The following is a 223,046-nucleotide window of genomic DNA, read 5'->3' as shown; positions in this document are numbered from 1 at the left end:
CATGGACTGCAGTGTGCCAGATTTCCCTGTCCTGCACTATTTCTCGGGGTTTGCTCAAACTCACATCCCCTGAGTCAATGACGCCATCCAACCAGCTCATCCTCTGTCATCCTCTTCTCCTGCCTTCAATCTCTCCTAGCATCAGGGTCTTTTCCAGTGAGTCAGCTCTTTGCATCAGGTGGCCAAAGTGCTGGATCTTCAGCTTCAGCATCAGTCCTTTCAATGAATATTCAGAGTTGATTTCCCTTAGGATTGACTGGTTTGATCTCCTTACCGAGGAACTCTCAAGAGTCTTCTCCAACACCACAGTTTGAAAGCATCAATTCTTTGGCACTCAGCCTTCTTTATGGTCCAACTCTCACATCTATACAGGACTACTGGAAAAACCATAGCTTTGACTAGACGGACCTTGGTCAACAAAGTGATGCCTCTGCTTTATAATACCCTGTCTAGGTTGGTCATAACTTTTCTTCCAAGGAGCAAGCATCTTTTAATTTTGTAGCTGCAGTCACCGCCTGCAGTGACTTTGGAGCCCAAGAAAATAGTCTGTCACTGTTTCCATTGTTTCCCCCATCTGTTTGCAGGGAGAAATATCAATAATCTCAGATATGCAGATGACACCACCCTAATGGCAGAAAGTGAAGAGGAACTAAAGAGCCTCCTGATGAGGGTAAAAGATGAGAGTGAAAAAGCTAGCTTAAAACACAACATTCAAAAAACTAGGATCATGGTATCTGGTCCCATCACTTCATGGCAAATAGATGGTGGGGTGGAAATGGAAATAGCGACAATTATCTTCCCTCTTGTTCACAGCGTTTCTCAAGCTTTTATGGTTTGTTTCATGGTGGTAGTGAGGAGGCAGTCTGAATTAAAAAGGGCGCAGACAGCTGAGAGCCAGTAGCCTTGACTTGTTCGATACAACTTTGGGGATGACCTTCCCTCTCCGAAGCCCACTTTTCTCACCTGTAAATGGAAGATAAGAATCCCTGATCTGACAAGAGATCAAGTGAGCAGTGTGTGTGAAAGTACTCTGTAAACAGTCCACTGCCTCGCCTGTGTGATGGTGTCAGGATGTCTGTCTTTGAAGAAACCAAGCCTGATACAAGAATGAAAAAAAATCACAATGAATCATGAACAGGAACAGAGCCATCCTGTGAAGGTTGCCCCCAGGGTATCACATGGCTCATCTGATCTTCACAGAGGGTCTACATTGTCAGGACTGTCAACCCCCCGGCCCCAAGGGAAGCCTGACAGCCACACGAGTAGAGAAGAATCCCGGCCTCTTTTGGTGCAAAATTGTTCAACCAGCCACACAGCCCCTCCTGGGGGAGGGGAGAGGCCGGGAGGATGGGCCCAGGATGTTGATCTCTTCTCCCACCTCCAGAGATGTTTGCTCTCCTGAGATTATTAACCAGAACAAACAGTGAGAGCAAACTCTGACAAAGCCCACCTGGACTTTGAGCTGCTTTTTAAAAATTAATCCTGAACCACAAGGACGCAAGGCCGGCAGTAAACAGGAGTGCTGACCCTCTCCCCCCTCTAGCCCTTGGGGTGGAAGGAGAGAGGCTCTGGGGCCCCTGTCCTCCTAAAGGATCCAGGGTCCAAGGGTTCACTGAAATTGGCCAGGTCCCAGAACACTTTCAAGGGGAGGGCAAGGGCCTGACCACGCAAGAGGGCTTCGAGCCTCAGAGCCAGCGCAGGAGGGAACAGAGGCCTGTTTCAGATGAACACTCTGGGCCCCCGAGAAGGAAAAGAACTTGTTCATGGTCCCCCAGCTTGGGAGTGACCGAGCTAGAGGTCAAATGGGCCTGACTCCAGAGCCTAGGCTTTCCCCCATCCTTTATTCATCCGTCCACTCATTCATTTACCAAACATGCTCTCCAGGCTTGGTGCTGAGGATAGGATGGAAAACAGGACACACTCCCCAGGAGCGGGGGCAGGGGTGAGAGAATCTGGCAAGATGAGTAGGAATCAGCCAGCCAAAAAGGCATGCATGGGGTGGGGGTGGGGTGGGAGGAGGAGAGGGTATTCCAGACAGAGGAAACAGCAACTGTAAAGGCTTAGAGGAGGACGGTGGAGATAGAAATGTATATGGAATGCAGAAACGAACAAGCCAAACCACAGGTCTGGAGCTTGGGAGACAAGAGAGATGTGGAGTGAGCCAGGCCAGGGAGGTGGGGAGGACCAGCAGGGAGGACTCTGATGCCAGCTCAAGGGGATTGCTGGTTGTCTGGAGTATCTGGGGAGCCCTGGTGCGTTTTCAGAAGTGTTCCTGGATTTATAATCAGGAGAGATGGGTGAGGAGGCAGTGCAAGTGGAAAGCTCAGGAAAGCAACTCACTGGGAAGTTTTCCAGGAAGAAGGAAGGGGCCGGAGCACTGGGATCTGGCAAATGGACCAGCAGGGACATCAAAGACATTAGGTGGCAGTGGCCAAGGTCGGGACCTTCCTCTGCTAATGGAGGAAGGGGGTGGCAGGGAGACTTTGCCTCCCCACAGCGAGGTATCCAGCTGTGGGCCTCATTCCAGGGCCTGACCCTGCCCACGTCGCTCAGACTCAGAGCCACAACCCTTCCCTCCAAGGAGAAGCTGGAGGCGGCAGCACCCAGGACTTCATGAAAGTGATGGAGGAGGCGTTATTCTCAGTGCCTAGCTCTGCCTAGGTTTTGTTTCCCATTCCTGCCGCAAAGAGCCAGGCCACCCACAGGCTTGAGTTCCAGGCCTGTGACTTGTTGGGTGACTGTGGGCAGTCTTTTCTCTCCTTGACCTCACCCTCCTCCTCCGGATTCCTGATGCAGGTATAATATCATGTGACAGGGGTGAAATAAGCACGGGGTATGGAGCCTTTGTGAAAGTACTCCCAGGGTACACGTGGGAGGGACCAGTGTCATCACAGGCACTTAGCCCAGCGCTTGGTTTTAGGTAAAGGCCCCATAGGTAGCAGAAACCACAGGCAAGAAGGTGTGAGCACTCCACGTCCACTAGAGGGCAGCAGAGAACGTCAGAAAGAAAAGGAATTTGTCCACAGGTTCGTCCTTACAGACCTGGAGGCGGAGGCCAAGAGTCAAGGCCAGCCGAAGCGGTAGAACCAGGGTTGGAATCCAGCTTTCCTTGCCCCAGGCCTGCTTACACCCCTCTGATGAGTGTAGAACACTCAGCTTCTGCCTTGCCTATCCCCACCCCGGCCACAGACCTGGATGCTTAAATGAGCCCCCTTTAAAACTAGCTCCCTATCTGGAGAAACTATTGTCAGCTCTGTTCGGTTCAGTTCAGTTGCTCGGTCGTGTCTGACTCTTTGTGACCGCGTGGACTGCGGGGCGCCGGGCTTCCCTGTCCATCACCATCTCCCAGGGCTTGCCCAGCCTCATGTCCATCGAGTCAGTGATGTCATCCGGCCATCTTATCCTCTGTCGTCCCCTTCTCCTCTGCCTTCAATCGAGACTATTATAGATAGGTATTTTAGAGTATACTTATTGTTAATAGTTTATTTAAAAGCTCATATCACATTTACATTTTTGAGGAGCTTTCTTTCTTATTGTTTTTAGAGGTACTTTCTTTGTTGACAAGCTTGTGACAGATAAAACAATATAGCGATTTTTAACTTATAATAAGCCTAGGCACAATGACAAAAAAAAAATAAAAAAAAAATAAAACTAGCTCCCTGCCCAGTGAATTCAGTTCTCCTGGTGAACTAGGATTGGGTGTTACTGCTATTGACCACAAGGGCTGCGACCACTTGAATAAGCACTTAGGTTCATAATGTGTGCCAAGTCCAGTGCTGAGGACTCAGCAAGCACGTCATATTGAATCCTCTGGTTAAGGTTCCATCATTTCACTGTGATGGTAGCCCATTTTGCAGATAGGGAAATCGAGGCCAAGAGATCAGATGACTCAGTGTCAAGGGTCACTCAGCCAGTGAGTAGTGATCCAAACCCAGATCTGTCTCCCTGACGGCCGAGTCACGCTGCTGACCTCCCAGATCCTTGTCCCCTGATACACAGTGGGGCCGTGGTGATGTTCTTTCAGACACCTGGAACAGAGGGATGGCTGTCTCCCTTCTGTACTCCTTACAGCATGAGTGAGCCTGGTTCTCCCTTCCCCGGCCAAGAGCATGCTTGCTTTCTGCCACAGCAAGACTTGACCCTTCTCTTCTTCCTCAGAGACCAGCACTGTGCTGGCCACTTAACAGCAGCTCAGAGACCACCTGATAATCAACTGCCTTAGAACTGTGAGCAGAAATGTAGGTCAGACCCCAGAAAAGACCACCCAACTAGAAGACAGCTGAGGGAGACTGGGAGATTGAAATCACCATGGCCAAATCCTTGAATCACGACCCATGAATGAGTGACTGAGGTATTCCCAGACACCATTTTAAATGCAAAGGTCCCTTGAATCGCTGATTTTGAGTTATCCTGTGCATCATGCCTGGCAGGATCCCCAAGCCTTCATCCAGCAGAGTGATGACCAAGCAGCTGAACTTGCACCCAGACTGTCCTGGGTTCCAGTCACAGCTGTGACCCCTTCCTGCCTATTTGGTCTTAACGGACTTCAACTTTCTCAACCTGTCTTTTCTTCTGTTAAATGGGGTTCATAAGAACTAATAAGGGCGTATAAGAATTAAATGATGAGAAACATGTCACTTTCTCGCTCCTTGGAGAGAGCTGAGCAAATAATAAATGTTAACCCTGAGTGGAGGGTCCTCTTGCGTGCGTACTCAGTCGTGTCTGACTCTTTGCAACCGCATGGACAGTAGCCCACCAGGCTCCTCTGTCCGTGGAATTTTCCAGGCAAGAATACTGGAGTCGGTTACCATCTCCTTTTCCAGAGGATCTTCCCAACCCAGGGACTGAACCCGCATCTCCTGCATTTCCTACACTGGCAGGCAGATTCTTTACCACTGGGCCACCTGGGAAGCCAGAGGATTCCCTTGCCTGTGTGCACACTTAGTCACTTCCGTCGTGTCTGACGCTTTGTGACCCCATGGACTGTAACCCACCAGGCTCCTCTGACCATAGTATTCTCCAGGCAAGAATATTGGGCTGCTCTGCCCTCCTCCAGGGGGTCATCTCTACCCAGGGATCGAACCTGGCGGTTCAATGCAGACGGGTTCTTCACCGTTGGGCCACCCAGGAAGCCAGTGGACCCCCTTAGATGCTGTCAGTTCAGCCTTGTGATTGTGGGAGCAGGTGGCTCAGCTTGCAAAAGCAGCCCAGAAAGTGAGCCCCTTTGGAGTTGGGTGTCCTGGAGACCCCGCTGCCCCAAGAACAGAGCTTGTGGCCCAGGGCGTGGCTAGCTTTGTACCCCGGAAGAAAGGGCTCCCAGAGGAATAAACTCCCAAAGGCCTGGTCTGCATTCAGGAAGAGGACACAGGCGTTTTCCTGCTCTTTGCAGGCGGGTCTTATCTGCCCTGCATTAAATAAAGCAGGACCTCAGCAGGCCTGCCCGACTCCTGGCTGACCGAGTTGACATCACCCAGTATCCTTGGAGGGACGAAAATAGCTCTTTTCTGAAATCACGAGACAAGCCAGACTCCTTGGAAAGTCCCACTGGCCTTTCTTGAATGAAGACAAATGCGTCTCTTGTGATCAGCCTCCCTGGAAGAGTGGGAACTCTTCCCTGGTTTCCCATTGGGTGACAGAGTCCTGAATGGCTAATCTCTCCCTGGAAGAACCCGTATTAGAAGGCTCACCTTGTAGGAAGGAACCAGCAGAGCTGGATGTCAACTTCGTGAGTCTGTATAACCAGAGTCCAGATATTGATGCAATTCCTTTCCTGGAAAACAGGACTGGTAGGATATTTGTGCTGAAAGCATCCATTAGTAATAAAAATAGTAATAACAGCCAGCATGTATTTAGCACTGACCACTTGCCAGGTTCTGTCCTAAACAGTTTACATGGATTCACTTTTTTAATCCTCATATCATCTCCTATGAGCGCATTAATTTCTCATAGCATAAACCAATCTTATCCCTATTTTCAGAGGAGGACTTAGATTCAGAGAGGTTAGTTACCTTTTCCAGGCTCCCACAACCATACATTGGGCAGACAAGCTGATAGAGGCAGAGGGTTTGCCAAGGTTCTGTAGCCAGGAGACCACCCACATGAAAGGCTGGATTTTCAGGGTCCATTTCTAATTCTCTTGGTTCTGGCTAGGCTGCACAGAATCCTCCTTCCGTGGGTAGGCCTGTGAATAATTACTGTATCTCTGGAGGTGATGAGGTTTCCTCATTGGGTTAAAAGAACTTGGGAAGTCCATTCCTTTGCCTTATTAAAAACTTCTGTAGAGTCTGGCTTTGTTGGGTTGTGTTGAAATTCAGTGGAAATTAACTTCTCCAAGGAGGCTGTTCTTTCTTCTTAGTGGCTCCTGGTTGGATAAAAACTCCTCCTCTATTATCCCTTCCTTTGTGTTCCTACTGTGTAGCACTTGGCATGGTTGTTGAGCTCACCTATTCAAGGGCCAGACCATCCTAGCCCAAATCGCTTCTGCCATCTACTAGCTGTGTGACCTTGGGAAAATTTCTGAGCTTCTTCTTGTATTGGTTTCCTCACTGCAAGATGAGGATAATAATAGTACCTACTTCACAGAGTTGTTGTGAGAAATGCAACATGGATACATGGCCAATGCCGGGAATGATGCTTGGCACCAGAGAAATACGCTAATCGTTATTATTTATTTCATTGCATAGCAATTGTCACTTTGATTGTCCTTTTCTCCCACTTGACTGGAAGCTCTCTGAGAATAGAGCAGTGGCTTAAGGTCGGGCCAGGGTCCTCATGCCTAGTAGGCCAGGCCTGGTCTTCAAATAAGGACTTTGGCTCAGTGGTGAAGAATCTGCCTGCAATGCAGAAGACGTGGGCTCAATCCCTGGGTTCGGAAGATCCCCTTGAGAAGGAAATGGCAACCTACTCCAGTCTCCCTGCCTGGAAAACCCCATGGACAGAGAAGCCTGGTGGGCTACAGTCCACGGGTGTCACTAAAGAGTGAGATACGACTTAGCAAATAAACAACAACAAAATGTACAAGGAGTTAGAGATAGTGTAATCTGAGCCAGGGGCTGAAAGAACATTCTCGAGGAAGACACTTGTGGCCAGCAATTTTTTTTTTTTTTTTTTGGCTGCCCTGGGTCTCCTTTGTGGCTCTCGGGCTTAATTGCCCTTTGGCATGTGGGATCTTAGTTCCCCGACAGGGGATGGAACCTGTGTCCCCTGCATTAGAAGGCAGATTCTTAACCACTGGACCACCAGGGAAGTCCCTATGGCCTTCTTTGCTGGCCTGTAAGCGTGGATGTCAGTGATGGCCAGGGAGCTTGTAGGTCTGTTGCCAAGTAGGCTTAGGATCCAGGTCTCCTGACTCCAGTCACAGCACCAACTCGTTTACAAGTTCTAGTAACTGTTGCTCCTTGTTTCATAGCAAGACTACTCCCACTTACCCAACTGCACTCCATTGCATTTGCTTAAAAAATTCAGATCATTTTTCAGGAATTCAGAGAATTCCCTGGTGGTCCAGTGGTTAGGACTCTGCACATTCACTGCTGAGGACGTGAGTTCAAACCCTGGTCAGGAATCTAAGATCCCATAAGCTGTGCAGCGTGGCCAAAAATAAAATTTAATAAATAAAATTAAATAAATAAATAAAGGAAGACAAGTCTTTGGAAGCTCCACAAGGAGACAGAAACAGGAAACATAATCTAAGAGGACACAAAATAGCCCTCAAAGGGGCTGGAATCAAGTCAGTTTGGTGTACAAAACTGAATTAATATGAGTTGGGGCAAATGTGTCATTAGACAAAAGGAAGAAAGACCCTGAGAGAGAGAAGGCAGGATGTGAGAGAAAGCTGATGCAGATCGAGGGATGGGGGTAAGACGTTCTCATCAGGCAGATCTTCACAAGCTCTCATGTTCTCTCCACCTCTTCGGGTCTACCTTGGGGTTGGTCACTGAGATGAAACCTCATAACCTTTTAAACCCAAGCATGCACAGGAGTGCTCTTCCTGAAGTTTCTCTTGTCCTACTACAATGTTTTCACCATGCTCCCCATTCTGCATTGGCTAAGAGTTAGTGTCCCCAAGGATCTGGAGAACTGGATCAGAGCTCTAGACATTAGGTTGATCTCTGGATTTGACAGCATTCTAGAAACTCACAGATGGGCTTCCAAGCACTGGTAAACATCCTCATGCTTAGCTAAAGATTCTGGAGAACCCCTCCCAACTGCTACACAGTTTTACAGTTTCCAGGAACTCTTCTAGGGATTTGGAACTCTGGGAAATTCCCACAGCCCTTCAGGATTTCTAATAGCTGTTCCAGTTCTAATGTATCAGAGACTTTCTTCTAAGTTTGACAGTTCTGGAGAACTGCTACCCCATGTCATGGAGGACAGAGAACGTCCCCCAATTCCAGCATTCTGGGGAAAGTCGGAAGTGTCCTGTGGGATCTACAGTTCCAAGTAATGATGACAATCCTGGGATCCTGTGGACTTCTTCCAGGTTTAGGGATTCTGGACAAGCTGCAGTTCTTGAGTAAGGATGGTGAGAGGGAGGTAGACACACGGTATGTGACATGGGGATGGTGAGGACTCATCGCTTTCAGTCCTGTATCTATCTCTGGGAAAGTAAGTAGGGATTTTGCTGAACTGGAACCAGGAAACTTGAAAATCGTGGCTGGCTCCAGCAGGAGAAGGAATTGTCCAAACAAGAATGAACCGGCCATAGCCAGGGTCCCTCTGGGTGGTCCCTGTCCGTGTTTCCCAAGGCGGCCAAGGAAAGCTTTCATGCTCAGTTCCAGGGGCCTCCTCCGCCTGAGGCTAGAGACCTCCCAGCAAGCAGGGGCACAAACAGTAAGTGAGATAAGGAACCTCGGGCGTGGATGAGCCCAGGCTCAAACCTGCCGAGCCACACAAGCTGATGCAGCATCAAAATTATCTAGAGTAGAAAAAGGTGGCTTTATGGCAATTATTAGGTTCACCCTCCTTCCACCCTTCATGTCTCTGCAAAAATGTCACCTGCATGAGACCTTTCTTAATGCCCCTGTTTAGAACTGCACCCGCCCTAACCCGTGGACTGCCCTCCTGTCTTTTGCTCCATAGCCTTTATCACTATCTGATTTCCCATGTCTTTTGCCCATTTTCTTGTTTCTTGTCTGTGTTAACAGTAAGGCTCCTTATTATGCTCCTTACTGTTAACAGTAAAGCTTCTCAATGCTGGCCCAAAGTGGGTTCTCAATTTGTTAAGTAAAATTTTTTGGAACCCAGACTGTCAATTCCATCAGGTCGTCACGTTGACTGAAAGCAGCTTTTGGCTAAACTGTCCACAACAGACAAAGCCTTGTGCTGCAATCTTTCCACGCGTCAGTGGATTTAATCCCCGTGACTGACCTGTGAGGGGCTACTATTCTTGTATCTGTTCTGCAGATGGGGTGACTTGGGCTCAAAGCAGTTAGCTCACCTGCCCAGGATCACTCCCGGTAAGTGACCACATTGAGACTTGAGCTTTGCGTTATTCCATCCATGGACTGAGCTCCAGCCACCCTGCCTGGCCCAGTGCCTAGGGTGAACGGCCATCACCCCACCTCCCTGGGTTCTGCCTCCGTGTACTCTAACCTACAAACACCTCTCTTCTCAGTCACAGGTCTTGCCTTTCAATACCTGGCCACTGGGGGCTCCAGCCTGGGCTGACCCTGCCAGACCCAGCTTCAGGGACAAGGTCTCCCGAGAGAGCCTCAGGAGTCAGGAGCCCTGCAGCGGGGAAGGCTCAGAGAGTACTGGGTCTTCCCTTGTTTGGTGTTGTGCTGGGGAGTGGGGTGGGAGCAATCGGACTTGATTTTCTTGACTTTTCTCGGACCAGGCCTATGGGCATGTCTGAACACTGTCGCGGATGATGGCTGTGACCCCTCCCCAGGACGACCCCAGTCCCCTTGATTCTCTCCAGTGGCTCCCTAGCTTGTCCTCTGGCCTCAGCGTCCCTCTCGCCAAGTGCTCCCCAAGCCCGTGGCTGAGGCTGGCCTGCCTGGGGTCTTGCCTGAGCTAAGTGTCCAGTGCCCAGGCCTCAGGGGCGGCCCAGCCCAAGCGGGGCTTAGGTACCGCTGGCTGAGGTCTCTCACCTCTCCCCACACCGGGCATCTCATCGGTCTCCCTCCTCCAGTTCACCCTGACCAGTCGGTCCACCTGCCACAGGGGCCAATGTGATCTAAATGCCCATCGAAGCTGGTGGCTCCTCAAGACGCTTCTGTGGCTCTCCTTTGCCCTTGGGACAAATCCCAACTCCCAAAGTGGCCGAGGCCACACACTTCTAGAATGGCCCTGGAAACCTTTGGAATTCTGAACCTTTGGCTCTGCAGCCCGCTTCTCACCCCCACCCGCCCTAGGCCAACTGCCATTCACCCTGAATCATGAGTCTCTTTGGCAAAACTTCCCTGATGATTTCTGACTGGGTGACCCTCTGTGCCTCTAGCGCTCTGGGTTTCTCCCATCAAAGCATGCGTGTGAGGTTGGAAATGTTTACCTGTCTGCCCCCCACCAGACTCTGAGCTCCCTGGACAAAGCCAGCTTGACCCGTGTCAGTCTTCTTTGCCACCCTGACTTACAGCTGATGCCAGTGGGGTTTACTGAATGCGTGAGTGAATGTGTGAACAAACAACGGGATGAGCCACGTGGGGTCTCAGTTTCCCTAACTATAAAATGGGAGAGTTAGGTTAGCCTCGTGGCTCCTTCTGTATTGCAGTCCTCCCACTCACACCCCTAATTTCACAAGTCACATCTGGACTTACCTCTAACTGTGGACCCACAGCATCCTACTGGGCATGTGCCGGGAATTGTGATATTCCTAATCTCCTTGGCCCTCACTAGAGATCAACAGGACAGGGAGCCACGTCTAAAGGACTGAAAGGCAGGCAGTGGCCCTGGGAGGGTGCGGGCCTTGCCCAGGGGCTCAGAGCCTTCTGAATCTGCAGCTTCAGAAGTCAGGCCTTATGATGCAGGACCAGGACACGTGAGGCTGGCACAGAGCGTGCAAGCCCCTCAGTCCACCACCTGCCCCAGCTCAAGGCCAAAGCAGTCTCCCCCAGGTCTCCTTCATGGAGATGCTCGCCATTCCCTCTCCCCATGCCTGCCCAGTGGTGCACAGTAGTTGCTCAATTAAAATGTGTATAGTACATAAAATGGTTCTCCAATTTGTGGATCGCCCACCCAGTGGCTCTAAGGGTAGGGCTAATGACAACCTCTTTCAAGAGGACTTAAGCTACACGCTGCGCCTCCTGGGACTTCAACCCTGAATATTCATTGGAAGGACTGATGCTAAAGCTGAAGCTCCAATACTTTGGCCACCTGATGTGAAGAGCTGACTCACTGGAAAAGACCCTGATGTTGGGAAAGATTGAGAGCAGGAGGAGAAGAGAGTGATAGAGGATGAGATGGTTGAATGGCATCACTGATTCAAAGGACATGAGTTTGAGCAAACTCCGGGAGATGGTAAAGGTCAGGGAAGCCTGGCATGCTGCAAACTATGGGGTCCCCAAGAGCCGGACACAACTGAGTGACTGAACAACAACAACACATAAAAGGAAATGAGAACCTGGAATATTCCTGCTCTGAAGGGGAAGGGGACAGTCACCTCTGCCAGGAGTCCTGGTCTCCTCTTCCTCAGGACCCCTGCTCTAAGAGCCCCTCCTCTCTGGGATTCCCCCAAGGGCCAGAGCCTGACTAGTCGGAAGACAAGACCAACCAGACTTGGAGCTGATGTCTCTCTTTATTCATGTATTTCATCACCTATGGCCTGGTTTCTCCTGAATCCAGTCTCATTTCTCCGAGTCTGGGGTGGCACCCACCCTTTGCGTCCCCAGTTTGCCCCATCAGCCCCCACCCCCAGGCCTGAGGACCTGGTCTCTGCCCAGCCCATCTGCAGGCTGGAGCAGCAGCTGCTACCCCATTTAACAGATGGAGAGACTGAGACCCAGGAGTGCAGAGCCCAGTCCAAGGTCCCGTGATGGTCTCCTGGGTGCCCACGCTGCCCGCAGCAGGCCGGGAGGACCTGGCGAGGACTCCGAGTGCCCTCAGGGAGGGGGTGGCTGGCTCCGGCCACGTCGCAGGGAGGTGCCGATCTGGTCTCTGAGGGCCTCCAGTCTCCGGGCCAGGTTTGGAACTGCAGCCCCACCTAAAGGGCACACGGTGAGGCTTGAGGCCAGCACTCCCTTGGGCCCTGCCCCACCCAGGCCCATCAGGGTCCCAACGTCCTCTGGGGAAGTCTCAGACGGCCCCCCCACCCACTCCACCTCCATGTACACCACGGGCTCCAGGATACGTCTGGGAGTGCAGGTGGCTTCAAGAAGAGAATTCCAGGTTTGAGAAATAGAAAGATCATGGAACTCTCACCACTTAATCCGCCCCCTATTTCAGAAATGGGAAGACTAAGGTTTGGAGGTGAGTTCCGGCCCAAGGTCACAGAAAGCGCCAGCAGCCCTTCCCTTGCACCCTTCTTCACCTCTCAGCACTGGCGATGTGTTCAGAGGCCCCATGGGCAGGGGGGGTGCAGAGGGTATCACTTTCTCCTCGGTCAGCATCTCAGCCAGAACCTGGGTCTGAGCCCACTCACTGTGACTCCTGGGCCGGGGGAAGTTGGGTGGTGGGAAGTGAGCCTTCAGGTTCCCAGGCCTTTTCCCTCTCCCCCCCTCCCCCAGTGCCCCAGGGCTGGGCTCACCTCTCCCTCGAGCACTTGGCAGAGCTAGGGCAGCATGGGGGCGCCCAGGGCGGGGGCCGGGCGGACGGGGGCCCATCAGCTGGGGCCTTAGAGCTGAACATCTGCAGGAGAGACCAGAGTCCACAGGCTGGGTGATCTCCGCCCTGTCTGTGCCCCACTGCCCCGGGGCTGATCGTGACACCACGCTCCCTGCCAGGCCTGCCCCAGGGGGCACTAAGAATGTCCGGTGAGCATAAAGGGTGGGGGTCCCTTTTTCTGTGGGCGGTGGGTGGCCCTTGTGAAGTCCTCTCTGGAGACGAGGCACTCCACAGGGGCAGGAACCACGTCCGCTCTGTGAATCCTCAGCGCCCAGAACAGGGGCTGCCACACAGCAAGGAGTTTAGGGGAGAGTTACTGAATAAGGGAATACTCACTCATTAAGTAAATGCATTCATCGACTCATTCATTCAGTGCTTAAATGAGTAATGCGTGAGTGAATAAATGAACAAGCCAACGGCAGAGTAAGTTCCCGAAAGAAGGTAGAACGGGGAGGAGAAAGAGGCGAGGTTAACAGCTATTTCGAACCCTGGGCAGAGAGAACATAAAGCCAGCCACTTCCCGCCATGACCCAGCCCAGGACCCTGGAGTCCCCCGCAGTTCTGGAGCCTTCCAGACTATGGGCCCCTAGATCCAGGTCTCCAGTTCTCCCCGGCCTTCCGGACTTCCACCTCAGCCTTTCCTACCTGGGGCAGGTGGAGTTCCCTCCGTGGGCAGGCCCAGTGGGCCAGCGGCGCACAGCACAGCGGGCAGAGTTGGCAGCGGGGGCAGAGGGGTGGCGGGGCCTGCAAGAGGTCGTGTCAGGGGCTCCGTGATGTCCCTGCCCCTGCCTTCTCCGGGCTGGGCAGAGACTCACGTGGCACAGAAGAGGTGGCACCATCACACAGGGACACGGTGGGGCTGGCCCAGGGCCTGGCTGCTGAAGGTAGCAGGCAGAGAGGAGACGCCTGGAAAGAAGGGTGGGCTCTGTCTGTGTGGAGCCCTCAACGCTACCCCCAGCCTGGCGCCCAAGTCCTGATTTAACAAACACTCGTGGAGCCCTTATTACATGCCAGGCGCTGTTCTCAGATCTTTACATACAAATTCACTCCATCCGGTCTTTAGAACAATCCTGGGAGGCAGGCACTGTATTGTCTCCATTTTACAGAAGAGAAAATCCAGGTGGTGAGAGGTTAACAGACTCACCCACGGTCACGCTGCTGGTGGCAGAGCTGGGGTCTGAGCCCCGGGGGTCCGGATCCAGAGGGCAGATCTGACTGTTTCGCCGAGCCACCCCCTTTCCCACCTGCCCTCCATCCTGAAGGCTGGTCTCCAGCCGGCAGCTGCGCTCACCGCTCCAGCTCGCGGACCTGCTGGGCCAGGATGCGCTGCTCACCGTGGGCCAGGTCCCGGCTGCTCTGAAGCTGCCTCTTCTCTTTCCTGGGAGGCAGGGCCGGCGGGGGCATCAGTCAGCTCCTCCTCACTGCAGCACAGCATGAGCCCCAGGAGGCAGGCAGGGACAGGAGAGGAGCCGGGGGGAGCAGGGAGGGGTGGCATCTTGGCAGAGGGGGCCCCGCAGTGAGGCGCAGGGCACAGCGTCCGGGCTGGGGGGTCTACCTGAGCCTCTCATTCTCCAGCATGAACTCCTGCAGCATCCCGTAGAGGTTCCGCTGAGCCCAGGCCACCCGGGCCCCACTGAGTCCAGAGGCTGCGGGGAAGAGGGAGGCAGCTGGAGCCCCAGGAACCCCAGAGCCTAGCCTCATCCCGCCCCCACCCCCAGGGAGTTCATACCCTTGGGGTCCATTTGGCCCAGCTGGGACCGCAGGTGACGGTTCTCCTCCTGCAGCTGCAATAGCTCAGTCTCCAAGTGCTGGGGCGGCTTTGCCTTGGGGGACTGCAGAGAAAGAGGCCCAGGGCTGCTGTGTATGGTTACACAGGTTTCGCACTGCACAAGGGGGTCTGGGGTAGGGGAGTCAGTGGAGCCTAAAATCCAGCCCAGGCTCCACTTGCCCACTTTGAATCCTGGTCCAAGGTTACATATACTTGGAGGGCACACCTTGTCCTAATGGCAGGAAAGTGCCATGTGGCCTCAGCTGCCTCCCTGGAGGGCTTGCTCTAAACTGCACCCTGCTCCCTGTCCAACCCCAAACTCAGTTCTGTCCAAACCTTGGTCCAGATTCTGACCCCAAATAAGACCCCACATCAGACTCCAACTTAACTCAGACTTAGTCACAATACCAGCTGGGATGTTGGCTAGACTCTGAAGCATGTCCTGAATCAAACTCCAAGCCTAAACCTACCCTAACCCTGACCATGAACCCTGACTGCGACCCCACCCTGCCCAAACATAACCCAGTCATCAAGATTTCAACCCTAATCTCTGCTCTGACTCAGTCACAGACTTCAACCATGGCACTGATTCAGGCTCCAGCTGTCGGATGGCGCCCACCACCTCCCCGCCTGTCCCTCCGCTCTGCCTGTGGCTCTGCCCACTCACCCTGGGGGCCTGCGGCCGAGTGGTGACCCGCTGAGCTCGGCTGGCATATCTCAGGGTGCTGAGGGTCTCAGGAAGGCACTGGGCTGAGGGGGACACGCAGGCCACCTGGGGAGGACTGCCCCTGAGTGCTCCTCTCTGGGAGCCCTCCCTCAGGACCCAGCCCTCCCTGCCAGCCTCCCGTGGATACCATGAGGGTGACCCCATGACCCCCCAGTGAATCTGCCAGCAGCTTGGTGAGTTTGCTGTCCCGGAAGGGGATGTGGCTCTGCTTCCGCTGTGGGTCCAGCAGCAGCGAGATGCAGTGACCTGGGTGGGGAAAGCGTGGTCACCCTCCATGTCCAAGGCCACCCAGCTGGGACGCTGCAGAGCTAGGTCTCCACCAGGCTTGTATGTCTCTAGGGTGTCTCTTTCCACATGATCTCATTACCCATTCAGACTGCTTGGCCACCAGACTGGGGCTCCCACCTTGATTCCTAATGCCCACCAAAGGGCTTGGCAGAGGGGCTTAGGAAACATCTGACAAATGGACTGAATGAAGAGATGTTTCCTACACATCTTCCCACGCGTGTAGAGAGGAAGGCCAAGGTAGGTCCTAGCTATTAAAGACCTCAAGGCCAATGACCTGGGGGGTGGGGAGATGGGAAGACAGGTTAGTGCCCTTCTCCTCCCTGGGCCTCAGTCTTCCCAAATGCAACAAGGGTCAGGTTGAATGTCTGAGGGCCCACACCCTGCATTAAGTGTTTCTACCTCCCCAATTAGAATGCAACTGTATCCTCAGCGTTTGTAGATCCACAAAGTTCTATGAGGGAAAGCATGAGACACCAGTAAGCTGAGGCCCCAGGGAGGCCTGTGGCTTCTGGATCACAGCTCTTTAACTCTCCTCCATTCCCAATTACTCCCCTGGTTTCCCCACTGTGGATGGCTGTGGGTAAGGCAGAGAGGAAGGACTCAGGCAGTCAGTCCACTCAGATCTCACCCAGGGCCAGCAGGCTGCGGTTGATGCTGTTGGCCTCAAGCATCAGCTCCCCACGGGATCCTGTGGCTGCCACCTTCTCACTGCCGGCCAGGTCTACAAAGCACAGCTTCCCCCCGGCAGGGGGTTCCCTGGGGTCCACAGGAGGCATCTGCTGGGGTTGGAGGATCAGGGCTCTGTGGGGACTTGGGAGGGGCTGTCGTCATCAAAGTCACAGGGCCAAGGGTTTCCACCATAACCTCCCATGCACGCCAAGTTGGTTTATCCATCCAGAGGCAGACCCTTGCTGGGTGGCCCTGGGCTGCTCCTTTCCAAGCTGGGGCACTCACAGTTTGGTGGCTGATGTAGAGTGTGAGCAGGGCATGGCTTCGGCTGGAGGCCTGGTTCAGGGTGTTAGCGGAGCTCCTTCGACGGCTAAGACCTAGAGAGGAAAAACATCCTAGAGTTGGATACGGTAGGAAGAGCAAGTGGTCACTGATGAATAAAAAAGGAGCGAAGAAGACATCCTGATAGAGGGGCTGGCTGGTGGAAAGGCATAGCGGCAGGAGTGGAATGATGGGTGTTGAATCGGGTTCTAGCTCGAACAGGTGAAAGCGGATTGGAGAGAACTGAGGGGAAGAATGTCAGTCTGATTCACATTTGACTAATATCAACATCTCTCACATTGCAGTGTGAACAGAGAGAAACTCAGGCAGAGAGATCAACTGGGAGGCGTGGCACAATGCTCGGTCGGAACCCTGAGACTGCCACAGCTGGTGCTCAATAAATAGCTGATGAATGGATGGGGAGACCCAAACAGAAGAGCCTTTAGGCCAGGGCTTCCCAGGTGGCTCCGTGGTAAAGAATCCACCTGCCAGTGCAGGATTCACGGGTTCGATCTCTGGGTCGGGAAGATCCCCTGGAAGAGGAAATATTCTTGTGGGGATAATCCCATGGACAGAGGAGCCTAGAGGGCTACAGTCCATGGGGTTGCAAAGAGTTGGATACAACTTAGCTACTGAGTATGCAAGAAGTATGACTTTTGCTGTCAGGGTTCTGGAAAGGGATAGGGATGTGATTTGCGTTGTTTGATGCAGAAGCATGCACTTACAGGGGGAGATCCCTCCAGGGGTAAAATTGAGGCTTGAAGGAGGCAGAAGCCTAGTGCTGCAGAGAAGGGTGGGAAGAGTCTGGAAGGCAATATCAGTAGGCCTGAGGGGTAGGAGTGGCGGGCACCCTTGGTTTGTGTCTGAATTGCTGGTTTGCTGGCCCTTTTCTCCCACAAGGGTCATGTCTGAACCCACAGCTCCTGGGACCCCGAGAGCACTAAATGAACAGGTGAAATACTTGCATCCCATGTATCCCAAAGCAGCTTGAAGTAGCACGCACCCATTTGCAGAAGTTCCATGAGGGCCCCCAGGCTCCCAAACTCCACCACCCGCAGCTGCTCCACATAGAAGCCCCGGGTCTTGTTCCAGCGAACAGGGAGGGGCCGGGGAGCCCCCAGACTCAGCAAGTCCCGAACCTGAGAGAGGAGGGCAGAGGGTGAGGGAGGGGCCTGAGTCCTTGTTTCATCCACCCCCAGACCTTAGGGTCAACAGCCACCTCCCCCCCCCCGCCCCCACCTATTCTATTTCCAGTTTCCTTGGAAAGAAATGCCTCCCTTTCCTTATGGGCTGTCTTTCTGGCCATCCCGGGCCCCCACCTGCTCATTGTAGATCTCCAGGTAAGAAGCCTGGAGAGTGACAGGAACATCCAGGTGCTGCACGCGGTCTAACAACCAGGTGAAGGTCCTCTGCACGATGCCAGCCAGGCCGGGGGGCACAGGCAGCCCCTCTCCCTGGGAGCGGAAACAGCCAAGCCCGGGGCTGGGCTACCACCACCACCACCACCGTTATAATCACTCTTTGTAGGGCACACTGTGCCCGGAGAAAGCAATGCACCCCACTCCCATACTCTTGGCTGGAAAATCCCATGGAGGGAGGAGCCTGGCAGGCTGCAGTCCATGGGGTCCCTAAGAGTCGGACACGACTGAGCGACTTCACTTTCCCTTTTCACTTTCATGCATTGGAGAAGGAAATGGCAACCCACTCCAGTGTTCTTGCCTGGAGAATCCCAGGGAGGGCGGAGCCTGGTGGGCTGCCGTCTATGGGGTCGCACAGAGTCGGACACGACTGAAGTGACTTAGCAGCAGCAGAGCACTGTGCCAAGTTCCCATACCCACATCTCATTTAATCCTCGGTCAGTCTTATCACTTTCATTTCACAGATGGAAAACCTGAGAGCTAGCGAGTAAAAGGGACACCCGAACACAAGTGCTCTGGATTGGCCGAGACCCTTTACCTTCCCTGATCTTTCCTTGCCAGCAAATAAACGGCGCTGGGCTGCACCGTCCAATTCCTTTCCCTCTGGGAGTCTGCCCTCCCCAAGGCTTCTCGCTCGCCCACCGATCCTTGACCCCCGGGGGCTTTGCTAGAGCTCGGCCCACCTGGGGAGGAGGTCCGGTCAGGGTGTAGGTCTTCCCGGAGCCGGTCTGGCCGAAGGTGAAGACGGTGCAGGAGAAGCTGCGGGCCGCAGGAGTGTGGCTGTACCGAGGCTGGTGCGTGGTGGGCGTGGGGGAGAAGGGACGGAGGGGGGGCGGCGGCGGGGCCGTGCGCGGGCGGGGCGGCCCCCGGTTTCACTCACCCGCGCAGCGCCAGCTCGCCCAGACGCCGCACGCCGCACGCGCGGAACACGTCATCTTGGGTGCTCGCTCCGTCCAGCACCGCGCCGAAGCGGAAAGCCACGTCTGGGCCCCCGCCCGGGGGGCTCACCTGGGGAAGGGGGACTCAGAGAAGAAGGCGGGGCACCCTGGGGAGGGCGGAGCTCGCCTCGGGGAGGGCGGGGCCTGGGGGAAATTGACCTGGAGGGACCTGGCGTGTTCCCCGAAGGTGTTTTTTTGGGGGGTGAGGGGGGCGGGGAGGTCCTTACCTGCAGAGTCCGGGTCCCTGAGCAGTGCAGCACGCTCTGCTCCCCTCGACGAAGCTCGGCAGCGCTCATGGGACGCACCCTGTGGTCGGACGAGGCGGGGAGGGGCCGGATGGTCCATCCGGACATCTCCATCAGTCCCTTCCTCGCCGCAGCCCTCCGAGCCAACCTACGCCTGCCTACCTGAGCACCACCTGGATGGGCGTTTCTGGCCCCTCCGGGCCCTGCTCCAGGTTCCGCGCGGGGTCCCTGTGGCAGCAACTCGAGTTAACCATCCGTGTCCCTGCGGCTCCTTGAACCTCCCTGAATCTGTACTTACCCGTCCGGCGACCCTCGTTCCTCCATGTCCTGCTTTGCACACAGAGTTAGCTCCGCCCGAGTCTGGTTCTTTTCCCTCCCCAGTACCCTCCCCCTTCACACTGGGACTGGCTATACACACTTACATCCCCCACTCTCATCGCCCCCCTTCCCCAGGCAATCATCCATCCGGAAAGGCTCGACCTGCCCAGGGCCAGCTAGTTAAAGATTTACCCAAACTCCCACCTGCGTGGTGGAAAAGTCTGGAGCTAGAGGGAGGGTTCGGGAGTCTGAGGATCTCTTGCCCTTGGCCAGTCCCATCAGCAGGGACCACCAGACCAACCTCCTCTGTGCACAGATGGGGATACTGAGGCCGGGACTGGGACGGGCTCAGCCCAGGCCACACAGACAGTCTCGGCAAGCATGGGACCAGGCTCTTTCTACTCTCTCCTCATACTCCTTCCGTTTTGTAATCTTCCTTCCCACCTCATCCCTCCGCAGCAGTTCCAGCTGCTTCCAGCTGAGCCCAGGGAGGGGAGAGGGGTCTAGAGGGACGGGAGGGGCCCAGGTCCCAGTTCCAGGAAGATGCGGCTGGATTGGATTCCTGAGCTTAGCTGGACCACTAAGGCTCCAAAGCATCTGGTTTAAGCTTTGGGTCACCTGCCTCTCCAAGGCCAGGGCAGTTTAACCCTCTCCTGGCCTGGCTGATGAGAGCAGCAGAGATGTCTGTGAATGTGCTGAGGTGGGTGGGGCAGTCACCCATTCAGGGCCAGTCACCACACAGGGCACCAGGACGGGAGAATCCCATGCAGATCCTGCCCCTTCTGAGCAAACAGTCTTGCTGGGAAGACAGGTAAGTTCAAATTAGTTCCGGGGTTTAGGGGGAGGGTAGATTTGGAGGCCTGTAGGAGCAGGAAGGTGAGAGTGATGGGTGAGGGTGTTCCAGGCAGAAGGAACACCCTGCAGGAAGGCCAGGGTGGGGTGGGGAGATGTGTGTGGCATTGAGAGGTTTGAAGCTGGGCCCCACTCGTGAAAGGCACATCAAAGAATCTGGACTCATTCCCCAGAGAATCAGGAAGCCAATGAAGGGTTACCAACAGGAAAGTGACACCGTCAATGGGTATTGATTGTTATAATTATTGCCATTCTAGCTATCTCTGCCTGTTCTCTGGATATTTGTGTTAATTCCTCTTCTCTCAAGCAAACATTAGAATGAAAGTTCTAATCATCACCCCCTCTCAATGTAACATGATCTGTACATCATAAATGACAGCCGACTATCAGAGCAACCCAAATAGCAAATGGTGTATCTTGGGTAGCAGTGAGTTCCCCCACGCACTGGAGGCATGCACACCAGAGCCAGTTGACTTTCTGGATTTATAGGGCTACTAGCTAGATCTGTAGGGGGAATTAGAGACAGCAACGAGCCACTGCCTCCAGCTCTGCCACTAATGAACCGCAGAGCCCTGGGCAAGTTATTTCCTCCTTCAACCTGTTTCCTACCCATGAAAAGAGATTATCATTTCGTGATTTCAATGAACCAGCGTAACTGAAAGTGATTCTTATATTGTAAAGAATTATTTAAAAGCAAATCCCTGGTGAGCTCTAAGATTCTTTTTTACTCTGAAATTCCTTAATTTATTATAATTTTTTGAATAATTGATGTAGGCAGGACAAGAATTACCATCCTTGGTTTTCAAATTAAAAAAACAACAACAGGAAGCTAGAGGTAGGCAGGGGAAGTTGTCTAAGGAGAAAGCAGCTGTAAATGGCTGGTCTGAGAGAGTTTAACCGAGAACTTGGAACTTTTAAGTCCTGGCCTGAGCTTTCTGCTCCAACAGGTTGCCCTTTTCAATCGTAAACCCAGCAAGTGAACAAGTTGTTCCTTTAAATGCTTTTTTTTTTTTCCCATTTATTTTTATTTTTATCTTTAAGTGCTTTTTTTTTTTTTTAAATTTTTTTATTAGTTGGAGGCTAATTACTTCACAACATTTCAGTGGGTTTTGTCATACATTGATATGAATCAGCCATAGATTTACACTTATTCCCCATCCCGATCCCCCCTCCCATCTCCCTCTCCACCCGATTCCTCTGGGTCTTCCCAGTGCACCAGGCCGGAGCACTTGTCTCATGCATCCCACCTGGGCTGGTGATCTGTTTCACCATAGATAGTATACATGCTGTTCTTTTGAAACATCCCACCCTCACCTTCTCCCACAGAGTTCAAAAGTCTGTTCTGTATTTCTGTGTCTCTTTTTCTGTTTTGCATATAGGGTTATCGTTACCATCTTTCTAAATTCCATATATATGTGTTAGTATGCTGTAATGTTCTTTATCTTTCTGGCTTACTTCACTCTGTATAAGGGGCTCCAGTTTCATCCATCTCATTAGGACTGGTTCAAATGAATTCTTTTTGACGGCTGAGTAAAATTCCATGGTGTATATGTACCACAGCTTCCTTATCCATTCATCTGCTGATGGGCATCTAGGTTGCTTCCATGTCCTGGCTATTATAAACAGTGCTGCGATGAACATTGGGGTGCATGTGTCTCTTTCAGATCTGGTTTCCTCAGTGTGTATGCCCAGAAGTGGGATTGCTGGGTCATATGGCAGTTCTATTTCCAGTTTTTTAAGGAATCTCCACACTGTTTTCCATAGTGGCTGTACTAGTTTGCATTCCCACCAACAGTGTAAGAGGGTTCCCTTTTCTCCACAGCCTCTCCAGCATTTATTGCTTGTAGACTTTTGGATAGCAGCCATCCTGACTGGTGTGTAATGGTACCTCATTGTGGTTTTGATTTGCATTTCTCTAATAATGAGTGATGTTGAGCACCTTTTCATGTGTTTGTTAGCCATCTGTATGTCTTCTTTGGAGAAATGTCTGTTTAGTTCTCTGGCCCATTTTTTGATTGGGTCATTTATTTTTCTGGAATTGAGCTGCAGGAGTTGCTTGTATATTTTTGAGATTAATCCTTTGTCTGTTGCTTCATTTGCTATTATTTTCTCCCAATCTGACGGCTGTCTTTTCACCTTACTTATAGTTTCTTTTGTAGTGCAAAAGCTTTTAAGTTTCATTAGATCCCATTTGTTTAGTTTTGCTTTTATTTCCAATATTCTGGGAGGTGGGTCATAGAGGATCTTGCTGTGATTTATGTCGGAGAGTGTTTTGCCTATGTTCTCCTCTAGGAGTTTTATAGTTTCTGGTCTTACATTTAGATCTTTAATCCATTTTGAGTTAATTTTTGTGTATGGTGTTAGAAAGTGTTCTAGTTTCATTCTTTTGCAAGTGGTTGACCAGTTTTCCCAGCACCACTTGTTAAAGAGGTTGTCTTTTTTCCATTGTATATCCTTGCCTCCTTTGTCAAAGATAAGGTGTCCATAGGTTCGTGGATTTATCTCTGGGCTTTCTATTCTGTTCCATTGGTCTATCTTTAAGTGCTTTTAAAAGTGTTAAGGACTCAGTCACTCACATCTTAGTGTGTGTTGGTTTGATCAGACTGCTGTTCCTCCACAAACTAGGGTGAAGGGAGCCACACTGAAGGGATTTTGAGCAAAGTGCCTAGACTAAGGGCCTGTGCACGCTGGGGTGTGAAGAGCCCAACCTGGATCTGAGTGTGGTCATCACTGGGTGTCCACAAGCAGGAGCACAGTTCTGGTTCTGGTCTCTAATGGTGAAAGTGGACATCTGCTACCCTTATGTGGAGCATTCATTCAGCAAATTTGTATTAAGCCTCGTCTATGCACCAGGCTTCCAGGCATTTGAGATACATTAGTGAACAAAACAGACAATACTAAGTGTCGGGATGTGGAGCACCAAGAATTTATACGTTACAGGTAAAAGTGTGAAAACAACTGTTTTTTGGAAAACTGTTTGGCAACATATACTAAAGTTAAACACGTGCTTGTCCTCTGACCCAGCAGTTCCACTCCTAGATCTGTGCCCAATAGAATGAGTCACGCTCCCACCCAAAGATGTATACAAGAATGTTCTCAGTAGCTTTGTAGCCCTGTTAGCCACCACCTCCATCACCACTGCCAGTTTTTCTACCTCCATCTTTGTCATCATTACCACCGACACCACCACCACCACCACCCCATCACCATCACCACCAGAACGACCATCACCAACAGCTACATAACCGGTAGGGCCCATAATTATTGGTCACTGCAACCACCGGCTCCACCACCATCATCACTGTTCCCGATGTGTGTAGTCTGTATTTATTCCGTGAGAAAACTCAAGATGCACTACCAGGGCCCCAAGCCTCACATTGACCCTGGCGCTGCCTGTTCCCACAGCTGGAACTGAGTCCTTCTGTGTCCTCCTCCCCCTTTTCACCCTGTTTTGAACTTGTCCTCTACTTCCAGACTGCACCTTTTCTTTGGGAGCAGTGGGACTCCTGTGGTTGAGGGAGGGATAGAGAGAAGGCATGTAGAGAAACTTGGAGAATTTTAGAAGCCAGCTGGACCCTGCAGTCCAAGACCATCCCCAAGAAAAAGAAATGCGAAAAGGCAAAATGGTTGTCTGATGAGGCCTTACAAATAGGTGAGAAAAGAAGAGAAGCTAAGGCAAAGGAGAAAAGGAAAGATATACCCATTTGAATGCAGAGTTCCAAAGAATAGCGAGGAGAGATAGGAAAGCCTTCCTCAGTGATCAATGCAAAGAAATAGAGGAAAGCAATAGAATGGGAAAGACCAGAGATCTTTTTAAGAAAATTAGAGATACCAAGGGAACATTTCATGCAAAGATGGGCACAATAAAGGACAGAAATTGTATGGACCTAACAGAAGCAGAAGATATTAAGAAGAGGTGGCAAGAATACACAGAACTATACAAAAAAGATCTTCATGACCCAGATAACCATGGTGGTGTGATCACTCACCTAGAGCCAGACATCCTGGAATTCGAAGTCAAGTGGGCCTTAGGAAGCATCACTATAAACAAAGGCAGTGCAGGTGATGGCATTCCAGTTGAGCTATTTCAAATCCTAAAAGATGATGCTGTGAAAGTGCTGCACTTAATATGCCAGCAAATCTGGAAAACTCAGCAGTGGCCACAGTACTGGAAAAGGTCAGTTTTCATCTCAGTCCCGAAGAAAAGCAATGCCAAAGAATGCTCAGACTACCACACAATTACACGTATCTCACATGCTAGCAAAGTAATGCTCAAAATTCTCCAAGCCAGGCTTCAACAGTACATGAACCATGAAATTCCAGGTGTTCAAGCTGGATTTAGAAAACACAGAGGTACCAGAGATCAAATTGCCAACATCCGCTGGATCATCAGGAAAGCAAGAGAGTTCCAGAAAAATATCTACTGTTGCTTTATTGACTACGCCAAAGCCTTTGACTGTGTGGATCACAACAGACAGTGGAAAATTCTTAAAGAGATGGAAATACCAGACCACCTGACCTGCCTCCTGAGAAATCTATATACAGGTCAAGAAGCAGCTGACCTAGAAATGGACATGGAACAACAGACTGGTTCCAAATCGGGAAAGGAGTATGTCAAGGCTGTATATTGTCACTCTGCTTATTTAACTTATATGCAGAGTACATCATGCGAAATGCCAGGCTGGATGAAGCATAAGCTGGAATCAAGATTTCTGGGAGAAATATCAATAACCTCAGATATGCAGATGACACCACCCTATGGCAGAAAGTGAAGAAGAACTAAAGAGCCTCTTGATGAAAGTGAAAGAGGAGAATGAAAAAGTTGACTTAAAACTCAACATTCAGAAAACTAAGATCATGGCATCTGGTCCCATCACTTCATGGCAAATACATAGGGAAACAATGGAAATAGTGAGAGACTTTATTTTGGGGGGCTCCAAAATCATTGCAGATGGTGACTGCAGCCATGAAATTGAAAGATGTTTGCTCCTTGGAAGAAAAACTATGACCAACCTAGACAGCATATTAAAAAGCAGAGACTTGACTTTGCCAACAAAGGTCCATCTAGTCAAGGCTATGGTTTTTCCAGTAGTCATGTATGGATGTGAGAGTTGGACTATGAAGAAAGCTGAGTGCCAAAGAATTGATGCTTTTGAACTGTGGTGTTGGAGAAGACTCTTGAGAGTCCCTTGGACTGCAGTGAGATCCAACCAGTCCATCCTAAAGGAATCAGTCCTGACTATTCATTGGAAGGACTGATGCTGAAACTGAAACTCCAATACTTTGGCCACCTGATGCGAAGAGCCTTCAGGTGGCCAAGACCCTGGAAAAGACCCTGATGCTGGGAAAGATTGAAGGCGCGAGGAGAAGAGGACGACAGAGGATGAGATGTTTGGATGGCATCACCGATGCGATGAACATGAGTTTGAGTAGGCTCTGGGAGTTGGTAATGGACAGGGAAGCCTGGCGTGCTGCAGCCCATGGGGTTGCAGAGTCGGACACAGTCAGACACGACTGAGCGACTGAACTGAACTGGGCCCTGCAGGGGTGCCTCCCCAGGCTTCGCTAGAGGGCAGCAGAGCATCGCGTCAACATGGCCCCCAGGCTCATCACAAAGGAGGCTTTGTGGAGCGCGGGCACGCTCTTTCTATACATTTTCTCCGGAGCTTGTGTACTGTGGAGGGGCTGGCCAGCCTGGTCCTGTGGACAGGGATGAGCAGCCCCTCAAGAAGGATTCCCTTGCTCCTCAAGGGAGTGAATAAAAGCGGCATTGAGCAATCATGGGGCCCTCCCACGCACACCCTGCTCCTGGCTCCAGCCCCTTCAATCCACTCTCCTTCCTTCAGCTCCAGCCATCCTCCCTGAGAAAACCCAACGCGGACTCCCTGGGGCCGCAGAATAAGGTCAGGTGTCCCCTACCTGGGACTGCAGACTGTTCAGACCCAAGGCCATTCGGGTTCTGTCTCCTGCTGCCCCCTCCAGCTGTCCCGCTCCACTCCCCACCACCCTCAACCCCTGCACCCAGCGCTCCAGCCCAAAGCTTTCCCAGGCTTTCCTTTGGCTCCTTTAAACCTTTGCCGCTGCAGTTCCCTCTGGCGGAGTGCTTCCTTCTTGCTGCCTGGTGGATTTGTCCTGCAAGTCTTCCCGTCCGTAGAATGCCTTTCCTGGCACCCCGGACCCACCAGGTCAGGTTGGAACTACATCAGCATCCCCAGAGCCTCCCTCCTGTTACAACATGGATCACACTGGATTGCTCCTCCTGTCTACTGGGAAGCAGGGACCATGCTGTTCCATCCCTGGGATCTCTGAGCCAGAGCCGGGCCCTGCACACAGTAAGAATTCAACAGATGCTGATGAGAAGGAAGGAAGGAGCCGAGGAGGAGGAAGGGAGCCTTGCGAGAGGGCTGCTGGCTGCCTCCCACCCCGACCTCTGTCTCTCCTCCCTCCCTTCCTCTCAAGGCTAACCACACACTCTCAGCTTCATGAGCTAAGGACTCATTTAGGGACTCATTTATCATAGAGATCATCAACTCCTGCCACAAAGCTGCTCTCAAATGTGCCCAGAAACTGAGTGATACTCTTCCAGCCCCAGGCAAGCTAGCCTCTTGGACCCAACTGTGAGCTACAGATTTAGAGCTCCTGTAGCGAGGAGGACAGGCTCCAGTGGGCCCTGGAAAGCCCAGGTGTCCATGCCCTCTGCTCCTCCCGACACATGACACATGAGGGCTCGTCCTCCCTTGAGAGGTGCAGAGACCAAGGCCCTGTGGGAAGAGGTGGAGCCCAGCCCAGGGCTCGCCCTGCCAGGCAGCCTTGCCTTGGACTGAGATGGAGGAAAGATGAGAAGGAAGATCAGCGAGGAGGACGGGCTCTCTGCATCACGTGACACTCATCTGTCATTGCTCCGCTCCTCTCCCCCGCGGAGGAAAAGCCAGATGGGTCCAAGGCCTGTTGTGAAATTTTCCAAACAGAGCTTGCTGTAATCTTTAATTAAAACATCAATGTGGGCCTCAGGACTCATTTCACAGAGTTCTCCAAAGCAGGGACTGCAGGGATCGCTGAATGAACGTCTCTCTGCCCCCCTAGCCCATTTTGCAGATGGTTAAATGGAAGGGGGCCAGCACAGGCTAGAACGCCAGTTGCATGCGTGATCAAGAGTAGTAATTGTAGCATAAGATGGAGAGAGTAACCCATTGGCAGCCCTGGGCCACCACTCTTTCTCCTTAAGTGCCTGGCTCCTCTCCCCCAAAGCCTTATCCAGTTTCTCTGCTGTATATGGTGGGTACTGGGCTTCCCAGGTGACACTAACGGTAAAGAACCTACCTGCCAATGTAGGAGACATAAAGGATGTGAGTTTGATCCCTGGGTGGGGAAGATCCCTGGAGGACAGCATGGCAACCCACTCCAGTGTTCTTGCCTGGAGAAATCCATGGACAGAGGAGCCTGGCGGGCTACAGTCCATAGGGTTGCAAAGAGTCAGACATGACAGAAGCGACTTAACACACACACGTGCACGTGGTGGGTACTGGCAGCCTTGCCAGGCTTTCCGCTAGACGAGGAGCTTGGTGAGGATTAGGGATTCCATCCGCATGTTCAGCACAGGGCCTGGCACAGAGACACACTCCCTGTCTGTCTGTCTGTCTGATGAAGGCATGAAGGTCCAGCCCGAGGAAACGATACTACCTGAAGCCAAGCTTCATCTTTTGGTGAAGATGAGGCTCTGTAGGGTGGTTGTGAAATCAAAGGACCCAGGGTTGTTGAAACTCCCGTTGTTTCCAGGATCTCAGCTCTTCTCCCTAGAAACAGAAACAACTTTCCCCTGACTCAGTCCACCCACTACTTACCCAGGAATGACTTACCTATGAGCTGGATATCTTCCTCTAAAGGCGATAATGTTAATACATAAGAACGTTAAGGGACATTAAGTACTGTCTGTTGCACAATGCTGCCTCATGGTGTCTGGAACCTTCTGGGTCAGAGGGCTGGGAGTTAATATTTATTGAACACTGGACACTTTTTCTAATTTAATTAATTTTCAAAGCAACCCTCTGGGATTGGCACTACAATTGTCCCCATTTTACAGATGAAGAAAATGAGGCTCACAGATGTTTCGTAACTTGCTCAGAGTCAGGCACTCACTGAATGGTGTAGTGGGGATCTGTCTGTTGCCAGAATTTGTATTCTGTCCTCTACTCTCTGCAGCCTCTTCCTGTGAGCTGTTCTGCAAAGCTAAACTTGGATAACTGAAGTTGACCTTTTACGTCCACAATTTGCCTTAATTTTACCATCTCTCTTACAACAGGCTCCCCTATCAGCTTTCACACTTCCCTGCCTTCTTCCCCGGGGAAAGCTGAGTGATACTTTAAGGCATTGGAGCTCCACCCCTGGCATCAAAATTACCTGGGGACTCCAGGCCCCACCCGTGGAGATTCTGTTTAATTGGTTTGGGGGTGGGGACCAGGCATCAGTGTTTCCAAAGCACTCCAGATGGTTTTAATGCACAGTCAGGATTGACAACTCGGCTTTTGATTTTTCTTGATAACCAAGTCATCCCATGCAGCGTGTATCTTGAAGTGTGTCTAAAAATTATTTAGAACATCTGCCCTTCTCCTGGGACCAGACTTCCGGAAAAGCCATCTCATTGTGGCCTGAGAGTCCCTCTTTTCAAGCTTAGAATCCACTGAGGATTCATAGATTGAAAAGTGCACAACTGCCCCCAGGCTCTGCCTGCAGGGACCATAGGATCCATTAAGAGTTTTCCAGATTTTTCTCCCTTTCTAGATGTTCTCCACTCAGGTGACAAGAAGCTGTCCCATGTGTAAGGTGAAGCTGCACCATCAAGTTGAATGTGAATTAAGCACATTCAAAGCACCCACTCTGTGCCAGGTCACTAACTAGGTGCTAATGATCCACTGTGTCATTTGTGTTGTTTGGTTGGGCATAGAGAAGCTGCACACTCTCCCAGGAAGCCCTCCTGGATTGACATGGGAGCCCTCTTCTGAGGACCCACACCTCCCATACCTACCAGCCCCAGGACCTGAGCCCATCTGATGGAGTTGGGGTGCGGCAGTAAAATCTGCCTGCCTGGGAGAACTCTAAGCTCTCTGAGGGCAGGGACTGGGTGGTGAATCAGGGCATGTCTGTTAAACTGAAAGACTCACAGCAGTTAAAACCAAATGCCATGGGAGCACAGGCAAAAAAAGGTGAATCCTGACCAGAGAGCAAGGGCTGGGGAATCTGGGGAGGCTTCCTGGAGGAGGTGACATTGGGACAGGCTTTATAAACAGGTAGAAATTGGGACAGGCAGAAGGGAAAAGAAGAGCATTTCAGGCAAAGGGAACAGCACAAGCAACGGCCCAGAGGTAGAACAAATTGACGAGCAAACTGTGGTTTAGTGGGATCAAAGGCCAGGGAGTGTGATGGGATCATACTCCAAACTGCCAGAACACAGAAGTTTCCATGGAAGCCCTGGGAATGGTTCTAAGAACTGGTGTTCACTCACTCCTCCAGATGAGCCTGGAGATGCCCTAGCGCCCCTCCTTGTGATTATTCAGGCTCTCTCCAGGAAGCCCCGCCCACCTTATCAGCACGGGGGTGCTGAGTTCCAGCCTGGGTGGGGGCCAGGCCCCACTGCTGACTCGCGCCTCTGGCAGCTGAGGCGCTGGAACATGAAGCTGAGGCTTCCTCACCAAGTCCAGCTGCCAAACCCTCTGAGCTGGTCCCGATGGAGCTGCAGGAACTCTCCCGAGGCCACGAAGTCATCATTTCCCTGCTTTGTGACCCGAGGGACACACACACACACACACACACACACACACAGCCTCAGTGTGCGGGAAGGGCAGTGGACAGAGGCATCTATGACCTGCCTCCTTCAGCGCTCTGGGATTTCTGGGAACAAAGACTGTGCCTGCCTCCCTGCGGGAGGAGGAGAGGGAGACACAGCCCCCCGCCCACAACTCCAAGACTGTCGCTGAAACAGAGTCATCGAGTCTCACCAAGCCTCGGAGGATTTGATTAGCACCAATTTCCAGGGCTCTGCACCCCTTCATTTCTTTCCAACCTCATATCTGTGGGCCCTTCTCCTTTTCTGATTTCCATAACCTAGACCCTGATGTCCTGTCTCCCCAGAATTAAAAGGGGCTGAATTCTCCCAGCCTTCCTTACCTCTCTGCTTTGGCACTGTGCTATTACCATAATAGTACATCCACTCCTACTGCTTCTGCTACTGTTGCTGCCACTATTCACTAGTCCAGCTAGGACTTCTGCCACTACCACGCTCCTTGCAATACCAGTACTTCAACTACTGCTTCTATGGGTACCAGTCCTTTTTCTTTTGGCTGCACTATGAGGAATGCAGGATCTTAATTCCTTGACCAGGGATCAAATCCTCACCTCCTGCGGTGAAAGCACGCAGTCTTAACTGCTGGACTGCCAGGGAAGTCTCACTACTTCTTAAGTACTTACTACTTAAGTACTTACTACTACCAGTACTTCAGCTACTATTACTATTATGATTTATACTACTACTACCATCGCCTTTGGGTTTCCCAGGCGCCTTTGGGTTTCTCAGGTGGCTCAGTGGTAAGGAACCCGCCTGCCAATGCAGAGGATGCAAGGTTGATCCCTGGGTCAGGAAGATCCCCTGGAGAAGGAAATGGCAAGCCACTCCAGCATTCTTGCCTGGGAAATCCCACGGACAGATGAGCCTGGCAGGCTACAGTCCCTGGGGTCACAAAAGAGTTGGTCATGACTTAGCAACATCCATCACCTCTACTGTGGCTGCTAATATTTATCCTGCTACTATTTTACTACTGTTACTGCCACTATTTCACTACAACAATGAACTTCTATTTACTGCTGCTTCTGGTAGCTCAAACATGATGAATTAAACAAGAGCTAAGCTCAGCCCTATCAACTGACGTCATTTATCACAGTAACGGCCTGCTGTGCTGTTACTATCCTCCCTACTCTATGGATGGGGAAACTGAGGCGTGTGGGAGGTAAGTACCTTGGCCCAAGTGCAGGGACAGTAAGAGAATGAGACAGGATCTTGACCAGCAGCCTGACTCTGGGGGCCAAGTCCGAGACTCAGGACCCTTCCCCTCCCCTGTCCTTTGGTTTCCCCAGTACATCCCTGGGTTATCTTGAATCCTCAGGAAAAGATTCCTTGAAGTTGAAGAAGGGAAGGGACCTTACCCTTTGCAAGATGTCTAGGATGCCATGAGCAAGGTACACAGTAGTTGCTCAGTGCACACATTGTTTCCAATCAGTGTGTAATGGAACTCTCATAACAATCTTTTATGAGAGGACAAGGATCTGGGTATTACAGCTGGGGAAACAGACTCTCAGGAGTGCTGTGATCTATCCGGGGCTGGATCTGGGACTGTATGCCAGAACTGAAGCAGAGCAAGACCCTGTGGTCCTTGTCCTCCATGCCTTCTGCCTGCCTTTCGTCTGTGAAAAAAAAAACACTGTAGCCAAAGAATAAGCTTAATCAGAGAACTGAGAACATGCAGAAACAAAGGGACACAGTCAAAGGAGTGCGTGTGTGCTAAGTCGGTTCAGTCGTGTCCAGCTCTTCACGACCCCAGGGACTGTGGCCCGCCAGGGTCCTCTGTCCATGGGATTCCCCAGGTAAAAAGGTTGGAGTGGGTTGCCATGCCCTTCTCCAGGGGATCTTCCCGGCCCAGAGATCGAACCTGTGTCTCTCATGTCTCCTGCATTGGCAGGTGGGTTCTTTGCCACTAGCGCCACCTGGGAAGCCTCCGTCAAAGGAGTGCAAATAATAATAATTCATACATTAAGCATAGTGAAGGACCTTCAGTTCCTTTTCAAAAGCTGTAGATGATATTCTGAGCCGTATCCTGTGAGCTGTCCTATAGATACTGAAACCGCCACCAGACCGGAGAAGTTTACCACACGATGACCGGACTGTAGCCATGACAGAAACTGGTACAATTCCGAGAACTGGCCTCAAGGAAACGGGAACAAACCACCCCTGGAACTGAAGATCAGCTGCACCAAAAACAATCAAGGTGACACTGGTCAGACCCCTGGTGCTCAATTTCTAGATGACTGTCAGAACTGACTGTGCTGTTTCCACCTGTAGCCGCCTGCCTCAGCCTATAAAAGCTGTTGCCCCGCTGATTGTCAGTGAAGGGAGTTGGCCTTTGGACAGACCCTTGCCCTCCCTTCCCCGCCCCTGGTTGCCAGAATCAAACATAAAGAAAACTTTCCTTTCCACCAACCTGGTCTCTTTATTCGCTTTTTGAGCGGCAAGCAGCCAGACCCCACTTTTGTTACAGAACTGTCTTTTCATGACCTCACACATGATGTGACCTGCTCACCCTTGGCATGAGCTCTTCTATGCGCTCTGCACTTTACAGTTTACAAAGCTCACACATATATTCATATTATTTCTCACAATGACCCTCAGAGGGAATGATCAACTCCATTTTATGGACAAGAAAACTGAGGCTCAGATGGCAAAGACAGATTTTGGAGCCCTCCTGAGGAGGATTTGAATCCGTCTCCACCCCGACCCCCGTGGAGCCTGAGAGTAGGGGCCTCCCAGCTGGAAGAATCCAAGAGGCCTCTCTTGGGACAGCCCTCCTGTTTTACTCTGCCCAGCCACCCCAGCCCCTGTGGTGGGCGAGCCCACAGCCCTGAGGGGTGGAGAAGGCTGGCTATTTCCAGCCTGGTACTTAAGGGCTGGCCAGGGAGTGGGGTGTGGGCTGGCCAGAGGGCTCTGTGTTCCCAAGAGGGTCTGGCCTTCGGCTGCTGAGACCGAGGCAGGGGGTCAGGGATTTCTGTCCAAGCCATCTAGGCTAGCCAAAGCTTGGCAGGCCACCCCCTCCCCCAAAAGGTAAGATGTAGGTAGCCAAGATGCACACAGGCAGCTCATTCAACCCCCTCCAGCTCAGCTGACCCTGTCCTGGGCTGGGGCCCAGGCTGGGCAGTGCCCTTGCTGCTCCCGAGAGATGGAAAGAGCAGACTGCAGTCCTGATATGGGCCCAAGGATCACTTACAAGCAAACACATGTGCTCTGAACAACTCCTCTGTGTCCCCCTGTCTCCCAGCTCGCAGCGGGTCTGGGAAATTGCCACCCATCCCAGGCCCCTCTCCCCCTCATATGAGAAATGCTCACGACACCAAGCCCTTGCAAAGCACCAAGCATTTCCTGCCCCAGGACCTTAGAACATGCAGTTCCCTCTGCTGAGGGCACCCTTCCTTCAGCTCCTCATATGCTAGGCTCCTCTGTCTTCACATTTAAATTTTAAAAAGTCACCCTTCAGTGATGTCTTCCCTGACTCCCCAGGCTAATAAGTTCCTTCCAACTCCCCTGCCTCCATCCACAACTTGTCTCTCACCCTCCTCTGCTTCCTCCTCAGCATTTGTATTTAATTTTTAATCTATACGTTGATGGTCTGTCTCCCCCACAAGAGCAAGGACAAAGTCCGATTTGCTATCACTCCCCCAAGGTCCAGCAGATGGCCAGACACTTGGAATAAACATTTATCACCTGAGCAAATGGAAGGGAAGTGAAGGCATTTGCCCACATCCTCACAGGGGCACTGTACTTGAGGGCATGGCTCTGTCTCCAAGGGACCACCTTGCCCCTGTGAGCACGCTGGGATGGGGCCACATTCTCTGTAGCGGTCCTTCCTCAGCCCCAGAGGCACATCCTTTACACATGGGGCTCCGCATCTTCTCTGACTTCCTTCATGGACCCTCCAGCCTCTGCTTGCATACCTCCAAAGGACAGGGAGCTCATCCCATCCAGTGCAATATTAGATGCTCCCTCTCAATGTTGCGTGACCTTCCAAATGACAGAATGAGCTGTTCTTCACAAGTTCTCAAATGGTGGTGAGGAAGACTTCCTGTTGCTAGCACAAGGCTTTGGACTTTGACAATGCACTTTTCTGTTTCTTCATATATTTCCTGTGCTCCAGCTACCGGCCAGGACTGTGGTCACCAAGTAGGGAAAAAGGAGAGAGCTTTGGTGGCTTGATGATGTTTAAGGTCTCTGATGGCCTTTGGGCCGGACAGCAGTGCTGTTGGTGGCACGTGCTGTGAGTCTGATGCCTCCAAAACCTCACTGTGCACACAGGTCACCCGGGGAGCTTAAGATGCCGCTTCTGACACAGCACACCTGGCCAGAGGATCTGCATCTCTCAAGCGACACCGATGCTGCCGGGGTATGGACCACACTTTGAGTGACAGGGTGTAGGCCCAACTGACAAAGAAGGACGGTGAGGCCCGGAGAGAGTAGGGACTTGCCTAGGGTCACCCAGCCCGACAGCAGGGGCTGAAGGAGGACCGTCCGGCTCCCCCGGCCAGGGCTCTGGAATTCACGGGGCAGGTTGGGCTCAGTGCGTCTTTGTGAGACGCAGCATACCTGGACTCACCCGGGCTGCCCGCCCCTGCCCAATGAATAGTGGGCCTCTTTCCTTCCTGCACCAGGCTGGCGGGCGCACGCCCACAGACGCCCCCTCCCCTGCACACACACTCACACACACTCACACACCCTGGCCGGCCCAGCGGCCCTCCCTGTTTGGGGAAAGTCAACAAGAGCATTTGAAAAGTCTTTCTGTGTGGAGAATCTGTTTGTATAGGGGGAGGAAACGGAGAGCTGGCCAATAGGTAGAAATATTAATGAAGCTTGTTATAAAGGGCCCATTCACGGCTCTTCGAGTAAATAGGGCTCTTGTCGGGCTGCCATGTTATCTGCCAAGTTCAAGAATGTGGTTTGAAAAAATAGAATTTAAAGGGGTAAGGTGGAGCCTTAAATGGACAGCCTGCTGGAGCTGGAACCAAGGACGGGAGGAGCCTCAGCTGAGGGGCTGGAGGCACTGGGGCGCTGGGGCGCTGGGTCTTGGGATGAGGGCTAAGGGGCTGCCCAGGAGAAGGGCAGGTGGGAATCACCGGAGTGCAGAGCTCAGAGGGCATCCACTGTCCACCATCCACCCTCCACCGGTGTGGAAGGCCGCCTTGGTGTCTGGCCCAGGGCTTGCAGTTCTTCTGTTTGGACTCTGACGTGGTGATGCCGGTCAGGAATGGAGTGTTTCAGTCCCACACCCAAACTCCTCTGGGCATTTTGCTTTTGGGGTGTTGGTAAGGGGGTCTCTGAGCGGCAGGAGGGGGGCTTTTTAGTAACTCTCAGCCACACTGCATCACAACCCCACAAAGCTCACCCAGCTTCTCCCACCCGCTAAATTCTACTCTGTAGACTGTTACCCAGACAACACATAAGACAGAGCACAAAAGACTCAAATTCTCGGTCCCCTCAGCTCACACAGGGCAAATTCTGTGCTCAGAGAAGGAGAGTGATCAACTCAAGGTCACTCAGCACGTCTTTAGAAGAACTGGGACTTGTTTCTCCCAGTTTCTTGTTGGACCAGGTCCCCAGGACTGCAGACAGTGTCTGGCTCAGAGGAGGTGACTCGCTATTTCAAGTGCACAATGTTTTATTTTTAGCCCTCGACTTAAATCAACGTATAAACAAGGGTTCTGTCCTGTGCCCAATTTGCTCCTGGCCAGCTCTGTGGTCTTGGGCAGGTGACTCTGCCTCTCTGGGCCTTAGCTTCCCTTTCCATTGTAAAATGGGGTTATTTAGACCAACCTCTCCTGTGGAAGAGACTCAAAGAGAGGATGTTGGGGAGGTGCCCAGCACTGTGCCAGGCCCTCGGTGGGTGGCCCAGGACAGTGGCTATGGCGTTTCTTTTTCTGTCCCAGCCTGAGGTACAAGAATAGAATTTCCAGAAGGACTGTTCCCCTGGCCTCTAGGTTTCAGGGGATGGTTTCTGCTTGGGTCCTAGAAGGCTGCCCTGTGCTGAGGGTCACAGAAAGCTTGCAAATTGGGAGTCGGGGGCTTCTGGCAGCACAGCTACATCTGTGTGTGAACTATCGCAAGGGTCCGAGAAAAGGCCCTGCAGGAAACAGTGGCCAGCAGCTGCCCTTCCGTCCCCCGCCTCAAAGGGTGGCTCAGAGTACACCTCTGCCTGACAAGGGTTAATCTATGTGTGCGGAGCACATTTACACTGGCTTTTCTTTACAAATAAAAGGGGTGAAATTCCTATGAAGCAAAAAGGAAATAATCCATGCAAAAACTAAATGGAAACACTTTGGTAAAGACTCTGCCAGGCGCTTGCTGGGTGACCTTGAACGGTGGGGACTTAAGGACATTGGGGATGCAGGAAGACAGCAGTATCCCCTTAAAGGGAGGTGCTGTGGGGTACCATCACAAGCACAAGTCTGGGGGCTCACAGCCCTAGGTTCAAACCTGGACTGTGCTCCTCCCTGGCTGTGTGACCTTGTGCAAATGATGGACGTCTCTGGGCTTCCATTTTTTTTATCTGTACAAGAAAAGAGAAGACAGGGTTAAAGTGTGTGGAGCCCTGGCACATCGTGGATGCTCATTAAATGTCAATTTCCTTTCCTTTCTGGGCCTCTTGGCAGGCCAAGGGGAAGCGTCTGACAGGTCTCACCAGCCAGACCTGAGAGGGACCGGGTCTGCAGGCCCCAGCACTCACAGAGCCTGATGCTGACTATGTCTGCATAGCCCTTGACAGTTTGCAAAGCATTCATCTACTCCCCTTTAGAGCTTCGCAAAAGTCCTCTGAGGTGAGTAGGGCACCGCTGACTCCTTACTGCGCTAAGACTAGGAGAAGGTGAAAGACTCGAACCCGGAGCTCATGGACTGGGCCCAAATCTCTCTTCGTTCCTTCACAAATATTGGTTGAGGATTATGTGCCAGGCATGGGGGATGCAATAGTGAGTAAAACTAGCCTTAGAGGAACGGATGACGATTGGATGAGTGGATGGTGTTTGGCTGATGGATGGATGGTGGTTGGATGATGAATGGAGGGTGGATGGATGATAGATGGATGTGTAAAGGAAAGAATGACAAATTTTTTGAGGGCAGGATTCCTGTCTCTCCTTTTCACCACTGGGCCCTCAATGCTGAGGATGGTGCCTGATACAGAGGAGGAGCAAAAACTTGTCACATGATATCTTCTTTGGTGGTATGGACTCAAGAAACAGGCTACACACCTTTCTAGCTGTGTGACCAAGGGGAAGTTACTTAACCTCGGGGTGCCTCAGTTTCCTTATCTGTAAAATGGGACTAGCTACTTTACAGGTCACTGTGAGGATTAAATGAGTTAACACACGTAATGCTCTTAGGACAGGACTAGCTGGTGCACCCTAAGTGCCACGTAAGCTTTGATCATTATTATTTTTCTGGTTTGACTCCTGAATTCCCTTCTGTCTTCTTGCTTAGTCACCTCAGTCATGTCCAACTCTTTGCGACCCTATGGACTGTAGCCTGCCAGGCTCCTCTGTCCATGGGGATTCTTCAGGCAAGAATACTGGAGTGGGTTGCCATGCCCTCCTCCAGGGGAATCTTCCTGACCTAAGGATTGAACCTGCGTCTCTTAAGTCTCCTGCATTAGCAGGCGGATTCTGGTGCTAGATTCTCAAGACAGGACTCTGGGTGCTCCGCCCGGGATGCCTCCCAGTAGAAGCATCTATTGAGGCTACAGTTGAGAGAGAGGAGATCTTGGGTCCAGATCAGGGTCAGAGAAGTCCAGGGTGCACACTCCCCTGGGGCCAAGGGCAGGGCTGGTCCCTGGCTAAAGGAGGCAGTAGAGCAGGATGGTCAGAGCTTTGGGCTGGGAGCGGAAGAGTCACGTGTTCATTCTGGCCCTGCCATGGCCCTCCCCCTGAGCCTCCCCAGTTAGACATCCAGAGAGAGACTGCTGTGAACCAGTTGAGTCGCTGACTGAGGAAGCACGAATTAAGCTATCTTCAGCTCCTCATCCTCAATTTTCCTCTCTTTGAACGGATTTTTCCGGATCGGAAAAACTGAGCCTTTGCTAGCCTTGGAACACACACGCGCTCTCTCGCACGGCCGAAATGCTGTGTCAGCGTCAGCTAGTGGTTGAGGATGGCTCCAGATGGAGCGCTCATTAATGCCCCTGAGCAGGGCCCAGGGTCCCCCCGGGTCACCTCCCCGGAGCGCACAGGCTGAGCTTTCTCTCTGAGGGCTGCCGACAGTCCCACCTTGTCCCAGCCCTGCGATTTATAGGAGCCGGTGGTTGACACAAGTTCCCGCTCGGCGTGGGCTCGTGGGCCCGTGGGCTCCACTGGACGCCAAGAGCCACAGCTCCCGCCCGCCTGCCCCTCACTCTGCAAGTGAGTCACTGGGGTTTAGAGTGGGCCACCCTGGGGGTGGCTCCTTGTTGGAATAAGACAGTCACCTTCGAACAGAGCAGGCAAAGACAGCATGCCAAACCCTTAGCTTGGCAAAGCTTCTGCCCAGAGGGCACCAAGGCACCTCCTTCCAGCCAAGGAATTGCAGGCACTCAGGCTGGCATAGCCCTGTAGGAGCCACGAGCCCAACAACTCCAGATTGAGACAGAGGCTCGACCAGAGAGGGGAGCCGATACGGCCACGGTGCAGAGCAAGTCAATGGAAGGGCTATTCACAGAACCCTGGAGACCCAGTTCCTGGGCATCGCCTGCTCCCCTAATGGAAAGGAAGCAGCTGAGGGCCTTCCTGGCTGCTAAAGCTGACCCCTGGCTGGTCTTCTAGGAGCTAGGTGGGCTCCTGGACCTCTGGTTTTAGGGACAGATTCCTGGGTCTCCCAAGCTTCCTGGGAAGCCGATTCGATGCCCCTTTGATATGACAGGAGGAGAAAAGGATGGGGTGTGGAAGAAAGCCTTGGGCTTTGCAGTTGGGCACAGTTGGGGCCTAACCTTGGCTCTGTTGGTTCCTAGCAGGAGAAGCACAGGCTTCCTCTGAGCCTCTGCCTCCTCATCTACACAACGTGGTAACTTGTCACCTACGTGGTGGGTCATGATGTCAAGTGTTTGGCACACAGCGGGCACTTAACAAATGGTTGCAATGTGTTCTGCTCCAACTGGCTTGGGCAGCCTGAGTGAAGGGCAGGACGGGGACAGGCCCTGGGCTTTTTAGGTGAGGGGGCACCGGGCGCTGTGTAGGTTTCCTCTCGGCACAGGCAGGAGAGCCCTGGGGTTGAAAGCCTGGTGGCCGGCTTGGGTCACCAACCTGCAGAGGAGGTGGGCAAGTCTCGGCACTCTCTTGGACTCAGGCTCCCTATCTGTGAAATGGGTGTTGGAATAGTGGACTGAGGGTGCTACTGCAAACCCCAGGCTGGCCCAGCTGGCAGAGTAAGAGCCACACCCACCCTGGGCCTGCTTCCTTCCTAAATGAGTGCTGTCTCCAGAGGCAGAGATTCCACCCAGGGCATCCAAGACAGGAGGTGGGTGAGCGGGTGGTAGGAAGAAAGGGACAGGACTAGGCTGAGCCTGGCAGAGCAGGGCTACTGTCTCAGGTACCTGGGCTGGTCAGATCATCCAAAAGGCTGGTCAGATCATCCAAGAGGGCCCTGTCTTCTTGGGTCAAGCCCAGGCACTCAGGACCACGGGTTCTTGTCAGCAGTGGGGAGAGGGCCCCAGCCCTTCCCTCTGACATCGAGCATCCTGGGCTGTAGCCACTCTGGCTCGGGGCTCAGACCCACTCCCCTGTGTTAGGTCCAAGCAGCATGCAGAGCCTCCAGGAAGCAGTGGACACTCTGGGAGGCCGGGGGCCTGGTGAGTCAGGCTGCCAGAGGCCCTTCTGCTGCACAATGAAGGCCTCCCTGCGGCAGAGTCACCGTCACACAGTGCGACTCCACGCCTGCCATCTCCCCCAGCTCAGAAACCCTCATTGGCTCCCCAGCCCGGAACCAACTTTGTGTCCTGGGCTGTCTGTGGCTCGTGGAAGAACTTCAGGGTCCCAGAAGCCTTGACCTGCCGGGTGCCAAACATCGGCCATGTACTCTTGTCAGGGGAGAGTTCTGGAGTTTCATCAGATTCACATAAAGAGCCACCGCCCCATGGGCTGAAGTCCAGGCTCTTGGTCAGCATTCAAGGCTCTCCCCAAGCTGGCCCCAGGTCTCAACATCTGCCCCTTCTTGTCCCCCCTACTCCACTCCCTGCCCTCCCTTCCTCATCTCCCCTCCTGGATGTTTTCCCAGCTGCTGGCCCTCCTCCCAAGCCCCAAAGTATCCTCGAGGCCCCCTTCTTTGCAGTTTGTTCTCAGAACTGTCCTCTCCTCCACACGTAGCTTTCACGGGGCTTAGACCTTGCCCTCCCCTGCCCAGACCTTCCTCTTGTCCACCTGCCCTGCTCTCTCGTCCTCCAGCCGACCAGCCAGTGCCGCTGGGTCACTCTCCCCCCTCCCTAGAACTTTCTCTGTCCCAGGTGAGTTGGATGATATGGCAGAGGTGGGATGGAGAAGGAGGCAGAGGAGCAGGTAGAGGAGGAAAGGCAGAAACAAGAGAGAAACAGGGAGGGAGAGAGAAAGGCCTTGGATTGCAGAGAGAAACGCAGCCAGATCAAAAGCGAGACAGAAACCGGGGGAGACACATGGAGAGATTGACAAGAAAAAGGGATGGGGGAAGACAGGGAAACAGGATGCAGAGAGAGGAGAGCTATAGCGTGAGAAACAGAAAGAGATGGGATGAGGCAAAGCAAGGCCGGCACAGACAGGGACAGACAAATACAGAGACTGCAGCCAGAAAGGATTGGAGCCAGAAGTCAGGCAGAGAGAGAGTAAAGGAGACTGAGGCTGGGGGAGCCCTCGGCTGACACTGGAGAAATGGCTTTCCAGTGCCTTCCCGGGCTGGATTCTGGCCCTCCTCCCCTTCTCTGAGCAACTGATCCTCACTGGGGAGCAAAGGAGCAGAGCCTGGTACCCGATCCTGCCACCTGTTGGCTCCCCACCCTCCCCCCTCTGGAGGCTCTGGCCTGACTCGTGGTTCAAGTCCCATGTGAAAGGCTCCCCCATCATCACCCGCTGGCCCCTAAGAAGTGACCCTGGGCTGGGCTGGTGAGCACTGCAGAGTCAGGAACCTCCAGAACTTATCCAACTTGCTGCCAGGTAAGCTGCGTGATACTGGCCCAGGACCTTAACCTCTCTGGGCCTCTGGGGAAGTCAAAGGGCAGATTCAGTGTTGTCTGCGAGAGAGATTGAGGTTTGTGTTACACCCTCCACCTCCACCTGCTCCCGACACCCTCCCAACCCCGGTCCCACTTGAGGCTGATCTTGTTTCACCGTATCTATGACCACCACTCTGGAAGGTGGGAGAAGAAAGAGTTGGGGGTGAAAACTCTGGCCATTTCTTTGGGGAGTACGTGGCCCAGGGCCAATCTCATGTTCCAGCCACATCGGCCTCTGCCTTAGCATCTGAGATGGGAGTTAATTTGCCTGTTGTCAAAAAGAGTCTGGTTAACTGTTCTTTGCCCAGAAGGATCGCTGGTCCTTGCAAAGCCAGGGTCCTGTTGGGAATCCTGGCTGGAGTAAGGAAGAACAACAAAAATAATAATAGTAACGATGGCCAGCATCCACTGAGCTCTCACCTGCTACCTTGCTCAGCATCGCGAACATCCTGGTCTAAGTCACAAGACCATATGACGTGGGCACTCTGATCACGTCCTCTGATAGTTGGGGAAACTGAGGCTTGGGGCCAGTAAATGGTGGTGACATTCAACTCCAGGCAACCTGACTTCAGAGCACTCTTATCCCTCTAAAGGACATGACAAGAGTGATACCCTTGTTGATGCCACACCCATCAAGGCATCACTTCTATGGGTCCAGCCCCAGGTTGGGGACCAGAAGACAGGATCCAGCAGCCCCACTCTTAAGTGCTCATCATCCAGTGGGAGGTGGCTCAGACAATAAAGAGTCTGCCTGCAATGCAGGAGACCCAGGTTCAATCCTGGGGTCAGAAAGATCCCCTGGAGAATGGTTACCCACTCGGTATTCTTGCTTGGAGAATTCCATGGACCGAGGAGCCTGGTGGGCTGCAGTCCCTGGGATTGCAAAGGGTCAGACATGACTGAGCAACTAACACCTTCTCTTTTTCACCCGTTGGGAGAGAAGACAGTTCCCCAGGGGGCAGAGGACTTGCCCCTTAATGAGTTCCTAATACATGCCAGATTCTGTAGTATGCAGTTGGAGTATGGGCTCGGCCTGGGTTGGAATTTGTGATGTACAGCTTATCAACTGCGTGAGCTTTGGCAAGTTGCTTAGCCTCTCTGTGCCTCAGTTTCCTCATCTGTAAAATATTTCCCCAAGTTGCTGCAAAGATGAAAGATACTGATTCATAGACGGGGTCTTGGAGCTGAGTCTGACATGTGCCAAGGGCTTAGGCCTGTTACACACCATCTTCTCCATCACCATCAGCATCATCTTCTTTTTTTTCTTAAATTTTTTTTTTTTAATTTATTTGGCTGCATTGGGTCTCAATTGTGGTGCATAGGCTCCAGGGTACACAGGCTCAGTAGTTGCAGCGCTTAGGCTAGGTTGCCCTGTTGGATCTCAGTTCCCTGACCAGGGATTGAACCCACAACCCCTGCTTTGGAAGGTGGATTCTGAGCCACTGGACCACCAGGGAAGCCCCCATCATCTTCTTTATCAGCACTTTTTGGAGACCATCCTGTTTAGTCACTCCCTAGCTTAGGGTGATTGGTTGCTATGATTATCCCCATCTTACAGATGAGGAAACTGAGACTCAGAAAGGTTAGATGACTTGCAGTAAGTTAGTAAAAGGCTGAACTAAGATTTGAACCCACGACTATTGAAACATGGCCTGTGTTTTTCTCCATCTTTATTATGTCAGAGAAAAAACTCTGACTTCCTTTTTTTCCTTTTCCTTCCTCCCTCCTTCCCTTCATTTCTTTTCTTTTTCTCTCTGTCTCCCTCTCCCCCTCTCTCTGTCTTTCTTTCCTTTATTCAGGGAATATTTATTGAGCATCTTCTACATGCCAAATCCTATGCCGGGGCTGGAATTCTTGTGCTGACCCTGGAGACCAGAGAAATGTTTTCTGCTCTGTCCTTACTGGCTGGACCTGGGCCTCCCCCCACCTCTGGCTGCAGCTGTGAGGGGAAGAAAGCTTGGATTGGTCCCTAAAAGGTGGGCGGGGGGCAGGCCTGGGAGGCATCGGGTTGGGAGGTAGGCTCCCTGTGTGCACACTGCCTGTCTCTGCATCCCACTGGCTCTATTTACCTTTATGAGAAAGCGCACTTGTCCAGCCCTGGGTTCATGAGGTAAGACCTCATCTGGTGGAGCCTGCGAAAGGATGTCTGGGAGGAAGGGGCAGACCATGGCGGGCACAGAAAGAGCTGACTCAAAGGGCAGGAAGCGGACACCTTTACCACGGTCTGCTTGAGTCTGTAGGGGGTCCCAGGCCTAGTGGGAAAGGAGCTTGGACCAGTCGTCTGAGCCCATGGTAGTCCCAGGGCCCAGAGAGAGAGGAGTTTGGACCCCTCCTTAGCCCTCCATGAGGTGGAGTGCAGAGTATGTAAGAGGGGTTACCAAGTCCTCCAACATGAGCCATCTCAGCTCCAATCATCAGCCCTCTGCTCATACATTCCTTCCTTCTAGAACCTTCTCCACCTGATTCCAGGGCCCCGTGCTGGATTCCACAACCCCTTGAGCCCCCGTTGATCACTTGTCACGTGAACCGGGACTGCCTGGTAATTTGCCTGTCCCGTTCTCACTTCTGGGCTTTAACACTTCTGTTTTCTTCCTTGGAGCCCTCTGCCAGCTTCACTCACTCACCTCATCCAGCCTCTTTTCAAATGTCACCTCCTCAGAGGAGTCTTCCCTGACCACCCTATCTACTCTAGTCTTGTGGTGATTTTAAAATCAAGGCTGCAAATTCTCCAACACTCTTCCTAGCAAGAGGTGGGGTCTCTGTCCCTTCTCTTTGATTCTGGGTGGACTTGTATCTGCTTTGATCCATTGGGTATGATGGAAGCGACACTAGGAAATTCTGAGGCTGGGTTGTAGAAGGCCATGGAGCTTCTGCCTTTTTGCTAAAACACTTGTTTTGAGAGCTCTGGATCACCACGGAAAGTCCAACCACCCTGAGGCCACCATGCTGTGAGAAAGACGAAGCCACACGGAGAGGTCATGGTGGGGGAGGGGGGAGTGGTGATCTGGTTAGCCATCATGGCTGAGCCCATTTTTTAGTTACCTAAAGCCAATGCACCAGACACATTGTTTTAGCTGCTTAGTGCCGCTATGTCTTCAAATTACTGCAAGCTTGGTGGCTTAAAATAATGCAATGTGTTCTCTTAACACTTCTGGAGTCAAGTCGCAAATGGGTCTCATCGGGCTAAAATAAAGATGCTAGCCAGGCTGCATTTCTCTGGAGACTCTGGGGGAAATCCTTTCCTTTTCCAGCTCCTAGAAGCTGCCTACATTCCTCAGCTCATAGTCTCTTTCTCCAACTTCAAGGCTAACAGCATATCATCTAATCTCACTGACTATGTCTCCTGCTTCCACTGTCACATTTCTTTCTCTGACTTTCCATTGGCCCCGTCTGAGTAACCAAGGATACTCTTCCCACTTCAAAATCCTGAAGTTAATCACACCTATAGAGCCTTTTTTTTTTTTTTATACCACCTAAGGTACCCTATTCACTGGTTCCAGGATGAGGACGTGGGCATCTTTGGTCAGGAGCGGGGCACTGTGGTGCCTGCCACACACATGAATGGAGATGCTTGCAGGTGAGTCCAGCCCCCACCTCTTCGAGCTCCCACAGCCATTTCAGTCTTCCCAGTCCAGACCCCAGACCTCAAGGAACTGAGACAAGCCCCCAGCTTGTCTGGTTGTTATGTGAGTCACTCTGCTTGCAATTGTTTTTCACACCCCAACTGATAACTTTAACAAGCCTCAAGGTTCTCATCATATTCAAACCACTTAGGCTGCTTTGGTTTTTTTCACAATGCTTATAAAACTATACATTTATGGGTTTCCTTCTTTCTTTTCTGTCTTCTCCAACAAATATAAGATCAGGGGAATTAATGCTTGTTGCTATGTAACCAACACCCAACCATGCCTTCTAGATATTTGTTCAACAAATTCAAGTCACCTCCCATTAGACTGTAAGTCCTCCGAGGTTTAAAACCAGTCTGTCTTGATAATCACTGGTTTCCCAGGACCCCAGCTGGTTCCCAGCACAGGGAAGGGGTTCAGTACAGTTTCAGCAATGGCCTTTCTTTTCTTAATCTACCCCACTCCTCCCTGGGAATCAGGAAGTCGAAGGGGCCTTGGAAGTCACCTCTGAGTTCAGTTTTCTGGGGTTCACAAACTCAGCTGCCTACAGGGGCCAGCTGGGAATCTATTAAACCAGGCCAGTTGGACTGTCACGTAGTTGGAAGTGCTGAGGTCTGTGACCAACTGGAAATTGCCCTATCACCCAAGGTATTTTTTTTTTTAAAGGTGGACATATGGACAACCAATCAAAACACGTCTTGTTATTCTCCTTCCCTTCCCTGGTCCCCTCATCCGCTCCCTGCACCTCCTTGCCCTGCCCTGTGCCCCAGGAGGCTGACCTCTGGGGGCTGCATGGCCTCACCTCGGCTCCCGTGTCCCCTAACTTCTGAGTGGATTTGGTTTGTTGGGGGGACCCGCTACTGGAGGGCAGAGGCTGGGGTATTTGTTCCCTCTCGGCTCCCACTGCTGGAACTTCGTGATGGTGGCTTTCCTATTGTAGCTCCCACTCGGCTCCACTAACCTGTTCCCTCCCCTCGTCCCTTCAGAATGAGATGGCAAGGGTTTCTCACTGTCCTGAGTGCTTCACCAGCCCTGGCTGAGTCCCACAACCTAGCCCAGTCCTCTGTGGATGACTTGTTTTGAATATTTCCACTGAGACGTTCCATTCTAATTTTTTTTTTTTTATCACGGTCACTAGTAGCAGCATCACTAGTTATCAGCTACTTGGTCTGTTTGCCGGGAGCATTGAATACTCTCTCAGTTGACCCCTGTAGCAGCATGTGCTGCCTCCTGCCAGGATCCCGAGTGTGACAACATCTGTAGACCTCATTTGGCCCTGGGTTCTGATCCAAGCCCCTAACCGGGCCAGAAGTTTCCCCTTCAGCCTCTGCCAAGGAGTCATTGATTTCTGCTGTCCTCCCCCCACCCCCAGCCCCACCCTGGCCAGGCCTGCCTGTTCACCACCCTCCGTTTTCACCCTCTGTACATTGTTTGAAAACTCAAGTTCCTTTTCAGCACGGGGTAAAATGTCCCTCCGGAGCCTTCCCCAAAACCACCCAGACCACAAGGGCTCATACGGGATGGCCCTTCAAGTGGCTGTCCCCACCCCCATTCAGGTGACTCTGCTTCAGGTCAAAATCCCCTGGTACTTGTCCTGGGCCTCAGAGGACCCCTCCCTCCCCTGCCCCAACGTCACATCGTGCCCCACACAAACACACAACGTCATAATCTGTTGATTTTGTTCCTGGGTTTTGGAGGCCAAGAAGAGGGTGAAACATGTCCCTCCTTGGGCTGGATTGGGTTTTTTGGTAACAGTCACTGAGTCACATTTCCATTAACAGACAGATTTAATGAGCTTTGGAGACAATTTCCTTATACACTTGGCTTTTATCAATGGTGGCCAACCAGTTCCCCATAGCCTTAAAGCAGGAGGGAAGTGAGCAGGGCACAACCTTTGAAGGAATGACATAGTTCAGGGTTCTATCCTTGGGAAGATCTCCTGGAGAAGGAAATGGCAACCCACTCCAGTATTCTTGCCTGGGAAATCCCATGGACAGAGGAGCCTGGTGGGCTACAGTCCACGGGGTCACAAAGAATCAGACAGGACTGAGTGACTAACACTTACTTAAGGACACAACCTAAACTGACTAGAACCAAATGGGCCCAAGATGGCGGACAAGTCAACTTCCACTAGACCCTGAGCCTCAGTCCGTGCTCATTAAGACATCAGCAAGCTAATTACACACCCACAGGCGCCATGACAGTTCCAAGGCTGACCTTCAAAGACCAAAAAGTGGGTGGTGGCCCAATTCCTGGAAATCTCCGCCCCTTCCCCCAAATAGTTGGAATAATCCTCCCACTTATTAGCCTAGGAAATTACCTAGCCCATAAAAGCTAACCACACCACACGGTGAGGCTGCCTCCCGAGATGGCCCACACTCTGTCTGTGGAGTGTGTTTCTCTCTAAATAAATCCCCTTCTTACCTGTCACTTTGTCTCTCACTGAATTCTTTCTGCGATGAGACACTGAGAACCCGGGCATCATTAAGTCCTGAAACCAGGTGTGTGATCTCAGTTGGAAGACTGTAGGTTTTGGCCGGGTTCGAGTCCCGGCACACGGGTTCAAGTCCCAATCTGAAGTGAACGTTTCATCCTGGTCTTCTTCACATAGCCCCCCAGTAACAAGGCAAGATGGTCTGGATCCCATCACTGCCCAGGTTGTTCTGCCATGGCCCAGCCAAAGTTGGGGGAGTATAGCTCTGGACCCTGGTACCCTGTCTGGGTACCCAAAAGTCTCTATCCCTCTTTGGATCTATTTTTTTTTTTTTTTTTGAAAAATTTGGATTGGGTGATTTCGACAAAAGCTGAAGTCTGACATCCTCTGTATCAGGACCTTTGTTTCCACAGCACTTGACCCCAGTGGTAGGATCCCTTTATCAGTGTGATGACCCAACAAACGCTGTCTTCCTAGTAGGCTGTGGGCTCCTCCTGAGTAGAAACCTTTGTGCATCACCTGATGACAGTAGGCACTCAGTAAATGTGTGTTACGTGAATGACTTTCTGATTGAATTGGAAAATATCGTTTTCAGTTCAGTGTGAGTACAGTCCAGCTCAGCTCCATGGATCACCTGGGGACTCTATGCTGGCCCCTAGCCCAAAATGAGACACTGAAGAGCTTCCTTGAACAATTGTTTTTTTTTTTTTTTTGAGTATCTTTTTTTCCTCGCGGCCCGCCTGGCTGCCAGGCCCCCTTGAATGCCCCAGCAATATTCCTCCGAGCCTGCCCTTGTGGAACGGCCCAGAACTCTGTGAGGAGCTGCCTTAGGTTGCCTTTTTTTTTTCCCTGCTACCTCCTAATATTAACCTGGCGCTGGGCCCCCAGCCCCCACGCAAGGATGGGAGGCCCTGGATGGAGCCAGAAAACAGATCCATCTGGAAATAGAAAAATAATCCCAACACTAGCGGTTTTGTCCGGCCTCCCCAGTGGGGTGTGGAGTAGGCCCATGAAAGGGGCTTTGAGGGCTGGTGGGTGAGAGCCGTGCATGGGAGCGCCTCTGCACACGGCATCAGCTGGGTACCCAGGCCCCCAGGGCAAGGGGACAGGCCTGCAGGGATCGGGAACTGTGTCACGGCTGACTCTGGGGCCAGCCAGGACTCCACAGAGGTCCAGCCCAACCTTGAATCTGCATGATCTAGAGTGAGTGACTCAGGTTTTCAAGGCTACATCACCCCTATGTTTCAAGTGGGGATTATAAAAGCTACACCTAGGAATGGAGCCCGTCCGTGGCCGCAGCAGCCCGCACGGCGCCTGGGTAGAGAAGGGGCTGGACGAATGGCAGCTCCAGCAGTTACTGTAACTTCTGACTTCAGGAGGTGTGGTGTCAAAGCCTTGCACCCACTCACAGGGTGACCTCGGGCGAGCCCACTGGGCCTCTGTCTTCCCATCTGGGCAGTGGGCCGTGGCCCAGAGCCCTGCGGTCCTGGGAGCCAGAGAGACGAGTTCCTCAGCTTCTGCCCCAGGACAGAAGGAGGTGCCTCCCTCCCACAGGGAGCCCACCTGCGTGCACAGCGCCTGCGCGGAGGACTCAGAAGTGGCTGGAAGCTCCCCACGGCCCTTCGCCAGCTTCCTAGGAGAGCCCGTGCGCATCCCTGGGCCTCAGCTGCTTGCTCTCATTCTTTCCATGATTCAGGAGAGGCTGGACATTGGCAGGGAGGTGCTGCCCGCGGAGACTCCAAGGGCCTGGGGTGGGGGCAGATGGAGTGGCAGGCTGGCCCCCAGCAGCGCCGGCTGCCTGCTTACCTAGCAGGAGTCTGTGAGAACAGGAACCCTGCGTCTGGGTTTATTTTCACCATGCTTGGTACGTTCTTAGGCGAGTTAGGCCTTTCCTGGTTGCTGTGTCCCCTTCACTCACGCGTTCACTCCTTCGGCAAACACGTATTGAGTATGGCTTGTGTGCCAGGCTCTGTTCTTGTCATCAGAAATATCCATGAATGCGCTTAGTCACTCAGTCGTGTCCAACTCTTTGTGACCCCACGGACAGTAGCCCACCAGGCTCCTCTGTCCATGGGATTTTCCCAGGTAAGTATACTAGAGTGGGTTGCCATTTCCTTCTTCAATCAATGAATGACGAAGTATCTATCCCCCTTGGGGGCAGGAGATGGGAGGGGAGCACTGAAGGGGCAGCAAGCTGGGGTAAGACAAGGTGACACTTTCGGACAGGCTAAGGGTGCAGGGTCCATGGGACAGCTGGGTGGGCCTCCAGGGAGGTGGGTAGATGATTGCGAAGCTCATGGAAGCCAGTTGTGCTGGAAACAGCAGTGGAGAGAGGAAGGTGCTGCCCGGCCTCAGTCTCCCCGTTTCCCCACAGCCCTCTGCGCTGGCGATGACAGTGGGGATGGTGGTGAGGACAGCAAGCATTTATCAAAGGCTTACTCAATGCCAGGCAGGCCCCATATCAAGTGATTTGTGAATTGTCTTTCATTATCAGAACAACCCTGGGAATGAGTCTGATCATCCCTATTTTCAGAAAGAATTGAAGCTGAGTGGTGAGTATCTCTGGCCGGGTTTCCCGGTAACAAAGCCTGAGAGAGAGAGACCAGATGTGTGGTTTAGGGACAAAACCTGGAAGGGAGTGAGGGCGGCCAGGGGAGCAGGGCAGGGAAGGAAGGGGTGAGGGCGGCCAGGGGAGCAGGGCAGGGAAGGAAGAGGTGCGGGCGTGGCCTCTGCAGCAATTGCAGCATGACAGGCCCTGGTGGACTTCTGTATCTGAGTCTCGGGCCCTGGCCTCCAAGGGCCGGCTCTGGAGGAGACCACCGCCTTGCGTTCTCTGGGCCGGGCACACCGCAGGCGGAGGGGGCAGCCCTGTAGTGACGTGACCTGAGCTCACCAGGCTGCAGCTCTGGGGGCTTCTGGGGGTCATCAGGGGTCATTGGGGGTCTGAGTGGGAGAGGCCTTCTAGCTAGAGGCTCAGCCTGTGGCTTCCAGCTCCTCTCTTGCCTGTCTTTGGTGTGTGTGATGGTGTGTGTGCATGTGTGTGACTGTGTGCATATGTATGTGTGATTGTGTGTGGCTGTACGTGACTACATGTGTGTGACTGTGTATGTGTGTGTATGACTATGTGTGACTGTGTGTGTGATTCTGTGTGTGTGACTGTTTGTGTAATTGTGTGTGTGCCTGTGTCTGTTCTTTCTCTCCTTGGCCCACGACCCTCCATATTTCTCCTTCATTCTCTTGGCCTGTAACTCAACGTCTCTGACCCTTCTCTTGCTCTCCTCCTGTGACGTTTCTCTTCTCTCTTGAAGACCTATCTTTCTCCCCATGCCATCTGTCTTGCTCCTCACTATCTTTTTCCACCATCCTCTCTCTTCTTGTAGATGACTGTCTTCTCTTTCTCCATTTCTCTTTCTGTTTTCGCTTTCCTATCTGTCCATCTCTGAATTCTCTCTCTCTCTGTCTTCTCCTGCTTCTATGTCTTGTGTCTCTGCCTTTCTTGTTTCTCTCCCATTTCTGTCCACAGCTGGGTCTGATCCTGGTGACTGGGGGCCAGGAGAACTGGCAGGGTATTGCAATAAGGCCACAAGGGTGACAGGCAGGACCACAGGGGTCTTGCTGCCTGGGGGGAGACAAAGATGCCTTCAGGTGGTCTCCTTACCAGGCAGCCCTCATTGTCCTCCTGAAGGCCAGAGCGTGTGTGCATGTGTGTGCATGTGGATGTTCTAGGGGCTGGAGTTTTGGAAAAGCTGAGAGCTGCGGCTGCTTGATGTTAAGTCTCGTGTGAGCTCAGAGAGGAGATGAGGGTCCCAGAGGGGAAGGGAAGAGACAAGGAGAAGGAGAAAGTTGGCGTTGCTGGGACCTCGGGTTGGTGGGAAACAGATAAAGCCTTAAAGTGTGTTCCATGGAGTCCTTGGGAAGGCTGGACATGACACACTGGAGGAATCTTATCTTCCTGTGTTCAGAGCATGCCACACACACGCACGCACACTGTGTGTGTCAGGCGTGGTGGGAGAGTGCCAGACTGGCCTCTGCAGCTGGGAAGAAAGGGACCAGGAGAAGCAGTCACCTCTTTTTCACCTTTATTGAGATAAATAATTGACATATGATACTGTATAGTTAAAGTTATAGAACATAATGATTTAATATATGTATATCTTGCAAACTGATTACCATGGTAAATTTAGTTAATGGATCCATCACTTCACATAATTACAATCGTTTTTGTGTTTAAGATGGGAACTTTGAAGATTTACTCTCTTTGCAACTTTCAAATAATTCAGTATGGATCTGACTAGAGTCTCTCTACTGTCCATCACATCTCCAAGTATTCATCTGATGACCAGAAGTCTGGGCTTTCTGACCACCTTCATCCATTTACCCTCTCCCTATCCCCTGCCTCTGGCAACCACCAATCTGTTCTTTATTTCTGTGATTTGGGTTTTTAAGATTCCACATAAAAGTGAGATCGTACAGTATTTATCTTTCTCTAATATATTTCACTTATCAGAATGCCCTCGAGTTTCACCCATGTTGCTGCAGATGGATTTCCTTCTTTTTTACTGTTGAATAATAAATATTCCATGCCCATGTAGAGATGTCACCACTTCTGATTGGCTTGTGTCTGACCCCACCCCCAGCCATCCTTCAGCTGTGATTCCAGACCAGAGTCCACTCTGACAGCAGCCTTTGGCCACCTCTGTTCAAGATGGTGGGAGGGGTTCAATGGAGGCCAAAGACAAGGGTGATGGTAGACCCCCAGCTGGAGATTGTGGTCATCGTCACCAGGGAATCAGGACCTGGCCTGATGCTTGTATTTTCAGTGGAGAATCAGGGCCTGGAGGAGGGGGATGGGGGGCTTTGGGGCTTTGGTGGACTGACTTGATCAAGGTCTCACAGTGAGTTGTGGTGGTCCAGGACCAGAAGTCAGGGCTCCAGGACTCCAAGCCTGGTGCGTTTTGCACGGCTGCCAGATGCCTCCTCAGAAGGTGTGGCTGTTCTCTTTCCCTAGCAGCTCCCAAGACCCTTCCTAGGGTTACAGGCAGGGCCAGGGGAACATGAGCCAATCAGGCCTCCCCCAAATATCCCACTCCCTTCAAAGCCCCTCCCTATCAACATTGCCACGCCCAGCTTTAATTTCCCAGAACTTACTTCCTTGCTGACCCCACAAACTATACCCAAGCTGTGCCCAACTCCTCCAGTGTTCTGCTCTTGTCTTTGTCAGCAAAGAACCAGCCAGTTGTTCCAGTGACTCTCCAAGGTCACGTGGGTATAAACGTGTGTTGGATGATGAGCTCGTGAGGTGCTACTTGGTGCTACCAACTCTGTACTTCTTCCCTCATCCCCAGTTCAGGCAGCTGGTCAGCCCTTGAGATGTTCTAGGGGCTGGAGTTTTGGAAGAGCTGAGAGCTGCGGTTGCTTGATGTTAAGTCTCATGTGAGTTCAGAGAGAAGATGAGGGTCCCAGAAGGGAAGGGAAGAGACAAGGAGGAGGAGAAAGTTCGCTTTGGTGGGACCTTGGGTTTGGGAAACAGATAAAGCCTCAGAGTAGATGTTCCATGAAGTCCTTGGGAAGGCTGGACATGACACATTGGAATCCTACCTTCCTGTGACCAGAGCATGCCACCAGGTCACTGGACGTTAAGACACCTCTGGCCCAGACAGTGAGAACCTCAGTGGCCACAGATGGAAGCAGACGGACAAAGAAATCTCCCCAAATTATTCTGCCTAAGACCCCGGGACCTTTGCACAACCAGAACCAGGATGGGGGATGTAAAGGAGCCTCTTGCATATGCGCTTGCCAGGTTATTTCAGTTGTGTCTGACTCTATTCAACACTACAGCCTATAGTCTGCCAGGCTCCTCTGTCCATGGGATTCTCCAGGCAGGAATACTGGAGTGGGTTGCCATGTCCTCCTCCAGGGGATCTTCCCAACCCAGGGATCAAACCCGTGTCTCTTACATCTCCTACATGGGCAGGTGGGTTCTTTACCACTAGCGCCACCTAGGGAGCCCATGAAGCAGCCTCAGTAATGACCAACACTGAATTTCCGGCCAGCATGGTGATACACAGACTCAGTGCTGGAATTTAGTTTATCCAAAGAAAAAGAAAAGCCATATTTAATGTGCCCTGTGTTGTGGACTGATTTAGCCTTCGTGCATGGTGAATAAATGAGTAAGACAATGAAAGAAGAATGAAGGATCCCTCTCTCCTGTCCAGCTAACGCAGTCAGTCTATCCAGTGACCTTCATCTAAAGGACATCTCCTCCAGATGGGGTTTCCAACGAGGGTAGGCCACGGAAGGACATATTTTGAGGCTGAAGGAATCTCTGGATCACCAGAAACAAGCTACAGCTGAGTCCAGGGACTAACCCACCTTCTCTGTTTTTTCCAGTTGTGAGTCCCTGGGGCAACACACTGCCTGAGGAAACCTAGTTACTGCCTTGCTTTCTCTCTATCCCATAGGAATAGATGCTGCCCTGGGGAGACCAGGGCACTGGCTACCTCAGCAGCATCCTTGCCCACACCTGGTGACGTGGGCTGGGTGGGGCTGAGTGGGATTAAGTAGGGGCCAAGTGAGGAGATGGCTAGGAAAAGGTCAGAAGGCAAGTTAAGCTCTGGGAGCCTCCAAGCCAGGAATGTTGCCCATCACAGTGGTCAGGCAGCCACATGGGGTGTCTTTGAGCAATATCCCTGCCGGGAATGAATACTCCCTTGTGTGAAGTCCTTGTCTACCCTGAAGTAGGTCACAGGGTTGAAGGATCACAGAAATCTTAGCCTCAGAAGCATGGAATCATAGAAGCCGAAAGGCAGTGCCAGGTAGGATTCCAGGATTTTAGAGCCTTAGAGCTCCGGTGCCAAAAGGCATGAGAAGTTGAACACTTTGGGCATGAAATTTTATGGCTCAAGTGATCTAGGAACCGCAGAACCTTCCACTTGGATGACCCTTGGAGGTGCTCATGTCTGATACGCTCTCCAGTGCACTGTTCCCTTCTAGAAAGTTCCAGAAGGTAGCTGTCTTCTTCAGATAGGCAAGGAGGTGACAGTAAGGCAGGACAGGACATAGAAGGTTTCCCTGTGGGGTCGTTTTAGGTGTCCTGGGTTGGAATTCCTCACCTAGAATGTCTCATCAGTGACTGTCGTAGGGTCTGAAATTGCATCATTAGCCGTTCTGTCTCTGGATCTGAGAAGTCCATTGACTTCCAAGGGTCTGTTTTATAACCATGTCTCGGGTCAGAACTGCATCTCAGGACTTCCTCTACACAGGTTCTGATGAGCAAGGCAACTCAAGATCCAGATGAGTCTCTCTCTGCTGCTGCCCTGGGACCCTCCCCTCGACCCAGCTCCGTCTCTGCGTCCTCCTTTCCTTTGCATTGACCACCCGGCTCCCGGCAGGAAACCAACTGGCTGGGAGAGGCGATTCCAGCAGCCCTGAGGCTGGCCACCGTGTACAGTGTGCTCCCGCCTCTAATCCCACCACCTCCTGGGGGCAGGCGACAGGGGCAGCAGCCTGTAATTTGGGGGTGGGAGATGGGACGCCCAGGTCAGCTTCGACCACGGGGTCCCCAGAGGAAGGGAGTGGTCCAGGGGTTTGGAGAATCAAAGCCTTCCTCACAACTCCCTTGGTGACTGTGAAGATAAAAATATTTATGGACAGTTTTCCTCTCTCTGGGGACGGCCGGGCACAGAACGGGGCTGTTTTTTTCCTTGGTTGTGGCTGACCTCTCAGGATGGAGGGAGCTGAGACAAACACAGGTTGTTTATGGGGTCTGCAGCAGCCCCAGAGAGACACACCGCACACAGTTTCCCCTTTTCAAGGGGGATGTGAGTGTCTGGAAAGTTGCCCAGAGGAACAAGGGTGGGTTTCTGTCTTCTATTAGCTTAGTTCTTGGTGGGGCTGAAGGGATTTTTTTTTCCCCTGAGAGATGGGGCGAGTGTGTTATGGTGAATAACATGTTTCCTATAATTTGCCTTTTGAAAACACAAGGAAATTTGCGTATGTGGCTGAAACAGCCTGGGCAGAGAGCCTCTGGTCCTTCATTTCCCCACTGTGTCAGGCTGCTCGAACTCAATAAACACTTGTTGACGAATGAATGGGTCATAGAAATGGCAAGCCAAGGCTGGAAGGAAGGCCCCTTGGAGATCCTCTGGGCCAAACTGCTCAGGTTTCAGGCAGGGAAACTGAGGCCCAAAGAGGGGGAAGGGATGGAGGCTGCATACAGTGGTAGATTTCACAGCTTACGATGATGATAACAGTCATAATGATAATAATAAACTTTTTCTGAGTATTGGGTATTTTACAATTTACCAAAAGCTTTCTCCTTGGCCAGATTCCCAGCAAAATTGTGGCGGAGGAAAGAAAAAGATTAGAATTCCTTTTATCGTGGACCAGAGAAAAGAAGCTTGAAGATATGGAGCAATTTGCCCACTCAACCAGAAAGGGGTGAGGTAGAGTGTGGCCAAAATTTGGGGCTGTTTTTCTACTTGGATGTGAAGTCCACCCTCAACTCAGCCTGACATTAAATCCCAGCTCCGCCATATACAAGCCGTTGAAACAGTTCCCTGTGCACATTCAAGCCTCAGTTTCCCCATTTGTAAGTTGGTTCTTGCACTCTCCCCATTTACCGTACTGACTTTCCAGATCAGAATGGTGAGAGAATGGCACCAGAGAATGGATATGAACCCGCCTTGGAAACTGTCAAGCGAAAAGGAGATCTTATTGCTAGAATTGTGATGTATCAGTGGATCCTTCCATCCATCCAAGGGAGACAGCATTCCGATTCCAGCTCTTGAGATAAAAATAGCTTTAAAGGGAGGGGGGAAGTTCCCCAGGATATCTGGGCAGGATAAAAATAACCCTTAAGAACAGCTGGCTCCTTTTCTTCACTTTGGTATTCACCCGCAGTCTTCTGATCTCTTATTTGGTTTCCCAAGTCGACCTACCATCCCAGGCAAACAATCATCCTTGTTCTGGGGCCAGGCAGTGGCAAATATATTCCAGGCTCTGGGAGTAGAGGCTTTGGAAGCGAGAAGTATGGGTCCCATCCCAGTTCTGTTTGCAACTCTCTGTGTGGTTCCAAGCAAGTCATTCTCAGAGTCCCCATTCTTCTTCCATACAGTGCTGTCCAATAGAATTTGCTCCGAGAGTGGAAATATTCTATGCCTGCACTGTCCAATACAGTAGCCACCGGCTGCATATGGCTTTTGAACACTTGTATTTCTTCCTTTAAGTCTATTAGTATTTGTTATATATATTTTGTTGTTTCGTTGCTAAGTCATGTCTGTTTCTTTTTGCGACCCTGTGGACGGTAGCTCCTCTGTTCACAGGATTTCTCAGGCAAGAATAATGGAGTAGGTTGCTAATGCCTTCTCCAGGGAATCCTCCTGACCCAGGAATTGAAACTGCATCTCCTGCATTGGCAGGAGGATTCTTTACCGCTGAGCCACCCGGGAAGCCCCCTTGATACATTTAGGTGCACTTATATTGTGTGCATACGTGTATAACGAGTATAGTATCCTCTTCTTGTATTGATCCCTTTATCATTATATAGTGTCCTTCTTTGTTGTTCAGTCTCTAAGTTGTGTCCGACTTTGTTTAAAGTCTGTTTTGTCTGATATGAGTATTGCTACCCCCGCTTTCTTGTCATTTCCATTCACACCATCTATCTTTTTCCATCCCCTCACTTTCAATCTATGTGTGTCTTTTGCCCTAAAGTGAATCTTTTGAGGCAGCATATTGTAGATTCTTTTTTTTTTTTAATTTAATCTGCTACTTTCTGTTTTTTGATTCGAGCATTTGGCTGTTGATCCCTTGAAATGTAGCTAGCGTGATGAAGAAATTTTACTTTTATTTTATTTTTTAATTTTAAGGAATTTACACTTAAATAGCCACATGTGGCTATTTAAATGTAAATAGAGATGGGGAGATGGGGAGAGCATCTGCCCCCTAGTCCTGGGGTGAGAAGGGCTGAATGCATGTATGTGGCGTCTGGCATGGGGGTGGTGCTCACTACTTGTTCACTGGCCCCTTCTCCCCTGCTCCCCTTAAATATGGATTTACAAGTGTCTTTGAGCTGAGGAATCTTGCTTTGGGGACATACAACTCCTCTTTGCAGACTGATGGAGAGGTGAATGGAATGGTGGGGGGAAAGGGGCCTCTGTGATGGGTGGGCTGGGAGAGCAGGAAGCATGTCCAAAGCAGAGCACAAGGCCAGGACAGAAGAAGACAAAAATGGCTGCATCTGCCCATTTCTACCTCTATTTTTGACTTTCATGGGCACAGTACTTAAAAGGAAATTATCTTAGAAATTCCTTTTCTTGCTTAGATATGGTTCCCACCATGGTTCTTAGGTTTGAATTTCAGTTCAATTGGTTATCAGCTGTGTGACCTTGGGCAAGTTACCAACCTCTCTGTTTCCCAGCTTTAAAACAGGTAGAATAATTCCTACCTCAGAGACTTTTGTGAGCAATCAATGAGCTAGTGTATGCAAAGCTCTTTGCACTGGGCCCAGCACATAACAAGTGCTTAAGAAACAGAAGCCATGGCCAATCTTACAGAAAAAAAACCCTTTAACTCCAACCCCAACTGGAGTCCAGTGAGATGCCTGAGAAGCCGATGGTGGGGCATTTCCAGAAGACCTCTTTTTAGGTAGTCCTCAAGGTGAGTGAGGGACCAGGCGCAAGAACAAGTCCTGGTACCCTCAGATGGCAGATTACGCATCAAACTGAGCTGGAAGCCATCCTGAAGTATCTAGCATTTCTGTTGACTCTGCCAAATGGCAGTTTTGGGGACTCATCCAGAGGCAAGAACTTGGCTTCTCCTTGAGGTAGGCGATAAAAACGGATAGAAAGTCTTTCCTGGGATCCAAGGGACACCTGTCTTTCTGTGATTTCCTGCCCTTGGTTTTAGGACAGTCTCCACTTTCCAAATCCAACTTCCTTCCATCGCTGCCCCAGGCGGAAGGCATCTGCTGATTGGTCCTGGTGAAAAAACCCAGCTCACAGGCTGGCTTACTCAGGTCAAGGACAGGGTTAATCCTTGTTGAGTTGGAGTAGCTGAAACTCAAAAGCTCCAAACCTGCTCCCAGTTAAGAACAGAGGATGTTTTTCATCAGCACTTCTTTTTTTGTGGGCAAAGGGACTGAAGGGTTGTTTCATCCATCTGTTCATCTACTCCCTTGCTGGAAAATAGTTATTGAGCTCCTACTGTGTGCCAAGGAACACAGAAATAATTTCTTGTCCCCTGGTTTAAAACCTGGTAGGGAGACAGCTACACAATAGTGATTATAATTGTGTGATGTAGGCTATTATGTTAGGGCTGAGAACAGGATGAGGCAAGCAAGGCACTTATCTGAGGAACAAAATTTAATGCAGTGCCAAAAGAATTCAATAAAAAAACTCAAAAATACTGTAACATTTTTTAAAAATCAAAATGAATGTAAAAAATTATGAACCAAAGATAAAGCTTTTAAATGAAGGCAGAATCAAAATGACTGATTATTTCTTTTGCCTCAAGCTGCAGTATGGCTTGGCTTAGCACTGTATTATGGGGGATGTAGGGGGACAGAAAAAAGCAGGCACGTGATCCAGCTGGTGAGGTGCTGGGGTGAATTCATATTGCTCTGCACATCTCTTCCCAACTTTGCACTCAGAAACTGGCAGATGCTAAAATTCAGGGCTTTCTCCTCCCTCTCTCGAGAGCAGGTTGTTAAGTATTTGCCAGTGCACTGCTATATCCAGCCTGCACTGGGATGAGAGCGGGCCTTTAAGAAAATTTTCCTGGAAAAGGAAATACCTTCCAAATTTTGCAGGATAAGAATCTGGAAAGGTAAAGAAAGAACATCTCTCTAAAGAAGAAAGTCCATGTGCAAAGCACCAGAGAACTAGTGGGGTGGTGGTGGGGAGATTATATTTTCTGGGAGGTGTCAATTTTATTTTTATTCATTAATTTTTTTTGGCGGCACTGTGAGGCATGTGGGATCCTAGTTCCCAGAGCAGGGATCAAACCCGCACCCCTGCAGTGGAAGCACGGAGCCTCAACCACAGAATGCCCAGGGCACTCTCAAAAGTGTATTGCTTCTCAAAAACTGAGAGTAGTCGAGTATAGTTGTCATGGGTGATGCTGCAGAAGAAGGAAGTTTCAAGGAGGCAGAGAGAGTTATAGCACCAAGTGATGGCCCAAGACTGAGCAAGATCCAGGACTGTGCTGGAGGAGAAGACAGAAGATATAGGGGAAGAGGAGGATGCTCTCTGCTTCTGCAGTGTCCAGATTACCAGCCCAAGCAGGAGAACTCAGTGCTGAGCTAATAAATGTTTCACAACGGGGTCTCTGGGGGGAAAAGCCCTGGTATATAGCACTGACCAGTTTCAGAGGTGGAAATACTCCCACCCTGGCCCATTTCAAACTGCTTTGTGATGTCACTGAATGCTGAGTTAAGCAGAGATGCTCATCATTACAGAGTACGTCCACCTTCCAGCTGCAGCAGATGTAAATAACCCTGAGAACACAGATAAGAGTAAAATGCACCAAGATAACTAGAAAGAGATGAGCTTTGAGCATTTATTACTTTGTTTTTAATATAATTTGCTTTCAAAATTTTAAGTTTATGCAATTAGGTCATGTATGGATGTGAGAGTTGGACTATAAAGAAAGCTGAGTGCAGAAGAATTGATGCTTTTGAGCTGTGGTGTTGGAGAAGACTCTTGAGAGTCCCCTGACCTGCAAGGAGATCCAACCAGTCCATCCTAAAGGATATCAGTCCTGGGTGTTCATTGGAAGGACTGATGCTGAAGCTGAAACTCCAATCCTTTGGCCACCTGATGTGAAGAGCTGACTCATTTGAAAAGATCCTGATGCTGGGAAAGATTGAGGGCAGGAGGAGAAGGGGATGACAGAGGATGAGATGGTTGGATGGCTTCACCAACTCTATGGACATGGGTTTGGGTGGACTCCAGGAGTTGGTGATAGACAGGAAGGCCTGGCGTGCTGCAGTTCATGAGGTTGCACAGAGTCGGAAATGACTGAGCGACTGAACTGAGCTGAATTTAGTTCTTAATAAGAACTCACAATAACAGCAGCTCACAAACTTCCTGTAAGTTAAACCATCTCTTCTCGAGAGCCAATCAGAGTAGGCATGAGCCAGCTCCAGCACGCCACTGGGAGAAGAGATTTTGGTCCTTACTCACTGCATGTTTGTGGGGTAGGGAGTCAGTGCTTCCTGACCCTGCACTTCATTCTCCCCACTTGAGAGACTGGATCAGCTTGGTCATGACGTGCTCTTTGCCCTGACTTTCTGTGTGCAGGGACATGGATGCCTGCCTCTGGGTGGTTTCCTGGGATGAAGCAGCAGTCCCTGGGTCACCAGAGAGTTAAAAGCAGTCAAGATTCTTAGAAGGAGAGGAGAAAGAACAGCCTGGGGCCTGTCTTGGCCCCAGTGCCTTATGTCTTCATCACTTCAAGAATTACTGTTTTATTCCAAAGCATTGGCACCTAAACGATCTGAGTATATTGCAAAAATAATAATAGTAATAAATACAACTTATATTTGCTATATTTTTACCATGTGCCAGACACTGTTCTAAGTGCTCTCTATATATCAACTCACTGAGTCCTCATTATAGGCACAAGGTTGCTAATATTATTATACCAATTTAAAAGATGAGGATGTTCAATAAAAATAAATAGGTAAATAAATAAGGAGTTTGGGATTAACAGATATATACTACTATATATAAAATAAACAACAAGGTCATACTCTACAGGGAAATACGTTCAGTATCTTATAATAACCTATAAAGAAAAAGAATCTGAAAATATATATATACATATATATATAGATGCATACATTCTTTTTTTTTGCCAAGAAGCCAACACTTTATTTGGGGCTGAAGCACCTTGTTATACATGGGAAACTAACACAACATTGTAAATTAACTATGCCTTAATAAAAGATGAGGCCAATATTGTTATTAATATCCCAAATCAAAAGATGGAGAAATGTACAAAAGAGGTTACCAGGAGGTTAAAAGGCGTGTCTGAGACCACACAGCCAGGGATTTGAACTGAGATATGCCATTAACCATTACCGACCTGTCCATCAAGGGTAGTAAGGGAAAAGGAGCATGCTTTGCAACTCAACGCAACTGGCAAAGACCCCATTAGCTCGGGAGCAACATCCAGTCAAGAGCAACTGAATATGACCAGATGGCTTACGTCACAGTGACTGATGAAGTTGGGAGAAAGGAAGGGTCACAGTGGCGGCACGTATTAATCACTCCAAGTTCACAGATGAGGAAACAGGCTCTAGGGGTAAAGAGAGCTTCTGAGGTCCCACAGCGCTGGCACAGGGTGGAGCTGTGATACAACCCCAAGGGTGTCAGCTTGGCCACACCCTACAGCCAGCCTCAGGCGCTGGGCAGGCATGGGGTTCCTATAAAATGACAGCCATTCCCAGATGTCGAGATAGGTGAGATCCCAAATAAGAATCTGGTTGGAAAACTGCAGTTAATATGGGGGAACTATCCCTCAATGAATAAATCGCCCAGCCCCAAGGGAGATGAACAGTAATCACCCATCCCTGATTATCAGCAGGTCCTTTTCCACCTTCGCACACACCTGTGCCTGGGTATTTGTGCATGGGTTCCTGCACTATGACAGCAGTTAGACAGGCTTCAGTTCCGTTCAGTTCCGTTCAGGCGCTCAGTCGTGTCTGTCTCTTCACGACCCCATGGACTGCAGCACGCCAGGCCTCCCTGTCCATCACCAATTCCCGGAGTTTACTCAAACCCATCTCCATTGAGTCGGTGATACCATCCAACCATCTCATCCTCTGTCATCTCCTTCCCGTGCCTTCAATCTTTCCCAGCATCAGGGTCTTTTCAAATGACTTAGTTCTTCACATCAGGTGGCCAAAGTATTGGGTTCAAGGGGTGATAAAGTCTCAGAGGGGTCAAAGTGACATTGTTAACACGCCTATAACTCTTTGCAGGAAAACAGTGCAATTGAGCAACTACGTGTAGGTGAGAATGTTCTTCACAGCCAAAGACTCTCTCACAACAACGGTTCTGGTGAGGCCAGGCTTGAGCCCCAACTGTCCTTCTGAAGGGCCAGACCAGGGTGCACTTTTCTCGGATCAGTGACAACTAACTTGTGCATGGAACACCCCCAATCCAGAGGACCCCCAAATGGAGTCTCAACTAGGGCTTCTTATCCCTAGCTTGTCATGTAGGCATGTTTTTGCCAACAAACCAGCCCCAATGGCAGAGCCTTTGGGGGGTCTCACCAAGACCAGGTACAAATTATTTGTCTCAGTGTTATCAATCACAGTGTTATCAAACACAGTGTTATCAAACACCGAGCTGTGAAATGCCTCTGACTCACGAGGACAAAGCAATGCTATTAATCAGTCTGGTCATCAGTATGACCAGTGGTCAGTGTTCTACAACCACAGGTCATTAAACAAAGATGAGAGATACATACTTAACAAACCATTCAGATAAGCTGAAAGGATGGGCCATGCTTAAAAAGGGTTCCACTCAGGAGAACAAAACTTTACTACCCCAGAGGAGGCACACGAGAAAAATTTAGGAGTTATCCGTGGTCATCAGTTTAGTGTGAATGTTGTGGTATGGTTACAAAAAAGCTAATAAGCATTTGGGTCATATTAACAGAAGCACAGAATATATATCAGGGGAGGTGATAGTCCTGCATAACCCTGTGCTAGGCAGATGCCACCTGGACCTGTGAGCTTTGCTGTGGTCACTTGGCAAGAGTAGGAGGAGGTGATGTTGGAAGATATGACAAGGCTGCCAGATAAGTAGTGGCTGGAGGAAATGAGAATGCTGGGCCTGAGAAAAGGATGCCGTGTGTGTGTGTGTGTGTGTGTGTGTGTGTGTGTATGTATGTGTGTGTTGCGGGGGGGTGGGGGTTGTTACTTTCAGATTGATTTCAGCAGTTGAGTCAGGCTTTAGCTGATTTCGGAGCTGCTGTTCTCAGTAGTCATTGTAAAGGGACTCTGACCTGATCATACTTGGAGATGCATCTGAAGAGCTCTTTGCTGGTTCTTGGGTGGAAAGGCAGAGGGGGTGTGTGTGTGTGTGTGTGTGTGTGTGTGTATGTGTGTGTGTGTGCGCCTCCTCAGTCTTGACTTTCGGACTAGGAGAAACATCCAAAGGCACTTGCACTGGCCAACTTTTCCTGGAACTACCCACAGCAGGAATGTATCACGTCCCATGGTCTGGGCAAGGGGTGATGGTGTGGCCAAGATCCTGGAGTACGGATTTCAGCTGGTGGAGGAGGGGTGACGACTCCCTAACACAGCTGTCTGTTCAGTGTCTTTGACAGCAGGTCTGCCACTTAGGAGTTTGCTGAAGAGGTTGTGGAACCGTGGACTGGATGCATTTTCAACTCTTTGAGACTCACCTGGGTGTCCCCTCCCCAGCAGGCTCTGACTGATCACTCCTTGGGCTAGGAAGATATCACCCCCAAACCTCACCACACACGCAGATCCTGGTGTTATTATAGTGACCCCTTGGGACCTCAGTTCTAGCCCCATTTTTGTACCTCACTGCTGGTGAACTTGGGCAAGACTCTGCCCTTTTGGGATTTGGTTCTTCATCTCTAAACCAGAGAAGCAGCCATCTGTGCCATGTTATGGGGGTTGTTACGTGGAAATTTGAGATGCTGTCAATGGACTTGTTCTGGGCTATCTGGGAGAGGGACTATGATTGCCGTTACTGTCATTGCAATCCCCTGGCCTGTGTGGTATGAACCAAAGCTCCTATTCCCCTGCTACATCAGCTAGAACGCTTTTAGCTGGCAGCAAGAGAAAACCCTGCCTAAAGCGGTTTTGAAATGAGGGCACGATTGTTTCGAGAAAGGGCAGTCCAGTTGTGTGTACCTGATTCATCATCTCAGTAATTTCCTGAGGGACCTGCTATCTTACTGCCTTTCCTCTCTGCCATCCTCAGCCTGTGGCCATGGACCTAGGACTTACCACCTCATTGTGGCAAGATGGCTGCAACCTCTCCAAGTAACATACCCTCACTCAACAATGTTCAAAGTGAAGAAAGGGGTATGTCGCTGGTCCGTGTCTATTTATAAAAGTGAGGGAAACTTTCTCAGAACTCCTCTCACATCTCAGTGGCTGGTTTGTGGCTTATGTCCACCCCCAGGCCACTCATTGACCAAGAGAAGGAGACCACCATGGTGGTCTTAGTCTAAGCAGAAGTCAACCCTTATGGCTTGGGAGGGACATGGTCTCCACTGAAGAATGAGGCTTCTTAGAAGAGGGCAGGGTGAAGATGGAATTCTGTTAGCAGAGATGACCCAACAGGGTCTACCCCATCTTGAGAACGACCTAGGATAATGGTCAACCAGCCTCCAGCTCCGCCTGGCTCCCTCCCTTATTCCCTCCTTCCCTCAACTTTCTCTCCTTCCGTTCCTTCCTTGTTCGTTCACCCAAGGTCCAACTGAGTGGGTCCTGGGGAGTCTGTGAAGACAAGGCATAGCCATGTCTCCAGGACGTCCCATGGAGTAGGTGCATGAGATAAATATACAACCTGATGTGAAATAGTGGGATGGAGGCAGGGTGGAGTACAGCTGTGGAAAATCTGAGGGCAGATCCAGTGAAGAAAGACACTCCAGCAGAAGTGATGATGGGGGTGAAGGCCTGAAAAGTCTCGGAGCTCGCCCACTGCTTGCTCTTCACTCTTGGTGGCAGGCGTGGCCCAGAATTCCTGACCCCCTGTGCTGAATAGCCAATGGTTCCAGACACATCATCAGAGACAGTCCAGAGAACTTAATCTGCCACAACTGCCACATCTGGAAAATGGGTCTAATTCTTCCACCACTGGTTGAAGGGATTGAAGGCTGAGGAGACAGGTTTGACTTCTGACATCAATATGGGAGGCCTGGCTTCCCACCCCGGCCCCACCATTGACTATGTGTGATCTTGAGCATCATACACTGTCTCTGAGCCTCAGTTTCCCCACCTGTAATACGAGGAAATTGGGTTCAGCGGCACTAGGGGCTCTTTCAGGAATGAATTTCTTTTTGGGAAGGTCCCCACACTTGGGTCAGTATCAGTCCCCTGCAAAACAATCTTTGGATGTCTCCCAGCTCTCTGCGACTTGGCTCAGCCCTGAGGAAATAAAACCAGACTGGGGAGTGGGGAAAAGGCTCCGGGGAGATGGTCTGGGATGCCCAGACAATGGGATCACGTGCCCAGAGGATATGCTCTCTCCTGGAGAGTGGCCCAGGAACTTCTCTGGCTTCAGAGCTCATTCCTCTTGGTGGAATGATTGTTTCTGGGGTCTTGGCAGCCAATGGGCCAGAGTGACGTGGTCCCCCAGGCAGGCAGAACCCAAGTCCTGGGAGACAGGCGGGCAGTGATGAGAGCCAGTGCTAACTCCAGCCTCTTCCCCTGGGAAGCAGAACTAGACTGGCATTGTCTGGAGGAGGCAGAGAGAAGGGACCCTCTTGGAGGCTGCCTCATTCTCCAGCTTGGCGTTCAAGTTCAGTTTACTTTACTGGAATGCTTTGTCCTGGGTGCTGAGAGTACAGCTGGGAGCAGGACGGAGGACGACTGCTGTTCCCGCAGCCCCTGAAATCGGGCCCTTCTGCGTGGCCCTGCCGCGTGGCAGGCGAATACACGGGAGGATCCCGCTATAGGAGAGGGAGCGGGTGGGGAGGAGCTGCCCTGGCCTAATCTGGTAGACTTTACTCCCATGCATGCATGTCTGCCTTCCTTCCTTCCTTCCTTCCTTCTCTCCTTCCCTCCCTCCCTTCCTTCCTCCTTCCCTTCCTCCCGTGGCAGCTGCTCACAGCAGGGACCACAGCTTGCATTCACCTGTGACCAGCGCCCAGCTCGGGACCTGAGCAGCTGCCGTGAGGTAACGTCCCCCTCTCCCTCCCATTCTACCTCCCTCCCTCCCTCCTTCCCTTCTTCCCTCCCTCCCTCCCTCCCTCCCTCCCTCTCCCCCTCCCATCCTTCCCCCTCTCCCCCTCCCATCCTTCCCCCTCCCTCCCTCCCTCTCCCCCTCCCATCCTTCCCCCTCTCCCCCTCCCATCCTTCCCCCTCCCTCCCTCCCTCTCCCCCTCCCATCCTTCCCCCTCTCCTGATGCACATGGCGGTAGTGTCCCCCTCTCTCCCTCCCCTCCTTCCTCCTCTTTCCCTCTCTCCCTTCCATCCTGCCTCCCTCCTTTCCTCCCTCCCTCCCTTCCTTTCTTCCTGCTTCCCCCCTCCTTCCCTCCCTTCCTTCCCCCTCTCTCCCTCTCATCCTTCCTCCCTCCCTCCTTCCCTTTTTCCCTCCCCTCCTTCCTCTTTACCTTTCTCCCTCCCCGCCACTTCCCTTCCTTCAGTCATCTCACTCAGCACCCATGGAGTCCGTCGCGTGTACCAGGCACTGTGCTTCATGCTAGGGTGAGAGACTCAGCATGGCAGCTGCTCACGGCAGGGACCACAGCTTGCATTCACTGAGCTGGTCACTAGCGCCCAGCTCGGGACCTGATGCACGGCGGCGTCTCCCGATTGGCTGAGTGACCAGGGAGTGAACGTCTCTATCATGAGACATGCACTGTCTGTACATGTCCTCTGGGACACGCAGAGCAAGCTGGATATGAAAGAAAGGCCCGTCGCGGTGTGCCCAGCAGAGCTGGGCATCGGAAGACCGGGGCTAATACGTGGCATCCAAGTTCTCCTCCCAGCTCTGGGCACCAGGGGAGCCGGTGTGAGTTGAGGCAGGACTTCCTGACCTGTGCTCTCTACCTGCCTGCCTCCTTGCTCACCTCCTCCAGCAAACCCTGGAGAGCAGGAAGCACACGGGTACACGGTGGCCCTCCAGAAAGGCCTGGTGGGTGAATCGGTGGAGGCTGATGGCGGGGTGGTGTGCACCCCTCTTTCTGCAGATAGAGTTCATCTAGCGATTTAGCCAAACATTTATTGAGCCCCAACTAAGTGTCCATCATTGAGCTACTGAGATCAACAGTTTCTCTCAAGGTAGACGTGCCCCAGAGAGCCACAGGTCCACGGCTGCTCTGCTTGGGCAGGAAGTAAGCCATGTACCTCAAAGTGTTCTCACCAGGCTGGGAATTCCTAGCCTTCTGCCTCATCCCTCACCTCCTTGGGCCTGCAGGGAGTGTCCGCTCAGTTCCCAGGCTGGTCGCCTTCTGCCCCACAGAGGCGTCCCCCTTTCGGCTGGCCTGTGAGTGCTTCATCCCTTTCACAGGGCGGGGGATGGCTCCGTGGCTCCTGGTTCCAACTTTCCTCAGGACTGTTTGTGCCCAGGCACTGGCGCTGTGCCAGGAGCCTACTTGGCAGAAAGACTGGGTGTGAAGAAGCAGCTGAGGTAGGAAGCGAGGTCCTCTCGGTAGCAGTCTAATCGGTGTCCGTGTCTCCTCCTTGCAACTGACCATGAGCTCCCGGAAGGCCATGAACCTCACTTCCCTTCCAGCCCGGGAGAACACAGGTAGCCCTCAATAATTATTTACTGCACTGGACTGATTGGTGAACAACCATCTCCCTCTCTCAAGCTCAAGGGGCCACGATGAGGATCACGTTCAATGTACCTATTTGACAGATGAGAACAGTGAGGCTCAAAGGGGATGCCATCAATCTTTATGGACTTTGGGGGAGGTTTCCTGTGGGTCTCTGGGGCTTCCCTTATGAAAGCAAGGCTTCCTGGGGCTCACCACATCACACTCAGATTTGGGAGTAAAATTTGGAAAGAGCTTGGAACTCAGCCACTGACCTGCTGTCTGACCTTGGAGGAAATACATCCTCTTGCCTAGAAATGTCTTTCTGGCTGGTAAGTTGCACATCATCACCCACATGGTGCCATGGGGAAAACTGGATGGTTTCTCCACTTGGGCTCCCCTCACTCCTCTTACAAAAATCTGCCTGAAATCTGCTCCCACCCCCCTGGCCCTTTTGTGACTCTTCCACTTGAGTTGTCATCCCCCATGGCTGTAGGTTTATCCAACACACAGTTGGGAGCCAAAGCCTACCTCCTCCTGGGAGTCTTCCTTGGTTTCTCTCTATCCTTCAGTCGGCTTGACAATTCAATTCACCTGTATCTCTCTGATGGTATCTACCACATTCTTCTTGTGTTATCTTTATGTGATTGCAGGGGGTTCCCTATGACATGGCAGCATCTGATGTCTCCCACACAGGCTCCTTTCCCCACCCCAAGCTGCTGACTACAATACAAACGTGTGTGTGCCTGGGAAGCAGGACCAGTTACACATTTGTCTCCACTCCATAGTGGCAGATCCTCTTTCCCCAACTTTGAACAAGGGTTAGCACATTGGAGGAATTGTAGGAGTTAAAGAAATTCATTTAAATTATTCATGGTTTGAGCATTTGTTTTATTCTAGGGTTTAAGCTGGGTATGGGGTTAGATCTAATCATGACAATGCCATGTGATGTTACAATGCTACAAGATGGGCTGGAGGGGGTGGCTTCCCCGGTGGCTCATTGGTAAAGAATCCGCCTGCCAGTGAAGGAGACTCGGGTTCGATCCCTGATCCAGGAAGATCCCACATGCCACAGGGCAACTAAGTCCAAGTGCCGTAACCATTGAGCCTGTGCTCTAGAGCCCCGGAGCCGCAGCTACTGAAGCCCACACACCCTAGAACTAGTGCTCAGCAACAAGAGAAGCCATCGCAACGCAGAGCCTCCGCACCACAGCTAGAGAGGAGCCCCCACTTGCCGCAACTGGAGAAAAAGCCTGTGCGGCAAAGAAGAATGAGCATAGCCAAAAATAAATAAATAAAATGATTTTTAAAAATATGGGTGCAGGGCAGAGCTTTGAGCTTCACCTAAAAGGGCAGAGAGTGTGTGAACATGCAGAAAGGGGGTTTGGGGCAGAGAAGAACCTGGGAAGAGACAGCGTGGATAAGACTTTGAACTGGGCCAGCTTGTCTAGAGCCTGGGTCCAGGCACCAGAAAGAGGGTGCTCACCTCAGGCAGAATTTGAGGCTGGAGAGGTTGGCAAAGATCTGCTCGGAATCCTTTAGAGGCTAACATTTGAATTGCCACACTCAGCTGCGAAGACAGGAATCGGACAACCCCAGGTTCCAGCCCCACCTCCATCACTGAACAGCTTAGTGATCTCAGGAAAGTTATTTAACCTTCTGAAAGTTATTCAGAATCTCCGTTTTCTCATCTGAAAAATAAGAGATAACAGGCCTTCCATAAGTGGTGGCATTTAGAACAGTGCTGCACCTGACTCAGGGGAGGCAAGTGAGCTGCAAATAGCGGAAAGAAAGTCCCCAAAGGAGGGGTATGTGTGTACATATAGCTGATGCACTGCTGTGCCACAGAAATGAACACAGCATGTAAAGCAACTACACTCCAGTAAAAATTAATAAGAAATGAAAATACTAAGGGACGCCCCAAACCCTCAGTAATGAAATTTTATATTTAAGGGGAGGGGGTGCCAAAAGGATAGCAAGAGTCGGACACGACTTAGTGACTAAAAAAAAGAAAAAAACACCCCACCAAGATACATAACATTTTAATGCAATATTTTAAAAATGTCATACATACACGTCAAAAAAAATCCACGATGAACAAAATAGCAAAAAATGTAAATAAAGGCCAGAGCAAAGGAGGTAGCTCAAAACACATCAAGGATGATTGGTCTAGGAGTTCTCAGTCTTCAAGAGGCCTGGACTTTTGAAAACCTGAGAAGGGGTGGCCCCTCTCCCCCAGAAGAATGCACAAACAGGTACAGTTTGTGCAGATTTGGGTGGTGTTCCTGCAGGCCTGGGGCTCGGCCAGGTGGAGGTTAAGAACTCAAGTTCAACGTGGCCATGCGAGGGTGGGTCCACGTGCCATCCAGCCGCCTGCGGGTACCGCAGTACCAAGCTGAGCCTCCGTCCTGGCAGCCTCGGGTGCTCTGCCCCCTGCAGGAAGCCTCGCACAGCCTTGCTGCTGCTTTTTCTAACTTGCTAGGCTCGCCCTCCGCTCCCTCCTCCCGCCATCACCCCCCTCTTCGGCTTGGGACTTTTCCTAAAGTTGCTGAAACCAGACACCTTGCTCGACCGAGCCCGCGTGCAGCCACGGTTTAAAAGGCTGCCTTCAGCGCCCCCTCCCCGCCCCCAGCGGAGACTTCAAAAGGCCCGGCGGGCGCCGCGGCCCCTGCACCTATGAACCGCCCCCCGCGCCCGGAGCCCGTGCTGGAGTCCGAGGACGCAGAGCGGCTGAAGTTCGAGCGCAGGCGGACCCGGCGGGTGGCGCAGCCCAGCGCGCCCATGCCCCTCCCGGTGCCGCTGCGCTCCGAGCGCCCGCGCCCAGTTTAGGGAAGGGGACCCCGCACCCCCGCCCCCGCGCCCGCGCCCGGGGCTGCGGGGACCCATGAATACAAATGCCGTTAGGCGCCCGAGGAAGGACCGACCGTCCAGCCTCGCACCTAGGGATCCAGTAAGTGCCCCGGGGTTCCTGGAGCGCTGGGGATACGGGTGTGTGTGTGTGCGTAAAGATACGCGCGGGTGGGGAGGGGGTACACGTGCCAGGAGTGAGTGTGTGCCCTCCGCGTGCAATGGGCACTAGCGGAAAGCTCCGTGCAGGTGGGGGTAAGGCGCGAGTGTGTGTGCACTTGGGCTGTTACGTTGGTTGTGTGCGCACGTGAAGGTATGTATGAGAAGTATGCACGCGGGTGTGTACGTTGGGAGGATCTGACGAGGCTAGTGTGCATTTACGCGCATGTAAGCACTGATGTGCATGCATCTGCGTGTGCAGAGTCTGGGTGTGCGCTCGATTCCAGACACCCCAGGGTGGGTTCGTGTGAGCCCAGAAGGAATGCATGGCTGCGCTTGCATGTGAGTGAGTGTGTGTCTGAACTTGGAGCAAGTATAGAGATGTGTGGGAATGTGAACAAGCCTTTGGAGGTAGAGGCGGAGGGGCTTCTAATTCCAGGGTTCGGACTGGACCTGGGAGTGTGCGAATTTGCCAGGTGTTCGTGGCTTCTTCAAGGTGTGCAGGCCTGCGCTCCGGCGGCGGGGGGTGGGGGTGGTCTGAGTGAGACTTTGGTCCACGCCGAGGTGGGGAGGTAGGTTCAACTCCCGGTTCTTACCGCGTACAGAGGACAGAGAGATCTCCCGCACTGTAGGCAGACGCTTTACGGTCTGAGCCACCAGGCAAGACTGGGGAGAGGGAGGTGACCAGCATAAATGTTAAAACAAACCCACCCACTACATGCCCAGGAAAGTCCGTTCTGCAGGATGCTGTGAATCTGAGACGAAAATAGGTGTGTGTGTGTGTGTGTGTGTGTGTGTGTGTGTGTGTGTGGTGTGTGGTGGGATACTAGTTGCTGTTTTCATGGGAGTCAAGACACCGAGCCCTGGTCCCAGATTTATCCCTGGATCTCCTTGGAACTTCGGGTTCCTTTCAGCAGTAGTAGGTCCCCTTACCTCCTCTATCTTTGCCCCCAACTCAGGGACTCCCGGCCTCACAAAGAGGTCCCGAATCTCCGAACTGTGGCCACCCTGCTGTACAGTCTTGGCGACCTTCTCCTCTCTGTGAATCTCAGTTTCCCCATCTTTACGAGGGGGGTGGGGGGGTGGGGTGCCCCCGCGGGACCATCGTGGGCGCGCGGAGGCTGTGTCCCTGGCTGTGGCCGGCAGGGGGCAGCAGGGGGCAGCAGAGGGCGGCCCGGCGCGGGGAGGAGAGAAGGTGGAGAGCCACCGCGGGCCGAGACTTTAAATCGCCTTCATTTCCCCCAAATCCTTCCTTTTCCTCTCCTCCCCCAGGCCGGCGGGGAGGCAGCTTCTACCGCCCTCCGCGCGCCCTCGCCCGGCCTTGCTCTGTCTCCGGGGACCGCCAGCAGCCCGCCTCCAAAAGTTTGATCATCTTTTTTTTTTCCTTCTGCTTCTTCTTCCTTTTCGGTGGAAGCAGAAAAGAGCGAGGCAGGGGCGAGCGCGGCGCCGGGACTCCTGGGACCATGGGCCTGGCGCGGGCGCCCGCGGAGCCCCGGCCGCGCTGCCTGCTTGCTCGGGCGCCCCTGGGAGCCGGACTGCGCTGGGGGCGCGGGGCCCGCGCGCTCTGAGCCGGCCTGGCGCGGCGGGGCGGGGGGCTGGCGGCCCCATGGGGCGCGCCCACACTTGCCCCCCGGGCTCGGGAGCATGAAGTAGGGGCCCGCCATGGGAGCGGGATCGGCGCGGGGGGCCCGAGGCACAGCGGCGGCGGCGGCGGCGCAAGGGGGGTGAGTACGGGCTCGGGGACGCCCCCTCCCCAGCTTCTGGCGGCTCCAGCCCCGGGGCGGGCTGGGGTTCCCCGCCGCGCGGGACGCTTCCAGGGGAACGTCAGCTTCCTGCCCCTTCCTGCGCCCCTGCAGGGCGGGCCGCCAAGGGTTAACGCGGGCAGCGCCCCCGGCCCGGCGAGGGTTGGCGAGCCGAGCGCTGCCCGCCCTGCCCCGCCTGGCGCGGCGGCCGGATCGCGTTGGGGCGGGGGCCGAGCTGGGGAGGGTCGCTGCAGAGCCCGCCCCGGGGTCGAGATTGAGGGCTGGGGGTGGTGCCTGGAGCGGTGGGCGGGGGAGGCGGAGGGGGCTCTTTGGATGCATGGGGGAGGAGGGTCTCCGTTTCTGGCTGTCTCGAAGTGTTCCCGTGTGGGCGTCCATAGGTCCCCAGTCTGTAAGTCTCCGTTTCTGTCTGTTCTTGGGAAACTGCAGATTTCCAGGGCTCCTGCTTCTGTCTCGGTGTCTGTGTGTCTTTGCACGTCCCCTGTTTCTGGAAATCGCCGCGTGTGTGTCAGGCTGTTTGGGTCTGTGTGTCTCAGCGCTTCCTTGCTTGGGGAGGGGCGGGGGTGGCAGTGGGGGTGGTCCTGAGTTCCTGTCGCTTTCCCGTCATCTGTGTTAGAAAAAGTGAGAGCCAGCATGTCAGGGCAGAAAGGGCCCGGGGAGATGACTAATTCGAACCCCTCACGGTACAGATGTGAGCCCCCGCGGGCCCCTGAGGGCCAGGGAATCTCTGGTTCCCAGCCTGTGGAGTAGGAGTTGTAAAGAGGGAGCGTGTGCAGGAGGAGTCACTGGTGTGGGTGTGTGTGGGAGTGAGCAGGCGGGGAGCAGCCCCTCCGGGCCCCACGGACTGTGGTTCCTGCTCACGGCTGGCCTGGAGAAGCACAGAGCTTGCTCCCTGTCCTTCCTGCCCCCAGGAACAGAGGACTGTTCCCAAGAGGCTGGTCTGGGTTGGAGCTCCGCCCTGCCCCACCGGGTCCTGCCCCCTCTGCGCTGGAATCAGGGGGGCATGCCTCCCCCTTTCTTTCCCATGTCTTGGAAAAAGCTGGCTGGCTGAGATTCCCCCGCCCGCCCCCACCCCCCACCGCAACGTGCTCGCGCGCTCTCACACACACACACACACACACACACACACACACATACCCCACACACATACCCCACCACCAGTAAGGGCCCTGCTGACTCATTTTCTCCAGAAGACCCTGTGCCAGGGCAGATGCCAGCGGTTGGGTAGAGAAGCGGAGCCAGGAGAGCACCCCACAGTGGGGCCCATGCTTTAGGCAAGTGGGCAGTCCCGTGGCTTTGAGGCCCAGCCACTGCAGTACCCCAGATGCTCTGCCCGCTGGCCCCCTAGCTTTGCACCTCCCAGATCAGGTTCCACAACACTGTTATGGAGCATCCCAGGCTTCTCTTTGCTTCCTGTCCTCCCTGTCCTCAGAGCACTCCCCCTTCCTTATGCTTCCATAAGCCTACTGTACCCCCTACCCCACCCCCAGGCTCAGTCATCAGCAACCCTGCTGTTGATGGTGGAGCCATCAGCAACCCTGGTGTTGCACTGGCGGGGGCCCTGCCCTCCACATGTAACCCCCTGTCTGCCCCTCTCTGAACACACTCTACCTGTTACTTTATTGGCATATTCTCTTCCTCTCTCTCTGTGTTTCAGGGACCCCCTTGATACCCCACAACCTGCCCGACCCACGAAATGCCATTTCAATTGATGGTGGAAACGGAAGCAAAACATAAACTCACACCCATGAGCAGGGAGAGCATGGCAGTCAGGCCGTGTGAATCCCTGCCTCTGTTCTGCAAGCTGGGGCGGGCACCTTGCCTTTCCGCTTCTCCTTTTTCTCATCCCCCAAACAGGCATCTTCATTTCCAGCAAGCAGGGTTTTGTGAGGATTAGTGGGGCTGTGCTTGTAAAAGGCTTTTAGAACAGGGCCTGGCATGTAGTAAGTGCTCAATAAATGGCAGCTGCTGTTTGTATCATTATTCACTTCATCTTGAATGGATGTGTGAGTCAGCTGGAAAATTCTGGGCCGCATCCTGTCCAGACAGATGACCTGTCTGTGTTCCCATAGAAGAGGTGTAAGGTGTGAAGAAGGCTGGGGCGTGGCTGTCTGGGCACATGGGGCCTGGCCAGTCCATGGAGGCAGGTGGGACAGGTTTACCCCTCTTCTCTTTTCTGTGGTCCTCTGGCCAGCATCCTTCCCAGCTCACTCCATGGGAGCACAGCCAAGCCCAGAGACCATGGGTCTACTTGGCCTTGTGTTTCTATGCCCCGGGTCTCAGCTCTGAGCGCTCAGTGGATGTTCAGACTGGTATCGGTCCCTGAAGCTCCCCTGTGTTCTCAGGTAACAAGGACGGAGGAGGAAATCATGCAAGCCAGCTGCAGGTTCTGGCAGCCTCGTGGTCCAGGAGTAACCACTTTGGGTGTACTGGCAGAGGGCTTTTTGCAGGAGAGAGGAACACCTGGGATCCCTTCTTGGAGGGCTCAGTGGCCAGGTTGTCTCCAAGGTCAGGCTCCCTAACTCATGGCTTCCGTTCCGGCCGCCTTCTGCCATCCCTGGCCCTTGTGCTCTGGTCTTCCCGACATTCTGGAGCCCTGGCTTCGCTGAGCCAGGGCCCACGAGTCAGCGGTGAAAACAGAAGTCTGGAAGAACAAAGCTCTGAGCCAGCGCAGGCACTAAACGTTATTAGCAGTAGCCTAAACAGGATTGGAACCGGAGCAAAAGAATCGGCAGGCCTCCCTCTGGGAGCCAACTTTCCAGGCCTGGAGCTTACTTAGATGGCTGTTGGCTCCCTAGGCTGCATCTCTGTTCCTGTTGGTGAAGGCTGGGGCTCTGGTCTCTGGCAAGTAGGAAGTCCCTGTAAGTCTTTGATTTCTTCTTGGGAGATGAGTCAAGCGAAAATGGTCTGCTAAGTAGTGGAGTCGGATGATGTGGGTCACTGACATGCTGTGTGGCTTTGAGCAAGTTGCTTCCCCTCTCTGGGCCTCAGTGGCCCATCTCTCCAAAAGGGAAGAGACTAAAATCTGGCCTCGAAATGATCTCAGGGGACCTTCTCCCACTCTGTGAAGTGAAGTGAAAGTCACATAGTTGTGTCCAACTTGTTGCGATCCCATGGACTATATAGTCCATGGAACTCTCCCAGCCAGAATGCTGAAGTGGGTAGCTCTTCCCTTCTCTAGGGGATCTTCCAAACCCAGGGATCGAACTCAGGTCTCCCACATTGCAGGCAGATTCTCTACCAGCTGAGCCACCAGGAAAGCCCACTTCACTCGCACTCTATACTCCCTTGCTATACTTTGGAAGTTTCTGGGTCAAGTGCACAAGGAATCCAGGTCTGAGAGGGTCAGTTGCATTTGTTGAGGTGAATGAAAGGGAGACAAATATATTTTTAAATAGCTCTTTCAGAGCTGAAATTCTCGAGTTAGTAACCATGGTGTTAGGAAGCTTAATTGAAGGGGCTAGTCTGATCCCATCTCCCCTGGGAGTCTTCTTTCTCCTGGGATTACAAATATTGCCTCTGAATTTATCCTTTTATTCTCTACAGGGTAGTCACCTTGGCATAACTCCAGCAGGAGAAATTGACCGAGAAGGATGTGCGTGGTTCTTGTACCTTCCCCTCTCCACCTGGCCTGTCTTTATCAGCTTGGGGAACATCCAGAAGGGTGGATGTGACGACACAGGGAGAGACTCAAGGAATGAGGGCTGGTGCCTGGAAAAGGCTGGGAAAAGAGGAGACTGAAAGGAGATGGAACAGAAACTAGTGAGGCTGCAGGAACACTGCAGAGCAAGGAGCACTGTCTTCTGAGGAGGTCTTCTCGGGAGAAATGAGTTCTCTGGTCCTCTGGTTTCAGGGACTGCTGACCAACAGAAAGGGCAGTTGATTTCTTTATTGCAGAACTTCTCAGAGCCTTTGATACGCAGTTGTGCTTTGGAACTACCAAGAGTAGGATGTAGGAGATGGCTCTTCCCCAGTAGATCTGGCCAGCTTCCTGGAGTAGCTACCTGGTGGGTATGGGAAATTGTACTGAAGACCTGTGTCCTCAGAGTCTGCCCATGGTGACCTTGAGAAAGTACCTGCCCTCCCTAAGGCTCAGTTTCTGTAAAATAAAAAAGAGCTGCCTCTTATGGTTTGTCGCAGCTGATGGGGCTACTATTTGCTCTAAGTAGGCAGGACATGCCAGAAGGGTCAGCCTCTACCCCTCTCCCAACTGAGGGCAGCTAGGCACTGACCTTTCACTGTTGCTGGTGGTAAGCTGGAGACAGGGAGGACAGGTCCCACGTAAAAAGCATTCTCACGGCAGTGGCAGCAGATTGGAGAAGAGAAGGAAGGAGCAAGGGTTATCCAGGAGCATCCTTGGAAAAAGTCAGAGGTGGGGTGGGCCTACTGGCATTAAGTCTTTGGGAAGATACTTTTTTTAAAGTCCAGAGTCCTGTAGTTCCAGATGATACTCATTTCTTCTGTAAAAATACACTGAACACTTACTACATGCCTGCCAGGTGCTGGGAATCCAAGACAGACGTAGGCCCTGTCCTTCAGGGATTTGAGTTAGAAAATGAGACAGGAAAATAGATATACATGGGATACCTTGGGAAATACATGCAGCAGACGGTGTGAAATGACTAGACTCTAACACGTGAGTGGGAGCTGAGCAGGCAAAAGAGTGGAGTCCAGAGCACTTGAAATTGGCATGTGCTAAGGCCCAGAAGCCGAAGGCTTTCAAGGGACCGCCATCAGCGTCTGCGTGCTGTTTCAGCTAGCTTGCCTTATGCCGCATGTAATTCCCAATTGAACATGGCTTAAGCAGTAAGGGACTCATTACCTCCTATATCAAGAGGTCCAAAGGAAAAGCCATAATAGGATTGGACAATTCGGCATCTCAAGTGTCATCAAACACCCACCGTTTTTCCGTTCTGGCATAGTCTCACAGGCTCGTGTGGCTTGTTACTTCATGTGCACAAAACAGCTGCAGCAGCAAGTCTTCATTCAACAACATTCAAAGGCTAGAAGAAAGCCCTTACTGTGTTCCTTTGAAATGTTTTCTTCGAGGTCCTGATAGACATTCCTGACATCTCATTGGCCAAATTTGCGTCATATATGCAGGCCTAAACCAGTCACTGGCATGGCAGATTCCCAAGATGGACTTAGATCTATCCAGAGGTATCTAATTTCCTTTGTAGTTCATGTCTCCCTGAACAAGCAAGAAGAAGGGGGAGGCTATGGGTAGGTAACCTCCAGTGCCTTCTCCATTGTCTAGGTCAGGATTCCCACTGATGCTAATTACAATTAAATTGGAGGATTTGCTATTAAATCACAGAGCGTGAGCTTGTTTTCCAAAGCCCCCAGGGAGCTAGGAAGAACCTGGGGCTCCCGACATCCACTCTGGCAGATGGGTTTCCTGGATTACACAATTCCCCAGAAGCACACCATCCTAGCCTTCCTCTTGGAAATGGATCCTGGGCCAGCGTGTCCCAGCCTTTGCCCTCACCACCCTCCTGGCGGGGTTCTTTCTGCCTGCCTCCTGGCTGGCCGACTCTGGCCACGTGCCGCCCTCCCCTTTGCCTGCCTGGGGATCAGATGCCCCAGTGGCTTCGGGTGTCACCAGTGGCTGCTCCCACAGGAAGGTGAAATCGGATCACTGCCTCTGCTCATCTTGGCAGGAGCCCCTGAGCAGAGCATTAACCCTTCTGGGACCCAGCATGCAAGGGCAGCAGGGTTGGTCTAAGAAGCACTTCTGTGGCTGGCAGCAGTCCGAGCCCTTGACATGCATGAGCTCATTTAATCCTCCTGCCTGGCTTGCAAGATAGGGAACGTCAGCTGAATTGCAGAGAAGGAGACAGGCTCAGGGAGGCTGAGGGACTCATCCAGGGTCATACAGCTGGTATGCAATGGGGCCAGGTTTGCACCTGAGCGGGGGCTGACTCCCCACCTTCTCCTCTTCTCTTCTTCCCTCTTCCATTTTCTGTGAGCATGAAGCTAGTAGGCAGCTTCCTTAACATGCAGTGGTCCTGGCTCAGCGGTCGTCTCCCACCCCCGGCCCTGAGTCTGGAGACTGAGTTCTTCTCTTTCCTGCCCTTTGAAGATACTTGTCATCTAAGCAGACCCCTCTGGTCTTCCTGCTGACCTTTCCTCCCTGGCTCTGCTGCCTATTGGGTCTCAAAGTCCTGAGGCCATAATACAGATGGGGAGACTGAGGTCCAGAGACAGGGAGGCGCCGTGCCTGGTCTTTTGTTGCCCAGTGCATCAGTGGCAGATTTTGATCTGGACCCTGAGTCTCCTGATGTCCTGGGCAGGGCTTCCTGCCTGTGACCTTGATTTACTGATCTGTAAAAAGCGAGATTGTATTTGTAGTGTGTAAGCAGTTCCTTTTTCAGAAGGTTGTGCCTGGACCCCAGGAGTGTGGGCTGGTCTGATGGGGTCCTAGAGTCTGCACCTCACCTCCCGCCTCCCCTGGGCAGGACTGGGGTGGGACAGGGGCTGGAGGATCCCCTCCCAACTCCCCGGCCGGATCTGGATGCGAGGGGTGGAAGCTGATGCCGCATCTGCTTGTGTCTCCTGGTCTCTAGGGGGTTTCTCTTCACCTGGATCTTAGTCTCGCTCGCCTGTCACCTGGCCTCCACCCAAGGAGCTCCTGAAGGTAACTGTCTCTTCTCTTTGTCCAGGGGGAGACAAAGCAGGACGGAAGGGATCTGGGAATGCAGGGGTAGGAGACATCGGTGCTCCTAACGGGGAACTCAGTACCTCGATTTTCTCATCGGTAGAATGGAGCCAATCATTAACAAATTCTCTCCAGCCTTGAAAGCATCCCATTTGATGTTTTGTGAAGGGAGGAAGCGCTCAGTGCAGAAATGTAGAGAGGCGATGCTTTTGTTCCTCTCCAGGGCAGAATGTGAGTAAGTTACACTAGGTCAGTAAGCCTCAGTTGCCCCCCTTTGTCTGATGGGTACCCCAAGAAGGGCTGACAAGAGGCACGAAGGCCTCCAGCATCCTTGCCCACTCGTGTGATCCGCACTTCCCTTCCCGTGAGATGCTGCTTTTCCCTGCTATCCCTGAGGATCTGTCCAGGGGGCCCCAGGTGGCGGGTGGGGGGGCGGAGGGGGCTGGCCACATAGCTGTACATGGAAACTGAAACGTCTCCCACATCTGTTTGTCAAGCAGCCACAATGCCTCTTAAAATAGCAGCCCCTCCCCCTCCTGCATGCCCGGCCCGTGTGCCGGGACAGGCACCGGGCACTCCCAGAGCCCCTGTGGCCTGACCTGGCTGCTGGGCAGGGATTGGGCCCCTGGGAGGGGAGGGCTGTGCCCGGAAGAGACTTCTGCCGCCCAGCAACATTTTGTGCAAATGTCATATTTTCCAAGCTTGCTGTTTCCCCCACAAAGTAGGTGAACAGCTGTCCAGAGTCCTGAGTCAGGCACTGGGAGGGGGGGGTTGGGGGCGGAGAGGCTGGGGCAGCATGAAGCCAGGTTTATGTAATAAAGGGATCTTGCTGCGGCCAGCTGGCCGGGTCCCTCCATCTCGGCGTTGGGCTGAATTCATTCCCTGGTCCCCCAGCTCCTCTCCCATGATGGGATCCTGCTCACGTCTCTAGCCTGCCTTCCAAGCAGTCAAGGGGCTCCAGTGCAGGAAGGCATAGTGATGAAGAAAGGACCTGGGGCCAAGCAGCCTGAGTTTCAAGCCCAGCTCTGATTATAAGCTGTGTGACCCTGGGCAAGTTATTGAGTTGGCCAAAAAGTTCGTTCGTTATGGGGGCACCCAAAGGAACCTTTGGCCAACCCAACACTATATATAGCTCAGCTTTCTCACCCTCTTCTCCAAAAGAGTGGGGATGACAGACAGTACCTGCTTCATAGATGATGGAGAGAGTCAAGAGTTAATGCTTGTAAAGCACTTGGTACATAGTAAATACTCAATAAACATCAGTTCTTCTTCTTATTGTTGATTATATATTCACCTGTAAAGCTGGGGCAAGAGTGGCCCTTCTGTATCTCCATGGAGTCCGCAGTGGTCAGAGACCCCTGGAGGCTCAGCGGTGACCAGCTCAGCCAGCTCCAGGTAGCTGAGTTGGGAGGACTTGGCCCCTGAACTACAGCGAGTGTGCGGGGGAGGCCTGGAGACTGCATGGTTTCAGCTTTAAAGCCCACCTGGAGAGGGTGATAAGGGGAACCTCCTCGGTGCCCCCTGGCCTGGCCGGTTGTCATCTTCTCGGGGCAAGCGCAAGGGGCTGTAAGTGGTAGGGTGCAGAGTGAGGTCTGCAGGGCTGGGAGCCTTTCGATCCCTGGTGAGGTGGGATGCGGAGAGAGGAGAGGTGGTTTTAAAAAGGAGCTCCTCCCTTTTAAGCTGTTTATAGTGAGAAGCGTTTTATGGTAGTAAGCGGCTTTCCGTGATTAAGTGTATAAAAGATGCTGCTACTCAGAGAATCCTTAAATGGTGGCTTATTTTAGCTTAGGACCTGGGGACAGACAGAGGTGGGAGAAAGGAGGAGTTTGAAGTGAAGCGAAGGCCCTTGGGTCCTAGAGAGGAATAAGAGCCTTCAAGCCACAACCTGAAACAGCAGCCTGCAGCTACAGTTTTCAGAATGTTCTTAGGACTCTGCGGCCACCTCCAGGTCGGGTTTCCCTTGTCTCACAGGCAGGGAAACTGGCCTGGCAATGGGAGGTGGGGGGAGTGCAGGAAGAAACGTGATCAGAGGCACAGAGTGCAGGTGTGGGTGAGGATCGAGAGGAAGACCGCCTTATCATCTCCCGGGGCCCTGGTGACGTCAGCACTCTTCGTAGCCTCATCTTATAGTGGGGGGAATGGAGGCTCAGAGTCCAGACCTGCAGGTGGTCTTGTCCGGCTCTAAAGTCCAGCCTTCTGTTTGCAGAGCCTGCCATGGAGCCATTATGCTTCAATGTTGCCAGTGCCCAGGTTCTGAGGTTCTCCCAGCCCATTTGTCTCTCTGTCCATCTATCTCACAGCAGTCAGCCTAGGGTCTGCGAGCCGGCTGCATTCAGCCCAGCACACACCCCTTACTCTAGGTGATGAGGGAGAGAGCTTTCCACATTCAGGGGTCAGGATGCGGAGCTCAGGGGAGGGGGCCTTTGGACCCTTCCCAGAGCCCAGTTCCAGATGGAGCCTGTTCGTTCCTGCTGAGATGGGGCTCCCGAGCAGGCTTCTGCAGGCGCTGGCAGCTCAGCTGACTGAAGGAGGTCGAATGACCCGACGAGAGGCAAGGTCAGGAAACCTTTCCATAAACACCCTGGAAACCCTCCTTTTGCTCTGGCAAACTCTTGCCAGTGTAATTACCAGGCGGATGTGACCTGGCCAGACCACGGTCAGATGTCCAAACACTTTGCCAGAGGACAGAGGTTACAAGAATGCCTTGATTACTTCCTCTGCTCTCTCCAAAGCCACACAGGGAAGAGGGGGGGGTCACTGGAAATGTCCTCTGCCTTCCGTGTAGACAGTGGCTCCCCCAGTAGTCTGCTCTAGCAGACTAGGGTTCCTGAAGATGGTCAAACTAGTCCAGTCCCCTGGACATCCTTACCAAGCTCTGGTGACACCAACATTCCTGTTGGTCCCTCACTTATGGGACTGCTTCCTGGAGGAGATGGCTTTTCAGGCAGAGAAAGGGGAAAACGCCACATTGGGCAGTCTCTAATACTCTTAGCTCTAGCATTTGGTGATTATCATTATTTTTCATATTAATAGCTATCCTTCAAACGTGCTTATTTTGTGCCAGGCCACTTCCCCACCCCCCCCAGGGGCATTAGCTCATTTAATCTTCACCACGTCCTTCTGAGTTTTGGTACTCCTATTATCCCATTTAAAAGATGGGAAAACTGAGGCACTGACATCACAACCCTAATGAGTGGTAGAGCTGGGATTTGAACTCAGGAAGCTTGGCTTCAGCGTCTGTGTTTTTAGCCACTTACAGACGGTCCTTAACTTGACAATGGTTCGATTTATGATTTTTCCACTTAATGACGGTGCAAAAAGTGAAACTGTACTTGGAGTGTTTGATTTTGATCTTTTTGATCTTCTCCTGGGCTAGCGATATGCAGTACGATTGTCTCTGTGACACTGGGCAGCAGCAGCCACAGCTCCCAGCTGACCGTGGGATCACAAAGGGAGACAACCCACACACTCAAACCATCTGAACCAGCACAATCATTGTTTCTCGGTTTTAGTATGTGTGTGTGAGACAGGTGCTCAGTCGTGTCTGACTCTTTGCGACCACATGGACTATAGCCCACCAGGCTCTTCTGTCCAAGAAATTCTCCAGGCAAGAATGCTAGAGTGGGTTGCCTTTCCCATCTCCAGGGGATCTTCCTGACCCAGGGGTCAAACCTGGGTCTTCTGCATTGCAGGCGGATTCTTTACCATCTGAGCTACCAGAGAAGCCCTGTTTTTAGTATCAGTTCAGTTCAGTTCAGTCACTCCATTGTGTCCGACTCTTTGCGACCCCATGAATCGCAGCACGCCAGGCCTCCCTGTCTATCACCAACTCCTGGAATTTACTCAAACTCATGTCCATCGAGTCGGCGATTTTAGTATAGCATTCAATATGAGATATTCAGCACTTTGTTGTAAAATAGGCTTTGTATGGAGGCTTCCCTGATAGCTCAGTTGGTAGAGAATCCGCCTGCAATGCAGGAGACCCTGGTTCAATTCCTGGATCGGGAAGATCGCTGGAGAAGGGATAAGTTACCCACTCCAGTATTCTTGGACTTCCCTTGTGGCTCAGCTGGTAGAGAATCCGCCCGCAATGCCAGAGACCTGGGTTCGATCCCTGGGTTGGGAAGATCCCCTGGAGAAGGGAAAGGCTATCCACTCCAGTATTCTGGCCTGGAGAATTCCACGGACTGTATAGTCCATGGGGGTCACAAAGAGTTGGACACGACTGGGCAACTTTCACTTTCAGGCTTCGTGTGAGCTGATTTAGCCTAACGATAAGTGTTCTGAGTTTAAGGTAGGCTAGGCTAAGCTGTGATGCTCACTAGGTTAGGTGTATTAAGTGCATCTTTGACTTAGGATGTTTTCAGCTGACATTTGCCGTATGGGGCTGTAACTGCATTGGGAGTGAAGGACGGTCTGTATACACACAGATCACATGGCCCAGCAAGGGGCTGGTTCCAGCTCTGCCCTGTCAGTCAGCCGTGGGGCAGCAGGCAGCAGTGGGTGGGCTGTCCTCACTGTCGCTGTGGCCGGAAGCAGGCCCTGACCGTGCCCTCTGTCCTGTCCTGCCCTCCCTCTCCAGATGTGGACGTCCTCCAGCGGCTGGGCCTCAGCTGGACGAAGGCGGCGGGCGGCCGGAGCCCCCCGCCCCCGGGGGTCATCCCGTTCCAGACGGGCTTCATCTTCACGCAGCGGGCCCGGCTCCAGGCTCCCACGGCCGCCATCATCCCTGCCGCCCTGGGCACGGAGCTGGCGCTGGTGCTCAGCCTCTGCTCCCATCGGGTGAACCATGCCTTCCTCTTCGCCGTCCGCAGCCGGAAGCGCAAGCTGCAGCTGGGCCTGCAGTTCCTCCCCGGCAAGACTGTGGTCCACCTGGGGCCCCGGCGCTCCGTGGCCTTTGACCTCGACGTCCACGACGGGCGCTGGCACCACCTGGCCCTGGAGCTCCGCGGCCGCGCGGTCACCCTGGTGACGGCCTGCGGGCAGCGCCGGGTGCCCATCTCGCTGCCTTTCCACAGGGACCCAGCGCTCGACCCTGACGGCTTGTTCCTCTTTGGGAAGATGAGCCCACAGGCGGTCCAGTTCGAGGGGGCCCTGTGCCAGTTCAGTATCTACCCCGTGGCGCAGGTCGCTCATAATTACTGTACCCACCTGAGAAAGCAGTGTGGACAGGCTGACACCTACCGGCCTCAGCTGGGACCCTTCTTCCCCCGAGACTCTGGCACACCCCTCACCTTCCAGAGCGACCCCGCCTGGCTGGGCCTGGAGAACCTGACCACTGCCATGCCAGCCCTGGGGTCACGGCCGGCAGGCAGGGGGCCTGGGGTGACCGTGCCCATCAAGCCCACGAGGACTAGCACCACAGGCCCGCCGCAGCCCATCCCATCCCATCCAGCCTGGACCCCCCTGCCCTCCGCCAAGCTATCAGCCAGTGAAGGGCCTCCTCCCGTGTCCCCGGTCCCTCCCACCAGCTCCCCCAGATCTGTCCAGCCATTGCAGAAGAACACAGCCACCAAGACCCCCAAGAGTCACCCTGCCACACCTTTCTCATCAGCCCTTTCTCCTTCAATTACCCCGGTCAGAAGCCCCCGCCCCACCCAGAAGACAGCTCTGCCTGCCTTCACAAAGCCAGCCCCACCCACCAAGAAGCTGGTGCCACCTACTTCCCAGCCCATTTCTGCCAAAGTCTCCCATTCCACAGCGAAGCCGATCCAGAGGAACTCCGGCATGCCCAGACTCCCGCCACCCAGTGCCCGGCCCCTACCTCCAGCTGCTGGCTCCTCTCAAAAGCCTTTGCCCCCAGTGGTCCAGGCTGAGGCCAAGATGAGTAGTCGTGCCAGTGAGCCGGCTCCTGCCCGCACCAGCACACACAGACCTCCCCCACCCACAGTCCCACCCTCATCACCTGTCCCCAGTCCTAGCCCTCCCAGGACCGCTCGGCCACTGGCCACAGCGATGCCTCCCACCCTCGCTCCTGGTTCAGCCTCCACTGGAAGCAAGAAACCCACTGGATCAGAAGCCACAAAGAAAGCCAGACCCCGGAAGCCCGTCCCGCTCAGATCCGGGAAGGCAGCCCGAGATGTCCCGCTGAACGATCCGACAAGGGAGTCCAGCCCCAGGCAGCCCCGGGCCAGGCAGCAGAGCTCCCCGGCCCCAGCGCGATTCCTGTCCTCCAGCCCCCAGCCCATGAGTACTGGCTATTCGTTCTTCCACCTGGTGGGACCCACACCTTTCCTGCTGCTGATCGGACCTCCGGGACCCAAGGGAGACTGTGGTTTGCCGGTAAGACTGGGTGGGTGTGCGTGCTGCTTGGAGCTTGAGTGACTGATAGGGGCGGTGGGGCGGTTGCTCTTGATCAGGGCAGAGGAGGAGAAACTAGAGCGAAGAGCTGGTTACGGGCAGAGCCTTGACCTGAACCCAGCCCCCCCCCCCATGCCTCCGTCTCTCCCATATTCATGAATTGCACATCCTGCCTCAGATCTGTGGTCCCCTGGGATGAACTTGGGTCTGGTGGCCCCCTCCAGGTAAGAGCACCTCTGGGCTTTGGTTGGCCCAAGCCCCAGGTGACTGTGCGCTAACATAACCATAAAGGTTGAGTGGCTGAAGGAAAACCACGAACTGACTGGCCCGTGGTCCTGCAGTCCCCAAAGGCCACCTCTCTGACTCCTGGACCAGAGCTCCTCCCGTCCCCTGGCTTGTCCACAAGTTTCAGGCGAAGGTTGTCCATGAGTAGTCCTGAATATGTTTTGTTTGGCACATGCAACATTGTTTAAAAAATATTTAATAAGTGATTAATATTTTTTGAATGTGAGAGATTTCTTATAAAAGACGGGGTGACCAGCTTTTCTTGGAAGAGGGAGAGAGGCAGTGGCCCGTGGGTTGTGGCCAGGTTGCAGCCCGCTCCTGTCTGTGCTCATCCACACAGCTCTTGATTGGTCTTCCAACCCAGTCCTTTCATCTTGTTTCTTTTACCTGCCCGGCTCCTGTAGCCATTTGATTTGTGGGCCCTGGTAGAGGAGTTTGGGGTAAAAAGGGTCAGGGTGAGCGTGAACAATCAAGGAAGAAAGAAAGAACATTCCACGTGCAGGAGACGTCTTGGGGTTGATGCCTCCAGGGTTCCTGGGACTGTCTCCAGGGGCAACGACCTTTCTGCAGCTGGAGGCCAATTCCTCCGGGGCGGGGGGGGGGGGGGGGGGGGGCGGGGGAATTGATGAGATGGCATTTCCAGAAAGCTTGGCCTCCACTCTGTTCTCCTGCCTTGGAGGTGACCACCGTGTGGGTTCCTCCTTCCCGGGGCCGAGTCTCCCGCCAGGCCCCGGGCTTGGGGTTAGGCTCCCCGCAATGTGGAGGCACTGGCAGATGCTGGGAATTCCCAGGCCTTACAAACACACTTAATGAGTTTTAATAATCATGAGGAATAATATTTATTCAGTCTGTCTCCAAGGGGACTGAGAGCCCGTTTTTATTATAACCATATTGTAGAACTTATGGAAATTGTATGCATTGCTTTGCAATTATGTCAACATTCTGCTCAGGTCCCGCATTCTGAAATTGGCAGGGTAGGGAGCGGGGAGCCGAGGGAAGCAGGCTTCTCCCCCTCCAGGCTACCCGGTCCTGCTCAGGCACCGGGTACCTTTGGCCTGGGACAGCTCAGCTTCCCTCACAGGGGCTGGCTGCGAGGTTGAAAGGGGGTGCATTGTCCCCCTCTGACAGAGGAGGGTGAAGTGTAGGGTCTCCACGCCGCCCAGTGGAGGGGGCCAGCCCTGTCCCCCAGGGCTGTGTGTGATGCAGAGCAAGAGAGACCATGGCTGAGCCTGCAGAGCTGGAGCAGGAGCAGGTTCCCAGGGTGTAGACTCTGCCTCGGGGCTGCTTGGCTGCCTGAGCTGCGGACTTTCCTCCTGGAGTTTAATGATGCGGGTCAGCAGGAGGTGAGGCCTCCTGCCCGAACTGGTCTTGAACTCCTCCCACCCTGATCAAAGAAGGTGCTGGAGTTGACCTATTCAGTGGATGGGTGCTTAGGGATCATTCAATTCACCCTCGCCATTGTGCAGGTGGGGAGCCTAGAGACTGGGTCCAGAAAGGGCCAGGATTCACTCCAAAGCCACACAGCATGTCGGAGGCTGAGCTGAAGTTTACGCCGCAGCTCCAGACCCCAAGATCAGCACATTCCAATCCACCCCCTAAGTGTCCTCTCTGAGACGCTAGGACTCAGGGCTTAGAGGCCGGGGGCTTGAGAGAGGGAGGCCTTGTCCTTGATCTCAAGTGAAGTGTTCAGTGTCTAGAACATCTTCTGTTTCTATACCTGGCACATTCATGAGTAATTTCCAAACATGGAGCATCTTCCTTTAGGACCTTGTAGAAACTGGTCTAGAGGGTAGGATGTGTGCCCTGACCCCTGCTCTATGAAGGAGAGGACTAGGGCTGGGGAGACAAAAGCCTTGGCCAAGGGCACCCGGAATGATCTTGCAGGAGGAATTGGGATGCAATTTCTGCGGGGACCATGGCTCTTCCTGCTCCTCCAGCCCAGAGCAGATGAGGGCAAGAGGGAAGACATCATTCTGTCTGGGTGCCATCCTGCCTGACGTCCTGTGCAATCCCCTCATCCTGCCCGCCCCCCAGCTCGGAAACTCATCTTACTCCAGTAGGAACCAAGAAACTTCTAGAAGCTTTGTCCAGTCTGCTGTGGCAAGCTGATCATTTATATTTCACCGGATAGCAGAAATTATTAATCGAAGTGGCGTCTTTGAGCAACAGAGACAGAACTGATTCTGACAAGTGTTCCTTCTGTTCTCCCTTGTCCCCACCCAGAACCCTCATATGTATTCGGGATGTAACCCCAGCAGAGCGGAAGCTGCAGTACCCGGGCATGAGATTTAATTGTCTACAGTCTGGGTACGCACCAGTCTGGGTTTAAATCCTGGTTCCACTCCTTACTAGCTCTGCAGCCCTGACCCACACTAGGCTTCAGTTTCTGCAGAATGTAAGAGGATAATAGCTCCCACCTCCTGTGAGGAAGCGAGTTGAGGGCTCTCCAGGGCCACCTGGGAGTTCTAGATTTGTTGGGTGATATAGGGAACTTCTTTCCGCTCCCTGAGGCTGTCTCTCCTCTGTGACCGGCTTTGGGAGAATTCCTTTCTTAGAATTCACTGCAGGTCCTTTCAGAGCCTGAGAAGGTTTTCTTTCCTTTTCTAAAAAAAATAATTTTTATTTGTTATTTATTTTTGGCTGCGCTGGGTCTTCAGTGCTGCACGGGCTTTTCTCTAGTTGTGCCTGGGGGCTTATTGCAGTGGCTTCTCTTGTTGCGGAGCTTGGGCTCGGGTACACGGGCTTTAGCAGTTGTGGCTCTCGGGCTCTAGAGCACAGGCTCAGTAGTTGTGGGACATGGGCTTAGCTGCTCCACTATATGTGGGATCTTCCTGGGCCAGGGATCAAACCTGTGTCTCTTGCATCGGCAGGCAGGATTCTTTACCACTGAGCCACTAGGAAAGCCCCAGAGAGGGTTTTCAAGGCTGTATCTGACCTGTTCCGCGTGGATCTCAAGGGGCACGGGAGAGACTGGCAGAGACTGAGACACAGCTCTGGCCCAGGCTGGCCAGGAGTTGTAGCCACTTCGAGAGGGAACTCTGTGGGAGCCCCGGGAGCGGCGGGGGGGGGGGGGGGCGGGGGGAGCATGGAAAAGCTGAGCTTGGCCCCGGGTGAGTAGGGGCGGGGAGGCTGCGGTTCACAGAGGCTGCACAGAAGCCGCACAGAAGCCCCACGCCCAGGAGGAGGCGAGTCAAGGCCTTATTTATTCACGCTCAGGCCGCTGGCATTTGCACGCCCTTGCACTTTTTCCAAGCGTCACCTCGGGGAGACCCGGCTGAGCGCCTGGCCTGCAGCAGATACTCCATGACTATCTAGAAGATGAATGAAGGAATTTGATCCTTACGAAAAACAGGTCGTCCTGACACGCAGGCCAGGCTCTTTGAAGTTACACAGATCTCTGTTGCCGGTGGGGTAAGAAGGGCGCATGGAGTGCAAAAGCACATAGAATTTGGATTTGGAATGACCTGAGTTTGAACCGTTGCCTTATCCAGCCATCTTTTCCTTCTTTCAACAGATGTTGAATGAGTGCCTTCTGGGTGCTAGGTGCTGTGTGACCTTTGGCAAGTCACTTGACCTCTTTGAATCTCAGTTTTTACCTCTGTAAAAAGAGGGTATGGCACCACCTGCTTTTCCAGGGCTGGGTGGGTTGTCTGCCTCCAACATTAGAGTCTGGTTAGGGATGCGCTGATGGCTGAGGCAGGGGCACTGTCCCCCTGAGAACCAAGAGCTTCCGGCACAGGAGGGCCTTCCTGCTGTTGGCGGTTAGGAATAAGAACTAGATCGTGAGTCGTTTACCCCTTGTCCTGGCATCATCTAGAACACAGGAGAATGGAGGGGTGTTGGCTCCATCTTTGGTGTCTCCTCTTTGAGCTCCTGCTGCGTGCCAGGCTGTGTGTGGAGCAGTTGGCACGCTGTGTCCTGTGGCCCAGGCAGGGAACAGTGTAACCGAGGGGAGTTTAAGGAAGAGACTGTTTACAGAGGCGCGGGCACCGGCAAGGGAATCAACAGGCGCTGGAGAGGCGCATGGGGTCCCACCTGAAGGTGCAAGAGGAGGGGAAGGTGTTGCCACGAGCCAGGGCGTTAAAATGTGAGCCGGGGTCTCCGACAGGAGCTGGAGCCAAATACAGCAAGGAGGGAGAAGGGAGAGAAATGCCCCACCCACCCTCTCCTGCTCTGCAGTTTCTTGCTGGGCCCGCCCGTTGACCAGACTCAGCCAGAAGCCTGGGGGTGCAGCCTGTAGATGGGGGCTTCCCAGGACACAGAATGGATTTGGAGAGCGAACGGAGAATTCCCGGCACACATAAACATTATCTTGGAAAAAAAAAAAATATATATATATATATATATATGTGGCTATTGTAATCCCATTTTACAGCAGGGCAAACTGAGGCCAGGAGGCACAAGGAGATGAAGTAATTTGTTCAAGGCCTCACTGAGAAGCCCTGTCTGAGTATTCTCTTCCCTAGGACAGAGACTGGAGAGAGCTCATGACCCTGTGGACTAACCTTGGGAATAATCTTGAGCTCAGATAGCGATGGAGGAGCCTTTTGAGATCCCCTGCCTCCTGCCACCTAGCTACCAGGCACCGAGCAGAGCCCTGAGAATGAAAGGTCATTGCTTAGGGTCACCCAGATGTTAGCAGCACGGTCAGGACTGGACTTGGGTCTCCCAGGTCCCAGGCCTGCGAAACCTCTCTTGCTTGCTGCCAGGGGCCAGGCCAGCCAGGACTTACTTCCTTCTGCAAAGCTTGGCAGGCGGGCTCTTGTCGCTGGACACAAGGATGGACTTGTTCCGTGGGATGGGGTTCCCCGAGGCCTGGCTGTCGGGGGCCGGGACCCTTGGGGAAAGCCCAGAACGGCTGCTTGTTGTTTCTATGGTGCTGTTTGCGTGAGCCCACCTCCCCCAGACAGGCCTGCGGCCCCCGCGCCCCTCCCCCTCAGCTCCAGGCCCTCTCAGAGGCCCCGTTGTTTGCAGCGTGGAGTGGAAAAATCCCACCCCGGCCTCGTGAATCATCCCAGAGTCACTCGCTCAGGCTTCAGGCCTTGGAAAGAAATGGCAGCATTTTTCCACTGCATGGGGAGCAGGCAGGGTCTCGGATCAAGCGAGAGGGGCAGGGGGCATCCAGCCTCGCTGAGTGTGGGAGGGTCGGACCTGGGAACGCACGCGACTGGGCAGCTGGGCTGCCGTGTCAAGGAGTGCAGCTGTGAACTCACCTCACCAGGCCGGGCCATGGGTCCTGACTGGCACTTAAGTCTGCTCTGCAGATGTTGCGGATGAGGTCAGACTCCAGGCTGGATGCCCCCGTTTCTGGGGCAGGAAGCGTGCCAAGAGGGTGTGTCCAGGCCTCTGCAGTGACGGCCCTCCCAGGGTCCACCAGGGAGCTACACCCCGCAGAGACTGTCCCTCCCTGGAGCCCTACCCCAGCCTTCACTCTGCTGGGCCGTGGCCCCCTTCTCTAGGAGCTGGGCATGATTTCACCTTTTCTCTCCCGCCGAATAACCTAGAAGAGGAAATCATCACCACCCAGAAATTCAGGAGATGCCCAGTGTCGGGGAGGTTCTGGGATGTTCATTTCACAGATACCTATAGAGAGGGGACTGGCCCAGGTTTGCACACCTAGTCACAACGCACCTGGCCAAGATTGTGTGGATGCTCCCCAGGATAGAATAAGTCAAACCCAGCTTCTCTGAGCTGTGTGGCCTAGAGTAAATCACTCTACCTCTCGGAGTCTCTCTCTGCTTTCTCACCCGTGAAAAGGGCTTGGTCATGAGAATGACACCTACGGGAATGCTTGGCCTCAGACCCCCGCATTTCCCTTTGATTCTGGGTCATTCGGAAGAGGCGGGCCGAGGAAGGGCCTTCTAGGAAGGGAGATCTTTTGCTCTCCCCCAAAACAGATGCTGAGGAAGGTGGTGGCTTGATGTTTTGAGTTGGGGAGTTTCCAGCAGCTTGCTTAACAGAAACAGCACTAACTTTCTGGGCATGAACTGTGTGCCAGGCACCAGGATTAGCACTTTTTATAGATTATCTGTCAGCGAGGTGCTCTTACCGCCTCATTTTACAGTGAAGGAGTGAAGCCTTGGAAACTGGAAAGAACTCGGCCAAAGCCACACAGCTAGTAAGCGGGGGTGCACAGTGTGCACCCAGGGCCCTGTCTGATACTGTATTCTACTGCTCCTCAGGGAGAAGCAGAGTAGGCTGGCCTTGATTCTCAAACCTGCAATGGTAGATAGAAGACTAGAAACTGTCTACCCAACCCCTGGGCTCTGGACGGAAGGAACGCTGCCGGCTGCCAGCTTGGCCAGAGGTACCTGGAGGCTTGAGGTGCCCAGGACTTGCCTGAGGTCACGCAGCAGCCCCCCTCCCTCCAGCTGGGGCTCTTTCCAGTGACCCAGGGGCCTCGGTGGTACCCATATCTGCCTGTCTGGCTCTCTCTTCTGATGTTTTTTTCATGGACGAGCAAGCACGTGGCGTTCACAGACCAGAGCTGTGAGCCGAGGCTGCCCAGTGTGAGATCTGGATTAATTACCAGCCAAATCTTACTGGGTTTTCAACACCGATTCTAACTCTGGGCAGGAAACCTGGAATCTCATTGATGGTTATTTGAAACAAATGAATTCCCCAGGCCTCACACATCCTCGAAAGCCTGGCTTCCGTTGAAAGTTCTGTGTTCAGTTCTTTACATCAGGCACTCGGTTAATCCTCCTTTTCCCCTCTGATGTAGACAGGACAGGAGCTGTGGTGTAGGACAGCCGCGGAGACTCAGGCCGCAGGCTCTGTGCCAAGTCCCCAGCTAGTAAATAGTGAGACCAGCATTTGCATGAAGGTCAGCCTGCGGCTCTGCAAGTCTGCTCGGGTGCCTCGCTTCCTATGGGAAGGAAGAGAACTGAGAACAGACAGGTGCTGCCCGAATGCCGTGTGGCAGGATTAGGCCTGTCTTATGGGGGAAATGGGGAGTGTTGTTGAGCCGGGAGATGCCTTGGGAAGGTGAACCTCGCTGTGTGGAGGAAGACGAGAGGGGAGAGGGTGGAGGTGGGGCCCAGACCAAGTGAAGGAGGTGATGCAAGTTCTTGGAGGGTGATGATGGAGGCTGAACCCGGCTATGACCCCTGGACTAGATGGGACGTTTGAGCGACGATTGCATACTAGGCACCGTGTTATATGTTTGCCATCTCATATCATCTTTGCAGTAATCTGATGAGATGGGTATTATTGCCCCATTTTATAGGCACAGGCTGGTTATGGAACCTGCCCAAACCCAGCTGGTAGGTGGCAGCACTGGGATTCGAACCTGAAAGCCTTGGCGTACACCCTTTAGTGACACTGACTCTCTGTGTGTGACTCAGAGATGCCGGTGTGACCTTGGACAGGTCCCTTCTCTGCTCAGGCTCTGCAGAGAAGTTGGCTGAACTCTGAGGTCTTTTGCTGTTTTAGTTTCTCAAACATTTGGCTGAGGCTTGGGGAGAGAGAGATGACTCATATCCCATTAATTCCTTTGAGGAGACCATGGTCTAGTGGGAGAGCGGGCTTCTAAGCAGACAATTCCCCGAATAAAATACAGTGGCCTTTAAGGCAGAGGTAAAGAGGGGACTTGGCCCAATTTGGGGGAGGGATCAAAGAAGGCTTCCTGGAGGAGGCGATGCCCTGAATTAGCTATGTAATAAAAGATGAGAGCTTCAGAGACCAAGAAACAGCAGCTGCCAAGACCGGAAAGCCCCAAAGAGCAGAATTCCTCAGGTTAGGACCTCAAGGGACCTCTCTTCTCAGCTCTGGGGTCTTCATGCCCAGAGCTCTGCATAAGTTTGTTGAATGACTACCTGATCCCATTCTATTCTGCCACGAGGCACTGATGCTATCTTCCTGCTTTTTATTCAGGGTCCCCCTGGACTGCCTGGGCTTCCTGGACCTCCTGGCGCACGGGGTCCTCGGGTAAGTGATCACACATCGTGCTTGAGTTCTGGTTGTTTCAATGTCCTGTATCCCTTTGCCCCTGGAGTCCCAGCTTCGCTGTGTGTCCTCATGCTGTCTGGCATCCCTTTTCCACGTTGTCCATTGGAGCGGACGTGGGGTTTTTAGGGGTCACTGGGTGTCCAGACGAGGCATGGGACAGTGAGAACCTCTTTCAGGGTCTCAGCTGTCCATTGTGGGTATCACCTTTGGCAGCCTGGAGTAGAGTAGGGGTTTCTGCAGATCACATCCCCTCAGCTGATGGGCTTTGGTGTTCAGCTGGGGAAAAAGCTGACTTGGAAGAGCATGACCCTTGCATCCATCTTCCCATCTCTGCTGGGCCAAGCTGGGGTAGGGATGCTGACAGAGGCAACCAGATGGGCCATGCCAGGGATGGGGCGAGCTCCCCATGCTGAGGGGTTCAACCAGAGTCTGAAGGATGGCTTGGCAGGGTTTTGGTGGCTGATAGGAGCTAGCCCGAACCTCGGAGTGGAAAATATTAATAGCTCTGGTCTGTTATGGCTGGCATGTCACTTAATGCTGCCTTACTTGATCCCCTCTCCTTCCAAGACCCCCATGGGCCAGTATGATCACTCTCATTTAGGGATGAGAAAACCGAATAACTCAGAAATGGAAGAGCCAGGACTGGAACCCAGCTCCTAACTATATGATACGGGGACTCTTGAGGGTCCTCTTGAAGAGAAATCTCTCCTTTTCCCAAGGGGGCTCAGACCCACGGCGCCTGGCATCTATGCCCAGGCTGAATCAGCCTTTCCCACGCTGGGTGCCTGGCGAGGCCCTGGCAGAGATAGCTGCCTGGGGCATATTTTTAGCGCTGAGCCCAGCGGATGGTTCTGGTTATGCAATTACTCGAGCCCTAGTTCCCTCCAGACCTGGCCCTGTGCTCCCTGGGCCCAGGACTCTGGAATCTGCTGTCTGAAGTGGCATTTCCTCCTGACTTTGGAGTCTCCATGGAGCGCTTGCCCAGAGCTGGGGACACATGGACATTGCTGGCCAAGGGACCTTGTTGCCTGGGACCAGGACGTGGCCCCAGGACCTAGCATCCCAGGTGCTGGCAGTCTGCCTGCGTCTCTAAACACCTTCTGAGCCCCCAGCTTCTGCAGGACCGTCCTCCTGACCCAACGTGTCCTCCTTTGCAAACTCCTCCTCCATCCGTGGCTCAGATCAAATGCTCCCTCCTTTTCTGATGATCACCTCCTTTTTGGAGCTCCTGTGGCAGTTAACTGCATGGATTCCTCGGTAGAAAGCTCACATTGACCATTGAACCCTGTCACCTGAGTGGCATATGCAGGATCCCCTCCCAGCTTTCTAGCCTTCCTGATAAATAAGTTCCAGCATTATCCCATTTTACAGGTGAGGAAACTGAGGCACAGAACGATGCAGTTACTTTGACTAAAGCCAAGCATGGAGTAAACGCCAAAGCCCAGATTGAACCTGGACAGTCTGACTCCAGAGCCCATGACCTTAAACTTCCCGTTGTGCTGGTTTTCCCTTCTACTTAGCTGAGCCCCTCTGGGCCAGAGACAGGTCCTATTGACTATTCTTTCTTACCTGATGCCTAGCAAAGTCCCCTGCGTCAGAATGTGCTGGGCATATGGTTGCTGACGGGTTCTAGTCTAGGAGTCAAGAACATTTCCCGTGAGAGAATGGATGCATGTACATGTATGGTTAAGTTCTTTTACTGTCCACTGGTACCTGTCACAACATTGTTTGTTACTTGGCTATCCCCCAATACAAAAGAAAAGAGAAAAAGAGTGTTTCCCGCCCCCCCCCCCCCTCCCCGGCCCCGGAAGCTGTGTGACCTTAGGCAAGTCCTTTCCCTATTGTGAGGTTCAGTTTCTGCATTTATCAAACTTAGGATCTTGGTAAGGCATTTTCAGCCAAGATTCCTTCTAGCTCTGAAGTTCCACAAGTGAGGGAATGACTCTCTTGACATCCCTCTCAGGCTCTTGGAGGACTCCCCCCGCTCCCTGGAGCCCATCACCCTGTTTCTAGACTGGAAATTCCATAGATCGTAAAATTCCAAAGATAATACATTGCTGGGACTAAGCAATCCCAGTTCCTCTGTACAGATGGTGGTGGCTCTGGGGCTCGGGGAGGGGTCGGGGCCTTACCTGAGGTTGCCCAAGGCTTCGTGGCTTGGCCCTCTCCACCTCCACAGACTCCCCTGGCCCAACCGGGGGAATCCCTCGGCCTCCCTCCACTCAGCTTTCTGGGCTGCAGCGTTTGTAGAATCGGTCTGCTTGGCTCCCAGTCAACTATGCGGTTCGTTTCTCTGCAAGGCAGTGAGTGGCTGGAGAGGGGAATGAAGGTGGGGGCGGGAAAGCAGGAAGCCCCCACCTCCCTGAGGGGGTAGCCGGGTGCTCTAACCCTCCATCTGTGGACAGCTGGGGGCACGACTGGGGAGAAGTAGTCATTCCTGACCTTATCTACCACACCCCTCATCTCGCTCTGGGGTACTGGATGTGAGGGTCCCCTCCTCAAACATCCTTCATCTAACCTTTTCCCAATTGGGGCTGAGCTTTGAGCTTAGAACCCAGGAGCCCAGACTGGGGTGAAGCTCTGAGGTCTTCCAGATTCCTTAGAGACCATGAGTTTCCCATAATTCATGAAATTGATGGGGAGACTGAGTCTGGGGAGAGGGGAGACTCAGAGCTGGGACCAGGTTGCATCTAGTTGACAGGATACAGCCTTTGGTGAAATATCAGGAAGGGGCTGGAGGGCTGATTATTTTGGAGGTTACCCATGACACCGTTATAAATCCCCTAGGCTGAGTGAGCTTCTGAACTCGGTTCCTCCTTGACATGGATGGAGAAGGGGAGGGTCCCAGCTCAGGCATGAAGGAAGAGGGAGGTGCCTCGGGCGGAGTGTGATGGGCTGCAGCTGGGAAGTTGGCCTTGAAGCGAGAGGAAGGAAGCGAATTCATACATAGCCAGATGAGTCAAGAGGGGCCACAGAGGAGGGCAGTGTGTCTGGAGGCTGTTGTGGTAGGGGGCACCCCTTGAGGTGCCTGTCTCCACCCTTAGTGCCTCAGATTATTCCTATTGGACAAAGACTCTCGGAAAGTAGTCAACTGTTAGGATTCTGTTTATATTACTGGGCTGCAGGATGCTAGCCCAGGGCCTTTGCAGAGAAAGTGGACATAAGGCCCCAGCTGTTATAAGGGACATTCAAATATGGCCTGGGAAAATCTAGTGCCACGAATAAGCCTTGGACTTGAAGCCAACAAACTGGGTTCCAGCCCTTGTTTGGCCACCACTCTGCTGTGTGACCTTGGCCAAGACCCTTTGACTCTCTGGGTTTAGTCTTCCCAGCTGTTTCATGGTCCCCGAGGGACTCTGTAAGCTCAGAACATGTAGGAATCTAAGGGAGAGAGCTCTGACTACCGTGGTGGCCGTAGAAGAGACGCACCCTTGTTCGGAGGTGGCCGAGTGCTCCCGTGACTGCGCGTGCAGCTCCAGAGGCTCATGCAGAGTCCAGTTGGAGTCTGAAGGGTAGAAAGTTTCCCTTAAGCAGGAGGAGTCCCAGAAGGTTCCCTGGAGGAAGTGGCATTAAAGCCAGGTCTTGAAGGATGGGCTGGGATTCATCTGGAGGGGATGGATGGGAAAGGCATTCCAGATGATGGAACAGCATGGCATAGGTGATGTGAGTAGGAAGTACCAGGCGTGGGGCAGGGCAATCGCTGAGTGTGCTCTGAGTCGAAGGAAGCAAGTGTGGGAGAGGCTGGTGGGGCCAGGTGCAGAGAGTATGCAGAGGTGATCCAATTCAAGGGCTTGTGCTTGGAAGCTGCACATCTGAGGTTTGTCCCTTAGCAGCCGGGTGACCTGGGAAAGTTGTAAAACTCTCTGGATGGCAGCTTCCTCATCTTGAAAATGGGAATCATGGTAGCACCTATCGTGTGGGTTAAAAAGGTAAAATGAGGTGATGTACAGAAAGAGCTGAGCACAGGGCCAGGCATCATGAGAGCCTTTCTGCAAGCAGCTGCCGTGGCCAGACTGCTGAGACTCAGCTATCGGAGAAGACCCAGTGGGCGGGCGGAAGTGCCAGGCCTTGCTTTAGGAAGTGGGATGCTTCTCTTTTCCCCTCATCTCTTTTTCTCTTTTCCCTTTCAGGGTCCTCCTGGGCCTTATGGAAATCCAGGCCTCCCTGGCCCCCCTGGAGCCAAAGTGAGTATATGTTGTGGGGTCTGGAGATACTGCCATGGGGTGGATGCTGGGGTTAAGGGCCCTGCATTGGGGGAAGCTTCTTTTCTTAGGGGCTCCTGGCAGGAGGACCTCAGAGTCTCCATGGAGGATCCATGTCTAGGCCACCAGCACTCCCTGAAGGCCTCCCACGTGCCAGGCCCCGGACTGGGCTGGAGACACAGCGAGGAGTTAGGAGTTTAGCAACCGGTGGGGAGGAGCTGGGCGGAAAAGGGTGTCTGGAACCTAGGGCCCTCAAAGCAGGTGGGAAGAAAGGTCATCTGCTGCTAAACAGGGGAGGGCCTTGGAGGTCCAGCCTCAGTGTGTTACTGGGTCATAGGACACACCCTGGGGAAGCAGGTCATTTTTTGAGCTGGGGAGGGATATGGAAAGGTCATGTTTGAGAAAATTCCCTGGATGCCGTGTGGAAGGTGGGCTGGGGGGCTGGGAACCAGAGGCAGGGAGACCTGGGGTGATACAGGCCAGCGTGGGGTGCGGGAGGAAGGGAATGGGTGCCTCAGTGACGTGGAGGTGAGGTTGAGAGGACTCAGTGATGGACAAGAGGAGAGAGACGGGGATTCTCTCTTTAGCCTCAGTGGCCAAACCAGGGAACTGGAGGAAGGAATGTTGCCTTTGGGAATCTGTAGCCCAGCCAGGCGGAGATGATGCGTGGACATTCTGAAGCTCAGGGGAGCTCTGAGCTGGAGATGGAGCCCTAGGGGGTGGCCCGCACAGAGATGCCACCTCTGGGCTGCAGAGGAGACCAGAAACCCAGCTGACTGGTGCTGTGATGACCATGGGGACTCCAGCTCTGGGGCGCCGGGAGAGACCGGAGCTGTCCAGGGCGGTGCGTGGAGTGAGAAGCCCCAGGATGAGTACGGGGCCAGCAATATTAAGGTTATAAGGAGTAGCCTCAAGTGATGGCTGGAGAAACAGGAGGAGGGGGCCAGGGGAGCCGAGAGCACAGCAACTGTGCCAAGAAGAGCGCGGGGCAGGCTGGGAAGGGCAGAGGGTCTGCCTGGCTGTCAGCTGTGGGGTAACCAGGTGAAGCGCATCCCTGGGCTTTGGTTGGCCTAGGCTCAGGGTCCTTTGCTAACCCATTACAAAGGTCTTGCAGCTTGCGGAAAACCGTTAGCCGCGTGGCCCCAGCGCATGCTGTGATTGAGGGCTGAGCATCCTCCATAAGCTAGTTCTGACTCCTGGAGCTCTTTCTGGGCCAGATGTACACAGGCAGCCCTGGGTGTATGACGGTCGGGTACCAGTGTGCAGAGCCCTGGCACGGAGCGGTGGGGGCGCTCGCCTCCGCCCCTGTGGGTATGTAACTTCCGCCAGGGCTGGGCTGGGGTCCTTTCTTGGAAAGTGTGCCCAGAGGCCTTGGGCCAGCAGCTGCCTGGAGGTGCTCTGGGTTTTAACAAGGCAGACACCGATGATGCCAAGCACTGTATATTGAACCCTTACTCTGTGCTAGACACTCTGCGTGCACTTCACGTAGCCTCATTTGATCTCCACAAAGACCTAATGAGATGGTAGAGTTACTGCACCCATTTACAGATGGGAAAACTAGGCAGATGAAGACCCTGCCTAGGAAATGGCAGTGGGACCTTGCCCCCATGAGTCAAGCAGAGGGTCCAAATTCTCCTTGGGAAACTTCTGCTTTGCAGAGGCTTCTGGTCTCCCAGGCCTGGGTAGATCAAGATGCTGAGGATTAGCCACTGTTTTGATTGCCAGGCTTGCTCAAGAATACGCCTTTCTTGGCCTGCTCTGGGACTGTTTGGTCCTCCCCCCACTCCCCCACCACTCCCAGACTTGACCCCCTGCTTCTGTGGTAGCAGATGCTCCATCAGCTTCTCCCCGGTCCACACCGGCCCCAGTCTGGCCTGCAGCCCACCCCTCATCCTGCCAACAGATGTAGGGAGGCAGGAGGAGGACCTACCAGCTGCCTTTCCTGCCATTTTGAGGAGCTGTTCTGAGTGTGGTGAGGGAGGCTCAGACCTGGCAGGTGAGCCCTCCTGCAGCTATATGGAGCCGGAACCTGTGACTCAGGGCCTCCTGGACTGGTTTCCAGCTTGCTTCTGTATAAACAAATAAGGGAGTGGGTTCCAGAAAATACACTGGAATGGGAGTTTTCTCCCAGTAGAACTTCCATTAAAATGCCCAGGGGAAAAGTCACGCCCTTTTCCTGGAAGCTTGACTGCGTATCTAAGAGGTGAGCCCAAGTGGATCGGGGCAGTTCAGTTGAACTGAAGGCCCCAGGCTGCTGGACTTTGGCCCTGGGCTGGTGTTCTTCTGTGGTTTGGCCAGGATGGGGTTAAAGAGAGGCGCTTCCGGGACAGAATTCCTGAGATTGGAAGAGAATGTTGTGGATCTGCAGGAACGGGTGTGATTCTGGGGAGAGGGTCCTTGCTGTTTACCAGATCCTTTCTGGGTCTGGGTGGTGACCTGGTGGGACTGTAGGGCTGGCTCCCTCCAGGCCCGGTGCTGGCTCCTCCTTTTCTGAACAGTGTTGGCTTCTAGAGCTACCTCTGGGACCACCCATCCGTTCATTTCCCTTCAGTGGGCAAACGATTGTCGAGCATTTTCTGTGCGCCGTTGATGGAAAAATCAGCCCAACAGGCAGGGCCTGCACAGTGGCAGGGAACCCGCCCGTCGTCTGCATGGGTCACAGTGGGCTCACTCCTGTACCGTATTTATTGAGCCCTTGGGAGCTTATGGCCTTGTGGGTTAAAGATCCCCCTGCCAGACTAAGGATGGGAGAGACTGGTGGATTGAGGAATCAAGAAGGGGAGACAGAGCAAAGTGAGGAACTTCATTGCTCTTGAGGTCAGGGGAGCAGAGACCCAAAGGGCCCGTGACTTGCTGGGGTCACTTGCAGTGACCAGCAGTGGCAGGACTGAATTTCAGGTCCTTGGGTTTTCTGGCTGGAAGACACTTATCAGGGCTCTACAGATGGTTCAGGCCAGAGCCAGGCTTCAGTCCCTTCTGCCTCCTCCAGAGCCAAGGCTTTCCTCATGTACCACATACCCATACGTTCCACGTTCAAACCCATCAAGAAGAGGGTTTGTCAGTTCCCACAGAGTCAAGATCAAGGACTTTGAGACTGAAGCAGAGAAGCCAGAACCCTGGGTGGATGGCATTAGCTGACCTTGGAGGCCAAGTGTTGAGTTATGTGTCTAGCAACCACCCTTGTCATGCAGGAGAGCATGGTGGTTAAGAGCACGGACTCTGGAGCCAGATGGTGGAAGTTCACATCCCAGGTCTGTTAGTAATACCTTCTAGTTCTGTGACTCTGAGCAAATTATCTGAATTTCGCATGCCTTAGTTTGCTCATCTGGAAAATGGGACAACAATAGTAGCTGTCCTCCCGGCATCCCCGGTTGTCATGAGATATAACTGAGTTAAGAGCAGTGCTGGCCTGTGGCGGTGGTCAGCTGTGTGCAAGGCGCCCAGTGTACAAGGGGGCACAGACAGGGACGGTTCCTGATCTTGTGGAAGCAAGATGAACACACCATGCAGAGGGCTCCACATGAGAGGCACTGGGTGCTCAGAGACCCCACAGAATGGCAATTGATCTGGTCTGTGAGGTAAGGCCTGCCTTCCTGGAGGGTGGGAAGGTTGAATCAAGTCTGAAGGGCAGCAGGCCACCAGGCCAAGGGGTGGGAGGAGGTTGGGGAGGGCAGCAGGCCTGCTGGGTGTGCTAAGACTTTTAGACTTCATACAAAGAGCAGTGGGAAGGTGTGAGGTTTGCAGCAGGCAGGACACGATCAGATGTATCGTTTTGCAAAGGTCACTTAGGCAGTTGCGGAAGCCGGGTCCGTGGCCATCAAGTCCATGGCCATCAAGTTGAAGGGTGGCCAGCGGGGAGGCCTGGAGCTGTGGCTGTGGTGATGCTGATTCTGGGCCAGGTGAGATCAGATGGGATGCAGGGCCCCGGTCAGGTGAGAAGCTCTGGGTCCGAGGTGGGCGGGGCTCTGACTATGCCTGTGCTGGGTGATGAGGCATCTGGCCCCTTTCTCCCTGGCAGCCGGCTGCCCCTTCCCTCCTCTGGCCTGCTTGGTTTGCAGTGAATTACTCAGGATTACTGTGAGCCCTTGGGCATCTGGGGAGGATAGGTGGGCAAGAGGGGCCATGCTTAGTGATCCGAGTGACTCCTTATAGGAGTCTTGGGCCTCAGACCCCAGCCTCCCCTTTCCCTTTCTCCAGTGACTGAAGTAGGACATACTCTTTAAGGAAAATGTGGAAAAGTCTAGAAAGTATCAAGAAGATAGCAGGCTTCCTGATCTGGCCCTGCCCAGCGATAGGCACTAATTGCATTTTAAACAGCCTATGCGTCCAGGACTGGCCAAGAACCTGACATACTTTGCAGGGTGGATGTTATTACCCCCATTTTACAGATGAGAAAACTAAGGGCCAAAATATCTAAGTAACTAGCCTATCTCTGATAAGTATCAGGGACAAAATTTGAATCCTCTGCTGTCTGACTCCAAAGCACATAGTTTTAGCGAATCCATTAGCTTCATAGCCCTTTAGCTCTGTAGATTAAGCTATATATGTATATATATATATTATATATATATACACACATGTATATACATATATATACATGCATGCTACATATATATGAATAATTTAAAATATGCTTGTACCTAAGTGCCATATAGTGTTTAGCTGTTATTTTATTAACAATTGCCTTGTGGAAAGACTGAACCAATCTATGCCACTGCTAGTATTAGAAGAGGATGTTTGTAAAAGATAATTCATTATTGCTTCCAATACACTGCACTGATCATCTATGAATAATTTTCTTACATTTGCTTTCTATTTGCATTTCACCATTTATGAGTTTGTTTATTTTAGGGGTTAGGATGTTGTCTTTTTTATTTGTAAACATCATTTGTGTTTATATATGAAGGTTTATTAAGGCTTCATCTATCTTACAAATTATTTTTGAGTTTATTATTTGCCTGTTGAGAGTATTCATGATGATTTTCACAAATGAGAGTGTTGCCTATTTTTTTTGAATCAACAATAACGGACGTTTATTAGTAACTTAGAGTATGTCAGAATCTGAGCCTTCAGGAAAGCCCTAATTTGGAGAGAGCTCTATCATAAGTAGGGGCTTCCCTGGTGGCCGAGGTAAAGAATCTGCCTGCACTGCGGTGGGCTGGGGTTTGATGCCTGGGTCGGGAAGATCCTCTGGAGAAGGGGATAGCAACCTACTCCAGTATTCTTACCTGGAGAATTCCATGGACAGAGGAGCCTAGCAGGCTACAGTCCATGGGGTCACAAAGAGTCAGACACGACTGAGCCACTAACACTACCATATGTAAAATGTATGATTCTTTACTTTTGTACTTAGACATTTCTTTCCCATTCTAGGACCAGAGAGGTATTCACTAATATTCCATTTTATAATTTCATTTGTAGTCAAAATTTTAAACCATCTGGAATTAATCTTTGTGGAAGTAGGTATGGGTATAGCTTTATTTTCCCCACAGTAGTTGATCATTTATTAAATATCTTTTCCTCCACTATTATATGATAGACCAGGGTCTATTTTAGGCCATTCAAATATGTTTCATTGCTATGTTTGTATATTTTTAGGCTAGTAAAATACTATTTTATGACAGTTATTATCTTTATACTGTGTGTCTCCCTCCTCCACTTATAAAAAATGTTCTGGCTATTTAATCTGTCAGATGAACTTTATGCCCATCTTAATAATTTCATTAAAAAAAAACCTCTCTTGGGGTTTTTCTTGGAATTGTGTTAAATGTGTTTATTTGTGAATAACTACCATCTTTAAAATATTAACTTTATCCATCTAAAACCATGCCGTATCTTCCCATTTGGTTGAGTTTTTTAAATGTCTCATAATAAACCTTTATAGTTTTTATTGCATAAACCTGGCATATTTCTTACTAAGTTTGTTCTTAGAAATTTCATATTTTTGTTGCTGTTATGAATGGAATATTTTCCCCATTATATTTTCTAGCTGGCTTTTGGCTATTGAAAAAGAACTATTGACTTTGTATATTTGTACTTTTGGTGTTTATTTTACAACCATGCCCTTTACTGAATTATTTTATTAGTTCTAACAGTATTTTACTTAGTTCTCCTGAATTTCTAGACAGGCACTCATATTGTTTGCAAAAAAGGGACATATTTTTGTCTCCTTTTCCTCAAAGGTTAGTAGCCTTATTTGTTTTTCCTGCCTTATTGCTGTGGCCAGAACTTATAAACACATGAAATAGTAGTAGTGATGGTGAGAGACCTAGTGAATCTTCAGAGGACCTTCCGGAGCTGGGGCCAGATCTGACCCAATCCTCGCCCTAGAGTTGTCTCTTGAGACACCACTGATTTATTTTCTCACTTGAGAAATATTTTTCTGATGCCTCCTCTAGGCCGGGCCCTGTACTACGTACTCGGGATCATGTATCTTGCAAAAGATGACTTGCACAGGGGATTTCTGGCCCAGAATTTTCCGGTCCTTCATGGTTTGCTTCTTCTTTGTCTCAGCCCCTTGAGGCCTCATCTAACCAGTTCCCAACTTCACCTGCAAGAAAGAAGCTCATAGTTTCCATTCACCTGCAAGAAAGAAGCTCATAGTTAGTAGCATTTCTGGTTTAGTATATACCTTCCTAACCATCTTCTAGCTCCTCAAGTCTCTGTTAACTAGAGTCTGCTGTTCCAGACAGAGGGAAAGGGACTTGTCCAAGATCACACAGGCTCATTGACTGGAGAGCTGGGTCTGGTACCCAGGTCCTCAACCTCACCAAGGTGTAAACAATTAATTAGACTTTATTATTCCTTATATCTCTTACTGGAGAATTTGCAGGAGTCTGGCTGGGAAGATGGATAAATTTCTGCATCCCAGAAGTCACACCTTCAGCTGAGCAAGGGTGCCTTGAGCATCCCTGGAGCCTACACTGCATCTGCCCCGCTTCTTGTCTTCCTCCAGCTTTAGCTTGGCTGATTGACTCTCAGTCTGGGTCAAGTTCTCCCAGCTTCCTCCTGTACTGGACGTATCACTGATCATAGTTTTTCATCTCTCATGTATTGAAATGTAAAGATCTTGGGCTCTGGAAGCAGACTTTCTGAATCAAAATCCCACTTATGAATTATAGGATCTTGGGCAAATTACTTACCCTCTCTGTACCTCAGTTTCCTCATCTGTGAAATGGAAATAGTGATTATGGCTCCCTTTTAGATTTATGCGTTGAAGACTTAGAAGAGCACTCAGAAAATGCTAGAGCAGATCAGCATTACCAGTCTCTGATTTCTCCCTCGAGAGGTCCCCACAGGCACGACTTGTATCTTGATCCCCACCATGGTATTTCCAGTGTGCACAGTAGGATGTGTAGATGTTCAATAAATTTCAGTTCTTTTTTTTGTTGTACTCGGGCAGGGATTAAGTCCCAAACATGGCACTGGCTGCTGAGAGTGCAGAGAGCAGTCCATAGAAACGAAAATGCCCCCGGATATGGCCTCTGGGCAAAGGAACCAGTCTGGCATCCCTTTGGGTCTCAGTTTCCCCCCTTGTAAGATGACAGAACCGGATGCACAAAGGCCCACCCCTGAGAGCATTTTAAGCCCAGCTCCTCTATTGGCTGCAGAGCGAGGTGGGCAAGGGCGGGGTGGGTAGAAGTGGCTATCCTTTTTTGGCCATTGGAATCCTGGGTGGCCCTGGGCCTGGCCTTGCACATGGACATAAAAGGCATTGGAGCTGGGCTTGTGAACGCCGAGGCTGGGAGAGTGTCAACAAGGGGCTGCTGCGGCATGAGGCTGTTGATCCTAGAGGTGAGGCCTGCAGCAGTGACTTGGAGGGACCTCGGTGGACAGAGAGTTGGGGTTCTAGCAAGGAGGGACTGGCCTGCAGCCTGGGGCAGCCAGAGGGCATGTGGGAGAGGCACCTAGGCTTCCCATTTGTAAGTGGGGGCTCTGGAGTCAGATTGACCCGGGACCTAGTCAGACCTAGTGAAACTTGGCCTCTGATCTGCACGCCTCCCTGGGCTATGACTCAGCCCCTCTGAATCTGGGGCTTGGTCCTGTGTTGCCACAAGTGGGTGTAAGAGGCCTGGCGAGGTGCTGCATTGAGTGGGCCAGTGTTGGGCACGTGGTAGGTGGGCAGCGAAAGGGCGCCCTCACTCTTTTAAGGCTTGTTCTGGTTTGGAATGCAGTGATTTCTCATGCAGAGTGACTGAGTCCGGATTTGGAAGATCTGGGTCCTGACACAGAAAAGAATCAAATGGGAACTAATTAAAGTTGGCCAAACCACCCTCCCCACGTGTCACATCCGTCATTGCACTGGCTCCTTGCCAAGAAACCTGGATGCCAGGCGGCCATGTGTACCCCTACCCCCGTGTGTGTGTGTGTGCATGTGTGTGTGTGTATGTGTGTCTGTGTGCATGTGTGTCTGTGAGCACAGACCTCTGTGTGTGTGTGTGTGTGTGTGTGTGTGTGTGTGTGTGTGTGTGTGTGTGCGCGCGCGCGCAGTGCAGCCCGCGTTTTAAAGGTGAGGAAACGGGCTCAGAGAAGTGAAGTCACTTGCTTGAGACCCTGCTGCGAGTCTGTAACCCAGGACTTCTGACTCAGGACCCAGACTGGGGAGGGAGCTGGGGAGTGAGGCTAAGGGACAGAGACCAGGAGACTGACTTCTCAAAGGACCGTCTCCTGAGTCATTTAATCAGGTCGGGCCACAGCCCAGAGCCCTCTTCAGCTGTGAGAGACACAGCTGGTGCGTGCTTCCCTGAGCACGCGCTCTTAGGAGCCAGGATCGTTGTGATGGGGATGCTCCCGTGTGCTTGGGACTAGGAATGCCGGTCTGACTGGGGACATGCTACTTGTCAGTTTCTCTGCTCTTACCTGCCTATTCTAACTTGTTGGGTCCCAGGTCTCTGTTCTGGGAATCGCAAATTCAGGGTCCTAGTCTTAGCTCTGCCAGTGCCTCAACTTGGGGTCCTGGGCTGTCCTTTTCCTTCTCCAGGCCTGTTTCCCTGAATGTGTTATGGGGTAATAACACTTCCTTTGTCCACTTCATCGGGCTATTCTGGGAACCTGGTGGGGTGAAGGATATTGCAAACTGTGAAGGGCTATACATAGATTAAGTGGCTGTTAGTGCACTGGCTCTAGGTAATTTGAGATGGTGAGGTGTGAGCATCAGGGGCTAGGAAAAGCAGAAAGTATCAAGCTTACCTCCAGGATGTGTCTCTCAGAAGGTCTCTGAGAGCCCTGGGAGAACACATCACCTGTACAGTGGGCCCAGGATCTACGGGTTAGTGGGGGAGGATGCAGTCAAGCTGCATCTTGGGAATGTTTCTGGTTTGGCTAATGATGATTAGGGGGGAGTGGTTTTCTACTTGGGGGTGACTACCTGCACAAGGACCCAGCAGCATGAATGTGAAAGTTCTGGTGGAGGAATGTGGTCTGGGGATGGGGCACAGGGGCCCCGTCTACAGGCTGGGCTGGTAGGAGGAGAGGAGTTCTGAATAGGATGGGTGGGACCAGATGATGGAAGACTTGGGACACCCAAGGGGGAGTTCAGACTTTGTCAGTAGGGTGGTGGGCAGCTGAGCAGGGGATTGAAGGGACTGATGGGATTGAAGAGGACCCCGTGGAGGAATGTGAGTGGGGTGGAAGGGGAGGGCATTTAAGCAGAGGACAGGGATTTGAGCAGAGTTGGTGGGGAGATATCCTCTTTAGAAGATGTGGCGGCCAAAGTGGAATTGTTTCTGTTTCAGGGACAGAAAGGGGACCCCGGGCTCTCACCAGGAAAGGCCCACGATGGGGCAAAGGTAGGTTTCCAGGGACCCCAGCGCTCAGGGAAGCGGAGGAGTGGACGGTAGGGAAACCGCCGATGTGCAGACAGAGGCCCCTGCATAACAAAAGGCCGGAGGCAGGATGTAGAAAAGGACATGGTCTATTCTCTTTGAAGCCCTTCAGCTCTCCCTGCACCAAACCCAAAGCCATCCCCGCTGCCTTCTTCCTTTGTGCAGCCAATAAAACCGACAAAAACTGTGACCTGTGGACATTGCTTTGGTGAATGTCCTTTGGCCTCATGCTCTCAGTGGGTTTTCTGCAGGGCCTGCTAGGTGGCCCTCGGCATCCAGAAGCTTCTTGGTAGCACATGCCCAGGAAGCTTCCAGCAGACATTTGAAGACCCCTCCAAGTTGGTTAGTTGGACACTCAGGTCTGCGGATTTTCAGGACGTGGAAGGGAATGGGCTGGAGAGGCAGGGCTCCCTGACTCTGAAGCGCTGAGACCAGAAGTTCTCCCATGGGAGAGAGAAGAGTTAGGCCCAAGGATTTCATTGCCCCTGAAGCGTCCACCCTGTAAGTTAAGCAAGGGGCCTGGAGGGAGTGCAGGTCAGGCCAGAGCAGGGGAACCCAGAACTCCAAGTAAGGTCGCCCCGCATCCCAGACACCCATCCTCTGGAAGGAGCCCTCAAGTCTGGTTTCCTTCTGACACAACCCCAAAGCCCTCCTGACCGGAAGGACTCTGATTCTCAGCCCAGCCTCTGGTGCGTGGGGACTTAAAGGTGGCGGCTTCTGTTGATTTCTCCGAGACACAGGTGGCTCATTCCTTCACATCTTCGTGAGAAGTTTTTTCACTCAGCAAACGCTTCCTGTATATATACATCCACATGCACTCCCATTGGATTCTCGGAAGCCTATAAGCCAAGCAGCTGGGCCTAGCTTGCCTGGGAGGAAACAGAGGCCCCAGAGGCAGGTGGCTGGAGGCTACGCAGCTGGTCAGGTGCAGACCAGACTTTGTACCCGGGCTGGATGACCTCCAGGGGCCCAGGCTTCTCTCCCGCTCCTGCGTTGTCTGCTCCTGGGTCTCATGGTGGTGGCAGAAATCCCCCCTCCTGGGTGGCCACCATGCCCAGCATGGGCAGGAGGGAGGGAGAGGGATTGCCGATTGAAACAGGTTGCATGTTCTCCAGGGCAGTGGTTTTCAAACATGCTTTTGGCAGTGTAACCCATTCCCCAGATGGTACCTTCTGCCGAAGTCCAACATAGATAACAGATCAAATGGAGCGACTGAGTCAAGTGAGGAGGGACTGGGTCCCCTGCCCACTCGGTTGCACTCACCCTGCACAGAGGACCTGAGTCTCCTCTGAGGCCTCTAGGCCTCCGTGAATCCTGTTAGCAAACCGCTGGCCATGGGAGGCCGAACTTTCAATGAGTGTCTTCTCCTGTTCCCTCATCTCACCCCATTTTCTGCATCTCTTTTCAGGGCGACATGGGCTTGCCCGGGCTCACTGGGAATCCAGGACCCCTTGGACGAAAGGTACACCTTGGTGTTGGTGCTTTGCTTTGCCCAGTGGGTTTCCTAGCAAGTCGGGTCTTCAGGCAGGAGTGCTGTGTGCTGCCCGCTTGTCCGCCTGCCTCTCCCCAGCTCTGGCCCAGATCCTCAGCAGTGGGCTGGTGGCCAGAGGGGAGAGAGGCTTCTGAGGGTCTGTGCTTGCCCAGGGGCGTGGAGCACCTTGGCTTGGAGCAGGTCCCCCCACCATGGTTAGTGAGATGTGACAAGAAGTGACGCTGGTTTGCTGTCCTTCCTCTTGCAGCCCAGCTGCTCCAGGGAGGTCCTGAGGGTGCTCTTGGTGGTGGAAGGAATACTGTCAGAGCCAGGAGCCCCCATAAGTTCAGCTCCATCTGCCATGAGCTGAGGGCCTGGGACCTGCACATCCCCTCTCTGAGCCTCAGCCTTCTTCTACCTGGAGTGACCATGACCTACCTGCTCCCCTGTCCCTGATCTCCCTGGGGCTGTAAACCAGGAGTGAGGTCTGGAGCCTGGAAGTTGAGAAAGTGGGCTCTGGGGTCAGCTGCATCTGGACTCTGCTCCCTGCTCCACCATTTGCTCTCTGTGACCTGGAGCAAGTCAGTAACCTCTCTGGGTCTCATCTCATCCCTCCCATATACTGCAGGGAAATCCCTATAGAGGCAGAGAGTTCTCTGTGCATTTTGATCTCATCCGCCCCCACCCCATCACTGCATCAGTCAGGCAGGGGGTGTTACCTCTCTAATGGCCTTTGGAGGAAGAGCTGTCATTTTCCTAGGTGGTGGGTTTCTGGCTGGCTGTGCCCCTGAATTCCTCTCCAACTTTGCAGCTAGGGTGTCCCATCCTTCAGACTCAACTCTACTTGTGCCCCCTCCAGGAAGCCCTTCGAGAACCCCAGCTTTCGGCTCTAGAGCCTCTACGCTGCTCGAGGACTCATAGTCCATCTACACGGCGTTCTTTTTGGCCCCCAGACCAGCCTCGCCAACCAGGACATGCAAAACTGGTTTGTCGCTCTTCCCACAGAGCCTCACTCAGGGCCTGTGTGTAGTAGGGAGGACAGTGCAGAGTCAGGGTCAGCTGCTATTTTTGCAGGAAAATCCCCCATTGCTGATGGGTTTTCACTCCGTAGATCAGCCTAGGGCCGCGGCTTGAGCATCCATGCTGGCTCCCAGCTGTAACCACAGCTGCCCTCTTCCTTGGCCATCTGGTTCTCATTCGGGCAGCCGTGGCATCTCCTGGCTCCATCCTGTCCATGCTCTGAGGGTCCCCGTGGCACAGGTGGACATGGAACATCACTGCCCCCCCCCCCCCCCCCACCGTACCCCTTCTTTTCCAACCTCCTCGGCCAGAACGGGTCTTGCTGCAGATCTGAAGAAGCCAGACCCAGACAGGAGCGCGTGGCTGTCTGTGAGCTGGGGAAACGTGGTCTCTTCTGGCTCAGAGAATGCAGAGGGACTCCCTCTCCCCGCTCACTTCCTCTCTGGGCTCCAGCACTTTCTGATGGATGAGGTGTGAGTGGAAAAGTCTTCTTCCAGTCCTGGCTCATAAAGCAGCCAGTGGTGGTCTCGCTTGGCACGGGAGTAGGAATCTAGCAGAGGAGGCGGGAGATGGAAAACCAGACTGGACTGGCTCCTGCCTGGGGTTCTAGCCTTCCTGCTCTTAGCAGATGTCCAGGGAGGCCCAGAGTCCCCAGCCTAGGGGAACCAGCTCACCTGAGCAGGGAGAGACATCTTTTCTAAATTAAGGAAGAGTCTCTGGGTGGTAGGAAAACGATTTGGCAAAGCCATTTCCACCGAGTCCCTCTGGCCCCGGTCTAGGCAAACACGGAGGAGTTTGGTCTGGCTGGCCAGTGTCACCTGCTCACAGTGGGTGGTGGGCAGATCATGGGGGCGCTCAGATCTCAAGGCAGGGACCCCTGACCGGTGGTGGGGGTCAGAGAGGCAGACCAATGGGGTGGGCAACCTCAGCGGGAACCATCCCTGTTTGTCAGTAGTCTCTCCTCCCGCAAGCATCTTCGGTAACAACAGTAGCCGTTTTGCACTGATCCTGTTGGGTGGTTTGCCTGCATCATCTCATGTGGGGAGCCTTGAGCGAGAAAGAACATCAGCGGCTGAGAGGTGAGGTCAGCATGCCCTTTGCTCGTCAGCACGCTGGATTTTGGTGTCACCTCATAGTGACACCAGTAGCCCTGTTCATTCATTTCTTCAACAGAACGAATTGATTGTCTTGTGTGTGTCAGGAAGCGTGCAGGCCTCTGAGCTGAATGACGAGACAAAAACCCCCGATCCCCAGAGGTTGCAGCCTTGTGGGAGGAAGGAGGCAACAAAAATCGTAAAAACACGAGATATGTTAGAAGATGAAAAAGGCCATGGAGAAAAGTAGGCGGGAGAAAGGGACTTTGAGTTGGGAGTTTCTCATATTGACTAGTGTGACAGAAAGGCTGACTGTTCCTCATCACATCTCTTCCTCATAATAGCCTCCAGCAGTTAAGCAGTATTATGCCCGTTTTACAGCTGAGAAAACTAAGGCCCAAATAGGTCTCATTCACTCATTCACTCTTCCAGCCATTGCGCAAAGATGTGCCTATGCACCTGGCCCTGTGCTAACATAGGAGTTACATGCCAGTGAGATCACGGGGCTTTCGGAGAGTGAAGTCCACAGCCCTGGTTCCCAGCCCCTCTGAGTGTGAGAACCACTGGGGGAGTTTGTCCTCCACCTCCACAGGGTTCCAGTTCAGCTGGTCTAAGCGGACTAGAGCACTAGATCGTCACGGGCAGCCCAGGCCGAGAGCCACTGGGTCAGTGGACACAGCTGCCAAGGTCACTAAATGGCAGAGCTGGGATTTGAACTCAGGTCTTCTAACCTTCAGGCCCTTTCCCTCTCTACAATGCTGATGGAAACAGCTTCTTAAATAAGAGCCTTCCCACCCTCAGTAACGGAGAAGGCGATGGCACCCCACTCCAGTACTCTTGCCTGGAAAATCCCATGGACGGAGGAGCCTGGTGGGCTGCAGTCCATGGGGTCACGAAGAGTCGGACAGGACTAGGGACTCACACACACACCCTCCTCTAGCCCAGAAGGCTGCCAGAGCCCTGTTTGCTCCTTGGAAGGGCAGAATCCATGCTGTCCCTAGTCCAATCCCCCTGCCTTCTCTCCTATAGAGCAGCACTTCTCAGCTGCCTCCAGGGAACAGTTCACAGTGGAGGCATTTTTGATCATTACCCCCTGGGAGCGGGCGCTTCTAGCTTTGAATGAGTGGATGGCAGAGATGCTGTTACAGATCTTGTCATGCATGGCACACACACCCCACCCACAGCAAAGACTGATCCAGTCCCCGGCGTCAGTGGTGCCAAGACCAAGGAATTCTGCTGCAAAGAAACCCTCGAAGCATCCACCCTGTGTGCCCTGGGCTTCCTGCCTCCCTGTGTTTGCTTATGCTGGGCTCTCCCCTGGCAGGCTCTCCCCTCCCTCCTCATCTTCATGTATCAGATTCTACCCTCACATGCCGTCTTTTCCAAGAGTATCTGCCCAGCACCTCCAGGCAGAATTCGTATCTCCCTTCTCACACCAGCCCGTTTTCTCAGCCTCTTTGGGACTCTGCATTTTCTGGCTAGCGGGCAACTCGTTGATATTCTTGGCATAGTTGTCAGACTAGAGCAAGTTCACAGAGGAGGGCCTCTTCTTCTCTGTTTCCTCATGTGGGGCTCAGCACAGTGCTGGACCCAGACATCTGCTCTTTCGCCCCACACCTCCCTGCCTCCTCTGCCCATGGCAGACATAACTAGCTGCTCTTTCTTGCCAAGCCTAATTCAGCCTCAGACTCTTTCTTAACACATTGCTCCAGGTAGACATGACTGATGGAATAAAGTTGGTACCCAAGTTGAAACTTCCTCTTGGCTCCCTCCTGCCACCCTCACCCTGCCCATGAGCCCACCCTCTGCCTTCTGCGTTGGCCACTGTCTGAGAATCTGTAGTAAAGTGGGCAGGCAGAGGGAGTTATCTGGGGATGTTTGGGGGGCGGGTGTGATTGACAAATCTTAAGGCAATCTCCTGCTTTTCTGCAGAACTGCCAGTTCTATCTGGACATAGCACCCCCAGTTCCATGTAGCACCTCCAGTTCCAAGCAGCACCCCTAGTTCCATGTAGCACCCCCAGTTCCATGCAGCGCCCCTACTGAGGACCTCCTTGGATTCCCCCTGTGGCTGAGCTGTTCTGATCTTCTGGTGCCCATACCCACTCTGTTTTGTTTTTTTTTTTTCTTTTAAAGAAAATTTATTTATTAAAAAAAATTATTTATTTTAAATGGCTCTACTGGTCACATCGTTGTGGCATGTGGGATCTTCAGTTGTGGCATGTGGGATCTAGTTCCCCAACCCAGGATTGAATCCGGGCCCCCTGCTTTGGGAGCACAGAGTCTTAGCCACCAGACCACCAGGGAAGCCCCTCCGGCTCCGTTTCTGCGCTCCGCTGACCCTCTGCTCGCGAACGTGGCTCCTCCTTCAAGCCTCGGCTTACACCACCACCTCCTCTGCTTGGCTGTCTGCGCTCTCCCAGCAGTCAGTACTGCTTTGTTCCGCTTCGTATGTGTTTAATATCCTGTTCTAGAAGGTAGAGAGCAAGTTTGCTTTGTTTACCTGTGCATTCTCAGTGCTAAGATAGAGTCTGCCCCGTTGGTGGGGCTCCGCAAACCTTGGAATGAAGGAGTAACCAGATGAATGAAGGATTTGCACAGAAACTCTACCTCTCTGCTCTGACCTGTCTCAGGTACCCACTGAGCAGACTTCAGCATCAGATGCCTGACTGTACTGTGCTTTCAGACAAGCCACGCATCACATTGCAGAATCTTACAGAATCCTGTTGTTTTAGGGCCAACAGGATGCTGAGAGGTCAGCTAGGGAAACTGAGGTCCAGAGAGGAGCGGGAACTTGGCGGGTCTGGTGTCGTGACTCACTCTGCCTCTTGGCGGATGTTTCTTCCAACTGACCCTTTCTGTTGACTGGGGCTCTTCATCCTGCCGGCCGCCCAGTGTGGCCTGGGGGCTGCCAGGGTGGTAGAGAAGTTTAGCCGGAAGCTTCATGGAATGCTGAGCGGGTCTGGTCAGCTTTATTCTACTGCGAGAGAAGCTGGGGCCTCGTGCAGGCTGAGGTGGAGCCTTCAAGATCAGCGTGGGAGAGGCGATCAGCTGAGAGGTCTAGGCTGGTTCTCAGGACCCCCAGGCAGGGACAGGACCCCCCTCCCCTCCCTGCCCAAAGCCCAAATAGCATCCCAGCTGACAGGGAGACTGTCTGCAGTAACAGTGAGGTGATGTCTGGTTTTTACTTGTGCATTGTAAGCAATGATTAATCTGGCTCCCAAACCAAAATATAGCCCGAGTTCTATTATAAACACGGGTCCTGTGGAGACCCGCCTGCCGAGCAGCCAGAGGCCCCTTGCAGATTTCTGTGGTCCCTGGAACTCCCCTGAAGCCTCTGCTCTCCTCTTGTCCCCGTCAGGCAGCCATCACCCGTGGGGAAATCACTGCCCGTGGGTCCACCTTGCGGTCAGTGCCCGCCCCGTAATTGCTGGGGCCCTGGAGAAGGTAATGGTTTAGATTCTTCCAAGACCTGGGGCCCTGTCATTTGAAGCTATTTGACTGGCCCCAGTTTGGTAAACACCGTTAAGGTGCTTTCCAGGGAGTGTAGGAACCCCCATCCCCACCCCAACCCCATGTCTTGGCTGTGTTCAATCTCAGCTGCTCCCAGTCCGCTAGGAGAAACGGGTTCGTGGCAGTGTTCAAGGCCCTTCAGGGCCCATGGTTTGGAAAAGACCTAGGAACTGTGGCCTTCTGGACAAAGCCCAGCCCAGTGGGTCTGGAGTCATGGGGAACAGTCTGGGCTTGGCCGTAACCTGCTAACTAGCCTTCGGCGCGTGCCTTTACCTCTCTGAGCCTCGGTTTCTCATTGTATCCAATGAAGGAGGCTGTGAAACTGATGACTTAGGTCCCTTCCAACTCAGACAGTGGGTTTATGATGCTACAGTGATCCACAAGCTCAGACCTGGGGAGGCGAGTCTGTAAGAGGGTCTTTCCCTTGGTGTCCCTGTGACTCTTCCAGGTGGGCTGGGGTCACAACAGTTAGGACATAGGACTTCGCAGCCTGCTGTGTGGCCTCTTTACCTCACTGAGCCTCAGTTTCCTCATCTGGCAGGTGGGCCTGGTAATTCCTGCCTCTCAGGGGTGATAGCAGGTTGTTGATGAACTGATGTATCTAGGTCTTAGTGCGGGGCCAGGCATAGAGTGAGTCACTGTCCATGTCCCCGATGGTCATTCACTTCCTTTTCACTGCATCCTGAGTAGGAGATTTACTTGAAATCTCCTCCTGGGATTTCACTGGCAAGTCTGCCAAAGCATTGGTTTCTAGCTTCTTTGTGGCTGCAGAGGAAGCCAAAGGAGCATGTGAGGCTCCTCTCTCTCTCGCTTCTCTTGGGATTCTTGCTCCATTATTGCACTGGCTGCATTATGGCATTGAGGCAGCAGAGGATGGCAGAGAGAGGCTCAGAGAAGGCAGTCGTCTGGGCTGAGTCACACAGCTTAGAGCTCGGGGCTCCACTCAGCTCTTCGTGGGAAAAGGCTTTGCTTGTTTTTCCTCATCTGCAGGCTTCAAGTGGAGAAAGGATGATGGTCGTGCATCCTGTCCATGACACATCCTTGCTCACAATCCTCCTCTGCTTTCCTGCCATCTTTCCACCTGGCATGCTCTGGTTTCCTGCTTCCTCTCTGACCATCTCGTCACTCTGCCCCTCACCCCTCACTCATTCTGCTCCAGTCCCACAGGGCTCATTCTTTCTTGAGAGCAATCTCAAGCCTCAGGGCTTCTGCCCCTATTGTTCCCTCTGCCTGGAAAGCCTTTCCCCAGAGAGCCAGCCCTGTGTCTAGCTCCCCTGCCTGCTTACCCGTGGTCACCACCCTGCCCAACGTGGGCCCCTCTGTCCTCTGCTCACGTCTCTCCACAGCACTAGTCATTGCCACACGTGATCCCTTTTTTAGAATTTCATTTTCAGCGACGATAAGAAACACATCACGTACATTTTCCACCTGAACCCTGTTTGTGTGTGCAGTTCAGTGGTGTTGGGTATGTTCACATTGTCATGCAATCGATCGCCAGAACTTTTTCGTCTTGCAAGACTGAAACTCTACCCCCAAGTAAGCAAATCCTTGAGGCATTATGTTTTATATTTATTTGTTTTTATATCTACTTAATTAGACTGTAAATTCTGTTAAGGCAAAGGATCTTGTCTTCTTTTTCACCCAATGCCTAGAATGGGGCTGGAGCATGAAAGTACAGCAAATGTTTGTTGAATGAATGAATATAATATAAAGATCATGCTACTAACAGCAGCTAGCCTTTATGGGGCTCTTGAATTCAATGTGGTGCTAAGTGCTTCACACATTATATCATGTAGTCTACAATGCCAACCCCTTAGGACCCCATTTTGCAAGATGAAACCAGGACTCAGAGAGGTGGTCCCAGGTCCTCCAGCCAGTAGGGAAGCAGGATAGGGATCCAGGTTAATCTGAAACAAGAGATCTTAACCACTCTGCATGATGGCTGCTGGCTGTGGCCTCTGCCTCAGTTTGCCCACTGGGGACGAATGGCATGCTGGAGGAATCTCACCCAGCCATGTTGCACCAACCTCACGGGCCCCAGGTCTGAGATGCAATCACAATGCTGAGCAGTCTCGAGGCATGAGTAGGTGCAGAAGGAATGCTCGTAAACTCTCCAAACCTCTTGGATCAGAGCGATGCTGTTTATAATTAAAGAGTGCCGCTTTCTGGGGGTCTGCGGGGGTGCCAAACGTGTGTGCCTGTGGGTGTTTGTGGATGTGCATGAACTGTACATGCCCAGGGGGGCTGCGAAGCTCTCCGTGTGGCCTCTGGTGTCAGAAGGACCCAGTGGTGAACTTGAGCCGCTGCTCCTTAGTAGTGGGATTCTGGACAAGTGACTTCCATTCATCGAGACTCGGTTTTCTGTAGGATGGAGATGATCTACAACAGTGGGTAGAGGGGGTTCACAGACATCATATGTATATGTGTGTGTGTGTGTGTGTGTGTATAGTCTAGAGTCTCATTTATCACCAGCCTGGGGGAGCCCTAGGGCTTCTACCTGCAATGCAGGAGACCTGGGATCAATCGCTGAGTCTGGAAGATCCCCTGGAAAAGGGAATGGCTACCCACTCCAGTAATTTTGTCTGGAGAAATCCATGGACAGTGGAGCCTGGTGGGCTACAGTCCATGGGGTTGCAACAAGTCAGACATGAATGAGTGACAAACACGCTGGGGGAGCCCTAGAACTCCCGAGTTCCAGAACACCAGGACTGAAGAGTACTCGGAGTTCTGACTCCCTTATCTGACAACCAGAGAAGGGCAGCAACCGCTCCAGGGTTGCACAGGAAGTCAGAGACGGTCTGGACCCAGCCCAGGGCTCCCTGTGAGGGGGCGTCTAATGGAGATCACCCTGTCTCCACCACACTGTCTGAAACGGAAGCCCCTGCTCCGTCTTGTTTCATAACAGCCCTAACCTTAGGGAAGTTTGCAGTCTGGGGTTTCCCTGCAAAGAGCTCCTTACACTCACGAAATCGTCCAAGTGGCCGCCCCCAGTGCCACCTGAAGGCACACACTCATTCTGATGCTCTTGACCTGGAGACCTGGCCTTGGACCATGGGAATTAGACCATGGGGACAGGATGCATGGTTGGTACTGAAACGTCACCAGAGTCTTTCTCAGTTAATCTAGTGACCTCTTTCCCCCTGGTATAGTGGCTGGAATCACTGGGAAGGAGGGTAGCTATTTGGGGGTCACACAATCGGTCAATAGGTGTGAGATCTTTTCTGATAGGGGATTAATGAGAAGGTTCCAACAGAAAATTCCCAGCAGACTTTAAGGTCCTCATCAGTCCACCCGTCACTTAGACATCCCTCCAGCCCTGCTTCAAATGTTCTTACATTCTCTCTGGGCTTGGAAAGAAGGGTGGTCATAGCAGCATCAGTCTCTCCCAGTTGCTGTATCCTAATTCAGCTCACAAGTCCTGCCCAAGGAGGGATCAGCCCCTGCTGTCTTCTGGTCTAAGAACCATTGATGACGGAGAGGAAACTGCAGGATGCCTAACGTACATGTCTCCACTCGGAGCGCGGTTCTCAAACGCGTGCTGCCATGCGTCCCTGCCAAAGTGCCTGCAGCGCTGCAAAGGCAGGCGGGAAGGCCGGGCCTCTGCGATCCCCGGACCCAGACGTGTCTTCCTAGGCTCAAGTGGTTTCTTTCCCTCCGCAGGGACAGAAGGGTTATCCTGGACCGACGGGGCACCCCGGAGAACAGGTGAGGGCTGCAGCCTCAGCCCCGCCCTCCTCGTCCTCCCTTGCTCCAGTCCCCCTGCCTGCCCTTGGCCTCCACCCCACCCTGCCTGGTTCCACGAGTAAGCTCCAGAGCCAGGAGGCTCTGCCTCCCATCCCGCTGGGGCCCCCACCCGACCCAGGGCCCCCACCCGACCCCACCTCTCCCCCAGCCACATCTGCCTGAAAGGGCTGGAGTCCACGCCGGCCCAGTGCTGGCATGAGCCGCTGGACTCTGGTTAGAGCCATGAATAGCTGGCCTGTTCCGGGCGATGTTAGGGGATATTATACACGCCGCCACGGGGTTTGCAGGAATTTTGGCTGCCCTGGCCCAAGTCAAACATCAGCCGCTGCCAGCGTGGGAGAGCCCAGCCAGGCCCCCTCAGCGCTTTATTCCTGGGCTGCAAGGACAGGGGTTTTTGTCCCTCCGAGCTGGTCGGACCGGTTTCTCAAAAGGGTGGGCTGGGGGGAGAGGGTGGGTTAGCGGGGGCGCCCAGCAGGCCGATGGCCTCCCCTCCCTCCACTTTCGTCTCACATTCCTGCCCTTCTCTTTGTCCATTGTAAACCCCGGCCCCCCACCGCCCCCCAGACCTGGAGCTGGGCAGGGTCTCCCCTTTCCTTATGCTTCTCTTGTTCCTTTGCAGGGGCAGCCAGGACCCGAGGGTAGCCCAGGGGCCAAAGGTTACCCTGGCAGGCAGGTGCAGTATATGGCTTCTGGAAGCTCTGTGGCCGTGGTGGTGTGGAGCTGGCCACGGGTGCCCCCAGGCAGAGGGAGGCGGTGGGCTGGGGGCCCAGGAGCTACACCTGCCAGGGGGGCCCTGAAGGAAAGGGCTGTTCAGAGGGCTGTATTGAGGAACCTTCTCTGAAGGCAGCAGGGCAAGGATGCTCAGGAGGACACAGAAGAAAGAGTAGCTCTGGGGTGTGGGGGTGTGGCTCCAGAAGCTCTTCCCAGCCGCCTGCTTGGGGCCCTGGGGTAGCTGGGGGCTCAGTTTGAAGACCAGGAGTGTAACCCCACTCCTGTCATACAGAGGAACAGCTGAAGCCAAAGTAGACAGGACTTGGCCTGGGTTGTTGGCAGCAGCTAGAACGTCTCCATATGTCCTTGCCCTTCTGTCTTTTGTGTTTCAGGGGCTGCCTGGACCCATAGGAGACCCTGGGCCCAAAGGCAGCCGGGTAAGTGCGACTTGGCAAGTGCCACCTGCCTGGGGCCCCGGGTGGGCATTTCCTGTCCCTCCAGTGGGCCTGGTGGGCGATCGGGGCTGTAAAGCCTGCAGTGTCTCCTGGGGGAGCTGAGGCCTCGGTCCTCCTGCCTGAGTGCTCCCAAGAGCAGAGGGGCAGCAGGATGGCTACATGGTGGGGAACCCTGGGGCCAGCTTGGTGCCCACGGCCAGGCGGCTGGGCAGCAACGGATCTGCTGGGGCCTCAGCTGCGGTCCAGCTGCTGTAATCACACATTTGCTTGCTGTGTCTCCCAGCAAGTCCAATCAGTAGGGAACCAAAGCTGGGGCCACTTTGTCTGTCCCTGGAATCCTCTGAGGCCTCACTCCTGCACCTTGCTGAGGGCTGGGGTATCACCCTTTAGGGAGGGCAGTGCTGACCAATGGGTGAATGCTGTCCAGGCCTGGAGGCTGATGGAGCATCTCCTGTGTCCCTCCTTCACGGCCCCTGAAACAAACCCTGAGTAGCCAGCAGGCTGTTTGCCCATCTTTCCAGTGGGAGGGATGTCCATTCCTACCCCTGGCATGGTTAGGGGGATGCTAGGAATTTGGAAGCAAATACTGCTGAGGGGGGTCCCAGGTGCGTTGTGGGGCAATGGAGAAGGTTCTGGGTGAATTGAATGGGGGTAAAATGGAATTTAGAAGACTAAAGAAGCAATCTGGTGGAACCCTGTCTTCTGTATACAAGGAAACTGGGCTCATGGTGGGGCCCCAGTTCCCACAGCTTGCCTAAGGTGGGGATGGAATTGAGGACCCAGGTATTTGGAGGGCAGGGCTGCCTGCCTCTCAAAGAATGCTCAGCAAGTGGGTCACACAGTCCTCGGTCAGGCCAGGTCAGGTCAGGTATGACGTGTCCTTCAAGCCTGAGCCAAAGCTATTTATGGCTGCAGTCTCAGCCCAAATTCCTGGTCCTGACGGGCGGATGTTAGGAGAGCGGCTGGGAGGTGGGAAAGTTCCCCGGGACGTGTTGATGATGTCACTGATGATGATGATGGTGGTGATGGGGGCGGGGCAGTGACAGACAGGGGCTGAGGAGGCTCCTGTCTTAGGAGCTGGGTCTCCCCCTCCTTCCCTTTATTTAACTGTTCCCATGAGCTTTGGCCCCAGAGGGGCCTCCTGAACCAAGGGAGAAGGGCTTCCTGGTTCAGCCCCGGGGTCTCTGATCTACCAGGAGCACTGGAGGAGCGAGGCAGGCCAATAACATCTGGGGCTGCTTGCCGTTTGCCCTGCTGTGGCATTTAGAGGCCACATGTGGGGGGATTGCTGGTCTGACCCTGGCACACCCCTTTTCAGGGTCACAGGGCCCTGAGCAGCCTCGGTGAGCCAGGGCCACTCAGGCTGCCTGCCCAATCCTGCTATCAGCGGCCTTATGTTTATGAAGTGGGCAGAGCACAGACTTGGGGTCAGGGCAGCTGGTTTGGAGACCTACCCTGCCATTACCCAGCTGTGGGAGCTTGGGCACATCTCTGGACCTCTCTGAGCCCATCACTGCCAATCTGGTATATAAGCCCTGCTAGGAAGGATCAGTAAACATCATTGGTTATGATGATGCCGAGAAGGGGGCCCCCAGACCTCTTCTAGGGACGGAGGAATGCTTGTGAGCCTGCACTGGTTGGTTTTTTATGGGAGGCAGAGTAGCAAAGTGGTTAGAGCGGCCCAGGCCCTGGGAGTCAGATGACCTCAATTCAAATACCACATTCTGCTACGTTCCAGCAGTGTGACTCTGGGCAAGTCACTTAGCCTCTCTGGGCCTAAATGATCTCACCTCTATAGGAGGCTGACTAATAATTCCTACCTCCTAAGGGTGTGGAGAGGGCACAGTAGATGCCTGAAATGCCTGCAGAACATGGAGAAGTGGGTCTGGCACATACTTTGTGCTCAGTAAATGTTAGCTTATGTTGTTGTTCCATCGCCCAGTCATGTCTGACTCTGTGACCCCATGGACTGTAGCATGCCAGGCTTCCGTGTCCTTCACCATCTCCCTGAGTTTGCTCAAACTCATGGCCATTCAATCAGTGAAGTCATTTCACAAACATCTAGAGAGTACAGATAGTGATAGGAACCCTGGGCTAGGTCCCTGCCCTGGAGAAGTTCCCAGGCTAATGAGGCCATGAAACGTGGACACAGATAAGGAAGATACAGAAGAGAAAGCCATAAATCTATTAAGTGGGGTACAAATAGGGGCTTCCTTGGTGGCTCAGTGCTTAAGAATCCGCCTGCAATGCAGGAGTCACAAGAGATGCAGGTTCAATCCCTGGGTCGGGAAGATTTCCTGTAGGAGGAAACGGCAACCCACTCCAGTATTCTTGCCTGGAGAATCTCATGGACAGAGGAAACTGGTGGGCTACGGTCCTTGGGGTCGCAAAGAGTCAGACACGACACTGAAGCAACTATGCACTAATGCAGGGGGTATAAATAGGGGGCCGCGGAGAGGGCAGGAGGTTGCTTCTGGTTGGAGGCATCAGGGATGCTAGCCAGAGGAGAGCACCTCTGAGCTGGGCTTGAAAGCATTGGTTCTGCAGTCGTGGGGGTGGGAAGGGCATGCCTGATGGAGGGCATGGAGTGGATAGAGGCTGGAGGGCAGACGCTCCAGACTCCACCCCTGTCTCGCTGTGCTGCTTTCTCTCCAGAGCTGGGGTCTTCTTTGTTCAGTGAGGAGGAGGATGGGCCATCTGCAGGGTCCTTGGGCTGGCTGGATGCAGCGGCACACATGCTTGGCAGGATGCCAGCATGCCGGGGTGGCAGCGGCTGTCCCTGCCGGCCACACTCAGGCAGTCCAGGGTGATGCGAGCCCCACGTGCACGGCCTTGGAGGCCTAGAAGGAGGGAGCCGCGAGCGCCCCCCCCCCCCTCCAGCCTCCCTGGGAGGGTGGGTAGGGCTTGGTGCCGCCCTAGCGTCTAACCCGGCAGAGAGCTTCCTTCCAGCAGGTCCAGGAGCCCCCGGCATGGGGCGGGCCTTCCCCTGCGAGCGCCCGCGCCCTTCCCTGGCGTGAGGGTATGTGCCTTTGGACTACATCGTGGAAGCCAGCACCATGCAGTCCATGGGCATATACACTTGCCTCAAGGCCTATGTCATCGTGGAACCACTGGAGCCGCCGCCGCTGCCAGCGAGGAAGAGGAGCCGGGCACCAAAGTGCAGCTAGAGGGGGCCGGGCCGGGCCGGGCAAGCCACACCCCACCAGCCAGCCCTTCTGACCTCCCCTCTGCTCTCTGCCTAGGGCTACATTGGACTCCCGGGGCTCTTCGGCCTGCCAGGGTCCGATGGCGAGCGAGTGAGTATGCCTTCTTTGTTTATCTCTCACCCACCTCACCACCCTCTGCCACGGGCCAGCCTGGAAAAGTTCTAGAATCCCTCCTGGAGGAGGTGCCCCAGAGTTAAACAGTCCACAAAGGGGTGAAATCGAGGCAGACGCCTTCCAGACACAGAGAACAGCATGTGCAAAGTCAGGGACAGAAGCTTACCTGGCGAGTTTGACAGCACGAAGCTCTGAGCGCAAGGCAGGAATGCGGATAGGAGACGGGCTGGAGGGGGCCCCTGGGCACAGCTGCACGGCCCCCAGGAACCGAGATTAGGAGAGGGACTGTTCGGAGAGCATGAGGAGCTCCTGAAGGGCTTTTGGCGAATGAGAAGTGGGCTTATTTTGTATTTCCGATCAATATGGCCCATGGACCAGATCCCACCAGGCACGAGTTACGTGAACCTTTCCTGAACACACTGCGCTCCTTTGTGTATATGTGTCCGGGGCTGCTGGAGTTCCCAGGGCAGAGGTGGTGGGCCCCACCTGCCTCTGGACCGGCTCTGTCCCCTCTCCACCTGAGCCTACATCTGGGGACTCAGCTGTAATCTCATCAATAAGCTGGGGAATAAGAATCACAGGGAAGCAGCGTGAGCATGTATTGAGTATCTGCTGAATACCAGAGTCCTGGGTGCTTTCCTTAGGGATCTCCCCAGCTCAGGTCCTTGCAGGCCCTCACTCTGAGGACCGCATTTAAGGACCATCCGTCCGACGTGCCCATCACGGGTGCCTGCTGTGTTTGTGGACTGGACGCCAGGCCTACTGTGACTTTCTCTTGTGGGTGGAAGAGAGGCGGGTTTGGAGCAACGCTGTAAGTCTCCTGCTGGAATCCTGTGCTGATCTCTTCCCTGTTTCCTTCTACAGGGCCTGCCTGGCGTTCCTGGCAAGAGGGGCAAGATGGGTAGGCCGGTAAAGATTTTCCGTGTCTATTACGCAGATTCTATGGGTGAACCTGACCTCCCACTGGCCATGTGGCCCTGTCCACCCATGGCCTGGGCGTTCTTTGCTTCTCTCTGCTCTTCTGCTTTGAGTGTGTGGGCAGGCCTGGGGGGCTGTCTGGGCCTCGTGTCCTGCTGCCGGAACACTTCAGTGGCTGCTGCACGGCTGGGGCTGGGGTCTCCTGAGGACTCTGGGCCCTTCTGGGATGGAGCTTCTCAGCGCGTCCAGCAATTGTCCTGCAAGGCGGTTCTGTGTCAGAGGGGCTTCTGTTGTCTGGGTCATGAGTGCCATGCTGGGGGACCTTGTCTAGACCGGGTGTCTGTGCTTCTCTGTCTGAGAACACTCAGTCTCTGTATTGTCCTGGTGTTACCTGTTTTACTCCCGCACACACAAGGCCAGAGGACCCTGGGGTGTTGGGCAGGCCCACCGGAGACGTGACCACGAGAGGGGCTCAGCAGGAACCCCAGTTCACCAGCTCTGACCCTGATTGTCCATTGTAGATGGAAATGATTTCTCCCTTTGTTTGAGCATCTGTGGGGCAGGAAGAAAAAGCCAAGGCCCAGAGAGCTCAAGTAACTTGCCCACAGTTTGACAACAGAGCCAGGACACTAACTCGGTTCTTGTCCAGGGCCTCTGACATCAGTGTTGGCTCAAGTTCACTAGTTGGCAATAATGCTGTGAAAGTGGAGTCCTAGAATCTTCGCTTGGGGGGAAGATTCCAATGATCTCATTTTTCACAAGGGGAAACTGAGGCTCTGAGAGGTGGGGTGATACGTCCAGGGTCTCGTTGTCAGGTCGAAGGAGACCCAGGATTGTAACTGAGGCATCTTTCTTTCAGGCCCGGCCCCTGCTGGTGGCTTAAGGTTCTCTGCTGCTGCCCCGCAGGTTAACTCCTGGGCTTGGAACCATCTTCAGCTCTGGGTCTGGGCCTCCCTTTGTTTGTGGTTGATGGAGAAGGGATAGTGGGGGAGGTTAGAAGGTGAGAGGCAGCTGCGACGGAGCCAGGAACATTCAAGGGTGGCCAGGAAGGGGGTTGACTGTGATTCTGGGGTTGACATGCGTGATCATGATGCCTTACCTGTTGTAGTATAGGGATCTGGACCCTCTGGGGGCCAAGTCTGGGGGTACAGAGAAAAGCAACATCCAGGTCCTGACCTTATGGAATTAACAGAAGGGGTACCTCACCCTCAGACCTAAAACAGTCTGCGGCTGACAGTTCCTTTGTGCCTGAGGGCTAATTGTTGTTCAGTCACTCAGTCCTGTCTGACTCTGCGACCCCAGGGACTGCAGCACGTCAGGCTTCCCTGTCCATCACCATCTCCCTGAGTTTGCTCAAACCCATGTCCATTGAGTCGGTGTTTCCATCAAACCATCTCATCCTCTGTCGTCCCCTTCTCCTCCTGTCCTCAATCTTTCCCAGCATCAGGGTCTTTCCAATGAGTTGGCTCTTCACATCAGGTAGCCAAGTATTGGAGTTTCAGCTTCAGCATCAGTCCTTCCAGTGAATATTCAGGGTTAATTTTCCTTTAGGATTGACTGGTTTGATCTCCTTGCAGTGCAAGGGACTCTCAAGAGTCTTTTTCAATGCCACAGTTTGAAAGCATCAATTCTTCGGTGCTCAGCCTTCTTTATGGTCCAACCTCACATGCATACATGACTACTGGAAAAGCCATAGCTTTGACTATATGGACCTTTGTCAGCAAAGTGATGTCCCTGCTTTTTAATATGCTGTCTAGCTTTGTCATAACTTTTCTTCCATGGAGCGAGCATCTTTTAATTTTGTGGCTGCTGTGGGGAAGAGCATTCCAGGTTGAGGAAAGAGCAGGTGCAAAGGCCCTGGGGCAGGAGTACTACTGGGTCTGAACTGCAGTTTTCTCATCTGAAAAATGGGGGTAATAGCTTCTAGCTCATGGGGTCATTGTGCTTATCACAGAATAAAAACTCAATACATAGTAGCAGTCATTGTTTCTATTTGTAGTTTTGTGACTGACTGAGGATTTGCCTGGGCTGTGTGAATTTAAGCCAATGGCCTTACCTCTCTGGGTCTGTTTTCCCAAAGTTTCAGTCACAGAGTGGGAGCAGTTGGCTCAGGTAGAATGTCTCAGTGCAGCCCTGGAAATCACCTGCCAAGGCAGCAGACACAGGAGACATGGGTTCAATCCCTGGGTCAGGAGAGACCCTGGAGTTGGAAATGGCCACTCACTCCAGTATTCTTGCCTGGGAAATTCCATGGACAGAGGAGCCTGGTGGGCTACAGTCTATGGGGTCACAAAGAGTCAGACATAACTACGTGACCAAGCACACATTCCCGGACCCTGCTACCTACGTGGCATTTGAACCACTACATGTGGTTCTCATACTGATTCGCTGAGTTAAGATTGATTACCTATTTTCCAGGTAAGGAAACCGTGGCTTCAAAGCCATGTACCCAGAGACCCTCTGAGGCCTTGCCACGCTTCAACCCCTGTAACAGACAACTCATTTCTGTCCCTTCACTCCACGTCTTTGTGCCTTTAACTCCCTAAGATTCCACCCTGCCCTCCATAATGGGTGTTCCCTGGCACTGGGGTGTCAGGCGTGTGTGCGAGGAACCATCCCCATTCCGCCAAGGAGCCCTATGGCCATACAATACCCCAGAGGGCCGTGAAAGTCTGCTTGACTCTGGTCCAATCATCTTGGCCAGCACATGGGCAGGGTCTGCCTCGGAATGATTTAATGTGTATGGAATAGACTTTATATCCCTGAGTCCTTTGGGCTTTGCGTGTGCCTTTGCCTGGCCTCCCAGTCTGCTGCGCCCTTGGCCCGCACACTCCTTGCCTGGTCTTTAGGCCCATCCCCCGGTTACGTGCTCCTAAGCCCCTGATCTGCCTGATGGGAGCTGGGGGCTTCTTCTGTGAATGGGTTTTCCTTTGGTCAAAAGCTTGGGGCCAGACGATTTCTAGGCACTTATTACCAAGAGGAAATGTCAGGAGAATGAGCTGAATCCCTTCATGCCAGATCGCAGCTGGCCTCATTTCTGGCAGGGCTGGCGGTGATTTTGCTGTGGTCCGTTTCTCTCCAGCAAGCAAAACCTCAGGCCCATGCGTACGGCCTGCTCAGCATCAGGAGGCTGTGTGGGAGTCTTCTGCGGATGGGAGCTGTGAAACACAGCGGAGGTCAGAGCACATCAGAGCTGCAGGAACCCTAGTGATGACCTGGCCCCACCTCTCGGTCAGACGCATAAGTAGACGTAGCTCAGAGAGGCCAGTAAACTCACCCGAGGTCACACAGCACATTGGTGGCAGAATCCGGACTTGAACCCAGGACCCTTGCCTGCTCAGGCAGAGTGCTCTCCACGTCACCCCTCTCCTCTCTGCTCCCGCTTTAGCCTCCAAAGGAAAGCTTGTTCCAGAGCTCTCATCTCACATCGCCTGCTAGAAGAGAAATGTGCTGTGGTTTCCCGAGGAGGGGTCCAAATATAAGATGTTACAAGCTTGGCTGGAGTTGAAGAGGTTTCTGCTGGCCTGTTAGGAGCACGACGCAGTGACACGGCTGGGGACAGAGCCGTGCCTTGCAGAATCTCATGGGGCCTAGGAAGACGCCACAGTGCATCCTCTTGTCCTGCACTCTGTGGCTTCGCTGTCAAGCCTGCTGGAATGCCTGGCAAGGCCAGCCCCTGCTCACAGCTTCTCTCGTGGCTTCTGGCCAGACCTGCCAGGACTGGTCTTGTGTAGCGAGTCAGGCAGGCAGACCCTAAAGCTTAGAGCTGGAAAGGTCCAGCCTTGGCTCCGGTTCCCTCCGTGTGTGGCTTAGGGACACTTGGGACTCGTCCAAGGCCACATGCCTGTCTGGGGCAGGACAGGGCTTCTCACATAGTTCAGTTTTGGCTTCAAGCTCTTTCTCAGCCTGAGGGCAGCAGGGAGCAAAGTGCTTTCCAAACGGAGAAACTGAGGACAAAACAGATGAAGGTTCTAAGCGCTGGTGACGCTGTGAGCTGGGGGTGTGATCCCTAGGGTCCAAAACTGGAACTGAAACTGTCCCCAGGGCTGTTGGCAACCCTGGGATCCTGCTGAGCACTCTCCCTTCTTCCCTCCTCCTTCCTCCCTACGGTGACTCCTTGTGGGGGGATTCCCTCCCAGCTGGATATCAGAAGGTAGGGTGAAGACATGCTCAGCGTCGTGAGAGAATGATGCAGGGATCTTCAGGAGTCTTTCCCTGTTGGAGCACTCGGAGGGCACGCATCTCCTGGAAAAGAATACAGGCTGTTGTCAATGTATTAGGAAGGATACAGATCAAACCTGTGCAGGAGCTTCTCAACTTTAGAGACTGTAAACCCTGCAAGTTTCTTCTGCAGGCTTTTCCTCGAGATTATTATGAATTCCACTGTTAGCACCTAACCAGCGTGTGATGGCGTTTTAGAGTTTATCAAAAGCTAAGGCCTAATGTTACCAGAGGCTGGATTGCAAACATCTCACTTCTTCCTTAGCACAGGGGAAGCTGGGCAGGTGAGTTGTCAGGTGGGTGGGGCAGAACTGACCATCTCGCCGCCCAGCGAGCTGTGTCTTCAAGACGTAGCAGGACTTCTGATTCTGGAGACTGTAGGCATCCCTGCCCTGACATCTCAGCTTCTGGAGCAGGCCATCAGTGTAGACACTGGCTGGAGGGAGGGGGCGGAGAAGATGGCCCTCAGAGGCCTCCTCAGCCCCTGGCATCCGGCCACAGATGTGGTTATGAGAACCGTCCCTGTTTGGGCGTCTGTTCCTCTGAATTGCTGTAGCCAAGAGAGAATGTGGAGTCTCGCCCTGGATCCTGGTTCTATCTCCTCCTGGGCCTTGTTCTGCTCAAAGTACGAGGCATTCAGTTCCCCAGGGGGGCCTGACCTGGGGAAGTGGAGAAACCACGTGGCTGGGGCCCGGCAGGGCGCCGAGCTCATTCCTTGGGCCTCGGGCCAGCTTGCTGTAGCCGGGAGCATGGGCCTGCGGAGCTCCCGCCATCGGCCGGGCTGTTGGTGTATGTTGTGCACGGGCGGGCGCGGCCAGACAGGGAGAAGCAAGCAGGGTGGAAGCGGTGGTGTGCGTCCAGCTCCACCGCCACCTCCTGGGATCCCTTGGATCAAGCGTCAGGGCCCTGGGCAAGTGTCGGAACTGGGATGTGTTGCTTAGCGGTGGAGGAGTGCTGCAAGCTAGCGAGGTGAGGGGGCCTTGGGCAGGTTCTGGGCCTCAGTTTCCCCACTGACGAATGAGGTGCTGAATGCCAAGAACAGCTAGGGTCTTTCCATCTTAGACCATCTATGATTATTCCAGTCGCAGATCTGGATGCCAATTCCAGCTCTTTTAAAGCCCTGTCTTTTTTCTGATTGTGCTGTGCCTAGTCACTCAGTTGTGTCCGACTCTTTGTGACCCCATGGTCTGTAGGCCAGGCTCCTCTGTCCATGGGATTTGCCAGGCAAGAATACTGGAGTGGGTTGCCATGCCCTCCTCCAGGGCATCTTCCAAACCCAGGGGTCAAACCCAGGTCTCCCACATTGCAGGCAGATTCTTTACCATCTGAGCCACCAGGGAAGCCCTTTTTTGGATTATTGTGTCTCCTTAATTACCCCAGATTTCTAGGTCATCTGCTTGGCTCTGAAGAAAGGGAGAAAAGGTGGATACGGGGCTGGGTATTGAGGCCGCTGAGCACAACGGATAAACCAGAATCAGTCCTGAGCCTCAATAATGCCATTCCCTCTCACGCATTAGCCTAGAGCTCTCATGCACCCTTGAGAGGCCACAGGCTTGCTCTAGCCCATTCTGTGTACTCACTGTTCATTCACAGCCAAGAGAATGGTCTCTGGAGTCAGACTGCCTGAGTTCAGATCCCAGTTCTGCTATTCCATAGCTGTGTGACTTCAGACAAGTTTCCTAATATCCTTGGACCTCAGTTTCCTCATCTCGAAAATGGGGCCAATAATAGGCCCTCTGTCGTGGGGCTGTTTCTGTCGTTGCTGTCACCCCACCATCATCAGCCACTGGCTCTCCTCAGGCTGCATTTTGTCCACATAAGTGTCTCTCTTTGGGTTTTTGACCATTGATTCTGATGGTCTCGTCTTGGCTTAAGCCTCAGAGAGGTGCCCTGGCATGGCTGCTGCCTCCACGTGCCGGCAGGGACTTGCCCTCCATGCAGCATCTTGGCTCAAACTCTCAGGACCCCGATTGTACAGCAGAGAAAACCGAGGCTTGGAGAGGCCCGCGCGTGGTGGAGGGCTGGCATCCGGTTGCTTTGGTTCTAAAGCCTCACGGGGGAAGCTGGCCTGGCAGCTGGGTCTGAGAGGAGTCCCTAGGCCAGCCTAGCGTGGCCCTGACTGCAGACCCATGGGTTTGAACCTGTCTGGTGGCTTCCGCGTGTGAACACGTTGGGCATCTCAGCCAGGATTGATGCCCAGGGAGTACAGTCACGCTGTCTTGTCTTGAGGTGATGGGGCTGGTGGCGGGGTCCAGGGGCATTCCTGCTCCTCCCTTCCAGGCTTTGTCTAAGGGATGGGCCAAGCCGCAGGGCTCTCAGAGAGCACACCCCAGCCTGAGAGGACAGTGGGTCAGTGAGGGTCTGTCTGTAGTCACACAGCCCACCTGGGGGTGAGCCCAGGTCAGTCTGCAGGCTGTCTCCAGACCCTGGATCTGGAGAGCACAACATGGACTGCCCAAACCCTGCCTCGTGAAGTCAGCCAGGTGTCCGGCTAGACAGCATCCCACCTTGTCGCCTGAGGGATTGTCCTTCTGTCTCGCCAAGCCCCCAGCCGCGTGCTCCGAGGTCAGAGGTGGTGGCTCAAATGCCTTCAGAAGCCTCCCCTGCCCACTACTCGCCCAGCTGATATCTCTTGCCCCAGGACACGAGAGGGCTCTCTACCTTATAGCATGCCCAAGCGGGGCTGGGTTGGAATTTGCCAGGGGGGACCCTAAGGATGTGGGAAGAGGCATCTTAGATAGGGTCAGATGTAACCCCATGAAAACTTGATCTGGAGGGGCATGCTCATGTGCGCACGCAGACACACACACGCACAAACACGCACGCACGCACGCGCGCGCCTACCTTTACCGCTCTCTAAAATCAATCAGGCACACATTCGAGCACTTCTGCATGCCAGGATGTGCTCATACTCAGATCATGCAAACATGGCAGAGTTCAGAGAGGTGGGACCTGGGCTCCGCTCTGCCACAGACTTTCTTTTTGTCTTTGGTGAGGTGACATCTCTCTCTCTGAGCCTCAATTTCCCCTTCTGTTAAATGGGACCAATAACCTTCCCCTCAAGGGCGAATGTCAAAGGCAAGTAAAGTTTTGCATGCAAAGTCACTGGCTTGGCCCAGATCTCTTTAATGTGTCCTCGTATCCTCTTTTGGGTGTCAGAATGAAGCCACACCTCCTACAGGGTCCATATCAACGCCTTCCCTTCTGGTCTACTAGGGTTTCCTGGCAGAGGAGGGATTTGAGGGGAATAGTATTCTGGGCAGGGTGAGACAAAGGCCTAGATGCACACACACTTCAAGGTCTCTTTGCTCAGCCAGTATAGACTTTGTAATTGGCTTGGTTTTGTTTTTATCTTTGGTCTTTTTAGTTTAATCTACTTTCTGGATTCCCCCGGTGGCTTCAGAAACCAGAAATAAATTATCTTCCGTGAAGAATCTCGACTGTTTGAACAGCTCAGGCCTCCTCTTGGTCAGAGAAACATGTGCTTTTTTTTTTTTTTTTATTAAATTTCCCTGGAAAAACAGTGATTTGAATTCAAGGAGAGGAGAACAGGTTTCCCTGAATTCTAAGCTCAGGGACTTTCTCTTCCTTTTGAAGTAGAATGGAGTTATGCCCCCATCCTCGGCTCCGAGAAGCTTCTCCACAGCTGATGTTTTTCCAGCTGCCTGTCTCCCCAGAGAGCATGGAGAAGGGGTCAGGGCGGGGGCGAGGGCCAGACCTGCCCGCGCCGGGCCGCCTGTTCCTCTTGGCTGCCGAAACTCACCTGTGTTCGTGCTGCCCGTATTCCCTATCCGTGTGACTCTGTGACCTTGACACCTGCCCTTTCAGAGCCTCACTTTCTTCATCTGTAAAATGAGGGTCGTGACTCCAGAGGGTAGCTTTTAAAGAGCACATCACAGAAATCGCAGAAGGCTGGACTGGGAAATGCTGCAGAAGCGTCTCCTGCTTGGACCAGTGGGGAAACTGAGGCTCACTCAGGGGGAAGGCATGACTCAAAACTCTCAGCAAGTCAGTGACTGGTGCAGACCTAGACCTACCTGACCCCCCACTCCCTTCGGACCAGGTCTCAGCCTGGTGATAGTTCAGTTGCTAAGTCATACACGACTGCATGGTCTGTAGCCCGCCAGGCTCCTCTGTCCATGGAATTTCCAGGCAAGAGTACTAGAGTGGTTGGCCATTTCCTTCTCCAGGAGATCTTCCCGATCCAGAGATGAAACTCGGGTCTCCTGCATTGTAGGTGGATTCTTTACTGACTGAGCCACCAGGGAAGTCTCAGCTTGGGGTTTGGCCTTTACGTGCCAGGGAGCTGGGTGCTCTTTTCTGACACTCAGGAAACATGAAAAGAGGGCTCCCTGGCCATGGGCTTCTGTACAGTAGCCAGTCCTTGGGAAGTTCTTTAGTGGGGGCCGACAGGGGAAGGATGTTTGTTGAGGGCTCAAGGTGACTCAGGACTCCAGAGCCTGCCCAGATCCTGGAACCAGCGAGTGAGACTGCATGGACGTGTCCTGTGTCCTCTCGGGGTCTGGATCCAAGCCGCCCGCAGGTATACACACTAATCTGCAGATGTTTGCTCTCTCTCCTACCCTCAGGGGTTTCCTGGAGACTTTGGGGAAAGAGGCCCTCCAGGACTGGATGGAAACCCTGTAAGTATTTCACATCTTTTTTGGGAACAGGAAAGAGATTAAGAACAAGCACACAGCAGGTTTTAGGACCCTAAGCTTTTAGGTCACCCAGCTGGGTCACCCACGAGCTGGGTGCTCCTGGGTGGACTGCATGATTTTCCTGAATTCCTGGCTTCTGTCTACTATGGATGGCCTTTGAGCCACCCCACCCCACTCCAGGAGAGTCCTCCAGCCCACTGAGCCCCAGGTCCCAAAGCCCTAGGCTTTGTCCCATCCTCAAGGAGTCAGGAAGGTTCATGGGTCACTTCCTGCTGGGGAATCCAGGGCCACTACCATGTTATAAAGTCTGAGAAATGTTTATGGGATGGCAGCGGCCTGGGGGAGCAGATGGTTTGCAGGCCCTGTATGGAGGGAAGAGCTGAGTTCTAAAGAAAATCTCCAGCATAGGCATGTTTATAGAGTTTGTAAATAATCGAGGGCCGTCAGGGAGCCAGGTCAGCCTGCCCTGGGGAGCTGAGCCCGCCTCTCCCTTGCCGTCCCAGGCTCCAGCTCCAGTGGTGGGAAAGCATGCTCTCTGCCTGGAAGTGCAGATCATGTCCAGGGCTCTTTGGCACATCTGCTGTGTGCCCCCATCTGTCCTGGGGCTTCCTGCCTTCACAGCTGTGCCTAGCCATGCCCTCGGCAGAGGTGGCTGCCAGATCCATAGTCAGCACCTGATATGTGCTTGTTTTAAATTCCACAAATGCTCCTGGAGCCTCACCCAGCTTGGGGCTGACTCCCGGCCTCCCTGGAGACCTGCAGCCCTGGCCTCAGAGCCAGATGGGTCTGGGTTCGGATCCTTCTGCACCCCTTACCAGGCATGGAAGCTTGGACAAATCAGTTGCCCTGTCTGGATCTCAGTTTCCTCATCTGTAAATGACTGGGATCTGACGCCAGTCTCTGAGAGGTGTTGTGGGAATGCAGTGAGGGTGGGCAGGGAGGTGCTGGGTTTTCACTGGACGGAGGGGTTGGGAAGAGTGGGTAATGATGGGGCCTGTCCCTGCCCTGGAGGAGCTCATGGCCGTCTCCCTAGTCCATTGCATGGGGTGAAGTGAGACACGTGGGATCGGAGAGGTCACAGGTGCTATGGAGGCGGGAGAATGAAGCAGAGGAGACTCCTGGGGAAGACGGCATTGGAATTGGGATGAGGAGGGAGAGAGGTGGTGGGGGGGCATTCCAGGTGGAGGTAAGAGCACTGGCAAGGGGTCAGAAGTGGGAAACCAGAGTCTTTCCTTCAGTGTACCAGTCACTGGATTAACCACTATTCATATAACGGGTGATGTCATCCTGGAAGTGTCCTTGGGGAGGGGATGACTCTGTACTCATGGTCCGGAGGAGTAGGAGGAGGACCTGATGACTGGTCCCGGCTCTGCCGCGTAGTCAAGTGGCCTTGAACAAGTCCCTTCCCTTTCCCGAGTCTCAGACCCTTCGTTTTAAAGCCAAGGCTCCTCCTCACCTCCTCTTCCCCTTCTCAATGGCTGTAGTAATGACGTCCCATCTGATCACACAGATGAAGGAAGACAACCCCCGGGAGGATGTTGGTGGTTCATAATCACCATTTCTAGAGCTTCCTATTTTTATTCCCACTTTTGCAGTTTGAATTTGATCCAATCCCCTCTACCTGTCTTTTCTGGTGCAAACAATTGAAGGTCCATTTATAGAGATTTGGAAAACAAACTTGCCCATACATGGCCGTATCTCCTGACTCCCAGGCGAGAGCTTCCCAGCCTCTCAGAGGCCCTGGGAGGTGGAACCTGACAGCCTCTTTCTTCTGGGGGGTTCGGGGGTTCTCTCAAGGCCCCCAGTATCTTCTGGCTGAGAAATGGAGGGAAGCTGGCCAGGTGGGTCTCGGCTTGGTGTCCTCACCCCCCTGTTATTTCCTCGCTCTTGACCTTAGGACAGTTGTCTGACCTTGGGCCTAAGTTTTGCCATCTGTAAGGTGAGGGTGAAATGAGATCTCCTGGGCCAGGCATCCTGCCCATCTCTATTGGCATAGTCAGGATTCTGCCCATTCTCACACCTGCCACTGGAAGGTGCTGGATTAGAAACCCAACCTCCCCACCTTACGGATGTGGAAAGCTGACGACAAAGGAGGAAGTTCTCATCCAAACTCCAGGCCAGGCTCAGGAGAGTCAGGAACAAAGAATGGTCAGCTCTGAAGGAGTCTACCAGAGGCCCACATGGAGGATGGGGTGGAGGGCATGGCCTGGAGGGAGACGGAGCAAGTAACCACCTTGGTCTCTCTTTCTTTGCAGGGAGAGCTGGGCCTGCCAGGGCCCCCAGGAGTCCCCGGCCTCATTGTAAGTACACAGATGCCTGGGGAGGGGAATGGCCAGGAGGGAGAGTGTGGGGAGCGAGCCACAAGTCCTGCTGAAAACGCCCCTCTCTCATCAGACCCCTGGAGGAGCTGGGAGAGCAGGACAGGGCAATCGGGGCAGGGGACTAAGGAGGACAGCCATGCCCTGTGGCCTCAGGCGGATTACCAACCTTCTCTGAGCCCCTTTCGTCATTACTCAAATGGGAAAGGGTTTAGAGCGTGAGACGGCCGTGTACTTTCACCCCTGCTGCCTGTCCGTTGCTCTGCAGCAAGGTCTAGGCAGGTGGTAGTGTGTTCATCCGACAGATGAGGTGCTTCAGGTCCAGACAAAGGAAGTGACTAGCAGAGGAGCTGAGTCTCTGGACCACGCTGGACAGTCTTCTCCATCCTTTTCAGAACACTGACTTTGGGGCCAGATCACCTGAAGTCAAGTCCCAGTTCTGCCATAACCAGGCTGTGTGACCTGGGTCAAGTCACTTACCCTCTCTGAGCCTTAGTTCCTCATCTGTAAAATGGGTATGATGGTAGACTCCTCTTGGGAGGGCTGTGAGGATTAAACGAGGCATTCTTGTACTATCTTTGGTACATCTGGCATTCAGTAAATATGCAATTAGTGGAAAATATTGCTTTTATTTTAAAATGTCATTTCTTGTTGCTATCTCTTGATGTGCCCGGGACTGAGAGAGGCCTGTACCAGGGAGGTAGGAGGCAATCTGACTTCTGACTCCATCCAGGTTGGGGTAGCTTTGTGGAGTAGTGCTATTAACCAAAACCAGGGCTCCCCAATAGACCTTCAGAGGGTGAGCCCTGACCTTGGGCCCAGGCCCGAGGGCCAGTGACAGGCCTGAGTCTAGGAAATAAGTCTAGGAGCTTCCCTAAGGGTCTGATGCTCCTCTCCTCTGTTCTTTGGGACATATCCTGTGGGATTTGCGTCTCAGGGGCTCACATAAGGAGGCTGTTGCCTGGTTTGACAAATGGGCTGCCAGCTTTGGCTACTCCAGCCATCCTGCTGAGACCTTCTATTGAGAAGGAGGCTGGGGAAGGCCCTGGAGAATTGGGGAGGTCATTGTTCAGGGAAGACCAGTCCTGGGAAGAAGGCCCAGAGGCTCCCATGGGCAATGTGCTCCTGCTCAGGTAGGTGAGAGCAGAACCAGGGCAGGGTGAGGAGTGGAGGTCCGATCAGCCTGTGTGCAGACCCGGGCCTCGCTTCCTCTGGGCTCTGTGGTCTTCAATTACAGGCTCACTTCCTGAGCCTCAGGGATCCACTGTCAGATGGGATCTTTATGCTCCCTCTTGTTAGGACCACATGTATACCCAGACCAGTCCAGAACCAGGTTACCTGGGTTCAAATCCTAGCTCTATCACTCTTTTAATTGCCATTCTGAGCACATTTTCTAAGCCTCCCGTGTCTCAGTTTTCTTCATCTTTAAAATGGGAATAAATCAGTGCCTAACTTGGGAGAGTGCTGTGAGGATTCAGGGAAACTAGTACCTACAAACTGCTAGTACTGATGCTGAGAAAGATCGAAGGCAGGAGGAGAAGGGGACGACAGAGGATGACATGGTTGGATGGCAAGTCCGACTCAGTGGACTTGAGTTTGAGGAAAGTCCTGGAGATGGTGAAGGACAGGGAAGCCTGGCGGGCTGCAGTCCATGGGCTCACAAAGAGTCGGACACAACTTAGCAACTGAACAACAGCAAGAAGTACATAGTAAGCACTCAAGAAGCGCTAGGAATAATGACAATAAATTTAGTAATAATCATAATAATGATTTTATGACTACTACTTGTTAATAAATAGTAAAGTAGTTACTGCTAATAAGTAGTGGTTCAGTAGTAGTAGTAGTGTTTTATGTACACTAGGGCTTCCCTGGCGGCTCAAGACAGTAAAGAATCTGCCTGCAATGCAGGAAACCCAGAGTCAATCCCTGGGTTGGGAAGATCCTCTGGAGGAGGGCATGGCAACCCACTCCAGTATTCTTGCCTGAAGAATTCCATGGACAGAGGAGCCTGGTGGACTGAAGTCCGTAGAGTCACAAAAAGTCGGACACGACTGAGCCACCAAACCCAGCACAGAACCGCAGCCGTTTAGAATGCTGCATTGAGAAAGAATTCAAAGTCACATTAGAAATCATCGGGAGATAGTGCTGCGATTGATTGGTGATGTCTGCCTTGGCTTGGGATTAGGAAGTGTCAACGTGTGAGTCATACATTTGTCATCCCTGATGTCCTTTGTGGAGCACCTTCTTTGGCACAAGGCACTGACCTGAATGCTTTGGAAAAAGAAATTTCTGCAATGAGTATTTGGGAACCTGACTTGATGAGGATCTCAGAGGTCTTCTCTGGTCCAACCTTCTTGAAGCTCAGCAGGACTCCCTTCTGGAGGATTTTGGTCATATGGTCATTAAACTCCAACTTAGAACACCCTGGTGTTAGATGCTCCCTCCCCTGAAAGTCCATCTACTTTCACAGAGCTCTCATTGTGCAGGGCTTTCCTGTGTTTTGAGTCCAACTCATCTCCCTGTCCCTGGGAGAGGCTGTTCAAGATGTAAAGATGGTTGCGTCTGTTCTTCCTAAGGCTGCTTCTTCAGGCTATATAATCCCTGTCCCTAAAGCTTTTCTGCAGGGATGTTTACATATCTTGGCTGTCATTCTTGGCACACAATCCTATTTGTCATTGTTGGCGTCCACTGGGTTGGATTCTGAGAGGGGCGAGAGTATTGCTTGGCCGAATGCACGCAGATTCTAGAGACTGTGCCATTACAGCCTTTGGCCTTCCTGACTCTTTAAAAGCTCTTCCCACCGATGCTCCCCTTTGCTCTCCACAGTAAGGACTGCCAGATAAAATAGAAGAGGCCCAGTGAAATTTGAATTTCAGATACATTATTTAAAACACATTTACACTCTAATGTCATTCCTTTGTTTGATTGTTTATCTGACATTCACATTTTAACCAGGCATCTTGTATTCACTCAATCTGGCAACTCTGTGCTCAGTATGTCTTAGGAAAATCCCATTGGACAGATGGGAAAAGTGAGGCCCTAGGTCAAGGTCACACCCAAGGCAGGAGAAGATGGAGGCATGATCAGAGGCCGTGCCTCCTAACTCTTAGCTCAGGGCACTTCTCTTCCCACCCTTTTCTGAGGGGCCTGAGCTGGGGGTGAGCCCTGGATGTCCCTGCATTTCTCAGGCCCTGCGGTCCTCCTGTTGCTCCTTAAAGAACTGAGTCCGCCCCACCCTCCGTCCCCCACACCTTGCCTCATGTCTTTCTTTGGCCACTTTCAATCCTGCTTCCCCTGTTTTTAAACTCCCTCTGGTGCCAGGGTGACCTTCCTTTCCCCATGTGCCTGGCAGGGAGGGTGGGTCGTGGGTCTAGACCTGCACCCATCAAGTCACCATCAGCCTCCAAGCCAGTACCCTGTCCCACCCAAGGCACCCACTCCTGACCTGGATTTTTGGAGACAGCAGCTTCTGTGTCTGGGGGAAAAAAAATTGCCTCCCCAAAGAGTTGGAGAGGAAAAGGAATTTTCTAACCAGGAGCTAAAGGGAAGAGGGATTGTGAGTCACCTACAGTTTCCAGAGGATGTGGGTTTCTAGCTGAGCAAATGGGAATTCCATGTACTGACCATCATGTTCGTGGAGATCCACATTTATTCAGTGCCTTTGGACTAGTCAGCTGCAGCAGTCTGCATGCAGACCAAAACTGAAACATCCCCTGTGCCCGGGGCCCTTGCAGACGGGAGGGTGAGAGAGGACAGACAAACATTTACAGAGCTTCTGTCTCTCTGTGTGTGCTTGACACGCATTAGGCTGGGGGCCTTGAGATGCATGAAGCAGGTGGCAGCAGCCTGGTACCCCGGTGGGAAGGCTGGGGCCCAAGGTCACCAGCCGGGGGGTTGCCACTCAGACCTGTGTGACCCTGATCCCAAAAGCACTGGGTGGCCCCCTGCAGTCTCTGAGGTGAGTCAGTCTTGAAGCAGCCCCCTTTGAGTAATTGAATCCCTTTGGCTAGCCCTCAAACAAAGTATGCCTGATTCCAGAGTCTGCTCAACAGAGAAGATTTCTGTCTTTTGTATTCTGAGTGACACAAAGGGAATCTTGCCTCCTCCGTTTAATGAGGCCCAAAGGATATGTGATCTGGCCAAATCCCAGCGTGTGAGATATAGTGGACAAGTCCACCGTGTCCTGTCACCAAATGATCCCCCGACTTTTTTCTTTGTCTATAAAGCAAGGTCAGGAAACCTGCTAGCTGACATCTACCAAACCCTCATGTGCCGGGCCCTATGCTAGGTATTTAATTATCACAGAAACCGTCTGAGTAAAGAGTGAGATTACCATTGTACAGTTAAGGAAACTGAGGCTCAGAGAGGCTGACACACCTGCCCAAGGTCACACAGCCCTGAAGCTGTCTGTTTCATGGTTCATGCCCTTTGCCACGGCACTGCCCCTCCAGCTCTGCCTGACTTCTGGGGTGAATGGAGACAGCAGGTGTGTGAGACTGTGAACTGGACGGTGCCAGGGGCTTTTCTGGGTGAGAGGTAGTGCTTATGAAGACCACACAGGAGCCAGGGCTGGTCACCTAGGTCCCCATCCCCAGGCTCCTGCCCTCCTACTGGAGTTTCAAGGAGGCCTTGTTGCCTTCAAAAGGCAGTTCCAGGGAAGGTTTTTCCCTAGAGGGTTTGGAAAAGAGTGGGCTTCTTTTTCAGCCACTGATTTAGCCCCTTTTAGTGAGCGCTTCCTCTAGGGCACCAGGCAGGCAGTGGCCACATACGCACACATGTCAATGGTCATCGTGTAGAATAGGCCATGAGTTAAAGCCTCATCAGGCTCAGACATGATGGCGGGAGCCTGACCTGGCCTGTGGGGTCAGGGAAGTGATGCTCATGCTGAGGACAATGGACAGTGTGAGCTCAGGGCGGAGCGCTCGGCGTAGGAGGCAGTGGCCAAGGATGCCCAGCGCCAGAGGAACAACAGGGAGGAAGGCTCTGCCAGCACCCGTGAGGGTGGGCACTGGGAGCGCCCCAGGTGTTCTTTCAGGGGTTCCTAGCAAGCCCCAGCCTGGACACCTGCTGACCTGTTGGGCAGCGGAGTGGGACTCTCACCTGTTTTTGAATCTCAAGCCTGCCTTATGATTGAGAGCAACAAGGAAAGGCATCATTGGGTCCTTCATTGGAGTAAGCCGGGTCAGTCCCAGGCCTGTGAGCATGGACTCCGAGACCCGACGGACACCCAGACCTGTTCTGGTCCTGCCTGTGTCCCCTGCCTGTTGCTTGGTCTTGGGGACGTTGCTTCACCTCACTCTGAGCCTCAGTTTTCTCATCTGTGACGCGGCACCAACGATGATGCTGACCCCGTGGGACAGCTGTGAGCAGCTGGAGAGCGTCCGAACAGATCTGATGAGGCTGGAAACTGTCTGGTGTGGCGTCTGGCACTCAGGAGCTCTTTCAGTGGTCGCAGATGTGGCCGGTTGATGTTGCATTCTTGGTGGGAGTCTGTGAGATGAGGGGTGAAGTGTGTTGAGCAGGATCTGGGAGGGCCGGCAGACAGGGAAACAGGTTCCAGATTATGGGCATGACTCACTCTGCTTTCTTGTGGGACCCGACTTTGTGTGTTACTTGGACAAGCTGCCCACGACAGTGCTGAGCGCAAAGCAGGCTGGTATCTGCGGACTATACTAGAGGGGGGCATGGAATGCGGCCTGAGGTTTTCTCTGTTCTCCCCCAAATGCTTTTCTAGTCCAACGTGGGGGTCCTGCCCACATGAAGAAGACCTGTCCTCAGCAAGCAGCCACCTTTTTCCCACGGGTTCTTGGGTGGGAAGCCCACACTGGCCCTGGCCCCCAACCAGACACAGACCCCTTTGGAGAGGGGCGGTGCATGCATGTGGAGTGCCTTCATCCAGCCTCCATGCAGCAAGCCGCCGTCGGGTCTGGATTGGGGGAGAGGGAGCGTGTGTTCCCAGAGCTGCTGGGTGGTCCTCTCTGTTCAAGACCCCGGCCCCCATCAGAGCCCCTGCATCAGCAGGACCTTGTCTGTGTGTGCACCACTGCGGGGAACTCTGGGTGGTCACCCTTTGCTCCCTTCCTCCAGGAAAAGCGGGGTGGGGGTGGTGCGGGGGTTGGGGGGGGCAAGGGACCAGTCAAAGCATCCAAAGAGCTGAAATGCTTTTCTCTGAGCTTTGGCCACCTGATGCGAAGGACTGACTCATTGGAAAAGACCCTGATGCTGGGAAAGATTGAAGGCGGGAGGAGAAGGGGACAACAGAGGATGAGATGGTTGGATGGCATCACTGACTCGATAGACATGAGTTTGAGTAAACTCTGGGAGTTGGTGATGGACAGGGAAGCCTGACGTGCTGCAGTCCACGGGGTCACAAAGAGTCGGACACGACTGAGTGACTAAACTGAACCTAACTGAGAAGCTGGCTGTCCTTCCCTCCAGCCTCTGTCCGGCCAGCAATCCTGGCTTCTTCTCTCCCAAGATTACCTCAGAATTGCTTAGAAACTCTGGGGACAGACTACCCAAGGTGAATCCCAACTCTGCTGAGCTCTGCAACTTGCTCAAGCCCTCACCTCTCAGAGCCTCAGTTTCCTCATCTGTAAAACGGGGAGATCAGGCAGATCGTGAAGGGCCGTCGGGAGCAGTAACGGAGGTGAGGCATGTGAAGTGTGCAGCGTGGTGCCTGCCTGGGGGTCATCTGTGTTGCTATGATCACCCATTCATCTGAGCGCTCCCTTTCTTAATAAGATCACCTGATGGGCACTGAAAGCAGAATTCCTTGCAAAGGCTCAGTGAGAAGGTTTGGTTTCACCCAGTCAGGTGGGTTCAGGAGGGTGGTGAGGTGGGGGATGAGACTCAGCATTGCCTCAGCCAGGCCCAGCTGCGCCGTCTCTGAGCTCAGCCTGTTTCCCTCCATCTCAGCCCTTCCTTCCACAGGAGTCGGCAGGAATGTGACGTTCCATTCTCTGCCAGCCTCCCTCCAAGCCAGCTCCAGGCAGCTCCCACAGGAACCGGTTCTTGAGCCTGGCCACCTGGGTCAGGCTGCGTTCCTCCAGGGCTTCGGAGGGCTTGCCAGGGGCCTCCATGGAGCCTGACTTAGGGAGTGGGGAACCGAGGCCCAGAGAGGTCAGGCACGCTGATGGAGCTCACAAAGCAGCCAGACACGCACATCAGTCACAGAGGATGGAAAAGGGGGCGAAGAGAGTGTTTCAGGGGCTCCCTCTCTCTGGGCGAAGGCTTAATTTGATGGCTGTGGCTGAGGGCAGTAGTGGAAGGGCAGGGCAGGGCAGGAAGTGAGGAGCCTTCAGGGAAAGAGGGTGCATTCCTGCACTCTAGACCAGGCTTTCTCACCTCAACACTGTTAACATTTGAGCCAGATAATTATTGTTTTTTAAAATTCATTTATTTACTTGTCTGTAGTGGGGCTTAGCTGAGGCCTGTGAACTCTTAGATGAGGTGTGTGAGATCTAGTTCCCTGTCCAGGGATCAAACCTGGGCCCCCTGTTTTGGGAGCACACAGCCTTAGCCACTGGACCACCAGGGAAGTCCCCCGAGCCAGATAACCCTTTGCTGTGGGGCCTCCGCCCATGAGATGCCAGTAGCACCTCTTCAGTTGTAACCGCCAAAAACGCCTCCAGGCTGTGCCAAGTACTTTATCCATGTCAATTACTTCTCCAAACTACAGGAGGTACAGAGTATTAGTCCCTGTTGGAGATGAGGAATCTGAGGCACGGAGATCTCACAACGAACAATCTCACAGTCTCACAATGAGCGAGTGAGCCTCGGAGGAGAGATGGGACCGAGTGGTCTGGCCTTGACCTACGCTGACCGCCTCCCAGCCTTTCCCCAGCCCTCAGTGAATGTGACTCTCCAGGGTGAGAGTGAGGTCACTCTCCGTGACCTGCTCCCACCTTGAACGGGCTGATCTGATGGGATGCTGGGTCTCCAACCTGTGGTCCAGGACTCACCCGCTGATCTTAGTGTCCTCCGGGCTCCGTCTGCAACTCTGATGTCTGTGATTGACAGCCCCGCTCCTTCCTTGCTGCTGTCCCAGCTTCTGGAAGCAGAAATTCCTGCCCCTCACTAAGCTAGAGTCAAAGCCTCTGTGTGTGCTTATTTTGCCCTTTCAGCAGCTCTCGGAGGGGAGGGTTCCTCATCTGCATTTTATAGATCAGGAGGCTGAGGACCACAGAAGCCCAAGGAAATGCCCTGAATCCCTTAGCTCAGCAGTTCCCAACCTCTCCGGCACAAGGGACTGGGTTTCCTGGAAGAATTTTTCCACGGACCGGGGAGGCAGGATGGTTTCGGGATGATTCAAGCGCATTACATTTATTGTGCACTTCATCCCTATTATTATTCTATCAGCTCCACCTCAGATCATCAGGCATTAAATCCTGGAGGTTTTAATGTAGCTAACCCCTGCCTTAGCTACTACGGGGTATGAAGAATCCAATATGAGGTGGAAAGAGGTAGTGGGAGGGGCACCAATCAAGAAATGAGCTTGGGAGAGGACCTCTGTGAAATTAACTCCAATATTTCGGTGGAGGCGAACACGCCTAATTACGAGATCAACCCAGGGATAGGGGGTTTGCATCCTTGGAATTCTTCCCAGGCCAGCCTCCTGTGAGCCCCTCTCATTGCTGCCTTCTTCTCTTTCTCTTCCCAGGGTGACATGGGAACATTGGGTCCGATTGGCTACCCAGGACCCAAGGGCATGAAGGTAAACAAAAGCTGTTCTTTAATCTGGGTCTCATCCCAGCCGGGCGCCCCCTGACTCATTTCAGCTTAGAAGTAAGGGTACCCTGACACGGTGTTGGGGGAGTGTACTCAGAGGGCTGCTGGGGTGGAAGGTGGCAGATCAGGGGCTCAGTGCTTCTCAGTCCTGAGAGCCAAACATCGTGTGCATGTCACTTACACCAGACATCCTTACTAGACGGCAGTCCCCCAGCTGCGCATGAGTCAGACGTGGTTCTGGACCTCAGGGCACTGCAAGTGCAGTGCGGAGCATCACCAGGGGACAGAACGGCAAGCCAGTGAGCTCGACATCCCTGAGTGGGACGGGTGTGCAGGCGAAAGGTGGGCTTACGCTGCCAGGGCCACGTTCCAGGGATGATTCCATTTGGCTAACAAGTGTGTGTCACACGGCTCGTGAAGGCCGTCTCCCCCCATCAGCGCCCTTCTCCCCTGGATGTGCCCAGAGCTCTGTGACTCACAAGTCAGCCGCCCCTTCTTATGGTCCTACACGCCACACCATCGCCCTTTGGGCCGGGGCTCATTGCCCCCCTTTTACAGATGAGAAAACTGAGCCCTGGGCTGGAGCATCCAGCACGGGGTCTTGCAGCAAGCCAATGGGTTTATGCCAGGGCTCCCGACTTTTGGGGCTTTCACCCTCCTTCACCGCTGAACCCCGGCCTCTGTCTTGCAGGGACTGATGGGAAACGTGGGGGAACCCGGACTGAAAGGTGATAAGGTGATCTGAATACTCCCTTATTGCACTGTGTTTTATCTGCATGCGAATTCCCTCCGCCTCGACGCTGCTGCTGATTTCTCGCCAGGTCCACTCCCCTGCACTCTGCCTGCCTCCCCTCTGGCCCTCCCTAAATCTGTGCTCCCCAGCTTCTTCCCCGTAACTCTGGGTGGGATTCAGGCAGACAGTTCTGGAAGCATGCGGATCTTGGCAGACAAGAGTAGGGGGCTGGGGCTGTTGAAGCTTGGGTTAGGGGTAAGTTAAGGCAGGTCTCCGAATTTTTTTTTTTCTGGGGGGAGCAAAGCTGGGTCTAGCGTCTGGGCTTTGAAGTCAAAGCCAGAGGATACAGAGGGTGGGGAGATGGAGAGATGGGGAGATGTGGTGCTAAGATGATGGGCCCCAGGGCAGGGGTGATGTGGGGTCCAGAGACCCCTCCCAGGCATAGGAGGAAACAAATGCACATACACTGTCAAGATTGGAGTTGGGAGCCCAATCCCAGAGTCTGAAAATGTAACAGAAAAGCCAGGACAGGCCTGAGCCCCTGACCAGCATTCCTCCCAGCTGTGCGGGGTGGGGAATGGGCTGCGGAGACCCTTGCTACATGTCTTCTACCGTTCCACTGCCGAGCCGACCCTGGGCCCAACCAGAGCTGGAGGTGGGTCGGTGGGACCCCGGGGCCCAGAGGGGGGCAGCACCTAGCCTGGGCCCTGCAGCATCCACGTGAAGAGACTCAGGGGGTAGGGGCCGTGCTTCTGTGCTTGGCCGTGTGGCCTTCTTCCTGCCCTCCCCGGCAGCCTCTTGACAAACCAGGCCCCCCAGAGGGAGTGTGGGAGAGCTTTTGGGCAGCATCCAAGTTTCCATAAGCCTGAGCAGATAGGAGCCGCTCACCTGCTCGGGGGCCTTGCTCCCTGCACCTGCCTCCCGATGACCCTGCTCCTCCTCAGCTCGAGGACCAACACTGGTCCCCCTCTGAGCGTGCTGCAGGGCTTAGCTCGCCCATCCTCCACCCCTCTATGAGGTGGGAAGCTTGCTGGGCATGCACAGCTGGTACGTAGCGTCAGGATTCGAACCCCGGTACCTGCCAGCAGAGACCTCCACCCTGAAGCAGGACTGGGGTCAGAAGGGCAGAGCCGATGAGGTCCTTAGAGGTCACTTCCTCCAGTGCCTACCTGTCACAACTGGAGAAGCAGACCCGGAGAGGAGAAGAGATTCTTCAAAAGAAACTCAGGGATCTGTAGGAGACCGCCCGGAGCCTGGACTCCTAGAAAAACTAGAGCTGCTGGGCTGAAATGAGCATCCCGGGTTGCCTACCCGTCTCCACCCCTGGTACCCAGCTGCGCGGTGCTCACCACTCTCCTCTCTGTCTGTTTCCACCTCTCCCGTCTCCGCCCTCGTTCCCAGGCCTCCAGCTGGCCCTCCCCCCACCCCACCCCACTCAGCTTTGCCCTCTGACTCTGCCCTGCTGGTTGCTAAGCCCCCTCTTCCACAGCCCGCCCTCTGGAGATGTAGGGGCTTTCTGTTGGAGGCGGGGGCTTCCCACAGCTACCTGTTTACCCCGTGGTTTGAGTCATCAGCACTCTGGAAATGTTGAAGTCATGGACGAAGGGAAAGGAAGTGGGGGGGAAATGGGAGTGCAGGCAGGGAGCTTTTTATAGGCCCTTTGCAGAGCTGGCCTCCAGCTCACTGTTTCTTCAGGAACATGGAAATAAACGTGTTACATAGAACTCGGCTGGCTTGCTGACTGGTGCTGCCTGGGACATGTAAAAGCCCTGAAAAAAAAAAAGAGGAGGAAATTATTTTCCTGCTCACAGATCTCAGCACAATCAAATAAGTCTTTAGAGTTGAAAAAAAAAAAAGAAAAGAAAAAGAAATCACTTTTCTGCTTCTTTGGCTGGGATAGGATCATAATATTTTGAGGAGCAATGTTCTTATCAGCCCCTCCTCACTCCACCCCACCTTCTGGCCCTCCCCTGGGATGACAGAGCCACCCCTTCATGTTCCACGGTCATCCTGCCTAGAATCCCAGATTGTCATGACCCAGCCTGGCCTCGGTCCCATTTACCACCACCTGGCTCCCTCTCCCCCCATGGAGGTACATTCTGGAACCCAACCTCCTGCTCCAGGCCCAGCTTTCTCCAGATCCCTTGTCCTGGTTTCTTAGGGGCCTTTGAAACTTTTTTTAAAAGCCATCTTACTCCTTCTTTGGACATTAAAAAAAAAAAAAAATGTTCCTAAAACTCTGGGATATTGTATAAGATTTTCCAAATTGGAAAAACCAAAGTAAGTTTTTGAAAAAAAACAAAAAAACTTTTTTTTTATTTAAAAAAAAAAAATTCTGGCTTTTGTTCTACCAAGGAAGTTCTGTTGGATCATGGCCTTAGCTGCACGACATGAGTTCTCTAAGATTCTCCATTCTTCTTGGGTTTTTCTCCCCATCCATCCAACTGCTGCCAGGGCTGTGAATGTTTTCTGAGTCCTGGGGCCAATGTACCAACATGGAAAGCTGGAAAGGATGAGGGCTGTGTGAGATGGTTCCAGCTCCAAGGAGAAACCTCCCAATCTGGTTCTGTGACAGCTCATTTACCAGGATGTGGTTTGAGTACAGGGAGGGGGCAGAAGAGACCTCTGACAGCCAAAATCAGTGTCACCAAGTCCATGCAATGTGTCATCTTAAAAGGGAAACACCCAGACTTAACTCCAGACCAGTTTACTTGCTGGTTACACGTAGTCTTAATGAGCCAAGCTCTCTGGCTTCTCATGCTATAGCTGATTCAAAGCAGTTAATCAGACGTAAACCAAAGCCGATTGCTGGCACAGAAACTCCCACAGAAGGAAGACATGACAACTCACAGCCTGGCAGTGAAAAATATCAAGCAACATATGCAAGCGCTCTGAACCCATGGTGGTGTGGGGACGCTGTCCAAGCTGCACGCTCTTCTGAGTGACGTCAGTTGATGATGAAGAGGTTGAAGGATCAAGACACGGTTCCTTTGACCCACGAGTGTCTGATCTCCCTCCAAGGCCAGGCAACATGGCACTGCTTAGCTTCTGTTAGTGGAGCGTTCAGCCTGAGCAACCCCAGGCAGACCTGCGGCTAAGCTGGCTCTGTCCCCCGAGGGGGCCCACCCTCCCCACCCAGGCTCCTCTGGGGCTGGGGGCTGCCCTTTTCCCTAACAAGGCTGCTGCTGGGTGGATCGACTTGGGGAACGGCCTCGGCAAAGCTGTACCTCGCCACTGGGTCTGGATGTGGGGGAGGCTTCCAGAACTCACTGTGGTTTCCATCGTAACCTTCTTTGCTGGTGTGTATTTAGGGTGAACAAGGGGTTCCAGGTGTGTCAGGAGATGCCGGATTCCAAGGAGACAAGGTAACTCCAGCACATTCGCCCCCCTGCCCCACCCCCCACCCCGGCCCTGCTCTGCTCTGCTCTGGCTTCTTTCCCAGGGGCCGACATGGGCCGGGACCCACCTGGAAGGTGACATCCTTTCCCACCATCCTGTCTCCTCCATCTTCCATCCACTCTCTTGTTGTCTCTTCTCTGGACTTCACAGTGGCCTCCTGGCATATTGCCAGGCCCCAGCCTGTCTTCCTCACCTGCACCAAACTGTGTCCAGGGCCCAGCTCTGCTCCGTACTCACCCATGGCTCCTCGCTGCCCCAGAGTGGAGTCCCGGCTCCTGGCTCCCGCACCTGGGCCGCCAGCGTGCCGGCCCCTCTGACATTCCTGCCCCTCGCCCTTCCAGCCCTGAGCCCCAGCCCCACTGACCTCCTCACTGCACCAAGCGGGCACACGCGGCCGCCTCGCTGGGCACACCCTCCGCCCCACCCGCGCACGGCCAGCCCCAGCCCAGAGCCCCGCGCGGATGCCATGTTCTCTGCCTGCTCAGGAAGTCGCCGTGGCCCTCACCTGCAGGCCCACCCCAAGCACGCTTGTCCTCCCAGGACCCAAAACCCTTTGGCTTGTAGATTTTTTATGAGTGCTTACCAGATGCCAAAGAACGTGCCCCTCACCTGCAGCAGCACATTTCTCCCCTGGCTGATGTGGGGACCGGTGCTTTGCCCCCTGCCAGACGGCAGGTTCCCCAGAATAGGGCCCCGGGCTGGCCCGGAGGGGCTCAGGTCAGGGTCCTGCGCAGGACAGTGAGCACTTAAAAAGATACGTCTGAGTGAGTGGCTGGCCAGGATGACGGAGGATCCCAGGCCGCCTGCCAGGCCGGCTCCTCTTTGCCTGTGTCCGGCACCATGTGGCCACATCTGGAGTTCTCCCAGCCAGTCAACGAGGCCCAGATGTTGGCCAGCTTTCACTCTTCCTCTCCCCTCCCTCCTGGCTGGCCTGTCCTGACCCAGCCTCGATGTCTCCGGGTTGCGAGCCACGCAGGCCGGGCTGCCTCTGCAGCTGGGCCCCAGTCTCCAGACTTCCCCAGGCATCACGGGTGCAGCAGCAGTGCCTGCTCGGTGGCCCCGGGGTCCCAGGTTCCTGGATGACCTGGTGAGGATAGGAGCAGTCGTTTCACCTTTGTGTCCCCGGGCCCCACCCTACAGAGCTGCCAAGCTGGAGCTTGCAAGCAGAGGGCTTATCCTCCCTCTCAAAGCGGGTGTTGTTCAGGCCTCAGGCCGCCGGCAGGGATGACCAAGCAGCTGTCCATCTGGCCATTTCTGGGTGTTACTAACCCCAGTTTGCTCTGCATCTTTTTCAGGGAAGCCAGGGCTTGCCAGGGTTCCCAGGCGCACGGGGGAAGCCAGGGCCTGTGGTGAGTACCTTCTGCTTCTAGATCCTCGGGCTTATGGTGTCCAAATGGTCATGGAATGTGGCCAGAGATGCCTTCACATCCAGGACCTTATTTCCTCCCACAGCAGCTCTGGGAAGCGAGTAAAGCAAAGTAGAAACGGAGATTCTCCCCTTTTACAGATGAGGACACTGAGGCCCAGAGGGGCAGGCGCACACCCAGGCATCAGGCATTGGCAGAGCTCTGGTGCGAATCAGGGCTCCCAGTGTCTTGTAAATAATAGTAATGTTATCAACAATAGCAGTGGATGTCATTTATTTATTGAACGTTCCTGTTGGCGCTAATGGTAAAGAACCTGCCTGCCAGTGCAGGAGACTTAAAGAGACACAGGTTTGATCCCTGGGTCGAGAAGATCCCCTGGAGGAGGGCATGGCAACCCACCCCAGTATTCTTGCCTGGAGAATCCCATGGACAGAGGATCCTGGCGGGCTACTGTCCATAGCGTCACAAAAAGTTGGATGTGACTGAAGCAACTTAGCAGGCACACATACATGCATCAGATCCTTCCTGTGCTGGATCTCTTTGAAAGACTCAACAACCCCAGGAGTTAGAGAATTGTTACTGTTCCCATTTCACAGATGGGGAAAGTAAGATTCAAAGGTGAAGTGACTTGCCCAGGATCCAGTGCCAAGGAAGAGTAGGAGCTGGGGCTTGAACAGCAACTCCTTGTAGTTGTCTGGGCAGATTTCACTCATATTCTCTTGAATTTTCCGACCATCCCCAGCCTGGGGCCTAATACAAGGGATCCAGGAAGGGTGGACCCTCGCTTACCCCTGCCTCCCCTACAATCTCTTCTCTTCCACAGGGCAAAGTTGGAGACAAAGGATCCATTGGGTTTCCTGGGCCCCCGGGACCTGAGGTATATAATGCCCTATTTCTCTGTGGCTGGCTGTTACTGGGACTGCGTGTCGTCCTTGGGAAACCAAGGCTCAGAGACAGGGAGAGACTTGCCTGAGGTCACACAGCAAATGGAAGATGGGATTAGAAATTCCTAGAGCAGCCATCTTTCCTTTTCTTCCTCGGCTTCCCGGATGCCCTGAGGGCTCGCAAAGCCAGTAGGGCCACAGCTGGCTCCAGACTCCCTCTCCAGCACCATGGCCGCCTTTACGGTTTCCAGAAAGAAGCATCAGGAAAACCCTCTGAGCGGAGCTGCCTGGACCCTTCATGGGAGCTCCCTGCATTCTCTACCCTTCTGAGCCCTGGAACTTTTCCAGCTACTTACAGCCACCCTGGAGAGGTGCAGGGCTCAGAGCTCACAGGTACAGAGAGCAAGAAACAAGTGGAAGATTCTGGTGTTTGAATGGAGAAGAAGTCACGACAGATAGATTAAGCAATTAACATGGTAACTACAGCTGAGTCAGTAGAACCCGAGAGTTTCTGACCTGTGATAACGAGCACAGGCATGTTAAATGTCCATCACTGGCATTTCTGCACAAAGGGGGCGAGGCAGCTGGGCAGCTGATTGAACTCCTCTTCCCACCCCCCCGCCCCATGCCTCGCCCCCACTACAGAGACCAGCTCTGGAGAACAGGGTAAACAGTGCTGGGGGACTGCTGTCTCTCTTAGGGGCTCTAGGTCAGTCCTAGTCCCCACCCCAGCCCTATGCCATACCTCCCTGGCCTGGCGCCTTGCACATCCCTGAGGCCTCGGAGACAGAAGTCTGGTCCATCCTTCCTTCCAAAGATCACTCCTGGTATCGCCCGGATGGATGAGGGAGTGTTTCCTAAAAGCCACAAGTTCTACTTTCCACTGTGTTGACTTTGGCCTTGACACAGTCCTATCTTTAGACAAGTGGACTTGGCCTCTCTTCCATGGCCCTGATTCCTTCCCCTGGTCACTGTGGAAAAAGACTTCTCTGAGAGGCCGGGTTTCCCAGCAGTCTGGCCAGTGCGGGTGGAAAGCCGGCTCCCTCGTTTTATTAGGCACTGCCTCGTGCCAGGAGGCTGCGTCGTATCTTCGGGATGGGAGCTGACTGAACGGCCATCACGGCCAGCGAGGGAGATACTGTCACCACCGCGCGTTGCAGAGGAGGGAGCTGAGTGACTGAGGAGGGCGGGGGCGACCCCCTCAGGGTCACCCTGCTACTTGTAGCAAAGGAGTTCTCCATTTTGCCCTTTGGCTCCCTCCCGGGTCCCTGGACAGCTCTGGGGTCTGCCTCCCCCATCTTTGGGTTCTGTTTGGATTGGCGGACTCAGCGTCCGGAAGATGGTTCTGCTCAGCCAAGGACAGAAGCCGACGAGCCTCAGCGCCTTCCGGGGTCTTTGCTGCCTTTCCGAGGCCGTGGGTGCAGCTTCCACTCCCCAGCCCCCGAGGGAAACAGCTCTTTCATTCATTAGTGGGTCGGATCTGTGTGACACCAGAAGTTGATCAGTGTCCTGGCCTCCTTCAAATTCTCCCTGGAGACGGGCCCACCCCAAGCAGGCTTGTTTTCCCAGGACCCAAAACCCTTTGGCTTGTAGATTTTTTATTGAGTGCTTACCAGATGCCAAATTCCGACTCAGCGGTGCACTCACCTTATTCTCTTCAAGCCTCAGAAAAGCCTTGTTAGGTGATTTTTATAGTTACCATTTTAGAGATGAGGAAGCCGGGGCCCAAACAGGCTTAGAAACCTGCTGGGGTCACCCAGTGAGTCGGTGGCAGAATGGGACTTGGAGCCTCTCGCTTTGAAGAAAAAGACGTGGGTCTTTGGCTTCCTGTGTTAGCTCCAAATTCAAGACCAGACTTGCCTTCCCTAGTGAGAAGGATGAGAGGATGGTGGAGCTGGAATCTAACGGGAGTTATCAAAACCTCAAAAGAGGAAGAAAATAAAACCACTTACTAAGGTGAAGTCGGGGAGCATCCTGACTTTAGGGACTCATATTCAAAGGCTTTGGTTTCTGGTTGGCAGACAACTGAGGGAGTAGTGGGTCTGCCCTGAAAACAAATGGGGTTCTAGGCTGAATTAACGGAGATATTATACCTAAAACAAGGGAGGAGATGTTCTTACACCGACCTCTGCTGGTCGGTTCTCGAGTATCCTAGTGACCACCAACAATGGAAGCTAAGCGGTTGGAGGCAGCCAGACTGAGGGCTCCTGACTAGGGGCAGTTGAAGGGACAGAGAAGTCTGGTCTTTTCTGCTGAGGAAGGGAAGAGATTCTGCTCCATGTCCCAAAGAAGCTTCCACTGCAGCCATCCATCAGATGGGAGCAGTGAACTTTCAATGGTGGTGTGGGGCAGGGTCCAAGGATACATTGGGGATTTCTGCTTCCGATAGTTGCTGATACTTATAGATCAGTGCTTTTGTAGCCTTTCAAAGTCACAGCAAACCCAGAATATTCAGAATCCCCGCAATAAAGGGTGGCACTTCTCAGAGCGGAAGACGGCTAGCTGTGAAGCCCTGGCTGCCCCAACACTAAGACTTGGGCAGGTCTGGATTAGATGACCTTGTATGTGCTAGTTCCTATGCTAGGACCTTCCTCCACTGTCCTGCCTCATTTTCTCAGCACCCCTCTGAAGTGTAGGGGCTGATTCTTTGTTTTAGAACCGTGATAACTGACCTACCCAGGGTCATCTCCCCTGCAGGATGAGATAGAGACCCAGGTCGGTCCCTCTCCAAGACCTATGGTCTTCTCATTTCCCTACGTAGTCCCCCTGGGTGATCCCAGCTCTCTGCTTCCTTTCAGGGATTCCCTGGAGACATTGGCCCTCCCGGGGACAACGGCCCAGAAGGTGTGAAGGTGAGTCCCTGCCCAGGGGAGCTCCAGCTGATGAGGCTGACCACTGTATGCAAACCACAGGCCTGATTCCAAGCCAGCGGGAGTCTCGCCAGCCTGTGATGGAGACGGAGGTGCCGCCTCTGAGCCCGCTCTCTTTCCCTCTCACCAGGGTAAGCCTGGAGCTCGAGGCCTGCCAGGACCCCGTGGGCAGCTGGGCCCCGAGGTGAGACCGTCTGACCCTGCCTCCTGCCCGCCCCCCTGCCACCCAGCCCCTAGCTTGCTCTCCCCTGCGTCCTGGAGACCTTAGCTGAGTTCCAGGGCCCCTCAGTCAGGAGACACAGGGCCCAGGGCCACCTCAGGCTGGCCCTCCAACTCATCCTTTGTAGCTCCGCCCTGTGACCCTTCCAGGGTTCTCGTCTGCCGTGGCCTGGCTGGCAGGTCACTCCCATCATGGCAACGCCACTGCCCTGGGGTTTCGTCTCTAGGAGCCACTGTCACTGCTTCTTCTCCCTGTAGCCAGTTTATTGGGGTGCTGCTGTAGGAGGGGGACATCGTCAGCTCAGGGGAGGTCCTGACTCTCAAGGGGATAGACTATGTCAGGTTCCTGTGGTTAGTGGCAGGCAGCATCAGGATTCGAACCCGAGGCTGCTGAGCCCAAAGCTCCTGGCATGGACCCTGTGCTGTTTAACTTCTGGGCTCCTGGGGGCTGCCTGAGGCCTCCTGGGAGAATGACATGACTTGTGCTGCTAGTAAGAGGCAGACTGAAGATTTGTTTACTGACTCATCCATGGTGAAGGGGATTGATGATTTCCCTGGGCCTGTTGGAGCACCAGCTGGAGGGCTGTTGGCCACCCCAGGGGCTGGCCCCAGGCTTTTCCCATGCGCAAGGCCCTCCCTCGCACACCTTGGCTCAGGCCCCAGAGCTCCCATGACGCAGCCCTGGGGGAGGGCGCAGGAGGCCCCGACTCACCGCGACCACAGGCAGGCATCTGGCTGACATGGATCCCTTCTCGGGCTGGTTCTGGGTCTGGCGGGGTCCCAGTACTGGCCCTGTGAGCTGCCACGTGGGGCTGCTTTCCTGGAAGCTGGGGCGGGGGGGAGTGGGCTCTGGAGGGGGGGCCTCTTGGTTAGGGTTGGCATGCCAGGGGGGGCCAGTCTGGAAGCTCCCTAAGCCTGCGGGAGGGCCTGAGCCATCTCCATGGGCAGGAAGTGGGCAGGAGGGTGCGAGGGAAAGATGGCACCAGCCTGTACTCCCGTTGATGCTCACATTACACCATCATCACTGAAGCAGACCCTCAATACGCCTGCCACTTGCTCACATCTCCATTGATTCGTCTGTCCACTCATCCATTCATTCATTCCTTCATTTGTTACCCTCTCTCAGGCCCTTCTCCCTGCCTTCCTGAACCACACACCCACTAGACCCTGGGCACACCCATCCTGAGTGATGTTGGGGGTCGTGGTGTCAAAAAAGAATAAGGGATCCTGGCTGTCCTCCAGGAACCCAGATTACTCATCAGTGGGGTTTTTTTTGTTTGTTTCTTTAAACATAATCACAATAATAAAAGATGTTTATCAATTTTCACAATCAATAGCCAGACAAAACATAAAAGATAATTACATTTCCAAGTCACAATGGGGCTTCCCTGGTAGCTCAGACAGTTAAGAATCTGCCTGCAATGCAAGAGACATGGGTTCGATCCCTGGGCTGGGAAGATCCCCTGGAGAAGGAAATGGCAACCCACTCCAGTATTCTTGCCGGGGAAATCCCATGGACAGAGGAACCTAGCAAGCTATAGTCCATGGGGTTGTGAAGAGTTGGACATGACTGAGCGACTAACTCTAACTCATGGGAACATGATTAACCTAACAATGTAAAATAATTACATACAATTTGGAGGGTCAAGCAGGGTGATATTCATCAGTGTTTAAGATGATCTTCTCTGCCCCGCACCATTTTACAGATGGGGAGACTGAGGCATGGTGAGGCTAACGTCTGCTGCCGAGTAAATGGCAGAGCTCGGAGCAGAGCCTGTATCTTTGAGCTGCAGTCTGGGGCTCTGCTCAAACAGCATATGATAGATAGGGTTTGGCTTTCCTGTCCGGCACTTCTGCCAACCCAGACTGACCACATTCACATCATAGGGGAGCCCCGTTCACCCAGAAGCCCACGTGTGGTCTGGCCTCCAGGCCTCTGCCCTGCTTGGGGCCAGGCAGGGGGCCCAGGTCCACCATTGCTCACTCAAGGAGGGCTCTCCTGTGTCCACCCCTTGCCCTCCTGACAGGTCAAGTTCTCCAAGACTCCCACTGAATTAACTTTCTCCTTTTTCTCCTCTCTCGTGTCTCCTGACCCTAGGGAGATGAGGGGCCCATGGGGCCACCAGGGGTCCCTGGCTTGGAGGTGAGTGTTGCTGGCCTGGGGGGGGTGGGGTTTGTTGCCGCTGAGCCAGCTGTGTGCAGGCGGGCGTCGTTTGGGTGGTGCTCTGGAGAGAAGCTGTCTGTGAGAGCCTTGGGCCTGCCAAGGTGAGGACAGACCCCAGAGGAGAGAGACAAGAGGCAGGAAACTGTTGTGCACCTACTGTGTGCAGGGGCATTGCATCCATTGTCACTCATTTGATTCTGCCTTGAGAGAGGCACTGCCTTTCTTTGTATCATTCAAGGCCCTCAGGCTCAAAGAGCATAGCCCAGGGAACTTCCCTGGTAATCCAGCGGTTAAGAATCCGCCTCCTTATGGAGGGGATATGGGTTCATTCCCTGGTCAGGGAACTGAGATCCAGGGTGCCAAGGGGCAGTCACTTAAGCCTGCAGATCACAACTAAAACCCATCACAGTCATAAAAAAATTTTTGTTTAAAGAAAGTAAAAAACTTAGCCCAGAATCTCACAACCAGGAAGCCAGGATCTTGAATTAGACTTCTCTCTACTGCTTCAAGTGGCCTTCCAGAAAGAAGGTGTATGCCCAGCCACCGTCAGTCTCAATTGCATAAATTGGCAATTTGTAGATTTTTTTGGTCTTGGGACCTTTTGACATCCTTGGAAATGATTGAGGACCCTGAATGCTTTTCTTTACATGGGTTACATCTATCGACGTGAGTACTTAAAACCAAGAAATTTTAAATGCTTTTAACAATTCGTTCAAGATTAACAACCAACTCATTTCATGTTAACAAAAATAATAGTTACCCCCCAAAAAAGCTATATTTTCCAAAACAAAAATCATCTAATGAAAAGAGTGGCATTGTTTTACCATTTTTTGCAAATCTCTTTAATGTCTGGCTTAATAGGAGTCAGCTGGACTCTCCAGCCTGCCTCTGCGTTCCATCTGTGGATAAAACCACGCACCATGTAGTCTCTGGAAAACTCCACTTGCATTCATGAAAATAAGTGACACGGGCAAATGACATCTTAATATTCTTATGAAGATAGTTTTGACCTTGTGAATTTCCTGTGAAAGGGTCTTGGGGTCCCCCAGAGGGCCCCGGGACCACAGTTTGAGAACTACTGGCATAAACTCTCCACGCCCCTGTGTCCTTTATCTTCTGTTCCAGTCCCTTCCTTTTCCTCACTCCTTGAAAGCAGTTTTCATCATTCCCCTTAGCAAACAAACCAGCCTGGGAGGGGAGGCTTCCCAAGGTCACACAGCTGAAGACTCTCCCTGACTCCCCAAGGGCAGCTGGCAGCGACCTCGGGGCTCTGTGTCCCTGCCCCTCCTGGCTTCGCTCACTCACTTCTCCCTGTTGCAGGGTCAGCCCGGCAGGAAGGGGTTTCCTGGAAGACCTGGCCCAGATGGCCTGAAGGTGAGGAGACCTGGAAGTGATGTGGCAGGAAGGGGGAGGAGGGAACACCTGGGGAGGAGGAGAGAGAGGGGGGGGAGCCAACCGATGAGGCCCTGGGATGACCCCTGAATCCCTGACCTGTTGGGAAAAGGGGACCAGATGGTCCCCATTTATCACAAAGTGTGTGTGAGTAACAGGAAAGCGTGGACAGAATCCCGGTGCCCACCAGGGGACCAGTGTTCAGGTCACGGGGCACAGCGCAGCCACCAAAGACAGTGTGCTGGGGGCACTGACAGGACGGGGAGATGCCCGTGTGTTGCGGGGGTGATGGTGGGCGCGTGGGAAGCAGGTCACGTAGCGGAACAGTGCAGGAGGAGCCCGTGGCTGGGGCTGGCTATGCTGCGTTCCTGAAGGCTCAGAGCAAAGGCTGGAGCGTGGACGGGGGTTAGCGCTGGGTAGTGGGATTATCGGAGATTTCCATTCTCCTCTCTGGGCTTCTGTATTTTCCCCATAACCAACCATAAATATGCATTTCACTTATTAACAGGTTTTTTTTAAGTTATCAAAATGAAAAAGAATTGACCCCAGTAAGAGATTATGTTCCTCAACATAAGGGCAGCTTAATGCCTTTCCAGGGACTCTGTCTGAAGGCTGGATTTCCCTGGCCATCCCGGGCAGGGATTGCTGGGCTGGGTTGACAGCTGGACAGACACATAGAGGGTTAGGGTGGAACTGGGGGCCCCAGGCTGTCCAAGTGCCCTCCTCTCAGGAGAAATGGCCCCCGAGTCTGTGTCTGTCTGGCTCCTCTGGGGGTCTCGAGCCTGAGGTCTTGGGGCAGACCTGGAGGGGAGGCTGAGTCTCGAGCTGGGATCGCTGTGAACCCCAACTGTGAGCCCAGCCCCGGCCGGTCCGAGCCCATGTCCTGCCCTCTGAGGCCTGGGCCTTTCTCCCTCAGATACCAGCTGGGTTTCTGTGGTGGGAGCGGTGACAGGGCCCCGGGCAGATTTATCCCACGGTTCTGCTTGCCAGGGCGGCTGTGGCTGCAGAAGGAGCAGGCGTCACCCCAGCGTGGGATAAAGCCGCCAGACAAGGCCTCGAATGGCCACCTAGCATGAGGGCTCGGGGACTCCCAGGGGGCGCTAGTGGTAAAGAGCCCGCCCGTCAGTGCAGGAGCCATGAGACAAGGGCTCGATCCCTGGAGGAGGAAACGGCAACCCGTTTCAGTATTCTTGCCTGGAGAATCCCATGGACAGAGGAGCCTGGCGGGCTACAGTCCATAGGGTCACAGTCGGACATGACGGAGGTGACGCAGGAGACAGCGCATGTGAGAGCTCGGAGGCAAATGAGTTTAATTTTCCTTATTTATGAGTGGGGACGCCGAGCCCAGAGCAGAGACGAGACCCTTCCGTGTCACTTGTGAGCTGGTGGCAGGGCTCTGGGAGTCCGGTGCCCTGATTCCCCGGCTCCCTGCTCATCCTGGTGCAGCAGGGGATCTCCATCAGTTAGACCCAAGTTCCAGCTCTAGCCCTGCTTCCAGCTCGCTGTGTGACCTCGGCAGGTCACGTCACCTCTGTGAGCTTCAGTTTCCATCTCCCGCGGAATGCCATGGGTTGATGGGGGTCCCAGATGAGATAAAGACCCCGTGCCAGGTAACCTGCCCAGGGCCCCTCCAAGGGAATGACGACTAGGATCATCCCTGGGGCCAGAGGAGGTTTTGTCCCAGTGTCCCTTATCCTTACCATTTGTTTGGAGTTTCCAAGGCCAGACTGCAGTTGAGTTTCTTGGTTCATCCCCACCAGAGGGGACTAAGGCCAGTCGACCCGGGTGTCTCCCGGGAGGCCTAGACTCCTGCCACCCATCCCAAGTGACCCTCCTCTGTTTCTCTGCAGGGCGAGCCAGGCGATCCTGGAAGGCCGGGGCCTGTGGGTGAGCAGGTGAGTCACCGCCGTCTCGGACCCTACTGGCTCCCTTTACTGAGGGCTTAGCTGTGGGAAGCGCGTGTATGGAGCTCATTCAATCCCCAACCCCAGCTGGAGTGGTTGGGTTAGGGTTATCTAACCCTAAACGGCTCATCTCCCCGCTTCACTGACATGGACAAACTCTGGCTCTCAGGGAGGTGAGGTCACTGCATGAAAAAGTCACGAATCTCAGTCCCCATGGTTGCTCCCCACAGCCTGACTCTGCAGATGTTCTGGGGGCATTCGCCCAAAAGACGTTACGTGACTTTGCTCCCAGAACGTGCAGAGTGGAAGAGCCCTTTCACAGCCACCCTCCGTGCTCCATATAACGGGAGGGCCGGAAGAGCAGAGAAGCAGAGCCGCGTGCCAGGGCCTCTTAGTTCAGGCATCCCTAGTTTATAAAGAAAATGAAGTTCACATCAGTGGCTCTGGCTATGCAGGAAGTCAGGCCAGGGTCTGAAGAGGAGAGGAGGTTGCACGTGATCTCTGAAAAGGAGGTTGGAGAAACATAACCTTCAGTGTTGAGGTCCAGGGCCCTTGGCTCTGGACGCTGTTGGGTGGATGACTGGCCTTAGTCCCTCCTCTGCAGCCCGGCGCCTCCTGAAAGCGTAAGCTCTGGGCTCGTAGGTCAGGTCGGGACGTAGCAGTCTCGTCCACTCCTTTAAAGAAGGACCCCATCCTCTGAACCCAGCGAGGGGCTGCCTCAGGCTGGAAAGGGAGTGATGCTGGGGACCCAGAAGAATTTGTCTCTGCCGAGAAACGCCATCAATGCCGTGAGAGTCACGCACACGAGGAGCTTCCTCACCAGGCCTGCAACATCTGTTGGGGGGAAGAAAGGAATTAAAGCAGGGGGAGGATTGGATTTTTGAAACCTTTCCAGTGTCATTCGAGCACATTCTGTGGGAAGCCCGGGAGTTTGGAAGGCCTGCCGCGGCCTGGATGTATTTCCTGATTGGAAAAAAAAGGCAATACGTTCAGCAAATTTAATTTCATAGTTATGCTCATGGTAGGGCCCTTGGGAAATAGATACTTGGAATCCTAGGATGGCAGTGCACAAAGCCTCCTTTGAAATCCCTCTATCCTGGAGTCCTAACCTTTTATTTTGTGCCGTAGACCCCTTTGGCAGGCTGGAGAAGATCACAGACCCCTTCTCAGAATTTGTTGTTAAGTCACTAAGTTGTGTTCAACTCTTTGCGACTATGTGGACTGCAGCACGCCAGGCTCCCCTGTCCTTCACTGTCTACCGGAGTTTGCTCAAATTCATGTCCATTGAGTCGGTGATGCTGTCTAACCATCTCAGAATAAAGAACTTCTTTAAATGCACAAAATTCAAAACAAAAGACTACAAAGGAAATGGATTATATTGAAATACAGATGTGAGACTATGTTAAATTGTGATCTCCTCAAAGATATGGTTCTTTATTCTTGCCTTGAATAATGAGATCTAATGGCAGGTCCGATAATGACCTCAATTTTGAAGTGGTGACCAGTCTCACCGATACCTTTTGAACTCTCTGCAGCAGTGACTGTAATGTGACATGTAAAGATCTGTGACCATTACCGGTGCTGTAGATTTGCTGCCTGCATGCCTCAAACTCATGTTTGAGAGAAGTGCTCAATTTCAACTAGAGGCTGGCGAAGATGACAGTTGTAGTTTCTCCCGTTCAAGTTCATGGACCCCTGAAATGCAGCCATGGAGCCTTACAGGGACCCCAGATTGAGAACTCCTGGATCCTCGACCACATTGACAAGTCTGGGATTTAGGGAGGGGAATGGCTCAGTGGGTAAAGAATCCACCTGCAATACAGGAGATACAGGAGAAGAGGCCTCAGTCCCTGGGTGGCAAAGATCCCCTGGAGGAGGAAATGGCAGCCCACTCCAGTATTCTTGGAGAATCCCATGGAGAGAGGAGCCTGGAGGGCTACGGTCCAAAGGATCACAAAGAGTCGGACTTGACTGAGTGACTAAGCAGGAACACACACACACACAGAGGTTTAACTTAGACCAAGTAAGCAAAGGAATGGGCAGGAGGAGTGGGAACCTGGCCTGGGGCGGCCGCAGGCACACTTGCTCAGTAGAGACCTCAGCTAGCTGCCCCGTCAGCTGAGCAGGGAAGACAGAGACCTTCCTGAGTTGTGAGGCAGGGCTGGAGCCGTGCCTGCTGTCCCCTCTGCCCCTTCCCCGTGTGGGAAGGAGCAGGCCTTTCCCATTCAAGGCAGAATCAGAGGATTCCTGGGAAGAGTGGAAGGACCCCTTTATAGTCACAGTATCTGCTCCATTTATCAGGCGCCTGTTAGGGACCAGGCTGTGTGCCAAGCACTTTCCATACCATCCCCAGAGTTCCCTAGCGATTCTATGACAGTACGTACTACTAGCCCCATTTTCCAAATGAGGAAACCAAGGCTCTGAGAAGTTAAGTACTTAGACCTTGACCTCCCAGGCAGTGCTGTCACTGTCAGAGCCCAGGTTGACGCTCAGGCCTGCTGGATTCCCATGACCTGCCCCGAAGACACTAGAAAACCCTTGACCTTCTGAGTCCTTGCGGTTTCTTTAACAGAGTGCAGCCAGCCTGCAGGGCCCTGTCCTAGGTGCTGGGCACACAAAGATATTTACAAATCATGGGCCTTGCCTTTAAGAAGCTCTGTCCAGGGTGAAGCCGGGCATCTCAACACCTAATCCTGAGATGTCTAGCCCAGCAGAGCATCCATGACTGTCTGGTTCCCAGTTGCATCTCCCAGAACCCAGCAGAAGGTCATGAGAGCAGGGAGGGAGGGAGAAAAACTCCCATAGTCGACAGCAGGGAGTTGTAGGCTGTGTGAGGACAGGCCGGCTTGCTCTCCAGCTCAGGGGACTCGGATCCCACCCAGGCAGTGTCTGCTGTAGGTGACAATACCGCCCCCTTCCCCACGCCAGCCAAGAGGACCAGCTGTGCCCACAGCTGCCGAGACTGCTGCTCCACCAGCCCCGCCAGGTGGAAGCCCTGGGCTTCGGGGGCATGCTTCCCTGGACCAGCCTCCACTCCATCCATGGGACAGGGTGCCAGGATGTTCCGGAACAGTGCTCCCTGTGGGGAGGGGGGCCTGTTCTGGGGTGGGGGCAGGGAATGGGGCACTTGCTGTATGGCCCTTATTCATTAGGATTTTTTTTTTTTTGGCTTCTTATTTGAAGTTTATGACCTGCCTGCCTTTCAGGACCCAACAACTCATAAATTTAAAGTAGCTATGAAATTTCTGTTTCTCTGGGCCGGTCGGGCCGGGGCTTTTTAACAGAGCAGTTTTTATTCTTTTTACTCAGTGTCCTCGAAATGTCTGACTGCTCCCTTGTGGGGAGCTCAGGCCTCTGTCTTAACCCCGTGGCCTTTTAAAATAAATTAGAATAGGATGGGAGGGAAGTACCTTTTATAGAGTGCCTACATGTGCCATGCATTATCACCAATACTCAGAACAACCCCGGGAGGAAGGGTAAATCCTTTCTTGTAAGTCCTCTCACTCTGCACATGAGGTTTAGAGGCTCTGCACTTTGCCTCGGGTCCACAAGCCTAAAGACTGAATGGTGATGACAGATAAAGTGTCAGTTACAGGGCTCGGCCCGTCATAAGTGACAGCTGTTGTTATTAATATTGCTATCACCTTGAAAGTAGGTGAGAGTGTTGGTTGCTCAGTCGTGTCTGACTCTTTGCGGCCCCATGGACTGTAGCCCACCAGTCTCCTCTGTCCATGGAATTCTCCAGGCGAGAATACTGGACTGGGTTGCCATTCCCTTCTCCAGGGGATCGTCTTGACCCAGGGATCAAACCCATGTCTCCTGCATTGCAGGCGGATTCTTTACTGTCTGAGTCACTAGGGGACCCCCATCACCTTGAACATGATCTAATTAATTTTTAAAGTAGGTTGTTGCAAAAGACAAATACTTGGTCATTTTCTCTGACTTATTAGCTGTGATCTCATACCTTGAACCTCATCCCTCTGATCTCATACTTCAACCCCGAAGGGCCTCTGAACCCAGGGAACCAGGCCCCCCTGCCATACGGGGATGGGGTTGGAGTACCAGGGAGACCTGTGCCCTGCTCATGGCTACGTGCGTTGGAGTGACAGGTGCGTGGGCTTCAGGGCCACACAGACCAGCATTGCGTTCTAGGTTGCAGTTGCAGGACACACATAGTCCTGGTCTGAGCTGACACTAAGACTGTTTCTGAGCCCTGCAGAAAAGACCCTTTGGAATCCAGTGCCTTTTCTTCTCTCTAGTTGCCTGGCCAGCTTCACTGCCCTAGCGAACAACTTCTGACCTGCTTCTGATCAGGTTCAAGGTCTCATTGTTTTCTGGATACGGTTTGGGGACAGGGAGCCGATTTTATGGAACCAATCCACTCATCCCTCAGTCTTCCCTAATTCTCCCAGAAACTTTTGGCTGCAAACCTGGGATCTTCCAAAACAACTTTTGCGACCCTGGTACCACACTAGACTTCCATCTGCTGGAATTTTCCTGAAGAGAGTGGGGTCTGGACTGAGAGTTGTCTGACTCCCTCCTCTAACTAAGCCCTTCATCCTTGCTAAGCGTGAGCGAGTTGCCTGCTCAGGGCAGTGAGTGAAGCCTTCAGCCACCTAAAAGAGCCTTGGAACACAGGGGCCAGTTATCACCCAGTGAAGTTAAAAAGAGCAACAGGAACTACAGTGTGTGTGTGCCCTTTCAGAAATGAGAGGAAGCCTTTCACAAGACAGTAAAAGGGCCTCCACTTCCCAGATTTCAATCAGGTCTTTTGGCAGAGGCTGTCAGGGTGTTTCTCTTCCAGCCAGCAGGTTTGTTTCTCTCTTTGAAACAACCCTAGAACCCCGAAAGATGGGGACAGACTTCTCACAAGCACCACTCTTCCCAGCATCACTTAAGGACCGTCCCCTGCTCCCCCCCTGCCGACTCCCCCATCCCACCCCCTCCCCAAACGTGGCCGCCTCCCAGCTTCTGGCGAGGAAAGAATGTGTGGTGCTCCCAGGGTTGCTGGCAGCGGCCCCACCGCTTGGCTCCGAAATCAGAACCATCTGGTGCAGTGAAGGAAGTCAGGACGGTGCCCATAGAGACAGCTCTCTTCTTGGTGGCAGCCCCACGCCAGCTGGATCACCGGGCATGGGGCAGGAGACACAGGGAGACGGTTCCAGTGCAAGAGAGATTTGGGCCAGTTGTCTTTGAAACTCAGCGCAGCCCTGAATTCACGTTGCTTCCTTCTTTCTCTTGCTTTTGTCCATGTTTCTTCTAGGGACTTCTGGGATTCATTGGTCTGGTTGGGGAGCCAGGAATCATGGGAGAAAAGGTAAGTCACGTTGGCGGGAATATTTAAACAAATAGAGCTTGTGTTTTGAAATGTTAAAAAGGTGAAGGGGCCAGTTGCCCTGGGGATTTCAGACCTCTCTCCCTGGCCTTTCCTCCTTTCCCTGGCCTTCCAGACCCTTAAAAAACCATTGTCACCTGTCCCAGCATTTCCTGGGGCTTCTACCCTGCCCTCTGCCCAGCACCCCCAAGTGCAGCCGGATGTCTGTGAGAGTCATCCCTGTGGTCTGGGCTGCTCACGGCTGCAAGCTGACACTGCGCGGGGCAGGCAACAGGGGGAGGCAGAGATTTACCTTTTAAAAAAGCATCCCAGTTCTTTAAGTTGCCTTATGAATGCCAGCGGGTGTGTTTTACAGACCAGATAACCAAGGCTCCAGTGGGGGAGGTGACTTGCTCAAGGTCACCCGGATGGAAAGTGGCAGGGCTGGGATTCGAACCACATTAAGTGCCCATGGCCACACTTTGCTGGGCATCTTGGCTTCTGATGACTGGAATCCCCCTTCTCCCGTCACCACTCCGGGTGATGTGGCCGTAGATCTTGGACAAGTCTTTGTCCCTCTCTAGTCCCCGGAGGGCATATCTGCACCTGTCCCCACAGAGCCGCCCCACTGCCGTGACCTCCCTGAATTGCTGTCTCCATCACAGGGTGACCGGGGCATGATGGGACCCCCAGGCGCGCCCGGACCCAAGGGGTCGATGGTAAGGAGCAGTCTGCATCCCCTTACCCTCTCCTGCCCCAGCCACGGTGACAGCTCTGCTGTCCTCTGCCTGCCTCTGGGTACCCCAGGCCTTCAGAATGACTAGCCCCTTCCTCCTGGGGGCCTGGCTGCTGCCTGCATAGACCTGGGCTGGAGCTGAGCTGGCCGAGGCAGGACTGCAGATGGAAGAGGAGCCTTTCAGAACTGATTCCTCCTTGTTCATCTCTTTCTTGGCAGGGCCATCCTGGAACCCCAGGTGTGGTGGGAAGCCCTGGAGAGCCTGGACCTCTGGTAAGCAAAGCCTTCGTGTTCGCTGAGCTCAGACTTCACTGTTGAGTCACGGTGGAGTCTAGGTCTCAACGCTGGGCAGACCTGGGTCAGATCCCAGCTTCCCGCTATATTGCCAGAGCAGATCATTGAACTTTTGTGTGCCTGAACTGTGCTTATCTGAAAAGATAGATAAAATAAGCGAGCAAGTAGGTGAAATGAAACCAGGCAGCTAATGTTCATTATGTAGGGACAGTCATTGCAAGGGAGTATAATGGCCATTAGCATTACTGTTGCTCTCTTCATTCACTCGGGAAATACTGTGTCACATGTCCATTCCAGCAAGTGCCGTCAACAGGGCAGAAAGCTGTCCTTGCCCTTGAGGAGCTCATCTTCTGGCATGGGGAAAGAGAAGGCAGTAGATAAGTGACAACTGCTTTGGAGAAAGCAGGGGAAAAGATGGGAAATGCTGGGACAAATGGGCGGAGGGTCCAAGGATGCAGCTTCTCATGATGGGCATGAGATGGGCTTCTCATGATGACTGAAGTATCAGGGATGTTCTTGAGGATCCCGAGGCAGCGAGGGGTGGGAGAGGCAGTGCTGGGTGCTGAGGAGGAATACCAAGCACTAGCCCAGGTGCAGGAAGCCTGGATACATAAGCATCATCCAGAGATGGAGGTTCCAGCCTGCAGGCGGCCCCGTCAGTCCTGTATAACTTTTTTTGTTTTTTAATTTGGCCCTGCCAAGTCTTAGCTGTAGGCTGTGGGATCTTTAGTTGCAGCGTGCACACTCTTGGTTGCAGCATGTGGGATCTAGTTTCCTGACCAGGGATTGAACCTGGGCTCCCTACACTGGCAGCCCCCGGACCACCAGGAAAGTCCCCACAATCCTTTTGATGAGGGGGAAAGCTCACGGTGCAGAGCTAGGATCAAAAGCCAGTGCTCTGGGCTCTTGATGGCATGGTTTCCCCCTGTTTGTGAGAAGGAGGAAAAAAGTTACATCTGGCCTGGGCCTGGAGAGATTGGTGGGCAGACTGAGGCATTCACCTGAGGGTCCTAGCCCATCCAGCCCGAAGGCTGCTGGCCCACCTTCCTTCCCAGTGCTCAGAGGACCTGAGGACCAGGCCCAACAGATGCTCCTGGAAAGGGTGTGCTTGGAGTTCGGGAGTGTGGGAGGTGCTCAGGGCAGAGCCGAAGTCAGAGAGCAAGAATGCTGGGGCTCTATCATCATGTCCCAGCTGTGTCCCTGGGCCTGGACCTCCCTGAGCCTCAGTCTGCCCATCTGTCCAATGGGAGGAAGAAAGTCTGAAAAGAATTGATGGGACAAAAACGAAGGCCAGGAGGAGATGAGAAAATAGCAGGGCCTTCAGGCCAGTACAAAGAAGGAAGCAGCAGGCCTCCAGGGCTCTCTGACCCCTCCCCGTCCCATTTCCTCAGTGCTTCCATCTGTTCAGTGGGTTGCCTCTGACTTAGCAAGGTCAGACAGTGAGTTGCTGCCTTCACATCCCAAGGTTGCCACTGACCTTCCAGTGGGGATGGACACTTGGGACTCTTTGGACAGTCAGCTGCCCCCAGTGCCCCTGGGGAAGCAAGGTGGCATGGAGGTCCAGAAAGCTTTAGAATCAGACACTTTGAGTCAAATCCTGGCTCCCTCTTTGTTAGCTCTGTGATTGTTGGCAACATTTATAGCATCTCTGAGCCTCAGTTTCCCCATCTGTGAGTCAGCATAATACCACCTTCATGATGAGACTATTGTGAGACATAAATGATACCATGCATGATGTAATGTTTCGCAAACTACCTGCATATAGCAAGTGCTTAATGAATGGGAACAATAATAATTACTATCCCTATTTGTTAGATATGATGATTTCTACTATTATTAGTAAGACTATTACTATGAAACTGACATTTCTGATAATACTGTTCATATCTGATTGGCATTTTTCACTTTTCCAATCTCTGTAACATCCATGTTCTCCTACAGTCCACTGAGGTCAGCCAGGGTTACTGTCTCCATTATTTGGAGGGGGAGCAGTCAGGCCCTGGGTCCCTCTGTTTCTGACCTCTTCCCCCTTTGAGAGAGCTGAGAGCGACCCTTTACCGAAGACCTCCAAGTCATTTCATCTTCCTAGCAACTCTAGGAGGCAAAGACTCTCCTTATACCCATTTTATAGATGATGAAACTGAGGCCCAGAGAGGGTAAGCCACTTGCGAAAGGCCACAAAATTAGTAAGCGGCAGAGTCGGGATTTGAACCTAGTTCTCTGGTGGAACAGTCTGCTCTTTTAAGCACCCTACGACCTCTGAGTTAAGACTTGGCTCCCGCAGTTTCCCAGTGACGCAGCTGCATGCCTTCTGCAGTCTGCGATCCCTCTATAAAGTGGCCCGTGGTTCTCACCCAGTCTTCCTGTTCTTCACCATCCAGAAGTCCAGCCTCTCTTTTTATGGGGCCAAGCCTGGGTCCACACCCTGCTTGCTGTGCTGACAAGGGGTCGGGTTGGAATCCAGCCCTCACCTTGGCTCTTGAGCAGTTGGAGGGTCTGCACCCCTTGAGGCCTGGGAAAGAGAGAGCAGAAAGAAGAGTTTTTCCTGAGGCCCCAAACTGAGCTGGGCCTCTCCCTGGTATTCAGAGTGGGGGATGAGGCCACCTCTTCTTGGAAAGGGAGCACGCCCAGCCTGAGAATTGCCGCTTGAGCGGGGAGGCTCTTTCAGCTATTGGAGGGGTCCTTGGCCTGCATGGGGTGAAGAGGCAGCCTGACAGCCTGACATGTGTAGCTGGGCCTGGAACCTCGGAGGGGCTGGGGGCGGGGAGGAACCAGGCCGCGAGGCGGCCTGCTTCCTCTCTTCACCTTCCATCCCTCCCTTCCTGTCCTGTCCTCTCCGATCCCTCCCGAAATCCTTGTCATCGGCCTGCTCTGGGCCAGGTGCTGGGAATCCCAGGATCAAGGCCAGCTGTGTGTTTTCTCTTCCTCCCTCCCTGTTGCTTCTTGTCATCCCTTCATCAAGCCGAGATAACCCGGGCCTCTTCCCTGGGCCAGACCCTGCTCCCTCCTTTGTGCCTCCCCCACCCCCTCTTCTCTGCTCAGCCTCTCCCCTCCTCCCCTCCCCGCCCCACGCCTGCATCCCGTTCACCCGCCCTCACCGCAGGGCCCTGGTCTGGCTCTGCCCCCTCTTGCCCCTTGCCCTCTGGCTCTTTCTGCCCTCTTCAGAGCCTTCTGGATGCTTTCAGGTAGTATTCGAGGTCAGGGTCGGAAACAGGACGTGGGGCCCCCCATATTCTTCTGACTGATGGAGAGAGAAAGAGTGAAATGGGCGTTGGAGGAGGCTTTGGTCAGGAATGTCTTCCTAGCTTCTGGTTGTTGATTTTGAGATAAAGAAGGAAGTGGCTCATCCATCCAGGATGCCTTCTCCGGCTACCGGATTCCCAGGCACTGACTCCCGCTCAAGGTGGCAGCTCCTTGGCTGATTCTCTGGCGGTGGAGGGAGGGACGGTGGGCGCAACAGATCTTCCTTCCCACCGGGCTAAGTGCGTAGTGTTTCTTTCTGGAATTGCTGGGCTCAGGAGGGGCCGCTCCCGAGCAGCGCCTGTCTGAGGTTGCAAGCCCGGCCTTCCGTGTTGTCCCCCAGTGTTACTCACTCAGTTGTGTCCAACTGTTTGTGACCCTGTGGACTGTAGCCCACCCAGGCTCCTCTGTCCATGGGATTCTCCAGGCAAGAACACTAGAGTGAGTTACCATTCCCTTCTCCAGGGGAATCTTCCCGACCCAGGGATTGAACCCAAGTCTCCTGCATTGCAGGCAGATTCTTCGGTGTTGCACTTGCTTCTGAAAAGGGGGCTTCTTCAGACTCTTTCTCCTCCCACAGGGTCCTCCAGGATCTCGAGGCCCACCGGGCATGCGGGGAGCAAAGGGACGCCGGGTAAGTGGGGCCCAGCCCCCTGGGGCAGATGCTGGCAGGGGCCACCTGCTTGGAGAGACCCCTCCTGATCCTTCCCCTGCCACCCCAGACCTGAGATTTATGACTTGCCCAGCACCAGCCAGGGTTCTGGGCTCCTGCTGGCTGTGACTCTCAGTGTGGGAACCCCACTCATCTTTCGCAGCCCCCTTCTGAGCACCAGGCCTTGCCATCCAGTAGGCACAGAGGGGCTCTGTGGCACCAATGCTTTGTCTTTTCTTGTGTTTGTTCATGCATTCGTTTGCCTGCAACTAGGCACCTGCTAGGGGCAAGCCATTGTTAGCGGTTCTGTAGATATCAAGAGAATAGCACCCACAGGACCCCTACTTCGCTTTGTGGCTCCCTCAAGGCCAAACAGACAGTACAGGGTCGTTACCACATTGATGGCAGCCTGGGAGCCCGGAGGAGACATCTCACCTGGCCAGGGTACCAGGGAACCCTTCAAGCAGAGGCAGATGCTTGAACGGATGCCAGGTTCCAGACAGAGAGGAAGCCCTAGGGTGAGCTGGAGTGGCATGTTTAGGAATCCCCATTCAACAGAGGAGCCAGGGAGAGAAATGAAACCAAGAATCAGAAGGTATCAAACCAAGTGGGCCTCAAACACCGCAGCTAGACCTATGGGCAGTGCTTCAAGGGTAGTGGGGAGCCACAGAAGGTTTTACACAGGGCTGGCCTGAACATGGGAGCCAGAGGTGATCACTAATACTCTGTGCCGAACACTATCGATCACATGCCTTGACTCAGCTTATCATCAACACTACCCTATAACTAAGAATAGGTGCTATTAATTATCATCGTACAGAAAAGGAAAGTAAGGCACAGGGAGGATGAGTCACTTGCCTTAGGTTGCACAGCTAGAAAGTGGCAGAACTGTGTTTTGAACCCAGGGAATCTGAGTCTTCTGGAGGCAGGGAGGGCTGATGGAGCGGTTTCCTGCCCCCGGTGGACGTTCAGATGCCAGGACAGCAGCTTTGTGAAAAGGAAACAGGATGGCACGGGTGGAGCAGGCAGCCTGGGCCTGTGTTCAGGCTTAAACAGGGGATCTGAGACCTCCTTGGCTGAATTTCAAGTAGTTGAACAATTTCCCCTGAACCAGATGGTCTGAGCAGTCGGCCCGCGAGAGGTGAGATTTAGAGGCATTCCTTGGACCCGGCGGGGCCTCTCCCTCTCCCACATCCTGGTCGCTGCCAGTGGCTGAGGCCCGTTGGCAGCCAGGTTCCACCTTGGCCCTCTGCACATCCTCTCCTGCCCCAGGACTCCAGGTTAGCAGGAGGGGGAGCTGCCCTGCCCCCCACAACCTGCAGATGCCCAGGCTCAGGCCCCCGTCAGCTCACTGAGCTCCCCGCAGCCGTCTCACCATCTTTCCCAGTGGTGGCTTGAAGAAGGTATCTCCTCCTTGAGAAAACCCACGTTCCCGAACACAGAATCTCCAGGGCTGGAAGGGGAACTTCAGGAACATGAGCCCCTCCCCCGGCTGGGTTTGGTGGAAATGCAAAACCGGTGGGACCCCGTGCCCTGGGTCCCCTGCCTGACAGGCCATGTGTGGCCACTTTGTAGATAACGTGGTTCCTGAGGGCGGGCGGGGACTGGAGAGGTGCCCGCTGAGCCAGTTAAAGAGCTCAAGTCTGGACCAGCTCCCTGTGTAGCTCCTGGCTTGCCCTGTGACCCTGGCAAGCCCTTGCTGCCCTCTGGGCCTCAGTTTCCCCAAATACGCTCTGGGAAATGAGCTTGGACGTCTGCAAAGCCCTGCCTGCTTCTCTGCCCGTGTGCAGGATGGGTCCCGCTACCCACCCCCTGTCTCCCCCACCCTCTGACTCCCCTACCCCCCTGCCTGGGGAAGAATGAGCACTAAGAGGTCAAGTCCAGGGCCAGAATGGGGCCTCAGACCCTCAGCTCTTGGTAGAGCTGCTGATCAGGGTCTGGGTCCATGGGCCACAAAGAGTGGGGGCTCTGGGGTCACATAGGGACACATCTCAGGCTTTCCAGTGACCAGCTCTGGGATCTCACGCCAGCTTCTTTCCTCCCTTGCTGCTCCCCCACCCCCATTTATTTGGCTGCGCTGGGTCTTAGTGTGGCATTCTTTGCCAGATGCAGATCTTTTTTTTGAGGCATGCAGGATCTTTAGCTGTGGCATGTAGGATCTAGTTCCCCAACCAGGGATCAAACCTGGGCCCCCTACGTTGGGACCTCGGGGTCTTAGCCACTGGACCACCAGGGAAGTCCCTCACACCAGTTTGTCTGTAAGGCTCAGCGGTTGACATTAGGTGGAAGTCGGAAGGAGCCAGAATTTGAACTCAGGTCAGCCAAATGCCCAATTTTTTCCCACTACTAACCGGTCACTGTTCATCAGTGTGAGGATGAACTTCCTGTCTCAGGGAGTATGCAGTGAGAGCCTGGGGCAGGATATTGCAGAAGACAATGTCTAAACGTCCTGCACCAAGCTCTGCTCGTGTGAATGGGGCTGAGAGCTCAGCAGATCTGGCCTCGAATCCCAGCTCCTCCTCCCCTCTGACCTTGGACAACTGACTTACTCTCCCTGAAGCCCCAGTTTTTTCTCTATAAAAAGGGGTCAGCAGCAGAACCGACCTCTTTGGATGGCCGTGGGGATAGACTTCCTTTGCCAGCACCTCCCATGGTAAGCACCTGGAAGGCCAGCGGTGCGTAGCGAGTGCTGGGAGCGAGTGCTGGGCACATGTTCACTCCCTTTTCATCCCTTATTCACAAGAACTGTGATTGGCTGGATTTTCTGTCCCCTGGGGCTCCTTCCCGCCAAGCTAGAAACCCAGTCTGGCTAGGAGGCAGCCCCAGCTGTGACTGCGAACCTCTTCCTGGGAAGTGGCTACACGGGAACCGATTTGTGGCTCTGAAAGCCGGACCTGCCTCCTGTGTTTAGTGTTCCCCTGGGGAAGGAAGGGGCAGGTTTGGGGCAGCCGCAGAACACAGGACGAACGCAGAGAGGCCCAGAGCAGGGTTAGGCTCGCCTCTCTCTGCACAGGGGAACTGGGGAGGCGGGTGCCTGGGGCCCCTCTACTTTCTCCTCTCCCCAGACAAGAAAGGTTGGTTGGGAAGCCCCAGCCAACCCCAGGTGCTCCCAGAGGATAGCAGTGCCTCCCAGGTAAGAGGGATTTTAGATATTGTCTCCTAGGACACTGTGTCCTGGCCCTGACTCGCATACCCCCTGTGATGGGGAACTTACTCCCTCATTGATAAATAGAGACAGGTAATAGTGGGAAAAAATGGGCATCTAGCTGACTTAAGAGTCACATGCTGGTTCCTCCATCTACTATCAGGGCCACCACAGGCTATTTGCTTATATGTCAAATGAGAAAAAGAGCTTTCACTATGATTGCTGCTGCTGCTGTTGATGCTATTATTGTTATAGATCTCATGACTTTTCTCACAGAGAGACTTTGATTCCCAGAGTAAAGAGGGTGCTGTGTGATTCAGGCCAAGCCATCAACACCTCTGGGCCTCTGCTCTGTTCCTAGAGCTGTCCCTTTCCAGGAAGGTTTATGCTCAGGTAGACAGAGGTCAGGGCTTAGCAGCCATCTCTCAGGAGGACCCATAGACCTGCCATCAGCTCAGACTCTGACCCAACTCTCATGACCTGGGATGCCCCGCATCTCCATCTATCTCCATCTCTACCAGGCCCCTGTCTATGAATCAGGGGTATTAAGTCCAACAGGTGGTCTGACAATATCCACCTGAGACCGAGGCCCAGAGAAAGGAAGGGGCTTACCTGGGGTCACGCAGCAAGCCAGCAGCAACCCCAGGACTTGCACCCACACCCTCTAATCAAACGTCATCTTGAACCCATGCACATTCTCAGTCTGATATAAGCTGCCTATACTAAGGAGGGACCTGAACCCAGATTCCCCAGGCCAGCCATTTCTCTGTGCCCCTGCACCTAGGGAGCCTGCAGCCCCCTTTGGCAAAATCGGATCTTCTGAGAACTTAACTATATGCCAGGTTCTGAGCTGCCCATGTGTATTACTTCCTCCTTGAGGGAGCAATTTCTTATTCCCATTTCAGAGATGGTATAACTGAGGCTCAGTCAGGAGCTGTCACTTTCCCCTAGACACAGCATTTCCTAAGCAGCACGGTGCCCAGTGCCGGACCCCTGGTAGTTCTGGGCGGAGGCCTGAGACCCCAGGAGCAAAGACTCCCAGCCCCGTGTTCTCCTGGCCCAGGCTGATTGCATCAGTGAGCGCTATTTAAGGCTGCGACGTGGGGTTGAAACATGGGGAGCCCCAGGTGGCTGATAAGAGGAATCATAACTTTTTCTGGTTCCATTATTAACTGAAAATATCCTTGTCCAATATTTAAATGATTTCTCAGTTTTCTGTTTTCTCATCCCTCATATCCCCTCCCCCGAGATGCCTCCCTGGCCCCTTATGTGGCTGGTCCCCACACTCCCAGGCTAGGGTGGGTCAGCCGCCTTCACAGGCTCCTCCTCCTTGTCTTCCCAACACCCAGCACAGCCTTTCTGGCCCTCTATAGAACAAACACTACACTGTTCTCAATGGGGGACCCCAGGGCACCCTCATCTGTGTTCCTATGGGAGGCCCATAGAACCCTGCAGGGAATACCAGCTGCTTATATGCCGCTGCTGCTAAGTCGCTTCAGTCGTGTCCGACCCTGTGCGACCCCACAGACGGCAGCCCACCAGGCTCCCCCGTCCCTGGGGTTCTCCAGGCAAGGACACTGGAGTGGGTCGCCATTTCCCTCTCCAATGCATGAAAGTGGAAAGTGAAAGTGAAGTCGCTCAGTCGTGTCCGACTCTTAGCGACCCCATGGACTGCAGCCTACCAGGCTCCTCCGTCCATGGGATTTTCCAGGCGAGAGGACTGGAGTGGGGTGCCATTGCCTTCTCCAGGGACCATAAACAAATTTCCTCCCTTGCAGGGCCTCAGTGTTCCCATCTGTGCAGTGAGGGGGAAGGAGAGAGTCTGCCTGCCCCAGGGGCCTCCCAGTTCTCAGAGGGCCAGACATCCGGTCTCAGGGGTCAGACTTGAGCCCAAGGCTCCGGCCGCAGCTGCCCTGTGCCTGCCCCTCCTCATGTGAGCTGGACCAGAGTAGCTGCTCATCTGGCTGGAGAGGGGGCAGCTCCACATGTCTGACCATGTGGAGACCTTCCCCAGGGCGCCCTCTGTCAGGTTCCCCCAAGGACTATGGTCCACAAGCTGCTTCAAGCCCACATGTGCTCTGGGAAGAGCAGGTGATGGAGTCTGAAGACCTGGCTGCCGGGACATGGCCACATGTCTCTTGGCTCTGCCCTCAGTTTCCGAATCTGTGAAATGGGTTGGCTGGCTGACCTCCACCCTCCTCCCCCTCCAAGGTTTCTTTAAACAGGTTTTAAATATACCACCACCAGGCTCAGTCCAGAATGGTAGGGCCTCTGACTGCGTCCACCTACGCCAAGCCCTCCGCAGAGCCGTGTCAGCAGGCACATTGCTGTGGCTGACCCACCTGAGCAGGGGAAGTGTGTGGGAGGCAGGGAGGTGGAGCTTGTGCGGGGCAAAGCTCAAGGCTCCGAGCAGCCCCGCCCCCCTGGTTCCCAGCCCAAGGGAGACCCCTGCTGTCCACTGTGCTAGTCCCTTTTTCCTATTCCAGGGACCCCGAGGACCGGACGGACCAGCTGGGGAGCAGGGGTCCAAGGGCCTGAAGGTACTGACCCCCGTGGCCGACCCGTCCTTTCATCTCCTGACCCAGGGTGCTGGGTCAGGAATCCAGGCTCGCAGCCTCCTCTGTAACAGGCCCCTTGGGGACAGCAGGGTGTCCCCGAGAGGCTGCAGGACATGCTCCTGAGAGCTCACCTTCCACCCTCCCTGGGGCTGGCATGCCCCCAGCGTTGGGGCAGAGAAGGTAGAATGAGCCATCAGACTCAGAGAGACAGAGGAGGCAAGGATGAGAGAGAGCGAGGTGGAATCGGGCCTGGCCCCTGACTCCCCAAGCCCTTCCAGGGTCCCTGATGGCTGAGACGGCTTCCACCCCCATAGGGATGCAGGGGTCCTTTGTTTTCGACCCAGAACTCCTGGCCACTGGCCAGCCACACCCCCGAGTTTGCCCCCCTGCACACTGGGGAGGGGGGTGTATGCGGTGACCCCCGGGGCTCCTTCTATCTCCCATGGAAGCAAGAGTCCCTTCTCAGGGAAGAGTCCTCCCCAGCACCCACTCCCCTCCTCATGCTTGGCTTCCTGCAGGGCCCGCCAGGACCACAGGGCAGACTGGGCCAGCCTGGGCAGCAGGTATGTGAGGCCAAAGCTGCCAGCCCCTCTCCCCACTCCCTGTTCTGTGATCCGTGCTTCTAACAGCCCGTGTGTGTTTCCAGGGCGTGGCTGGCGAGCGGGGCCACTTGGGCACACGCGGCTTTCCTGTAAGTAGCACCGCCAGTTCGTGGACGTCCCTCTGTGGGACTTGGCAGGGAGGAAATAGCCCCGTTAGCCCCCTTTCTCATCCTGCTCTGGGAATCCCGAAGGTTCTAGCTGCCCACTCCTGCCCTGAAGACCCTCCAGCCTGTCTGTTCCCCTCTGGGACTCAGGCTCCCATCTGTCACGTGGCAGGACCCTCATTGGATATGACAGCTTGACTGAGACCCGGGGGCCAGGCAGGGCGCAGTAGGCCAGGGAGGGACTGAGGTCAGCTTGCTTTGTCCCTGCAGGGCCTCCCGGGTCCCTCCGGTCCCCCAGGCGCCAAGGGCCTCCCAGGAGAACCGGTAAGTGCCCGTCCCCTCGCTCTTTGCATCTTTGGCCCTGGCCAGCTGGTCTCAGCGGCGTCCTCACCTGCCGGGTGTGGGCAGGGGTGTTGTTCTGTGATGAGACCAGGAGAGGGGTTAGAGAGGGGCAGTGTGGGATTCTACCACCCCTAAGGATAGGCCTCGGGTCAGGGAGAGAACACTGGCTGGGGAAGTTCGGGGCTCTAGATTGGGTCTAGCTCCCTTGCCTTCCAGCCTCAGTTTTCTTGCCAGTAAGATGGGAATAATGGTTCCTTTTGCCACCCTATGGTGAGGATGAAATAAGGAAGTGTGTAGAGAATGCTCAGCACAGTGCAAAGTGGAGGGAACAGAGTCCTCCAGGCCTGTGAAGGAGGGAGAAGGCATGCGGATAAACTGACATGCTGTCGGGGCCCTGCGGAGTCCAGCATGGCTGGTGCGGTCAGAGCCGGACCTCGGGGAAGGCAGGATGAGGTCACAGGGGCCAGTCACCCAGAGCCACGGATGGACTTAGTTCTTTGTCCCAGAGGCAACAGGAAGCTGTTGAGGGGATGGGAACAGAGGGGACCTTTCAGGAGATCTCCCTGGAAGGGTGGGTTCTGGGGGGAGCTATACCCTGTGTTGGGGAGCCCCATGAAGAGGCTGTGGCTGTACTGATGGTGACGCAGAGAGCACCGTCTTGGGGCTTGGGAGGAGGGATCTAGGGGACAGGGGGAGGACTGGAGGCTGAGGAGCCCACATCTAGAAGCTCGGGCAGATGCCCTTTGGAACAATGGGTGGGCGAAATGGTGTTCCAGGCCAAGGGCACAGTGAGTGAGGCTCAGGAGCCAGCCAGGGGGTTCTGAGCAGGGGAGGCTGCGCTGAGTCTTCGGAGATGCCTAGGAGAGGGTGCCAGTGGACAGGCGGGGGTGACGCTGGATGCGGGTGAGGAGTGAGCTCAGGACCAGGGTCCTCAGTGAGGCAGGGGTAGGGGTGAGACCGCAGAGTCCCGGGTTCCATGGTCCTCTCCCTCACCCGTCCCTCCAGACTGCACTACCAAATCTCGGACCCCAAAGAGGGCCCAGGCTGGCTTCTCCCGACTGTCTGTGTGTCTGTCTATCTTCCAGGGCCCTCAGGGACCCCAGGGGCCAATTGGCCCTCCAGGAGAGATGGGACCCAAGGTAAGTGCCGAAGGCCCGTGTTCGCCCCGTGGTCTTGCTGGGGAGGAATCAGCCCTTCCCGGCCCTTCTCCTCGGGGCTGCCTGTCCTGTGTCCTGCAGGCACTGGTGGGGAGACGTCTTGGCAGAGAGGGTAGATCCACTATGACGCCAGAGGGGGTGGAGGTGGGCTCCCCAGCCCAGGGGCAGCGGGTGGGATGCAGGCATGCCAGGACCCTCATGGGGGGTTGGCAGTGCCTCTTTTTTGGCACCCTGGAGAGCAGCAATACCCCCCACCCTGACCCTGCTGGGACTTCACCCTGACATGGAGGTTTGACTGCAGAAGCAGTCCTCCTAAGGTCTTGCAGCAAGGAGCTTGGAAGGGGTCTCAGGCACCCCTGCCTTCTCCAGGGGAGAAAACTGAGCCCTCAGGTTTATGCAGGGGCTATGGCCATGCTAATGATGATAACTCGGGGATCTCTCCCACCCTTGTCTTCCTGGCCCGGCTGCAGAGAGAAGGAAAGGCTGGAATCCCTCAGCCCTGAATGCAGCATCTGTTGGCTCCCTCCCCTGTTGTTATGTGAATCATGAAATTTTCCTCTCCACGCTTGCCAAGGGCTCCTACTGTGGTCAACCACACTCGTAGGGGGGGCGAGGGCTCCGGCAGCCTCTGGGTAGCCCCAAGGCTCCACAGTCTGGGCCCAACCACCCCTCCCCTTGCCTGGTCCCAGTTCTAAGCTCCCAAAGGCTGCAGCCTGCTCCCAGCTCTGGGTATCTCAGGGTGTGCAGCCTCGGGCTCGTCCCTTGCCCGCTCTGAGCCTGCCTCAGTGATCTCTTCCCCTAGCAACCAGGGACCAGTCCTTGCTCAAGAATGGACCGATGCCATTTTCTTTTTTTTGCAGGGACCACCAGGTGCAGTGGGAGAACCGGGCCTTCCTGGGGAAGCTGGCATGAAGGTAAGGGGGGATGAAAGAAGAGAAAAATAACTTGCTGAAACCAACTCCCAGCTGGCGGCCACGTCCTCTCCGTGGAAGAGAAACGAGCCTTTCTTGTGCCTGGGATAATGGGTTCTCTGTGCTCCTAGCTGGGGAGTAGGGCCTGGCCATGGCCACAGCAGATGGCCCAGCCGGCCTGGAGCCCCCGCCGCTGCCCGTCCCCCCGGGTCTGGCAGTGTTTTCTCTGGCACCTGCCCCATGCTGGGTCGGCCGGACCTCCTGGCCTCCTGTGATAGCATCTGCATTTCAACGCCGGTGCCCCTCATTACCTGCGGGGAAACAGGAGCCCATTGATCCCTGGGCTCTCAGGAGACCCCGTCCCCGCCTTGCTGTTGGAAGAGGACCTGCTCCCCGTGCGGGGCTCGGAGGCCTGGAACTTCAGTCTTGACTTAGTTTCAGAATCTTTTGCTTGAATAATGCAAGAAACTACCCCATGTATAAGACAGATAGAAATGGGACGATTCTGGTTAGGGCAGGGCTGGGGAACTCAGAGCTCCGCCTCCTCCTTGTGCCTGCAGACACCAGCAGGGAGAGAGTGTAGCTTGGAAACCTCCAGATGACAGAGACCCTTCTGCGGTCTTTCGGAGGAGGTGGGGGACGTTTAGGGCTTCCCAGGTGACTCACTGGTGAAGAATCCGCCTGCCAGTAGACACAGGAGAAGCAGGTTTGATCCCTGGGTCAGGAAGATTCCCTGGAGGAGGAAATGGCAGCCCACTCCAGTATCCCTGCCTGGAGAATCCCACGGACAGAGGAGCCTGGCAGATTGTAAAGAGGCAGATAGGACTGAGTGACTAAGCCCACACACATGCACAAGGGACATGCACTCTGGTTCATTTAGGGCCTCTTCCTCGTTTGGGTTTCTCTCCAGGGCTCTCAGGGGTTAAGAAGGTGATCAGCCTCTGAGCTGCTGTCTCTGCATCTGATTCTCCCTGGAGCCAAACTAACTGCTTGGGTTTGGATCCTAAAGCTGTCAGTAGCTTCATGAGCTCAGTCTGGTTACTTAACCAGTAGTCACTCAGTCTCCTCATTTGTAAAAGCTGACTTCTTCCCCGGCAGGGCTGTTCTGACAATTAGCTGTGTGAAATAAAAAAGCACCGAAGCAGAGCTATGTACGTGTGAGCTAAGCTGTGATGGTGGTGTGGTAGTGGTGGTCCTGAACATGCCCAGGGTTTACTGGGAACAGGCGCTCTGGTTGGCATTTCACAATTTCTCTCTGGTCCTGGAGAAGAAAGAACTTCCTTGGTCCCACCCCTGCTTCCCCACATCAGAACCGATGAGAATAAGAAGGTAGGGTGAGAGCTGGGGCTGGTCCTACCTTCCTACCCATGGATTTGTGTTTGGCTTCTCCTAGGGTGACCTTGGGCCTCTTGGCATCCCTGGGGAGCAGGGCCTCATTGGGCAGCGGGTAAGTCAAAGCAAATTGATTCTCCCTGGAAAGTCCCCCTCCCCATCCCCCCTGGTATTTAGTGGAGGGGGTGGGGGGCCTTTACTCAGCTTCCCTGAGCCTCAGTTTCCTCAACTGTACAAACAGACCACGAATTTCTACAGCTGCATCCAGCCTGCCTCTTGGCAGGCCAGCATTTCCGCAATTCAGAGGTGCTCTGCAGAGAAAAACATTCTGTGGTCAAAATATTTGAGACTGCATGCCCGGTGTTCCCTCTTACACATTAGCGGTAGCATTTTCAAGGCTCTGAGAAGGCCTGCAACCAAGAAATTGGGGGTTCTTTGAGGGGGATCCAGAATCTCCAAACTTATTTGACCTCCAAGTGTTTTTATTGATAAACACCTATTATCACCCTGTCCCATGGAAAGTTATGTGGAAGGTTATCTTTCCTTTTACCAAAAGAAACCCACAGAGCTTGGCTTCCTTTGAGAAGCTTTGGGACATCTCTGCACCCATCTGTCTATGCCCTGTGCTTGAATTATAAGGTCTCTGCCTAAATGTGGACTCTGGGGTGCTGTGAGGGATACAGAGCAAGCATCTTCTAGCGCCTTATGGATGGGGGAAGGTGGGGCCCAGGAGTGAGGGAGAGTTAGTGTGGAGGGCTTGGTTAATGCGGGCACCGAGCACCCGATCCAGTTTCTCATTTGTCCCTTTCCCCATGCCTCCTGTTACTCGCTGCCTAAAGTTAAGAGGGTCCACAAACAGAGCTAAGACATGAAATGAGAGGAGAAGGCCACAGGGCACTAGAGGATGAGTGTGGAGCTTGAAGCCTTCAGATGGCTTGTCTGTCAATGAAAATTGAGCAGTGTAGTTTCTTGGAGTGCCATGTTAAGCAGGATCCTGAGGCTCCATCTGGGCTCACTGGGAATGAGTATGACGTTCACTCACTTGATGCCCACTATGTGCCAGGCACTTCACAGCAATGAGTAACAGAAGGCCCTGTCCTCATGGAGCCTCATTCTAGTAGATCGATTAGTGATGTCTGCTAGGGACACAGGAGGAATGGCTAGTAGGTGGATTGGTGATGCCTGCCATGGACGCATCAAGGATGGAATCTACACACCTGTCCGTCTGTGCCACTCCTGCATTTGATGACTTCCGAGGCCCCTTCCAGCTCAGATGCTGAATAGCTCTGAACAAGCAGAGGGAGACACAAACTTTGTCTGACAGCCCGTTAGAGACCTGAGGCATCCAGAGGCATCTCTGGAGCTAGAAAGGCAAGCAGGGAACCTGACTGAAGATCAGATGCAGATTCAGGGACTTCGTATCATTCCCAAACTTGCTGGCAAGAAAGTCTGAGAAATGGCTTCACTTTCCTCATCTGAGAAATGGGATTCCACCAAGGTGTTTTATGAAGCCTCACTCCAAATTCCCAGAAGAATATATCTAACAACTATCATCTTATACTGGCTCTCAGAGGAACCCTTAAAGGAACTACATCAGCCCATTTTCAGATGAGGAAACAGACACCCATGGGGGCTATGGAGGTTGCTCGTGGCCAGACCACCATGCACGGGAGCCCAGTGGGGGCATCGAGGTCTGACATCAAAGCCTGTTCAACCAGTAGGCTTCACCTCCCCAGTCCAACCAGCCCCCCTGGACACAGGACCAGTACTTTCTATCTTGGGTAGCCCCTACCCCACCCCACCCTGCACACAGAACAGGCTGTGGTTTGGGGGTCTGTTCCACCGCTTCCTTGTTGTGCCAGGCATTCCAGGGCACTGCTAGAGGAGATCAGGGGTTGGGGTCTTGCCCTAGTGCGGGGGAGGAAATAAAACCACACTGGGACCCCCTCCCCAATAATGCCTCCTCATCTTGCCCACTGCCCTTTCCAGGGAGAGCCGGGCCTCGAGGGCGACAGTGGCCCTGCAGGGCCTGACGGGCTGAAGGTAAGTGTCCTTCTGGTGCAGAGTCTGGGGGAGAGGGAATATTCTGGGGCCGCCTTCTGCCTCTGGGCCCACTACCCTCCCATCCAATACCCAGGTATTCCCCCAGAAGCACTGTGTTCTCATAAACTCTGGGTTCAGTCCTTCAGCTTCTAGGGCGTGCAGGCTGTGTAGGGGTGAGCCCTGCCTAGCGCCCGTTCCCTTCCCTGCTCAGGTGGGACTGGGAACCAACCCCACCTTCTGCTCCTCACTGCCGCCTTTCTCCTCAAGACTGCAGCTTCTCTTGGCTCAAGGTGGTACCGGGCCAGCAGCTTTGATATGGGTAATCACCACCCATGACTCACAGCCACTATTTCTGGAGGACTAGTCACAGGCTCTCAGGGACTACACTAAGCCCTTTGTATGTATCACTTAGATCAGTGCTATGGGGTAAGTCCTGTCTTTGGATGAGAAACTGAGACTCAGGTTAAGCAACATGTCCAAGGACAAATGCTAGTAACTGGCACAGGCAAGACCTAAGACTCGGCTACCTCTCTGCACCATGCGCCCATTCTAAAGGTGAAGAGACTGAGGCTCAGGCTGAAGTGTATTCATCCAGAGTCTATGGCTGTGAGTGAAAATCCAAAATTCAAACCCAGGGCTCGATGGCACCAAAGCATGTGGGCCCATCTCAGCCCTGCTGCTGAGATTCATCTGTCAGCCACAGATGCTGGGGCCTTAAGGAGGTGCTAGGGCTCCCCCAAACCCCAGGGCAGGTGGGCATCGCTCTCTGACCTTCCAGTCCCCACCTCCAGCCCTGGCTTGTCCCTGGCCCTCACCCCTGACCTAGCCCTGAACTATTGTTCGGTGGGTTTTCCCAGGGCTGACCTGTCAGCTGCCCAGCCCAGGCTTCCAAGTGTCACATCCCAGGATTCCCTCGGTCACCACTGATTCTCCTATGACCTCAGATAAGCACCCCCTTCTCTGGGCCTGCATTGCCCCGTCCCCAGGATGCCTAGGTGACAGGCCCCTGGCTGGCTCCCCATCTGCCTGCCTTTTGCCCGAAAGGTTGAGAGCACTCCGTGTCTGCCATCTGTCTGCCTTCTCTCACCTCCAGCCCTGCTGCATCCTAGGGTCTGGCTCCAGAGACCCAGAGCAGCTGATGGCCTCTCCACACTGACAAGTGCCTGCATGAATTGCGATGATGCCGATGAACATTCTGGCTAAAATGCTTTGCACACTCAGTACGCTTGCGTCACCTGCCTTCAGAGCTTTAGATGAATTAACCCATTTAATTCTCCCAGCAACCCTCCGAGCTGGATTCATTACCGCCTCCATTTGACAGATGAGGAAACCAAGGGATGGTGTGTGGGGGCCTCCTCCACTTCTGGGCAGTCACCTTTCATCTCTTTGGAATCTTTGCTGAGCTGGGGTGGGAGGGGATCTTCCAGGCTTGGGTGCCTCACACAGTCATTGCTGCTCACTTGTGAGGCTCCAGGGTCCTACTGCTTCCTCTCCCACTCCCTCCAAAGCCAATTCTACCTAGGGCTGGAGCAGTCATGCAGATGTGTGGTGTCTGGGCTTCCCTGGTGGCTCAGATGGGAAAGAATCTGCCTGCAATGCAGGAGAATCTAGTTCAATCTCTGGGTTGGGAAGATCCGCTGGAGAAGGGAATGGCTACACACCCCAGTATTCTTGCCTGGAGAATCCCATGGACAGTGGAGGCTGATGGGCCATGGGGTTGCAAAGAGTCGGACACAGCTGAAGCAACTTAGCATGCATGCACAGCGTCTTCCTGGGTCCTGGAGTGACTCCAGGAGAGAATCTATTTCCCTTCATGGCATTCGTCCAAGCATCACCTTCATGGTGAAAACAGCCTCTCAAACATGCACAGCACTTTATCATTCATTTATGCTGATTATCTCTTTTGAGTTTGCTGACGACCAGCTGATGGTGGCAACCATGACAGGGATTCCTGCTAATAGCTCACGTTTATCCAGCGCTTGGGCACTAGATGCTATGCTAAGCTATTTACATGGATTATCTCCTTCACTCCCCACAGTAACCCTTTGATGCTTATTTTGCAAATGAGGAAACTTGCCCAAGTCAACAACTGTTGAGATCTGAATCCAATAGCCGGGCAGGAGGTATTGTCCCCTGAGCAGAGAACCTTGGAGTGAGAAGAACCAGAACCCAGGGTCTTACCTGTGCTCTGCCGTGAACTCACATGTGGAGTTAGGAAGTCTCTACCTCTCTCTGGGCCTCAGTTTCCCCATCTGTAAATATCGAGGGTTGAGCTGGGCATCTTGTAAACACCCTTCTGAGCACTGACAGATGTCCTGGACTCTGGGACCCTAGTCCTTTACCCCCAGAGCCCTTTCTGCATGGAATCCACCACTGGGTGTGTGGGAACCCAGGCTCTGGGGGTCTGGGCAGTTCTTGGAGCCAGTGTCCCTGCAGGGCCCAGGCTAGGGCCCCTCGCAGAAAGCCAGCCCAGCCACCTGGAACAGGCTGCCCGCCTCTGAGGGCGAGGAGAGCAGGTGGCCAGGATAACAGGCCAGAACGGGAATTCTGGAGCCAAGAGCATCCACAGGAGGATCGTCAGGGCCAGCCCTGTCTCCGTGCCAGGCTGGGCTTGGAGTCTGAGCATCTCGGTGGGAAGGGACCTCAGAGACCCACCTGCTCGGCCCTGTCCTGGTGCCCAGGTCTGTTCTGCACTGGCCCACACCGCAGCTTGGCTCTTGCCTCCCTCAGCTGTGTCATCTCTGGATCGCCCCCCACACCTACTCACTGGGGCATCCTCTCGGACCAGAGCTAGAAACTGCTCCAGCCATCCTGGGCCCCAGCTGCCGACACCCAGAGCCCGGGGCCCTGGCGCGACCGGCCTGCAGACTGCTCTCAGCGCTCTGGCTCCCAGGCTCCCGCTGCTTGCCCTGTGCACCCTGCTCTTTCTGCTGGACCCACACCAGTCTGTCAGCGTCCCTCGTAAAGTGTGGCGCCAGAAAACAGAACTGGCAAAGATGCTCTCTGCCTCTCCAAGCCTGCTCCTCCGCCCATCCCTTCCTCCCACCCGTGGCTTCATACCCTTTCCCCGGGGGCTTCTCTCTCCAGTCACAGCTCAGCCACCTGCAGACCGGCCACAGGCCCCTGCTGCCCTGCTCCTCCCCGCACCCATGCCCATCCTGCAGCCCTTGCACCTGCTTTGCTCACGGGGGCCGAGGGCGAGAGCCCCATCCTGGCACAGCCCGGCCTGCTAGAACGCGGCCTGAAATGACAAGTGCTGTGTAAGCATTCACCGCCACCCACCCAACGGAGGGAATGCATTGCAGCCAGGGAAAATGAGAGCTGTTCGGAGCAGACAGCAAAGGGAGCGCGTACCCGCAGTAAATGGAGTAAGACATTTAAGAAAAACAATAGATGGAGACGTGCAGTCCAATTGGATTAAGCCTTTAAAGCTAAATTTACTAACTAATTTCATTGCTTTGGAACAGTTGTTCTAGCGCTCTGAGCCTGGGATGTAGCCATTGAAGCTATTACTTTTTGCTTGTTGTAAATGGTTTTGTGTAAACAAGCGTTGAAAATACAACTCAGAAACATGGAGAGAGTTTGTTCCGAGAGGCTGAATCGGCTGAATTTTTTCCTTTATAAAAATTTCCTTAAGCTTTTTAAGGCTCTTCTTCTCCCAATGTGTCTACAGGGCTGGAGAGAAAACATCTCGGCCCTCCAGCCTGTCCCTCCTCTCCACGGGGTGGGCGTGGCTGAGATCCTCTCTTCCCTCTGATTGGCCGGCTCCTTGGCCTAAGGCAGAGCCCCTGGACGACGTCATGTACCGCATGCTATCTGTTCCAAGCTGACCCTTTGGGCTGAGCCATCAGGGGAATCCAGGGTCTGGTCAGCTCTGGACATCCCAATGGAGCCCTGAGGTTTGGCACCTCTGATGGACTTAGTGACTAATTTATTCTCTCTCTGTCTTCCTTCCTCATGTCTTTCCACCCCAGGGGGACAGGGGTGACCCCGGGCCTGATGGTGAACGTGGCGAGAAGGGCCAAGAGGGGCTGAAGGGCGAGGACGGGCCCCCCGGCCCTCCTGGCATCACTGGCGTCCGGGTGAGTGTGCACAGCTGTGTGCCAGCATTTGTGGCTCCTGGGTTAGAATAATACTCTCGTGCCTTCCGGTGGTTGGGTGGGAGGTCGTTGGACAGCAGCCATCAAAGGATCTTGTGCTTCTATCCTTCCTTCACTGGAGCATTTTGCAGAGTACAAACCTGTGTCCCTCCCGTACCTTCCTAGTGCCCACAGGAATAATGTCACTCTCCTTGGTCTGTCTGCTGTGCCCTACACAAACCTGGACCCTGCTGACCTCATCCTGCTCACCCCCCACATTCGGCCACACTGAAATTAGCAGGAGAGGCATTGGTCCAGTTCTCCATCAGCAACTTGCTGCGTGACCTTTCACTTGTTCTTGCCCTCTCTGGGTCACCCCTTTGGTATGATGAAGGCTTTGGAAGAACACGTGCTAAGATCGTTTTTGAGTTCCAGTGTACCAGGAGTTCTTTCTTAGTGAACTTTTGAGCATCACGACTGTGGAATGGGCAGAAACATGTGGCAGAAATAGCCCTGACCTAAGAGCCCAAAGGCTGAGTTCTGGCTCGAGCATCCACTATCACTGTGACTCTAGGCGCATCACTGCCTCTCTCTCAGCCTTGGATTTTTCATCTAAAGAACTGATGAAACTTTGGATAGGAAAGCACTTTATAAAATGAACTAGAAATATAGCACATTATGAGTACGGAGGAGGACGTGGCTGAAGCTGGTGGTGGTGATGACGTAGTGATGATGGTGGGGATGGTGATGATAGTGATGAACATAGTGGTGATGGCAATAGTGAGGATGATGGCGGTGGTCATGGCGATGGTGATGATGATGGGCATGGTGGTGATGATGGTGTCAGTGTGGTGGTGGTGGTGAGAATGGTGATGATGATGATATGGTGATGATGATGTAGTGATGACGATGGTGTTTGTCAGTGAGATGGTGGTGGTGGTGGGAATGGTGATGATGGGATGACGATGGTAGTGATGATGGGATGATGATGGTGGTGGTACTGATGTTGGTGTGTCGGTGGCTATGGTGATGGGAATGATGATGACGCTGGTGGCAGTGGTGATGATGGTGTTAGTGTGTGATGATGGAGGGGATGGTATTGATGTTAGTGAAGAGGACGGTGGTTATGGTGATGCTGACAGTGGGGTTGATGATGGCAGTTGTGGTCATGATAATGATGATGGTGGTGGTGATGATGGCATGGTGATGGTGATGATGGCGGGGCTGATGATGGTGGTGGGACTGATGCACTGGTGATGGTGGTGGCCGAGGCAGGGGTATGACAGTGGATCTGGGGGTGGGGATGGTGTCCGTGGTGGTGTTGCAGTGTTTCTGTCCATATTTCACTGTCACGGCCAACTCTCCTACGCTGGGACTGGAAAGAGGTTCGCTGGGGCCAGACTGAGTGTGTGTCGGGTGGCAGAGGTGATGAGAGGCCTGTATTTGAGTGTCTTTGGCATTGAGGCTGCAGAACAGGAATCTCCCACTCTGTGGCCTGGAAACAGTGGAGGATTTAAAAATAGAATTTTATGAGCCATCAGGGCCTTTCCAGAAATACATCTATATGGATGGGGGCCCAGCAAATGTCTTCATTCTGGCCCCACAGTCTCACCCCACTGGATGCTCTCACCCTTACTCAGGGTTTCCCACACCATTGGGGATGCTCCCAGCTGGAGATGGGCCTGTCAGAACAAGCGGCCAGCAGGCTGCCCTGTCCTGGGGGAGACTCCTGTCTCCCTGGCCCTGGACCGCATTCTTTGTCCCTGACTCATTCCCCCTGCTGATGGGGAATCAGCCATTGCAGTCACCTCAGCCCACTGGCAAATGCCACCAGCTCCTGTAATCATGACTCACAATTGCCCAGACAGGACCAGCTTAGGAAAAGGGGTGTCCCAGAAAGTAAGAATCCACATTTTATTCTACCTAGCTGGGTGATAAGTGTCCACAGGGTCTCCGTCTCCCCGAGACTGTTTCTTTAGCTCTAACATGGGATAAACAATCCCTTCCTCCCAGCGCTGTGGCCAGAATTGCACAAAACATGATACAGAGTTCAGATGCAGTACCTGGCCCATGACTGAGGCCACGCTGTATTTAATTACTGGAGAAGCAAAAGACCTTGAGACTGTCAGGCCCAGAGCTGTCAGCTCTGTGAGGCCAATACCGCCACTGCCCCTACTTGGCAAAGATGTAGATCGCAGGAAGTATGCTGATGCTCAAGGTCACAGGGGCGTTGAGCGCAGAATCAGTTTGAACCCAGGCAGTCTGCCTCGAGACCTCATGCTCTGCAAATCTGTGGATCTCCCTCAGTTCCCTCTCATTGCTCATCTTTTTCTCTCTTCCCCTCTTTTCCTTTCAGGGTCCTGAAGGAAAACCAGGGAAGCAAGGCGAGAAGGGCCGGACGGGAGCCAAGGTAGGGACCCCCTCCTCCTCCCACCTGAATCGGTCATGTCCCTGCCCCCTAGCTCCCGCCCTCCCCTCCCCTCTGCGGACACCTGGCAACACCTTGTCTCTCCTCCACTGCAGGGTGCCAAGGGCTACCAAGGACAGCTGGGTGAGATGGGCGTCCCTGGAGATCCTGGACCCCTTGGCACCCCAGGCCCTAAAGGGTCCCGGGGCAGCCTGGGACCAACGGTGAGAACTCTCTGGGTGGCTGGGGTGAGGGTCATGGAGCCAAGTGCAGAGAGGAAAGCATTGCCCACCTCACTTTGTGTCTGCCCTCCCAGCCACATCTTTGGAATCATGGATCCCTTTGGGTACCTACAGAAGCTCCCTCCCCCTGTAAAGTACATACAGCACAGAATTTCTTGCCATTTGAAGGGGGTCTGTGGATCTTCTGAAGCCCTTTATAACCCCTGATTATCAAGTCCTGCTGTCAGGGTGTGGGGAGGGGACAAGACCCTTGGGGGTATTTTTATTGGACAAGGATTTTTCCCCTTGGAAATAGATTCATGGGGGAGCAGGATGAAGCTACTGCAGATCACCTGGGTGACCCTGAGGGTGGTCCAGCCCATTGCTGGCCTGCCCTGAAGGAAGGGCCCCTTAAGGGTTTGATCACTGCAGCAGGAGGAAGACCCCAAGAGGAAGCGAGGGAAGGGGACAGACAAGGCTGACGCGGCATCTCTGAGCTGTGCGCCGATGTGCGCCGATAAACAGCTGTGCCGGTTCATGGAATTTGCAAGATTCTGTGGTGTAAATGCTCCCACGGTAGCCGATTTCCAGCTACCAGCATGATGTCACTGAAGGCAGACTTGGAGGGGATGTGTGAGAAAACTCCATTAGCTGGTAGCGTCGGTCTGTGTCCCCAGGGTTCCACATCCACAGGGGGTCCTGGAACTGTTCCCCTGCACATACCGGCTACCCAGGGATAACAGTGTTTCCGCCACACAGATTCAATCAACAGAAATATCCTCATGAGCCTAGATAACAACAAAATGTCATAAAATAATTAGGAAGAGATGAGTGTGGGATATTTATCATCTGTGTTTTTAATATAATTGATTTATCTGTAAGTTCATATAATTTAACTTTTCATCATGGTTTTATTTAATAATTGGCTCACAAAATTGGGGAAAATTTAGCAACTGGCTCTCTAAACCTCTGGAGCTGGAAGAGGGAAGGGCTGGGGGAGGAGGAGTGCTCCGGAGAGCTGCTTGCTTTCCACCTCGGTCTCCGGACCGGCTTCTGAGCAGAGCGGACGTGCCAGGCTGCTGGGCTGAAGTGGGCGGGAGCCTGTGGGAGAGACAGTGTCCGCGTTCCTTCTGAGAGAGGCATACTGGGTACCAACTGGGGTCTTCTCCCCTCACAGGGTGCTCCAGGACGGATGGGGGCCCAAGGAGAGCCGGGACTGGCCGGTTACGACGTAAGGAGCTCTCACCTCCCCACTTTCTGGAACTCTGCCCTGCAGGCCTGGACTCAGGCCGCCTCGGCCACTGCCCCCACCTCCTCCCAGCCGAGGGCCACACAGATTCATGGTCTCCCTGGCCCCCAGGAACACCTGGGTCCACCGACCACCAGTGGGCCAGACAGGGCTGGGGTGAACAGAGACCTCCCCTGAATCCCTGGCCTCGCTAAGTCTTTCTTTCCCATGGTGGGTGCCGCACACACCTCGTGTCTGAACTTCACAACTGCTCTCTGAGGAAGTGGTGGGTCGGAGCCTGTTTTTGCATCCAATTTGGCAACCCCCACCCCCACCCCACACCCCTTAGAGGCAGCTGAGCCAAACCCATGTTAGACATCTGGGAGGTGAGGCCTCAGAGCGGCATGCGGCTTGCTCAGAAAGGGAAACTGAGGCTCGGGGAGCCAAAACAATGTGTGTGCAAGGCCCGACAGCTTCTGAAGCCTGACGGTGGGATGCAGTGTCTGAAAGAGAAGGAGGAGGAGGAGAGGCAGAGGGCAAAGGAGAGGGGAGCCGGAGAGTGGGTGCTGGGAGCCCAAGGTGGGGGTCTGCATCTTCAGGCCTCACCCCGGCCTGGGAAAGCCTGCTGAGGCAAGCATTTGCCCCCTGCCTCTGCCCAGGAGGACACAGCTAGGGGCTCTGCTGAGATCTGGACCCAGGTCTGCTCCAAGATGCGTGAGCAGAGGCCTCAGCCACTCAAGCAAACACCCCTTAGAGGAGTGTCTGGGACCAACATGGCGTGTCCAGGAGGCCATTGCTCAGAGAGGCTCTGAGCCTGCTCAGAGTCACACGGCACGTTGGGACAGAGCCAGGACCTGATCGCACAGCCCAGAGTGTCTCCACCTCTGAGCTCTTATCCTTCCTCCCCTGCTCCTCCCGACTCCTCCCTCCCCCGTGCTCTCACCCCCTGCCGTCTTATTTCTTGCAGGGACACAAAGGCATCATGGGACCCCTCGGACCTCCTGGCCCCAAGGGTGAAAAGGTGGGTGTCTGGTCCTGGGTGGCAGCTGCTTTCCATATCTGGGGCTGCTGGGAGCGAGTCCTGGGGCCACTGTGGCTGGGCTAGCGTGGGTTCATGGCTCACCCCTGTCCACACCGTGGCCAGCCCAGAGCCCAGTGTCATCCTGGCTGTGGCCTTCAGGCAGGACTCATTAGACCTACATTGAGCAGAGGTATCTCGGGTGTCATCTCTGTGCCTGGCACCAGAACAAAAATGGACACAGTTGCTGCCTTCCTGGGGCTTCCAGTTGAGCAGGGGAAATGGACATCAGTCATCTGTGTGAAGTTGGGGGAGCAAAGCCTCACTTGTGAATGAGATCACCCAGCGAGAGCTGGGGGAGGGCTTGGGATGATGAGTGAGAAGCACCAGCATTTCAAGGCCAGGAACCGCCCAGGCAGAAGGAAGGTGTGTCCAGGCCCCACCCCTTGGCTCCAGATTCAACAGAAGACAGGAAGTGGTGGAAGGAACCTCACTGATGGCCACACCCCTCCCCACTGTGTAGGTGGGGATGTGGATCCTACAGGTCTGAGGGTCAGCACCGAGCTAGCCTAGGACCCAAGTTTCTGGGTCTTACATCAGCGGAGTCCCTCCTTCCTTTCTCCCTCTTCCCCTGATGGCTCAGTGGGAACAGGCTCCTATCGGGCGCCCCCGACCCCACCCCACCGCCCACCGCGAAATCCTTGTTCCCAACTCCCCAAGCCTCCTTTCTCTTGCCCTTTTGCCGAGTCAGCTCCCCACTAACTACATCCCGCTGTTGAGTGAATCACCCTGGCCTAGCTTGCCATCCAGCTGGCCCCTTCCTCCTGCTTGGAGAAGAATAGCTCTGCAATCGGAGTGGGCCACAGGCTCTGACACATGCCACAGGAAGCCACACAAGCCGCACACAGGACCCCGAGTCCCTCCTCGGCCCTCACAGTCTGCCAGGGCTGGCACAGAAAGGGTTAACACGAAGCCTGAAACAAGAGGGTGCCTTCACTCTGGGCCATCCACGGCCCCAGAAGTAGTCCCTGTGCCTGCTGAGAACTAGATCCTAACCCCAAATCTGCCCTGAGTCTGCTGCGGCCTTGGGAGGGGCCCCAGGATTCCCCAAGCCTTGATTGCCTCATCTGTGAAGTGGGTGGGTACCTTGGGCACATGAAGCTAAGCAGGACATCACATATATGTCAGCCAGATGCACTTTCTGACTTCTATGGTATTATTTTGAGTTCAGTCACTCATCTGCTAACCAACAGGTGTTTATGGATTTATAATGGTTATTATAATGATTTAATATTTAGTATGTTCTCATCTCTGAGTTGGGGGCTGTGAAATGATGCCCTAAAGAGCTAGCCGACTCATTGGAAAAAAAAACCCTGATGCTGGGAAAGAGTGAAGGCAGGAAGAGAAGGGGGCAACAGAGGACGAGATGGTTGGATGGTATCACTGACTCAATGGATGGTATCACTGCTCATGAGTTTGAGCAAACTCCAGGAGATGGTGAAGGACAGGGAAGTCTGGTGTGCTGCAGTCCATGGGTCACAGAGGGTTGGACACAACTGAGTGACTGAACACCACCACCGCCACGTGAATGAATATCTGACTAGTCACAGCGGGATGGCACTAGGGAGGGAGGAAGAGCAGGTTCCTGGGGGAGACCCCCCAGGGCAGACCTCCTCCCCAGGATTTCTTCACACTCATCACCATGACCCTGGCACAGAGGTGTCCGGGTCCCACTCGACAGGTGGAGAAAGAGTCTCCTTGACATTATAGGACTAGCTCAGGATCAGCGCGGGGTATGGTAGGACCAGGATTCAGACCAGGCCTGATGCCAGGCCTCGCATTTCCAGTCAGAAACAAGACGTTTAGATGAACCAATATATTGTTCAACTTGGGGCTTCCCTCTGGGGCATGTGTCTATCTTCAAAGGCAGTGGCCCAAGGGACTGGAGATGGGATAGGACTCTGGGAACAAGGAGAAAGGGGGAATGGGAGGCTTCGTTTTGGGGTGCTAAAAATGCATCCCCAAAATTCTGCTACAATGTGTGGCGGGTAGGAGAGGGAGATATCTGTATAGCTAGCTTTTGGCCCAGTCATTGCTTTGATTCTTGTGTGACCTTGGCTAAGACCCTTCCTCCCCTGGGTCTCAGTTTCTTCATCTGTAAAATGGGACCAATGGTCACAGCAGCATAAGCGTGTTATATGGATTCTATGAAACATGCCTCATGAAGGGCCTGGCACACAGAACCCACTAGGTAAACAGTAGGTAAAGCCCCCCAGTCCAGCTCTCTCCCTTCACAGGAAGATGGAGCCTTGGGACAAGGAGCCATAGAGAGTGGTCAGGGCGGAGAGGGAATCCCTGCTTCTCAGGCCAGCCACCCACCCCCGCTTCCTGCCTACAGCTGGTTCTAGGCCTCAGGCCTACTCTCCTGCCTTCCGTCTCTGCCCACAGGAGCCACAGAGGCCCCAGGCCAAGGCTTACGGCCATCAGCCCTCAGGACTGATTCGGCCCGGGACAGGCTCCAGCCCCCAGGACTGTCCCCTTTCTCCTGCCTCTCAGACCTCCCCTTCAGTCCCTGCCAGCAGCCAGGGGGCTTGGAGGTGCCCTGGCTTGAGCCGCCTGCCCAGCATGTCCCCCCATGGGAGGTGACACTAATTGTCTGGGGTTAGATCATGCTGAGCCCTCAGGCTCTGCCTGCACCTTCTTTGTAGCTGGCACGTGGCTTCCAGCCACCTGTCCTGCGGGCGGACCGGGGCCCGGGGTGGCCTCCCATGACCCAAGGACCTTGGCTCTAAACTCTGCTCTTCCCCCAGTCTCTCTGACCACCTCCCTGCCACCCATCCTCCCAGCTGTTATCATTATCAACAACAGCAATTTCTATAGAGCCTCTTCTCTCTGTGCTGAGAGCTTACCATGCCTCTGCTTCCTGGGTTATCAGAGCAGCACTATGAGACATAACAATCTCATTTTGCAGACGGGAAACTGTCTTATGAGCAAGACCTGCAAGTGGGCGACTGCTGAGTGCCTCCTAGGGAGGCTCAGGGCCTTCCCTGGGGCTCCCATCAAGAGTTGGAGGTTCATCCTAAAGCAGGTTCTCGGCCCACCTTCTCCCAGCAAGGGTCGGAGAAAGGGGCTCTTTCATTGAGGGCTGAATGGCTAAGCAGCTCACACTGCCTCTTTGTGCCTCCGTGTCCTCATCTGTAAACTAGGGAGAAGAATATCACCTACTTTGTAGGGCTTTTGGCAGAATTCAGCCTTCCCAGGTGGCGCTAGAGGTAAAGCACCCGCCTGCCAATACAGGAGACATAAGAAACGTGGATTTGATTCCTGGGTTGGGAAGCTCCCCTGGAGGAGGGCATGGCAACCCACTCCAGTATTCTTACCTGGAGAATCCTGCGGACAGAGGCGGCTGGTGGGTTGCAGTTCATAGTGTTCAAAGTGTTCTACATAACTGAAGGGACTTGGCGCACACCCAGCGCTGGGAGGATTCATTGAGTGTCTGCGTGCAGCTGTGGTGGTCGGTGCTCACGCTTGCCAGCTGTCGGAATTATTGTCACTGCCTGCTGAGCACCGTGCAGGGACTTATGCATCACTTCATGGAAGCCCCACCACCTTCCCTGGATATCAACACTGTCCCCTTCACTGCCCCACTACCCCCCATTTTGCAGCTGAGAAAAAGCTCTGAGACCAGAAGGGCCCTGTTGAAGGCCTGGGCAGCTGGTCCCCTACAAAGCCAAGTGTGACCAAGTCTCTGCTCAGCTATCCTGGCTGACAGCCTGAGAGTGTCAGCCTCAGGGTATCCAGCCTGAAAATGAAAGTGATAGTCACTTAGTTGTGCCTGACTCTGAGACTGCATGGACCATAGCCCGCCAGGCTCCTCTGTCCATGGAATTCTCCAGGCAAGAATACTGGAGTGGGTAGCCATTCCCTTTTCCAGGGGATCTTCCCGAGCCAGGGATCGAACCCGGGTCTCCTGCATTGCAGGCAGATTCTTTGCCGTCTGAGCCCCCAGGGAAGCCCCCGGGGAAGTCTAGCATAGGGGAGGGTGAGGAGCAGCATCCTGTGTTCCGAATTCCTGCTTCCTTGCCCGGGTCTGCCTTGGACCCCATGTCTTCCCTTCCCTCTTGGCCTTGGTCTTTCTGTCTGCAACCCTAAGTATACTGGGTTCTTCATCTCTGATGAAGGCCCTGTTGGCCTCAATGTGGAGTGTCTGGAATTCCCAAAATTCACCAGGAGCAGGAGTGTCATCTTAATGCTGGTTTCGTGTCCACAGGGGGAACAGGGCGAGGATGGCAAGGCTGAGGGGCCCCCCGGACCACCTGGAGATCGGGTAAGGCCCCCCCCCCCCACCCATCCTCTGGACCACTGCCAGAGTGGAGCCCCAAGCCCCAGCGTGTGGGGAGCCGGGGAGGGGGGAGGCTGCTGCGAGCTCCGCCGAGGGCGTGGCCCAGGAGGCCCGGGTCTGGCACCCCCTGCAGTCTTCTATTGTTGTCCTTTCATTTAGGGCCCCGTGGGTGATCGAGGAGACCGTGGGGAACCAGGGGACCCTGGATACCCTGTGAGTATCAGAGCTCCTGCTTGCTGGCAGCATCGCGTTGTAAGAGGGCATTCCTTGGCCTCTGTTTTGTGCAAGCTGGAATTAGAACAGCCTTCGCCAGGAAACGGGCCCATCCTTCCACCACTAGTGCCCAGGGTTTAAGCATCCCCAGGGGCTCATCCACCATCCCCAAGGGCTCGGGGATCGATTCATACTGAAAGGGGAAGGGTCCGAGATCTTTCCTGAGGGAGGGAGAGGATGGGCAGGGGAGAGAGACCCTTCCCCTCCAGGACCCTCAGTATCCCCATCTGTGACTGAGAACAGCTCTCCCAGCAGAAGCAATGAGGACGAGCCACTGAACGAGCACCAGGCCCCCACCCCCACCCCCACCCAGGCTCCTCATCCTTCGTCCTTGATGGCAGGAGTCCTTTCCTTGATTCCTGCTCGGCTGTGTCCTACTCTTTGTAATCCCATGGACCGTAGCCCTCCAGGCTCCTCTGTCCATGGAATTCTCCAGGCAAGAATACTGGAGTGGGTTGCCATTTCCTCCTCCAGGGGATCTTCCCAACCCAGGGATCGAACCCGAGTCTCTTCTGTCTCTTACACTGGCAGGTGGATTCTTTCCCACCCATTTCCCAGATGAAGAAGCTGAGACTTAGGGGAACAATGCCACATGGCTAGGAAGAACAAGTGCTTCCTTGGGGTCCTCCAGGCTAGAATTTGCCCTGGCCCCCACTGCCTCCAAGATGAGCCCCTTCACCTGTCTCTCCTTGACTTCCAGGGGCAGGAGGGTGTACAAGGCCTCCGTGGAAATCCAGGCCAGCAGGGCCAACCCGTGAGTGGTGCTTCCTGTCCCATCCCCCTCCTGCCCTGAGAGGGGGGGCTGGTGGAGGAGCAGTGGGGGAATTAAAGATCTGGTCTCTTTAAAGCTTAAAGGGACCCACCCTGCGGGAGGGCCTGGGACAGCCCATTCTGGTTTCTCCTGCCCTAACCTTGGGGGCACCCCCAGAGCCTGCACCCCCAAACCCCTCCCCACCCCTCCCCCTCCAGGCGGAGACTGGCCACCCTCCCCGGGAGAGAATCCTGGGGCTGCCTTGCGTCATCTCACCTTGGTTTGCAGGGGCATCCGGGACCCCGGGGACGGCCGGGCCCCAAAGGATCGAAAGGGGAAGAGGTAAGCGGCTTGGATGCTCACGGGGAAGGTAGACCCTGGGACGGGCCTAAGCACATAGCATGTGGGAGGCAGCAGTGGGGCGCGATGAGAGAGAGGGGACCACGGGGCCCTGCAGGCTGTGGTCCAGCCAGGATTCCTTCAGCCGGCCTTCTGGACGGGAGATGACCAGTCCCAGTCACAGAGGCTTTGGGAGGGTGACCGCCTGTTCGGTCAGCCAGTGGGATTTGAACCCCGGGCAGTCAAGATCCGGAGCTGGGCTCCCTTTCCACCACAATGCACTGCAGAAAGAAAACTGGGAGCAGAGAAGTGAGAGCGTGTGGAGGAAGACGGGGAGGGTGCCATTCATGGAGGCGTTCGGAGGCGGTGGAGAGGGAATTGCCTGCCTTCAGCCAGGCCTCCTGCACCCGCCTCCACTGAGGCTGGGCCAGGGCTGTCTCCATGCCCTCAACTTCCTCCCAGGGGTGCAGACACACGCCCCTGACGATCAGACGGACCTACCAGCGGTGGGACTCAGCTCCCACCAGGAAGTTGCCAATGCCTGGAGCCTCTGCCACAGGGTTCCCTGTGAGGGCCCAGGGCCCAGAGCAGGGCCAGGGGCCACATCTGGCAGGTCCCAGGGCCAGCCTTGACCCTGGGCTTGTGAGTGGGGGTGCTTGGGCCCATTGGCAGATTCAGATGCCGAGGTAGAGGGGCAGGGCTGAGCCACAGAGGGATCTCCCTTCCGGAGCCCCTTGGGTTCTGCACCTCCTCCAGGAAGCCTCCATCATGTGCCCCTTGATTTTTCAGGGACCAAAGGGAAAGCAAGGCAAGGCTGGGGCCCCAGGACGGAGGGGGATCCAGGTGAGTGGCCCGCAACTTTTCGCTTGCCCACCCCACCCGCTGCCCTCCCCAGAAGCCCTCACCAGCTTCTTGTTTACCCCCAGGGCCTGCAGGGGCTCCCGGGGCCTCGGGGCGTGGTGGGGAGACAGGGCCCCGAGGGTGTTGCTGGACCAGATGGGCTTCCTGGCCGTGATGGTCAAGCTGGACAGCAGGTGAGCCATACTGGGGGTTAACAGAGGGTGTCTCCGTTCGAGATGAGGTGTGCGCATGGTGGGGTGCGGGGTGCCTAGGCCACGGGCCAGGAGGAGCAGGTTTGGGAACTTGGATGGGCAGAACCAGCATATCTAGAAGCTTCCTGCATGGGCAGTGGCTTCTGGATGATGGCCTGTCTCACTGTCTCTCCTCCATGCGAGCACCCAGAGGGACAACCCCTGTCCAGGGCAGAGAGCTTCTGGTTCTTAAGATCCTTCTCCTCCCCACCCACGAATCCTCAAATCCTCTCGTCCCACTGGTCCAGCCATTCTCACACACAGGCAGTACGGCCTCCATCCCCGAGTCTGACCTCCACCTCCACCTCCACCAGGGTTCTCCCATGCTGGTGGATTTTGAAGTCACCCTGCCTCCTTTGGCTGCCTATTTCCTGAAACATGAAAAATCTTCCTTTGCCCTCTTTCTTCACAGGGGGAGCAAGGAGATGACGGTGACCCCGGGCCCATGGGCCCCGCTGGGAAGAGAGGAGATCCAGGTGTGGCTGGCTTGCCTGGGGCACAGGGGCCCCCAGGATTCAAGGTCAGACACTTGTTAATCCTCTTATCTGCGTCCCCCACCCTTTCTGCGTTGGTACTGACTACAGAGACCCTGACTACAGTGCTGACATGGGCACCCATGTCCCAGGGACCGTGTGGAAAACGGAGTCTACTTTCTCAGGGGTCCGTCCCCAGGCTTGAACCTGGCTTAAAGGTTAATCCCCAGAGCTATAATACTGCCCCCTACCAGGCCTTTGAGGCTGTCAACTCTTTGTTGAGTTGTCCGTGGGCGCCCTCTTGTGGGCCTTTGTGGAGCAATGGCTGTTGCTAGCTGCTGGGACCCTCCAAGGCATCTTTTCAGAAGTTTCCTTGATCGGCAGGGGAGGCATTCATGAGGCTGTCTGAGCCCAGGGTTAGACACTTGAAGGGAAGATTGAGATGGCAGGGCTGTCACCCTCTGAGCTTGAAGTTCAGTTCGAGAGAGGTTGTAAGCCTCTTTAAAGACAGAGGGCAGAGGGGAGAGGAGGCCTTGGCCCGTGGAAGATTTAAATGAGGCAAGAAGGGGAGGCAACATTCTAGGCAAGAGGAACAGCGTGATTGGAGGTAGGGACTGCCTGGCCTGTTGGGAAGAAACAATGAAGAGGAAAGGTGTGTGGGAGAAGGGACAGGAAGTGGGCCTTTCAATGCCAGAACTAGAAAAGAGACTTTCTTCTTAAGGAGGCTGAAGTTTTGAGCACCCTCCCCCATCCCCAGGCCTACACCTGTTGCCCCAGCAACCAGAGATGTTAACTGACCCAGTGGAATCACTGTTCTATCTCTCCAACTGCCCTCCTCATCTTCTAGAGCCGTTTTCTCCCTTTGACTGGTCATCTTGGTGTATTTCTTTAAGGGTGAAAGTGGGTTACCTGGACAGATGGGACCCCCTGGCAAACGAGGGACAGAAGGTGGAATGGGGCTTCCTGGGAACCAGGGGGAGCCTGGATCCAAAGGCCAGCCGGTGAGTGAGCCCCAGGGAACACACATGTGCACAAACGTGAGCACACACACACACAGACCCACCAGCCACTTTCCCGCTCTGTAAAAGGCACAGAGCAACACTCTCCATGGGCACGAGATACCACTCTGCCTCCCCTGAGTCAGGGATGAGGGGATGGAAGAAAGCTGAGAAATGAGATATGCGTGGTCCCTTAAGAGTGAGGAGAGACCATCCCAACCAGAACCTTAAGTAGCCTGAAATAACCTTGAATCCCGGCTTTCCCAGGTGGCGCTAGTGGTAAAGAACCCACCTATCCATGTGGGAGACCGTAAGAGACATGGGTTTAATCCCTGGATTGGGAAGATCCCCGACGCCGGTATTGTTGCCTGGAGAATCCCGTGGACAGAGGAGCCTGGAGGGCTACATCCATAGGGTCACAAAGAGTCAGACTGAAGTGACTTAGCACACACACAGCCTTGTATCTGTTGGAGAAATTACATCTATAGTTTAAAAACTTCCCACAAAGGTTCAGATGACGTCACTGGTAAATTCCAGTTGTTGTTTATGGAAGAAAAATACCAATTCTGCATAACTCTTCCAGAAAATTGAAGGGGAGGGATCCTTCCAAACACATGCTATGAGGTTAGCATCACCCTGATGTCTATGCCAGACAAAGGTTACAAGAAAAGAAAACTACAGACAGATATACCTCAGAAGTATAGATACAAAAGTTCTCAATACTGTTTTAGGAAAATCAATCAAAGAATACATTAAAAGAATAGCAGGTCAAGATCAAGTGAGATTTGAAACTTCCCTGGGGGTCCAGTGGCTAAGACACCATGCTGCTAATGCAGGGGGCCCGGGTTTGATCCCTGGTCAGGGAACTAGATCATGCACCACCAAGAGTTCACATGCCACAAGTACAGATCCTGCATGGTATGACTAAAAATAAAATAAAAATCCCACATGCTGCGGGTAAGAACCAACACAGTCAAATAAAGAAATGTATTTTTTTTTAAAAAGAAGATCAAGTGAATCAGGAAAAAAAAGATCAGGAATGCAAGGATAGTATAACATTTGAAAATAAATCAATATAATTCACCATATTAACAAGCTAAAATTTGTTGTTCAGTCACTCAGTTGTGTCTAATTCTTTGCAACCCCATGGACTGCAGCACACCAGGCTTCCCTGTCCATCACCATCTCCCAGAATTTGATCAAACTCATGTCCATTAAGTCGGTGATGCCATCCAATCATCTCATCGTCTGTTGTCCCTGTCTCCTCCTGCCTGCAATCTTCCCCAGACTAAAATAAAAGATCTAATTAATCATTTCAGTAGATGCCAAGAAAAGCAATTGATAGAATCCGACTCCATTTCTGATGAAAATTCTCAGCAAACTTGGTATAGAAAAAACTTCCTCAACTTGATAAAGGACAGTCATGAAAAATCTGTAGTTAATATTGTGATTCCTAGTGAATGATTAAATTCTTTCTCCCAAAGAGCAGAAATAAGTTGGATACCTGTTCACACCACTTCTGTTCAACATTGTATTGGCATTTCTAGCCACTGCTATAAGGCATCATGTTTGTGAGCTAGTCACACTTGTTTGATCGCCTCGAGGTGGAGTGGCTGATATCCCTTCAAGGAGGCAGGCCCGGGGGTCCTTCCGGACTGGCCGGGCACCTTGTCTTGGCCTCATTTGCCGTCTCATCCTGTTCTCCCCGTAGGGTGACTCTGGCGAGATGGGATTCCCAGGAATGGCTGGCCTCTTCGGACCCAAGGTACAGATTCTGTATTCCTCTTGGGGTCCTGTCTATCTACCTGCTTGTTCATTTATTCATTCAACAAATATTTCTTGGGCCTGTGCAATGGGGGCTGGGACACAGCCAGAATCTAGCATGAACACCTTGTCTCCCAGCCTCACGTTCCAGCAGGCCTGGGTTCTAAGCCCAGCTCCACAGTGTATCTGCTCTGTGCCTGAGCAAATTACTTGGTCTCTCCAAGCCTCACTTTTCTCATCTATAAAATGGGCACAGTAGCAGCAAAATGTTGTTACAATGAAGATTAGGCCTATACCATTTAGCGCAGAGCCAGCACCCTGCCTGCTGCTTACTAATTGTGGACATTTGTTGCTCTTTCTGGAGCCTCTCAGGGAAGACATCTCTTGACCGGGAGGGCAAAGGCTGGGCAGACCCCAGGGGTGGTGGAGCTGCTGGAGCCCTCGCCCAGCGGCCACCCAGACACAGTAGCCCTTCTCCGCCTCCTGCAGGGCCCCCAAGGAGACATCGGCTTCAAAGGCATCCAGGGCCCTCGGGGGCCCCCTGGCTTGATGGTAAGTCCTCTCCCGGTCTGTCCCAGCATGGTCAGTCATCCGAGGCCGGCCAGCCATCAGCTGGGTGACGTCATCCTTCCTGATCCTTCGGTCTGGAGCCCTCTCTGCCCACTGTCTCCACTCCTGTTTCTTACCATTTATTTTTTAATTGGAGGATAATTGCTGTACAACGTTGTGTTCGTTTCTGCACACGACGTGCATCGGCCATAAGCACACATGTGTCCCTCCCTCTCAAACCTCCCTCCCACCCCCGACCCGGTTTCCACACCTTTGCTCCTGACCTTCCTGCCAGCGGGGCTGCCATCTTTCCCGCTTTCACCTGTTCCTGTCCCCCACCAATGGCCCACCCCAACGCACATCGCATGGGCTTGGCAGACACGCGGCCTGGCCCCGCCAAGGAGGTCTCCCTTCCACCTCCTGGGGGCCTTCAGGCTGCCCCCTACCCTCCTGTCCCGGTGATTCTGTTTCCCAGGCGCTGGGACAAGGACACACAAGCCTTTCTCTCCCCTTTAGGGAAAGGAAGGTATCATCGGGCCCCTAGGAATCCTGGGGCCTTCGGGACGCCAGGTATGTGCAGGGGGCTGGCCAGAAAGGCTGCTGGGGCAAAACTGTGTATGACCTGGAGCCAGTCCGAGCCTCAGTTTCCCCATCTGGGCGGTGGGGCTCCTCCTCCGAGCCCCCTCTCACTGGGCCATGGTTTCTTGCAGGGTCCCAAGGGTGACAAAGGCAGCCGAGGGGACTTGGTGAGTGGACGGGCTGGTGGGCAGGGGGGCGGGGCGGGGGGTGGGCAGGGGGGCGGCCCAGCTCAGCCTGCTCCTCTAACTCTGTCTCCCCGCTTCTGTCCCCTTCCAGGGATTGCAAGGTCCGAGGGTGAGTGGGCTGGGGTGTGAGGGCTGGGGGGATGGTGGAGTCGGGGGGCGGCAGGCACTCTGGGCTCTCCTGCCGTCACCAGTCATGTCCTGGGACCTCGGTCTGTACGCGGGTGGCCAGGGTGCCCGGGTCTCAGGAGGAGGCCTGGGCTGGGATGGGGGATGAGAGGCCTTTGAGCAGGGCCTCACTGTTCTCCTCTTCCTCCAGGGTCCTCCCGGTCCCAGAGGGCAGCCTGGCCCACCGGTAGGTAGTGTGTGCGCCCCTTGAACTGCAGGGCAGCTGGTGGGACCCCAGGCTGTGTTGGCGGCCTTCACAGGACTGGCCCTGACATCACAGGCCAGGCCTCCGGGAGAGTACAGCTCAGCCCGGCAGAGACCAGGGCGGGGGGTTCTCTCATGCCCTGAGAGCCCCTCCTGGCTCCCGACAGCCCCCGGGACTGCAGCATGCAGTCCCCATCAGACACACACCCAGCCTCTTCTTTTGCAGGGTCCTCCAGGGAGCCCTATCCACTTTGTAAGTTGGAGAACTTTCTCTTTGGTCTACTTGGAGTACGGCCTGGGGTGTGGTGGGGGAGGGATGACAACAGACCGCCTCCCTGGCCCGGGGCGGCCCACCCCGCATCCTCCATCACTCGATACTGAACCCTGGGCCCTACGCCGAGAGGCAGGAAACCCAGGTGTTAGCCAGAATGCACCCCGGACAGTGGATCCAGGAAGACCTCTCACCTCTGGCCCCAGGGTCCTGTTGGTCCACTCTGTGCTGTTCCACTGACAGATCTCTAAGCCTCTGGTACTGATTCCAACCCCTGTGTTTTGGGAAGGGAGCCTCCCCACACCAGTGAGCAATCTGGGGGACACCAGCTAGGTGTCCTAGGATTTAAGTCGGTCCTGACACTACTTGGAGCAGCATCAGATTCCACGGGTTGAGGGCTCAGTCTTACAAGATCGCTGCTGGCTCCCCCCCAGGACCCCACACCTCCTTCCCTCACCCCTCTTCCCTGCCTCACTTAGGATGCCAGTGGCAAACCCAGGTCTCATTTGTGCTTCTGACCGACTAGCTATACACCAAAAGTTCCCACCAGGCCCTCCTCGGCATCTGTTAATTTGTTAGGGCAGCTCACAGAACACAGAGACACATTCTACATATCAGATTAGTGGCTTATTATAAAAGGCTGTAACTCACACGTGTCATTTTGGACTTCCCTCATGGCTCAGCGGTTAAAGAATCCACCTGCAACGCAGGAGACACAAGAGATGCGGGTTTGTTCCCTGGGTTGGGAAAATCCCCTGGAGGAGGAAATGGCAGCCCACCCCAGTATTTTGCCTGGAGAATCCCATGGACAGAGGAGCCTGGCGGGCTGCCTTCCACAGAGTTGCAGAGAGTCGGACACGACTGAGCGCACACACAGAGGAGCAGCCAGATGGAGGTTGTGCATCATCAAGCAAGGCCTGGGGTCGGGGCGTGAGCTTCTGTGTCCTTTCCGAATCTCCACCTGTTCCCCAACCTGGGAGCCCTCCAAGCCCAGTCCTTTTAGGATTTTAGGGAGGCTTCATTACACAGACACGATTGATTAAGTCATCGGCGATGGGCGATTGACTCAACCTCAGCCCCTCTCCCCTCCTTGGAGGCTGTGGGACTGAAAGTTGCCACCCTCTGATCACGTGGTTGGTTCCAGAGACCACTAGCTCCCATCCTTAGGTTACTTAGGAGCTTTCCAAAAGTCATCTCATGAACACAGCAAAAGATACCCTATTTCAGAAAATTCCAAGGGTTTTCGGAGCTCTCTGCCAGGAACTGGGTTGAAGACCAAGTATAGGTTTCTTATTATGCATCACCACATGACAGAGTCCGTCCAGCTCAGATTCTGAGTCCAAAGAGGGTCAGGCAAGGTTGCAGGTTGGGCCTCGGTGTTCCTCACTGGCTCGAATGAAAACACACCCCCCTCACAAGCCCTCTGGTAGTCTGTCCACATTTGACCATGGTCCTGGTTGACTGTTAGAAGCAGGCCCCGACCGTGTCCCAGGGAATGGCCAGGGGGAAGGACTGCATGGAGAAGGAGCCCCTGGCCACGAGCAGCTTGAATCCCTGCTCTTCTGCCCTCACTGTCCGTCCCTCTGTCTCACCCACGAAACGAGAAAGACAGCCCTGGCCTCTTCCTATACATCCTTCCTTCTTCAGTAAGGAAGCAAGCTAGGAGAAAATTAAGAGAGCTAGGAAAAGACTTTCCTTCTTAAAAAAAAAAAAAAAAGAGGATTTTGATTTTTTGAATAATAACTAATAGATTCAGTGCTTGTTATATGCTGCTTAGCATTAGTAGCACTTTTCTGGAATTCCCTTGTGGTCTGGTGGTTAGGACCCCACGCTTTCACTGCTGAGGGCTCAAGCTCAGTCCCTGAGCCCGAATCAGGGAATTAGGATCCCTCAGGCTGTGTGGGGAGGCAAAAAAAAAAAAGAAGAAGAAGTGCTTTTCATGTATTTTGCTGTTTAGTCACTAAGTTTGGTCCGACTCTTTGCAACGCCGTGGATTGTAGCTTGCCAGGCTTCTCTGTCCATGGGATTTTCCAGGCGAGAATACTGGAGTGGGTCAGCATTTCCTTCTCCAGGGGATCTTCCCGACCCAGGCATCAAACCCAAGTCTCCTGTGTCTTCCTGCATTGTAGGCAGATTCTTTACCTTGAAATCATTTATTCCTCTCAACAGTTCTGAGTTTTATTATCAGGATGAGAGAACTGAGTTTAAACAACTTGCCCAGATTGTACAGTTAGTAAGTTGCAAGGCTTGGGATCTGAACTTGAAAAGGACTGCCAGAGTCCTGGCTCTCGACCCCAACCCTGGGGCTTTATTCACTGTCAGATCTTCCCCGCTCTCGATTTTCATGGGGAGCTCGTGGAGCTATGCTTCCAGGAAGCCCAGGGCCAGGGTTGCAGGTGCAAGTGGAAGTGAGACAGTTACAGTGCAAACCAAAGGGGAGATCCTCGGGCTGTGGGAATGTAGAAAGAGGGGTCCACACCCAGCCTGGGGGCGGAGGCATCAGGAGAGAGTTCCCATCGCAGGGTGGCATCTATAGGATGCGTGCAGGGCAGGGTTTCTCACCCACAGCGCTGTGGACATTTGGAGCCAGATGATTCTTTGCTGTGAGCGATTGTCCTGTGCATTGGAGGATGTTTAGCTGCAGTCTGGCTTCCACCCACTGCATCCCAGTAGAACCGCCTCCTCCATTTGTGACAGCCCCTGAAGTCTAGAGATATTGCCAGATGTCCTCTAGGGGGCAGCATCACCCCTGGCTGAGAACCACCAGAGCAGCAGATGGAATGATGGAGGAAGGGAGCAGGCAAAGTGGGCAGCCTGTGCAAAGGCCCGGTGGCTGAATAGAGCCTGGTACTTAGGAGCTGAGAAGTGCAATAGTGTGTCTGGTGCACGCAGCACCCGTGGGAGCCAGAAGAGAGGCAGGACCAGAGAACACAGCACACAGGCCACTTCGAGGAGTTTGGACTTAATCTTGGGGGTGACAGCGCTATGGAAGTGCCTGGAGGAAACGAGCGGAAGCATCTGTTTGCAAGGGGAGGGAGAACAGAGTTCCCCGGAAGGCATGCTATGGGCCAGGATCCCACTGGGGAAGGTGGGGTGGGAGGGCCCTGGCTCAGACCCTGGGGCTCCGGCTCGGTGGGGGCCAGGAGGCACAGCCTGTGTTCTCTCTGCACAGCAACAAGACGACCTTGGGGCAGCTTTCCAGACGTGGATGGACACAAGCGGCGCACTAAGAGCGGAGGTACAGCCCGGGGCCCTGCCCGCGCGGGGTCCCTTCCTTGGGGGCGGGGGGGGGGGGGGGTGCAGAGATGATGACCCACATGTGGTCAGTGACCTCCACGTGACCCACGCTGAGCAGTTCATGGCCAGCAAGTGACCCAGAAGCAGGGCCGAGTCCTTTTGCTCTCCTCTTGAGTCAGGTAGAGATGTCAGAAGCAGCTTCTTGGTTCCCTCCCAGAATCTGCCAGAGGGAGGAAACTTGTCCACGGGGCTCTGCTAAGACCCTGGCCAGGGTCTCAGCACCAGGATACCAGGCTGAACAGGGTCAAGCCCTATCAAGAGTGTCCTTTGCTGCTTTGCTTTCCTCCCATGATGGGGAACTCACTACCTCCCAGCTCAGACTGTCAGACTTTTCCATTTGTGCCCTGAGCACTCTCTCCAGGTTCACAAGCCAAGGGAAGGGCAGATGGAAAAGCTTGTTATCTTCCTTCTATTCTGGGGAATGGGGGAAAAGGTAGTCAGTGGAAAGTCCTTCACCAACCCCTTCCTGAGGGATTTGGGACCCCTCCCTTGACTCCTTGCTCACGGGACCCTCCTGTTCTGCAGCCGAAGCCAGGCTGACTGTCCCCAGGCCCTCTAGGTAGATCTGCCCCTGGCCACTGCTGGTCCCCAGTTTCTTTATTTGTTAAGTGGAGGGAGACCCAAGCATAGCCCCTGCAGGGAGCTCAGATGTCTCCTCAGTGGCGAGAACTTGGGGCTGTGGAGGCTCAGAGCTCCAGCTGGACAAGGACCTCAAGGGGCCGACGGCCACCCTCTTTTCTCACGACAGGGTTACAGCCATCCGGACCGGCTGGTGCTGGACCAGGGAGGGGAGATCTTTAAAACCTTACACTACCTCAGCAACCTCATCCAGAGCATTAAGACGCCCCTGGGCACCAAAGAGAACCCCGCCCGGGTCTGCCGGGACCTCATGGACTGTGAGCAGAAGATGGTGGATGGTACGAGGGCTGGTGGGATCTGTCTCAAGGGAGGGCTTCCCGGCCCCAGGGGTGGGGCAGGGCGGGGCAGGGGATTCCAGAAGGAGCTGAAGGAGAGGGTTAACTGCTCTAAGACAGAGCACTTAGCCATTACATTCTCCACTCAACTGGACCAAGTGTTTGTCCTTGGGGAGGCAGTCATTTATTCACTCAACAAACAGTCACAGGGCCCCACAATGTGCCAGGCATTGCACCTCCTGGGGCGTGGGTATATGGTGGGAAACACAGAGGACAGGTCCCACCCTTCCAGAGTTGAACCCGCAGATGCACAAGCTGGGGCTGACCACTTCACTGCAGTGGGACAAGAGCTTTGGCAGAAAAAGCCCCCAGGGCCAGGAGGGCCCCCATCATAGCTCCCCTGGAGAGCCAGGATTCCCAGTTTCTGTCCTCCGCACCTCATCCATCTCTCCTCTCTCTCCATGAGCTGTGTGGTACCTTGGAAGGACCACAGTTTTAGAGGCGGACAGACCTGAGTTCAAATGTCCGTCCTGCCTCTGACCGGCTCTGTGAGCTGGGTGAGCTACCCTTCTCTCTGCTGCATGAGAAAGCTGTCCTGCGCTATCAGCTGTGGGGCCTTTGGCTCCTTGGAAACCCGAAAGGGGAAACCGGGTGCCGACAGAGCTGCCTGGTTGATGGGATAGAAGCCCTGACTCCCACCAAGCTCCGGGAGGATCGGAGCCTTGGCAGCAAAACCTTTCAATTAAACAATCCCTAAATCCTTCGGACAAGTGGCTCAGCCTCTCTCAACCTCACTGGAAGATGATACTTCCCAGTGGCGACAGGGAGATGCTTCCCATGTGACCCCTCTGAAGACTCTGCCAGCTCTGAGCTCTGCCCAGAGCGTTTCCTTCCATCACTACGGCTCACAGAATCCCTTTTCTGCTTCACCTCCCTGACTTCATGTCCAAATAGGACTCAGCAGGTGACCAGGTGTCAGATTCACCTGTAGAACCAAGCCTGGGGTTCCTCCCCACATATGTACACTGCTCCCATCCCATGTTGCCTATAGGTACCTACTGGGTGGATCCGAACCTTGGCTGCTCGTCCGACACCATCGAAGTCTCCTGCAACTTCACACATGGTGGACAGACGTGTCTCAAGCCCATCACGGCCTCCAAGGTACCCATCTGCTCCCCAGCGCCCACTGGCTTGCCCTCTCTACGCCCCTTGTCCGCTGTCCTGGACCACAGTCCATCCAGGCTTGTGACTGAGCCTTAGCTATCTTGCTACATGACCTCGGGAAAGTCATGTCCTCTTTCTGAACCCCAGTTCCACGTCTCTACATTTGGTTTCCAAATCCTTTTGTGTTGGGCGATGCTGATGGCTCTTTCTTCAAATAGAACTTTCTGCCTAATGTCTAAGAGCAGTTAGCCAAGCTGGCTTGGCTTGGACAACTATGACATAAGCACAAAACAAGTCAGTGTGATGGTCACCTGGGACACGTGTTCTGGGGTTGTGTATGCAAATATGTAGCTCATGTTTGGTGCCCACTTACCATGCAATGGTCTCTGGGCTGAGAATTTTAGGTGGCCCAGGGCAACTCCAACAAACCACAGTATGCAGCAGCGGGTGGAACATAACCACGCCCCCGGCTAGGAAGCCCCTCGCTGGATGGTGGGTCTGTAGTTGCAGCAAGTCCTCCAAATGAGACAATTCATGCTACAGAGAAAAGGGTTTCTCTGGCTGCAGGAGAGGTGGGACTCCAGAGCCCCCCAGGGGAAGCTCCGGAAAGTACTTTGTGCTGACCATGTCAGACCCAGAGTCTGAACGTCCATAGCCCAGCCAGCTGGGTAACAAGTCTTGGCTGGGTCCCCACCATGTGCCAGGCACTGAGCCAGGTGCTGGGTTCAACAGGAAACATGGCAGCCTCCACAAGCAGAACTCACCGTCCAACAGGTCCTTTCCCCTCTGACACAGAGGGTCAGCGGCTTTGTGGCAAATCAGCCTGGCAGACGGGTGAGGCTGGCACCTGGGTTGGCAATGTGACTGCCCATCTGAGTCGCCATCCCCATCAGGAACAATGAACCACTGTTCTGTGCTGGTCTCAGCCTAATGATAACCAGTGTTGTGGCTGGACCAGCCTCTCTGATTTTTATTAAGGTTGCAAAATGCCCTCCAGCAATAACTACCCGGAAACAGAAAAAAAAAAAAAAATGTAGAAAGGTTTATTACTTACAGGACCTGGAAATTACAGCACCTCTGGGACCACACAGTGAGGTCTCTGGTAGAGAGAGAAAGGGACAGTGCATCTCCTTGTATTGGAGGAGGAGGCTAGGATTTCATAAGTTCACTCTGTGCTGGTGAATTTAAAACCTAAGGGTGGGAATTTAAAGCAGGAGAAGAGAAAAAAAAATAAGTGGTCCAAATAGTTGTTGAAATCAACCAGAGCTCCAACACAAAGGAGCCGCAGTGTTGGGAGGTGGCCCCGCCCTTCCAGCATTAGTCTTTGGGGCTGGCAGTGTGTGTATTGGAGATAACCTTCTTTGAAGTGTATGCCTCAGCGATCAGAGCTGAACTCAGGCACTTGCATCCCACAGAAAAGGAGAAAACCCAACTCTCAGGGCTTATACTACTCCCCTCTGCCCTGTGATGCCCTGTGATGCCCTGTGATGCCCTGTGATGCCGTGTGATGCCCTGTGATGCCATGTGATGCCCTGTGATGTGAGGCATCAGAGTCAGCAGTGAGGACATTAACCTCCTGGGTAGCTGATATGTTAACAGTCAGGGGTCAGGCACCTTGAAACCCAGGAAATACACATCTGAACAGGATCACAGTAGAAAATCCTATAATTATTATAGAGGCAATAGTCTGAAATTCAGTCGGGAGCTGTGGTCCCAAACTTGAAGGATCCCATATTGAAACTAAGTCAGTGATCTGAGGTACCCTAGAATCTGTTCCAAGATTTGTGTAATACTGTGAAGCATTTATACATCTTGGGCATCATGTGTAAGTAGGTCAATCTGAATCTATCCTGAACAGGTAGATTGTTTCATATCTCATCCAACCAGTCTCTTGGCCCTGCTGCTGCTGCTGCTAAGTCACTTCAGTCGTGTCTGACTCTGTGCGACCCCATCCCTGGGATTCTCCAGGCAAGAACACTGGAGTGGGTTGTCATTTCCTTCTCCAATGCATAAAAGTGAAAAGTGAAAGTGAAGTAGCTCAGTCATGTCTGACTCTTCGCGACCCCATGGACTGCAGCCTACCAGGCTCTGCCGTCCATGGGATTTTCCAGGCAAGAGTACTGGAGTGGGGTGCCATTGCCTTCTCCCTCTTGGCCCTGGGAATAGGTCAATTCAGTAAAAGAGTAGTATCTTGTTTCAGGAGGCAGTGATATCCAAATAAGCTACAGTACAAGTAATCTGGTATTTAATAAGAGGCATCTGTATGGAAACAAAAAAAGTCAAGAATTCCCTGGCAGTCCAGTGGTTAGGACTTGGCGTTTTCATTGCCATGGTCCTGGGTTCAACCCCTGGTTGAGAAACTAAGATCCCACAAGAGGCATAGTGTGGCCAAAAAACAGAAAAAAAGAAAAGTCAATGATTGGAGAAGATTATAATCCCAGTTTTTGAGTTCTAAAGGTACTAGTCAAGATTTCTAGATGTTGGGCTCCAAACATCTTCAGATGGAGTGAGGGCAGACAGAGGCAGTCTGATAGGTTTCCTTGGGTTGCACTTTGAATGTGTCTGGTGATCCTTCTGAGTGGCCCACATGGCAACAGGCATGAAGATTGTCCATACATGAACAGCTGTGACGATCTCTCTGCAGTTTATACCACGTTAGCCCAGTGTAGCTTGCATGGCTTTGTGAAACGTGCACTCTTCATTTTCCGTAGAAAATGAAATCAGAAGGGTGGGAGAAAAACTGGAAACATTAGTTTGGAGAGTTGTAGCTAGATATTGGAGGAGCCAAGAAGAATTCAGCATCCTGTCCAGTTTACAGGTAGAAAACAAAGTTTCAGATGATTAACAGAACTAGAATCCAATGTCCACAGCCATGTATCATCTGTACAGTCATCCCCATTTCTATTAAAGAGAGCCATAGAGAGACTAATTTATTTGCATATTAAGTCTAATTTCAACAAATGTGGTTATTTACACAAGTGCAGCTAGAGGAGTGATTGACAACTTGAAACTCTTTGCTGCTTTGCTGAAACCTTCCATAAGGAGTCTCAGATTGAATTTCAGAAGCTGCTTCAGGGCAAGAAACCAAGAACTAACCATCAGACTTTGCCTGCAATACCTGTAAATTTGGATAAATTCCTCTCTTCTCAAAGTGCCCAAAATATCTTCTGATACCTGTACCTGCCAGGAAGTGGCCTTCCTTACTCACCTGATAAGACTGCTGTAGTCAAGGTAACAGACCAATTTTTCCAAGGGTCTTTATTGGCTCCATGAAGTCAACCTTAGTTCCTTAAGCGATCTGGTCATATCAGAGTCTATATATCTCTCTCTCAAATATGACAATCCAGTCAAAGCCTTGCTGATAACCAGTATTTCCAATCGTGTCCTGTTACAAGAACAGATTCTTACTGAGTTTATGCAAATAACTATACTGCCATGAGAATAAGAAAACTCATAGAGTGAATTCTAGAAGGATCAGGTAGGAGAAACAGCAATTATTTCATCTTTGTTCACAAAGGTGTACTTCCCCAAATTGCTGTAAGTCATTGCTAGCTTTAGAGAACAATTTTCCTTAAACGTGGAAACAAAGATTAGTAACTGCCAAACAAAAGTCATAAAAAATTATAATCATCCTCATCAGTTCATTCAGTTTTATGCAATTGATCACCGATCTTGATCTTTTGTTAGCAGTTTCATAAATCCAGTTTTTCCTTAGAATTCTGTAAATTCATAACCATTCAGTGGTATGATTTAAAAGTTATCAAAAATCTGTACTTGTGAGAGTCCTGTCTGAATCTGAAGATGGAGCACTTTTGCAAAGGCATCAGAGTAAAGTAATAATTATAAATAACAAAAGAAATGACATTTTTCATGCCCACGGTTAAAGATCTGATGAGAGTTCATTATGATGAAGTTGACAAGGAAAATTTTGTTATTTCTATGACACACAAAATTTTAAGATAACTCGAGTTATGATGGATAGCATTACATATCAGAATTTCAGGAATTTCATATGATTTCTTAAATATTGTATTAATAAAATATATCCATTTGAGGATATCCATAAAGAAGATGTAGCATTATTTCCTACTTGACAATATTTTCCATGTGATTTAACATATCAAATAAGCCTAATTAGTTTAGTGTCTCTCTTTTTATTAGGAAAGAGAAGGATATTTTGAGATGTTCCAAGGATCCTCTGGAAAACCCCAAAGTTACTTTCAGATAAAAAAACTTCATTTAGAATTTGACTTGCAGAAGTTTGTCAAAAATATCAAAGATTTTCAACACTTGATTACCAAGAACCATGGATCATTATTTTAAAAAATGCTTAATTATCTACTTAGCTGAAGTGACAAAGGATTTTAAAAGCAAATACAGAAGGTTCCATAGTTGTGAGCAAAAGTTAGCTGTTTTGGTATTGAGAAGACTGTTTTCTAGGTAACTAAAGATCCAATTAAGACAACATGAAGCTCAGGAGATTATTCTGAAAAAACACAAAATCTTTGCTTTCTAGCCAAATTACTTAAAAAGTAAAGAATAACTTTTCATACTTTTAACAGGAGCAGATCAAGAAAATGTGTCCTTTTAGCAAATGAAAGAAAATTACATAACATTATTGATATTAATTTATGTTTTAAAAGCCTCTTATAATAACAATCCAATTTTAGCCAACTTGACCACACAAAAAAATTCTTCTTCTCTCTTCTGACAATATGATTAAACTATCTATAAAATCTTCATTAGACAGTAGACAAAGTCAGCTATCATCCCAAGCTAATTTTTTTTGTAATAAAAATAACATGGATTTATTTGGCTAGTAAACACTGGAAAAGTTGTCTATCTGCAGTGTATTTAATGCTGTTAACTCTGAAGATGTACCTATTTTAATTAAAACAAATTTAGGCTAGCTTTTATTTACCAAAGGTTATCCCAGATCACGTGAACTTGAAAAAATTTGGATTAGTTTCTGTATTTCTGAATGTTAGGAGTAACTAATTCATAAGTGCTTATTTTTAAGCCAATTGAACAGAGCTCTTTTACACATTAACTTTGGCTATACCATTCAGAGATTGAGAGAAAAAACAATCACATACTCATCCAGAGATTACAAAAATACACAGACCCTGAGACCCTATAGCTTCCTTTCCAAAATTTTAGCCATGAATCAGGTACAATATAAAACTCACTTTTTTTTTTTTCCAATGAGAACCTGGCTAAAGCATTTATTTTGAGTATAAAAATATTAAATGGTCATTTGAGAAATTTGCAAGAAGAAAAATACATAACAGAAAATTAAAACAAATCTTAGTATCTCTTTTCTATATGTATATAAGACCTATGAATATATGAATATGAACATATATGAGATTCACCTATAAAAGTATTTCATTTAAAAACGAAATTTAGGTATCATGCTATGTATGTACACATATTGAATTTTCTAGGTAATATGCCTAGAAACACATTTTTTAGCTGTTCTTTTTTTTTTTTTTTATTAGTTGGAGGCTAATTACTTCACAACATTTCAGTGGGTTTTGTCATACATTGATATGAATCAGCCATAGATTTACACGTATTCCCCATCCCGATCCCCCCTCCCACCTCCCTCTCCACCCGATTCCTCTGGGTCTTCCCAGTGCACCAGGCCCGAGCACTTGTCTTATGCATCCCACCTGGGCTGGTGATGTGTTTCACCTTAGATAGTATACATGCTGTTCTTTTGAAACATCCCACCCTCACCTTCTCCCACAGAGTTCAAAAGTCTGTTCTGTATTTCTGTGTCTCTTTTTCTGTTTTGCATATAGGGTTATCGTTACCATCTTTCTAAATTCCATATATATGTGTTAGTATGCTGTAATGTTCTTTATCTTTCTGGCTTACTTCACTCTGTATAATGGGCTCCAGTTTCATCCATCTCATTAGGACTGATTCAAATGAATTCTTTTTAACGGCTGAGTAATATTCCATTGTGTATATGTACCACAGCTTCCTTATCCATTCATCTGCTGATGGGCATCTTGGTTGCTTCCATGTCCTGGCTATTATAAACAGTGCTGTGATGAACATTGGGGTTCACGTGTCTCTTTCAGATCTGGTTTCCTCAGTGTGTATGCCCAGAAGTGGGATTGCTGGGTCATATGGCAGTTCTATTTCCAGTTTTTTAAGAAATCTCCACACTGTTTTCCATAGCGGCTGTACTGTTTGCATTCCCACCAACAGTGTAAGAGGGTTCCCTTTTCTCCACACCCTCTCCAGCATTTATTGCTTGTAGACTTTTGGATAGCAGCCATCCTGACTGGCGTGTAATGGTACCTCGTTGTGGTTTTGATTTGCATTTCTCTGATAATGAGTGATGTTGAGCATCTTTTCATGTGTTTGTTAGCCATCTGTATGTCTTCTTTAAAACTCACTTTTTTATAAATAACATCTGGCTCCAAATTGTGTCTGGCAGACAGAACAAGTTAAAGTTACCTGCTTCAGCAGCTAATACTTTCTACCAATATTTGTGGAGATGACTTAAGATCTGTATTGGTTCCTGACAAGTAATCTTAAGGAGGCTGTGGACTAGATATTGAGTAAGAGAGCTTTTATAGCAGTTTGTATCTTGAAAGGTCCCTTTCTCTGCTCTGTTGTTATTTTATTTTTTTTTCTTCATGCTCAGGCAATTGGAGGTAGAGTTTTAGTTACCTCCTGGGGTGTTTCCATTTCAAAGATTTAATCTTCAAGGGACAGAGAAAGAATATAAATTTTCTTCTAGGAGTTTTAGTCCCTTTTGTATGGTTTTGATTTTGTATGGTTTTGTATGGTTCCCAGCTGGCCACTTTCCTTCCCAGGGTGTTCCAAGAGACCTCTTCGGGACTGAGGTCTGCGGCCACTCACATGATGTGTGTGGGGTCTTTGGGAAAAGCCCTCAGGCTCCTGGAGTGAGATATCAGAGACTTGGCATGTTGGTATGCCCCCCGGGATGCTTCCATGGGGCTTTGCCTTTATCAAGAAACCCCCTCAGTATTCTTAGGAGATGCTGACATCAGATGTTTAGGACATTTATATTTGCCCATTAATTCTTTTAGTAACATCACACCAGGGATAGGAGCCATAATACCCCATTGGGTCAGGGATGAAGAACGACAGCGATGAGTGAAGCTTGGACCGTGGAGACCATAGATCTCTGTTATGTTTTCCGTCCGGTGGTCCACTGGTTTCCAGTTGCAAGGCTATTTCACTTTTCTGGCACAACCACCAACTCTGTGGTCGTAGGTGGAGGTCTCCTATCCTCCCCATGTACAGGAATATTTCTCTTATGCCTTCATCCCAGAACGTTTCCTTGGGCAGTGACATAGCGTTGTGATCCAATTCACTGTCCTTAACTCTGCCCTTGAGGCATGGAGGAGCTTTTGTTGTTGTTGTTGTTTAGCTGCTAACTTGTGGCCGACTCTTTTTCCACCCCACGGACTGTAGCCTGCCAGGTTCCTCTGTCCATGGGATTTCCCAGGCAAGAATACAGGGGTGGGTTGCCATTTCCTTCTCCAAGGGATCTTCCCAGCCCAGGGATCTAACCCACCCAGAGGACCTTTATACACATTAATTGTCAATTAAGGCCTTTATTGGACCATAAAGAAAGCTGAGTGTCGAAGAATTTATGCTTTTGTCTTGTGGTGCTGGAGAAGACTCTTGAGAGTCGCTTGGACTGAAAGGAGATCAAACCAGTCAATCCTGAAGGAAATCAACCCTGAATATTTATTGGAAGGACTGATGCTGAAGCTGAAGCACTAATACTTTGACTACCTGATGCAAAGAGCTGACTCGTTAGAAAAGACCCTGATTCTGGGAAAGACTGAAGGCAGGAGTAGAAAGGGATGACAGAGGATGAAACGGCTGGATGGCATCACTGACTTAATGGACATGAGTTTGAGCAGGCTTCGGGAGATGGTGAAGGACAGGGAAGCCTGGCATGCTGCAGTCCATGGGATCACAAAGAGTCAGACCCGACTGAGCAACTAAACAACAAGGCCTTTATAATCAGTGGTCTCAGTGGCTAGTAAGAGCCTATGGCCTTGATCACACTGCTCTGGGAAGACTGTTGGATTATCAAGGCAGGCGTGACCTTTTGGGTTGGATCTTCTCCAGTGGCTCAGCAGTAAAGAATCCACCTGCAATGCAGAAGATGGAGCAGGAGCTGCAGGTTCGAGTCCTGGGTTGGAAAGAGCCACTGAAGAAGGAAATGGCCATCCATTCCAGTATTTTTCCCTGGAAAATCCCATGGCCAGAGGAGCCTGGTGGGCTATAGTCCATGGGGTTGCAAAAGAGTCAGACACGGACTGGTGACTAAACAACTGCAATAACAATCACAGGAATATGCAGAAGCACACAGCAGTGAGACAGATTCCTTTCCCAGATGCTAACACCCACCTGAATTAGGTGGTTAGTAAGCAAGCTGCAGGTCAGGGGCATCCTCTCCATGGATTGCAAGGGAGATTGTGCAGTCCTGCCTACTACACCAATTGTTAAGTACCTCTCAATCTATCAATCAATAACCATGTCATGGTCGGACCAGCCTTTGTGGTTCTTATTAGGATTTCAAGGTGACCTTCAGCAATAACTATCAGGAAACTTTGCGAAAAATAAAGGTTTGTTATTTATAGGACCTGGAATTTACACAGCCCACTTGGAGCCACACAATGGGGTCATGAGTAGAGAGAGAGAGAGAGAGAGAGACAGTGCATGGGCCTGGGGTTCTGCTTTTATTGGGGTGGGGGTGCACTAAGGTTTCATAGGCTCAGTCTTCATTGGTGAATTTAAAATAGAAGGGCCAGAATTTAAAGCATGGAGAAAGAAACAAGAAGTAGCCCCAGTGGTCGGTTATTGAAATCAATCCAGGGCTCAAAAACAAAGGAGCCTTAGCTCTGGAGGTGGCCTGGCTGTTTATCTAGTCCTGTGACTGGCAGGGTATTATTTCTAGGAAGTAGTCTGTCTTTGAAGTGGATGCGTCTTTGAAGTGGATGTCTCAGCAATCAAAGCTTAGGTCAGGCACTCGAAGCACCAAAAAGAAAGAAAACCCAGCTGTCAGGACTTACAGTACAGCCACTTAAGCCCTAAATCCTGCCCTTTTGTTTGCTGTCAGCTCTGCCTTTTCCAGCAGCACCCACCCCACCCCACCTGGAGCCTAGGACTTAGAAACGTGGTGAATCCACTTCTCCTTTCCTTTGCCCTCTAAGAGCCTCTCGATCCCGGGCAAGATCCTCTCCCTCTCTGAGCCTCTGTATCCCAGCTCAGCCCCGGAGACGGTACATCAGGGCCCTCGTGGCTCTGGCTGGAGTCAGGCAGACCTGGTTCTTTCCCCTCCTTACTCCTTGGCTGTGGGACTAACTCACACCCACCTCGGTATTTCTGTCTTTCGAGTGAGCAACACCTCTGGGGACCATGACTGGGAACTGCTTCCCAGGAAAGGGCTTGTGCCTGGACCTTCCAGGGGAAGGTGAGGAAATCGGAGCGTTGGTGGGCAGCCAAGTCCAACCCTGCCTGACCGCTGTGTCTCCTCCACAGGTGGAGTTTGCCATCAGCCGGGTCCAGATGAATTTTCTGCACCTGCTAAGCTCTGAGGTGACGCAGCAGATCACCATCCACTGCCTTAACATGACCGTGTGGCAGGAGGGCACCGGGCAGACCCCAGCTAAGCAGGCTGTGCGCTTCCGGGCCTGGAATGGGCAGATCTTTGAGGCCGGGGGTCAGTTCAGTCCAGAAGTGTCCATGGATGGCTGCAAGGTAACTCTTGGGGCCCCTCATAGGCCCCTCATGCACAGACAGGTATAAAAACGTGTTCTTAAAAAAAAAAAAAGTGTTCTTACATATAACAATTTTATACTATACTATATTAGTATACTATGCTGTAATTTATACTATACTATAATATATATTAGTATAATTTTATACTATACTATAATATAAATATTAGTATGCATATAATTCTTATCTTTGTGTAATAATTTTTTATAGCAGTTTTATCCTCTTTCCTCCCTGGGAAACTTTCAAGGGAAGGTCTGGGCTGGTAGATTGGTACTTATTTGCGAGGCTTACTTATAGAAAGATATATTTCTACTCTTCTCTCTGCTCCCTGCCCTCCGGTTCATTTCTTCTCTTAACCTGGTTGTTTTCTGAGGCTTAAAACAGGCTGGGTTGTAATTGAAGAGGGAGACAGAAAGTCGTCCAAAAAACCAGTTTCATAATATTAAACAAAACCAGTAATGCGCAGTGTTACTGAGGATGTGGGGAAACCCAACACTCTCACACAAAGCTATTTGAAAAAATTAAAAATAAATTGGTAGAGGTTTTCAGGGCAGCAGCTACATATATATCTCCAATATATATCCAGATCCTTACAAATGTACCTATCCTTTGATCCAGCAAATCTATTGATACTTCTGGAATTTGTTCTAAGGTAACAATGTGCACAAGTTTAGCTACAATGATATTCATGACAGCTTTACCTATAGGAATCAAAATAGTGGAAGCAATCTAAATGGACACATACAGGTCATTGTGACAGTGAAATGCCATGTGGACATTAAAAATTGTGAAGAAATAATGATGAAAGGGAGAGTTTTCCTGGTGGTCCAGTGGTTAAGAATCCACCTGCCAATGCGGGGGCCACAGGTTCGTTTCCTGGTCCAGGAAAGTCCCACATGTCTCAGAGTAGCTAATCCTGTGAACCACAACTGCTGAGGTCTGGGCACCCTAGAGCCCATGCTCTGCAACAAGAGAAGCCGTGGCAATGAGAAGCCTGTGTAATGTAACTAGAGAGTAGCCCATGCTTGTTGCAACTAGAGAAAGCCCTGGCACAGCAAAAAAAAAACAAACCAAAAAACCCAGTGCAGCCAAAAAGAAAATAAGTATTTTAAAAAGAAGAAGAAGAAAGATGATGGGGCAAGGCACGTGATACATAATGAGGACCATGATGGGTGTGTGTGTACCCCTTTCTCTCTACCCTCAGATCCAGGATGGCCGCTGGCATCAGACGCTCTTCACCTTCCGGACCCAGGACCCCCAGCAGCTGCCCATTGTCGGCGTGGACAACCTCCCTCCTGCCTCATCAGGGAAGCAGTACCGCCTCGAAGTTGGACCTGCGTGCTTCCTCTGACCTCTGACCTCCTGGCTCCTCTAGGCCTCGAGGAGGAGGGAAGAGGAGAAAGAGGCAAAGGGAGGGTACCTAGGGGTAGGTGGGCCCAGGAAAGGCAGCTCACCTGCCCAGGGATCCTTGAGCAGACCCCAGCTGTTGTCTGCCCAGTGGAAGAGGCTGAAGGGTAGCAGGACACATGGGGTGTCCTTGGGAACAGCTGATCCCAACTCAGCCCCAAACACCAACCAAAGAGCCAGCCAGAGCAAGCTGGGCCTGCAACCCGCCTGAGCCCCATGGCCTGTCTCCCAGCTCTGCGGCCACCCCCTTCCCTGCCCAGCTTCCTGCCCAAAGAGCCCCACCTTCCAGCCAGCTTGAGAGAAGGGGGCATCTTGTCAGCTGGTCCCTGCCGGGGAGCTTTGATGTGCAATATTAGAGAGGAGACATGAAAAAAGGAGAAAAGGAAAGAAGTATATATATATTATTTAAACAAACACAAAGAAGGTGCATTACTATTTTTTTTTTTTCATCTGAGAAAGATGTGAGAAGATCAGAGAGAGCAGCCAGGGGGTGGGAAGTGATGGATGCAGAGAGGGAGAGGTGAGATCCTCGGGGCTGGGGGTGTCCACGTCTGCTACCTCCCACTGTGAAATCGCTGGTGCTCACAATTGTCTTGTAGTGTATGTGATTTTTTAAGGAAAAAAAAAAAACTCTATTTAAGATTCTGAAGGTGCTACCATTTTTGCCACACACTTTGAAGAAACATTTAGATGTGGGGTATCATCCACGCTTTTCTCTCTCCTCCAAATAACAAAGTTCGGGGAATTTTAAAAATTTTCCTAATGTCACCCTTGTGCTCATCAGGTAATCTGTTAAACAGGAGGTGGGGAAAGAAGGTAAAAGTGAAAAAAAAAAAAAAAGCAAAGCAAAAAAACAAAAACAAAAAATAACCAGAAACAGAAGTAGGAAAGATTTACCTTTTAACTTATGGACTTTGAAATGCTTGTCCTCTGAAGGCAGGGGGAGGCCTGAGCATGAAGGATCTTATTTTGGCCTTTCTTGGTCTTGGAGGGAAGTTAGCTTATCTTGGATGGCGTGATCTAGACTGAGGAGTCCTGACCTTGAGCTTCGACCCTGAAGAAACCAATGAGGAGAATGGGGCAGGGTCAGGACTGGCCTTGCAGGTGGACTGTAAATACGGACCCATCTCATGAAGGCACAGACCATCTCCTAAGGTCTTCCATTCTGGAGCTTGTCCTTCCAAGATAACAGTCATCACTCTTGCTTTTTCACTGTCATTCAATTCTGTAGAAACCCAGTGTTGCTAACTCCAAGTGTAAATGTGGGCGCAGGAGAAAGGCTTGTTATGGGAATCTCAGAGTTCAGCATGGCAGGACTCACCAGGGTAATCTGAATTGTCCTGTATCAGTGAACCAGTCAGCATCCAGGTTGGATTTTTGAGGTCATTTTAACTATGGAATTATTTTTATAGAAGGGGAAATTTTTGTGTCTATTTGTGAAAGTCTATTTGTGTCTCTTTTTTTTTTTCTTTCTAAAGTTGTGTCTCTTTGGGAATTGGATTTGATTTTCATTATTTAATACCTCACTCCGGCCCACCACCCCCCCCCCCCCAGCCCACCCCCACACCCCACACCTCACCCCCACTTCCTGTCTCCCTGCCCCGCCCACCGCCCCCTTGCTCCCGGAAGTGCGTTTTTTGTAGCAGCTCGGGCCTCATCTCAGCCATCGGTCTCCCAAGCCGCCAGTCTCCACCTGGCCTCTGTCCCGGCGTCTGTCTTGTCCTTGGGTTTCTCTGCTGTCCTCGTTCACGTCTCTGTCCACATGTCAGTGTGTTAAAACCCAAGTGGGTTCTGTTTCTCCTTTTCCCTTCTGGATTTTAAATAAATATTTAAAACTGAGGCAATGGAATGACGCACCTGTGGCCGCGTGCTTCTTTGAAGAGACCGGAGGGAAGTTTCCGGCAGGGCTGAGGGTTGGAGGAGGTGTGGAGGGATGCTGGGGTGCCCTGTTTATGCTGCTCCCCTCAAAGGAGAGGGGACAGGGAGAGATGTGGTGCCTCGGAGTGAGAGGGCCTAAAAACGAGGGAGTCGGGTCCTGCAGGGTCCCACTGGTTTCCTAGGGATGCTGTAAGAGTACCACAACCCTGGTGCCTTAGAAGAGCAGAAAGGGGCTTGACGTTCAGCCGCCATCATGAACGGCACGGTAACTATCCGAACCAGGAAGTTCATGAGCAACCGACTGCTTCAGCGGAAACGCATGGTCATCGACGTGCTTCACCCTGAAAAGACAACAGTACCTAAAACAGAATATGTGGGAAACTGGCCAAAATGTACAAGACCACACCAGATGTCATCTTTGTGTTTGAATTCAGAGCCTATTTTGGTGGTGGCCAGACTACAGTGCTGGAGAAGACTCTTGAGAGTCTCTCTTGGCTTTGGCATGATTTACGATTCCTTGGATTATGTGAAGAAGAAGGAGTCCAAACAAATACTTGCAAGACGTGGCCTGCATGAGAAGAAAAAGACCTCAAGAAAACAGCAAAAGGAACACAAGAACAGAATGAAGAAAGTCAGTTCAGTTCAGTCGCTCAGTCGTATCTGACTCTTTGCAACCCCATGGACTGCAGCACACCAGGCCTCCCTGTCCATCACCAACTCACAGAGTTTACCCAAACTCAAGTCCATTGAGTCAGTGATGCCATCCAGCCATCTCATCCTCTGTCATCCCCTTCTCCTCCTGCCTTCAATGTTTCCCAGCATCAGGCTCTTTTCCAATGAGTCAGTTCTTCACATCAGGTGGCCAAAGTATTGGAGCTTCAACTTCAACATCTGTACTTCCAATGAATATTCAGGACTGATCTCCTTTAGGATGGACAGGTTGGATCTCCTTGCAGTCCAAGGGACTCTCAAGAGTCTTCTCCAACACTGCAGTTCAAAAACATCAATTCTTCGGCACTCAGCTTTCTTTGTAGTCCAATTCTTACATCGATATATGACTATTGGAAAAACCGTAGCCTTGACTAGACAGACCTTTGTTGGTAAATAAATGTCTCTGCTTTTTAATATGCTGTCTAGGTTGGTCATAGCTTCTCTTCCAAGGAGCAAGCATTTTTAAATTTCATGGCTGCAGTCCCCATCTGCAGTGATTTTGGAGCCCCCAAAAATAAAGTCTCTATTTCCACTGTTTCCACATCTATTTGCCATGCGGTGATGGGACCGGATGCCATGATCTTAGTTTTCTGAATGTTGAGTTTTAAGCCAACTTTTTCACTCTCCTCTTTCACTTTCATCAAGAGGCTTTTTAGTTCTTTGTTGCTTTCTGCCGTGAGTGTGGTGTCATCTGCATATCTGAAGTTGTTGATATTTCTCCCGGCAATCTTGATTCCAGCTTGTGCTTCATCCAGTTGAGCATTTCTCATGATGTACTCTGCATAGAAGTTAAATAAGCAGGGTGACAATATACAGCCTTGACGTACTCCTTTCCCAATTTGGAACCAAGCTGTTGTTCTATGTCCAGTTCTAACTGTTGCATCTTGACCTGCATACAGATTTCTCAAGAGGTAGGTCAGGTGGTCTGGTATTCCCATCTCTTGAACAATTTTCCACAGTTTATTGTGATCCACACAGTCAAAGACTTTGGCATAGTCAATAAAGCAGAAGTAGTTGTTTTTCTGGAACTCTCTTGCTTTTTTGATGATCCAGTGGATGTTGGCAATTTGACCTCTGGTTCCTCAGCCTTTTCTAAATCCAGCTTGAACATCTGGAAGTTCATGGTTCACGTACTGTTGAAGCATGCCCCTGGAAAACCTCTAATCTGCTTTTCGGGTCTCCATAGATTTGTTGACTATGGATATTTTGTGTAAATGGAATCTTAATGGTATCTGACCTCTTGTGAATGAATGCTTTCATGCAGCATGATGTTTCACCTTATAGCATGGATCAAGACTGCATTCTTTTTCACAACTGAATAGTATTTCATTGTGTGGATAGACCAAATTCTGTTTATTCATTCATCCATTGGTAACCCGTGGGTTGTTTCCGTCTTTTGGTGATTATTAGTAGTGCTTCAATGTGAACAATTCTTACCTGTGAGATTCTTGAGAGAAGCCCTCGCAGCACCTGCTTTGGAAGAAGCGAGTGAGAACCTGGCAGACAGAGTTAGCCAGAGTCAATGAATAAATGTACAGGACACACAGATAAATTTGAATTTCAGATAAACAGTAAGTATGTTTTTAGCATAAGTAT

General features: G+C 53.0%; 2 protein-coding genes across 13 annotated transcripts; one reads left to right on the top strand and one right to left on the bottom strand.

The window, feature by feature from the left end:
• Positions 1-11,722: 11,722 nt before the first annotated feature.
• KIF12 (kinesin family member 12) lies at positions 11,723-19,982 on the bottom strand. 6 transcript variants are annotated; one of them, XM_043870623.1, is made up of 20 exons: positions 19,432-19,982; positions 19,296-19,361; positions 19,116-19,194; positions 18,831-18,958; positions 18,634-18,709; positions 17,852-18,019; positions 17,536-17,671; positions 16,497-16,588; positions 16,171-16,321; positions 15,382-15,500; positions 15,195-15,299; positions 14,489-14,591; positions 14,315-14,405; positions 14,051-14,137; positions 13,575-13,665; positions 13,405-13,503; positions 12,683-12,783; positions 12,467-12,600; positions 12,258-12,372; positions 11,723-12,139 (listed from the first exon to the last, which is right to left on the bottom strand). In XM_043870623.1, the coding sequence occupies exons 1-20, from the start codon at positions 19,455-19,457 to the stop codon at positions 11,755-11,757; spliced, it is 2,352 nt and encodes a 783-aa protein (XP_043726558.1). In that variant the 5' UTR covers positions 19,458-19,982; the 3' UTR covers positions 11,723-11,754. The 6 variants fall into 6 exon arrangements, with proteins under 6 accessions (XP_043726558.1, XP_043726556.1, XP_043726555.1 ...); XM_043870621.1 differs by having other exon boundaries at positions 12,467-12,585; positions 19,432-19,460; XM_043870620.1 differs by having other exon boundaries at positions 16,171-16,318; positions 19,432-19,460.
• Positions 19,983-70,448: 50,466 nt separating this feature from the next.
• On the top strand, positions 70,449-220,710 carry COL27A1 (collagen type XXVII alpha 1 chain). 7 transcript variants are annotated; one of them, XM_043870588.1, is made up of 61 exons: positions 70,452-70,784; positions 79,167-79,237; positions 83,841-85,540; positions 93,719-93,772; positions 97,924-97,977; positions 107,730-107,783; positions 109,228-109,281; positions 118,577-118,621; positions 119,280-119,333; positions 119,764-119,808; positions 123,069-123,122; positions 124,011-124,055; positions 132,875-132,928; positions 135,202-135,246; positions 143,927-143,980; positions 144,686-144,730; positions 148,039-148,092; positions 149,422-149,475; positions 150,317-150,370; positions 153,176-153,229; positions 153,378-153,431; positions 155,565-155,609; positions 156,951-157,004; positions 158,873-158,917; positions 164,190-164,243; positions 164,906-164,959; positions 165,196-165,249; positions 169,091-169,144; positions 174,794-174,847; positions 175,384-175,428; positions 175,512-175,556; positions 175,842-175,895; positions 176,999-177,052; positions 177,931-177,984; positions 179,375-179,428; positions 181,303-181,356; positions 185,331-185,438; positions 187,792-187,845; positions 187,959-188,066; positions 189,241-189,294; positions 190,259-190,312; positions 194,580-194,636; positions 194,811-194,864; positions 195,625-195,678; positions 195,964-196,017; positions 196,804-196,857; positions 196,941-197,048; positions 197,518-197,625; positions 198,472-198,579; positions 200,288-200,341; positions 200,830-200,892; positions 201,406-201,459; positions 201,600-201,635; positions 201,745-201,762; positions 201,970-202,005; positions 202,249-202,275; positions 205,466-205,531; positions 206,339-206,507; positions 207,556-207,665; positions 217,215-217,433; positions 218,659-220,710. In XM_043870588.1, the coding sequence occupies exons 1-61, from the start codon at positions 70,729-70,731 to the stop codon at positions 218,803-218,805; spliced, it is 5,502 nt and encodes a 1,833-aa protein (XP_043726523.1). In that variant the 5' UTR covers positions 70,452-70,728; the 3' UTR covers positions 218,806-220,710. The 7 variants fall into 7 exon arrangements, 6 of the variants coding, with proteins under 6 accessions (XP_043726525.1, XP_043726526.1, XP_043726523.1 ...); XM_043870585.1 differs by having other exon boundaries at positions 79,159-79,237; XM_043870586.1 differs by lacking the exon at positions 70,452-70,784 and adding an exon at positions 72,082-72,564.
• Positions 220,711-223,046: the final 2,336 nt, after the last annotated feature.

The sequence above is a fragment of the Cervus elaphus genome, chromosome 16 (genome assembly GCF_910594005.1).
Source record: "Cervus elaphus chromosome 16, mCerEla1.1, whole genome shotgun sequence".
In the NCBI taxonomy this organism is placed as follows: domain Eukaryota; kingdom Metazoa; phylum Chordata; class Mammalia; order Artiodactyla; family Cervidae; genus Cervus; species Cervus elaphus.
This window is presented reverse-complemented; position numbering and strand designations above follow the sequence as displayed.

What these genes read in the sequence shown, in the direction of transcription:
- KIF12 (XM_043870623.1), bottom strand. Translation starts at nt 19,457, where the DNA reads ATGGAGGAACGAGGGTCGCCGGACGG. An exon ending in TCTACATCAGCCACCAAACT is followed by an intron (nt 16,322 to 16,496) that starts GTGAGTGCCCCA and finishes CTCCAACCCCAG; the next exon opens with CAGATGCCTCCTGTGGACCC. An exon ending in CTGGAGAATGAGAGGCTCAG is followed by an intron (nt 14,138 to 14,314) that starts GTAGACCCCCCA and finishes CCTGCCTCCCAG; the next exon opens with GAAAGAGAAGAGGCAGCTTC.
- COL27A1 (XM_043870585.1), top strand. Translation starts at nt 70,719, where the DNA reads ATGAATACAAATGCCGTTAGGCGCCCGAGGAAGGACCGACCGTCCAGC. An exon ending in CAGGAGTCCCCGGCCTCATT is followed by an intron (nt 135,247 to 143,926) that starts GTAAGTACACAG and finishes TTCTCTTCCCAG; the next exon opens with GGTGACATGGGAACATTGGG. An exon ending in CAGGAATCATGGGAGAAAAG is followed by an intron (nt 164,244 to 164,905) that starts GTAAGTCACGTT and finishes TCTCCATCACAG; the next exon opens with GGTGACCGGGGCATGATGGG.